General features: G+C 44.2%; 1 protein-coding gene and 1 long non-coding RNA gene across 5 annotated transcripts; one reads left to right on the forward strand and one right to left on the reverse strand.

The window, feature by feature from the left end:
* Positions 1-27,646: 27,646 nt before the first annotated feature.
* DOK5 (docking protein 5) lies at positions 27,647-190,535 on the forward strand. Of its 4 annotated transcripts, none has more exons than XM_089670707.1 (8): positions 27,647-28,133; positions 88,688-88,795; positions 105,288-105,402; positions 112,554-112,673; positions 115,655-115,844; positions 119,219-119,354; positions 132,806-132,926; positions 190,449-190,535. In XM_089670707.1, the coding sequence occupies exons 1-8, from the start codon at positions 28,068-28,070 to the stop codon at positions 190,505-190,507; spliced, it is 915 nt and encodes a 304-aa protein (XP_089526833.1). In that variant the 5' UTR covers positions 27,647-28,067; the 3' UTR covers positions 190,508-190,535. The 4 variants fall into 4 exon arrangements, with proteins under 4 accessions (XP_089526833.1, XP_089526835.1, XP_089526834.1 ...); XM_089670709.1 differs by lacking the exon at positions 190,449-190,535 and adding an exon at positions 144,199-148,948 and having other exon boundaries at positions 115,655-115,802; XM_089670708.1 differs by lacking the exon at positions 190,449-190,535 and adding an exon at positions 144,199-148,948 and having other exon boundaries at positions 27,650-28,133; positions 115,694-115,844.
* On the reverse strand, positions 35,387-64,237 carry LOC149468081 (uncharacterized). The gene is made up of 3 exons (XR_016311787.1): positions 64,173-64,237; positions 44,530-44,714; positions 35,387-35,676 (listed from the first exon to the last, which is right to left on the reverse strand). It is a non-coding gene; the product is annotated as an uncharacterized LOC149468081 (long non-coding RNA).
* Positions 190,536-288,358: the final 97,823 nt, after the last annotated feature.

Here is a 288,358-nt window from a genome sequence, read left to right on the forward strand (position 1 = left end):
TCCCCAAGCTCAAAAAAGCCTATGAAAAAGGTACCAGGGGCATCCCAAGGGGCCCCCTACTGACCCCGGGCCCTCGGGCAGTGCCAAATGGTCAGTCCGCCCCTGCTCCCAACAGAAATATATGGTTGTAATCGGGCGGACTGACCATTCGAGCACTCGGGCACTGCGGGATCAGTAGGGGGGCCCCATGAAAGGCCCCTGGTACCTTTTTTATAGGCTTTTTTTGGGTGTGATTTGAGTGTGGGCAAGGAAACAGGGGTCCCATGATCCCTGGTTGCCTGGGGGCCCCATGAGTTGTCAGTCCGCCCCTGGTTGTAATACATATATGTGAACTATTTTATCTGCTAGAATAATTCTTATTGGATAAAGGCAGTCATATGATACACATAGTCCAGAGAGTTTACACTTGGGATGACAGAAATAACAAAGTACGAGGGGCGTTCACGTCAAACTGGAACTTTTGAGTTTATATATTAAAATTTTCAAGGAGTGGAAATTGCATTTATACTCCCCTGCTACCTTCAAACACTTATCCCAGCATTTAACTAATGCCTGGAAAGCTTCAGCATAGAACGATTTGTCAGGACACCTGAACCATCCTAGGACAGCCGGCTTCACTTCCTCATCATTGTGTTCTCCCTTCCCACAGAAAGATTCCTCTCTTGTGCAATTTCACAACAGGTCGTATCCATTATCCAGGATCAGGCATTCCACGTGCTGAATGTTCACAGGAAAGACAGGTGTAGACACTTACACTTAATCAGAGCTTTTTTTCAGGGTAAACACAGTTCCGGCACCTTCAGCACAGAATGTATGTAAGAGCAAGGAGTGCTGGGGTGTGCTGGAAAGTGCAGGTCTTTTGTTGCTGAGGAGGTCTATTGTTGCGTAGGGGGGGTTATATTGTTACTGGGGGGATCTATTGCTGCTGGATTGGATCTGTTGTTGCTGGGGTAGTTAGTTGCAGAGTCTACTGTTGCTGGCTGCTGACAAACCTATTGTTGCTGAAGGGCAGCTATTGTTGCTGGGGTGGATCTCTTGTTGCTGAAGGGGGGTATATTGTGATTGAGGGGGTATTTTGTTGTAAGGGGATCTATTGTTACTGGAGTAACTATTGTTACTGGTGTGGATCTATTGTTGCTAGCTGCAAGGGGATCTGTTTTCTGCTTTTTGTTTTCATCAACAAATTCCAAACAAATTACTTAGCACCACAAAATGACACTTTGTTCTGTAATTTGTGAAAGGGGCGGTACTGGAAGGTGGGTAGGGGGTGGAACTAAGAGACAGTACTCAGAGGTGGGTGGACAGCGGGGATAAGGAGTGGCTTGGAAGGGGGGAGTTCCTGCACCTATCCTCTGAGAAAAAAATCCCTGCACTTAATCCATTTAAAAATATATTTAATACATTATTATACATACCTTCATTCATTGGGCATATTTTTTATTTCTGCCTGGAGTTCAGCTTTAAATGGCCACAATATCTCTGCCCGTAATTTGTATAGAATAATAATAACCTTTCCAAATTGTGACTGTGCTTTTGACTGTTATAGGGTAACTCCACTTTCATGGGAAATTAAATAGCAAATTTAAAAAAATACAGCGTTACATTTGCAACACAAGTCGTATTGCCCTTGAATGTTATTAAAATTGATCTTTCCTTGATCTGCAGCGCTGATTTCTGTAAAATTCAGTTCAATTTTAAAATTCAGTTCAATCTGCAGCAATGATTTCTGTAAAATTCAGTTCAATCTGCAGCAATGATTTCTGTAAAATTCAGTTCAATCTGCAGCGCTGATTTCTGTAAAATTCAGTTCAATTTTGAAATTCAGTTCAATCTGCAGCAATGATTTCTGTAAAATTCAGTTCAATCTGCAGCAATGATTTCTGTAAAATTCAGTTCAATCTGCAGCAATGATTTCTGTAAAATTCAGTTCAATCTGCAGCAATGATTTCTGTAAAATTCAGTTCAATCTGTGGCAATGATTTCTGTAAAATTCAGTTCAATTTTGAAATTCAGTTCAATTTTGAAATTCAGTTCAATCTGCAGCGCTGATTTCTGTAAAATTCGGTTCAATCTGCAGCAATGATTTCTGTAAAATTCAGTTCAATCTGCAGCGCTGATTTCTGTAAAATTCGGTTCAATCTGCAGCAATGATTTCTGTAAAATTCAGTTCAATCTGCAGCGCTGATTTCTGTAAAATTCGGTTCAATCTGCAGCGCTGATTTCTGTAAAATTCAGTTCAATCTGCAGCAATGATTTCTGTAAAATTCAGTTCAATCTGCAGCAATGATTTCTGTAAAATTCAGTTCAATCTGCAGCAATGATTTCTGTAAAATTCAGTTCAATCTGCAGCAATGATTTCTGTAAAATTCAGTTCAATTTTGAAATTCAGTTCAATTTTGAAATTCAGTTCAATCTGCAGCGCTGATTTCTGTAAAATTCGGTTCAATCTGCAGCAATGATTTCTGTAAAATTCAGTTCAATCTGCAGCGCTGATTTCTGTAAAATTCGGTTCAATCTGCAGCGCTGATTTCTGTAAAATTCAGTTCAATCTGCAGCAATGATTTCTGTAAAATTCAGTTCAATCTGCAGCGCTGATTTCTGTAAAATACAATGCAATATAGCAACAGATGGTGTACATAACGGCCCCAGAAAAGTTTTCGGCTTGTGTGATTAGTTCATTGATTTTCCCAGAAGTCTTCACTAAGTCAGATTCTGGGCATCCCATGTAGCGAAAATGTCATTTTTGATGAGCTACTCCCAAAGGGAAATCATGTCTAAAGGGATGCAGACCCTGCCACTTTCCTCATTACAACACTGCAGGTGCAGCAGCTGATTGATAATTATAAAATCACTCCCATACAGCATCACTTTGCACATGGACACAGACAAACAGCTATTGTTTCAGAATAACTAAAGGTAGGAATCTGCAACAAAGTTTGTTAAAACCCTTGCAATGTACACAGATGACCCAAAGGGGAGTCTTTTCTCAAATGTTTCTCTAAAAGTGGATTTACTCTTTAAGTACACGTGACTTTTATTTTTAAGACCTGTGGCAACTTTTCCTCACTTCCATGTGTCAGTTTGTTCTCAGTCTACACCTTCTTCGTGTATTGCAGACTTCTATAGAAGAACTCATCTGAGCTGTAAGAGAGCTTGGTAAAAAGTTTGATTCTGAGACAAGACAATCCTTCTTCTTTTCCAGCCTCGTAGTTCAATTTGACCGCTTCCTTTGCAATTTCAACAATGTAATTTTACGCTTAGTGGAAACATAAACAAATATTTCTTGGTGAGCAGCGAGGAGGAACACGAGGATTTAATAGCTTCACCTGCGGCAGTTTGTCTCCTCCTCGGAGTCCCTATGGGGTTGTTTGTCAACTGCTGGGAGAGAAGAACTTGTTTTATGAGGCCGCCAAACACTTCTCAAAGTTTCGAAAAGGAAATAACCGATTGTGTGCTGACATGATCAGTAAACCTGAATGATGCAATGCTTTTATGTATAGCAAGAAGATCTAAGATATATCTGTAACATTTTCAGGCCTTTGTAGTAAATCAGGCCCTGGGCAAGGAGCTGGTGGTGTTGGGGGGCAACAATAACTTTCTGTCAGGTAGAGGAAACAACATGGGAGTTCTCACCTTTGCCCCATCCGCTCCACATCCTTCTTCCAAAGTTACAAACTGACAGCGGTAGCTCACCCAAGGGGCATCTGTGACTTCTTCTGACCCCTTGAAACAGATCGAATGGTTACAAAGGGCTGATCAATAGTCCTGCCTTGACTACTGAAACTCCCTCCTCACTGGCGTAACCTTACACAGGCCATCCCTCCTTCAGTCTATTATGAATTATTATTATTATACAGGATTTATATCGCGCCAACAGTTTGCTCAGCGCTTTACAATATAAAGGGAGACAATACAGCAACAATACAGTTCAATACAAGAGGGTTAGGAGGGGCCTGATCCTGGGAGCTACTGCTAGACTAACACACCTTACTAACCGATCCGTGACTGCTGCCCCTCTCTGCCAATCTCTTCGCTGGCTTCCACCAGCCCAACGTATACAATTAAAAAAACTAACCACAATATACAAGGCCATTCACAGCATTGCCCCCAACTGCATCTGCAGATATCGCCCAAACCGTCCTCTCCTCTCACGACCTCCTGCTCTCCAGTTCCCTTGTTACCTCCTCCAACGCTCACCCCCAGGACTTCTTCAGAGCCTATCCGGTTAGCTCCTACCCTGTCCATCTGTAGACGATCCTTGAAAACTCATTTATTCAGGAAAGCCTGAAACTGTACTTGAGTCACTTCCATCAGATCATCCCCTGCAGCTATTACCTTTTGTACCACCTCCCTTTAGATTGTAAGCTCCATGAGCAAGGCCCTCCACTTCCTTCTGTATCGAACTGTATTGTATTTGTACTACTCCCCTTATATTGTAAACTGTAGGCGCTATATAAATCCTGTATAATAATCATCATCAAGCTTCCTTTTCAGCATGTTACTTCTCAAATAAATAGATGTTTTAAAAAAATAAACTCAACCTGATAGTTAAAGTCCTGCAGGACTGTCCCAGGATTCCAACAAAATGCTGGCATCCCATGAATCTGGGCGTCCAGTACTGGAGCATTTATTCGACACTCGGATATACACCTTTGCACACCTTGCTGGGTAGAGTGATCTCCTGCCTGGTAATATGAGCATAGTTCTGGTGGTGACCCATTCTACATGAGCTTGTAAAATTTGAGGGGCCCTAGAGATGGTGACTATGGGGCAATACAGCACTGTAGCCATGGCTGACATTGAAGAGGATATAGCTTCTGGACCACCATGGCTGCCACTTCTACTTTCTTACCCATAATGCCCAGTTACTAGAAACATGGAGCTGGCATTGTGAAGGACTATCCTGCTGGAGGACGAAACTGCTAATTGGCTTTTATTATGAGTAAGAGAAAGGCGTGAAGAGAAAAATAACCAAAAAACGGTCAAGTTTTCCATTTCAGACCTTTAACCACTTGAATACCAGCCTGCAATACCCCTTTATTACGGGCCATTTTTCAGTTTTCAGTACTGTGGTAATTTTCTTGACAATTACAGTACCTGGTCATGCAGCACTGTACCCAAATACATTTTATATCATTTTTTGAAAACATATATAGCATCTTTTTGTGGTTTTTAACTGCTTCCCCACCGCCCTATAGTAAACGTACTGCTACAGTGTGGCAGGCCTGTGAAAAATCACGTATATATATATATATGTGATTGGCATTTCCCGGTAGGAAGCGTGTGCGCGCCACCCTACCCATGCTGCCATTGGTGGCTAGGCATGTCAATCACCGTATCCCTGCCGGAGATTCCCCACCGATCGCAGTGCACAGCTGACAGGGGAGAGACCTGTGTGTAAACCATACAGGTCTCTCTCCTGCCAGCAAGGACATGCTGGTTTGTATTTCTCTGCACAGCATGCCTCCCTAGTAAAACAGCACACACCACAGTTACCCCTTTAATCGGCCAAAAGTTAACCCCTTCTCGCCCAGTGTCACTAGTACAGTGTCTGCTTTTTATTAGCACTGATCACTGTATTAGTGTCACTGGGGATGTCAGTGGCAGTTGGTCAGTTCCCACCAGGGGTGGACTGACAACTCATGGGGCCCCCGGGCAATAGGGGATCATGGGGCCCCTGTGTCCTTGCCCACACTCAAAGCACACCCAAAAAAGCCTATAAAGTACCAAGGGCATTTCATGGGGCCCCCTACTGACCTCGGGCCCTCGGGCAGTGCCCGAGTGCTCGAATGGTCAGTCCGCCCCTTGTTCCCACCCAGTGTAAGAATGCCCGCCGCAGTCCCGCTATAAGTCGTTGATCGCCAATACTAGTAATAAAAAATTCCAGTATCTATACCGCCATTTGTAAGACTCTATAACTATCACGTAAACCAATTAATTTACACGTATTTGGATTTTTTTTAGCAAAGACATGAAGCAGAATAAATTTTGGCCTAAATTTATGACAAAATTTGATTTATTACATTTTTATATTTGACACGTTTTATAGCAAAAAAGTCTTTTTTTGTTTATAGCGCAAAAAAATAAAAAACACAGAGGTGATCAAATACCACCAAAAGAAAGCTCTATTTGTCGGAAAAAAAGGACATAAAGTTCATTTAGGTGCAGCGTTGCATGACCGCGCAATTGTCAGTTAAAATAAAGCAGTGTCCCAAAAAATGGCCTGGTCAGGAAGGGGGGGGGGGGGGTAAATCCTCTGGAGGAAAAGTGGTTAACAAAAGGCCCAATAAGACAGTGTTAATCTCAGCTGCTTTATTAATAGCTGTGTGTAGCATGAAGGGTTAATGCCGGGCTGTGTTGCTTAGCAATAGCAGTGAGTATTTTTGCACCGGGCTATAGGCGGTGGTGGTAAACAGTACAAGACTGGAAAAGTTAAAGGATGTGTGCATCAAAGCACCTAGCATCAATAATATATCACTATGTTTTATTTATAAAATGCCAGCGTGCTTTGCTGAGCCGTACGATGGGATTTTCACGCGCTGCAGACGGCTGTCAGATGCCGGTCCCGTTTATAAAAATCATCACTTCTCCCGCTTTGCTATTATTTCGTGTGATTCCTTCAGTTTTTCTAGTTGTTTATGAAGTGCCAGAAGTCAAAGTTCTCAAAAGTGGCTGAAATTTGCTAACTTTTTTGATGTCTTGTCCTTTTTTTTTTTGCTACTATTTTATTAAAATGATAAAATACCGAACCGCTCACTGAAAAATAAAAGTCCGATACAGCAGCAATGACAGGTGTCACCGCAGCAGGATGGATGCAGGAGTGCTGTCTAGTGATATGTTAAAGTGTATGTCAGAGTAAAATATAAAAACATATTCATTACATTTCTGCAATACACGCATATTTCCCTCAAGTATATTTTCGTTATTCAGAGATTCAGATGTATCCGAATTTCTGAATTAAAACAGTAACAAATGTAATCAAATCTGAAATTATTATTATTATACAGGATTTATGGCTCCAACAGTTTGCTCAGCGCTTTACAATATAACAGGAGACAATACAGCAACAATACAGTTCAATACAAGAGGGATAGGAGGGCCCTGATCCTGGGAGCTTACAATCTAGGAGATGCTATTATTATTATTATTATTATTATACAGGATTTATGGCGCCAACAGTTTGCCCAGCGCTTTACAATATAACGGGAGACAATACAGAAACAATACAGTTCAATACAAGAGGGATAGGAGGGCCCTGATCCTGGGAGCTTACAATCTAGGACTGGGGGGGAAGGACTGGTAGGTAGAGTAGAAGATTCCATTATTAGCTGAGGGCAGGATAGGGTTCCCTGAAGAGATCGGTTTTCAGAGATCGCCTAAAAGTGAGCAGAGTAACAAAAGGAAATGTCCGAAATTCAAATCGAATTAAAAAAGAAATTGAATTTGAAAAACAAATTTGAAATATAAACATACTGCTAAATATTGCTGATTTCCTTCAAAGACTATGAGTATTAGTGTTAGAATAAAAAAATCTTCCGAAATTTTGGCTTTAGAAAAAGAATATATAAAAGAATAGAATGGAAAATAAAATAATAGAATAGAAAGGAATAGAATAAAATAGAAAAAAATAGAATAGAGTTGAATAAAATAGAACCAATATATCCGTCTTCTGACATTCAAATTTTGAAAAGAATAGAATAAAACTGAATAGAAAAGAATATAGATAAAAAGAATAGAAAATAAAATAATTGGATAAAACAGAATAGATAATAAAGGAATAGAATAGAAAATAAAAGGATAGAATAAAAAAAGAATAGAATAGAATATTAAAGAATATAATAAAATAGAATAGAAAATAAAGGAATGAAACACAATAGAAAAAAAATAGAAAATAAAAGATTAGAATGGAATAAAAAAAATACATTAGAATAGAATAGAATAAAATAGAAAGAATTTAGCTGTCTTCCAAAATGCGAATTTCGGAAAGAATAGAACAGAATAGAATAAAAAAGAATAGAGTAAAATAGAACAGAATAGGATAGAAAATAAAAGAACAGAATAAAATAGAATAGAAAATAAAGGAGCAGAATAGAAAAGAATAGAATAGACTATGAAAGAATAGAATAGAATACAGAAACAATAAAATAGATTGGAATAGAATAGAAATTCTTCTGAAATTCAGAATAGAACCAGCTATTCTTCACAATGAATGTGGATCGATTCTATATTTTTGATTTGAATTCGATTCAAATGCTTTGAATCCACTGGAAAAAGTCTAATCCAGTCGAAAATAAATAAACAAAATCAGTAACATGGCCCCCAAGCTCTCCTGACCTAAATCCAATAGAACACCTCTTGAGTGTCACGTTCCTGTCCATCCAACGCCTCCAGGTTGCACCTCAGACTGTTCAGGAGCTCAGTGATGTCCTGGTCCAGATCTGGGAGGAAATCCCCCAGGACACCATCCGTGGTCTCATTAGGACCCTCCCCCGACGTTGTCAGACATGCATACACGCACGTGGGGGCCATACAAACCACTGAGGACCATTCTGAGTTGCTGCAATGACATTTCACCAACATGGACTCGCCTGCTGCATCATTTCTTCACTTTGATTTTCGGGGTGTCTTTGAATTCAGTCCTCTGTAGGTCGATCATTTTCATTTCCATCAAACGATGGGGCGTCCTTTACGTTCCTAACACATCACCCCGTCCATGTCAGTATAGAGATCCAGCAGGAGATCCGTCCCAATTGAGATCTGATGGGTTTTCAAAGTCTTCCTTTTTTTTTTTTGAGCCGTGTATTACATTTTTGTTTTGGGGTTTAACATCACTTTATGACTGGATTCACCTTTCAATACACATTTTTAGCATTGGCGCATTATCATACCCAGCCCTTGCCCTCAGTAGGCGCGTTGATACATCAAAAATGGAACACATCCCGCCCCATCGCACAGACGCGACCTAGCGCCATTTACAATCATGGCTGACACTTCAACACGCGCCGACTTATATAAAATAATAAATATCTAAATATATTGGAAGTGGTCATGCAAATAATTTTTAATCATTTGCTCGCCGTTGAAACGTTTTTCAAATCAGGAGGATAAATCTCTAATTTTGCACTTGTACTTCATTGGTTTCTGGCGGTTTATAAAAGCCATCTGCATCACTTAATGTTCTGCTGACACACTGGAAAGGTGACATTCTGTTTGTATGTTACAAAGAAGACTATCGACTGCACATAGCACTCCGTGAATAACAACACGGGCTGCGGACGGCCCTGGCAGTCCTGTGCGGCGTTTGGCATTCCGCTGCTTTTTCTTGTAGGGTCCCCGAGGACACCCCTAATTGTGTTTATCATGTTCAGGGCGTAGAGCGCAGTCAATATGGATCCTGCTCCTAACAAATAGGATTGTTAGTTCCATTTAACTTATACACAGGAATCAGAAAGCCCTGGCTTTATCTTTGGTTCCTCCTGGAGTGTGCGTTGGGTTTAATTGGAAGACATGAGTCATTTGTAAACTCAGTTAAACTGCATTTGTACATTAAAAAAAAAAAAACACATAAAGGTACTACAGAAAAGAATTAGAATTTAGCTGAGCCTATTGCAGCATATGTGGAACTGCACGGCATCTGAGCGTCACAAACCAAAAACGCTCTTTCATTCATTTTTGATATTTAAAGCAAACTCCCCCATCCATCCATATCTCCATGTTTTATTTTGCTGAGAAATAACTTTGAAAAACACCCCCCCGGCATTTCTGGCAGTGACCATCTTGAGTAAGGGCAGATGATTCATGTAAAAATAAACAGCGCTCAAAATATTTAAGAAAAATCAAATATTAAATATTATAAATATATGAGTATCCAGCAGCAATTGCAGCAACATAGGATATCCCAAAACCCAGTATAAGCAAATATAGATAGACAGGTGCAGTGCTAAAAATCAGCCAAAAACATAAAATTACTCCACATTTATATGTATACGGTGCTGTTGCACCAATCGAAGATGTAGATATACAGTCTAATTATGCGTGAGAAAACGTGAAGGCTTGACTCGGAAAGGTCAGCAAAAACAGATGGTGAAATCCAACTTCATCACTAATAGTATAAGTCCTTGTGATGCGACTCCGTGCGCCAATCATATAAAATGCGCACTCACCAGATGCACATGGAATTTGTGCATTTTTTAAAAATCAGCCGATTTTCGACCCGTCTATGGCCTGCATTACTGTAACCTGGTATCAGCCTCTTGCAGTCCCTGCACAGCAGGGTTAGATTGTGACAGGATGAAGCAGAACAAAGAGCCAATCAGTTCATTTACTGACAAGAAGCATGCTGATAAGAGGAGAGAGCAGAGTGACATAGAGCTGAGCTCATTACTGTGCTGTTTCTCCTTTCCTTGTCCAGTCAGGCTGGGGGGAGGTGGTTCCATGATGACCTGGGCTCAGAGGATGTGTGTTGAATAATGCTTGCCATCAGAATGAGGACATCTACCTGGGTAATCTCTGGATCAAAGCAGAATATTGCAGCAAAAGCTGGATTTGGTGTTCTAACTTTTAATAGGCTTTTCATATTTAGCTGGTTATTTTTGGCTGGAGTTCTGTTTTAATCAGCAGCAGAGTTTTGCAATTTCAGCCGGCATCTTGATGAAGTTGAAATCTTACATCAGAGATATCATCAGATAGGAGGAGATGGTAAGTGCTTGTCTGCCCCCATGGAGCCAGACACTCGCTCTTCATTAGGGAGATGGATTTTGGGTGGATATGGGTGCTTCCTAAATGCTTTGGGTGTCTTGTAGTCGGCAGCGGTGTCATCTGTGGTATAAATAAGCCGAGAAATCACTCTGCAAAATGCTTAGTCAATGGCTTGTGCTTTAATTAGAAGTCGGGATTGTTTTCAGAGCTGAGAGGCATTTAGAATGTTTGGAACGTCTGCTAGAGACTTAGAAGCCTCTAAATCATCTCTGCTGTCCGCTGGGACAATAATGAATTCTCATACTGGCGAGTGCAAGGAGGTGTGTGTGTGTCTGCATGGAGGAAGAGCAAGAGAGAGAAAGGGGGCTAGAAAAAGTGTGAAGAGAAAGATTAAAGTGTTACTAAACCCACAGCACTAAAATCAGTCTGTATACGTAGTAAAGCATGCTTGTTATACTCACTGTGAAACCTAAGGGGTTAATCCTCTGCATAAGGTAAAAAAGGCTGTTTGATCCTGTCTTCTCTGATCCTCCCCTTCTACTGTCCCCAATCCATCTGCTGATAGTACAGAACCCTAGGAGGCCCTAGGAGGCACTTTGCACATGCTCAGTTTGGTGTGTATTTCTGGAGTTTTTTTTCTGGGAGGGTGCAAGGGGTCATGCAGCCTCATAGGACAGTCCGAGGAGAATGAAATCCTACAAAATTAACAGGTGCTCGGCCGGACACTGATAGAAGTCACAAGACTGCTATATTCTGCTAATGAGAAAAGGTATTTAGCAGTTCATACTTATTAAAATAATTGCATTTTCATGTTCTGTGTACTATGGGAGATCAGATATAGTGAATGCGGGGTCCGAGGAGACCGGATATAGTGAATGCGGGGTCCTGGGAGATCAGATATAGTGAATGCGGGGTCCGGGGAGACTGGATATAGTGAATGCAGGGTCCGGGGAGACCGGATATAGTGAATGCAGGGTCCGGGGAGACCGGATATAGTGAATGCGGGGTCCGGGGAGACCGGATATAGTGAATGCGGGGTCCGGGGAGAGCGGATATAGTGAATGCGGGGTCCAGGGAGAGCGGATATAGTGAATGCAGGGTCCTGGGAGATCAGATATAGTGAATGCAGGGTCCGGGGAGAGCGGATATAGTGAATGCGGGGTCCGGGGAGACCGGATATAGTGAATGCGGGGTCCTGGGAGATCAGATATAGTGAATGCGGGGTCCGGGGAGACTGGATATAGTGAATGCAGGGTCCGGGGAGACCGGATATAGTGAATGCGGGGTCCGGGGAGAGCAGATATAGTGAATGCGGGGTCCGGGGAGACCGGATATAGTGAATGCGGGGTCCTGGGAGATCAGATATAGTGAATGCGGGGTCCGGGGAGACCGGATATAGTGAATGCGGTGTCCGGGGAGAGCGGATATAGTGAATGCAGGGTCCGGGGAGAGCAGATATAGTGAATGCAGGGTCAGGGGAGAGAGGATATAGTGAATGCGAGGTCCGGGGAGAGCGGATATAGTGAATGCAGGGTCCAGGGAGAGCGGATATAGTGAATGCGGGGTCCGGGGAGAGCGGATATAGTGAATGCGGGGTCCGGGGAGAGCGGATATAGTGAATGCAGGGTCCGGGGAGAGCGGATATAGTGAATGCAGGGTCCGGGGAGAGCGGATATAGTGAATGCAGGGTCTGGGGAGAGCAGATATAGTGAATGCAGGGTCCGGGGTTTAGTAACACTCTAAGGGGATAAGTAGGGAGAAGGAAGGGAAGGAGAAAGAGGGGAAGGGGGGTTAAGTGATTACTGAAACAAAAGGTAAGAGGAAGTGAGAGTGAGAAAGGGAACAGAAAGAGGGTCGACCCTGGCCTGAGGAAGCGCGCGCATGCTCCGAACGTGGGCCATTCTGGAAATCCGGCTTGTGCTGTGACACGATCTGTCTGAGCCTCCCTGCACCTCTCTGCTATCCCCCCCCCCCCCCCCCCGAGCCCTGAAAACCACTGGCGCGACAGGTACCAACCAGAAGCACCACCGGACACTTCTGTTATATCATGACATGCTTTTTATCTTCTACTCTGTTGAGTACATTTTTACTATTTAACATGTGAGCCTTTTAACCATCTACACTTAGAGCTGCGCCGCTGTCTCTCTTCTCTATTTTGTGCACAGGAGTACCTACAAGCTCTTACAGCTGGCCGCCTCCTCCCGCAAGACTGTACACCCATATATCCTCTGTTTAAGTTTCAACTGAATCACATTCGCCACATGGACCTTTTTTCTAATATATCATACTGCGGTCTACTCCCCATCCCATACTGGGTTGATGTTCTAAGCGATCCCCAACTTCCACTATTTGCATCATATTAGTACCAGGTTGGGTTCCTCAGGATTTCGCCACCAGGAGGTGAGTAAGTCGGGGTCCAGTAGCAGATATAGCAGGTTGGGATCAAGCATAAGAGTGGTCAGTAAACAAGACAAAGGTCAGTAACAAGTGGTGCAGGTTGGGATCAAGCAGAAGAGTAGTCGAGGAACAACCCAAAGGTCAGTAACAAGTGATGCAGTTTGGGATCAAGCAGAAGAGTAGTCGAGGAACAACCCAAAGGTCAGTAACAAGTGATGCAGTTTGGGATCAAGCAGAAGAGTAGTCGAGGAACAACCCAAAGGTCAGTAACAAGTGGTGCAGCTTGGGATCAAGCAGAAGAGTAGTCGAGAAACAACCCAAAGGTCAGTAACAAGTGGTGCAAGTTGGGATCAAGCAGAAGCGTAGTCAAAGAAAAAGCCAAAGGTCAGTAACAAGTGGTGCAGGTTGGTATCAAGCAGAAGAGTAGGCGAGGAACAAGCCAAAGGTAAGTAGCAAGTGATGCAGGTTGGGATCAAGCAGAAGAGTAGTCGAGGAACAACCCAAATGGTCAGTAACAAGTGGTGCAGCTTGGGATCAAGCAGAAGAGTAGTCGAAGAACAAGCCAAAGGTCAGTAACAAGTGGTGCAGTTTGGGATCAAGCAGAAGAGTAGTCGAGGAACAAGCCAAAGGTCAGTAACAAGTGGTGCAGCTTGGGATCAAGCAGAAGAGTAGTCGAAGAACAAGCCAAAGGTCAGTAACAAGTGGTGCAGTTTGGGATCAAGCAGAAGAGTAGTCGAGGAACAAGCCAAAGGTCAGTAACAAGTGTTAGTGAAGATACTGGCAGCAGCAGGAGTGACAAGAGTGAGATATTAGCTGGAGACAGCACAATAATCTGGCAAACAGAAAGTACAGAGACATGGCTTAAGCCAGGAAGTTCATGGGAGGAGCAAAGAGTTCAAGGTTCATGAAAAACAAGGTACAAGTCAAGATTGTCTAACAAACCAGAATGGAGCTGTCCAGCATCTTAGGTGACTTAGCAAGAAGAAGTCCCAGGTTCAGATCCAGGCCCTGACATTTGTACTGGGGTGGGTGGAATCTGATGGGGAACTGAGAGACTAGTTCTCCATCAGGTCCACTTTACTTTTGAGTGACAGCGCACGTCAGTGGGTGAAACCATAGTCGTCATTCAGCCCAATAGCGGTTTTTCAATCTGCTCACTGCCGTGCACTGTCAAAAGCAAGGCAAACCTGAGGGGGAACTATTCTGTCAGTTTAATTTCCTACATATGATCGTTGCCATATTTGGGTGGTGACATCACCTATAACCCCAACCCTTTTTCTTATATTTAGCTTTTGGCTGGGGAATCTGTTCAGTAAGCTGTCACATACATGGCACAAGCATGACCCACTCTGACTATTAGTGTACTTCTGTACTCCACCTCAGAGGTTGGTCACACAAGTTTTCTAATCTGAGAACTGGCGGTAATTCTTTAAGAATTTGTCAATGCCATTGCGACAGATTCCTATAGTAGCGGTAGGTCTATCTGAATCTGCTAGCAATGTTACTAGCCCTGGCACAAACACTTGCCTGAATTAGGCGCAGGTAATTTTTAAGGGAACTACCATTAAAAAAGTGCTGTTCTGAATTCCCCTGTATGTGTTCTAAAATAGTTTAAAGACCTGATGGGAGTGTAACACCTACTGGTGTTCTATGAGTTTACAGTCTCTTTCACAAAACAATGCACTATAATTTTTAACAAGTATGTTTGCTTCTAGTGCACCCCATTACAATTCTGTACTGGACCCCCTCAGCTCAACAGTTTGTAATAAGAATCTCAGAAGTACAGTGACTTTATTGCCATATGTTGTTAATTTTTAGAGTTGATCTTGTCTTGATGGAGGTTTACGAGTTGCTGTGAGTGCCGGAGACATGGACCCGCTATATTTAGCTGTCTATGGTGGACTATGGGGTTGGAGTTTAGGTAGTCATGGTGACATATTACAATTAAGAGATTATTTTTCTGAGCAAAGCAGAAGCATATACATGAAATCCATGATGGAGAGTTGGGCAGATAAGACAATCTTTTCATATGTTTGGTGGAAGAATAAGTCCAAGTACAATGGAATCATTTATGTGACCATTTTTTAAGCATTGCCCAGGGGTGAATGAAAATTCTCCCAAGAGCATGCAATTTACATAAACATCAACTAGGAAATAATTAAACCTTTATTTAAATTAGGCCTCAAATGTTGAGTTCTAGTCCACTCAGATTATGCATTTTAGGGATTTAGGGGTTATTGCCAATTTTTTTTTAGCAAAATTTGAAGGTAATGCAGGGTAGGGGAATGGAGGTGCCCAGTGTTTGTTCCCCAAATTGGCCACTAAATCTCACCCTGTTAGGGTTGGGAATCTTGTGTGTAGGTGCCTAGGGAGTCACTAGAGGTTACCTGAGTACTGAGTGGGGAGTACCATAGATAGAGAGGAAATGTCAGCCCTACCCCTGCCTGTGTGGGACATCTTGGGTAGAGGGCTCTGTATAAATTAGCTGGTGGGAGTACACCTGTGAATGACTGGTCTTGGGAAGCAGTGTAAGGACCATAACAGCAAAGATGTAGTTAAAGGGGATCTAGCTTCAGGGATCTTCCCCATAGTGGGGAAAGCAAAGAAAGAGAGGTGCAGGACTAATAGGACTACACACCATATACCTTGGGTATAGGATGTAGGACTGTGATGGACAGCCTGGCACCTCAACTGAGTGCCTTCGCCAAACAGTGCCTCCTGCCCTCCAAACCCTTCCAGTAGACTGATAGCTGGTACCAGCCCTTTACCCCAAGCATCATATACAGACAAGATGTTGAGGTAAAACCAAAGGAATAACTGTTTATTAAAACACAGACACATACTTTATACCCCGAGAATGATATTCCCCTCTTGGGAATATTGGCATAGATAAAACAAGACGTACAACTAGTAAAAACATGACAATGCAACCTTTAAACATTAATCTAATTAACAGCTAGGCACCAAGACAAGTCTTATCAGTATGGCTAGTAGTTACAGGAATTCCACACCCTTGCTTACCCTGTCTATATGCTGGAAAACATGTCCATAATAAATCTTGATCAGCCAGGATGTGTCCACCAGGATGTCCAGAAACAGTTCCACAGCAATGGGTACATAAGGTACATTACACCACTCATTTCTAGATGTCCCACTCCAGATCCAGCTTGGATCTATGTTACCAAGTGGCACATCTTCAGCAGAAATAATATAAAAATTTAATAATATAAAGTTGGTCTTAGCTGGGGCAAAATGGGCAAGTGCTGCATTATGCAGCTCTAGAGGACCACCCGGGGCCAGATAAGAAATATGCCCAAGAAGAGTTCCATATCTCCTGCTGGTGAAGGTGCGTCTGCACGATCTGTCCGACACAATGTTCCCATAGATGCAGCATTATTCTGGGGACTTCCTGGCTGCATAATCCCGGTAGATACTCCCGGCCAGTCAAAGGGTTTCAGAATCCAGCACTCCCCCATGCTCTGACCAGGAGAAGCAAACTGGGTGCTGGACTACGAAAATACTACTAAATGGGGAGATGCCCTCACCTTGTGTTCCAAGGGGTATAGAAGGTAACCGCTGCTGGAGGTTTTCTCTGACTGACTACAGACATAGACTAGTTCTAGATGAACTAAGTGACTACTACAGGGATTAGCTGACCTCCTTAAGGCCCAACACGTGACAGCCTAAATTCCAGCCTGGTTTCCTCCCTAAACTGGTAGCAAATCTTTCTTCCGCCAACATCCACAAAGCCTTTTTTTCAATCTTCATTGATAGGTCAGGGTAACTCCCCAATAAAACATGGTTGTATGAACCTCTAATGGGAACATCTTCTGGAAATTAAACCTGTGCTGAAACAAGGCGTCTGCCTGGGACGGCAATTTTCAGGGGGTGGTGCTGCCCTCCGGAAAAAGTGGTAGGAGGGATGGGGACCTGGTGAGGAGCATGGATCGATGGCCGGCTGCAGGTTACTTCTTGTAATTGGGTGGTGGTTGCGGAGGTTGTTGCCAATGGGGGGGTAGGGCAATGGTGGGTGATCAATTGTTGCCGACCGGTGGGGTGGCGGCAATAGGTGGTGGTGACAGGTGTGTTTGTGGTGGCAGTGGTGGGCAGCAGCATGGCAGAGGGTGGGGGTGATGGGCAGGGTTAGGTGCTGGGCAGGGGTCGCCCCATCCTTGTGTTGCCTAGGGTAGCACAATAAGTGAATACACTTGCTTGAATCCCTCCTGCAGCGCTATTGTGTACCGCCATCAGGGAATAATTACTGCTAGCATCTATAGCAGTGATCAAAAGAAAAAACTCAACAGGCTGGTTGTACTGATGTTGATCGATGGGTCAATTTTAGTACAACCAGCCTACCCATAGAGGGATCGAATCTCAGTGGGTCCCTGTTGAACCGACCGAGATTCGATTCATCTATGGCTGGCTTAAGAGTGGCAACAGGACAGCCAGAGAATCAGGTGTGATATTGTTGCCACAAACAAGAGGGAAGCCCATAGGAATGGCAGGATCAACCTGGTATTTACGAACTCTGTTACACTGAAAGATGAAAAGCCCCTTTCACAAGGTGGACCTTTTATCTGCTCACATACAGATTGTAACTTGCTTAGCTCTAGCTAGTCTTTTCAGATGGGGCCTACCTCTCTCCCTTCATAATCTCCAACTCTCAGGTGTCAGCCTGGCTTGGAGGACTGTCTGTGTAGGCCAAGCAGGCTTGTATATGTGCTTACCATTAGTTAGGCTTCAAGCTGCTCCTGCAATACATAGGAGCCAAGACTTAAATCTAATCAGTTTTACATCTGCATTGGGATTCTTTACCTTCTGAAACAGCTACTATCTGCACCATCTTTACACAGTGACAGACCATCCATCTGTCATAATATATGTACTGTATTATGTAATGTATAGGTATCAGACAGGCTCCAAATGGCGACTACGTGATGCAGCTCAATTATAATGCAATTACAATAGGTTTATTCTACAACAAAGAGGTGAGGTAACAGTTCTTGGCATCCCTGCTCCTTCTTAGGTTCAACAGATAACCTGGGAGAGGAAATGGCTTCTCACAACTGCACTCATGTATTGCTTGTAATTATTTGCTCATCTGTTGATGAAAAACCAGTTATGAAACGATGTCACAAATGATGGAGAATAGTTAAAAAATTAACTTCCACAGACTTTCTGTCTCTGTTCTGTTGCAGTAACACATGACTAAACATGCATTCACTTTTCCTAAGGCGTATATTTGACTTGCAATGTCATATATTTCTTAACCCTGTTCGCTTCCATGTTGGGTAGACATACCAAATACACAGATATAGCCAGACACGGCTTATAGATACATCAGTATCCCTACATCCTTCTCTGATATTTCCACTAGCTAAACTGTCTTTCCCAAGGGGGAGAGAAAATCTTCTCTGTTGACTGATTGGTGGGTTTATCTTTGAAGAAACAGTACAGTTTTCATGGTAATATAGTGAAGTAAATGTGCCATGAGCTTTGGGAAATGGAAATTGGCTGCACTTAATTAGTACTGATGTCTGGTCAGCCACTAAATAAATATTCCTTAAAAAAGAGTGCTTAAATTCTCGGCATACTGTATGTTTTAGTGATCAAATATCTGAATTTGTTATTGCAGTTTTCTGCTATAGTATTATTTTTTTCTTTATTTAGGACACAACGTAAAGCGAGTATGTGATGAACAAACAATAAATACAATTCCTCTGACACATTTGAGACGAAGCAGTAAAACAGTCCTTTAGCTTGTTTTTGTTGTTTTTATTAAGGGTTAACAACTTGGATGGGGTCTAGGGATATAAGGGATGCCCAATGAGTTGTAAAATTCAAGGACAACTTCTTGGTGAAACACTATACAAAAATATGGACCCAAAAAAGAAGCAACTGTCTCTTTAAGGAGCACTGATGTCCCCTTTGGTGTACCGCCTCAGACCCCAGATGAATTCTTCCTCTTTCACCTGGCTGTCCTGAGGGTTTTCCTGTGGAAAGTAGTCCTGGATCAGAACTATTTGGGTATTGCAAGTTACCACCGTCTGCCTTCTCTGGCCCTGGGGGTGTGGTAGTACTCACACTGTCCTGTTAGCTTGTTGGATGCAACTGCTTTCAGGCCTTATGCTGGGCTGGCTCCTTCCCTGCTAAAAATGTCCTCCCTAGGCGACTTGTGGCACAGTGGAGATCCTTCCATGCAGCACCAGCCTGTAGGTAGACCCCCCTCCGCTCCCTGGGGCCCCCTCCCATGCTCCACACTCCAGCACCTTCTTTCAGTCCATCTTCCACCCAGCTCCCCTGCTGCATCGGCTCTCCCAAATTTAAGGGTTGCTCTTAGCCACCATGCTGGCCTCCTGCCTGGGGACTGGTCAAGTTCCCTTATACATGCAAATCTGGGCCTTCTACCCTCTTACACCCCCTTCCAGAAAGTTCCAACAGTTTCTGGAAGGGTGAGAGGGCTCCAGAAGCCCTGCCCTGTAGAACCTTTTAGCCTGTTCTGAGGTGACCTCAATGCCTCACTGGGACTCATCCCAGGCTCCTAGCAAGCCTCAGACTCACAAAAATCCTATATAGCTAAACTAAAGGCTGCTACATCAACATTAGGCATGTTTGTAAAAACCATATCCAAGACCCATATGTATGTAACGCTTTCCCCCATAGGAGGCGCTATAGTCATGTCCAGGTCTTCCATAACTTCACTCTGCAGTCAGGCACAAGGTAGTTTCACAGCCAGGTACACACACACTTTCGCTTGTTGTCTCCAATGATTAGTCTAGGGGTTGTTGTTTTTGTTGTTTTATTGGGGAACTTGGATAGGGATGGGAAATTTAGTAGTATACTCCAGGAACAGAACTAATTATAGTTGAGAAAAGAACTTCCGTAAGTAGCCGCCTTCAACAAAGTCCCAAAGTTAGGAAGAGGTTAAACGGACAGTGCTCTTCAGGACGCCAGCCGGCATCCCCTTGTTACAGACTTATGCTGACTATAATGCACCAGAGAGCAAAACACACAGAGTCCCCAAGATTCCATAGTGTCTGTACTCACAAAGCCCAAAGACAGAATGGTAGCCTCCTTCCAACCTTCCAAATGATCCCCTGCTGTGATACCAGACAAACTTTTGGCAGGCAGCTCCCCTCAGTCAACTCAGAACCAGGGACACTCTCTCTTTTACTTCAGGCCCTCAGGTCACCCATCTGAGGCCACATGGCAGGTGCCTGGGGGGGGCTGCGTCCCTTCCCACAGGCTGGTGCACTCCTCACCAGGAAAGACCCAGGGTGCAGTATGCCCAAAGAATAAATACCTTCTCCCAGCATTCCTCAGGGCTGCACTCCCTGAGATTGGCTGGAATAGTATTAATATTCACACTGTGTTTTGTATGAGTTCCACCTATGCATCCATTACATTTCTAGGGTACGTGAATACAGAGGAAGTCAGGGGTAGGACTAGCAGCACTTGAACACACTGAGCACACAGTACTAACAATTGCAGCTCTCTGTTAAACAGAAAGGTTAAGTAGACTTTCCAAACAGTTCTCTTGTTAAGCAGAGGAACCAGCTATAATCTACTTATCCTAGCACCTATGTAGGAGGGTGCTACTTATAGCAATTGTAATATGTCAGGCTCCTATATCATATCCATGGCCATCATCCAGATAAATGTTAGAGTCATGACCAAACTGCATTAATACGTCAACCATATGGTCCCTTTTAACATGCCTTCTCTTTTAAATAATTGTTTTTGAATTTAATGGAAATTAATTTAATAAAAACGTTTGTAGATTAGCTACTAGAAGAAGTAAAAAATGTGCACTTTTCCTCCCTCCATAAAAAACGTTGTGAGGTAGGTGTTACACAGGAAGTGCGTTGTCTTCAATCTGTAACCTAGACTTTTATTGTGAGAAGTAGCAGTAAAGTGCAATCATTGTTGTAGTGCTAAAATGCAGGAAAATACCCACCATGATGTAATAGGCAAATACAACTCTATATATTTAGAACACTTTCTAAAACATTGCCACCCAATAATAACATTATTTAAATCAATAATTCTATATATATTATTATTATTATTACATTGAGTTTATATAGCGCCAAAGGGTTTGCTATATATCTATTATATATATATATATGAAAAGACTATACCTGCTTTTAAAGCCTATCTCTGGGCAAACAAAAAAGGGGAAAGAGAGCAAGGGGAAGAAGTGCAGATGGACTTTAGAGGCACAGAAACCATAAACACATATTAGTAAAATCACTTGTACTTTATTTTGACAATAAGTCATGACAAAAACATCTTTTAGTTTAAAAAGTCATTGTACAATGTCCCCGCAGACAATATCCCACAGCCTACCATATTGTATGAAACAAAACCAGTGATAAGACATACCATAACCACCAGGAAGGTTCTATGGGGGGGTGAGAGACATTAAGCCGCTAGAAGACTGGCCCAACATGTTTCGCGACAACAATTGCTTCTTCAGGGGCTAAATAGTAAAATCTAGAAAAGACATACATACATTAAATATATCAAATTACATCATATAAATATGAAAAGACACATACAAATATATCATAAAACTTACATATAACATTAATGTGCACCATGCAGCGGTAGACCTCCCAATCCTAGACGGCAGACCTCCTCAAATGCTCCCATAAGGCGAAGGGCCATCCAGGGGCCAGATATGGGGGCACAATAATGCTCAACAGTCAAGAGCCCCACAGGTCTAAACCAACCCATAAAGAGATGCAGTCTGTGCCTGCCCCAACTGGTTGCTTTTTTCATGCTGTGATGAGGACCCTGCCACTGGACAGCCAGTAGTTGAGTGTCCACATTATTCAGACAGGAACACGCAAACTCTAAAGCTTGCCATACACTAAGCGAATTTCTTCCTGATGAAGCAGCTGAATTACACTTTAAGAATGGCCCTGTTGGCACCTTTGCACCCAATATCCTTCATAAAATTGAAGAAACCAGGGGGAAAATTGATGGCTGAATTGGATGCAGCTTCTTTTTAGGTATTCTGACAGTTGCTGGTGTTAACTGTTGGTTGGAGCTGGGGACTCGCTAGGCAGACTAAATTATTTTAGTCTGTATTAAGTGGTTTGGTGGATAAATGGAGGTCTATGATTCCCCTTGGAAGTCTGGGCTGCTACTTGAACTGTTCTGACACTTACATCACTTCAGTAAAAAGAGATATTTAAAGTATGTCTAAGGACAAAACTTTTTTTTTAGTTTTAAACAGAGTGGAGAGGGATTAGAACCCCATGTCAACTTTTATTGCTGTCTGTGTCACCGTTAAGAAGATTCATCCTCTCTATTTGTCCTGTTTACCATTCTCATTGAAAGTGAACGTAAAAGAAAGTCCTACATTTTGGGTTGTCCCCAGAAAAGTAACAGAGGGGACATCTTCCAATGGGGACACTAGTACTGGTGACCTGGGGGTCCTCAAGGAATTCCCTTAATTTGCAGGGATTTCCTCTCACTTATTAATTGGCTACAGGAACGGAAGTGAAGGAAAATCTCTGAAATGGGAGAAAAAGGGCCAACAAATAATCTGACAGGGATTATAACCCTCCCTTGCTCTATCCAAAATGAAGAAAAATGAAGAAAAACGTTTTGCCTATAGTTCTACTTTAAATAAGAATAGAGGAGCGCCCGTTATCTGGTGTGATGCCACACTTGGTTCAAGGATATCAAACAAACCGAGCCAACGCACTTTAGGGGAACTGCCTCTCCCTTCTTCAGGGCTATTGGTAGGTATCAACGGAGAGAGGTGGGCTCTGTGGTGGTACTTGTGTCTCTGTAAAGTTTCTTGCTGTCTCTGTATCATTCCAACCATCATCTGTCAGTATTTTATAGAGACAAAAATACCACCACAGAGCCCACCCATCTCCATTCATATGTACCAATAGCCCTGCGGAAGGGGGAACCAGTTCCTCCGAAACACATTGACCAGTGGTAACTGTCAGATACAATAGCCGGCACTGCAGATTTGTCCATCCACGCCGTATAGCCTGATCCCCTAAAAAGTTGGTGTATGGCCAGCTTGATGGAGGCCCTTTAGCTTAGGATACTTTTTTTTAAAGAGAAATAATAATTTAGTTGGGTGGGTGGAAGACTGGCTATCAGCTTTTAGGACCACCAAGTAAAATCACTTAGAAGAAAGTATTAGCAGTTCCCCAACTGAGAAAGTCCTGAATTCTGGGTTATACATGAACTTTGCAGACCCAAGGTACACCCAGACAGACAGCAAGCTTCTTCCAAAATGTCTGGGTGGCACTGCAAACCCATGATTTTCTACACTGCAACCTCCCCCTCTCTCACCCACTGGGACACCACAAGGCCTACAGAGGTTAAGAATTCCTAACCTCCATATTCTCTGGCTTGGTACCCGGTATTCCAAGATTCTTGGCAATGAAATGATGCAAGCAGTAGGGTGAGTTGCTGCACTACAGCGATGCCTGGTTGTTATATGAGAGACCCGAGTAGATTTATGCACTGTATCTATTTCATGGCTGTGTGAATTTCAAGGAAAACTCACACCATATTAAATAGATCTGCAGCCACTTTTTAATATGGAATAACTGCATATCGAATATGCACATCAGCTAGAATCTCTGTCCTACAAATAGATAGGTAATGAAATAAAATCTCGTATGCGTATCCTTCCGTGAGTATAAACCGAGGCACAGTTTATATTACTTCACCACCAGCTTGGATTATTCTTGTTAAATCTGTGACATCTTCCCTTTTAATCGATGACCAAAGCAGACAATTAATTCTAGTGACCTTTTCTTGGGACTCCTGAACGTCATGGAGCCAGACAGCGAAAAGGGAAGTTCTATAATGTACTGTGCAATGCCTGTGATAATAGTGTGCTTTTATTGACAAGATAAGACTCAGGCAGAGTATATTACAAGCAAAGGGCATTCCACTTAATAAGAATTTCTGACAATGAGTGTGTGTGTGTATGATATGTATAGGGAGTAGGTTTTGCATGCTGTAGCCTACAGATGCCCCTTTAGACAGCTGGGCAACCATTCTGGGAACTCTGGGAACCACCAAAAGCAGGGCTCACTTTTATGCAAATCTTGACCTCACTGGAGAAAGTTGGGTTCTCGGACACCTCCGCTTACTTCCCATGCCTTGGAATTGGTGTCCTCAATGAAAAGTTAGCTTTGGGGAGTGGGCTGGAGTACTGAGCTCTTGCGTGGTACACTATTAGTGGAAGTGTGGAGAGCCAACATTTTTAATTACAGACTTTACAGCCATTGCAGCAAAATAAAGAAAGAAAGTGCATATAATAATGCATATTTATTATAAAATAAAATAAATAAATAATAATAAAAAAAAATTTATATATATATATATATAATTTCTAATCTAAATTAAACATTTTCTATAATACCTAATGCCACTGGCACCCGGTGGGCTATTTAAACCTGGGCCCTGCATGACGTCATTACTGAATAGTCTTTCAGCTTAAGTTCCTGTTATTCGTGATCCTGAACCTGCTTGAACCGGTTATTGACCCTGCTCACGATTTGGTGCCTTCCTGATCATGTCACAGCTATAGCAGTAGCGAGGCTCCCACTGACCAGCTGGAAAAGTACAGAAGCTGGTCACCCTGGTGGATGACACGGGCTCACCTGAGTCTAAGCACTAACTGATGTTCACCAGAGCTTCTCATGGTGGAGATGGGTTTTGCTGCATGTTAGTACCAGATCGAGGTTCAAAGGTTCGCCTCATCAGGAGGTGAGCAAGCCGGGGTCCAGTAACATACAAAACAGGTAGGAGTCAAGCAGAAGCGTTTTCAGTAAGCAAGCCAAATTTCATTTGGGTACAGTGTTGCATGACTGCAGAATTACCAGTTAGCCCAGTAACCGAATAGCAAAAAATGACCTAGTCATGAAGGAGCTAAACCAGCCTTTCTCAACCTTTTTACCCCTGAGGAACCCCCTGAAATAATGAACCCCTGCTAAAAAAGAATTATGCCTACAGCGCTCATGCTACATGATGCAAGAATATGTAATGCGGCATACTTAGTGACCACGTTAACATTCATGGTCAGTTTAGAAGTAGTGGAAAATGACCCCCTTGCATTGGTGATCAGTGAAGATGGGAGATCAAGCCAGCATTGCTCAAAGCTCAAGGAACCCCTAGCAACCTCAGGAGGAACCCTGATTGAGAAACATTGATCTAAACCAGGGGTCTCCAAACATTTTAAACAAAGGGCCAGTTTACTGTCCTTCAGACTTTATGAGGGCTGGACTGCAGTCAGTGGGAGCAGAAAAGGTCCCAACGTCAGTGGGAAAAAAAAATAATGCCCCTTTGTTTGGTGTCAGTGGGAGGAATTCTGCCCCATCATTGATGTCATTGGACCCTATCATTTGTGTCACTGGGAGGAATTGTGCCTCATTATTGGTGTCATTGGAAGGAGTTGTGCTCCCTTCCTTGGTGTGTCAGAAATGATACCCAGTTGGCATCAGTGGATGAAATAGTGCCCCAATGGCCAGGTAAAAGCAAACAAAGGGCTGCAGTTTGGAAACCACTGATCTAAACCCTCAGCCTGAAAATAAATGTGCAATATGTATTTTATATCAATATCCATTTTGCCACAGTCCTTCATTCTGCTGTAAAATCTGTAACGGAAAATATTGGCTTCCTACAGTTATGCCAATAGGATGACAAAACTAGCTTTGAATTCACTGTAAGGAGCAACTGCATTGTCACTTCTCAATGGATTTACTAACACTTCTAGTACTGAGCACATCCAGTGCTGGGACAAGGTCACCCAGCGCCCAGGGCAAAGATGCCAAACTGCACCCCTCCCTCCCATTCATGCTGGGCAATTTTAGGGGTTATATACTGGGTTTCCAGCGGGCCCCTGTGCCTTTAGAGAGGGGTGGGCTCCCTCCAGGCTAACCTGCCCTCAGTCTATCCATGTGCTTCTACTATGGAGAAACAAATTTATAGAGTTTGGACTGCAGGGTGCCGTAAAGAGGCTCTGCAGCGTACACATGTATTTGGAAATTTGTGCAAAGTAAACCCCTGTTTTTAACGTGAACTGTTAGAACAATTTGGTTGGTTGCAGGCTGGTTGGTAAGTAGAGCTGGGAATTTTTTTCTGTTAGGACTGCAGAATATTGGGGAGCCGTAAAGAGGCTCTGCAGCGCACGCATGTATTTGCAAATGTGTGCAAAGTAAACATCTGTTTTTAACGTGAACAGTTAGACAAAACAATTTGGTTGGTTGCTGGCTGGTTGGTAAGTAGAGCTGGGAATTTTTCTCTGTTAGGACTGCAGAATATTGGGGTGCCATAAAGAGGCTCTACAGCGTACACATGTATTTGCAAATGTGTGCAAAGTAAACCCCTGTTTTTAACGAGAACAGTTAGACAGGACAATTTGGTTGGTTGCAGGCTGGTTTGTAAGTAGAGCTGGGAATTTTTCTCTGTTAGAACTGCAGAATATTGGGGAGCCGTAAAAAGGCTTTGCATTGTACACATGTATTTGGAAATTTGTGCAAAGTAAACCCCTGTTTTTAACGTGAACTGTTAGAACAATTTGGTTGGTTGCAGGCTGGTTGGTAAGTAGAGCTGGGAATTTTTTTCTGTAAGGACTGCAGAATATTGGGGAGCCGTAAAGAGGCTCTGCAGCGCACGCATGTATTTGCAAATGTGTGCAAAGTAAACATCTGTTTTTAACGTGAACAGTTAGACAGAACAATTTGGTTGGTTGCAGGCTGGTTGGTAAGTAGAGCTGGGAATTTTTCTCTGTTAGAACTGCAGAATATTGGGGAGCCGTAAAGAGGCTCTGCAGTGTATGCATGTATTAGCAAATGTGTGCAAAGTAAACATCTGTTTTTAACGTGAACAGTTAGACAGAACAATTTGGTTGGTTGCTGGCTGGTTGGTAAGTAGAGCTGGGAATTTTTCTATGTTGTTGTTTGTCAATTTTAAGCGATTCTACGCCCAGCAGTCGCTCGCTTTTCAAAATCACTGCAGCTATCACTACTCCTATCAGCCGTGTAACACAAGGAAGGCGCCCCCCGTCCCTACAGTAAACCATTGCGCCCCGGGGCAGCCGCCCCTCTCGCCCACCCCTTGTCCTGACCCTCAGCATATCCTATCACTGAATAGCCTCCACGTCGCTCAGTCCAGCATTAGCTCGGTCTTGATTTGCACGGGTGTGTACAGACACAGGAAGACTTGTTGTTGCATGCTGGGGAGGAAAACATAAGTTTAAAAAGCTTAGCTAGTATTTAGTTTCTTTTGATGGTGGCTGTTGGATCCACATGAGCGTAGTTTATATGCTAAGGGTTTAATAGCGCTTGAACATAAGTATCTCCATAACAACTGACATCTGGTACACAAGTCCCCAGCGTGCCGGCGCAGAGCAACAAGGCCCAGTAGACCCAGAGAAGGCGAGCCTGGCAGCTCCCTGTCACACCATAGATACAGTGTCAGTACTTCTGCGGTGACCTTTGTGAATGATACTCAGGATTGGGTTTGCTTTGCTTCTATGCTAATCAGAGGAGCCTCTGCTGTGTTTGCTTTCCCTCATTGCTTCCCACACTGTGGAGGGGCAGGGTGGATGCTCACGTCGCTGCAGCTTGTGAATGGTGGGCTGCTATCACATTGCTAGACACCCCCCTTCCTCCTCTCTCTCTCTCTCTGCATCACAGCAGCTTGCAGGGGAATGGTACAGTCTGGTCTGTAGCTGCTCCATCAGCTGATGATGCTCCTCTGTCTCTGCTCCAGTCTCAGACCTCACCGCTGCTTGGAATTACATCCCACTCTCTGCTTCCCAAAGTGGATTTAAAAAGGGGAAGAGAATGCAGCGAGTCGCCGGGGAAGACTGATTTACTTTCGCCCTACTTGCCCGGCAACCGGGCTTTTTTCCAGCCTGTCAACTTTCCCTTTTACTCACTTCTCCCCCCCAACCCGACCCCCTCATCGGCTTTCTGGGAATGGGTTCAAATTTTAACGATATTGTCAAGCAGGGCTACGTCAAGATAAGGAGCCGGCGACTCGGGGTACGTTATTATTATTATTATTATTATCATTTTTTTTTTTCTATCCAGCGGGGATGAATGAAGTTGTGGCTGTTCGGCAGCCTTGTTCATTGATGCAAAGCTGTTTATTTTTAACTCCTCATGTGTGTAATAGTAGAGAATGAGATCAGAGCTGCCTTTGCTATGCACAGGTGTATAAAGGAGGTCACCTAAATCTATACTTATCTGCTTATTTGTAATTAATGTTGATAATTCCAACAAGAAATTACGAGTCGAATCCAAAAGATCGATTTCCAGCCTGAGCAGCCAGCTTTGTACACTACTTGTGAATTGGGTGATAAGCTGATCTAAAGCTCGCTTATCTCTACCCATTCATATAATTGTTCGACAACAGCAGCTGGATTAACAGGGGAACAAATTGGCTTTGATGTCCAAAGATCCGAACGGGGCGTGGACTGGATTTTATTATTAATGATTATTATTAGCCTTTAATAAGTGCGCTGATACTTTACATTTCATTTTTGGGCTGACGAAAGTAACTCTAAGAAAGTTAACTATGCTTAAAGTGGTTGTAAGCCCTTCCATATACCTGGCCTCAGGTGATACACAGAGAGGAAACAAATCCTCCTTCATAGGTTGTACCTGTTTATCTGCATTTTGAATGGATGTAGAGAAGAGAAACTGCAGATAAACAGGTACAACCTATGAAGGAGGATTTGTTTCATCTCTGTGTATCACCTGAGGCCAGTCACTGCACTGGGTATATGAAGGGTATAAAATGTATAACATTTTAATACATTTTGTCTACATCCATTCAAAATGCTGAATTTATACATTTTGTCTGAGGGTTCAGAAAAAAGGGGGCGGAGAGCTGAAATGACACGCTGCAGAGCTCAGTGAGGAGAGCTCTGATAACTGATTGGAGGGAAGAGACACCACCCCCCCCCCCCCCAGAAAAAGAGCAGTCCTGCCCGGCCTTACTTGTACAATAGTACAATAGGCCAGCTGGAAACCAGTTAAAGTGGTTGTACACCCTCACATATCCCCAGTGAAGTGACTGGCCTCAGGTGATACACAGAGATGAAAGAAATCCTCCTACATAAGTTGTACCTGTTTATCTGCAGTATTCTCTTCTCTACATCCATTCAAAATGCTGAATTTATACATTTTGTCTACATCCATTCAAAATGCTGAATTTATATATTTTGTCTGAGAGTTCAGAAAAAAGGGGGCGGAGAGCTGAAATTACATGCTGCAGAGCTCAGTGAGGAGAGCTCTGATAACTGATTGGAGGGAAGAGACCTCCCCCCCCAGAACAAGAGCAGTCCTGCCCGGCCTTACTTGTACAATAGGCCAGCTGGGAACCAGTTAAAGTGGTTGTACACCCTCACATATCCCCAGTGAAGTGACTGGCCTCAGGTGATACACAGAGATTAAAGAAATCCTCCTACATAAGTTGTACCTGTTTATCTGCAGTATTCTCTTCTCTACATCCATTCAAAATGCTGAATTTATACATTTTGTCTACATCCATTCAAAATGCTGAATTTATACATTTTGTCTGAGGGTTCAGAAAAAAGGGGGCGGAGAGCTGAAATTACACGCTGCAGAGCTCAGTGAGGAGAGCTCTGTTAACTGATTGGAGGGAAGAGACCCCCCCCAGAACAAGAGCAGTCCTGCCCGGCCTTACTTGTACAGTAGGCCAGCTGGGAACCAGTTAAAGTGGTTGTACACCCTCACATATCCCCAGTGAAGTGACTGGCCTCAGGTGATACACAGAGATGAAAGAAATCCTCCTACATATGTTGTACCTGTTTATCTGCTTCATTTCTTCTCTACATCCATTCAAAATGCTGAATTTATAAATTTTGTCTGAGGTTCAGATAAAAGTTGGCGGAGAGCTGAAATTACACTCCGCAGAGCTCAGTGAGGAGAGAAGAGAAAAGTGGTTGTACACCCTCACATATCCCCAGTGATGTGACTGCCCTCAGGTGATACACAGAGGTGCAACAAATCCTTCATAAGTTGTACCTGTTTGTCTGCAGGACTCTTCTCTACATTTGTTCAAAGCTTAGAATTTACAAAGAAAAGTAGGAGATGGAGAAATGAAATCACACTCAGTGAGGAGAGCTGATTGGAGGGAAGGTACATACCCCTCTTCACACAGCTCACAGGAACAGAACTGAGGTTGTCAATCTGCTGGAGGACCCTCCCCTGCCACCATTTATCAGTCAGGAAAACTTGTCAGAAGCAACCAGGGGCGTACTGACCATTCGAGCACTCGGGCACTGCCCCATGGCCCAGGGTCAGTAGGGGGCCCCATGAGATGCCCCTGGTACCTTTCATTGACTTTTTCATAGGCTTTTTTGGGTGCGGGCGAGGACACAGGGGCCCCATGATCCCCTATGGCTCAGGGGCCCCATGAGATGTCAGTCCACCCCTGGAAGCAACTCATGCTGATAGCAGAGGAACGAAGCAGCATACAGAATTGACACTTGGTGTGCTTAATTGAGACAAGTACACACTATACAGGGATGTGCTTTGTTTATATTTCATGTCTGAGGTTTACAACCACTTTAAAGTAAATAGGTGTCCATTGATTCCACCAAATAAAATCCATGCAGTAATGCACATAATGCACCAATGGCTTTTATTTGTTTAGGACTCTTTTATTTGCTATGCAACAAACCAGCTTCTGCGGGATTAACATAAGCAGCAACAGTAAAGTACGTAAACCACGGAATAGTTTCACTGGGAATAAGGTAACTGCTCCCGTGTACTTAAAGCGGATCTGTTATTAACTTTGCATTAATACATAAATGGCATCTCACAATACACACTCATAGTACCATTTGTCAGCCACCTTTTATCATTAAAAGGCCACGCTGGGGCTCTAGGCCAAAGACTTTGCCTGTAGGAAGAGTTGAAAATGAAGCGCCACACCACTGCTAAGACATCCAGATACAACCTTATTCCATTAACACGGGTATAATTCAAGAAGTAGCCAATGCGTTTTGGGGGTCTAAGTGCCCCCTTCATCAAGGCTAGAAAGAACATTTCCATATCAATTTGACATCAATACAACGTCCCCTCCATGGGGTCATAATTAAAACCGAACAGTCAATCGTAATGAGAGTATCAAAATAATTACATAAAAATGAGAACATGAGTGCCAAACAAAAATGAGAATATAGGTGCTGAAAAACAAACAAACAAAAAAATAACAATAATCACCATTATCACTACGCTAACCTAATCAAAAAAAGAGAAAAACAAAAACTGGGTAAAAACTCTCAAAACTGGTATATGTATAAATTGAACCTGGGCTGGGCTGATGTTATCAATCTGTTGCAGGCAGGAGGAAACATATCCTCAGTCTCCGCTCCCCGACTGATCACTGTACACTTTAACTTTGTAGCAAGTCCTAAAGCGGAGCTCAACGCCACAGTACTTACCTAGCCTTCAATGGTCTTACGTCCCTCACCTGTGTCTTCATTGGCTGGCAAGGGATGATGTCCCTCCTGTGCATCCCCAGGAGTGCAGTCACACAGGCGCTGTGCCGGAATGTAAACCGAGCTGCGCACATTCAAAAGAAGGCTGCAAGCAGGCAGGCAGGTAGGCAGGCAGGTTTCTTTTATTGTAGAAGAAACATTGCATGTCTTATCGCCAATAAAGGGCCTGTCTGCTCGCAATTGTTTGCAGTTTCATAGTTGTTGAGGTTGAATAAAGACTCCAGTCCATCTAGTTCAATGTGTGTGTGCTTGTCTCTACAACTTCCCAGATCCCTGTATATTGTGTTCATTAAGATGCCCATCTAAAAGTTTTTTTTAAAAGTAGTGTCACTTTGCGCCGAAACCACCGATTGTGGAAGGGAATTCCACATCCTTCTTGAGTGACCTGAGACTGAACATTGAGTTTTCTACCAATGTTGGAATTACCATTAAGATATTTGTATATCGCTATCATATCCCCTCTTAAGCGTCTCTTTTCCAAGGAGAAATAAATGTAAAGTTTGTAATCGTTCCTCATAACTGAGGTCCTTCAGCATCCTTATTAGATTTGTTGCCATTTTATGGACTCTTGTCAAATTTTTGAAAGCAGGACTGTGGGCAGCACAGAGGCTAAATGGTTAGCACTTCCGCCTGGTAGTACTCGGGTCGTTGGTTCGAATCCCAACCACGGCACCACCTGCCTGGAGTTTGTATATTCTCCCTGTGCCTGTGTGGGTTTTCTCTGGATAATCTGGTTTCCTCCCACACTCCAAAGACATGCTGGTAGGTGAATTGGCTCCTGTCTAAATTGTCCCTAGTATGTGTATGTATGAATATGAGTTAGGGACCTTAGATTGTACCCCCCTTGAGGGTTAGGGACCTTAGATTGTACGCCCCTTGAGGGTTAGGGACCTTAGATTGTACGCCCCTTGAGGGTTAGGGACCTTAGACTGTACGCCCCTTGAGGGTTAGGGACCTTAGATTGTACGCCCCTTGAGGGTTAGGGACCTTAGATTGTACGCCCCTTGAGGGTTAGGGACCTTAGATTGTACGCCCCTTGAGGGTTAGGGACCTTAGATTGTACACCCCTTGAGGGTTAGGGACCTTAGATTGTACACCCCTTGAGGGTTAGGGACCTTAGATTGTATGCCCCTTGAGGGTTAGGGACTGATGTGAATGTACAATATATATATATGTAAAGCGCTGTGTAAATTGACGACGCTATATAAGTACCTGTAATAAATAATAGTTTTGTTTTAGTGGCTGTAGCAGGAGCTGATCCTTATGAGACATTTGTGAACTGCATAGGCACCAAGATATCCACAATGCGGGAGATTTACTAAAACTGGTGCATACAGAATCTGGTGTAGCTGTGCATAGTAAGGCTTAGTTCACACTAGCTTTGTCAGCAGGCGTTGGACAGGCGTGTGGGAAATGTTTTTAACGCTTCTCAAAGGTCTAAGAAAATTCTGCACATGGCAGCACACAGTGCTTTTCACACTGAAGCGTTAGCGTCGTGGCAAAACTGACGCCTCGTGTGGAGTCAGGAGGAGTTAAAGCCTCTCATTGAAGTCTATGGTGCCGCGGTGCAGTTGCAATTCAGTTGCGAGGCGTTAAGACCATTTAACTTCATTATAGGCATTTGTGGTGCGGTTTTAACGCTTGGCAAAGGCCTATCAACCGCCTCAAAACCGCGCATGGGGCATTTGGGGAGCATTTGAGTAGCGTTAAAAACGCTTCCCAAACGCCTGTCTAACACCTCTCAAACGCTACAGGGGCATTTGGCAAGAGTTAGGGCTCGTTCACACTTGGCTGTTTTACCAACGCTCGCCAAACGCCCCTATAGAGTTTGGCAAGCGTTGGTCCGGCGTTTGTAGAGCGATTTTTAACGCTCGGCAAACGCCGCATGCGCGGTTTAGCGGCGGTTGCTAGGCATTTGCCGAGCGTTAATAACGCCCCACAAACGCCTATAATGCAGTTTGAGTGGTGTTACCGCTCCGCAAACGCCCCGCAACCGCGTCGCAACCGCACCGCAAACGCCGGCCGGGCGTTTGTGGAGTGGCACCATAGACGAGAATAGGAGGCTTCAAAGCCTCCTGACTCGACCAGAGGCGTCCGTTTTGCCACGACGCAACGCGACGCAAACGCTCCCATTAGAACAGCACCGTGTGCTGTAATGTGCAGAATTGGCAGAGGTGTTTGGGAAACGGTAAAAACGCTTCCCAAACACCTCTCTGCCGCCTCCACACAATGCTAGTGTGAACGTAGCCTTAGAAATAAAGTCAAGTGTGAACGAGTCCTAACCAATCAGCTTTTAACTTCAGCTTGTTCAATTAAGCTTCAACAATAAAACCTGGAAGCTGATTGGGTACTATGGACAGCTGCACCAGATTCTGCGTGCACCAGTTTTAGTAAATAACCACCAACCATGCCTTCTTTGAGCCGAAGTAGATGGTGACTCTGGATAACGCCTGAAAAAAGATGGAGCTGTCTTTTTTGGAGGTGAAAGCAGATGAAGGCATTGTCAAGAGGTGGGGTGGGGGGGTGATGCTATGATCTCCGTGAGAAGTAATAAATACCTGAAAATGTTACACCGATACATTACTTCTCATGCTGCACCTAACATGAAAAAATATGCCTGATGGTAGGTCTACTTTAAAGAGGGGAACTCTTCAGTGATTTACATCCTTCATCTCATTAAGGAGCTGCAAAAGTTGAGGGCTGTGTGCAGGGGCGGACTGACCATTTGGAAACTCAGGCGCTGCCCGAGGGCCCGGGGTCAGTAGAGGGCCCCATGAGATGCCCCTGGTACCTTTTTCATAGGCTTTTTTGAGTTTGGGCAAGGACACAGGGGCCCCATGATCCCCTATTGCCCGGGGGCCCCATGAGTTGTCAGTCCACCCCTGGCTGTGTGATGTCTGAGCTCTTGTCTGTGTCTGGCCCTGTCAAGACTGATTGGGATCAGAAAAGCTGCTTCTTTAAAAAACTTGGCAGAGCAGAGAAGGAACTATGGCAGAGTCACTGTAACAACTAGCCTGCCTCTACGCTGATTTCAGGTAAGGACTGTGATTTCACAGAGCCTTTGGCTTTCTTGGAAGCCCATGGACTTAACCTTACATGTCTGCGGCTGAGTTTTAAAAACCGGGACAAAGAAAATGGGTGTGGCTTCTTATACCAACCAGATCTTATATTCAGTTATAGAAAATGAAATGTACTTTTTGATTTTGTTGCTTTTTTCTTGTAGTCGGTGCAAAGTAGACGTGTGTAGAACGAAACAATTGTTTTGTTTCAATTCGTTAAATAACTAGTTTCATTTAGTTAAATTTGTTAAAATCATTTTCGGAATTAGTTTAGTTTCATTCATTCGTTTTCAAATTCGATTAGAATTTTCCAAATTCGGACGAACTGAATTAAGTTCAGCATTCAAATTCAAATTTTTCTTTTTGTTTTAAATGCGGCTGCCCAATTTTTCACATCTAAGTTTACATTTCATATTCATTTTCGAAATCGAATCGAATTTCGTTATTTCAGACAAATTTAGTTTTTTTATTTCGGAAGGTTCGCTGACATTCGTCACTATTGTGATTCGGAAACATCAGAATTTCCAAATAACGAAAAATTCATCCATATTTCGATTTGGAATGAAAGGAATCGCACATGTCTAGTGTGGTGTCGGACTCTTTTCCAGATCCACTGACTTACTCCATTGTGCCAATAAGGAAATAAAAATAAAAGACTCCTTAAAGTTGAACTGCACGGCATCTGAGCACCACAAAGCAAAAATACTATTTAATTCATTTTTTAATATTCAAAGCAAACTGCCCCATCCATCCATGTCTCCTTTGTTTTGCTGAGAAATCACTTTGCAAAATACCCTCCTAGAGCATTTTTGTCCGTGGTCATATTGAGTAAGGGCAAATGATTCATGTAGCATTTACTTCCTGGAATCCATCTGTCCTTAGCTCAGGCATACAAGCAGGACGGCGTGCTTAGCTGAGAAAACCCCTCCTCCCCTCCTGAAGAATCCTGGGATGTGTGATGTCATTTGCCTAGGCACAAAAAACAGGAAGTAGCTGAAGAAACAAAAAACAAATAGTTTAAAACAAGTAAATATGATATACTTTTCTATTTACTAATACTAACAGCATAAGGATTAAAATAGTCAATGCTGATTGAAAGATTGAAGTTCCACTTTAAAGTGTTACTAAAGTTTAGTTTTTTTAAATTAAAAAAAAAAACATGTTATACTCACCTGCTCTGTGTAATGGTATTGCACAGAGCATCCTCCTGTTCTTGGGTCCCCTGCTGGCGCTCCTGGCGCCTCCTCTTCTTCTTGTGTTCCCACAGCAACCCGCTTGCTATGGAGGCACACAGTGTCTGCCCGCTCCCGAGCTGTGTGTTCTTGCTCCATAGACTTGCAAAGCTGGACTTAGCCCCGCCCCCCACTTCCTCCTCACTGAATTTGACTGACAGCAGCAGGAGCAAATGGCTATAGCTCAGCCTTCAACAGTGCTGACCCTGTTAGACCTACTGTGCTGAGTGCTGTGACCCATAGCGACAAGTCAATATTGCGCAAAAAGTTGATTTTGGATGTTTTAAAATGTCTAACAGATGTAAGTTGTCCTTATTATCTGCGATACTCAGTCAGTGGCACACTTGGTTTTGTTTGATTTGACTTTGCATGAGTAGAACTTAAAGGGATTGTAAAGGATTACTTTTTTTTTTTTAAATAAACTTATTATACTTACCAGCTCTGTGCAATGACATAGCAAAGAGCAGCCCAATCCTCCTCTTCTCGGTCCCTCACCAGTTCTCCTGGCTCCCCCTCCCCACCGGATCCTCCCAGAGTGAGTTTCTTGCTATAGGGGGAGGGATTCATGTGGGCTCGCTCCCGAGCCGCTGTCTGTGTATCCATTGACACCCCCCCCCCCAATCTCTCCTCACCAGCTGTGATTGACAGCAGCGGGAGCCAATAGTTCCCGCTGCTGTCTGAGTCCCTGAGAGAAGAGGAAGGATCGCTAATAGACTCAGGCAAGTGTTTTGGTGGGGGAGGGGGGATTGTGGGATGTTTTTTTTCTTTACCTAAACCACTTCAGTACCGAGCACTTTCACCCCCTTCCTGCACAGGCCAATTTTCAACTTTCAGCGCTGTCACATTTTGAATGACAATTACTCACTCAAGCATCACTGTACTGTACTGAAATTTTCATCATATTTTTTAACACAAATAGAACTTTCTTTTGGTGGTATTTAATCTCCACTGGGGTTTTTATTTTTTGCTAAACAAATGAAAAAAAGACCAATATTTTGAAAAAAAAACTTTTTCTTTGTTTCTCTTATAAATGTTATTTTGCAAATAAGTAATTTTACTTATTCACTGATGTGCGCAGATGAAGCTGCACTGATGGGCACTGATAGGCTGTACTGACGAGGCTGCACTGATGGGCACTGATAGGCTGTACTGACGAGGCTGCACTGATGGGCACTGATGAGGCTACACTGATGAGCAGGGGCGGACTGACATCTCATGGGGCCCCAATAGACAATAGAGGATCATAGGGCCCCTGTGTCCTCACCCACACTCAAACCACTCCCAAAAAAGCCTATGAAAGGTACCAGGGACATCTCATGGGGCCCCCTACTGACCTCGGGCCCTCGGGCAGTGCCCGAGTGTCCGAATGGTCAGTCCATCCTTGCTGATGAGGCAGCACTGATGGTCACTGATGAAGAGGCACTGATAAGGCTGCACTGTTGGGTACTGATGAGGCTTCAATGATGAGGCTACACTAACGAGGCAGCACTGATGGTCACTGATGAAGAGGCACTGATGGGTACTGATGAGGCTTCACTGATGAGGCTACACTGACAAGGATGCACTGATCGGTACTGCTAGGCTGTACTGATGAGGCTGCACTGATGGGTACTGATGAGCCTTCACTGATGAGGCTACACTGACGAGGATGCACTGATCGGTACTGCTAGGCTGTACTGATGAGGCTGCACTGATGGGTACTGATGAGCCTTCACTGATGAGGCTACACTGACGAGGATGCACTGATCGGCACTGCTAGGCTGTACTGATGGGTACTGATGAGGCTACACTGATGGTCACTGATGAAGAGTCACTGATGAGGCTGCACTGATAAGGCGGCACTGATGGGGCTGCACTAACAGGCACTGATATGCTGCACTGATGGGGTTGCACTGATGGGCACCAATATGCTGCACTGATGGGCACTAATATGCTGCAGTGCAAAACAGAAAGAATCCGGATGGCCGCACTCTCGATAGAGCCAAAAACACCTTTATTCGATCAATCCATAGGTGACACACAGATATACAGGCAAGGGGTAGATGCTAACGTGTTTCACACATAAACTGTGCTTTGTCAAAACCACGACATGCTGCACTGATGGGGCTTCACTAATGGGCACTGATAATAAGCTGCACTGATGAGGCTGAGCTGATAATCAGTGCCCTGATTATGAGTGTAAATGTCCCCTGTCACAGGAAAGTCGGTTATCTGCTTTCCTTTCCTCAGACAGCAACAGCGCTGAGGAAAGGAAATGCCAGTAACCGGAATTTGTTTACATGCGATCAGCTGTGATTGGACACAGCTGATCACATGGTATAGAGCCAACGTCATTGGCTCCTTACCGTGATCAGTGACCAAAGGACAGAGTCCACCACCAGTTACCCCGCTGCGTGCCCACGGGGCAAGAATGGGAGGACGTCATATGACGTCCTCTCAGAACAAGAGCAGTCCTGCCTGGCCTTAATTGTACAATAGGCCGGGTGGGAGCCAGTTAAAGTGGTTGTACACCCTCACATATCCCCAGTGAAGTGACTGGCCTCAGGTGATACACAGAGATGCAACAAATCCTCCTTCATAAGTTGTACCTGTTAATCTGCAGTTTTCTCTTCTCTACATTCGTTCAAAGCTCAGAATTTCTAAAGAAAAGCAGGAGATGGAGAACTGAAATCACACTCAATGAGGAGAGCTGATTGGAGGGAAGGGACACACCCCTCTCCACACAGCTCACAGGAACAGAGCTGAGGATGTCAATCTGCTGGAGGTCCCTCCCCTGCCACCATTTATCTGTTGGTGTCAGGAAAACGTGTCAGAAATAATTCATGCTGATAGCAGAGGAACTAAGTAGCAGACAGAAATGACGCTTGGTGTGCTTAATTGAGACAAGTACACACTATAGAGGGATGTGCTTTGTTCATATTTCATGTCTGAGGTTTACAACCACTTTACAGTAAATAGGTGTCCATTGACTCATAGGAAAAAAAAACCCAGAGGAAGGAGGCAGCCGACAGAAATGACACTCAGTGCTCTGGACTGAGACAAGTATGCACTATAGACAGGAGTCACTGCTGGCAGGGCAGAGGACAGGAGTCACTGCTGGCAGGGCAGAGGACAGTGGTCACTGCTGGCAGGGCAGAAGATGGGGGCACTATTGGCAGGGCAGAGGACAGGGGTCACTGCTGGCAGGGCAGAGGACAGGGGTCTGCACTGGTAGGGCAAAGGACAGGGGTCACTGCTGGCAGGGCAGAGGACAGGGGTCACTGCTGGCAGGGCAGAAGACAAGGGGCACTGCTGGCAGGGCAGAGGACAGGGGTCACTGCAGGCAGGGCAGAGGACAGAAGTGATTGCTGGCAGGGCAGAGGACAGGGGTCACTGCTGGCAGGGCAGAGGACAGGGGTCACTGCTGGCAGGGCAGAGGACAGGGGTCACTGCTGGCAGGGCAGAGGACAGGGGTCACTGCTGGCAGGGCAGAGGACAGGGGTCACCGCAGGCAGGGCAGAGGACAGAAGTGATTGCTGGCAGGGCAGAGGACAGGGGTCACTGCTGGCAGGGCAGAGGACAGGGGTCACTGTTGGCAGGGCAGAGGACAGGGGGTCACTGCTGGCAGGGCAGAGGACAGGGGTCACTGCTGGCAGGGCAGAGGACAGGGGGCACTGCAGGCCGGGAAGAGGACAGAAGTGATTGCTGGCAGGGCAGAGGACAGGGGTCACTGCTGGCAGGGCAGAGGACAGGGGTCACTGCTGGCAGGGCAAAGGACAGGGGTCACTGCTGGCAGGGCAGAGGACAGGGGTCTGCACTGGTAGGGCAGAATATGGTGGTACTGCTGGCAGGGCAGAAGACAGGGGCACAGCTCCTTCTCCCATCCCTGCACTGCACACAGCCTGGGCAGAGGCAGCAGAGCTCCTCCTCCCCACACCACGCATACCTGAGATCAGTATTGAAACAGTCAAGAACAGTTTAGAGTCAGGCTAGGGCAGTAAAGTATCAGATTAGGGTGGTATTGTGTCAATTTAGGGCAGTATAGTGGCAGGTTAGGGTTGGCTTTGGAGGGGGAACAACTAAAATCAATCTGGGCGGGGCATAGCCCACCCCCCAGCACCCCCCTAGATCCGGCCACAAAACTGACAGAGCCACCACATCTAAGGTTTGATAAATTGCAATATATTACATTTTTGCTTTTGGGTTTTATACCGCTTTAAATATATGTTTAGTTTGGACTGTTATTTCATTTTGGTTTTATGCAACAACCAGCTATATTTTTCTTACCTTAAAAAAAAAAAAAACAACCCTCTAAATTCGTCCTTGTAGCCATGGCAACAGTATGCAGTTTAACTCAAAACCTTCCAGAATCCTCTCTACCCTGTTCCTGTAACTTGGCTTAATGCCTCTCCTGCACAGAGCTTGCAGTCAAATTACCGGCAGCCCATTGCTTAGGTGATGGCATCCCTGGCAATGCAAGCAGGCTTACTGCACTCGAGGTTTCATCTTATTCATTTTAAGAACTCTTTTTCCCGCAAAGTTCTGCAATCTCTCTCTCTCTGTAAAATGTCTCATGTGGTAATTAAACGCTAGATATTATTAATCCTTTAAAAGAGAGGCAAATGTATGAATAATGCCTTTGCCGTCATTGAGGGACCCTTACACTTACTGTACAAGAACAAAAATCTGTGAAATCTTTGAAATGAATTCCGATTTTGAAGGCATCTTTGGAAAACCCCAGTGATAATATGTGACAATTCTGTCCTGCTTCTTTGGCTGACCTTCTCTTGGAGCTCCGCCAGCCTGTGTTGTGCATTCTAGTACGCACGCAGCATTGCTGGGATGGTGGCCAAATTTGCTACGTAGTGGACATTCCGTACTCCCCAGGCTCTTCATATGGCCACAGATGAAAGGGATCATCAGCCGCTGGAAATACAGTGCAGATATTTAAATCTTTAAGCTGAGGAATATTCTGATCTCCAGAAGACCATTTTCGGGACGTGTCAGTTACGCAAAAAGCCCTCATCTAACCTCTGACCTATCGTTCCTGTAAAGGCAGCAGGCCATGCCTTCCCTGTCTCTTGGCATAGATGGCCTATTGGGGGGAGGGGTTTGTACACTTAAGAGTCCACACAACAATTCAGATTTCAGAGTGTCTGCAACCGTCATTAGAATTTCAATTATTAAATACTCATGCGCAACGTTTATACAGCACTTACGACGCAGTTCTGGTCCCTCTCTAATAGGCAGGGGTGTATTTACCACAAGGCAAACAAGGCATTTGCCCCCTCCCTCCTAGATTGTAAGCTCCAAAGAGCAGGGCCCTCGATCCCCTCATGTTTTGCATTGTATTGGTATTGTTCTGTCACATGTTCTGTCCCCCTTTGTAATGTACAGCGCTGAGCGAACTATCGGCGCTTTATAAATACTGTATAATAATAATAATAATTTGCCTAGGGCGGCATTTTTCAGGGGGGCAGCAGAAATTTTCAGGGGGGCAGCCCTGTTCCCTGAAAGAAGGAATGGAAGAGGGGCACATGCAGCATGGGGACCAGGTGGGATCTGAGAGAGGTTGCAGGCTGCTCAGGGGCGGACTGACCATTTGGAAACTCGGGCACTGCCCAAGGGACCGGGGTCAGTAGGGGGCCCCATGAGCTGCCCCTGGTACCTTTTTCATAGGCTTTTTTAAATTTGGGCAAGGACAAAGGGGCCCCATGATCCCTTATTGCCCGGGGGCCCCATGAGTTGTCAGTCCGCCCCTGAGGCTGCTTGATGGTGTATACAGAGCCAGACTCTTGTTCCTGGAGATGTCCAGAGCTGTGAAGGTGAGTGTGTTATCTCTTGTTGGGGTGGGGTGTTGCCCGGTGGTAGTGGAAGGCTCTTTCGGGTGGGGGGGGCTGGGGTGTTGTTGCTCAATGTCCATGGGGGGGGGGGGAAGCCAATTTTTGTATTGCCTAGGGCAGCACGAAATTTAAATACACCACTGCTAATAGGAAATGGATACAACCAGCTCCACAGAGCAGTCACTTGTACTTAGAAGACTGCCAACACATAGGAGTTGATTTACAAAAACTGGAGAGTGCAAAATCTGGTTCAGATGTGCGTGGTAGCCAATCGGCTTCTGACTTCAGCTTATTCAATTAAAGTGTTACTAAACCCACATCAGTAAAATCAGTCTGTATATGCAGTAAAGCATGCTTGTTATACTCACTGTGGAACCTGAGGGTTAATCCTCTACATTGTGTAAAAAGGCTGTTTGATCCTGTCTTCTCTGATCCTCCCCTTCTTCTACTGTCCCCAATCCATCTGCTGATAAAAAAGAGCCTTGGGGGCAAGCTGCACATGCTCAGTTTGGTGTGTATTGCTAGAGAGTTCATTTTTCTTGTGAGAGTGCATGTGATCAGCACAGGGCCAATCAGAGCTGTCTGGACAGAGGGTCAGGGGTCCTGCAGCCTCAAAGGATAATTAGGGGAGAATGAAAATGCCTCCTACAAGCTTTAACCAGTGCTCTGCTGGACACTGACAGAAGTCACAAGACTGCTCTAACTGCTGACGAGAAAAGGTATTTAACAGTTTATATTTACTAAAATTATTACATGTCCATGTTCTGTGTACTGTGGGAGACCTGATATAGTGAATGCAAGGTCCAGGGAGACTAGATATAGTGAATGTGGGGTCTGGGGAGAGCGGATATAGTGAATGCGGGGTCCGGGGAGAGCGGATATAGTGAATGCAGGGTTCGGGGAGAGCGGATATAGTGAATGTGGGGTCCGGGGAGAGCGGATACAGTGAATGCAGGGTCCAGGGAGACCAGATATAGGGAATGCAGGGTCCGTAGAGACCGGATATAGTGAATGCAGAGTCCAGGGAGACCGGATATAGTGAATTCCGGGTCCGTGGAGAGTGGATATAGTGAATGCGGGGTCCGGGGAGACCAGATATAGTGAATGCAGGGTCCAGGGAGACCATATATAGCGAATGCAGGGTCCAGGGAGACCAGATATAGTGAATGCAGGGTTCGGGGAGAGCGGATATAGTGAATGCAGGGTCCGGGGAGACCGGATATAATGCGGGGTCCAGGGAGACCGGATATAGTGAATGCAGGGTCCGTAGAGACCGGATATAGTGAATGCAGGGTCCAGGGAAACCGGATATTATTATTATTATTATTATTATACAGTATTTATAAAGCGCCAATAGTTCGCTCAGCGCTGTACATTACAAAGGGGGACAGAACATGTGACAGAACAATACCAATACAATGCAAAACATGAGGGGATGGAGGGCCCTGCTCTTTCGAGCTTACAATCTAGAAGGGACGGGATAGTGGTACAGGAGGAGATAGCTGTGGGGGATGGAGTGGTAGGAAGAGTGGAGGAGGTCAGCAAGTTAGCAGGGGGTGAGGTAGGCTAGTGATATAGTGGATATAGTGAATTCCGGGTCCGTGGAGAGTGGATATAGTGAATGCGGGGTCCGGGGAGACCAGATATAGTGAATGCAGGGTCCAGGGAGACCATATATAGTGAATGCAGGGTCCAGGGAGACCATATATAGTGAATGCAGGGTCCGGGGAGACCAGATATTGTGAATGCAGGGTCCGGGGAGAGCGGATATAGTGAATGCGGGGTCCGGGGAGACCAGATATTGTGAATGCAGGGTCCGGGGAGAGCGGATATAGTGAATGCAGGGTCCGGGGAGAGCGGATATAGTGAATGCAGGGTCCGGGGAGAGCGGATATAGTGAATGCGGGGTCCGGGGAGAGCGGATATAGGGAATGCAGGGTCCGGGGAGAGCGGATATAGTGAATGCGGGGTCCGGGGAGAGCAGACATAGTGCATGCAGGGTCCGGGGAGACCAGATATAGTGAATGCGGGGTCCGGGTTTAGTAACACTTTAAGCTTTGACAAAAAAAACCCTGAAAGCTGATTGGCTACCATGCACAGGAGCACCAGATTTTGCACTCTCCAGTTTTAGTAAATAAACCCCACAGTGTCTCAGCCTTCAGACCAACAACCTGGTTTCCTGAAGGTTTGAGAGAGAATATGCACATATCTAGTGTAGGTACACAAGCAGCTTTGAAATTGGCGTTCCCTAGTGTGTGAAGGGAGGCTTTATATCTGGAATTATATATTTATTTCAGGTACTTATATAGCGCCATCAATTGACGCAGCGCTTTACATATATATTGTACATTCACACCACTCCCTGCGCTCGAGGGGATACAAATGCTTTTTACCTTCATAGGTGTCGTAAATAGACTGAGGGTTGACACCCCCCCAAACTCAGATCTTATTTTTGAGTTTTTCAGGGATTTTGGAATGGGATTTTTGAGGCTCAGAAGCCAAAAGCCACCCTTTGGTCGCTGGGATGTTCTTTCAAAAGCAGCCAGTTTGGCCTCCATATCATTATTTGGAGTCATATTCATAAAATTGGCACCTACCAGTGATATTGTATGTAGTCCTGACTGTGGGTTCTGTACTAGTCTTACAATGTCCTTTAGGACTTCATAGTCTTTTGTCTGTTGCTCAGGGGCCTGCTGCTAATGGCACCCTGTTAAAGTGGAACCGCACTGCATCTGAGCAACACAAACCAAAAATGGTAATTAATTCCTTTTTAATATTCAGAGCAAACTCACCCATCCATCCATGTCTTCATGCTTTATTTTGCTGAGAAATCATTTTGAACCCCCCCAGCATTAAGGCAGTGGTCATCTTACGTAAGGGCAGATGATTCATGTAGCATTTACTTCTTGGAATCCATTTGCCCTTTGCTCAGGCATAGGCTGACATCATTTGCCTAGGTATGGGAACCATGACGTAACTGAAAAAAAAAAAGTTTAAAACAAGTAAATATGATATACCTTCCTATCCATTTACTAATGCTGGCAGCATAAGGATTACACATAGTCAGTATTGATTGAGAGAGTGAAGTTCTGCTTTAAAATCCAACAACCTGTGTCCTTGGATGTGATGTCACCAGCGCATTGAGCACTGCTTTAAATGTGTGTTTGTCTCTTTAATCTTTAAACATCATCTTTTGCTGCCCGCATCCTCCACCACTTGCAATCGAATCTGTATACTCTATGTGAAAGAAGTATATATGGAGCTACAAACATAAGTACATTGCACAGGAATTAGACCTTGGCTGATGCCTTCATCATCTGTCTTCATCCTTCTGGAGAGAAAAGCAAATGAAGGTAATTGTCAGGTAGAGTACTTAGATCCTTGCGAGAGGTAATAAATACCTGGGAGAGTTACAGGAACATCCGACTTAGAATGTTGCACTTATGAGAACAGGTCCAATTTAATTCTCTAGTTCCAGTTATCCTTTAATCCAGTGGTCTTCAAACTGGGGGCCAGATGCAATTTTTTGCTTGCATTTACCATGCCCTTGAGGCACTATTTCATCCACTGATACCAACAATGGGGCATAATTCCTCCCACTGACATCAATGATGGTGCACAATTCCTCCCAATGACACCAACGATGGGGCCTAATACCTGCCACTGACATCAATAATGGGGTACAATTCCTGACAATGACACCGATGATGGGGCACAATTCCTCCCCATGACACCAACAGTGGGGACCATTGACACCAATGATGGGCACAATTTATCTCAGTCTCCCAGTGACACCAGTTATGGGGCACTATTCCTCCCAGTGACACCAATGATGGGGCACTATTCCTCCCACTGATACCAATGATGGGACATTATTCCTCCCACCGATAGCAATGATGGGACACTATTTCTCCCACTGATACCAATGATGGGGCACTATTCCTCCCACTGATACCAATGATGGGGCATTATTCCTCCCACTGATACCAATGATGGGGCACTATTCCTCCCACTGACATCAATGATGGGGCACTTTCCTCCCACTGATACCAATGATGGGGCACTATTCCTCCCACTGACACCAATGATGGGGCACTATTCCTCCCACTGACATCAATGATGGGGCACTATTCCTCCCACTGATACCAATGATGGGGCACTATTCCTCCCACTGATACCAATGATGGGACACTATACCTCCCACTGACACCAATGATGGGGCACTATTCCTCCCACTGACACCAATGATGGGGCACTATTCCTCCCACTGATACCAATGATGGGACACTATTCCTCCCACTGATACTAATGATGGGACATTATTCCTCCCACTGATACCAATGATGGGACACTATTCCTCCCACTGATACCAATGATGGGACATTATTCCTCCCACTGATACCAATGATGGGGCACTATTCCTCCCACTGACACCAATGACAGGACACTATTCCTCCCACTTACACCAATGATGGGGCACTATTCCTCCCACTGACACCAATGATGGGGCACTATTCCTCCCACTGACACCAATGATGGGGCACTATTCCTCCCACTGACACTAATGATGGGGCACTATTCCTCCCACTGATACCAATGATGGGGCACTTTCCTCCCACTGATACCAATGATGGGACACTATTCCTCCCACTGACACCAATGATGGGTCACTATTACTCCCACTGATACCAATGATGGGGCACTATTCCTCCCACTGACACCAATGATGGGGCACTATTCCTCCCACTGTTACCAATGATGGGACACTATTCCTCCCACTGACACCAATGATGGGGCACTATTCCTCCCACTGATACCAATGATGGGGCACTATTCCTCCCACTGATACCAATGATGGGGCACCAATCCTCCCACTGACACCAATGATGGGGCATTATTCCTCCCACTGACACCAATGATAGGCACAATTTCTCTCAATGACACCAAATGATGGAGCACTATTCCTCCCACTGACACCAATGATGGGGCACTATTCCTCCCACTGACATCAATGATGGGGCACTATTCCTCCCACTGATACCAATGATGGGGCACTATTCCTCCCACTGATACCAATGATGGGACACTATACCTCCCACTGACACCAATGATGGGGCACTATTCCTCCCACTGACACCAATGATGGGGCACTATTCCTCCCACTGATACCAATGATGGGACACTATTCCTCCCACTGATACTAATGATGGGACATTATTCCTCCCACTGATACCAATGATGGGACACTATTCCTCCCACTGATACCAATGATGGGGCACTATTCCTCCCACTGATACCAATGATGGGACATTATTCCTCCCACTGATACCAATGATGGGGCACTATTCCTCCCACTGACACCAATGACAGGACACTATTCCTCCCACTTACACCAATGATGGGGCACTATTCCTCCCACTGACACCAATGATGGGGCACTATTCCTCCCACTGACACCAATGATGGGGCACTATTCCTCCCACTGACACCAATGATGGGGCACTATTCCTCCCACTGACACTAATGATGGGGCACTATTCCTCCCACTGATACCAATGATGGGGCACTTTCCTCCCACTGATACCAATGACAGGACACTATTCCTCCCACTGACACCAATGATGGGGCACTATTCCTCCCACTGACACCAATGATGGGGCACTATTCCTCCCACTGACACTAATGATGGGACACTATTCCTCCCACTGACACCAATGATGGGTCACTATTCCTCCCACTGATACCAGTGATGGGGCACCAATCCTCCCACTGACACCAATGATCGGCACAATTTCTCTCAATGACACCAAATGATGGAGCACTATTCTTCCCAGTGACACCAACATTGGGGCATTGTTTTTTTTCCCACTGACTTCCCTTTTCTGCTCCCAGTGGTCTCAGTCTGCCCCCCCAAAGTCTAAAGGACAGTAAACTGGCCATTTGTTTAGAAAGTTTGGAGACCCTTGCTTCTGCCCAAATGGACTCTAGAATGTTTCTGCATGTGTGTGTGGAGCGGATTTTAGCGTGTAAGCTCCTGCTGAGCAGAGATTGATAAAAGCCATGAATGGTTCAGCATTCTCAGGGCTGCAGAATAAGTATAGACTAATAAGATGAATAAATTAAAAAACAAAAGTTAAACAATTCCATCAGTAAAATACAGCCGTGCTCAGAAGCCTTTATGATGCTGTCAGTACCGGGGTTTAGACTTTCCCGTGACGTTCATCAAATATATTTTATCATATTGTCTTATGACATTTTATGTACTGCCGCCTCTATTAAAAAATATCTATTGCAAATGCAGGTCTCCCTCAGTGACTGTTTTCTGCGGCCTCTGAAAAATGACTCATTGCTGTTTTGCTGCTAATAAAATGCTTTTTATGGGGACCCATTAATATGTTTTTCTTTTTCTTTTTTTTTTTTTCCATCCAAGCGCTTTGAAAATCAATGTTGCCTCTCTCAGTAAACCCCATAAATTGCCATATACGCGGGGCCCATTCAGCGCCATCATTTAATGTATATCTTCGTGAGGCTCTCCAAGCGCTCTTCAAAGTCATTGCTCAATACCTTAATTCAAATCCATTTTCCCTGCTGAAGGCTTCGCTCCAAAGGATCTGAAGCTGAATTCTCTTTCGGAATTAAGGGACGGCTCAGGATTCTCACACTAATGGCTCCCTTAATGTTTGCTGTTCCATTTTGTTTACTGCCTCTTAAAAAAAAAAAAAAAAGTCTTGGCTCAGTGTGAGTTCATGTCAAAGTAAGGTCATTGCTTTGAAGTTGTTGAAATTTTTGAACAAAAAAAGTGCATACTGTATATAAATTCCATATATGATCATAGTTTACGTGTTTCGTTTAAGAATTTAAAGGGAAAAAAAAAAGACTCTGTAAACACAACATTTTATATTCCTGACATGTGCCTGCTGTACCATGTACTCTGGGCCATCTTTAATACTGATTGGACCCTGGGCAAACATATTCTTGGGCCTGTCAGTTTTTTCCTGAACAATCAGTGCTGTAGGCTACAGCCAGAATCAATGATCATTGTATTCTGGCGGCGGGGGAGGCTCCACAGCGGAAAGAATTGAGATGGATGGGGAATTGGCTAATTTTTTTTTCATTCAACCCTCTTGTTGAATGAAAAAAAAAGAATCATGTATGGCCAGCTTAAGTCATACTGAAAATATTTATCCATTGCTTACAAATGAAGAGGGGCTCGGGAGGAACAGGAGAGGAATGAGGAAGAGTTTGGGGAGAACTGGGGAAAACTGGGGAGAAGCTCAGGAAAAACTGAGGAAAAATGGGGAGGAGCTCAGGAAGAACTGGGGAAAAATGAGGAGGAGCTTGGGAAGAACTGGAAAAAATGGGGAGGCGCTCAGAAAAAATTGGGGGGAAATGGGGAGGGGCTTGGGGAGAACTGGGAAAATATGGGGAGGAGCTCGGGAAGAACTGAAAGAAATGGGGAGGAGCTCAGGAAGAACTGGGGAAAAGTGGGGAGGAGCTCAGGAAGAGCTATTGAAAAATGGTGAGAAGCTTGGGAAGAATGGGGGAAAAATGGGGAGGTGCTGAGAAAGAACAGGGGAAGAATGGGAAGGAGCTCAGAAAGAATCATGGGGCAATGAGGAAGAGCTTGGAAAAAAAAAAGATGGGGAAATGAGTTTGGAAAGAACTGAGGAAAAATGGGGAGAATCTCAGGAAGAACTGGGGAAAAATGGGGAGATGATCGGGAAAAACTGAGGAAAAATGGGGAGGAGCTCAGGAAGAACTGGGGAAAAATGAGGAAGAACTCAGGAAGAACTGGGGAAAAAATGGGGAGGAGCTCAGGAAGACCTGGGGAAAAAAGGAGAGGCGCTCGGAAAGAACTGGGGAAAAATGGGGAGGGGCTTGGGAAGAACTGGGAATATATGGGGAGGAGCTCGGGAAGAACTGAAAAAAAATGGGGAGGAGCTCAGGAAGAACTGGGGAAAAGTGGGGAGGAGCTCAGGAAGACCTAGGGACAAATGGCAAAGAATGGAGAGGAGCTTGGGAAGAACGGGGAAAAATGAGGAGGTGCTCAGAAAGAACTGGGGAAGAATGGGATGGAGCTCAGGAAGATTCATGGGGGAATGAGGAAGAGCTTGGGAAAAAAAGATGGGGAAATGAGGAGTTTGGAAAGAACTGAGGAAAATTGGGGAGAAACTCGGGAAGAACTGGGGAAAAATGGGGCGGTGCTCGGAAAGAAATGGGGAGGAGCTCAGGAAGAATGATGAGGGAATGAGGAAGAGCTTGGGAAGAAAGATTGTGAAATAATGAGGAGCTCAGGAAGAAGCCTAGGAAGGAGGAGAAGGAGTCCCGGAAGACTGACAGAGGAATAAGGAGGAGTCCAGGAAGGAGGTTGAGGAGCTCGGGAAAAATGAAGAGGAGCTTTGGGAGAATTAGAAGGACAGGTAGGAATAGTAGGTTGCATGGTGACCATTACAACTAGGGTGTAGAGGGTGGTGACTATGAAGTAGGGGTGTATACGGTATATTACGGGGTGTGATGAGTGTATACAGGGTAGGACAGGGTGTGATGGGGGGGGGGTTCATAGCTGTAGAAAGGGTGTGGTGGGTGTAAGCAGGAATAGTGGTGACGGGTAGTGAGAGGTGCCTAGGGTTTATGTGATTGGTGTATGCAGAATATAGTAGGGTAGGATCTGTGGTGAGGGGTGCTGGCAAGGTATGTTGGGGTGTGATGGCCTAATAGGGAGTGTTGGGTGGTGCCAGGTCTCTGCAGGGAGTGGATGGTTGTACATTGGTCTGTAGAGTATTGTGTGTAATAGGTGTGTGCAAGGTATGATGAGGGTATACAGGGTATGGTGGGATATAATGGAGGGTATGGTGGGATATAATGAAGTGTACATTGGTCTCCAGGGTATAGTGTGTGACTGTACACAATAGAGGGGTGTGATGGGTGGTGACAAATTGCATGCTGGGTGTACACAGGGTGTGATGGGGGTTGGGTGACACTCACCAACTAATCCAGGGTGAAGATCTACCTCTCCCCACAGTAGCACAGCACTTGACTCCCCTGTAGGCCATCATCTCTCCCCCGCCAGGCAGCAACCTGTCACATGAGTCCAGCAGCCTTCTCTCAGCGATCCCTGTGTACCATCTAAAAAATCCCACTGGTCACATGACTGCCAATCCGGTGTGATGTGGGCATGTCCACGAAAGCGAGTCTGGGCAGTTAGTGGTGGTGAGGGAGGTGAGTCAAGTCAGTCCTGCAGGTCCCACGGCCAGCTCTTTATTGATCCACCAGGCAGCACACGGCTGTCAGTCTGCCCCAGAATTGGCTGCCTGGCTACACTGGGAGAAACTATTTGCTGACAGCGTGGGTTCAAGGGGCAGCTGCTTTGGGCAATAACTGGGCCCAACTGCTCCTTTTGCCCCGCGTTAAAGATGGCCTTGCATGTACTTAAATGAAAAAGTATTCTGTTCTCTTTGTATTGCTCCTTTGTATGAAAACCCTGGTGTTCCTGCCAAGTCCCTCTGCCTTCCCAGTGTGGTCAGTTCTCTAGCTATGCTGGTCCGTTTGTGCTGACAGACCCCCCCTCTTACACAGCCATTCACTGGGAAGACCAGTGTACTGCTTTTTCTCCTCCTCCAGCTCTCTGAGCTCCTTATGCAGCTGAAAACAAAAGTTATGTGATCACTTATTCAAAAGGAATAAAAAGCTATTTATAATGTTTCTCTTTTAACCCCTTGCCCTCCTGAGAATTTACCCCCCTTCCTGACCAGGCCATTTTTTGCGTCATGGTGCTGCGTTACTGTAACTGACAATTGCGCGGTCGTGCACCCAAATTAAATTTACATCTTTTTTTCCTACAAATTGAGCTTTCTTTCGGTGGTATTTGATTGCCTGTGTGATTTTTATTTTTTGTGCTATAAGCAAAAAAAGACCAACAATTTTGAGAAAAAAAACAATATTTTGGAATTTTTGCTATTAAACATGTCCAGTAAAAAAATTAAAAAATCAAAGTTTGTCATAAATGTAGGCCAAAATGTTATCTGCTACATGTCTTTGCTAAAAACAATCCCAATGGAAATTAATTGGTTTATGTGAAAGGTATAGCATTTACAAATGGCGGTATAGATACTAGGATTTTTTTTTCTACTAGTAATGGTAGTGATCAGCGACTTTTAGCGGACATTCTGACACTGGGGGGGGGGGGGGACGAACTTGGTGTCACTGACATCCCCAATGACAGCAATACAGTGATCAGTGCTAAAAAACAGCACTGACACTGTACTAATGGCACTGGGCAGGAAGCGGTTAATGTGAGGGCAATCCAAGGTTAACTGTGTGCAGCGAGTGTTTTACTACGGGGCAGGGGGTGTGTGCTTCGCTGTGAGCACACTGATCGGGATGGTTGCGCTGTGCACAGCCATCCTGAGTAGTGTGCCTGAGCTGACAGGGAGGAAGACAAACAAAACAGTCTTCCTCCCCGTAGGTGACTGTCGGTAATCACCTGGCACCGGTGGGTAATCACCGGCTGGGACCCGGTGATTGACATCCGTGGCCGTGAATGGCAGCGCGGGTAGGGCGCGTGCATGGCTTGCACAGACCCTCTATCCGTAAATGCAAAATCACACATATATATGTAATTTTGCACACCCGTGCCGCTGTGTAGCAATATATCTGCTATACTGCGGCGGGGAAGCGGTTAAACTGAATGGGTTGTTTTAGAAGGTGAGGGTTTACATATACTTTAAAGACAACCTATTTAACCCCTTCGCGCCGGCACCCCCTGGCCCTTTAAGGGTTTCAGAAGCCGGGAGGTGGGGCGGGGTTTAGGGTCATGTGACCGCTGTGACACGCTGTACCGGACATGTGTGCCAGGAGCATGCAGGGCGCGCACTCTCAGCACATACGTTCGGCCGGCGTGAAGAGGTTAATGTATATCCAAACCCAGGAACAAAAATATAATATAATACAGGCGCTCTAGTGGTTTTTTTCTACTACATTTTGCGCAAGACAGGAGCCCATTGATCCTGCCAGAAATCCAGTGTCCTTGTAACTTCCTGTGATATCTCGGACAATGTTATCGGCTGCTTTTTGTGAACTACAAAACAGTGCTCCTCTATCTAATGGGGACAAGGAGAGGGGGAGGTGTTTGTAGCTCAGATCAGGAGAGCAGCCGAGGGTATCAAAACTGCTCCTTCATAGATACAGTACAGTTGAGCGTTGTCACCCTAGGATAGGAAGTGTGTTACTGGCAGGATTGCCAGCTGATACTAAAAGGGCAAAACCTGATATATTACTTTTTGTGGGATTTAAATACACCTTGAAGCTGAATTCCAGGAATATAGCTACTTTGTTAAAACTGCAGGCACACCATGAGTTAAATCTGACAAGGTGCCTGGTGCCTCCCACACTTATCTCTATCCTTCACATCTGACAAGCTGCTGGTGCTTCCAGCCAGCTCATTGTGGGTCTCAGTTCCTTCAAGAGTCCCTGGAACTGCTATGCTCTACACCATCCCCTCCTTCTTCCCATTCTCAGAAGTCTTTGTATTATGTGAACTCATTCACAAAATACAAAGGTTTCTGTGAATGGGTAGCAGCTGCTCTGTGTTCCTCTCTCTTCTTATAGCCTCCAGTGTCCCCTGTATCTTCTAGGAGTGCAATAAACCCGTCTCATATAAGTAACAGAAGAGTCCTGAAGGTGGCATGCACCTAATTGGACTTAACTCATTGTGTGCCTACACTTTTTGCAAAGCTGCTGAATTCCTGGAATTCTGCCGTAAGGCCTCATTCACTCTTGCAAAGGTGTTGTTAGCTATTACATGCAGGAGACCCAGCGGGGGGGGGAGGTTTGTCTGCAATCAGCTGTGGGCGGCAGTCAATTGAAAGCAACTGGCAGCTCCTGCAGCTAATCACAGCTGCTTGTCTATGTCCAGGGCCAATCATTCGCAGCGATTGTATGCCAGTGGCCGCATTTAGCTGCAGGAGCTGTCAGCCTCCCGTTGCTTTCAATGAGGCTGCTGCCCACAGCTAGTCACTGGGGACCCCAACTGGATCTCCTCCCAAACATCTCCATTCACAAATGTCAATGGAGTATTTGAGTGTTTGGTGGAAGACGGAAAGTTGAAAATACAGTAGTATATAGAATTTAAATTGGTTCTAAATTGGTTCTAAAGGCTCAAGGTTTTTTGCCTTCTGTGTTTAGCAGCCCCCCAACACCTACACGAGCCCCATCTTGATACAGCGAAGTCCACGAGAGCCTCTGTTCTCTGGAGACTCTCATTGGCTCCCGCTGCTGTCAATTACAGTCAGTGAGGCAATCAGGAGAGGCAGGGGCGGCGCCGAGCCACAGCTCTGTGTGTGAATGGACTAACAGAGCCACGGCTCGGGAGTGTGCCTGTTCGTGTGCCCACATAGCAAGCTGTCCAGACAAGAGGAAAGGACCAGGGGCGCTGGCTGGGGACCCGAGAAGAGGAAGAAAATAAAACTTTAGTATCACTTTAAATATTAAAGAGATACTAAATACACTAAATAGAATGTAAAACTAAATAAACTAAATAGAATGTAATATACATTGTTCCTTCTATTTCTGTATGTGGATGATGGCACTGTAATTATTGTAATACAAAAAAAAAACCCTTTTTCCTAATTGATATACAGCTGTCACATGACCCAGCTCTTTCACAGCCTGTCTACAGAGAAACATAAGCAGGAGGAGCTTCTAGTCCTCTGTTGCTGGTCACATGTTAAAAAAAAAAAACAGCCTTTGGAATACGGAGTAAAAATAAATATTTAATATAAATAAACTGTTTTGAATTGTCAGACAAATACATAATTGAAAATATTTTGTGTCAATAACGTGTGGGCGGATTTCTGCCAGTCACAGGCTGTGTCTTAGAATAAGAAGAAGGTGAAGCCTCCATCAATCTACATGTAATATCCCAACCCCCCCATTATGTTTAGATGATTAGTGTGCATGAGGAAGGAGGGAGGGAGTGGGCTGTCATTTACCACTGTGTATACGCTCACATGTGTGACTCTAGAGTCACATGGGCTGCTCAGATGGGATAGGGAGGAAATGCTCAGCATAGAAACTCACTGAAAACTGAGCATGTGCAGAGCTGCCAACACTGCTCTGCAAAATGCCCAACTGCATTGGGGACATGGACAGAAGGGGGAGACAGAGAACAGCAGGATCAACCAGGTTTTTTGCAGGACACAGAAAGCGAATCTCGTAGTGACTGAGTGAGTATGAACAGCATGGAATTTACTGCATTTTCTGATGTGGGTTTAGTGACACTTCAGGAATTAATAAGTCTTTACTGAACATGGATGATTATATTTGGAAAATGAGGCGTTTGCAGCAAAGCCTAAAGCAGTCAGGTTGTTCTAATTTTTTTTTTACATGTGTTGCTTTCTTGCTGCAGTATTTGTGATTGGGAACATACCTTGGCAGGATATTTCTCTCTGCGCTGGCAGTGGTGAAGAGATATCTCTGAAAGTTTCTATTAGTCATCACTATCCATAATTACTTTCCCCATTTCCCTCGCCTGCCGGCCATATATTTCCAGTGTTTGTCACCCTTCCGTGAAGCGCCCAGCACAGCGTACCGAGTGTCTTGGCTTCCTCCGCTCCTCTGCAGAACACATATCTCACTCCAGCCTGACCTGGCAGCCGTATAATCCAGCTCTGAGGAGCCAACAAAGATTAAAAATGAGGAATGAATTAGTGTCATTTTTTTTAATCCTCCTGTTGGGGTTCATAACTGTTTCCTCCCTCTGGCTTCTTCACACTTGTTTTACTCTAAACTGGCAAAAGCAAAAAGAAAGATAAAAACAAAATTGTCCCCGCGTACAGATGAATTTCACCAACGTCCCTACAGTAGACCTAAACCTATCAATTTAACCCCAAACCAACAATTTAATATATTACAGCTTACCAAACATTATATGTGGTGGCTGCATTAGTTTCCCTTTTTTAGTCCTTTTTCCCCTCTGTTTTCATCAGGTGGACTGGCCAGTAATACACCTCCTGTATTGTAGCCTCCCCCCCCCCCCCCTCTGGATGAAGGAGCTCAGGGGGAACCTTTGGACAGCAGCATTGTCAGTTTAGGGGGAAGGCAGTGTTAGATGTACTAGCAGATTTAAATACACTAACAAATTAAAGATAAACTAAAGCTAATACTTCACAATCAGTTACAGCAAACATTTGTTTTCCTTTTGGGATAAAAGTTTTACATAAAAACTGATCATTTAGCGGTAAATGGTTTGTCTCATCCCTATAAATTGATACATCCAAAAGAGAGCTTATTCTTCTGAAAAACAGCAGACTTACAGGCTGGATCACCAGATGAAAATAAAAAAATAAAAATAAAAATGAAAACAAATGCAGCCATCACATCTAAGAAATGGTTATCTGCCATATAATAAATGTTTGCTCTTGAATGTAATACCGCTTTAACTGTTTCCCAAAACGATTGCATTCAACTGCAAAAACGGTCAATGGGTTGCTCGTGCACACAACAAAACTGTCAAGCCACCCAATGGCTGGTGTCGAAAGTGATCACGTGTGTAGCAACTGCAAATCAAACAGAGGCTAAGATGGGAGCTTCCTTGGCTGTAAAGAACAGGGAGATTTAATTGTGGTTTGAAGAAACACTATCACTGTGCCCACTTGGTGCAAAGTTACAGTGAGTGCTGATACTCACCTTTTCACTGCTCCTCCATCACAGCCAGTCACAATACCCGGTGATTCTTGGTATGGGGGAGCATGTAACCTCCCATGTGACTAGCAGTAAGCACTGTCACATGATCAAAGGAAGTGGCATCACTATGACTCCTAGTGCCCTGCACAGCCAACTGCAGGGATTTTATTGCCAGTTGCAATGCGGGAAGGGTGGTCAGAGGACATTGCCAAGGTGGAGATCAGTGGTTGGTGGTGGTGGTGGTGGTGGTGGTGGGGGGGGGGGCTTTACACTATAACTTCACCCTGAATGAGAAAGGTGACAGTGACCCTTTAGCCTAGGTTCACACTTGAGTGTTTTTCAATGAGTTTTCTTATTTGTAGAAATGCACTACAGTCCATTTAACATGGTCTCCTATAGATCCAGTTCACATCTGTACATTTTGAGCCAGTATGGTTTTTGGGAAGGGTCAGGGACTATTTCCCACCGCAGATTGTGTTTTGCATGTAATAGAGTTAAATGGAACTGCACCAAACATGCAAGTGTTGTGTTTTTGATGCATTTTGCAGGGGGGGGGGGGTTGCCAATAGAAAAACATGTTAGTTTTGGGTTAGCAGTAATAATTAGATTTAGCAGTAATTTTTAGGGTTAGAGTGCTAATCCTAACAATTATCACTAATCTTAACTCCATGCAATTACCTCTAACCCCAACTCTAACCCTAACTCTAACCCCAACTCTAACCCTAACCCTAACTCTTACCTTAACTCTAACTCTAACCCTAACTCTAACCCTAACTCTAACCCTAACTCTAACCCCAACTCTTACCCTAACACTAACCCTAACTCTAACTCTAACCCCAACTCTAACCCCAACTCTTACCCTAACTCTAACTCTAACCCTAACTCTTACCCTAACTCTAACCCTAACTCTTACCCTAACTCTAACCCTAACTCTAACCCTAACTCTGACCCTAACTCTTACCCTAACTCTAACCCTAACTCTAACCCTAACTCTAACTCTAACCCTAACTCTAACTCTAACCCTAACTCTGACCCTAACTCTTACCCTAACTCTTACCCTAACTCTTACCCTAACTCTTACCCTAACTCTGACCCTAACTCTTACCCTAACTCTGACCCTAACTCTGACCCTAACTCTGACCCTAACTCTTACCCTAACTCTTACCCTAACTCTGACCCTAACTCTGACCCTAACTCTTACCCTAACTCTGACCCTAACTCTTACCCTAACTCTGACCCTAACTCTGACCCTAACTCTGACCCTAACTCTTACCCTAACTCTGACCCTAACTCTGACCCTAACTCTTACCCTAACTCTAACCCTAACTCTAACCCTAACTCTAACATTAACTCTTACCCTAACCGTAACTCTAACCATATCCCTTACACTAATCCTAACTCTTACCCTAACTCTAACCCTAACTCTTACCCTAACTCTAACCCTAACTCTTACCCTAACTCTAACCCTAACTCTAACCTTCTTACCCTAACTCTAACCCTAACTCTTACCCTAACCGTAACTCTAACCATATCCCTTACACTAATCCTAACTCTAACCCTAACTCTGACCCGAACTCTAACACTTACCCTAATCCTAACTCTAATGCTAACTCTAACTATAACACTAATTTTAACTCCAGTCCTAACTTTAACCCTAACTCTTTAACCCTAACCCTAACTCTAAGCATAACCCTAACTCTAACTTACTCTTACCCAAGCCTAACCTTAACCATAACTCCAAACCTAACCCTAACTCTAGGCCAGTATGGCTTAGGCTGGCCATACATGATTCTTTTTTTTTTTTTTTTCATTCAATGAGAGGATTCAGTGAAAAAATATTAGCCGATTCCCCATCCATCTCAATTCCTTCCTGTTGTGGAGCCTCTCCCGCCACCAGAATACAAAGATCATTGATTCCGGCTGTAGCCAGGGGCACTGATTGTTCAGGAAAAAACTGACAGGCCCAAGAAAATGTTTTCCCCGGGTGCAATCAATATTAAAGACGGCCCTGAGGATAGGAGTATATTTTATTACACACATTTATATAGCGCCAACAATTTCTACGGCACTTTACAAAGTGTGCATTAAAATCAGTCCTTGCCAGGGCAATGACAACTCATGGGGCCCCGGGCAATAGGGGATCATGGGGCCCCTGTGTCCTTGCTCAAACTCAAAAAAGCCTATGAAAAAGGTACCAGGGGCATCTCATGGGGCCCCCCACTGACCCCGGGCCCTCGGGCAGTGCCCGAGTTTCCAAATGGTCAGTCTGCCCCTGGTCCTTGCCCTCAAAGGACTTGCAGTCTAAGGTCGCTATCTCACCTGCATACACATACTAGGGCTACTTGCACAGAAGTCAGTTAATGTTTTAGCATGTCTTTGGTGTGTGGGAGGAAACCGGAGTACTCGGAGAAAACCCACACAAGCACAGAGAGAACATATGCAGATAGTGCCCTGAACAGGATTCTAAACAGGGGCCCCCTATTGCTGCAAGGCAGAAGAGCTGACCATTAACCCACTGAGTTCAGGCTTCACTGCTTGAAGACCGGGGCCTGTCTCCCGGAAAAGCCATGCAAGCACTGGGAGCATCCATATTCCTATCCCCAAATAAAAGGAGGAATATTGTTCCCTGGCATGCAGACGATCACTAAAGCGAGAATTGTCCTAAAATATGGAACAGCAAGAAAGTAACAAAAAAAAAAAATTATTACCAAACATTCCTTTTGGGTAAATCTTACAAGAATTGCTCAAAATACGTAAAACGAATAAGCGTTTTTGTCCCTTGAATTGTGCATCGTTGTTCCAGAAATAAGCGTTGCTCGATGTCTGCTAAAACCCACAAGATTTCCGGTCAATAATCTTCCTGGGTGCTTCTCCATGCTCTGGCAGCACTCCATGCAGCCGAGGCGCCAATATTGCTAGGTAGGCATAAAGTCGTCTCATTAATCTGCGTTTGGGTCACTCTGCGGTATAACAGGCTCATATCCATCTTACTTATCACCGCACTAAATATTCTCTCAGAGCACAGCGCTCAAAATAAGTTCAGGTTTTTTTCCGCCAGTCCCCAAAGGAGAAAGTATTAATTATCGATAGAGGTGGGCTGAATTATTAATACACTCGCTCTCCGTGCCAAGATCTGACAAGGTGTGATTTATGACGCCATGGATACATCATTCCATATATTATCTCCCATGCTTTGTAGGTTGCTGGACCTGCAAGCTACTTTATTGCTGGAATTGTAGACATCGGATCACAGTTCTTAGAGGTGACAGGCTGACATGTTTGGTGGCATGGATAGACAACTCTTCCCACTGTTGTAGAACTACAGTGCCCAGCATGCCCTACCGTGCGCCTCTTGGGTGTGGGGTACAGATCAGAAAAGTTATTTTCAACAACATCTGCTGTGAAATTTGGATCTGCATTATAATATAACTGTAATGTCAAACAATTGGAAAAAAAGGGTATCCAGGAGGTGCTGGGACTTTGATATGAGTGTAAACAAGGTAGTGAGAGGGCAGAGAACATTTGAAGAGTTTGGTGGCTCAGGTTAGGCTGCTCACAACAGGCAAGGCCTCCCGACTGTGGGTACTCCAGCAGGTTACCAGGAACACGTGTGTACACTTTTCCATGTCAAACAATTGGGGCAGCTCACATAGTTAATGACTGGGTGGATCTGGCTTTGGACAGTGTCTTTTGTATGAAACACGTGCTAAAGTGAACCTTTAATATGGGCAGGCAAGAAAACCAACAGAACTGCTGCACAGGCAGCACCATAGGATGTGTGCCTTTAGGCTGATGTCATACTTATGATTGTGGTGTCACGAGTGTCTGATGTCACACTGTCAATTCTGGTGCCACCAGTGGCTGATGTCACATTGTCAATTCTGGTGCCACCAGTGGCTGATGTCACATTGTCAATTCTGGTGCCACCAGTGGCTGATGTCACATTGTCAATTCTGGTGCCACTAGTGTCTGATGTCACACTGTCAATTCTGGTGCCACCAGTGGCTGATGTCACATTGTCATTTCTGGTGCCACTAGTGTCTGATGTCACACTGTCAATTCTGGTGCCACCAGTGGCTGATGTCACATTGTCATTTCTGGTGCCACTAGTGTCTGATGTCACACTGTCAATTCTGGTGCCACCAGTGGCTGATGTCACATTGTCATTTCTGGTGCCACCAGTGGCTGATGTCACATTGTCAATTCTGGTGCCACCAGTGTCTGATGTCACATTGTCATTTCTGGTGCCACTAGTGGCTGATGTCACACTGTTGTTTCTAGTGTCATGAGTGGCTGATATCACATTGTCAATTCTGGTGCCACCAGTGGCTGATGTCACATTGTCATTTCTGGTGCCACCAGTGGCTGATGTCACACTGTCAGTTCTGGTGCCACCAGTGGCTGATGTCACATTGCCAATTCTGGTGCCACTAGTGGCTGATGTCACATTGTCAGTTCTGGTGCCAGCAGTGGCTGATGTCACATTGTCAATTCTGGTGCCACTAGTGGCTGATGTCACATTGTCAGTTCTGGTGCCAGCAGTGGCTGATGTCACGTTGTCAATTCTGGTGCCACCAGTGGCTGATGTCACGTTGTCAATTCTGGTGCCACCAGTGGCTGATATCACATTGTCAGTTCTGGTGCCACCAGTGGCTGATGTCACACTGCCAATTCTGGTGCCACCAGTGGCTGATGTCACATTGTCAATTCTGGTGCCACCAGTGGCTGATGTCACATTGTCATTTCTGGTGCCACCAGTGGCTGATGTCACATTGTCATTTCTGGTGCCACCAGTGGCTGATGTCACATTGTCATTTCTGGTGCCACTAGTGTCTGATGTCACACTGTCAATTCTGGTGCCACCAGTGGCTGATGTCACATTGTCATTTCTGGTGCCACCAGTGGCTGATGTCACATTGTCAATTCTGGTGCCACCAGTGTCTGATGTCACATTGTCATTTCTGGTGCCACTAGTGGCTGATGTCACACTGTTGTTTCTAGTGTCATGAGTGGCTGATGTCACATTGTCAATTCTGGTGCCACCAGTTGCTGATGTCACACTGTTGTTTCTAGTGTCATGAGTGGCTGATGTCACATTGTCAATTCTGGTGCCACCAGTGGCTGATGTCACATTGTCAATTCTGGTGCCACCAGTGGCTGATGTCACACTGTCAGTTCTGGTACCACCAGTGGCTGATGTCACATTGCCAATTCTGGTGCCACTAGTGGCTGATGTCACATTGTCAGTTCTGGTGCCACCAGTGGCTGATGTCACATTGTCAGTTCTGGTGCCAGCAGTGGCTGATGTCACATTGTCAATTCTGGTGCCACTAGTGGCTGATGTCACATTGTCAGTTCTGGTGCCACCAGTGGCTGATATCACATTGTCAATTCTGGTGCCACCAGTGGCTGATGTCACATTGTCAATTCTGGTGCCACCAGCGGCTGATGTCACATTGTCAATTCTGGTGCCACCAGTGGCTGGTGTCACACTGTTGTTTCTGGTGTCATGAGTGGCTGATTTCAAATTGTCAGTTCTGGTGCCACCAGTGGCTGATGTCACATTGTCAATTCTGGTGCCACCAGTTGCTGATGTCACACTGTTGTTTCTAGTGTCATGAGTGGCTGATATCACATTGTCAGTTCTGGTGCCACCAGTGGCTTATGTCACATTGTTCCTTCTGGTGTCATGAGTGGCTGATGTCACATATTAGATTTCGGTGTCGAGGGTGGCTGTCATACTGTCGATTATGGTGTCACCAGTGTCTGATGTCACATTTGATTCTATTGTCACAGATGCCTGATGTCACCCTGTCGATTCTGGTGTCACCAGTGCCAGAATTATGCCTTACAATGGACTTACTTGTCTTCTTGTTCCTTGTCTATTTACTGACTACTGTCTTCATTCCTAGTTAGGTAGACAAAGGCAAAAATAAAACGGCAATCTGCTTCCAAAGAGCATACAAGACCATCATGGTTAGAGCTGACACAGCATAATAACCGGGAATCTGGTCCAGAGCAGTTTGTGTGAATTGGCTGTAGGAGATTAGCAGAACTGAGACAGGAAAAAAAGGGCAACTGTTCATGATACACAGGTCTTTAGCAAAATAAAAGTCTCCTACATTTATTTTATACCTTTTTTGCTTACACTTAGTTATGCAGTACAAGCTCTCATATATAAAGGTATTATTTCTAGTCAGTGGGGCAGCACTTCCGCCTGGCAGCACTCGGGTCATTGGTTCGAATCCCAACCACGGCACCACCTGTCTGGAGTTTGCATGTTCTCCCTGTGCCTGTGTGGGTTTCCTCCGGGTACTACAGCTTCCTCCCACACTCTAAAGACATGCTGGGAGGTTATTTGGATCCTGTCTAAATTGGTCCTAGTATGTGTATGTATGAATGTGAGTTAGGGACCTTAGATTGTACGCCCCTTGAGGGTTAGGGACCTTAGATTGTACGCCCCTTGAGGGTTAGGGACCTTAGATTGTACGCCCCTTGAGGGTTAGGGACCTTAGATTGTACGCCCCTTGAGGGTTAGGGACCTTAGATTGTACACCCCTTGAGGGTTAGGGACCTTAGATTGTACGCCCCTTGAGGGTTAGGGACCTTAGATTGTACGCCCCTTGAGGGTTAGGGACCTTAGATTGTACACCCCTTGAGGGTTAGGGACCTTAGATTGTACGCCCCTTGAGGGTTAGGGACCTTAGATTGTACCCCCCTTGAGGGTTAGGGACCTTAGATTGTACCCCCCTTGAGGGTTAGGGACCTTAGATTGTACGCCCCTTGAGGGTTAGGGACCTTAGATTGTACGCCCCTTGAGGGTTAGGGACCTTAGATTGTACGCCCCTTGAGGGTTAGGGACCTTAGATTGTACGCCCCTTGAGGGTTAGGGACCTTAGATTGTACGCCCCTTGAGGGTTAGGGACCTTAGATTGTACACCCCTTGAGGGTTAGGGACCTTAGATTGTACGCCCCTTGAGGGTTAGGGACCTTAGATTGTACGCCCCTTGAGGGTTCAGGACCTTAGATTGTACGCCCCTTGAGGGTTCAGGACCTTAGATTGTACGCCCCTTGAGGGTTAGGGACCTTAGATTGTACGCCCCTTGAGGGTTAGGGACCTTAGATTGTACGCCCCTTGAGGGTTAGGGACCTTAGATTGTACACCCCTTGAGGGTTAGGGACCTTAGATTGTACACCCCTTGAGGGTTAGGGACCTTAGATTGTACACCCCTTGAGGGTCAGGGACTGATGTGAATGTACAATATATATGTAAAGTGCTGCATAAATTGACGCTGCTATATAAGTACCTGAAATAAATAAATAAAAATAGTCAGTCCTCCTATAATTAAACTCAAAAGTGAAGATGACGTTTTTAATGACTTTTTGACCCGGCCTCAACTTTCCAATCTTCCATTGAACCAGACGGTGAGGACAGCTGGAGGACTAAGAAAGCAAAAACACAACATGCTAAACTCCCACACTGAACTAAAGCAGAGGACAACAAACCTTTTATGGAAATAAAATATAACATGATAATAAATAAGCCTTAAATATACCCCCCCCCCCTATGTATAGACACTCAGTATCAACTGGTAGGCGAGACATAAAACTATATATAAAGTCAGATCAATGCAATCACTTCAACAACAGCTGTGATGGCTGCTTCATATACCATATATACATACACTAATAACTTTGTATTTAAGATTTGTACTGGATAGCTAAGTGATGTGAAATTGTTATTAACAGATACCTTCAAATATAGAGCAGATCACCCCTGCTATGTGGAGCCGTCATCCTGAGGATTGTTAGAAGTGCTGTTATTGGATAGTGGGAGGCTGCTGGGTGAAATCTAACTCCAGATTCAGAGAAGTCAAACCTCAAATGACAGAGTATGCCCAGGTCTCCCCAGCACACAGCTGAGCCTTTTCTGTTTTAAAACGTTTCCAGCAGGAACCCTGTTGTTTTGCCCAATGTTCAGGTATTTTCTCTTATGTTAGTGTCCTCAGTCCCCCCTTCATATCACAGTCCTCCACTTCACTTTACATCACAGCCCCCCACGTCACATTCCAGTTCCCCCCTTCATATCACAGTCCTCCACTTCACTTTACATCACAGCCCCCCACGTCACATTCCAGTTCCCCCCTTCATATCACAGTCCTCCACTTCACTTTACATCACAGCCCCCCACGTCACATTCCAGTTCCCCCCTTCATATCACAGTCCTCCACTTCACTTTACATCACAGCCTCCCACGTCACATTCCAGTTCCCCCCTTCATATCACAGTCCTCCACTTCACTTTACATCACAGCCTCCCACGTCACATTCCAGTTCCCCCCTTCATATCACAGTCCTCCACTTCACTTTACATCACAGCCTCCCACGTCACATTCCAGTTCCCCCCTTCATATCACAGTCCTCCACTTCACTTTACATCACAGCCCCCCACGTCACATTCCAGTTCCCCCCTTCATATCACAGTCCTCCACTTCACTTTACATCACAGCCCCCCACGTCACATTCCAGTTCCCCCCTTCATATCACAGTCCTCCACTTGACTTTACATCACAGCCTCCCACGTCACATTCCAGTTCCCCCCTTCATATCACAGTCTTCCACTTCACTTTACATCACAGCCCCCCACGTCACATTCCAGTTCCCCCCTTCATATCACAGTCCTCCACTTCACTTTACATCACAGCCCCCCACGTCACATTCCAGTTCCCCCCTTCATATCACAGTCCTCCACTTCACTTTACATCACAGCCCCCCACGTCACATTCCAGTTCCCCCCTTCATATCACAGTCCTCCACTTCACTTTACATCACAGCCCCCCACGTCACATTCCAGTTCCCCCCTTCATATCACAGTCCTCCACTTCACTTTACATCACAGCCCCCCACGTCACATTCCAGTTCCCCCCTTCATATCACAGTCCTCCACTTCACTTTACATCACAGCCCCCCACGTCACATTCCAGTTCCCCCCTTCATATCACAGTCCTCCACTTCACTTTACATCACAGCCCCCCACGTCACATTCCAGTTCCCCCCTTCATATCACAGTCCTCCACTTCACTTTACATCACAGCCCCCCACGTCACATTCCAGTTCCCCCCTTCATATCACAGTCCTCCACTTCACTTATCATCACAGCCCCCCACGTCACATTCCAGTTCCCCCCTTCATATCACAGTCCTCCACTTCACTTTACATCACAGCCCCCCACGTCACATTCCAGTTCCCCCCTTCATATCACAGTCCTCCACTTCACTTTACATCACAGCCCCCCACGTCACATTCCAGTTCCCCCCTTCATATCACAGTCCTCCACTTCACTTTACATCACAGCCCCCCACGTCACATTCCAGTTCCCCCCTTCATATCACAGTCCTCCACTTCACTTATCATCACAGCCCCCCACGTCACATTCCAGTTCCCCCCTTCATATCACAGTCCTCCACTTCACTTTACATCACAGCCCCCCACGTCACATTCCAGTTCCCCCCTTCATATCACAGTCCTCCACTTCACTTTACATCACAGCCCCCCACGTCACATTCCAGTTCCCCCCTTCATATCACAGTCCTCCACTTCACTTTACATCACAGCCTCCCACGTCACATTCCAGTTCCCCCCTTCATATCACAGTCCTCCACTTCACTTTACATCACAGCCTCCCACGTCACATTCCAGTTCCCCTTCACAGCGGTGTCCTCTGGCCCCCTTTCACAAATCCCCCCCCCCCACAGCAGTGTCCTCTAGCCTCCTTTCACATTCCCCCCACCCCAACAGTGGTCTCCTCTGGACCCCATTTGCATCCGGTGGAAATAGAAGCAGAGACCCAGATCAGAAATCAGTGGGTTGAACCAAACATGAAAGTTCATCCAATGGCAGATCAAAGGTTGTGCAGCTCTAACTCAAGGCTGGGGAAGCCCAATGACAGCTGTAACAAAGAGCAAAAACAAAAGCGCACCAACCTTGCGCATTACCTCAGTGAGTGAAGGGTACATTTATTAAGTTAGGATGTATACTCACAAAAGTAGCAACATAAAAAGCATATAAAATCCAACATCAGGTGACACGTGCGGGTCCCATCTAGAGGGGAGACTCTCAGGATGAAGCTGACGTGTTTCGAAGGGTGATCCCTTCTTCCTCAGAGCTCTGCCTGGATACTGAGGAAGAAGGGATCACCCTTCTAAACGCGTCAACTTCATCCTGGTGGTCAGAGCAGAAGTGGGTGATCGGGTACCTGTAAAAATTGGGTAGCCACTCCACTACCCCCCCCTCCCCCCACTCCCCAAGGTGACAATCCCTCACGGGGAGCAGGGGACAAGTCCTTAAACGAGATCTTCCCCTTTTGGGTGAAGCTTCGCTTTAAGATAGAGTCTGATCTTCCAAGATGCACCTGTTTCCTATATTATAGTGAAGAACTGAACAGTTTCTTGTTTCTGAAAAACAGCAAATTTATTCTAGGCTCCATCTAGTGGTCAAATTCAATATTGCAGGCAGGACAGGCATAATAAATTTCCCTGCTGAAGGCAAAACAGTCCCCTTTAGAACATTTCCCCTCTATTTTCCGAGGACAACCCAAATTTTTTTTAACTGTCACTTTCAATGATGATGGTAAACAGGACAAATAAAGAGACGGTAAATTTCCCTAATGAGGGCACAAACGGCAATAAATTCCTGACAGCCATTCCAATTTCTCTCCACTCTAGCCAAAAGTAAAAGAAAAAAGTTTTGCCTTTCGTTATAGTTTAAAAAAATGCACATCCTTGCAGCGCAGGCACATTTCCCGATGTTTTGTTCCTTTAAAAATGCTAAAATTACAGAGGAAAAAAACAGTTGGTCCTTCTAGAAATCCAGTGAACCCCAACCTTCTGTAGTGAGCAGACAGCATTGCTTCTGCTGCATGCAGTGTTGTCAGCCCTGCGCGAGTTCTCCCATGCTGGACTACAGAACACCTACAGAACACCTACCCATTCTCTCTTATTAACAAAAGGGGTAGGTGTTCTGCAGTCCAGCAGGAGAAATGTGGGCGGGGCTGACAACACAGCTTGGGATTTCAGTGCAGCAGAGGCTGTGTTGTTTATGGTTGCTTATGGTTACTTACTGGACTGGGTATTTTTCTGTGGAGCCGCATATATTTCCTTCCCTTTCTTTGTGCTGGGAGCATGCCGCACAGCACGCCCCGGGCACAGAGACAGGGAGCCCTGGATCCCAAACTAATGATCGGGACCCGGAATTCCCGATTCTGGGTCACCTGATAGCTGTACCAAATTAAAAAAGAAAAAAGCGCCATTTTTTTTTTTTGGATGATGATATACACCTTTGTATAAGTTTGTTATTAGCGCATGCCTTTTAATTAGGACACCTGATAGCTGTGATAGCCTCTGATTGGCTATCACGGGGATCAATCACTGTGAAGCCCACCCCTCTGTTTCTCTCTCTGTGAATGGAGAGGAGAAATACATTGTATCTCTCTCTTGCTCACAGAGAGAGAAAAATAAACAACTGTGTGAAAAAAATAAATAAATAATAATAATAAAAAATAAAGTAAAAAAAAAAAAAACCTAGATCAAGACCTAGACCAGGGTCGATGGTCAAATGTCAGGATCAAAGGTCAGCATATTTTGGGCAGGATTTACCCCCAAAAAATAAAAACTAGTATCAGTTTCAGTTAATATCAGTGTATTTTAGGTAGGATAAAAAATAAAAAAAGCGCACTATTGTTTCTGGGCTGTACTACGAGTACATACAACTAACATACATACATGTGGTGTCGCTGTGATCGTAGTAGGTAGGTTATGGTAGTAACAAGCAGCATACAGATACATTTTAAAATGTTTTTTTTTTGGTATTATGGGCCAGTTTTCCTTTGTTAATTAACCCTTTGGCGCCGGCACCCTCCCGGCCCTTTAAGAGTTTCAGAAGTCGGGAGGCGGGGTTTAGGGTCATGTGACCGCCGTCACGGCGGTCACATGATTTGGAAAGGTCCCGATTGAAAGAGGAGATCGGAACCTTTCTGTGAGTACCGGACATGAGTGCTGGGAGTGCGCAGGGCGCACGCTCTCAGCACATATGTTTTTTTTTTCATAGAACGCAAATGTGCGGCCGCTCGGCATCTAGGCCCAGACTCCGGGAGGCCGCACATTTGCATCCAGCCGGCGTGAAGAGTTTGAAACAAAAAAAACAATCAGGCAATATCCATTACCAATTACCACCGAAATGAAAGCTCAATTTGTCCCGAAAAAAAACCGCGGTATAATCCACCTGGATGCACAAAGTAGTTGTGATGATATGTACGGTTTTATTAACACATGTCAACGTTGCCAAATTGTGCTTAGGCATTAACATTCATTTCACCCTTAGGCGCGAAGGGATTAACAGGGGTTTTCTGGTACTTGCAGGAGTTCTAAAAACAGACAACATGTGGAAATGTGCATGTATTGGAGAGATGTACTAAATATGTTTTTTATTTGTATTTTGTCCAGACAAACACTTGAAATAGTAAGAGGGATCACGTGTTCCCCATTAATCTGTGATGAAGCTACACTTCATTTTTACCATAATACAGGAGGGAAGGGCTGTTCTGCTCTTGTAGTGCTCGCTAATTGAGTTATACGCCTTGTCTTTAAATCGAGTTAGGCTTCAGCTATCGTCTCATCCATTAAAATATAGAGGGAATTCACAATATGCTCAATTACTTAAAGCTGGCACGCGTTCTGCGAATACGGAACAATCGGTGGCGGTGGGGAGGGGGAATCCCAAGCGGACCGTTTTGCTTTCTGTCCGGTTAATTAACTCACCTACAAATTAGAGCTGGAGAAGGGAGAATTAAGATATTGTTGGAGTTCTTTTTTTTTTTTTTTTTTTTCTCCTTAATTCTCTTTGTGCTGCTGAGATGTGTGTAATAGATGATCTTATATAAAATGCATCGCCTGCCAGATGTTTTAGCATTGATTAAAGATTTAAAGGGATGTATATTTCCCAAGGCTTCGAGGGGTTATTGCTTTCCTAGATTAATGACAGCACCGTCAGGATCGCAGAGATCTATATCTTAATCAAACGGCACTCTGGAAGCAAACAGCATGTTAAAGACGAGGAGGTAGTCAAATAAATACAGTTATGCTATTAAACGTGTACGTGGGATTAATTACTGGAGATCTCAGTCAAATGTGAAGAAAATAAAACTGATTGCAGGGGGTTATAGTGTGCTGTCATCTGCCGTTCCTTTTGCTGTGAACAAAGTCCTTCCTCTTGTCTGCGTCTCCCATGACCCACCTTTCTTCCACCCAGAACAGTGTGACACTATTCTCCGAGTATGACATTGTTACTTCAAAGCACATCACTCCCTCCTGACTAATTCTTGTGCTATTTAAAGTGGAGTTACAGCCAAAACCTTTTCTAAAGTGATCCTATCAACACAGTCTAACCAGGAAGTAAGGGGACATCTCTCTAACTGGGACACTGACAGCAAAAAAGGCCTCCACTATGAGGAATACAAAGGTTTCACCTTAAAGAGTTGATAAACCCCGGACCCTGCATTCACTATATTTGGTCTTCCAGGACCCCGCATTCACTATATCTGGTCTCTCAGAACCCTGCATTCACTATATCTGGTCTCCCCGGACCCTGCATTCACTATATCTGGTCTCCCCGGACCCTGCATTCACTATATCTGGTCTCCCCGGACCCTGCATTCACTATATCTGGTCTATCAGAACCCTGCATTCACTATATCTGGTCTCCCCGGACCCTGCATTCACTATATCTGGTCTCCCCGGGCCCTGCATTCACTATATCTGGTCTCCCCAGGCCCCGCAATCACTATATCTGGTCTCCCCGGGCCCTGCATTCACTATATCTGGTCTCCCCGGGCCCTGCAATCACTATATCTGGTCTCCCCGGACCCTGCATTCACTATATCTGGTCTCCCCGGACCCCGCAATCACTATATCTGGTCTCCCCGGTCCCTGCATTCACTATATCTGGTCTCCCAGGACCCTGCATTCACTATATCCGCTCTCCCCGGACCCTGCATTTACTATATCCGCTCTCCCCGGACCCTGCATTCACTATATCCGCTCTCCCCGGACCCTGCATTCACTATATCCGGTCTCCCAGAACCCTGCATTCACTATATCTGGTCTCCCCGGACCCTGCATTCACTATATCCGCTCTCCCCGGACCCTGCATTCACTATATCCAGTCTCCCCGGACCCCGCATTCACTATATCCGCTCTCCCCGGACCCCGCATTTACTATATCCGCTCTCCCCGGACCCCGCATTCACTATATCCGCTCTCCCCGGACCCCGTATTCACTATATCTGGTCTCCCCGGACCCTGCATCCACTATATCTGGTCTCCCCGGACCCCGCATTCACTATATCCGCTCTCCCGGGACCCTGCATTCACTATATCTGGTTCTCCCACAGTACACAGAACGTGGAAATGCAATCATTTTAGTAAACATAAAATGCTAAATAAATTTTTTTCATCAGCAGTATATAGCAGTCTTATGACCTTTATTAGTGTCCATCTGAGCACTGGTTAATCTTCTAGGAGAAGTTTTCATTCTACTCTGGCTGCATGACATGCAACATGCACCCTTCCAAAGAAAAAAAAAACTCTCTAGCAATACACACCAAACTGAGCATGTGAAGACTTGCCACTGCTGCTCTAACTATTGGTAGATTGATTGGGGACAGTAAAAGAAGGTCAGGATGACCCTAAACTTCTTTACAGGGCTTTTTTTTCTCAAGAAAATAGATGCAGGTCCTCCCTCCTTCCAAGTCATCCTTTTTTTCCTCCGAGCACCATCCCTTCGTTCCACCCCCAACCCACCTCCCAGTACCACTCCTTTTAGAGAAAACAGAGCCAAGTATAATTTTTTAGTGCTAAGTAATTTGTATGGAATTTGTTAATGTTAACAAGAAAAGCAGTAAAATAGATTTTCTGCAGCTCCCAGCAACAATAAATCCCCTCATCAACAATAGATTCCCTCATTAACAATAAATCCCCCATCAACAATAGATTCCCTCATTAACAATAAATCCCCCATCAACAATAGATTCTCCCATTAACAATAAACCCCCCATCAACAATAGATTCCCTCATTAACAATAAATCCCCCATCAACAATAGATTCTCCCATTAACAATAAACCCCCCATCAACAATAGATTCCCTCATTAACAATAAATCCCCCATCAACAATAGATTCTCCCATTAGCAATAAATCCCCCATCAACAATAGATTCTTCCATTAGCAATAAATCCCCCATCAACAATAGATTCTCCCATTAGCAATAAATCCCCCATCAACAATAGATTCTCCCATTAGCAATAAATCCCCTCATCAACAATAGATTCTCCCATTAACAATAAATCCCCCATCAACAATAGATTCCCTCATTAACAATAAATCCCCCATCAACAATAGATTCCCTCATTAACAATAAATCCCCCATCAACAATAGATTCTCCCATTAGCAATAAATCCCCCATCAACAATAGATTCTTCCATTAGCAATAAATCCCCCATCAACAATAGATTCTCCCATTAGCAATAAATCCCCCATCAACAATAGATTCTCCCATTAGCAATAAATCCCCTCATCAACAATAGATTCTCCCATTAACAATAAATCCCCCATCAACAATAGATTCCCTCATTAACAATAAATCCCCCATCAACAATAGATTCCCTCATTAACAATAAATCCCCCATCAACAATAGATTCTCCCATTAGCAATAAATCCCCCATCAACAATAGATTCCCTCATTAACAATAAATCCCCTCATCAACAATAGATTCCCCCATTAACAATAAACCCCCCATCAACAATAGATTCCCTCATTAACAATAAATCCCCCATCAACAATAGATTCTCCCATTAGCAATAAATCCCCCATCAACAATAGATTCCCCCATTAACAATAAATCCCCCATCAACAATAGATTCCCCCAATAACAATACACCCCCCCCATCAACAATAGATATCCCATCAACAATAGACCCCCTGCAACAAATTGCCCTCCCCTGCAACAATAAATCCATCCCAAGAACAATAAACTTCCGCCAGAAACAACAGATCTCCCAGCAGCCACCATTAATAGACCGTCCAACAGCCTCCGTCAACAGTAGATCCCTCCCGGCAACCACTGACCCCCCCAGCAACATAAGACCTCCACCCAGTAACAATAGACCCCTACCGCAACAATATAGCCACCCCAGCAACAACATATCCCCCAGCAACCAGCATCAATGGACACTCCAGCAGCCCAGCACCCTTTGCCATTACATACATTTATTGGAGGTGCCAGAACTGCGCTCCTGATTAAAAACGGCCCTGCTTCATAGTATATGTGCCAGAGGCTGCCTTATCATCCCTTCAGACTGGACAGCAGGTGTGTGCTCAGTCCTTACGGCCTGTGACACCATCAGGGTTATGAGCCACCTTAGCTGGATGTCAGGCAGCGGGATCCATGAGGAACAACCTGTCTTCCAAAAGTATCATTGGGCTGAAACAGATTGAAGACCTCCCAAACACAACGTCAAGGCAAGCTCAGATGAGGGGAATGGCATTTATGCTGAGGCTCCCCTTCACCTCAAGAGATAAATAAAAATTGTTAGTGGGGATTCATTTTAAAGAAGTCACCTTCCTAGTCTGCAGAAGATACTGTTGCTTAGTTACTACAATGGTGCTCCTTCTTTGAAATCTGTCACAATACGAGGAACATTTATGGTCAACGTCTCAAGAGCAGACCTTACTGAGCATGAGAAATCTGACAACTTGGATTAACATTCTGCAAGCCTCAGTAAGTGTAAAGATGTTTTTTTTTGTAAAAATATGAACTACATATGTAAAGAGCTTGACAAATAATCGTAGCTCATTCATTGAGTCAAGCAGAAAATTCTACCTCGGGCATAACTTCCTGTTTTGGGACTTAAATCCCTCTGCCACGCTTTCCTCTGCAATCCTCTATTGTAGTTCTGCTGAATTCTGTATAAACCAATGTACTCCTTATATCACACAGGTTTTTATATTGCTGCAGGAAAAGTGGTGATGAGAGGAAGTCATTGGTGTAGTCAAATCTATGTAAAATCAAGAGATAAAAATGAAAGAGATGAAATCAAGAGATAAAACCTTTGTCATGTTTTTATTGGTCCCTGCATCCTTTCTCGGGAGATTCAACCTCCCTATGTGATTCTGGATACGGCTGTCTCCAGAAGAGAACAGGATGGGAAATCCAAAATTTGTTACAGGAACAGAAATACAGAAAGAATATTCTAATGATGACACTTGTTTGGGTGACACCTATCTAAAGAAAGAAATGCCCTTGTTTTACAGTGATCTCATCTTTCTTACTGCCGTGTCTCTGGGAAGCTGAAAAAAAAACAAACCAGAGAGGGGTCTTAACCGTTCCATACTTTATCCAAAACTAAAATGAACAGTTTGGTCTTGTGTTCCCTTTCTGGCTGATGTTGGATGTATTTTATTTTAGAAATAGTAGAGTGTTGTACCCACGGATTTTTGTCTAAGAGAATAGGTGAAGGCACCCACATCCCCTCCCCCCCAGTACAGAGCTCTCTCCCACCCACCAGTACAGAGCCCCCCACACAAAACACAGGGCTCTCCCTCCATGCCGCAGTACAGAGCTCCCCCTCACAGTGCAGGGCTTTTCCCAATCTCACCCCTTCCCACCCAGTACAGAACTCTCTTCCCCACCCACCAGTAAAGAACCCCCCTCCACAACTCAGAGCTCCCCCCAACTGTACAGAGCTTTCCCTTCATTCCTCCGCTTCCCACTCAGTACAGAGATCTCCCCCACCCCCCAGTACAAAGCTCCCTCTCACAGTACAGAGCTTTTCCCCCATTCCTCCCCCTATCCTACCTAGTGCAGAGCTCTCCACCTGACCCTTCCCTCACACAGTACAAAGTGCCCCCCACAGCATGGAGCTCCCCCTCCACAACATTACCTTGAGTACAGAGCTCCCTCTCACAGTACAGAGTCCCCCCCTCCATTCCTCCCCCTTTCACCCAAAAAAGAGCCCCCCCCACAACCCCTCCCTCACACCCTACAACACCTCCCCCAGAGCTCCTCCCACAGTATAGGTCACTCCTTCAATGCCTTTCCCTCCAGTACAGAGCTCCCTCTCACAGTACAGGGCTTTCCCCCCACCCCCCAGAACAGAGCTCCCCCTCACAGAATAGAACATTCCCTCCATTCCTCCCCTTCCCACCCAATACAGAGCCCCCCCACACACACACCCTTGCCTCACACAGCACAGAGCTCCCCCAACAATATAAAGCACTCCCTCTACGCCCTTCCCCCCAGTACAGAACTCCCCCCCACACACACACCCTTGCCTCACACAGCACAGAGCTCCCCCAACAATATAGAGCACTCCCTCTACTCAATTCCCCCCAGTACAGAGCTCCCCCCCACCACAAACCCTTGCCTCACACAGCACAGAGCTCCCCCAACAGTATAGAGCACTCCCACTACTCCCTTCCTCTCAGTACAGAGCTCCCCCCCTTCCTTCACAGTACAAAGCTGTCCCACCACTCTCCTGAGAGTGCTAGGTAGAAGTCCTTGGCGAGGTCTGCAGGAGAAGCAGTGAGGGTGATGCTGCTCAAAGAAGCCCATTGTCACTGCTAAACAAAGAAGGCGGGAGAGGAAGTGAGCAGTGCAGAAACATTCTCTACCAGCTTCTGTGTTTATCACTGACAAGTCAGTGAGGACAAGGCAGCGCCAGAGGTGAAAGAACAGAGTACTGACGTGTTTCAACTGAAAAAAAAGCCCTGGCAGTATCATGTTAGCCATCGACTCATGCAGAAAGTCTGAAGTATAAGCCCTGGCAGTACCATGTTAGCCATCAACTCACGCAGAAAGTCTGAAGTATAAGCCCTGGCAGTACCATGTTAGCCATCGATTCACACAGAAAGTCTGAAGTATAAGCCCTGGCAGTACCATGTTAGCCATCGATTCACACAGAAAGTCTGAAGTATAAGCCCTGGCAGTACCATGTTAGCCATCGATTCATGCAGAAAGTCTGAAGTATAAGCCCTGGCAGTACCACGTTAGCCATCGACTCATGCAGAAAGTCTGAAGTATAAGCCCTGGCAGTACCATGTTAGCCATCGATTCATGCAGAAAGTCTGAAGTATAAGCCCTGGCAGTACCACGTTAGCCATCGACTCATGCAGAAAGTCTGAAGTATAAGCCATTCCCTTTATGGGCTAACTTGAGTTATTAAGGATTCAAGCTTTCCGGATAACTCTGATCACTTCATTAGAAATGAATGAACATATATGGTTACATATTCTTTCTGATCTCTATGAATAGTAAGTTGGCCTGGACTTGTATTATGCTAGAATATTGTCTCTCTGAAAAATGTGTTAATCTTTACCATCCTAGAAAGTTGTGAGGTATGCTGGCAGCTGAAGGGTCATCGCTGGTAAAGTCTCTGCATGCATCAGATAGAGATGTGCTTGAATTAAATGCTTTGTGGGTTTCCTCCAGGTACTATGGTTTCCTCCCATACTCCAAAGACATGCTGGGAGGTTAATTGGCTCCTGTCTAAATTGTCCCTAGTATGTGTATGTATGAATGTGAGTCAGGGACCTTAGATTGTACACTCCTTGAGGGTTAGGGACCTTAGACTGTACACTCCTTGAGGATTAGGGACCTTAGATTGTACACCCCTTGAGGGTTAGGGACCTTAGATTGTACACCCCTTGAGGGTTAAGGACCTTAGATTGTACCCCTCGAGGGTTAGGGACCTTAGATTGTACACCCCTTGAGGGTTAGGGACCTTAGATTGTATGTCCCTTGAGGGTTAGGGACCTTAGATTGTACGCCCCTTGAGGGTTAGGGACCTTAGATTGTACGCCCCTTGAGGGTTAGGGACCTTAGATTGTACACTGCTTGAGGGCTAGGAACCTTAGATTGTACGCCCCTTGAGGGTTCGGGACCTTAGATTGTACGCCCCTCGAGGGTTAGGGACCTTAGATTGTACGCCCCTCGAGGGTTAGGGACCTTAGATTGTACCCCTTGAGGGTTAGGGACCTTAGATTGTATGTCCCTTGAGGGTTAGGGACCTTAGATTGTACGCCCCTTGAGGGTTAGGGACCTTAGATTGTACACTGCTTGAGGGCTAGGAACCTTAGATTGTACGCCCCTTGAGGGTTCGGGACCTTAGATTGTACGCCCCTCGAGGGTTAGAAACCTTAGATTGTACGCCCCTCGAGGGTTAGGGACCTTAGATTGTACGCCCCTTTAGGGTTAGGGACCTTAGATTGTACGCCCCTCGAGGGTTAGGGACCTTAGATTGTACACCCCTTGAGGGTTAGAAACCTTAGATTGTACGCCCCTCGAGGGTTAGGGACCTTAGATTGTACACCCCTTTAGGGTTAGGGACCTTAGATTGTACGCCCCTTGAGGGTTGGGACCTTAGATTGTACGCCCCTTGAGGGTTGGGACCTTAGATTGTACGCCCCTTGAGGGTTAGGGGCCTTAGATTGTACGCCCCTTGAGGGTTAGAGACCTTAGATTGTACGCCCCTTGAGGGTTAGAGACCTTAGATTGTACACCCCTTGATGGTTAGGGACTGATGTGAATGTACAATGTAAAGTGCTGCGTAAATTGACAGCACTATATAAGTACCTGAAACAAAAAAAAAAAAAAAAAATTCCTTTCTCAAAATGCTCGCCTCCCTGGTTCTTGTTTATGGGTGGCTCCGTCCCCTTACAAGGTCCCGTAGAGCCGCCTCTTGTGCAAGCCCCCAGCTGACACTACAAAGGAGCTATATGTCTCCTTACATCCACAGCAACTGATAGCTCCAGTAGAAAGCCACTCCCCAACTCCAGCTCCAAGCAAGTGATGGACAGTGGCTGGAGCCTGTGGTGTCCCCAATGCATTGTGCATGTAAAGTACACGGGGGGTTGATTTACTAAAGGCAAATAGACTGTGCACTTTGCAAGTGCAGTTGCTCCAAAGCTTAGTAAATGAGGTGAAGCTTCACTTTGGAAAGAGTACTGAGTCAAGGACAATAAAATAACAGCATTTTTGCTTGTACGTGATTGGATGAAGGCAGTCAGCAAAGCTTGCCTAGGGCAGCACAAAACCTAAATACACCACTGCCCCTCCCCCGGCCTCAGTTGTTGGCAGCAGAGAGAACAGAACTACAGATCCTGCACCTCTTTGTGCAGCTGCAGCACTCCCTGGTCTCAGCATTCACCAGACTCTGGCAGCTGACTCCAGTCCTCCTCTAGTCCTCCTCCAGACCCTGCACTTTCTGCTTCCCAGCTCCGCCCCCCTCCTCAAACAGCAACACATATAAAGGGGGGCGCAATGTGATGTAAGAGACGGTGGGGGACTCTTGACTTCTGATGGTGGGGGGACTTTTGACATCTGATGTAAGGGGAGGGATGGGGTACTGTGGACATCTATTCTTACAGATTACAACCGACCCTCCGAGGGCAACCATAACGCTGATGTGGCCTGCGATGAAATTGAGTTTGCTACCCTTGCTGTACAATATCACATGTTGCGTTTTTCCCTCATTAAATGTCACTCATACAAATGGATACAGGGTTTACAACATCGGAGGCATCACATTCTGTTCTGCACAGAACATCTGATTGATTAAATTGTAGTTTTTGCAGCCTTACCTAGCCAGGAGCTGCCAGGAGAATAATTGTAATATGATATTTAAGTAAACCAGTCATCGCACTATATATCTTGTGTGTATTGGCCTGGAGAAGTACAACGAGGGGAATTTAAAGGAGGGGCTGCGGACGTGAACAGCAATCCTAAACGCCTTTAATAAGCCGCTATGTACATTCTGCTTTATTAAATGTAAATGGATGTCAGTAAGTGAAAAGCAGTAATGTAGTACAATTTAATAAGGAAAGGGAAGCAGCTTTTCTCATACTTCATTGTGAAAGCTACTCGATAGAAACACAGTTTAAAGTTTCGGTTTCCAAGACTCTTTTTTTTTTTCTAACTAGAACTCTGGCTTAAAAAAAAAAAGCAATTTTTAACATTAAATAGAGCAAATACCTAAATGAGGAAGTGAGGAGCACATGGTGGGGGGGGGCAGAAGATTGTTAGTATGGGAGTGACACAGGGAGCAGCCACTAACGTGAGAAGGACAGGGATAGCCTTTCCACTGGTTGCACCAATAAGCAGGTTATGTGTATGACCGTACCTGAGATGGAGGTTGCAGAACACTTCCTGGCAGCTAACAGACATTTTTTTGAATATGAAGTTCAGGTATGGTGTTTTTTACATAGTTATATTACTGCAGCTTGGATTATATCTTACCATACCATTGAATATAAATGCGGAATCTGATTCTCATGAAAAAAAAAAATCTATTTATTGCATGTCCAATAGGAATAAAAAAAAAGATCCAATGCCCAAAAACCTGCTAGCGCATTTCAGCCCTTACAGGCTTTAGTCCATACCATACCAGTGGGCACAGGGATGGCCCAAAGTGATGGCAGAGCAGGGGTGGACTGACAACTCATGGGGCCCCAGGGCAATAGGGGATCATGGGGCCCCTGTGTCCTCGCCCACACCCAAAAAAGCCTATGAAAAAGCCAATGAAAGGTACCAGGGGCATCTCATGGGGCCCCCTACTGACCCTGGGTCCTTGGGCAGTGCCCGAGTGCTTGAATGGTCAGTCCGTCCCTGCCTGTGGGAACCCCAGGAAACCAGGAAATCACTGTATTTGGCACCTCTACTACAGTAATCTCCACTATCTTCTGGGTCCCACGCATTTCAGCCCTTACAGGCTTTAGTCCATACCATACCAGTGGGCAGGGGCAGACTGACAAATCATGGGGCCCCCGGGCAATAGGGGATCATGGGGCCCCTGTGTCCTCGCCCACACCCAAAAAAGCCTATGAAAAAGCCAATGAAAGGTATCAGGGGCATCTCATGGGGTCCCCTACTGACTCTGGGTCCTTGGGCAGTGCCCGAATGCTTGAATGGTCAGTCCGTCCCTGCCTGTGGGAACCCCAGGAAACCTGGAAATCACTGTATTTGGCACCACTACTACAGTGATCTCCACTATCTTCTGGGTCCCGTGCCAATTGGCTACCCTGCTGCATTGAGAACACAGGAGGTTGGCCACTTGGCATGGGTACCATTTAGGGGACACTTTTATTCAATGAATACAATGCATACTCTGAACGAAATGAGGAGGTGCGGCGGTGATGTTACAATCTCATCCAACCAGAGAACACTTTACACCATTGAGAAAAGTGTTCTCTGAGAGATGCTAGTGCTGAGCGAGTGACCTACTGTGTTCATTAAATTGTTACTAAACCCACAACAGTACAATCAATCTGTAGATGCAGTAAAGCATCCTTGTTATACTCACTGTGGAACCTTTGCATTTTGTAAAAAGTCGGTTTGATCCTATTTTTGCTGATCCTCCCCTTCTTCTACTGTCCCCAATCCATCTGCTGATAGTACAGAGCAGCACTGGCAAATCTGCACATGCTCTGTTTCATGTGTATTGTTAGAGGTTTTTTTTTGGGAGGGTGCATGTGATCAGCACTGTCAAGACAGAGGGTCAGGGGTCATGCAGCCTCACAGGACAGTCAGAGAAGACTGAAAACTCCTACAAGATTACCCAGTGTTCTACTGGACACTGATAGAAGTCACAAGACTGCTATATACTGCTGATGAGAAAAGGTATTTAGCAGTTTATATTTACTAAAATGATTGCATTTCCATGTACTGTGTACTGTGGGAGACCAGATATAGTGAATGCAGGGTCCGGGGAGAGCAGATGTAGTGAATGCGGGGTCTGGGGAGAGTGGAAATAGTGAATGCAGGGTCCGGGGAGAGCGGATATAGTGAATGCAGGGTCCAGGGAGAGCGGATATAGTGAACGCAGGGTCCGGGGAGAGCGGATATAGTGAATGCAGGGTCTGGGGAGAGCGGATATAGTGAATGCAGGGTCCGGGGAGACCAGATATAGTGAATGCGGGGTCCGGGGAGACCAGATATAGTGAATGCAGGGTCTGGGGAGACCAGATATAGTGAATGCAGGGTCTGGGGAGACCAGATATAGTGAATGCAGGGTCTGGGGAGACCAGATATAGTGAATGCAGGGTCCTGGGAGAGCGGATATAGTGAATGCAGGGTCTGGGGAGAGCGGATATAGTGAATGCAGGGTCTGGGGAGAGCGGATATAGTGAATGCAGGGTCCGGGGAGACCAGATATAGTGAATGCGGGGTCCGGGGAGACCAGATATAGTGAATGCAGGGTCTGGGGAGACCAGATATAGTGAATGCAGGGTCTGGGGAGACCAGATATAGTGAATGCAGGGTCTGGGGAGACCAGATATAGTGAATGCAGGGTCCTGGGAGAGCGGATATAGTGAATGCAGGGTCTGGGGAGAGCGGATATAGTGAATGCAGGGTCTGGGGAGACCAGATATAGTGAATGCAGGGTCTGGGGAGACCAGATATAGTGAATGCGGGGTCCGGGGTTTAGTAACACTTTAAACAGTAGGGCAGTCACTCCACACAGGTCCCAGAAGCTAGTGGCGATCACTGGAGTAGCGGTGCCTATGACAGTCATTTCCAGCTTCCACTAGGCCCCCACAGGTATGGTATATACATAGCTCTACTGGCCTAAGCTGGAGCAATGTAACTATGTAAATATTATCCGTACCTAAACTTTAATTTTAATCAACACACTTTTGGATTGAACTTGATGTCAACTGTCAAGAGAAACATTCTTCTTGTTCCTAGGGGGTCTATGTATAAATGTTTTCATGCAAGATTTATGTAACTTTTACCCAGGATTCACATGTTTTCAATGCAGTCCAATTAGAAAAATGTGTAAATTCTGGGTGACAATTGTGTGACTCTTGCATGAAAACATTTCTAGATAAATATATTCAATTTTTTTTTCTCAGAGAATAGATGCCGGTACTCCCCCTTCCCTGTCACCCCTTGCCTCCACCACCTACCCACCTCTGAGCACCATCCCTTGGTACCACCCCCTACCCACTTCCAAACACCATTCCTTGGTACCACCCCCTACCCACCTCCAAGCAGCATCCCCAGTACCAATCCCTACCCACCTTTCAGTACCGCCTCTTTTAGAGAATACAGAACCAACTATAATTTTGTGGTGCTAAGTAATTTGTATGGAATTTGTTAGTGATAACAAGAAAAGCAATAAAATAGGTCCCCTGCAGTCAACAGCAATGGACTCCTCAAACAACAATAGGTACCCACAGCAACATTAGACCCCCCCCCCAGAAACAACAGACCCCCTAGCAACAATAGGTCCCCCAAAAAAAAGATGAGTTTTCCATCAGTTTGCATCAGTTTTTACATCCACTACCAATGTAAAAACGGATGCAAAACTGGACCGTTTGTCCATTTACATCTGTTCCATTTTTCTAACGGAACAAAAATAGGGCTTTGATTTGTTCCAAAAAATGGATTTTGATGGATGCGGATGTAAACGGATTTAAATGAATAATCATTCATTTACATCCGTTTTTCCATAGAGATGCATTGATGTCCGTTTTTCATCCATCAATGGAACGCCCATGTAAAAGGGGTCTTAGGAGAGAGAGATGCAAGGAAGCTTTGGGGGGGTTGGAGTTGGGGTTGCACACTGTTCATAGCCCACCCCTGAACCCTGCATTCTATATGTAGAGCAACCCTAAACCCTACACTCTGTATGTAGAGAACCCCCAAACCCTGCATTCTGTACATAGAGATCCTCAAAGGGACTGGCAGGAACACCAGGGATTTCACACCAAGGAAGCAATACAAAGAGAACAGGATACTTCTTCATACAAGTACATGGAAGAGCAGGAACATATCAGGAATAGGAAATGTTGGGTTTACATATTCTTTAATGACAGGTTCTATGCTAAAACTACCCAATACAAGTAATCTATTCTGGAACGTAACTGCTGCTTGAAGAACATCTACACAAATCCCAATTATCATCATTCAGAGAGTCCCGTGTTCCTCCTTCCAGTCCGCTCTTTCATTCTGTGGTATAATTTGGGTCGGGCGGGGAACTTATAATCGAACAGTCCGTGCCTTCAGGTCAGCAAGTCACTAGCTAGACAAAAAGGCAAGTCAAGAATCTCATCCTGTAAATCCTTGACAGAGATCCACAAATTGCGATAAAAAAATGAAAGGATTTTAATATAAAAGCCAACAAAAGCAAGAATCGCTGAATGAAAGAAGAGACTTCGTCTCTTTAGAGGAAGTTAAACCTTCATTTTAAATGAAAAAAATCACTTTTAACAAAGGCCGTCTTCTTCAGGCCATAATGATAACATGAATGAATCTCTGCAGTCTTCTCTTTCAGAAGTGCTTTTCCCTCTTTTCTTTATGAGCGATCACTAGGCAATAAAAGCTCGGAATAGAGGAGCAGAATATATTTGAATTAACCTTGCTGGCGGCATATAATACGGGCCAATCTATTTTTGTAAATCGTTACCTAACTCCAACAGCTGTCGTATTTAGGAGTTAGCTTGTAGCGGCAGAAAGCATATTTGGCGTACGTTAAAAGGAAAAAAAAGACAAAAATAAAAGCCATACATATTCCTAATGTATAAAATACTTGGTAATCTTTCTTTTTCTTTTGTTGCTTCTTTTCCCTTTTCCCTTCCCCTATTATTGCACTTTCCTTTCCCTTTCTTCTCTTCTATACTTTCCTCTTTCTATTTACCATTCCTATTCCCTTCCTTAACCTTTTCCTTCCTTCTCTTATCTCTCCTGTTCTTACCTAAGTTTTCTTTCCTTTCCTTATTTCCTTTTTTTCTTCCTCCCTTTTCCCTTTCTTTCATTCTCCTTGCTTTTTCTTTTCCCTTTTCTTCCTCTTCTCCTTTCTTTTTTGCTTCCTATCCCTTTAGCTTTTCCTTTCTCTTCCCTTCCCCTTTCCTTTTTCCTATTCCCTTCATTAACCATTTCCCTTCTTGCTCTTATTTTTCCTGTTCTTGCATTCTCTTTTTCCTTTTTTTCCTTTCTCTTCCTTTCCCCTTTTCCCATTCCTATTCCCTTTAGTAACTATTTCTTTTCCTTCTCTTATCTTTCCTTTTCTTACATCCTCTTTCTTTTCTTTCCTTTTTTTTCCTTCCCTACCCTTCCCTTTTCCCTTTCCTTCTACCTCTCATTTCTTTTTTTCTTTCCATCCCATTCCATTGCTTTTCCTTTTCCTTTCTCTTTTCGTACCCTTTTCACTTTCCTATTCCCTTCATTAACCATTTCCATTACTTTTCTTATCTTTCCTGTTCTTACATTCTCCCTCTCTCTCTGTCCTTGTTTTCCTTTCTTTTCCATTTCCCTTTTCTTGTTCCTATTCCCTTAAATGACTATTTCTTCCTTCTCTTTCCTTTCTTCCCTTTTTCTTACATTTTCTGTCTTTTCTTTCCTTTGTTTCCTTCCCTTTTCCTCTTTCCTTTCCCTTTTCATTTCACCCTTTCTATCCTCTTCCCCTTTCTTTTTCCTCTTTTCATCCTTTCACATTTTCTTTTCTTTTCCTTTCCTCTTCCCCTCTCATTTTCCCATTCCTATTGAGTTCCTTAACTTTTTTTTATTCCCCTTTCTTAATTTTTCTTTCCTTTTTCTCTTCCTTTCTATCCCCTTCCTATTTCCTTTCCATTTCTTTCCCCTTTTCTTTTTCATTTCTTCCCCTTCGTGTTAGCTTTTCATTCCTCTTTCCTTTGTTTTTTGTTTTTCCGTTCCTTTCCTTCTCTCTTCCTGTCTTAATTTTTATTTTCCCCCATTTTTATTTGGCTTTCAAAACTCCTGCATATCTCAATCAAATTGTTGTTTTTTTTTTTGCTTTAGAATCTTTAGATCATATCATGCTTCTGTTGGTGATATGTGACAGAGATAAAGAAGCTTGCTACCAGGGTTAAAGATAGCAAGTCATGGTTCCACAGTGTGCAGTTCTGTCAGATTTTATTAAGGCTTCATGTTTAATTTCCTGATACTGTATATACAGTATATATATTACAGTTCAATAGTATTGGCCCTAATGATTGTTTTAAAATAACAAGATATAAACTGGAATTCCCTGTTAATCGCTGTTAAAGTAGTATGAAGAATAAAACAGGAGCGGGGCCAATAGGTGCCTAATCTCGTTATCACAATCTAAACTGCCCCGTAATCTAGATAATTTGTATTGATCATCCTGTGCATAAGTAGAGAATCAACAATAGATGACAATATCCAGAATAAGCAAAGCTGCGAGGTTAGGGCAACAAAGCAGCGGAGACCAAGCTCCTTCTCTTGTGTGAGGTCCATTGATTAAATCTGCCGGGTAGCGGGAGTAATCCATTTATGAATCAAAGGTCACATGACCCGCACATGGCTCAATACCCCCCACTTGTATGAACGCAGCAGTTCCTTAATTAAACAGAAGTGCGTGTGGATCAAAGTTAGTTTAATGCTCAGATAGGTGCATCTCAGAATTCCAGAGATATCCAAAGTGGCAGGTTTGTCGATACTAGTCCCAAAATAATATGTCCCACTTTATTATTCTGCTACTAATGATCAGTCTGCTTTCGATAACAATTTGCATCAGTGCATATAATAATATTTGCATACACCTCTAAAGTGAACAGCCATTCAAGATAAATGATACCATAGGAGTGTGACTTACTTGACTGTGAGCCCCTCCTGTTGGTGACGTTAATTAAAATTCTATTCAAGTATACATTCTTAACTTAAAGTGGTTGTAAACCTATGAAATGAAAAATGAGCAAAGCACATCCTCCTAGTGTGTACTTGCCTCAATCCAAAGCTTCTAGAGTGGTTCCTATCTGTTCTTACTTCCCTCTTCTATCTGCATGACACACCTCTGACAGGTTATGGGTTATGCCGACACCGCCAAACCCATGGGATAGCCCTGCCCTACCTCCAGCACACAGCCTTAGCTGTGCATGTTTCCTTATGAGGCTGTGCGCGGTGGGGGGAGGTGTGTCCATTCCCTCTACTTAGGTCTCAGATTACACTCAGCTTCCTGCTCTATGCTGTGCTGTGTGTGACATGAGATCCCTGCCCCCTGCTGTGTAAAATGTATGCTTTACGAGTATATAGAGGAGAGGCAAACAGGTACAACATATATATAGAAGGATTTGTTTCCTCTCTGTGTATCACCTGAGGCCAGTCACTTCACTGGGTATATGGAAAGGTTTACAACCACCTTGAAAAGTTTGTTCTTTTACTCTCAGAATTCTCCAAATTACTTTTTTTTTTCTTGCTGCTGTAATTTGACTTCCTCGTAGAGGGTGGCTACTTTTGTTCTCCATGGACCCACTGAATGTTGGAATGTAGGCACCCTCTCTTGCTTGATCCTAAGATTGACTATGTGTTTATAGTGTGTATAAAGCAGTGCATGGGACTGCTACTAATGTGTACCACTCATTCCAGACAAATGAAAGTGAGGGGGGAAAAGGAGAGGTAATGTCCTCTATGAGCTCCCGAACAAGAAGGCAGAAAAACACAGTACGAAATTATTTAATGAAAAATAGCTTACAGGGCCAATAGGTAGTGTATGTGTATGGATTATTTTTGGAGGACAAGGATATTGCTTGCTGTCACTTTAAGCACCACTCATCAGACATCTCTCTGCTGTCACTGAAAAAGGGAGGTCTTTTTTCTCTTCAGGGGTGGGGTTGGTCAGGATATTCCATATTTTTTTAGTAACTAAGAGAAACCAGCATCAGAGGGTGCACAGAACAGGCCTTTCTGAGCCCTGTGGTGTCTGATTTAATTGGGATGTTTAAGAACAGGTTCACTTCATCGACCATCTCTACTCCACCACCTCTGGGAATGTCCCACTATCGCTATCTTTTGGAACAAAGTAATAGCTTATATTGCAACATTACATACAATAAAACTGCCTAAAGACCCACTGATATGCCTTTTTGGCCATACTGTGCCAGACGCACCGTCCTCATCCTCTACCATACCACGTCTACCGAAATGGTCCCATATATACCCATTGGTGGCTCGTAGAGCGACTCTTCGAGCTTGGATACAACCATCACCTCAATGCCTCCTCACCATCAAGAAGGCTCTTTTGTCGTTATTTACATTGACGAAGGTGGACACTATTGCTCTCAACTTCCAATCTACGAAACGGTTCTTTGTCCGTTGGAGATGCTATATGGAATATTCTTTTTCCCGTACAGAGCTCATGTTGCATATGCAACCTTTCCAATATACAGACTGGTAAGTGAGAGCGGACCTTTCTAATTCCCTGGGCAAGCTAAGATTCTTGATTCCCAACCGCCCCTTGACTTTCCAATATACAGACTGGTAAGTGAGAGCGGACCTTTCTAATTCCCTGGGCAAGTTAAGATTCTTGATTCCCAACCGCCCCTTGACTTTCCCCTTTCTACAGCATCTGGTCTGCTGGTGTCCTCGTTCACCAGGAACCCATGACCTAACCATGTCAGGTCTAATTCCTCTATTGTGCTTGAGGTCTCCCCATGATTTCTAATTGATGATATGTTGAGAAGCTTCCACTCCTGAGGGTACTAGTAGATAATAGTATTTATCTGGCTGATATTTGGCTCAACAAACCACTTGTTCTTCGATTTCCTTTCTTTTTTGTGATGTTGGACTGTTTTTTCTTTGTTTTCTGTTTTTTTACCCCACTTCCTACTATGTCATATCTGACTGTACTGCTTCATGTAGACTGTTAAACATCTGTCTGTGGCCATCATGGCAAATACTGTACATGTTGTTTTGCCCTAGGCAACACTAAAATTGGGCGCCCTTCCCCCCACCACCTCCACCACCAGCACCCCCCTGGCCCCCGCCACCACTAAAATTGGAAGCCCACTACCAGCATCCCCTGCCCCGGCGCCCGCCACTAAAATTGGGCATCCATCACCAGCACCCCCCCCTCCCGACCCCCACCGTTGCCACTAAAATTGGGTGCCCCCAAACCTCCCACCTCTGCCACTAAAATTGGGCACTCCCTACCACACAAATCCCCCCTGGCCCCTACCGCCGACCGCAGAGAGAGAAAGTTAGTCAAGCACTAACTTTAACCTCTCCGGAGCCAAACCCAGTGTCTTCCTTCCTTGTGCAGGAAGCTTACACCCTCCAGCCTCCTCAGATTCTGTGGCAGAGTCTGACCCGGTCCTCAGGCGGTGCTGCCCCTCCAAAAATTGCCGCCCTAGGCAAATGCCTGATAAAGGGTGTTATTTTATGACAACTTCAGGGGCTCTCTAAGCCACACTGAATGGTCCTGATAAACACAGTGGGGGGCCACACACCAGAGTGGTGTCTGTCATCTACACCAGCCTTTCTCAACCTTCTCAACACAGAGAAACCCTTGAAGTAACCTTCTGGTCTCAGGGGATACTGCTGAAAAATGACTATATCTACAACTCATGGTACATTAGTGTGATGATCGCTAAAAAGATGAATGGTGTCAGTGGGAACCTATGTGAGAAGCAGAAATTGCTCATTGCCCAAGGAACTCCTGGCAACCTCTGGAGGAACCTTGGTTGAGAAACCCTGCTCCACACCATTTCCAATTTTGTGCCTCCACCCTCCTCACTCTGTTGAGCCAATCACAAAGCATTGCACAAGTGATGATCTGAATGGATCAGCAGTGGGAGGGGGGCGGGGGCACAACACTGGAACTAGTGTCCATTATGGACACTGCTGTGATGTATCGAAAGCTGGAAGTGTGGCTCCCCTCTGTACATATCTCTGCAGACTTCTGAGAGCTCCTGAAGTAGTAATAGAATAACATTGTTTATATGTTAATTACAGATGAAAAAAACCACATAAATTGCTTTACCTGTGGTTGGGCTCTACATTAGAGATTCTTTTCTTTCTTTATGATCAAATCTTTGGGGGAATGAATAAAAGCTGATTGTTTTAATCACCCCTGCCAGTGTTAAGTGGTTTGTCTCTTCCATGCAAACTGATATATTCTGCTGGAGAGCTTGTGCTTCTGAAAAACAGACTTGCTAGCTGGATCACCTAAAAAAGGAAACTGATGCAGCCATGACATGTAAGAATTGGTAAGCTGCAATATAATAACTGTTTTCTTTTGGATGTAATGCCTTTTTATTAGGAAAATCTCCTGGCGTTAGCTTTCCATGGTGCTGAAACTTTATGTACAGTTGTACAAATCTGGGGTGTGAACAATAATAAATGTAACCTATAGGTGATCTCATCCAGACCTTTGACTCCGCGGTGCTGTTTTTCTTTGCAGATCTATCAGAGGTGTTGGTTAGTATTCAAGAAAGCATCTAGCAAAGGGCCAAAGCGTCTGGAGAAGTTTTCTGATGAGCGAGCCGCGTATTTTCGATGTTACCATAAGGTAAGTGTTAAATATAATTCAAAATGTGCTCTTCTGTTCACACGGCTTCATACTTTACTGGGTACGCAACAGAGGGCCACTTAAAGTGCAACTCTGGCTAAAACATATTTCTTAGTTTTGGATAGAGTGGTGAAGGGTTAGAGCCCCTGTTCGGTTTGTACTTCGGTACAGTGGTTTGTACAGGGTAGCAATATACTGGCAGCTCATTTCAAATTATTGGGCTGCCTTAACCCCCCTGGCGATATTCCCAAGTGTAGCTCGCGGTAAAGTTTGAGCACCAAAAGGGGTAACAACGAGCTACACTCGGGAATACACTGCAGTGTTGCTTCGGGATTCCCTGCAGCACTTACCTTGTTCTGCGCTCCTGCAATGTCCCCCTGCAGCGTCTCCGGCCAATTCCGGCATCTGTCTTCCGGGTTCCGTTCCCTGCGAGCGTCGGGACGTACGGGGGCCGGAACTGGCAGGAAATTAAAAAATTTAAAAATGTGACATTCACTAAATACACTAAAATCTGATAGAATTCTATTACTGTATCAAACCATTTCACATACATTTTGTCCCGAGTGCTTTGTCCTGTGCCCTGCCTGCAGACTGAGAAATGTCCATGGTGTCCAAAAAGCGTCCCTTTAGGTCAAAAGCGGTTTTAGACCGGCTAGAGAACAGCGATAGTAAATTAGAACCACTTGCAGAATTGAGTGATAATGATTGGTGGGGGAAATTCGTCATCAGACACTGAAAACGATTCTGTGACTGAACTCAGCAATGTGCGAACTTGGCGCTCTATTTCAGATTTCAGTGTTTTTGGTTTGATTATATTATTGAATTAAATTTATTATTATATTATTATTTTTTATGATTATTTATTATATTATAATTTATGATTTCGTGTTTCAAGTTTTATCCTACTCGGGATGTTTACTAGACTCTTGTTTGGGCAGATTTCAGTGAGTTATTCCTAAAAATTACAGGCCTACAATAAAAAAACAACATATTTCCATGCAAAAAAATGGAGGGAGGTTAATGCAACACACGTCAATGTCCAAAGTACCACACATGAACGTGCTGATGATAACTCTCTGCTACAGACCATTGTCGCTTGTCCTGGCCCTGCATGCCATTGCCAACATCCTCCTGCTGAGTATTGCCAGTAGCCTGGCTGTCATGCAGAAGGGAAGTGGTGGGATGGCACTGGGTGCAGCACTGAGAGATGCTCTTCCATGGTCAGTGTGGCTTTGGGAAGCTATAAGGTACAAGAGAGCTGAAGCTACAGTTGGGCTTTTAGTTTGGACCCCAAGTTTGCTGATCATATGCAGAATATATCATTTCTCTGGCTCAGTGACTCCGAAAGTTTTCACATCTTAAATTTAGCATGCAAGCCTGGGAGTATTTTAAAGAGTGCACGACCAAGGAGGAACACATTTCTTTCAGCTGAAGTGTCTTTTATAGTTCATAAACTGATGGCACGATCATAAATCCCGGGCGTACATTAAGCAGCTCACATTTACAGCCATTGGCATGCTAGTGACAACTCGCCAGCGACAGCATGACTATACAGGGCAGAGACATCCACACTTGTCTCCATATGTTGGTCCATCACTGGCCAGATAAGTGAGGCATCCCTCTTATGCCGGCCATAGATGGGTCGAAAATCGATTTTTCGACCCCAAAAAAAAAAAAAATCGGCTGATTTGCGCACCGTTAGTGGGTTAATTGGTCGGCCGTTTTTCTGGGTTTTTGCACATTTTTTTTATCGGGAATGTTGGAAAATTTGGGGCCGATTATGACGATCGGCCGATTTTTCCGGCAAAGATGGGCAAATCAACCGATCGTTTTACTGATAAAAAATCTGTGCATGAGCCGTGCCCTGCAAGAAGAAGAAGAAGGATTCCAGTCCGCTATTATATTTTAGATGAAAAAGTCTTGCGGTTGCAACAAATGTATCCATTTGTATCCAAATAAAAACATCTGTATCCAAATAAAAACATTGTAATCCAAATAATGTATTACAATGTTTTTATTTGGATACAAATGGATACATTTGTTGCAACCGCAAGACTTTTTCCTATAAAATATAATAGCGGACTTGAATTATTCTTCTTCTTCTCCTTTTTCTCCTTCCAAAATAAAGGAATAGAATAGATTCAAACTCGAATAGAAAAGAAAAGAATAGTAAATAAAGGAATAGAATAGAAAATAAAATAATAGAATTGGAAAAAAAAATAGCATAGAACAAAACGGGAAAAATATAACCGTCTTCTGAAATTTGAATAGAATAAATTCAAATTCGAATAGAATAGAAATGAAAAGAATAGAAAATAAAGGAATAGAAAATAAAATAATAGAATATAAAAAAAATAGAGTAAAATAGAAAGAATATAACCGCCTTCTGAAATTTTAGTAGAATAAATTCAAATTTTAATAAAATAGAAAAGAATAGAAAATAAAGGAATAGAAAATAAAATAACAGAATATAAAAAAAAATAGAATAGAATAAAATAGAATATAACCGTCTTCTGAAATTCTAATAGAATAAATTCAAATTCAAATAGAATAGAAAATAAAGGAATAGAATAGAAAATAACAGAATAGAAAAAAAACAATAGAATTGAATAAAAATAGAAAGACTATAGCCGTCTTCCGAAATCTGAAATTTGAACGCCGATTAAAATTTTTTCGCGTTCGAATAAATGAAACTAATTCTGAAACTCAATTCAGCAAATTTAACTTAAAATTATTGAAATACAAATCAAAACAAAACAAATGTGTTCATTCTGCACATGCCTAGGGAGGTTCATTCAGACAGTGAGAGAGAAACGCATGGAAATGGGAGTATTTCCTCTCCTGCATGGGATCTCTTGCCAGCAAGTGTCATTGGACAGCAGGATAGCAACACCTCGCTCATCCCACCAATGAGTGATCGAGGGATGCAGACGGGAGTGTTTCCTTCGCTCCATGAGCACGGCATAGATCCCTGGTCAGCAAGTGTCATTGGACAGCAGGATAGCAACACCTCGCTCATCCCGCCAATGAGGGAGCAAGGCCTGCAGACGGGAGTGTTTCCTTCGCTCCATGAGCACAGCATAGATCCCTGGTCAGCAAGTGTCATTGGACAGCAGGATAGCAACACCTCGCTCATCCCGCCAATGAGTGATCGAGGGATGCAGACAGGAGTGTTTCCTTCGCTCCATGAGCACGGCATAGATCCCTGGTCAGCAAGTGTCATTGGACAGCAGGATAGCAACACCTCGCTCATCCCGCCAATGAGGGAGCAAGGCCTGCAGACGGGAGTGTTTCCTTCGCTCCATGAGCACGGCATAGATCCCTGGTCAGCAAATGTCATTGGACAGCAGGATAGCAACACCTCGCTCATCCCGCCAATGAGGGAGCAAGGCCTGCAGACAGGAGTGTTTCCTTCGCTCCATGAGCACGGCATAGATCCCTGGTCAGCAAGTGTCATTGGACAGCAGGATAGCAACACCTCGCTCATCCCGCCAATGAGGGAGCAAGGCCTGCAGACAGGAGTGTTTCCTTCGCTCCATGAGCACGGCATAGATCCCTGGTCAGCAAGTGTCATTGGACAGCAGGATAGCAACACCTCGCTCATCCCGCCAATGAGGGAGCGAGGCCTGCAGGCGGGAGTGTTTCCTTCGCTCCATGAGCACAGCATAGATCCCTGGTCAGCAAATGTCATTGGACAGCAGGATAGCAACACCTCGCTCATCCCGCCAATGAGGGAGCAAGGCCTGCAGACAGGAGTGTTTCCTTCGCTCCATGAGCACGGCATAGATCCCTGGTCAGCAAGTGTCATTGGACAGCAGGATAGCAACACCTCGCTCATCCCGCCAATGAGGGAGCAAGGCCTGCAGACGGGAGTGTTTCCTTCGCTCCATGAGCACAGCATAGATCCCTGGTCAGCAAATGTCATTGGACAGCAGGATAGCAACACCTCGCTCATCCCGCCAATGAGTGATCGAGGGATGCAGACAGGAGTGTTTCCTTCGCTCCATGAGCACGGCATAGATCCCTGGTCAGCAAGTGTCATTGGACAGCAGGATAGCAACACCTCGCTCATCCCGCCAATGAGGGAGCAAGGCCTGCAGACGGGAGTGTTTCCTTCGCTCCATGAGCACAGCATAGATCCCTGGTCAGCAAATGTCATTGGACAGCAGGATAGCAACACCTCGCTCATCCCGCCAATGAGGGAGCAAGGCCTGCAGACAGGAGTGTTTCCTTCGCTCCATGAGCACGGCATAGATCCCTGGTCAGCAAGTGTCATTGGACAGCAGGATAGCAACACCTCGCTCATCCCGCCAATGAGGGAGCGAGGGATGCAGACGGGAGTGTTTCCTTCGCTCCATGAGCACAGCATAGATCCCTGGTCAGCAAATGTCATTGGACAGCAGGATAGCAACACCTCGCTCATCCCGCCAATGAGGGAGCAAGGCCTGCAGACAGGAGTGTTTCCTTCGCTCCATGAGCACAGCATAGATCCCTGGTCAGCAAATGTCATTGGACAGCAGGATAGCAACACCTCGCTCATCCCGCCAATGAGGGAGCAAGGCCTGCAGACAGGAGTGTTTCCTTCGCTCCATGAGCATGGCATAGATCCCTGGTCAGCAAGTGTCATTCTGCAGCATTTTCGGCCAGCAAGGGATCAATGTATGGAAAGAGGTGAGTATTTTTTCTACCCTTCTTAGCGATCCTGAGTTGCTGTCAGTGACAGTATGGTCGCGGTGCCATGGGCTTTCATCAATTTTTGTTTTTCTTTAGATCAGTGCTGCCATAAGATGCAGCCGGTTGGAATAAAGTTATTCCTTTGAAACTGTGTACAATGTGTAAGAGCGCGCAGCCTTCTGTCTGCCTGCTAAATATAGCCGTGTGCTCCAGTACTAATATATGCCGGAGATTAGTCTTCCCATATGGTGTGCAGCATTAGGAGAATCGAGGCGTTCACAAGACATTTGTTCCGATAACTGCGCAATACGGCCAGCCTTTCAAAACAGGACCTGCTCCAGCGCGCACAAGAGCGGCAACACCGAAATTCTTAGGCAAGGTCGATTTCTTGCCACTCCCATCACCAGTCATTTATTTATTTCAGGTACTTATATAGCGCCGTCAATTTATGCAGAGCTTTATATATATATTGTACATTCACATCAGTCCCTAACCCTCAAGGGGCGTACAATCTAAGGTCCCTGACCCTCAAGGGGCGTACAATCTAAGGTCCCTGACCCTCAAGGGGAGTACAATCTAAGGTCCCTGACCCTCAAGGGGCGTACAATCTAAGGTCCCTGACCCTCAAGGGGAGTACAATCTAAGGTCCCTGACCCTCAAGGGGCGTACAATCTAAGGTCCCTGACCCTCAAGGGGCGTACAATCTAAGGTCTCTAACCCCCAAGGGGAGTACAATCTAAGGTCCCTAACCCTCAAGGGGAGTACAATCTAAGGTCCCTGACCCTCAAGGGGAGTACAATCTAAGGTCCCTGACCCTCAAGGGGAGTACAATCTAAGGTCCCTGACCCTCAAGGGGAGTACAATCTAAGGTCCCTGACCCTCAAGGGGCGTACAATCTAAGGTCCCCGACCCTCAAGGGGCGTACAATCTAAGGTCCCCGACCCTCAAGGGGCGTACAATCTAAGGTCCCCGACCCTCAAGGGGGGTACAATCTAAGGTCCCTAACCCTCAAGGGGCGTACAATCTAAGGTCCCTAACCCTCAGGGGGCGTACAATCGAAGGTCCCTAACCCTCAAGGGGCATACAATCTAAGGTCCCTAACCCTCTAGGGGCGTACAATCTAAGGTCCCTAACTCACATTCATACATACACATACTAGGGCCAATTTAGACAGGAGCCAATTAACCTACCAGCATGTCTTTGGAGTGTAGGAGGAAACCGGAGTACCTGGAGGAAACCCACACAGGTGCAGGGAGAACATGCAAACTCCAGGCAGGTGGTTGGGATTCGAACCAACGACCCGAGTACTGCCAGGCAGAAGTGCTAACCCTTTAGTCACTGTGCTACCCAGTGATTATTTTAGACAGAGATGCTGACCTTCGGTTTCAAAACCCAACTAAATCATAGTCTTTGCCATTGTAAAAGTCTTTCCCAGTCTTTATCCATCATTAAATTTTACCTGGTGATCCTGTCATGAATGGCACTTCCTGTTATGGGGTGGCAACCATCTCCCGATGGTGATTCTGCGTTGTCACTCTGTCATATGTTCCCCTGCTGGAGGCTACAAGCAGCCGTGCTGACACATTGCGCAGACATGTGTTTGTCATTAACACCATCAGAAAGCAACAATGTGTGTAGTGCTATCCCCACAGAGGCCGCTGGTTCTTCCCTAAGGCTAGGTTCACTTATGTGCGGGTGGTGCCGCTGCGAATCCGCACAAAAATCAGTGCAGCCGCACCACCCACACAGAAGAATGCGGACCCACGGGCGGGTGCCATTAGTTCTAACTGGAAATCGCAACCATACTGGAAATAACTCGGTCTACGGGATGTCTTTTTTGAATTTTATTGCTTGAAGAACTTTTTTTTTTTAATAGGGTTTTATTTTTCCAAGTTTTTGCAGTAAACAAAAATACAAAACATGTGATCACCCAATCCACAAAAACATCAAGGCGGTGAGGGCTGCACAGAGCCCGTGGAAATCACAAAGAATAATCACACATAATACAGAAAAGGAGAAAAAAACAAAAAGCAAATCACTGTCTTCAGTCACAGCAAATCCGACTTTGAAATCATGCGAATTCTTTTGAATTCACTTTTTCAAATTCGGATGTCAGTGCGACTGCAGGTACGACTTGGAAATCATCTGTACGACTTGGAAATCATCTGTGCGACTTCAGGTACGACTTGGAAATCATCTGTACGACTTAAGGTACGACTTGGGAAAACATCTGTGCGACTTCAGGTACGATTTGGAAAACATCTGTGCGACTTCAGGTACGACTTGGGAAACATCTGTGCGACTTCAGGTACGACTTGGAAAATATATGTGCGACTTCAGATACGACTTGGAAATCATCTGTGCGACTTCAGGTATGACTTGGGAAAACATCTGTGCCACTTCAGGTATGACTTGGAAAACATCTGTACGACTTCAGGTATGACTTGGGAAAACATCTGTGCGACTTCAGGAATGGCTTGGAAAACATCTGTGCGACTTCAGGTACGACTTGGGAAAACATCTGTGCGACTTCAGGTATGACTTGGGAAAACATCTGTGCGACTACAGGCACTGCTTGGAAAACATCTGTGCGACTACAGGTACTGCTTGGAAAACATCTCTGCGACTTCAGGTACGACTTGGAAAACATCTGTGCGACTTCAGGTATGACTTGGAAAACATCTGTGCCACTTCAGGTACTGCTTGGAAAACATTTGTGCGACTACAGGCACTGCTTGGAAAACATCTGTGCGACTACAGGCACTGCTTGGAAAACATCTGTGCGACTTCAGGTACAGCTTGGAAAATATCTGTGCGACTTCAGGTAGGACTTGGAAAACATCTGTGCGACTTCAGGTATGACTTGGAAAATATCTGTGCGACTTCAGGTACAACTTGGGAAAACATCTGTGCGACTTCAGGTACGATTTGGAAAACATCTGTACGACTTCAGGTACGACTTGGGAAACATCTGTGCGACTTCAGGTATGACTTGGAAAACATCTGTGCGACTACAGGTACTGCTTGGAAAACATCTCTGCGACTTCAGGTACGACTTGGAAAACATCTGTGCGACTTCAGGTATGACTTGGAAATCATCTGTGCGACTTCAGGTATGACTTGGGAAAACATCTGTGCGACTACAGGCACTGCTTGGAAAACATCTGTGCGACTACAGGTACTGCTTGGAAAACATCTCTGCGACTTCAGGTACGACTTGGAAAACATCTGTGCCAATTCAGGTACTGCTTGGAAAACATCTGTGCGACTACAGGCACTGCTTGGAAAAAATCTGTGCAACTACAGGTACGACTTGGAAAACATCTCTGAGACTCCATGCACAGATGTCTATGCAAGTCGCATGTGAACTACTTTCAAAATCGGTGCAACGGCGACGGAGTAGCACTGGTTTGACCGCTTCCATTGCGGTAAAAAACTGACACCGACCAAGAGGTGAACAAGAATCACTGAGACGATAGTAATTCAGCGGCCTGGGTCCCTGAGGCCTCCAGCCACGGCTGCCGTATCTTGGTAAATGTCCGGGGACAGGCCCTGCCCGTGTATATTCTTTTATATTTTGGTAAGTCAGTATTGACCAGGTGACAGGTGTATTGAACAGTGGAGTTTTGTTATGTTTTCGGGGTTGTGTTCCATATGTGCAAAGAGAGATCACACAAATACTTATAAGTAGAAGATTTATTACAAGTTATGACAGATAAGGATAAAGAAAACATAAGAAGAATACTTAACTAAAGATCCTGTTACCACCATGGGTCCCTCCGATATATGGCATGGCACACAGGTGAGCACCGACGCATGCCTACTGCAGCTCTGACACGAGGCAAATATTTCTAGTCTAGCTGTGTGCTATATACTGGAATTGGTCAAATCCACTTGCAAGCAATGTGACACTTTAATCACTTTGACATTTTTGATAATACTTTAAAGTGACCATTGGTCTGTTTAAGAGCAAAAAAAAAAAAAACTTCTGGAATTTGATTAACATAGACAGGGGTTAGACAAAAATATGGAAACACTAAATGATTTGCAGGTGTGAAAGTGACAACGTGTTGAAAATGGAAGTGATGTAAAATTCTTTTGCTTCCGCTGTGTGATGAGACACCTAGCTAACAGATGGGAAGCCACACTTTCCTCATTAACTGCGTGCGCTGCTAGTAATACAGAGTCATGTCAGAGCTTACTGAGCTTCAGAGAGAGCAAACTGTTTGTGCGGCTTAGCTGGTGCCTCTGTGATTGAAGTTGCCATTCATTTGCTTTGTCGAGAGGTACAGGATCAAAGGTTCTGGTGGCATATACAGTTTCCGGGAGGACTTGGAACCCTCCTAAGGAAAAAGAGCCTAGCTCTCCAGGGCTTCAGACTATTTATTACCTCCCCAGACACCTTCAGGACACTCCTCTCCAGGTATTGGCTGGAGCATGATAAATATTCAGGTTGGCTATTTGAATTTCCCTCCTTAAGCTCTGTTAGCTTCCAGAGACGGGGGAAGCAACCAAACTCCCATCCTATGAAGCCCAGAACAGACCAGGACAAACAATCACTGCTCCCTGGATTATAGAAGGAGCCAAAAGCTAAATGTTGTCTGATCAGCATAAGTGCGGTCTACTGACTGGAAGAGAAAAGGACATGGCGCAGGATTTTGACCTGGAATAAGAGAACAACTGCCACAACAGTGACTGCAGAGCTCAATCTCAGCCTTCACCGGACTCAGCCTTCACCGGACTGAGATTGAGCTCTGCAGATACTTTTGCAGCAGTTGTTTTCTTATCCCGTATACAGATGTTGTAACGGAACCGGACCCCGACTGCACTAGGGTATTTCCGTTAGACTCCCGCTTCCCTGTCCGAACACCATCCACAGACCCCACCGCTGACCATACAAGACTAGAGACCACCAGACTTGAAGGAAACCAGGCAACAGACTGCTTTATTTTAACACAGATACAAGATATATACATTCAAGGGAACAACCCCCCCCCTACCTGCATAAGGACACAGGGCGGGGCAAACCAAATCTAGCAACAAGAGACATCAACAGCCACCCCCCACCAAGCCAATACACAAACACATACATCCCATAATAGTTTGCTCCTAAGAAAGACACACAATAGAACAATGGGATGCACCACATGGCAGTAAACAATGAACAACCCCCACAACCCACCTATACATGTCTACACAATATCAGGACATTCCACCTTGTACCCCTAACAGGCACAGGGTGACTTACACATAATAGGGATATGGGGAGCTGAGACAGGGGTCTCCCCACCCCTCCAAAGGGGGCTGTGTTCCATGGGCCCCCCAAAGTGACTCCTGTCACAGATGTATACAGAAGACCTACAGCAGAGAAATGATTGAGGAATGGATTTGATAAAAGCACATTCAAATGATTCATAAGCTGGAAATACGCAGTGGAAAATGTTAAACGGTCTCATAGCTAACATCAGGGTCATCCTGTTCTTCCCGGCTGTCAGTTCCTTGTTCCAATAATGAAGCTGTTTGTACATTTTCCAGACCCCAATCAATACCCATTTTTGTGGCATGATGCAGGGTCAGCAGGCAGAACAGGTACATCTGGACGTTCCGTTAATTGGAAAAAAATACAGCTGGAGAGGCTATTAATTCAAGTCTTTGTTAGCGGCCTGTGAATTATAAGCCGGCGTGTACAACCCTGGCATGTCAGAGGAAGGTAGAAAAAGAGCATTAATGTTATCTGCACGTTCATTTGTGTCTCCCATTACCTGACTCTCGTTTTCCTCACAAATTTAACATTTTACAAAGTGCAGACTGTGTTCCTCGGTGCTGGCCTGGAACTGTGCCCTGACCACGCTGGCTCCTACCTAAGGTGGCAAATTTAAAGCGTAACTACACGGTATCTGAACACCACAAACCGAAAATGCCATTTAATTCATTTTTTATATTGAAAGCAAACTCCCCCATCTGTCCATGTCTCCATGATTTATTTTCCTGAAAATCCCTTTGAAACCCCCCCCCAGCATTTCTAGTCGCAGCCATTTTCAGTAAGGGCAGATGGTTCATGTAACTTTTACTTTGCCAGGAATCCATCTGCTCTTAGCTCATGCAGGCAGGAGGGTGTGTGTGACTGTTAAAGCCCCTCCTCACATGAAGACTCCTGGGATGTATGACATCATTTTGGCCTAGGCAAAAAACTAGGAAGCAACTGAAAAAAATATAAAAAAAAAAGTATAAAACAAGTAAATATAATATACCTTCCTATCTATTTACTAATCCTAGAAGCATAGGGATTCAAAATAGTTCATGTTGATTAAGAGAGTGACGTTCCATGTTCCTGCAGACTCTTCCTCCAGATCCCTGTCCATATCGAGGTACGGGCTTGCAGTTGGAGGAAGTGGGAATAGACTATGAGTGTGGCGATCATCACACTTGTATTCCATTGAGAACTACAAGTCTGTTTGCTGCGGGGATAAATGGAACTTCAGTTAATTCATTCACAGATCTCCACACAGCTGCACAAAATTCAAGAGAGACAGCGGCTTCAGGGAGGAACCTTTGGAAACTATGCTCAAAAAAAAGACAAGCAGAGGACTAAAGACCAGCCACCAGTATTCCCTGAAGTTGTTTATTCATTCCCCATGACGGACTTACCATGCCTTGTTCTGTACTGTGCTTCTGTGCACAGGCAGACATCTTGGTAGAGGTAGGGCTTTGCTTCCTCATGTCAGAGCCTCCAGCAAAGAGAACAGTGAGCAGCACAGTATTGACATCTCCAATATCACTCCTAATCTGTTGAGACTAGCAGTCAGAGGCAGGAGTGTCTTAGATGATCGCACACTGCAGATGAGGCTCTGAACACAGGGGTGCCTGGGCACCCTCACGTACCATGAAGTGCATTGCTGCTGATTTGTCAGGGTACTGTTTATACATGATTCATACTTCTAGATGTTCCGTATAACGTGGCAAATCTTGGCTTGCGTTTAGGTCCACTTTAAAGGGAAACTGTAATTTGTTTGAATCAGTTTTATTCATTTACCTATTTTTAGTAGTTTAAATGTTTTAAAACCTATTGTATGTACCTATTGTATTGTACCACACAGCCTTTGTTTTATAAATCAGCTTTTGATACTTCTCAGAGCACTGTGGGTTATCTAAAGAGAGAATACGGCTGGCATTTGCTATAGGCTCTTAAACCAGAACTTCACTATCTAGGTCAATATGGAATATTTTTAATCCTTATGCGGCTAGCATTGGTAAATAGATAGGAAATTATATTATATCTTCTTGTTTTCGACTATTTTGTTATGTTTCTTCAGTCACTTCCTGGTTTCCAGGCCTAGGACAAATGATGTCATACATCTCAGGCGTCTTCAGTAGGGGTTTTCTCAGTGAAGCACGCCCTCCTGCTTGTATCCCTGAGTTAAGGGCAGATGGATTCCAGGAAGTAAATGCTTCATGAATCATCTGCCCTTACTCAAGATGGCCATGGCCAGAAACGCAAGGGTGGTGTTTTTCAAAGTGGTTTCTCAGCAAAATAAATCATGGAGACATGGATGGGGGAGTTTGCTTTGGATATTAAGGATGAATTAAATAGTGTTTTTGCTTTTTGGTGTTCAGATGCAGTGCAGTTCCATTTTAGGAGAAGAAGGGTCATTCATCCTCCTGTGTTGTCACCAGGGGTGTATTTCATTTTTGTGCTGCCCTAGGCACAATCTAAAAAAGGAGAAAGAGAGATGTTCCTCCAGCACTCACCTCCGGAATGAAAGCAGTCGCCCATCCCCAGAGACATGGTCTGGAAATCACAGTGTCATCCTTGTGTTGGGAACGAGACTCGGCCTCTACCTATATCCTCCAGCAGCCCGCAGCCTCTTGGATCCCATGGCAGAGCTCAGGCAGTGCCTCACCTGGTCCCCATTCTCTGTCACCTGCCATGTGTGTTACTTCTTCCAGGGGGTGATGACGGCCCCCCTGAAAAATGCCGCCCAAAGCAAATGCCTTGTTTGTGTCAAGGTCCTACCTTTTCCCAGAGATTGTGCGGCTTCATGTGCTGGCGTCCATCTTCGGTTTCTGCAGAGCATGGTGGGAGTCTTTTATGCCTTCAGGCCTCTGAGGTCCATCCCCCAGAGGGGTGTGGCTGATTACATATAAGCCTGTGATCCGCACATGCTCTTTGCACTTGTGTCTTTGTGTTGCTACAGCTCTGTTCATACTCTCGTGACTCTCCTGGAATCTGACTCGGCTTGTGATTAGACCATTCTCTGTGTTTTCCTTTGATCTGACTTTCCGTTGCTGAACCCGGCCTGTGACCTGTGATTCTTGTCCACTGTTCTGTACCGTTTTGTCCCGTTGTTGTCGACCCGGCCTGCCCGACTACGCTATTGTCTTTACCACTAGCTACACACCATTGGCGGCGGCCATTACCGCAGCTGGGGTGTCTCGGGGGCCGCAACCTGGTTCCTGGCTGCGTCAAGTCCATCTCCACCATCAGGGGCCCTGGTGAAGGGCAGCCTGGGACTTAGACTCCGCGCCCTGAGGGACTTCGGTCTGTGAGTGGTGGTTGTCGTCAGTCAGTGCGTTACCCTGCCACTAGGCCTGCCTGTCCGTTCCACAGCCCCTGCCCTGACATTTTGCCTCACGGTTAATGCACCCCTAGTTGTCACCCTGTTACTTGGGCTTCCAATAGGAACAAGTGACCATTTCAACACACATTATGCAGCCATGGTCACCATCAGGAAACCCATTGCTGCATGTAGACGGGAAGTGGCTGCAAAGAGACTGCCGGCAATCAATGTCGCTGAAATGCAACAATGGATGAAAAAAGAAAAAGCAAGATTTTATTAGAAAAAATGTAAATAAAATAAGATGCACAGAGTAAATTAAACATTCATTTAACAAATCAAATATAAAAGGATGCAACGTGTTTGTACAAAGGGATTTTAAACTGTAATTTATTGGGCAAGCCAGTATTGAAGTGGTCGCAGGGTGTACTGTATATTATATTTTATTGGACCAAGGATGCAATGAAATCCCTTCGTTTCAGAATGTTGCCGGGATCATCTACCATCTGTTCATGATAAAGTATTTAGTTGCTAAGATTATATTTGTCAATGGGGATCATAAAAGGCAGAAAAGACAGTTAAGCGCATAGTTAGTGCATTTATTATGGTAGGGATCTGCTGTGGTTTTCTGAGACAGAATAGAACTACAGGGTTGTAAGGGGGTGTATGTTATGTCTTAGGATGTAGACTTTGTGATGGGATCTCTAAGGCTCCCCTTTACATGGATCTGTATTTGTGTGCAAATCATCCAGAAGCCAGTCACCCGGCCTGACCCTTGGGAGGTTATTTACTAATACAGGAGAGTGCAGCTCTGCATGAAGACCAATCAGCTTCCAGGGTTTTTTGCCAAAGCTTCATGGAAAAAGCTGAAGTTAGAAGCTGATTGGTTACCATGCACAGCTACACCGGATTGTGAGTGCTCCAGTTTCAGATCTCCCCCATTTTGGCTGCATTTGGTGGCTGTAGCACGGCAGGGCTGGCAGATTATTTAGCCGACTCTGCAATTAGGACCAATGATCCTGCCACCACTTTCTTCAGCGTAGATCAGTGGGGGTCAGCTTTCTTGATATGGTGGGCTTCAAGTGCAGCCTTCGATATCACACAGGAGCCGCACATAAAGTCAATGAATACCCCTAGATGTCTGAACTCTCAAGAGTACGCTATTTTAGAAAATAAGAGGTTGGCAAGCTGCAGGATAGAGTAGGGACGGGCTAGAGAGGGATCACTGACTCAATTGGCCAGCTTGAGCATGGATTGCATGTAAAGTGTGTTAAACAATCCCCACTTTTATAAGCAAGAGTTTGCTATGAACATGTAAGGGTTAATAAGTAGTAACGCTTCTTTAGTATCTCATGTGTTGTATGTATGGAAGCTATTAAGGACCTGAACACTAGTATTTCTACTGCATAGTGCAGGTCAGTAATTAAAAAGGGCAGGGATCTGTGAAGTTGCTATATTTTTTTTATGAAGCTAGAAGTCACCTTCACTGTGCTATAACCCCTTTTATTATATATTAACCCTGAGATGGTCAGATACTGCAGACATGATACTAGAGATGGTCAGAGACTGCATACATAGTACAGGAGATGGTCAGAGACAACAGACGTGATACAAGAAGTGGTCAGAGACTGCATACATACTACAGGAGATGGTCAGAGACTGCATACATAGTACAGGAGATGGTCAGAGACTGCATACATAGTACAGGAGATGGTCAGAGACTGCAGAAATACTACAAGAGATGGTCAGAGACTGCAGAAATACTACAAGAGATGGTCAGAGACTGAAGACATGATACTAGAAATGGCCGTAGACTACATACATGATACAAGAAATAGTCATAGACTACAGACTTGATACAATAAGTGGTCAGGGACTGTGGACATGATACAGGAGATGGTCAGAGACTGCAGACATAGTACAGGAGATGGTCAGAGACTGCAGACATAGTACAGGAGATGGTCAGAGACTGCAGACATAGTACAGGAGATGGTCAGAGACTGCAGACATACTACAAGAGATGGTCATAGACTGAAGACATGGTACTAGAGATGGTCATAGACTACAGACATGATACAAGAGGTGGTCAGGGACTGTGGATACTAGAAATGGCCGTAGACTACATACATGATACAAGAAATAGTTATAGACTACAGACTTGGTCAGGGACTGTGGACATGATACAGGAGATGGTCAGAGACTGCAGACATAGTACAGGAGATGGTCAGAGACTGCAGACATAGTACAGGATATGGTCAGAGAGTGCAGACATAGTACAAGACATGGTCAGAGACTGAAGACATGGTACTAGAGATGGTCATAGACTACAGACATGATACAAGAGGTGGTCAGAGATTGCAGACATGATACAAGAGGTGGTCATAGACTGAAGACATGGTACTAGAGATGGTCAGAGATTGCAGACATGATACTAGACATGGTCAGAGACTGAAGACATGATACTAGAGATAGTCAGACTACAGACATGATACAAGAGGTGGTCAAAGACGGAAGACATACTACAAGAGATGGTCATAGACTACAAATGTGATACAAGAGGTGTTCAGGGACTGTGGACATGATACAGGAAATGGTCAGAGACTGTGGACATGACACTAGAGATGGCTGTAGACTGCAGACATGATACAAGAGGTGTTCAGAGACTGTGGGCATGATACAAAAGATGGTCAGAGACTGTGGACATAGTACAGGAGATGGTCAGAGACTGTGGACATAGTACAGGAGATGGTCAGAGATTGTGGACATGGTACAAGAGATGGTCAGAGACTGTGCACATGTCAGCAAGGCCTTAGAACCCCCTGTTGGGATTTTTGTATTCTGTCTCCATCAAAACAGGGAGATATCTACTTCCTTCCTTCAATGGAGACACAACAGGCAGTTGATGGAAATCTCTCCAAAGTGAAGGGAAAGTCTCTTAGTTGTCCCCAGAACAGATTTCCCCCTACCTCTTGTTATGATGACAACTGGATTTTGTTATGACTTTCTGTCCAAGTTACTAATACAGAGGGCAAATATCGAAATGGGGATGCAGACAGCAAGTATAACCTGAGAGGGGTTTACAACCTTCCCTTAGGTTATCCAAAACTACCAAAACAAGTTTTGGCTGGAGATATATTTTTAACTGAGAAACTGCAAACGCGCAGCAAGTAGGCATTAGGTGAAAGATGTAGAAAACGGAGGTTTTGGGTGAAAGTTATGGCTGTACCGTACTAATAAAAACAATAAACTGCTTTGCCTTGCAGGTGACGGAACTGAACAATGTCAAAAATATCCTCCGACTCCCTAAAACCACCAAGAAACATGCAGTGGGCATTTTCTTCACCGATGACACCTCAAAAACATTTGCCTGTGAATCGGGTGAGTGAGCGCGACAGGGGGCCGCATCTGATAAGCACTCTGTTGAGTCACTGACGTCAGGCTGCCATCTTCAACGTGGAGAGTTCTTTAACATGCAAAATACAGTGCGCCTTTCAGCGTTCACTGCGCCTCACAGGCTGTGGTCTGATTGAATCAGGGTCTATTAAAAAGAGTTTGATATGGAACATGAAAGGGAATGTCTTTTCCTCTTCATATTAATATCTTTTATAATAAGGGGAATACAGCGTGATAAATGGAGCTGCTGGCTGTTGAGATAATTTACTGTGGAGGATAAAATAATATACTACACGCGGATTTCTTAGAAGTGGCGATTGTTAACCCTTTACAGAGCCGGAAATTGCTGGAAGGCTGGCTAGATTTCGCAATTCTCTGCCAATGGATGTGACAGAATACAGTGCAACTGAATTTAAATTTTACACTATGGGGTTTATTTACTAAAACCGGAGCGTGCAAAATCTGCCGAAGGTGTACATGGTAGTCAATCAGCTTCCAACTTCAGCTTGTTCAATTACGCTTTAACATGAAAAAAACCTGGAAGCTGATTGGTTTTTATGCAGAGCTGCACCAGATTTTGCACTCTTCAGTTTTAGTAAATCAACGTCTATATGTATAGTCATACATCTGTGTACACTGGACTATCACACCTATATAAGCTTGTTGGACATCCGATTCCAAAACCATGGGCTTTTATATCAAGCTTGCGTAGAGCTACTCTTTTGAGGGCTGCTGACTTTTTGGGTCCCCCTGAGTTCTGCAACCAGGTAACACGCATTTTTCACACTTTCACTGTCAGTAAAACGTCCAAGAGCTTGGTTTTTGTTATTTTATTGGGGTTAACAACTTAGTAATACCTCATCTAGAATATGCAGTTCAGTTTGGGAACCAATTCACAAAAAGAACGTTGGGGAACTGGAGAAAGTACAGAGAAGGGCAACCAAACTGATAAGAGGCATGGAGGAGCTCAGCTATGAGGAAAGATTAGAGGAACTGAATTTATTCTCTACTGAGAAGAGGAGATTAAGGGGGGATATGATCACCATGTATAATACATAAGAGGGGGGGGGGTTTGATCTCCATGTATAATACATAAGGGGGGGGGGTTGATCTCCATGTATAATACATAAGGGGGGATATGATCTCCATGTATAAATACATAAGGGGGGATATGATCTCCATGTATAATACATAAGGGGGATATGATCTCCATGTATAATACATAAGGGGGGGGATATGATCTCCATGTATAATACATAAGGAGGGATATGATCTCCATGTATAATACATAAGGGGGATATGATCTCCATGTATAATACATAAGGGGGGGATATGATCTCCATGTATAATACATAAGGGGGGATATGATCTCCATGTATAATACATAAGGGGGGATATGATCTCCATGTATAATACATAAGGGGGGGATATGATCTCCATGTATAATACATAAGGGGGGGATATGATCTCCATGTATAATACATAAGGAGGGATATGATCTCCATGTATAATACATAAGGGGGGATATGATCTCCATGTATAATACATAAGGGGGGATATGATCACCATGTATAATACATAAGGGGGATATGATCCCCATGTATAATACATAAGGCGGGATATGATCTCCATGTATAATACATAAGGGGGGATATGATCTCCATGTATAATACATAAGGGGGGATATGATCTCCATGTATAATACATAAGGGGGGATATGATCTCCATGTATAATACATAAGGGGGGATATGATCTCCATGTATAATACATAAGGGGGGATATGATCTCCATGTATAATACATAAGGGGGGGATATGATCTCCATGTATAATACATAAGGGGGGGAAATGATCTCCATGTATAATACATAAGGGGGGGATATGATCTCCATGTATAATACATAAGGGGGATATGATCTCCATGTATAATACATAAGGGGGGGATATGATCTCCATGTATAATACATAAGGGGGGGATATGATCTCCATGTATAATACATAAGGGGGGGATATGATCTCCATGTATAATACATAAGGGGGGATATGATCTCCATGTATAATACATAAGGGGGGATATGATCTCCATGTATAATACATAAGGGGGGATATGATCTCCATGTATAATACATAAGGGGGGGATATGATCTCCATGTATAACACATAAGGGAGGGATATGATCACCATGTATAATACATAAGGGGGGATATGATCTCCATGTATAATACATAAGGGGGGGATATGATCTCCATGTATAATACATAAGGGGGATATGATCTCCATGTATAATACATAAGGGGGGATATGATCTCCATGTAGAATACATAAGGGGGGATATGATCTCCATGTATAATACATAAGGGGGGATATGATCACCATGTATAATACATAAGGGGGGATATGATCTCCATGTATAATACATAAGGGGGGATATGATCTCCATGTATAATACATAAGGGGGGATATGATCACCATGTATAATACATAAGGGGGGATATGATCTCCATGTATAATACATAAGGGGGGGAAATGATCTCCATGTATAATACATAAGGGGGGGATATGATCTCCATGTATAATACATAAGGGGGATATGATCTCCATGTATAATACATAAGGGGGGGATATGATCTCCATGTATAATACATAAGGGGGGGATATGATCTCCATGTATAATACATAAGGGGGGGATATGATCTCCATGTATAATACATAAGGGGGGATATGATCTCCATGTATAATACATAAGGGGGGATATGATCTCCATGTATAATACATAAGGGGGGATATGATCTCCATGTATAATACATAAGGGGGGGATATGATCTCCATGTATAACACATAAGGGAGGGATATGATCACCATGTATAATACATAAGGGGGGATATGATCTCCATGTATAATACATAAGGGGGGGATATGATCTCCATGTATAATACATAAGGGGGATATGATCTCCATGTATAATACATAAGGGGGGATATGATCTCCATGTAGAATACATAAGGGGGGATATGATCTCCATGTATAATACATAAGGGGGGATATGATCACCATGTATAATACATAAGGGGGGATATGATCTCCATGTATAATACATAAGGGGGGATATGATCTCCATGTATAATACATAAGGGGGGATATGATCACCATGTATAATACATAAGGGGGGATATGATCTCCATGTATAATACATAAGGGGGGATATGATCTCCATGTATAATACATTAATAAAATCAGTGGTTCATATAGTGAACTCGGTGTAGTTATTCCCCCTGAGGTCATCACAGAGGACAAGGGGGCACTCTTTACATCTGGAGGAAAAGAAATGTAATCTCCAAACACGGAAAGGTTTCTTCACAGTGAGAGCTGTGAGAATGTGGAATAGACTCCCTGAAGAGTTGGTTGTGGCCAGCTCAGTGGATTGCTGTAGGAAAGTCCTGGATTCTTTCTTGGATACACAGAATATAACTGGATAGTAACATTTATAGGTAAAGTTGATCCAGGGAATATCCGATTGCCTCTCAGGGGATTAGGAAGGAATTTTTTCCCCTGCAGGAGCAAATTGGATCGTGCTTTGCTAGGGTTTTTTTTTTTTGCCTTCCTCTGGATCAACTGTGTGTGTAGGATTATAACTTTGAATTTTTTTTATGTTTTTGATGGTTGAACTGGATGGACTTTTGTCTTTTTTTCAGCCAGACTAACTATGTAACTATGGATGGGGCCTAGGGGTATATGAGATGTCCAATAGAATTGAACAATTCTGGAGGACAACTTCTTAAGCACAAAAAATGGGCAAGAATCCAGCAAGCAGCATAAAAATGGATCCTAGCTCTCCATTACTTCAGGAGTAGCACTTCCCTTCAGACAGATTAGCACACAGTCTTTGCACTTTGTCCCCTTGAATGAACCTCCTCAGACCCCAGATGAAAATCTTCTCATCCACCTGGCTGTCTTCAGAGTGTCCCAGGGCAAGAGATTCCGAGACACACAAAGAATGTAGTCCCAGGGAGAACTAATTGGGTATTGCACCTGACCTCCCTCTCCCTTTTTTGGCCTAGGGGGTATAGAAGTACTCCTGTTGCTTTAAAGGTTGAAGATGCTTTCAGGCCTTACGCTGGGCTGACTCCTTCCCTGCTGACAGACTCTCTCTCCCCAGTAGACTGTGGAGGTCCTTCTGTCCAGCTTCCAGCCTGTAGAGAGATGCTCCCTCCTTTGGGACCCCCTCCCAAGCTTCACACCAGCAGCACTTCTTCACTCCATCTTCAACCTGACTCCCCTGCTCACTAGGCTCTCATATTTAAGAACTGACCTAGCCACCATGCCAGGCCTCCTGTCTGGGGATTGGCCAGATTCCCCTAAGTATGCAGATCAGCCCTTCCCCACCACCACCCACTGCTTCTTGAAACTTCTCTAAGTTTCTATAGCAGGGGTCTCCAAACTTTCTAAACAAAAGGGCCAGTTCACGATCCTTCAGACTTTAGGGGGGGGGGTCGGACTGTGGCCAGTAGGAGTAGAAAGTGCCCCGGCGGCATTGGGAGTAAACAATGCCACAGGCTTGGGTTAGGGTCAGTAAGAGGAATAGTGCCCATTGTTGGTGTAAGTGGAAGGAATAGTACCCTATCACTGGGGTCAGTGGAATGCATAGAGCCCCATGATTGGTATCAGTGAGAATAATAGTGCCCCATCATTAGGCTCAGTGAGGAGAATAGTGCTCCATAGCATTAGGAGAGAAAATGCCCCAAGGGTCAGATAAAGGAAAGCAAATGGCCACATCTGACCCTCTGGCCACAATTTGGAGACCACTGTTCTGGAGCAAGGGGAAGTATATCAGAGAACTGACCTCTAGGGCGCTTCAGCTTTATACTCAAGTAACCTCGCTGACTCATACCCAGGCTAGAAGCAAACCTCTAACTAAACACAAAAAACCTATGTACACTAGAGGGTGTTACACTCGCGGCTATAACAGTCTCCACTCTACGGGAAATACTTTTCACAAGGTTTCAAGGTGTTGGTGGACATTTATGCCTATTCAGCCAAAACAAAAATGAATGGTCACATATCAGCATTCAAATTCATCTCAGAGTAGGTTTGAGTTAAGATCTATGTGCAGGCCTTTTTGGTTTCTTCACACCAGTCTGGTCAAACCATGTCTTTATGGAGCTGACTTCGTACACATGGGCACTGTCATGATGGGCCTTCACAAACCTGTTACCACAAGAATGAAAGTGCACAAACGTCTAAAATGTGTTTGTATGCTAACAGCATTGCTCACTGGAAACACCTGAACTCACTTGGAGGCTGTCTGCATACCTTTGGCCATATAGTGTAGGTGTGATGGTCAGGTATTCATGTAGTGTAAGTGAGAAGGTTATGATTCCATGAACATTTGGCCATATAGTGTAGGTGTGATGTTAAAGGATCCACAGACTTTTTGCAATATAATGTCTGTGTGATGGTCAGGGTCCACAGCCTTTTTTCCATACAGTGAAGATGTGATGGTCGGGGTCCACAGCCTTTTAGTCATATAATGTAGGTGTGATGGTCAGGGGTCCACAGCCATAGCCATATAGTACTTGTGTGAGGGCCAGGGGTCCACAAACGTTTGCTTTTATAGTACAGGCGTGATGGCAAGAGGTCCACAACCTTTTGACCATACATTGTACATGCGAAAGGAAGGGCCTTCACCAAGCTGTTAACACAAGAATGAAAGTCTAAAATGTCTTTGTATGCTAACAGCATTGCTCACTGGAAACACCTAAACTCACTTGGAGGCTGTCTGCATACTTTTGGCCATATATTGTAGGTGTGATATTCAGATATTCATGTAGTATAAGTGTGAAGGTCATGGGTCCATGAACATTTGGCCATATAGTGTAGGTGTGATGCTAAGGGATCCCCACACCTTTGGCCATATAGTGTGGGTGTGATGGTCAGGAGTCCACAGAAGTTTGGCCATGCAGTGCAAGTGTGATGATCAGGGGTCCACAGACTTTTGGCCATATAGTGTAGATGTGATGATCAGAGATCTACAGCCTTTTGGCCATATAGTGTAGGCATGATGGTCAGGGGTCCACAGACTTTTGGCCATACAGTGCAAGTGTGATGGTCAAGGGTCCAGAAACCTTTGGCAATATTAGTGTAGGTGTGATGGTCAGAGATCTACAGCCTTTTGAGCATACAGTGTAGGTGTGGTGATCAGGAGCAGGGGTGGACTGACAACTCCTGGGGCCCCCATGCAATAGGGGATCATGGGGCCCGTGTCCTTGCCCAAACTCAAAAAAGTCTATGAAAAAGTTACCAGGGGCATCTCATTGGGCCCCCTACTGACCCCGGGCAGTGCCCGAGTGTACAAATGGTCAGTTCGCCCTGATCAGAAGTCCACAGACTTTTAAGCCATATAATGTAGATGTGATGGTCAGGGGTCCACAGACTTTTGGCCATATAATGTAGATGTGATGGTCAGGGGTCCACAGACTTTTGGCCATATAATGTAGATGTGATGGTCAGGGGTCCACAGACTTTTGGCCATATAATGTAGATGTGATGGTCAGGGGTCCACAGACTTTTAAGCCATATAATGTAGATGTGATGGTCAGGGGTCCACAGACTTTTAAGCCATATAATGTAGATGTGATGGTCAGGGGTCCACAGACTTTTGGCCATATAATGTAGATGTGATGGTCGGGTCCACAGACTTTTGGCCATATAATGTAGATGTGATGGTCAGGGGTCCACAGACTTTTGGCCATATAATGTAGATGTGATGGTCAGGGGTCCACAGACTTTTGGCCATATAATGTAGATGTGATGGTCAGGGGTCCACAGACTTTTAAGCCATATAATGTAGATGTGATGGTCAGGGGTCCACAGACTTTTGGCCATATAATGTAGATGTGATGGTCAGGGGTCCACAGACTTTTAAGCCATATAATGTAGATGTGATGGTCAGGGGTCCACAGACTTTTGGCCATATAATGTAGATGTGATGTAACTCTTCCCCACACTATCCACAAAAAAAAAAAAAAAAACATTTTGGCTGGAGTTGGGCTTCAAAAGGAGTTCAGTTCTGACCTGTACAATACCTTTTAGAGTTGATTAGATCATTATAACGTTTCCTTTCTGTATAATTTTATTCAGAGTTGGAGGCAGATGAATGGTGCAAGATTCTGCATACAGAGTGCCTTGGGACTCGGATCAGCGACATCAGTTTGGGAGAACCGGACCTGTTAGCTACCGGAGTGGAGAGAGAGCAGAACGGTATGTAGTAATGGCTTGTCTTTTAAATGTAGAGTTTCCGGCACTCATGAAAGTTATATGTAGCTGCGCTGCCTCTTGAAACATCTGCATGTTATCCCAAATCAACAGCATTGACAGACCTCCCCTCCTTTATGACTAGTTGTCTCCTAAGAAGATTTTTATTTGTTTTAAGAGATAATCTAGATAGCTGTAAATACTGAGTTATGGAGGTGAAGAAAAAAAAAAAAACAACCAAAGATGTGCATAAAAATACACAGATCAGAAGACTGTGCTATTGTCTCTGTTTTATTTAAAAAAAACAATTACATAGCCACTCATCCAGTGAATCTGTGTGTGCATTCATTCTGTGGGAATTGGACAAAATCAAATACTATTAGGCTATTTTCACTTCACGCTCTGGAGCAAATTCCCTTGCAGAAGGCAACAGTCTTTTTGCGGTTAGTAAATCAACCTCACTGTCACAAATGTAGAAAATGCTAGAGGGAGTTAGCAAATGTACGTGACCAAATGTACATGCAGCTTTGCTGGACAATTGGCTATGTGCTTTTTTTTTTTATAAATAGACCTCCTGATCATGGGTCTGTGCACACTATGAATATTTCCAGGAATTTTGCAGGTGTTAAACCTAAACTCTGGTCAGCCATTACATACAGGCATTTCAGGGCTCTAGGTCTTAAGAAGAAATGCTTGTTTAGTCTAGTGCAGCCTTTCTCGCCCTTTTTAACATGGAGGAACCCTTGAAATAGCTTTTGCGTTTCAGGGAACCCTTGAAAACAGTTACCATAAATAGAGCTCTGGGTAAATCTGGGTGAACAGTAAGCTGAGATCTATGAAAAAGGAATGTGACACTTAAAATATTTAGCACCAAGGGCTGCTTTGTATAACATAATCATTTTCAGTCAAAATAATTAAATAAACCAAGTAATAAGAATGGCCAGAAAAGAAATTAAGATGATAAAAATTGTAATATTTTCTTACAATGGTGTTCAGTGAAGATCTCTGCTACACCCACGGTCAGTGAAGAGCCCCTATATATCAGTGGTCAGTTAGAGAAGGACCACCTTACAAGGGTGATTATTAGAGAGGGGTCCCCTTACACCGTTGGTCATTGGAGACGGGCCCCTTTTGATTGGTGGTCAGTAGGAAAGGACCACCCTATATTGGTAATTATTGGGTGAGGGGTCCCCTTACACTGGTGGTCAGTGGAGAAGGGCCCCTTTAGATTGGTGGTCAGTAGGAAAGGACCACCCTATATTGGTAATTATTGGGTGAGGGGTTCCCTTACACTGGTGGTCAGTGGAGAAGGGCCCCTTTAGATTGGTGGTCAGTGGGAGAAGGACCACCTTACATTGGTGAATATTGGGTGAGGGGTCCCCTTACACCAGTGGTCAGTGAAAAGCCCCATTATATTGTTGGTCAGTAGGAGAAGGACCACCTTACATTGGTGAATATTAGGCGAGAGGTTCCCTTATACCGGTGATCAGTGGAGAAGAGCTCCTTTAGGTTGGTGGTCAGTGGGAGAAGGACCTTACATTGGTGATTATTGGGTGAGGGGTCCCCTTACACTGGTGGTCAGTGGAGAAGGGCCCCATTAGATTGGTGGTCAGGGATAAGAGGACCACCCTACATTGCTAAATATTGAGTGAGGGGTCCCCTTACACTGGTGGTCAGTGGAAGAAGGGTCCCACTGCACTGATGGCCATTGGGAATAATGCTGCTTACATTGGTGGTCAGTGAGAAGCATTAGAGATGGCGACAAAGATCATTGGTGTCAGTGGTTCATGATTTTAGAGAAGAAATTGGTAATTTCTCAAGGAACCCTGAGCAACGTCTGCAGAAACCGTGGTTGAGAAAGACTGGAATAGGGGATAAGAGAGTCAGAAATACTTACCTTATGCCTCACTGTCCCAAATGCTGGCACTCCCCTCTTGTTCAGAGCAGGGCCTTGTGTACAGTGCAGGACCTCATGTATTGCATTGTATATGATGACGTTGGTGGCCTCACAACCAGCAAAAGGATGCTGCTTCATGGGATTGGTCATCTGACAGGGAAAAAGACTTGTGTTAGTGACAAATAAGGCACGTATTTCTGCCTATTCCCTACCATCTAGAACGGTCTTTCTCAACCTTTTTACCCCAGAGGAACCCTTAAAATAAATGTTTAGATCTCAGGGAACCCCTGCTAAAACCAGTTTATTGGGGATCAGTGGGGAAAATGCCCTTTACATTAGTGGCCAGTGGGACTAATGCCCCCCCCCCTCTTTACAATGGTGGTCAGAATGCCACCCTTACAGACAGCTAAATAGGTCAGTGGTGTCATGCAGCTGGCTCTGCCAAATGGTTTTGGCCCCGAACCTATGCAGGCACTACCACAGCTCAAGGAACTCTAGCAACCTCTGGAGGAACCCGAGGACGCCACAGAACCCTCCTTGAGAACAGCTGCACTAGACTTAACCCTTACTACTGGAGGGGGAGAAACAGCATTCTTATGTTGGCCAATTACAGTTCCCAGTTGAAGGAGAACTTCAGTCAAGCAGCTAGATACACATACAGTAGGTAGTCTTATCTGCAGAAAGATTTGTAGCAATTTCCACTTACAGACTGGGGGAGGGACAAGACAAGAAAATGTTAGTGAACTGGAGCAGATGAAAATCATGTCTCCTGCCCTCCCAGACAGGACTGTGCTATGTGGCAGAGCTGTGCAAATCTCAGAAGTGGATGGACAAAAATACAAATCTTTCACCAGGCAAATCTGCTCTTTGAAATACATATTACCTCTGTGTATCTAGCTGTTTTGTTGGCGTTCCACTTTAACCAACGTGCCCAGTCTTTGTACAAACATTCACAAATAACAGAAGGACTGCTGAAGAGTTATTAAATAAAATGTCTCAGTTTCTGAATTGATGTTTGTGATGATGATGACGTGTTTGTGTGATGGCTCTCCTACGCAGATTGCAGACTAATCATCTTTTTTTCTCCCAGAGAGATTCAATGTGTATTTGATGCCGTCTCCCAATTTAGATGTCCACGGGGAATGCACGCTGCAGATCACCTGCGAGAACATCTGCCTGTGGGACGTACAAAATCCGAGGCTGAAGCTGGTGTCTTGGCCGCTAAGCTCCCTACGGAGGTACGGGCGAGACCCAGCCTGGTTCACCTTTGAAGCTGGCAGGTGGGTGTAGACAAAGCATTAGGAACAAATAGTTAAAAGGGCAAAAGGATTCACAGCTGAAAACACAAATACAAGAATGTTTCTGGAATGCTACACAAACTCTTTAGGCCTCTGCAGAGAAGGGCAGCACACCATGAGCCCTCTCTATAACTAGAACAGAAAAGATTCACATTGAAAGCCTAAGCTTCTGTGTGCATATTACTATAAAAGCCGATTTAAACTCTTCCTGTGACCATTTTAAGTATTTGCATATTTATAACCAGCAGTGAATTACTTTTAAAACAAGCCCTTGTTGACCTCTGTAGCTACAGGCTTTCAGGGGAAATTCATCCTCAAACCTCACAGCAGAAGTGCTGCAATCTTCAGTCTTTTCCCTCAGCAGCTCCTCCAGCTACTACTTTCTAGCAGTGACGCAGCAGATCCCCTTGCTCCTCATAGTCCGCATTAACTAAACAACTTAGCTATACCCACCAGATATCAGGAAGCGGTTACTGACATACAGGCTGATGAATACAATCCCTGTCCTCAAAGGATCCAAAAATCTAATGTCTGCCATAAAAATGCACACAATGCAGGAGCAGTGTGGTCAGATGGCAATGCACCTACCAGTGCCCAGAGAAAGACCGCACAGGTAGAACATACAGACTGTATATAGAAAGTGTCTTTGGACGTAACTGAACCCAAGACCCCAGGGCTGCATGCTAAAGGCAGACAGATAGGAGTATGAAAGCATACTCGTCCATGTACCATACTCCTGTTCAGTAGGTGCAGTACACCTTATAAAGGAATGGGTTACTTTTAAGAGGAGCTTCAGTCATTTCTGAAAAAAAAAAAATAGCGGCTGCAAACGCTGTAGCTGCTGACTTTTAATAAACAGACACTCACCTGTCCAGGGATCCAGCACCATCCTCACCCGTGCCAGTTCTTCACTGGTCTTTGGGTCCCCAGCACCGCCAAGCAAATGATCGCACCGCACTGCGCTTTGTGAATGGTCCTACAGCCACCTGGGACTTGTGGCGTGACACGGCTGCAAACGCTGTAGCTGCTGACTTTTAATAAACAGACACTCACCTGTCCAGGGATCCAGCACCATCCTCACCCGTGCCAGTTCTTCACTGGTCTTTGGGTCCCCAGCACCGCCAAGCAAATGATCGCACCGCACTGCGCTTTGTGAATGGTCCTGCAGCCACCTGGGACTTATGGCGTGACATGAGCAGGGAGGGGGTAGAACTTCTGGTGGAATTGCTGCAGCGATCCGACTGAAAGTGGGAACGGGTACCTGCTTCTCCCCCCACCCCAAAAAAAAAATGCATTCCAAATATGGTGGAGGAGGGGGGAGAAGGATGAGCAGATCTTCCCCTTTTGCTTTGAATTGAGGTCTGTGTCCCCGTTAGGGAGATTTACCCTCTCTGTTTGTCCTGCCTACTGGTATCGCATCGCATGTGCAGTGCGAATCCTGTGAGAATCACATGCGGTGTGCCGCCCCGCACAAGTGTGAACCCAGGCTGAGAGTGAAGGAAGATTCCAAATTTTGGGTTGTCAAGAAAACACGAGAAGAGGAAACTCTTCCAATGGGGTGACAGCCAAGAGTTTTCTCTCACTTTCTATTGTTTCTATGGGACTGAAAGGTAAGGGAAATCTCACTCTATCCAAAAAGAAAGAAAATTGCCTTTAGCTCCACTTTAAACCTCACAGGTCATAAAAATAACAAACATTCATTTTCCAAGGTAAAACACTAAAATAGGCATGTTTGTGTCATGTGTGTGCTGAGAGTAATGCAGCTCTCCCCCAATCCAGCCCTGGAATCCCAGCTTCAGGTATGCTGACACATCAGAGTAATCAGTGTTCCAGAATGACATCACTTCCTGTAGAGATGTACACAAAACACAAGTGGACAGTCAGGTAAGTACTCAGGCAATGTATAGTGTATGCAGATAGGTGTGTCTGATTGGGACTGCCAGCTGCTGGGACTAGTTGTCTCTTCAATGCAGTCTGTGTGTTTGAATGACATTATATACAGACATTTAAATTACTTTGCACACAGGGTAGATCTCTCTCCCATGTGATTGAATACGTCTTATTGTACTGCCTTTGTTTGTCAGCAGTGCTTGCTGGAACTCCAAACAATAACTGTTGACTTTGACATGTATCATAGTCTTTCCCCTGGTTCACATATCTGCGGCCGTGCGGGCCGCGTTTTGCGCGGGCACGAGAGCCCATTCAGTTGAATGGACTCCCGTGCCCCGGGACATGCAGGGAAGAAGTCCTTGCACTTCTTCTGAAAATGCAGCCTGCACGGGAACCGAGGATCCCAGTACATTTGTGATTTCCAGTGCGGGTGGTGTGCCATTAGAATTAATGGGGAGAGTGGATATAGTGAATGCGGGGTCCGGGGAGAGTGGATATAGTGAATGCAGGGTCCGGGGAGAGCGGATATAGTGAATGCGGGGTCCGGGGAGAGTGGATATAGTGAATGCAGGGTCCGGGGAGAGCGGATATAGTGAATGCAGGGTCCGGGGAGAGCGGATATAGTGAATGCAGGGTCCGGGGAGAGCGGATATAGTGAATGCAGTGTCCGGGGAGAGCGGATATAGGGAATGCGGGGTCCAAGGGGAGAGCGGATATAGGGAATGCGGGGTCCAAGGGGAGAGCGGATATAGGGAATGCGGGGTCCAAGGGGAGAGCGGATATAGTGAATGCGGGGTCCAAGGGGAGAGCGGATATAGGGAATGCGGGGTCCAAGGGGAGAGCGGATATAGGGAATGCGGGGTCCTGGGTTTAGTAAAACTTTAATTTTTTTTTTTTTGCCTTTATTTTTATCTAGTAATCCTGCAAATCACACACTTCCTGTCCCAGGGTGGCTGTGGTCACTCACTGTACTGTATCTGTAAAGCAGCCATGGTTGCCACTGGATGTCAGATATGTGGGGATTAGTAATTTATTGAAGGAAACTAAGGTTATTATATGCTATCCCACAGGATGTGACAAGGACATTAGATTTCTGTCATCTTCAACAGACATATTCTGCACCTGCTGAAAACTTTCTTACCGGTAAAAAATAAAAAAGAATGCAGCCACCACATCTATGGACTGTTGAGCTGTGATACATTACATTTTTGCTTTCGGGTTTGGTGATGCTGTAAATCCAGTATGTGGAATGTCACTTTGTGACTCCGGCCAATCGTTTTCCGTAGCGTTTCCATACGGACATCTGAGGCTGATAATATTCTTATCAGTCTGCTGTTTGCACAGGTTGGGATGGAAGCGCTGTGATTGCAGCGAACAGGCTTGGATGTAGACGCGGAAAGACTAATGCATTTGGCTGGAGGTTCAGTCTAGTCTCATCGTGTGTTTTTGTGTTTGTCTGTTGGCAGGATGTGTGACACGGGGGAGGGCCTCTTTATCTTCCAAACCAGAGAAGGTGAAGCCATCTATCATAAAGTTCACTCGGCGGCGCTGGCGATAGCGGAACAACATGAGCGGCTACTGCAGAGCGTCAAGAATTCAATGGTACGTGCCATGTTTATATTTCTACAAATGTGTACCTTTCCAGGAAAATGCCAGTGACCTGGCTGTCATGTTAAACCAGTGTACTAGGAACATGACCTAACTTGCTGCTTGCTTGTTCAAAGTCAGTGGCAACCTCCCCATTTCTCTCTGTCCAGGTATACACAGGGCATAGATCAGCGCAGCCTATTGTATTAGGGTGTGCACACCAAAACTCAAACCCATGTGCATATGTGTGTATGTACAGTATGTGTTTGTGGGGGTCATTGGGAGGAATAGTGCACCAATGTTGTTGGCAGTGGGAGGAATAGGGCTCCATTGTTTGGTGTCAGTAGAAGGTATCGTGTTCTGTTGTTGGTGTAAGTTGGGGGAATAGTGCCCCATCAGTTTCAGTGGAAGGAAAATTGCTCCATCATTGGTACCAGTGGAAGGAGTGCCCTGTTGTTGGTGTCAGTGAGAGGGATAATGCTCAATTGTTAGTGACAGTGGAAGAAATAGTGCTCAATGGTTGGTGTCAGTGGACGGAATAGTGCACCAATATTAATGTCAGTAGGAGGAAAAGTTCTCCATTGTTGGTGTCAGTGGGAGGAATAGTGCTCCAAGAGCCAGAGAAGGGTAAGGAAAGGACCACATCCCACCCCTGGGCCACGGTTTGTGCTAGGACTCTTACAGAGGCAGACTAGGAAGAATTTTCCCCACTAGGGGAAGGAATAGTGCCCCATCATTGTTGTCGGTAGGAGGAATAGTCCCCCATCAATGGTGTCAGTGTGAGGAATAGTGCCCCATCATTGATGTCAGAGGGAGAAATAGTGCCCTGTTGTTGGTGTCAGTGGGAGAAACAGTGCCCCAAGGGCCAGACAAAGGTAAGGAAAGGACCACATCTTGCCCCTGTGTCACAATTTGGAGAGGCAGAGGCTAGAACACTGACAGAGGCAGATGAGGAAGTATTTTTAACTCTTGATAATGGAATACCTCTACTTTGACTAATATGTGCACCTTGGTTTGTGCTTCAGCTCTATTATCAGGTTGTATTGTGCAATGTTCTAAGTCATTATAAAGAAGTTAAAACAATGAATACCCAGCAGGGGTTCTAATCTAACCCTACTCAGAAAAAGAAAAGCGTTGTGTGGTCCTACACAAGAGGTTTATGTGAGAGGTTTTTGCCCAATATGAAGAAACCCGCCGACCCCCAATTGGCGATCAGTCTTGGCCTCGGACGGCGCCTGTAATTTTGGTGGAAGTGGAACACACATTTGTACACATTTGTACCCCGGGACATTTGGAAAAGCTTTTATGTGTAATGTTATACAGTGAAAGCCGAGAAAAATGATTTCATGTTCCGGAGATGAGAGTGTTTGCTCAGGCGGTGCACTTAATACACTCCTTAATGAGCTAAATAGAGCCGCTCTGTTATATAACGCAGACAAATAGTTTTTTTGGTTGTTTTTTTTTTTTTCCCTCTAGTCTGGACAGCCAGTATTTCCACCATCTGACAGCGCTGTCTTCTAACGATGTGCTCTGCTAATTAAGATTTTATTTTTCATTACGGGTGCCTTAATTACCATCCATCAGTGCATTCATCATGCAGGTGTACCTGGAAGAGTATTTCCTCCGGCTCCAACCGCATCGTCTTCTCCATCCAACCATATTCCTGCAAGCCGGCTGAGGATTCTGAATGAACATCTATCATGACATAAATACGTGGAGCACATCAAACGCCCACCGATATCTCAATGGGCCTGACAAGCTGTGCACCATTAAAATAGAACGGGTGGCGTCATTTTACTGAAACGCCAAGTAAGCGATGAATTGCAATGCATGTTCCTGTGGAATGCAACGTGTGTCAGAAATAGGGAAATCCCCGTTCGCAATAAGTAGCGTGAATGTCACGGTTTGTGTGCCATATATATGTAAAGACTGCAAATTGCATATATGTGCGTAGAATAAGCGCAATGGTGCGCCCAGCAGTGAGCAAAGCAGGACTTGTAGTTATAGGAGGTGTGACAATTTAATTCCAGGAATGCCCACGGTGTAGCACTATGGTGGTGAGTCACACAGATATTCACGCTAGAGCGTGTTCTGACAGGTTCTAAATTGCACTCGCCTGGGTCGCAGACCAGTGGACTCAGTCTTTACGGAGTAGTAGAAGAAACAACACGTGTGTGCATTGAGCTGCTGGCAGAAAATGAGTGACAGGACTCTTGAGCAGCGGATTAATATCATATTTGGTGTGAAAATTGGCAAAACTTTAGCTCTGTTACAACAGGCTTATGGTGAACATTCCTTGTAGAAATTGAGAGTTTTTGACCGCCATGGGTGATTTAAGAAGGGGCAAGAAGATATCCACGATGACGCAAGAAGTGGGTAGCCAAAACCGCAGAGGACGGATGCAAATGTGGACAGAGTGCGAACCCTCGTACCATCATGCTTGTGTGTTTTTTTGATCAGAAAGGGATAGATTACTGTGAGTTCGTAGAACATAGTACAGCAGTCAACCAACATTATTACTTGGAGATTCCAAAAAAGTTAAGGAAACCTGCACGGCGCAAAACACTGGAACTCTGGCCTGACAAGTGGATCATCTGTAGGAAGTCGGGTGACGAAACGCGTAAGAGGGGGAAATAACGTCATCACGTACGCCGGGTTTGTGTGCTCACGCCCAGGATCTTCGGTCAGAGTGATCTCGGACTATTTATATGCCTTTTTGCTTGTGTCAGTGGAGACACATTAAAATGTGAGTGTGCAGGTTTTAAAATAAAAGTCATGTTTTAAGGACCTTATGCTGTGTGAACTCCTTCTCTCCTCCGTCCTCATTATTGGTGATCGTGATACTGCATAATCCTGGTGATTGTGAGAGTATACTGAGGATCTTGCTGGGTCTGCAGATTATCGCTCCAGGAGGGGAATGTAGGCCAGAAGGGCTGATAATATGTGGGGGAACCCAGCAGGAAGAAATATTTCCCTCTGCTTTTATTTCACAATCAGCGAACTGGTAAAGAGGTGGCTGTGCAGATATTATAAAGCTCGCTCATCTCTATTCATGATAGCTGTGCCAGGACCACACCATTAGCACAGAAGCTACCATTCCCGATTTAGAGATGGAAATGAGATATTCAAAGAGAATTTTCCCGCAGTGTAATTTCTGCCTATTTTCCCTTTAATGGGGAATAATAATGATATATTTATAATAAAGTTGAACTGAAGCATATCGCACATAATGCCCCGCTCGGAAGCGCTCTGCGGTGAAGTCTCAATTCCGACACAGGAATTAATTACACATTCCCTTTTGAAAAGTGAAATTAATTGAAAACTAGAATTTTCTAATTAGAGGGAGCCGTCCTTGGCTAAATGAGTCAGGTTATCTACAAAGCTAATTTATAAGTTGTGAGCATAATGTGTAGGACTTGTAATATGTGGCTCGGCTAACCTTCAGAAGTCTCAGAACGATGGTGAGATCTTCCCGGTGGCTAGCTTTATCACGCAGCGCTGGGCAAGGGATGTTATAATTGATATCCCTGCTCTGTTGGGGTGCAGAAATAGCAGTTGACTAGTTAATGTCTTTATCCCTTTTATATAAGTGAACTTGACAACTTGACTTCCGAATAATACTTTTTGTCACCCTTGAAGTCTCATTTTTTTTGCAAGTTGACCAAGAAAACCATGTGAGTGCTTAAAGTGGACCTCCTGAGAAACGATGTCTTGTTTATGATGGAGCCTTTGCCAGATTTCAAGGCCTAACTGGAGTAACCACTGCCACCAGAGCCCAAGAGCGAGGGACAAATCTAACATTTGAAAGTGGTTACTAGAACACTCGTCTCACAAAGGTGGGACATGCCTTCCTAGAGACAATGAAATCCTGGGAGAGATTCTTACCTGCACTCTGTACAAAATTAGAATTCAAGCTTTTGGCTTACTTTTCAGCTTTACGTAGTAAAATGCCAATGCAGTGATAACACATAAAGTTGGATTTCTTTTGAATATGAAAAACCTTTATGGATAAGGTGGTAACTTCACAAGAGAAGCATTCCAGGTGGAATATATTCACTAGGTATGAAAGTGATTCTAAAGACGCTATTTTTATACTTACCTGCTCTGTGTAATGGTTTTGCACAGGGCAGCCCTCGTCCTCCTCTTCTCAGACCCCCCCGCCAGCGCTTCTGGCCCCTACCCCCTTCCAAGTGCCCCCATAGCAAACCGCTTGCTCTAGGGGCACTTGTGCGAGCTTGATCCCGAACCGACTCTGTGTGTCCATTGACACACACAGTGCGGCTCATCCCTACACTTCTCTCTATCCTCACTGGCTCCAATGAGGACAGAGAGAGCCACTGCTGTCATGCACATTGCTGGATCAAGATCGGGCTCAGGTAATTTAGGGATTTGGGGGGGGGGGGGGCTGGGCAGGAGCTGCATGCAGAAGGTTTTTTTACCCAAATGCATAGAATGCATTAGAGTAAAAAAAACTTTCTGCCTTTAGAACCTCTCTGATATTTTACCACTTGTACACCTTTGAAGGTAGGAGAATTAAGGTGTATGAAAAGCCAAAACTTTTTTTTTAGGTGAGAGTGTGGAAGTGTCAAGACCCCGGTCGGGTTTTCATTTCTCTAGTGCAGAACATTTAAATTGAAGGTGCTGGTCTCAACTCATCAATAGGACATGGTTGACGTAAGTCCATTGAACTAATATGCGGTGCAGTGGCTTTGGTGGGGCCTCCCTCGACAAAAAACAGGATGCCCCTTTTCTAGGGGGTCTAAGATCCATGTGTACAAAGTCCAGTGAGCGCGCCAAACCAAAGATCAATGAGTCCAAAATCTTTTAATAATAGTATTTGCTTATAACAGAGACAACGTGTTTCAGGGGCTCAAAAATGTAGCAGAATACACTTTGGCCTAAATTTATGCAGAAAGATCGTTTATTTGCTAAATTTTATAACAGCAATGTAGAAAACTGTGGGTTTTTTTTTTCAAATGTTTGCTATTTTTTGTTTATATATCAAAAAATAAAAAAAACTCAGTAATTATTAACCACTTGAGCTCCTGAGGATTTACCCCCCCTTAATGACCACGCCTCTTTTTGCTACTCGGCGCTGCACTGATTTAACTGATAATTGCGCGATCATGCAACGCTGCACCCAAACGAAATTTACGTCCTTTTTTTCACACAAATAGAGCTTTCTTTCGGTGTAATTTGATCGCCTGTGCGCTTTTTATTTTTCATGCTATAAACAAAAAAAGGCCCAAAATTTTGAAGAAAAACAATATTTTTTATTTTCAGCTATAAAAAATATATAGTAAACTCAAAGTTAGTTATAAATTTAGACCAAAATGTATTCTGCTCCATTTTTTTGGTAAAAAAAATCCCAATGAGTGTATATTGATTGCTTTGTGTGGAAGTTATAGCGTCTACAAACTATGGTATAGATACTGCAATTTACGCCATTTTTCTGCTATACAGCGCTGCGCTAGTTTAACGGACAATTGCGCGGTCATGCAATACGGTACATAAATGAAATTTACATCCTTTTTTTTCCCCACAAATTGAGCTTTCTTTCGGTGGTATTTGATTGCCTGTGCGGTTTTTATTTTTTGCGCTATATAAAAAAAAGGCTGACAATTTTGAGGAAAAAAAAACAATATTTTGGACTTTTTGCTATAAAACATGTCCAGTAAAAAAAAATGCAAAAATCAAATTTAGTCATAAATTTCTGCCAAAATGCATTCTGCAACATATCTCTGCTAAAAAAAAAACCCAATACGTGTAAATTAATTGGTTTACGTGAAAGTTATAGCGTTTACAAATGGCGGGAAAGATACTGGGGTTTTTAGGTTTTTTTTTATACTAATAATGGCGGCGATCAGTGACTTATGGCGGGACTGCGGCGGACATTCTGACATTGGGGGGTACTGACTTGGGGTCACTGAAATCCCCAAAAACACTAATACAGTGATCAGTGCAAAAAAAAAAACTGACACTGTAATAATGGCAATGGGGAGGAAGGGGTTAACTTTATTTTGCAGGGAAGGGTTATAGGAGTGAGGGGAGTGTTTTACTAGGGGGCGGGGGTGTGTACTGGGTGGGACAAGGCTGATCGAGAAAGAGAAACTGTTCTTTCTCGATCAGCTCATCCTCGAGCTGACAGGGAAGTGACAGACAGCACAGCTACAGCAGCTGTGCTCTCTGTCACTGTTTGCCGCCGATCGCCGGGACATAGCTGCTAAGGAGCGGCTGTGACCCGGCGACTGACATCTGCGGCGGTGATCCGCGGGACAGATAGGGCAGCGGCGTGCCTCGCTCGCGCCCCCTATTTGTTTACAAAACACACATTTTAAAACGTGGTTTTGCCTGCGAGTGCCGCCCTGCCGCCGTATATGTACAGTGGCAGGGCGGCAAGTGGTTAAATACCACCAAAAGAAAGTTCTTTTTGTCTAAAAAAAAAAAATGCTAAAAACTTCATTCGGGTACAATGTTGCAAGACTGAGTCATTGTCATTCAAAGTGTGCCAACGGTGAAATCTGAAAAATTGGCCTGGGCAGGAAGGGGGTGAAAAGTATCTGGTATTGAAATGGTTAATCCATAACTAAAAAAGCACACATTTTGCCTTTGCCTTCACTTTATTGGCCACTTTAAAATACCACTTGAAGCAGTGTTTAACGTGTGCGGTAATGAATGCTGCTGTTTAATGCATCAAGATGATCTTAATTCACCGTGCTGTAGTGATCGATGAGAGCTGAAAATAGCAATCGTTATGGGAGATAACACATGCATTCTAGCTTTGCGAACTGAGCTCACCGACTGCAGAGCTTCACAGATCAATTGATCCATTTATGTCAGCCTCTGACGCCCCCCCACCCCCAAGGAGGGTTTCTGAGCTAATTTCTCTAAACCAGTTTCTAAGCCACCCGTACCTTTGATTCAGTGTTGTGGGCAGCCACATCACCTGCCAGTATATGTTTGTGTTATGAAAGGAAACCAAGAGAAAACCTGCAGAACTATGAGAGAACATACAAAATCCATGCAAACCTCGCATTTTCAGCCTCAGTGAGAACTGTTCTGAGGTCAGGAATTGGGGCATGTTCTACTCAATGGACACACAACTGTATGAACCTGAGATAGGTTCTAACTCTATGGCCTTGTACACACGGTGGTACTACAGTGCACACCTGTGCAAATTGGGAGCAACGGCTGTGTCCATGCAGCTGCTGCATCCCAATTTAAATGCATAGGGATGCACAGCAGACCTGTGAATACCCATATGGGCAAACAGGGCCTTAGCACGGGTGTATGCAGAAGTACGCCCATGTGAACAAGACATTAAAACTTGGTAGAATCTAACTCTTTTCCCACTCTATAGTGCTGTGAAATATTATTTGCCCTTCCTGATTTTTTTTTTTGCATATTTGTCACACTTAAATGATTCAGATCATCAAACAAACTTTAATATTACACAAATATAACCCGAGTAAATACAAAATTTAGTTTTTAAATGATTAATTAATTTAGTATGAACAAAAAGGCTGTCCAAACCTACCCGGCCCTATGTGAAATAGTAATTGCCCCCCTAAACCTAATATCTGGTTGGCAACAACTACAATCAAGCGTTTGAGATGCCTGGCAATGAGTCTTTCACATTGCTGTGGAGGAAATTTGCTCCATTCTTCTTTGCAGAATTGTTTTAATTCAGCCACATTGGAGGGTTTTCTAGCATGAATGGCCTATTTATGGTCATGCCACAGCATCTCATTCAGAGCTAAGTCCGGCCTTTGTCTAGGCCACTCCAAAACCTTCATTTTGTTGTTTTTTTGGCCATTCAGAGGTGGACTTGCTGGTGTGTGTCCGATCATTGTCCTGCTGCATAACCCAAATGTGCTTGAGGTAATGAACTGATGACCGGACATTCTCCTTCAGGACTTTCTGGTAGAGCGCAGAATTCATGGTTCCATCACTTATGGCAAGTCATCCAGGTCCTGAAGCTGCAAAGTAGCCCCAGACCATCACATTGCCACCACCATGTTTGACTGTTGGTGTGATGTTCTTTTTTTTAAATGCTGTGTTAGTTTTATGCCAGATGTAATATTACACACACCTTCCAAAAAGTTCGACTTTTGTCTCTTCAGTCCACAGAATATTTGCCCAAATGTCTTGGGGATGATCAAGAGGTTTTTTGGCATGTGATACGAGCCTTTGTGTTCTTTTTGATCAGCAGTGGCTTTGGCCTTGGAAGTCTCCCATGGAGGCCTTTTTCCCAGTCTCTTTCTTATTGCTGAATCATGAACACTGACCTTACCTGAGGCAAGTGAGGCCTGTAGTTCTTTAGATGATATTCTGGGTTCTTTTATGACCTCCTGGATGAGTCGTCATTGTGCTCTTGGAGTCATTTTGGTAAGACGGCCACTCCTGGGAAGGTTCACCATTGTTCCAAGTTTTCTCCATTTGTGGACAATGGCTCTCACCATAGAGCGCTGGGGTCCCGAAGCCTTAGAAATGGCTTTGGAACCCTTTCCAGACTGATACAAGTCAATTACTTTGTTTCTCATCTGTTATTGAGTTTCTTTAGATTGTAGCATGATGTGTTGCTTTTTGAGATTTTTTTTTACTGTGCTTCACTTTGTCAGACAGCTTCTATTTAAGTGATTTTTTTTTGATTCAACAAGTCTGACAGTAATCAGGCCAGGGTGTGACAAGTGAAATCTAACTCAGCTGTCCAAAAAATTTGGTTAATCACAGTTCATTCATGATTTAGCAAGGAGTGAGGGGGCAATTACTTTTTTGCAGAGGGCCAGGTACTTTTGGATAGTTTTTTTCCCTTAATAAATTAAAAACTGCATTTTGTATTTACTTGGGTTACCTTTGTGTAACATTAACATTTGTTTGATGATCTGAATCATTAAGTGTGACAAATATGCAAAATAAAAACCAGGAAGGGGGCAAATACTTTTTCACAGCACTGTATAGAAGGTTTTTGGGTAGATTTAGATGTGCTTCTAAATCTCCCTTTCCTCTGAAGCCTGATCTGCATTCGAATTGTGCTTCAAAGGCTACTGACAGGCAATGAAGCGCTGTGACGCACCGCCTGTTTTAACTTCATTTTTGCCAACAAACGCCACAACCGTAGGCATTGCAGTTTCTGGACTTCCCTATTTACTACATGTAGGGTAAACTTTGCAGCAGATTTATTTAGTTTTTATTTTATTTATTACATGTACTTCTATAGCGCCATCAATTTACGCAGCACTTTACATATATATTGTACATTCACATCAGTTCCTAACCCTCAAGGGGTGTACAATCTAAGGTCCCTAACCCTCAAGGGGTGTACAATCTAAGGTCCCTAACCCTCAAGGGGTGTACAATCTAAGGTCCCTAACCCTCAAGGGGTGTACAATCTAAGGTCCGTAACCCTCAAGGGGCGTACAATCTAAGGTCCCTAACCCTCAAGGGGCGTACAATCTAAGGTCCCTAACTCACATTCATACATACATATACTAAGACCAATTTAGACAGGAGCCAATTAACCTACCAGCATGTCTTTGGAGTGTGGTAGGAAACCGGAGTAACCGGAGGAAACACACTCAAGCACAGGTAGAACATGCAAACTCCAAGCAGCTGATGCCGTGATTGGGATTCGAACCGATGAACCTAGTACTGCCATGCGGAAATATATATCAGTCTCCTGTGCACAAGAATGGGGTACGAAGATGTAACTGTGACATCCTCTGTGTAACCAAAATCAGCACTGGACTTGCTGCCCTCTAAGGGTTGGGGGAAACCCACAGGAGCCAACTGTAAAAACAAAGAAAAACAGGGGGCACACCAACCTTGTTCATTGTGGGCAGCACAGTGGCTAAATGGTTAGCACTTACGCCTGGCAATACTAGGGTCGTTGGTTCGAATCCCAGCCATGCCACCTCCTGCCTGGAGTTTGCATGTTCTCCCTGTGCCTGTGTGGGTTTCCTCCGGGTACTCTGGTTTCCTCCCACACTCCAAAGACATGCTGGTAGGTTAATTGGATCCTGTCTAAATTGGCCCTAGTATGTGTATGTATGGATGTGTGTTAGGGACCTTAGATTGTACGCCCCTTGAGGGTTAGGGACCTTAGATTGTACGCCCCTTGAGGGTTAGGGACCTTAGATTGTACGCCCCTTGAGGGCTAAGGACCTTAGATTGTACGTCCCTTGAGGGTTAGGGACCTTAGATTGTACCCCCTTGAGGGTTAGGGACCTTAGATTGTACGCCCCTTGAGGGTTAGGGACCTTAGATTGTACGCCCCTTGAGGGCTAAGGACCTTAGATTGTACGCCCCTTGAGGGTTAGGGACCTTAGATTGTACCCCCTTGAGGGTTAGGGACCTTAGATTGTACACCCCTTGAGGGTTAGGGACCTTAGATTGTACGCCCCTTGAGGGTTAGGGACCTTAGATTGTACACCCCTTGAGGGTTAGGGACCTTAGATTGTACGCCCCTCGAGGGTTAGGGACCTTAGATTGTACCCCCCTTGAGGGTTAGGGACCTTAGATAGTACACCCCTTGAGGGTTAGGGACTGATGTGAATGTACATTATATATGTAAAGTGATGCGTAAATTAATGGCGCTATATAAGTACCTGAAATAAGTAAACTTTAATGATCCAAAATTCAATATATTCACAAACGTAGGAACAAAGCGTGTCAGATACAAAGCCAGTACACGGGATCAGCTCCCAGAATCATGAGGACCCTCTTAAGACTGACACGTTTCTCGGAGTGATCTCCTCTTCCTCAGAGCCAGGCAGGTGGTACCCTGGTTGGGATTCGAACCGACGACCCTAGTACTGCCAGGAGGAAGTGCTAAACCATTTAGCCACTGAACAGATGCAAAGATTCGCGCCCGCGGCATATTAAACTCCCCCCTTCGCTGGAGGGGGTTGGTGGATGACCTTTGTGTCCCTTCTAAAGGGATTACTCTAACTTTCTGACCCTATGACCATTATATCCAGGACCGGACATGAGGGGAAATGTCCTCAATGGGACACCAGCAGTAGTGGTTCTAACCCTTCCCTGTTCATATAAAACAAACCACATTTGAGGAGGAGTTCCACTTTTTTCCATTCCCTGCAGTTTTTTCCGCAGGGCCTTCCCAATTTGTTTTGAATTGCACACCCTTCTCATCATGCAAGGTAGCAGCGTCCCCCCCCCCCCCTATAGCCCCTGTGATACTTCTTATATTCCAGGGAGCAAAATTCCATAACATTAAGATATTATTTGCAAACATAAAAGTTTGTCTGGCCTTTCCCTCTGAAAGTCAAATAAGCAAAGCAAGCAGTTGGGGATTTGCATTCCCTCACCTAATGCGCAGATTAGCAAGTGGGAAAAAAAAAAAAGTCAGGGACTCTCTTGATAAATGCCTGCGAAGCCGCTTCGTATAATGTGAAGTTAATTTGATTGTGAGGCCCGCTCTCCATGGTGCTGAAATTGATGTCACCTCATCTCCATTACAAAAGTTATTGAAATTTCAGGACTGTGTGGCGATTGGCGATAACGACTTCACATCAGTAATATGTTTCTCCAATGTGTTAACTGGTGTGATGAGAAATAAGCCATTACACAATGGCTGGGAGTGCTGCACATGACAGTTGACTGATGCCGGGGAGAAATGGATGACTGTATCATCGCTGAGCTGACGGCTTTTCAGCGCTGGGGAAACTCTCTCCCAGAATTGTTCTATTTACTCAGCAAGAATGCACACGGCAGATGATTTCTCACCATAATACCCACTTTAGAGATAATTAATGGATGTGCTTATTAAGCCCTGTCCAGAGGAAGCCATGGTGTGTTTCCAGTAGGTGATGTGACATTCACATACTAACTTGTTCCATATTCTGATATTATATTTCATATAAAATGTGATTAGTATCCCAGCTTAAGGAGACACTGTGCCCTTGCCCATTCACGGCAAAGCGATAGGTTCTGTGGAAATGCCCCGCCCCCTCTTCATCCAACCACCTTGTGTCACTGGCATCAGTTTCACATCAGTCTGAGAGGCTTCCGAGATCATTCATAATTAATTTGCATTCCCATAGATTAATACAGGAGTCCTCCAGCAGCGCAGAGTATTTCAGGAGAGGAGAGTTATAGAGGAAGGAGCGGAGTCCTCTAGCAGAGCAGAGTATTTCAGGAGAGGAGAGTTATAGAGGAAGGAGCGGAGTCCTCCAGCAGAGCAGAGTATTTCAGGAGAGGAGTTATAGAGGAAGGAGCGGAGTCCTCCAGCAGTGCAGAGTATTTCAGGAGAGGAGTTATAGAGGAAGGAGCGGAGTCCTCCAGCAGTGCAGAGTATTTCAGGAGAGGAGAGTTATAGAGGAAGGAGCGGAGTCCTCCAGCAGTGCAGAGTATTTCAGGAGAGGAGAGTTATAGAGGAAGGAGCGGAGTCCTCCAGCAGTGCAGAGTATTTCAGGAGAGGAGAGTTACAGAGGAAGGAGCGGAGTCCTCCAGCAGCGCAGAGTATTTCAGGAGAGGAGAGTTATAGAGGAAGGAGCGGAGTCCTCCAGCAGCGCAGAGTTTTTCAGGAGAGGAGAGTTATAGAGGAAGGAGCGGAGTCCTCCAGCAGCGCAGAGTATTTCAGGAGAGGAGAGTTATAGAGGAAGGAGCGGAGTCCTCCAGCAGCGCAGAGTATTTCAGGAGAGGAGTTATAGAGGAAGGAGCGGAGTCCTCCAGCAGCGCAGAGTATTTCAGGAGAGGAGTTATAGAGGAAGGAGCGGAGTCCTCCAGCAGCGCAGAGTATTTCAGGAGAGGAGTTATAGAGGAAGGAGCGGAGTCCTCCGGCAGCGCAGAGTATTTCAGGAGAGGAGTTATAGAGGAAGGAGCGGAGTCCTCCGGCAGTGCAGAGTATTTCAGGAGAGGAGAGTTATAGAGGAAGGAGCGGAGTCCTCCAGCAGAGCAGAGTATTTCAGGAGAGGAGAGTTATAGAGGAAGGAGCGGAGTCCTCCAGCAGTGCAGAGTATTTCAGGAGAGGAGAGTTATAGAGGAAGGAGCGGAGTCCTCCAGCAGTGCAGAGTATTTCAGGAGAGGAGAGCTATAGAGGAAGGAGCGGAGTCCTCCAGCAGTGCAGAGTATTTCAGGAGAGGAGAGCTATAGAGGAAGGAGCGGAGTTCTCCAGCAGTGCAGAGTATTTCAGGAGAGGAGAGTTATAGAGGAAGGAGCGGAGTCCTCCAGCAGAGCAGAGTATTTCAGGAGAGGAGTTATAGAGGAAGGAGCGGAGTTCTCCAGCAGTGCAGAGTATTTCAGGAGAGGAGAGTTATAGAGGAAGGAGCGGAGTCCTCCAGCAGTGCAGAGTATTTCAGGAGAGGAGAGTTATAGAGGAAGAATCAGAGTCCTCCGGCAGCGCAGAGTATATGTGGGGATGACCCCTCCGGTATCAAGCAGGTATTGGAAATCTTCAGTTTTAAAATTGATGTTAATTATTTGTATCTGTTTATTTATTTTTTCAGCTGCAGAGAAGGATAAGTGAAAGGACAGTTTCCCTTAACACAATGGTCCCATTACCACGTAGCGCATACTGGCACCATATAACACGACAGCACAGCACTGGACAATTATACAGTCTTCAAGGTAAGAGACCTGATGAACGTTGTATCTTCTGTTGATATTCTCCATCCGTTTATCTCTGCTGATCTTAGTTTGGAATCAGTAGGCTGTTTCAGACATCTGTCATAGACATGACAATCTATTAACAGGGGGTCACCTTCATGTAAAATTGATCATTAGATCAAAAGATAAAAACAGCTGAAGTTTTATGCAAATCTTGAGTTTTATTGGCTCCAGCTGCTTTCCTCTACCAGACCCATGCTTTCCTATTGGTCCTTCAGGATGGAGGAGGGAGGGTCAAGCTCAGATTTCACAAGAAAATGTCAGACCTGCATATAACTTTAGCTGCCTATATTTCAGGATTGCTGATCATGTCAATATTATTATTATTATACAGGATTTATGGCGCCAACAGTTTGCTCAGCACTTTACAATATAACGGGAGACAATACAGCAACAATACAGTTCAATACAAGAGGGATAGGAGGGCCTGATCCTCAGAGCTTACAATCTAGGAGGGAGGGGCAATATGAGCTTTTCACTACAGAGTTCTTCACCCTGCGCAGTTTTTCAGTGTATTCTCAATTAGAATTGTCTGCGTTTGGGACTTTTATTTATTTTTGCTATGACTTCATAAAAAATGTCAGTGGCCTTTTCACACCACATCTAGAAGTGTCTCTTGTAATGTGATCCTCTAGTCAGATTCAGTGCTTGAAATAAGAAGGACTCCACAGTGATTTCGCATGTAGTACAGACAATCCTTGTCAGGATGATAACGGTAGGCTTCATGCGGGTAGCTTCTGTTATCTGTACGTTTCAGTGCTGAATTTTTCTGTTTGATTGGACTTTACATAACAAGACCATTAATACCTCACCGCTAATACTGAGATCACACTTGTACTGAGGTCTATTATACTGAATGAACTAATCTTAGAAAGTATTGCTATACTGAAAAAGTTTATTACTACTACTACAGGTACTTATATAGCACCGTCAATCTACGCAGCGCTTTATATATATATTGTACATTCATATCAGTCCCTAACCCTCAAGGGGCATACAGTATAAGGTCCCTAACCCTCAAGGGGCGTACAATCTAAGATTCCTAACCCTCAAGGGGCGTACAATATAAGGTCCCTAACCCTCAAGGGGCGTACAATCTAAGATTCCTAACCCTCAAGGAGCGTACAGTCTATGGTCCCTAACCCTCAAGGGGGGTACAATCTAAGGTCCCTAACCCTCAAGGGGCGTACAATCTAAGGTCCCTAACCCTCAAGGGGCGTATAATCTAAGGTCCCTAACCCTCAAGGGGCGTACAATCCAAGGTCCCTAACCCTCAAGGGGCGTATAATCTAAGGTCCCTAACCCTCAAGGGGCATACAATCTAAGGTCCCTAACCCTCAAGGGGCATACAATCTAAGGTCCCTAACCATCAAGGGGCGTATAATCTAAGGTCCCTAACCCTCAAGGGGCGTACAATCTAAGGTCCCTAACCCTCAAGGGGCGTATAATCTAAGGTCCCTAACCCTCAAGGGGCATACAATCTAAGGTCCCTAACCCTCAAGGGGCATACAATCTAAGGTCCCTAACCATCAAGGGGCGTATAATCTAAGGTCCCTAACCCTCAAGGGGCGTACAATCTAAGGTCCCTAACCCTCAAGGGGCGTACAATCTAAGGTCCCTAACTCTCAAGGGGCGTACAATCTAAGGTCCCTAACCCTCAAGGGGGGTACAATCTAAGGTCCCTAACCATCAAGGGGCGTACAATCTAAGGTCCCTAACCCTCAAGGGGTGTACAATCTAAGGTCCACAACTCACATTCATACATACACATACTAGGGACAATTTAGACAGGAACCAATTAACCTACAAGCATGTCTTTGGAGTGTGTAAGGAAACCGGAGTTCCCGGAGGAAACCCACGCAGGCGCAGGGAGAACATGCAAACTCCAGGCAGGTGATGCTGTGGTTGGGATTGTTGATACATGGAATAGACTTCTAGCAGAGAGGTAGTTGGGAAGGGGGGGGGGGGGGTGGTGGCGCTACACAAAGAAGGTTTTTCTACCTTCATGTATAGAATGCATGAAGTACAAAACATTCAGCCTTCGCAACCACTTTGTAGAGGAGATCAGTTGAAGGGGGAAGGAGATCCCTAGACATTTGCAGCCAGAACTGGTGTCCATATTGGGAGATTTCCTCTAACCTCTTCTTCCATTCCAACATTTTGAACTTTCATTGCTTTTTCTATTAGAAACAATGGTCACCAGGACAAAGAAAGGGTAATTCTCAAGACAGCAATTAAAACCTGAGCAATAACACCTAAAAAAAAATAAAATGTAACTTTATTTACAGTTGAACTGCTTGCCAGTTCTGACATGGACAGACTATGTCATTCTGAAGTACAGGTGTCTATTCCATGTGTTGCAGTGCATGTTAGCCCCCCTGGGCTGCAATCGTTCCACCGTATATCCTCTGTATACGTTTTCCAGGGTATACCCTCTATATGCTCTTTCCTTCATGTTTAGCCATATGGCATGTTTACTGTAAAAGAAGATGCAGATTTTACAGGGGGTCCTGTTCATTTGTATGCAGTGTGCGCATGTGGGAAACAACAACATCTGAGCTGCAGCAAACAAATTAAAAAAATAAATAAAAACAACCTAATGAGAGCCATTGAACACAAAGGAACAGGATTCTCATTTCAATCCAGCCTTTGGAAAGTGCGCATCAGTGTGGAGACGGGCCCTAAATCTCATCCCAATAGAATTAATACGTTTTTAACTGCAGCTTTGAATCAATTTTATGCTCCTTAAAGTTGAACATTCCCTTGATTTTTTTTTTTTTTTTTTGTAGATATAATTGCACCATCAGGGAGTGCAATAATTAGTCCTAATGGGTTTTCTGGCAGAGCTGAACTTTAACACTTGACCAAGCACAGTTCCTGATGGAGGAAATATTGCGAACAAATTCTTGTAAATTTTAGACATTCTTTATTGAAGCTCTTGACCCCCGTTGGCCACGGTACGCTTTTATTACCCTGGCCATTTGTAGACGTTTCTGGGTTTCAATTAGGACTCTATGTAGAATATTTATTTTCTATCCACATATGTATTGATGCAATAATAACAGTAAATAATCGTAATGGTGATTTACTAGTGTAGGAGACAAGGCAAGTATGCCGTTATCTTCTCTGGAATGATATGTAATGACACCACTCAGGCCTAAAGGTGACATAGCTGAAGATAACTCTGGGATGTCACTGAGGGGTTTATTTACCAACTTCATAGAAACCAATCAGCTTCTAAGCTCAGCTTGTTTGATTAAAGAAGAAATCCAGGCAAAATTACTATTTTCCTATAAGGCTGTGCCCGCGCTGCATGGATTAAATGCTCGTTTTTGTCTAGGGGCTCAAAAAATAAAGATATACTTACCTAATCCACCAATCCTCCGAGTGCGAGACCCGTCCACGACGCTCCTGCCCCCCCCAGCAGACTAGTGGTCTTGTAAGTGGGCTGTTCCTGACATCCATTACGCCCATAGACCCGCTCCCAATGTGAGGACGGCAGGAACAGTCCACCGCTCGACGTGGGGGAGTACGGTTTTCTGGAGGATCGGAGCAATGGGTAACTACAGCTTTTACATGAGCCCCTAGACAAAACGAGCGCTTAACCCATGAAATGCGGCCACATCCCCACTGCATGGGAAAATAAAATTTTGAATCAGAGTTTTGCTTTCAGTTTTGGCAAAACAACCTGGAAGCTGATTGGTTTCTATGCAGAAGTGAGCCTGATTTTGCACTCTCCAGCTTTGGTAAATAATAAACTAGTCAGATAAATCACAGCAAACTAGTGACATCAGTAATTATCACTGAGACTCAACCAGTCAGCTCGCAGTTATCTACTGACATCAGTGATGTTCAGACTAGAACAGTGGTCTCTAAACCGCGGTCCGGGTAGCTGGATGTGGCCCTTTGCTTGCCTTTATCTGGCCCTTGGGGCACTATTCCTCCTACTGACACCAACAATGGGCAACTTTCCACCCACTGACACCAACAATGGGGCACTATTCCTCCCATTGACACCAACAATGGGGCACTATTCCTTCCACTGATACCAATGATGGGGCACTATTCCTCCCATTGACACCAATGATGGGGCTCTATTCCTCCCACTGACACCAATGATGGGGCACTATTCCTCCCACTGATACCAATGATGGGGCACTATTCCTCCCATTGACACCAATGATGGGGCTCTATTCCTCCCACTGACACCAATGATGGGGCACTATTCCTCCCACTGACACCAATGATGGGGCACTATTCCTCCCATTGATACCAATGATGGGGCATTATTCCTCCCACTGACACCAATGATGGGGCACTATTCCTCCCATTGACACCAATGATGGGGCACTATTCCTCCCACTGACACCAATGATGGGGCACTATTCCTCCCACTGACACCAATGATGGGGCACTATTCCTCCCATTGACACCAATGATGGGGCTCTATTCCTCCCACTGACACCAATGATGGGGCACTATTCCTCCCATTGATACCAATGATGGGGCATTATTCCTCCCACTGACACCAATGATGGGGCACTATTCCTCCCATTGACACCAATGATGGGGCACTATTCCTCCCACTGACACCAATGATGGGGCACTATTCCTCCCACTGACACCAATGATGGGGCACTATTCCTCCCACTGATACCAATGATGGGGCACTATTCCTCCCACTGATACCAATGATGGAGCACTATTCCTCCCACTGATAGCAATGATGGGACACTATTCCTCCCACTGACACCAATGATGGGGCACTATTCCTCCCACTGATACCAATGATGGGGCACTATTCCTCCCACTGATAGCAATGATAGGGCACTATTCCTCCCACTGATAGCAATGATAGGGCACTATTCCTCCCACTGACACCAATGATGGGACACTATTCCTCCCACTGATACCAATGATGGGACGCTATTCCTCCCACTGACACCAATGATGGGACACTATTCCTCCTACTGATACCAATGATGGGACACTATTCCTCCTACTGATACCAATGATGGGGCACTATTCCTCCTACTGACCCCAATGATGGGACACTATTCCTCCCACTGATACCAATGATGGGGCACTATTCCTCCCTCTGACAGCAATGATGAGGCACTATTCCTCCCACTAAAGATGTTTCATTGTTTACTCCCACTGACATCAGAGCATTTTCTATTCACCCCCCCCCCATAAAGTCTGAAGAACAGTAAACCGGCTCTTTTGTTTAGAAAGTTTGGAGACCCCTGGACTAGAGGCTAGTGATGACACAGAGATTCAGGTAAAATACACCTTTACATACATTTTTGCCTATAGATCAGAAAAAGGTGCATCAATCTACAGGGAGTAATTTGTACAAATTATAGATCTGTTCACAGAACAAACAGAGATAAACTGGTAGGAAGCTACAGGAAAAACACTGACACCGACTACAGGCAGAGGTTTACCAGTTTAGGTAGGTGGATATGTAGAACAGATGGAGGTGTACTGGTCTGAGTAGATAGTGTCACAGAAGTAGTGGGCCCTCTGTGTCACCAGGTAAATGTAATCCTTAAAGAGGTAAAGGTTCTAAGGAACACCAGAGCACCCCAGAAGGCAGAGCACCCCAGAAGGCAGAGCACCCCAGAAGGCAGAGCACCAGAGTACCCCAGAAGGCAGAGCACCAGAGCACCCCAGAAGGCAGAGCACCAGAGCACCCTGGAAGGCATGATGGGCTTGTTGTTGTGCCCTCAGTTACACTTGGAGTGGCAACAGCTGACAGCAGGCAGAAATGAAGCACAGTTACCAATCAGCAGTGAAGGTCAACTAGGCATTAAGGCAAGGCAGGTGGTTAACAAGAATCATTGAGAAACCGGCAGGGATTGTAAACAGGTGTCAGAACTCGAACAGAGATCAGTTTACGGGAGCCTTAAAGTGGTTGTAAACCTCTGACATGGAATCTGAGCAAAGCATAGCCCTCTATAGTGTATACTTGGTTCAATCCAGGGCACTAGTGTCATTTCTGTCTGCTGCTTTGTCCCTATGCTATCTGCATGATTCACTTCTGACAAGTTTTCCTGACACCAAGAAGTAAAAAGGTGACGGGAGGAAGGGGAGTCCCTTACCTCCAATCAGCTCTCCTCACTGTGTGTAGCTTCAGCTCCCCACCCCATGCTTTCTGGAAGCTCGGACAAACTGTAGAAATTCTGCGCTTTGAATCGCTGTAGAGAAGAAAAGACTGCGGATGAAAAGGCACAACTTATGTGGGAGGATCTGTTTCATCTCTGTGTATCATCTGAGGCCAGGCACTTCACTGGGTATATCTTGGGGTTTACAACCACTTGAAGAACAGACAGTATACTGGTCTAAGCAGATGGATATGTCGAGCAGACAGGGGTGCACCAGTCTGAGTAGGTGGATATGTGGAAAAGATAGAGGTGCACCAGTGCAAGGAGACGGATGTATAGAACGGACTGAAGTGTACCAGTTTAAGCTGGTGGATTAGGTCTAAATGGGTAAATATGTAGAACCAGTGCCAATAGATGTATATGCAGAACAGACTGAGGTGTACCAGTGCCAATAGATGTATATGCAGAACAGACTGAGGTGTACCAGTCTATGTAGGTAGATATGTAGAAGAGATGGAGGTCCACCAGTGCAAATAGATTGATATGTAGAAATATGTAGAACAGATGGAGGTGTATCAGTGCAAATAGATGGATATATAGAACAGACTGAGGTGTATCAGTGCAAATAGATGGATATGTAGAACAGACGGAGGTGTATCAGTGCAAATAGATGGATATATAGAACAGACGGAGGTGTATCAGTGCAAATAGATGGATATATAGAACAGACTGAGGTGTATCAGTGCAAATAGATGGATATATAGAACAGACGGAGGTGTATCAGTGCAAATAGATGGATATATAGAACAGACGGAGGTGTATCAGTGCAAATAGATGGATATGTAGAACAGACGGAGGTGTATCAGTGCAAATAGATGGATATATAGAACAGACGGAGGTGTATCAGTGCAAATAGATGGATATATAGAACAGACGGAGGTGTATCAGTGCAAATAGATGGATATGTAGAACAGACGGAGGTGTATCAGTGCAAATAGATGGATATGTAGAACAGACGGAGGTGTATCAGTGCAAATAGATGGATATGCAGAACAGATTGAGGTGTACAGTCTATGTAGGTAGGTATGTAGAAGAGATGGAGGTCCACCAGTGCAAATAGATGGACATGTAGAACAGACGGAGGTGTATCAGTGCAAATAGACAGAGGTGTAGAATAGACAAAGATGTACCTGTGAGCAGGGTTCTGTGTGATGTGTCAGCGGCAGAGATCACACAAAGGCTGAGTAATGTAAACTGTATATTGTAGAACTTTCCAACAAGGTACATCCAGGCCCTACGGGTGGCATACCTGTCCGAAGCCACTTATGGAGACAGTAGCAGAGGTTCTGTAGATTGAAATGATGCTGACAGTTTCTGCAGTGAAGAGCAGGAAAGCAGCCTGGCCAGTCCAACCCAATTGGGAGGCTTCCTACGTGGAGATAGCGTGGTCCCTACGCTGTCCCTAATCCTCTGGAACAGCTCCCTGAAGGTATATGCTGTCCCTTATAGATGGGGAACCTATCCTTGCACTAACCACTCACAAAATGCATGCCAGATCAGGGGGCCGTGGCTTAAAGCGGAGTTCCAGTCTCCTTGACACTTTTCTACAAAAAGCACCCTCGTGATTCTCTTCAGTTGCACTATATAATTATGACAGTGTTCTAACTGTATATCTTTTGCTAAATGTGCCATTCCTCAGTAGGATCCCGGCAGACAGGCAGCAGCCATTACTAGCTTGGCCATCCGAAGCCAGCTCCTACTTTTTTCTGGGATTCGATGCAGCTGGCTACCCAACATGCACCTCCTGATCTCATGCCTTCCCTGTAAGGACACAGCATGGCGCACTGAGTTTTTCATAGGTTGCCATAACAAGATGGTGGCATTGGTGGCCCTATTGTTATGGCAATCTGTCAATCAATCTTCCTGATAACGTCACCATCAGTCAAGAAATACAGCGAGATTTCACCATTAGGCTTCCCGAAGACTCTTGGGATGAATGACGCCGATATCCCAAGAGTCCTAGGTGATGCAATCGCTTAGGCAGAAAGACTGGAAGTGCAGAACACAGCAAAAAAAGGTATTTAGAAAAACAAAATCCCATTACAGTCTGTTCTGCGGGTGGGCATTGTGTGGCAAGGAACATGAAAAAAAGGTGGAATTCCACTTTAAATAAGCTCTGCTCTCACTCAAGATGGCCATGGCGGTCACAAGAGGCACCAGCATCCAATCAGACAGCTGTTCTCCTGGTGACTTGAGGAAATCATAGAGGTACTAAGTTCCCCAAAACTTCCTTCCCCTGCTGTATTGCTGCTTCAGCCTAGCGCCACCTGCAGTGGGGAATACAGACTGCAGCTGCTTACACACATGTCTAAGTAGAAGGATATATAGAACAGATGGAGGTTCTCTGCTGCAAATAGATTAAAAATGTAGAACAGATGGAGGTATACTGGTCTGAGTAGGTGGATGTGTAGAACGCACAGAGGTGTACCAGTGCATATAGATGGATGTGTAGAACAGATGGAGGGGTACCCATGTAAGTAAGTGGATATGTTAGATCAGATGGAGGTGAACCGGTCTAATTAGGTTAATATGTAGAAGAGGTAGAAGTACAGAAATGCATATAGATGGATACGTTATGTGGAACAGACAGAGGTGTACCTGTGTACGTAGACAGAGTTGTAGAATCTTTGCGTGTGTTAGTTTTGATCCTTGGAAAGTATAACCATAAATATAAAACCTTTTTTTTTGTTAGTATTTTGGTCTAGTTGAGCCCTAATAAAGTATTCACAAGCCATCATTATTAAGTATGTAGATCTATTAATTACCTTGGTTTAATAAAAGGTAAATCAGTTTACATATTAAGAATTCTGCAGTACATCTACATGGAAATCAGGTGCCTTAATTTAATTAAATGGGAAATAAAAAATGGAAAATTATATTTGCCATAAATATATTACAAAATTATCTGCATCAATCTCAATTACGCGGAGTAAGCTGCGGACACGTTATTGATTCCCTACATATTTGCCCTCATTTAGCGGGATACGTTGTTTGAATGTCTAATTACCTCCTAGAAAGAAAACGGATTGGACTTCCAACTCTTAAACATGAATCACTGGTATCTTTAAACTATGATGTTTATTTTAAATGTTTTTTTTTCCCTTCCAATCGCTAATGGCGTACGGTTCTCCTAGCTCAACAGCGACATCTAGCGCTGCATCTTTCTTTTTCTTCTTCGTGCTTTTGAAAGGGACATGAATAATATGATTTTTTTAACATTTATATATTTATATAGTGTTGACAACATTTCTTAGAGCAGTGAGCCATTCACAAGCATTCCCTTTTATTGAGGGAATTTCCAGATTTATATTCCTATTATTTTGAATTCAACATTGTGAAAAATAAAGAAGAAAATGTCTAAGGGACTTTACTGAGTCATGCTTCACAAGTTAAAAAATATAGCATTTTATTCAAAAAGAGCACATATAAGATCATTAGAAACAGACACATAGATCATGATATACAATACAGCAAAAAACTCTAAAATACAAATTTAGATGAGAGAGCATTAAGGTGATCACCACATTGTCATTGGTCAAGATCTTGTAAAAGTTCATGAAACAACGTTCACTTCTTCAGGAGGTATGGATAATCATGAGTGCAGTGTCTATGGAGAGACCAGGTCAATAGTGATAGGAAAAAAAAGATGGGGGGGGGGGTGGGTTAGGAAAAAAAGGAAAGGGGGAGATTCACAAACATGGCAATCAAACAGATCGACCCCATATCCAAAAAAAAAAATAAAATTATTAAGTAAAACTTACCACAATACTGTATAGATCAGGGGTGGGCAAACTTTTTGACTTGAGGCCGCAATGGGTTCATATATTGGACCCGGGGGCCGGACCAAGAGTAGATGAATGATGTGTATGTGTCATCCATAGTAAATATAGTAATATTCCCCCATAGTAAGCATAGTAATGAATCCCCCATATAGTAATTCATCCCCCATATAGTAATTCATCCCCCATATAGTAATTCATCCCCCATAGTAATTCATCCCCCATATAGTAATTCATCCCCCATATAGTAATTCATCCCCCATATAATAATTCATCCCCCATAGTAATTCATCCCCCATAGTAATTCATCCCCCATATAGTAATTCATCCCCCATAGTAATTCATCCCCCATATAGTAATTCATCCCCCATATAGTAATTCATCCCCCATATAGTAATTCATCCCCCATAGTAATTCATCCCCCATATAGTAATTCATCCCCCATAGTAATTCATCCCCCATATAGTAATTCATCCCCCATAGTAATTCATCCCCCATATAGTAATTCATCCCCCATAGTAATTCATCCCCCATATAGTAATTCATCCCCCATAGTAATTCATCCCCCATAGTAATTCATCCCCCATATAGTAATTCATCCCCCTATAGTAATTCTTTCCCCATATTCCCCTGTGTCAATTTACTTACCTTTGCTCCGCGCGTTCCTCTCGCCGTGTTCCCGCGCCGTTCCGGTCTTCAGGGCGGACTGTGAGAGGAGCCTAGCTCCCCTCACGTTCGTCACGCTGCCCCGCCTACACACATCCTGACAGCCAATGTATCACGCTCCGCGGACCGGATTAAAAGGTCCGCCGGGCCGTAGTTTGCCCATTGCTGGTATAGATACTTACCTATCATCAATGTGAAAGGTGAAACATAAAATCTGAAAACAAATGTTTCCCCTGATCATGGACTGCAACAAGAAAGCACCACCCTGAGGTACTAGTCCGATTCGGGAGCTGTGGAAAGGTCTGGACTAATATCGAAAGCCAAGAGTGGTAATATAGTATTTGGTTGGCTGAAATAAAACATTGTGAAAAAGGCATTTAACCGAACACAAAATATTAATATGCAATATTTCACATTTACATGAATAACAAAAATGAAAAAAAAATGTAAACATCTGAAGGCTGACCATAATAAAAAAAAAAAAAGAAAATATGTACAAAACTTATGAGATGTATATTTTCCATAATACATAATAACGTGTCATCTGTCACTCAGAATCTTATCTTTCTTTTCCCTCTTTCTGTCCCTCTCTGTCTTTCTGCTTTCTTTGCTGCTGCCAAGACCTATCAACACAGAAGCTTCATAGAACAGACACGTTTCCTACCTACAGATCCGAGCACTGATGAAGACTGAATGGGACTTGTTTACTCTATAGAAACTTTTTTTTGTTCTTGAACTGGCAATCCGATTTCTTATCTGTTATGAATAGCTAGATGTTCATAGAACATTACCAACAAGCTGGAATATTTATATACTCTTCGATGCAACTTTTTTAAAAATCTTCATGAAGAATGCGCTTTTTGCCATTCGAGGAAATATTTTCACCACGTTTGACCATATGGACTGGAGAATGACATATCTCATGTTTATATCTCACGTCATCATCGCAAGTGTGTTTTTGTAGGTTTTAGCCGGACAGCCTGCAGCTTTCTAAACGGGAAAGGCACACAGAGTTGGAGATCTGTTGGTGGCCAAAACCTGCTTTGGATGTTTGTCTTGCTGTACTATATTGTGATTTTTTTGTTGTCTTTTATTTTGTTTTGGTGACATTCTAAAATGTTATAACAAGTCCTAAATTTCTTGGATTTTTTTTTTAAACTTTTTTTTCCGCATGTGCACTGGGGTTAGTTTTTGGCTCTCTAAATTTTCAAACAGAAAATTCTACCTGTGATGCAGAATGTTCCTACATTATATCTACCCATCTCTGTGTTTATGGTAATTACGGCAAAACTATAGGAGAATCACATTACTAATCATTTTGTTTCTAATTTACAGATTTTTAGCGGTATGGACAGGGGCGGACTGACAACTCATGGGGCCCCCCCAGGCAATAGGGGATCATGGGGCCCCTGTGTCCTTGCCCAAACTCAAAAAGGCCTATCAAAAAGGTACCAGGGGCATCTCATGGGGCCCCCTACTGACCCCGGGCCCTCGGGCAGTGCCCAAGTTTCCAAATGGTCAGTCCGCCCCTGGGTATGGATTACCTTATATAATCAGGCTTCATGCATGGTGGGGCACAGGGAAGAGGGAACAGATAATAGCTGCAGCCCACTACACAACAAAGCAAATTACGTGTTTACAAGAACAGGGGGGTGATAGGAAAGACTGCAGAGCTAACAGTCATTACAATTCAGCATGACAGGAATCAGCAGCAGGGATGGCCAGATCTGTGTAGGGAAACTAAAACCAGACAATACAGGTATAAATACATGTATTTATAGTAAAACAAAAGACATCCAAACACCAGCAAACATACAAAAGATTCAAATGAACCACAACCATATAACCAAAATGCCTAAGTAGCAACCTAATTTTATTTAAAATGTACAAAAATTGGGTACACGGGTAAACAGGAAAAATTGGAGATTCAGGGAACAGATGGGAAGGGGGAACCAGTACTGGGATCAGGTACAAGGGGAGCAGAAAAATGCAGGGCAGGTTCAGGATGCAGGGCAGGAGAAAGTTCAAGATCTAGGCTCAGGATAAGTGGCAAACAGAATCAGGCAGCAGCAAAGTACTGGAATGACAGGCACTTAATATGGGAGGACCTAAATACCCTCCCAGCAGCCAGCATCAGGTGGAAACTGATCACTGGGGTCTGCTGGCTGCTGTGAGATATTTGCTGGTGGACACTGGAATTACAACCCTCTACCTAGGGATATCACAGTGCCACCAGCAGGTGATCCAGGTCCTGACACAGTAACTTCTACACAGTAGCCATCAGGCTACATCATTCTCTGCCGTCAGAGGAACTTACAGTCTTAAGGGTCCTGTCACAGCCATACCAACATGCAAACACACCGGAGCTCATTTAGGTTAGATACCAAAAACCTGGCAATGGATTTTTCAAACTGGGGGGGTGGGACAGCATACATACTCCATGTAGACATGTTTCTGGTAAGAACTGAATGCAGCATTGTTGAAAATGGTTCCACCTCGCTCTGTGGGGGGTAATTTACAAAAATATTAGGTTGCAATGTCCAAAAAAAGAAAGAGCTAGTCAAACTACATTTAATATGTGATATATAAGGAAAAATAAAAATTATTGTATTTAGACAATATTAAAATTGCAATTCTAGAGGTGCAGCCATCCACAATTTATACATTGCCAAGTTCATCTTTGAGTTGTCTGGTGTTTCAGAAAGATCCATCATGTCATATCTGCAAATTTTCACTCACTGTGCCTTGTTCACCAGGAACCCTCCAGTTGGTTACTCGCTCTTTATGCACTATGTGTCTGAAACATTTTTGGTGGGGGCATATAGCTCCAGAAGTATTATTTTGTACGTATGGTCTTTGTGCGGTCACCTACAGAAACTGGTAAGGCATCCTGGTCAATATAATCTGCTTTTGCTACACTTGCATACATTTTTGAACATTACTGCTGAACTACAACTACTGCACTCTTGTATACTCCTCTTATCCTTTGAGGACTTATCATTTTCAAATCTTTTAAACCTAGCTCTGCCTACAGACGCGGTGCAACTTGTTGACGCTGTGGCCTTCATTTATTCTTTATTCTGAAAGTAATTTTAAAATAAGTTATATCTTGCTTTTTAGGAGATCCCTCTGTGGTCATGTTGTGAAGAACTGAAGGGAAAGTAACATCCTGTCTAAAAAATAATATTTTAGTCATACAGCAACTCACAAAGCTCTTTTTCATTATGACAGACTTCACCTTCAGGTGACTGAACAGTGGCAAAAAGAGATGGCTGCATGGACATACCCATATATAAACCCTCCCACTTCCAGCTAGCCTCGGTTTTCCAGGGTCCGTACCTGAACTAAAGGGCCAGTCCTACCTGTCTCTGTTAGCAAACATCTAATAGACAACACAGACCCTGCAGAGCTTTGGTTGAATCCTCAATCTGAGGTCATTGCTGGACCCATCTCACAGATTGGAGTACCTGGGCCCAACATTAGGCATGGCCCTGTTCAGAATCTTCTTGCCTTGGAACAAACTTTTGTCCCTTGACTTCTATGACTGAGCCCATCAAAGGTCTTGGATCTAATGGTTGCTCTTTTCAAGGCTGCAGTTTACACTCCATTTAACTTGAAAATGCTGCAACATAACATTCTGACAATGTGGAACAAACAGGCTTTGTCTTTGGGCCCCAATGCCAGACTGTCCCTAGTGAGGTTGATTTCCAACCCAGTGTCGGAGTCAGGGAAGCTCTGTCCTTCAAAGACGTGAAAGTTTTGCCAGCCTGTAAGACTGGGTGGCAGATTACCCTATCAGTGCAGGGGACTTAATGGTTGGAGGACGCTCACTGTCCTAAGTTCTAAGTGATTCAGTTCACTCCTCTATTTTGAGGACACCTGTTGAGAAGGAGGCACCACAAGTTGTAATGCACAGAAGGAAATAAAGTTGATACTCCTAACTGCGTGTTCCAATCCTGTCCGTTGTTCACATCCCAGACATGGAAAATCTGCAGGTGGGCTTTCTCAGTTATCAGCTGCTGGAAGTTGAAAATCAGACTCCTGGCAGACGTTCTGTGGGCTCTTCCAAATCATCTGGACCTTCTGTTTTATGGGCCAGTGTTCCATCCTGCTTCTTGGTCACTTGCTTTAATGGTATGGCTGTTGAAGCCACAGTCCTAAGTGGCAGAGGCCTTTTGGACACGTTCAAATCTACCCTCTTATATGTATACAGTATATCTAGGAAATCTGCTTCTCCCAAAGTCTACCATTGCACCCGAAAGGCCTAATTTGCTTGTGCGAATCAATGAACTTTCATCCTAGAAAGTATTCCATACGACGTATTCCGTTTTCCTTCTTGTCTGGTCTAGACCAGCATCTGGTATGAGTGCCATTTGAAGGACTAATCTGGGCCTTGGCTGTTTTTTGTTTCAGAGACCTCTTGGCTTTTAACATTTTAGTTAAGTTGTGCATCTCCTGTGCTCCACTGACACCTTAATCTGGTTCTCTCCATTCCCTGGAAGCTGCCTTATGAACCTATTAGTGTTATTTTATTGTCTGACCTTATTTGCAAGGTGGCTTTTACTGTTTCTTTACAGTGCAGAGTGTTTCGAGGTTAGTGGCCTTATCCTAAGTTGGCCATACAAGGTTAGATTTTTTTTTGCGCAGTAAGTGCGAACAAATCTCCCGCTGTGGCACCCACGGCTATCAGAATACCCGAACAGCAGTTGCATTCAAACAGATGGTTTGGCCAACATTTTACATTAAAACAAACCATAGCATTTTGATTTTTAATTCAGGCTGTTAGGTTTTTTTGTATAGAAATGCCACCATTTTTCTTATTTATACTTCATAGAAAGTAACACATTGTCGTGTGACTTATCCTTTTATAATATATACAGTTGCTAAAGCGGCATTCTCAGACAGTGACTGCTTGAGCTTAATCGCGAACGCATTTCTCAGAGCAAAGTTTGTTTTAATTAATATACAATAATAAAATGAAGTTTTGTGGATGTCTATGAGATACCCAGGTGATATATCAAAATGAAATTATCTTAATATTATTTTTGATTTTGTCCTATTAGGTATTAGAATGAAGTGCAAATGTTTTTGAGTTGTTTGCCCTACATAGGGAGTCTTGAAAGTAAATTTAAATTTTCTTTTCTTTTTTCCAATCCAACTCAATATAAATGCTACAATGCTGAAAATTGTTCAAAGTTTCCCCGTAGAAATCATATATTCTTGGGTTGTCTTTTTTTTTTCCTCCGGTCATTTATTTTGTTGTATGTTGTCTTAAACATTAACGTCTGTGACATAGATCACTACAGGTTCTTAAGATTTAGTGAAATGCATACATTCATTATACTATTTTAATAAACTTAGGTTCTGTAAACCCTGGAGTGTTTTTTTTTTTTTTTAAACATTCACATTTTAAAAACATATCTAAATGCAGAAACAAAAATGTAATGTATTGCAGCTGATGTAAATATGAAAATAAAATGCTTCCTGTCTCTGGATGGCTACACTCACTCCTCCATTGTATTTATGGAAGGAGCCAGGGATGTCACCGCCACCCTAAGACAGAACTACAAACACATTTTCTTCTCCATCACTACAACATGAGGGTAGAATGGGAGGGACTTGTAGTTTACAGAGGATTGTTTGGAATGAATGTTTTTTGAGATATCAGCTCACAGGAAGTGGCATGGATGCTGCGTCTTTGGCAAAATCAACAGGTATTTTCTGTACTTAATGAAAATGTTTTTAGCCTAAAAAAAAAAAGAAAACAAATGTAGTCACCATCTCTAACTGCAATTTATCCAAGTGGTGTTCCAGTCTCACTTGAAAAAAAATAAAAATCAGCTGGTACAGCCTCTCACTTGTCCTATGATCCAACAGTGTGTTCACACGAGCCGGCCATCCTCTCTCCCGGCGCCGGTATCGTAAGTGTAGGAACCTGGCTGTGTATTATGAATGGTCCTTTAGTCTTCTGGGACCTGTCATGTGTCCCAGAAGACTACGGGAAGGGTAGACAACTTCCACTTCTGATCACCTAGGCGGTTAGAGTGCAAGTGGGGGCAGGTACCTGTCAAAATTTGGTATCCACTCCCTAAAGTTGCCAATAATTCACAGGGAGTGGAGGGCCAGTCCTTAAAGTGCAACATCCCCTTTTGGGGGGAGCTCCACTTCAAAAATCCCTAATTTTCTATGGCCTTTGGTCTAAATTTATGGTTTAAGTGTTATGAGAAACTAGAATTATCTTTTTTTTTTTTAAAGATTTTTTTCAGATTTTCTTGTTTAAAGGGAAGTTCCCATTTTTGAAAGGAGTGATTCCCAGATTCAGAGATTCAGGTCCAACTCAACTCTGTCATTTGCTAGGTCACTGTTGGCCACATTGTCAAATTCAGGGGTGCGAAAAATTCTCAGTCATAGAACACTAAGTGCAAACACTTATCAACAGAATTCTACTTCATCTATATTTGTCTTTGGGAAGTAAATTTTTCATGAGCACCACTGTGAACTCTTTTCCTAAGTCAGTAGAATTTATTCTTAGGAGGCATTTCTGCTGAAGCTCAGGAAAGGATCTACAATGACTTATTAGGAGATGTTTGTTGTCATTTAAAAATAACAAAGAGTTTTCTTTATCGGGAATTTCTGATCGATAACACATTGGGAAACGGATAAATCTGACTCTTTTGTTTGGTACTTTATTGAACCTGGTGACATTGCCATACAATTAATGGTGCGTTGCTGGACTTCATGATGAATTCCCAGTAAACGTCAGGGACAATTATTGGAAATCATTAGTGTACTGGGACAGGAGTCATTTGTGTTCAAGTCTAATGGGCTTGGGTTTGTTTCAAGGGGGTAATAATTCTACAGACATGGAAAATTTAAAAGGTAAGTCAAACAATAGCTGAAAATTCAAGAGTGGCCACAGGATAGCAAAGTGACCACAGAGCAAGATATCTTAGCAATGGTGGGGAGTAACATAAACATTAACTGAAACACAGCACCACCTCCATGGTTCCTTTAGACCAGGTTATCCAACTTTTTGACTTTCCAGAGCCACGCTGGAAGAAGAGGGAAGAGAAGAGGATAGCTGATGAGCAGAAAAAGTTGGGCAGATCACAAGTTAATGATCACTGATATAGATAATGTACCTATATAAGTAATAAAACGTAATTTGTTTGTAATATTTTTTATTATAAAAGTAAAAGAGGAAAACATAAAACTAGTGCAATATTTGACACATTTTTTTATAAACGAATGCATCAATATCTGGTTCGATGGATATAGTAGCAATTCTCAATGAATTTACAAGGTGCTCATCAGATATTTTACTTCTAATTCTGCCGTTCGTGTTCTTCATTCTTGACAATAGTTGCTCATAAGTATGGATGCTGCTGAAAACTGATGACATGAATAAGGGATGATGATTGTGAAAAGTGGGAGATTCTTCTTTGTGAAGATAAAACTTACATAAAGTCCAGTAAAGAGAAATTTTCTTCACCTGCATGTGTTCGCTAAGTGTAAACACTTACAAAACAAATACCAAAAAAAAGAATGGCTACAGGTTGGGCACCCCTGTTTTAGAAGATTAGGATTAGCTATTGTGTTTCAGTAGTTTTATTTTTCTGCAGTCATGAGTATTTCTTTCCCTGAAATACTAGTGAAAAAAACAATATGCACATTCAATTTATACATAGACGGTGGCAAAAACATGACCAACACAGCTGCTATATGGTGAAGAGCATGTGGACATCTCTTCAAGTTCAGTTTCCAGTGAAGGGTGCTGGTTTCCAGTGAAGGGTACTGGTAGTACCGCAACGTACAAAGACCTTGTTGCAACAGTCTGAGGAAGGACTTTTTAGTTCTAGCATGACTGTGTCCCTGCGTGCCAAACCAGCTCTTTAAAAACATGGTTTGACCAGTTTGATGTGGAGGATCTGAAGTTGCCTGAGCTCAACCCTACTGAACCCCTTTGGGATGAAACAGAACGCTGATTATGAGCCAGGTCTTCTCATTCCCTGACCTTACACAGGCACAATCTAAAGTCATATGTAAAGCCTACTGTCATGCGTCTGTGGTAGTGAGCCCTTGTAGATCACCAACTTTGGGTTCCCCAGGGTGACGAAGTCTAAGCTCTAGCTCGCTTCTTCACCAGGGCTCCTGATGATGGGAATGGACTTGCGGGGAGTTGGTACCAGGTAGAGCCCCCAGGTACGCCCTGCTGAGGATGCGGAGACCACTCACGCGATTAGAGTACAACACCATGAGACAACAGGAAATCCAGTGGACAAGCAAAGGTCAGGACGGTCGGAAAACAAGCACAGACGGTGGATGAAGCGGGGATCAGTACACGTGTAGTCAGGCACAGGATACACAAGTAGCAAACGAACGGGAGCCCGGAGAACTATGCAGTTGCTCAGGTAATGTGGGTTAGACTGAGCATGTCTTATATAGGCAAGAGGTGGGCCAGGAAGTGATGGAAGGGAAGGAAATAAAATCCACAGAATAGCAGGTGACTCACATAGCCAAATCACACAGGTGAAAGGAATCGGGGTAGGAAAAGCACTGCAGCAAGGAAAAGGGCGAAACGTGTATGGAGAGTTCTCTACAGGTGGAAAGCCATTTTATACCCATCTCATTACATTTATGTAACAGGAAGTTAATGTCTGCGTGCAAACGGCTATCATTTTGTTGACGTTTCCTGGAGCGTGACAAGCCATTTCTGTCAGTCTTGCGTGACAAGCCAATTCTGTCAGTCTTGCACCAGTCTTTCCACTTGCTGATCTGACATGGGCTGGCAGGGGCACTGGAGCAGTACTGTTTTTGTTCTTTTTGGCTTACTTATACATTACTACAATATTCCAGGCAGTTGTGCAATGCAAATGAGGTGACTCTAGCCGAGGCGGGTTGAGGGCACCAAGCATTGTGTGCCTACAGGCTACAATGATGGAAATCGGTTCCTGAGAGATTTAAGCTAAGCAGGAAAAATGAACACTTACTTTCCTATGTCTGCCAGACGGTATCCTATTTTTCACAAGAAAGGATTTTTATTATTTCCTACAATGATAATAATAGGATATTCTGGCCTTAATGCAATGCAAACAGCACTCAGCAAAGCACTTGTGTGAGGCCCCTGATTTTTGTCAGTAGGTTTGCAATATAAATCATAATTCTCAGATTCATTACCGGTGTAAAAGCCTTCGGGCAGTGAGATGCCGCATGGCCCACAGTGAGAAATGGATATTTACTCCTGCCAGGAATAGTAATATGGTAATTACACACACACCACTAATTATGTAATTATAGCTGGTGCGCGATGCTCCTCCACTCCTTCCCTGGCACTTTCACAGCGGTCTTTACTCTGTAGGCTTTATGCTAATCTGAGATACATGCCAAAAGTAAAGGAAAATTTCAAATTTGCTGAGAGAAAAATGATATAATTGCTACATAATCATTTGATAATTTGTTATTAAAACTTACTGTTTTGTTTTAATTTGCAGTCAGTAAAAGCTATTGTAACAGCCAGAATAAAAAAAAATACTGTACTTATCAGTGAAGTCACAAAAAATGAGATTGAACAATTGACCTCAGACATGAATAATCAGCGAATCATTAAAATTGCTAATGAGCTTTTTTAATTCATATAAATTCTTCCACAGACAGGGAGCTCACCAAGTTGGAGTTTTAAGTAAAATTCAAGTTCTGCCAGCGTTGCCTATCTCCCGCAGCATTTTATACTGCCAAAACATGGAAAATTTACTGACGGAGCATTGTTTTTTACTGCACACCTGAGTCCTGCATGTAGCGCACACCTGAGTCCTCCACTCGCCATGTAGTGCGCACCTGAGTCCTGCATCCTGCATGTAGCGCACACCTGAGTCCTCCACTCGCCATGTAGTGCGCACCTGAGTCCTGCATCCTGCATGTAGCGCACACCTGAGTCCTGCACTCTGCATGTAACGCACACCTGACTCCTGCACTCTGCATGTAGTGCACACCTGAGTCCTGCACTTTGCATGTAGTGCACACCTGAGTCCTGCACTTTGCATGTAGTGCACACCTGAGTCCTGCACCCTGCATGTAGCGCACACCTGAGTCCTGCACCCTGCATGTAGTGCACACCTGAGTCCTGCACCCTGCATGTAGTGCACACCTGAGTCCTGCACCCTGCATGTAGCGCACACCTGAGTCCTGCACCCTGCATGTAGTGCACACCTGAGTCCTGCATCCTGCATGTAGCGCACACCTGAGTCCTGCACTCTGCATGTAACGCACACCTGACTCCTGCACTCTGCATGTAGCGCACACCTGAGTCCTGCACCCTGCATGTAACGCACACCTGACTCCTGCACTCTGCATGTAGTGCACACCTGAGTCCTGCACTTTGCATGTAGTGCACACCTGAGTCCTGCACTTTGCATGGAGTGCATACCTGACTCCTGCATCCTGCATGTATCGCACACCTGAGTCCTGCACTCTGCATGTAGTGCACACCTGAGTCCTGCATGTAGCGCACACCTGAGTCCTCCACTCGCCATATAGTGCGTACCTGAGTCTTGCACTCTGCATGTAGCGCACACCTGAGTCCTGCACCCTGCATGTATCGCACACCTGAGTCTTGCACTCTGCATGTAGTGCACACCTGAGTCCTGCACCCTGCATGTAGTGCACACCTGAGTCCTGCACCCTGCATGTAGAGCACACCTGAGTCCTGCACCCTGCATGTAGTGCACACCTGAGTCCTGCACCCTGCATGTAGTGCACACCTGAGTCCTGCACCCTGCATGTAGTGCACACCTGAGTCCTGCACTCTGCATGTAGTGCACACCTGAGTCCTGCACCCTGCATGTAGCGCACACCTGAGTCCTGCACCCTGCATGTAGCGCACACCTGAGTCCTGCACCCTGCATGTAGCGCACACCTGAGTCCTGCAATCTGTACTTAGTGCACTCCTGAATTCTGCACCCTGGTTGTATCACACTGGTTGTATCACACTCTTAGGGGGGGGGGGATTTTACAGTATTCTCTGATAAAAAAAAAAGCCCTGGGTGTGGGTGACACCATCAAGTGCCCTATGGCAGGCTTGACAGGAGGGTGCCAATGCGCTAGCCTGCCAAGTGTCCACTTCTCTGTCCTGCTGTCACTCCGCAGCAGCAGGACAGCACTGTGGCAGGCTAGAGGGGAAAGCCGTGGCAGTTTGATAAAACGTGGCGGGGGGGGGGGGTTGACACCGTGTTTTACTGCACCAGGTGATACCAACCCTAATGACGCTACTGTTATCAGCCCCTGATATTTACAGACAGTTGTAAAAATCATTGGTTTTTACAAACTGTCCGCAAATTTACTGACGGTTGGCAACCCTGAGTTCTGCTGAGAGAAAAGCTCTTTCTAAGAACTCTACATACCTTGCAGGGGTATTCGCAAACTGTATTTCTTTAGGCCCCTTTCACACCAGCGATTTGTGTTCATCAGCAGGAGATCCGCTCACAGATATCCTGCTGATCAGAACAGAGCGGGGTGGATAACAGGTTCATGTCTTCTGAGTTTCTGCTGGCTGTTTACACCTGGCTGCCTCTCATCTGATCTGATCTGCCTAAATGGATGAGGATGCAGTCCTCTTCCATTTTTTTGGACCCGGAGCCAGGCAGTCATTAGGGGCAGGTATTTAACTAATTACAGAGGTAGGGAGATAGAAATTCTAATAAATCTTATGTACGGTTGAGCACTGTTGCCATGGATGCAAGGAAGAGAAATTATTATTTTTTTCTCAACAACTAAATTCCAGGAAAACAGTTACAACCCCAAATGGAATGCATATACAGGGGTTGGACAGAAATATGGAAACACTACATAATTTGCAGGTGTGAAAGTGACGACATGTTTGGCAGTGATGTAGCATTTTTTTGCTTCTTCTGTGTGATGAGACACCTAGCTAACAGGTGAGAAGCCTCACTTTGGGCTCGATTTCCACCTCCGGCACCTTTGCGAGAACTGGATTTTTTGCATGAAGAGTGGTATCAGATTCCATTATCCACCATCTAAGACTTATATTTGTCAATTTCCAGGATTCAGGGCACCTCAGATGCCAAAGGTGATCCAACACCATGTTAGGTATTGATTTTGTTCTTTTACCTGGTGTTTCCATAATTTTGTCCAACCCCTCCAAGTGATCTCCTTTAACCGAGGCTTTTTTTCAGCAGCAATTCGGGGGAATGCAGTTCTGGCACCTCCAGCACTGAATGGGGTGCTGGGGAGTGCTGAAGGGTATATTGATGCTGGCTGCTGGGGCATGTATTGTGACTGGGAAGATTTATTGTTGATCAGGAGGTCTGTTGCTGTTGGGGGGGATCTTATGTCGCTAGAGACTCAATTGCTGGGAGGGATCTACTGCTGAGGGAAAGGTTCTAATGTTGCTGGCTGCTGGAGGGTCTGTTGATACAGGCTGCTGGGAGATCTACTTTATTGTTGCTGGGGGCATCTATTGGTGTTGGGGGGTATTTGGTTGCAAGGGTGTCAATGGTTGGGGGGGTCTATTGTTGCTGGGGGCATCTATTGGTGTTGGGGGGTATTTGGTTGCAGGGGTGTCAATTGTTAGGGGATCTATTGTTGCTGGGGACATCTATTGGTGTTGGGGGGGGTATTTGGTTGCAAGGGTGTCAATTGTTGGGGGGGTCTATTGTTGCTGGGGGCATCTTTTGGTGTTGGGAGGGTATTTGGTTGCAGGGGTGTTAATTGTTGGGGGGTCTATTGTTGCTGGGGGGCATCTATTGGTGTTGGGGGGTATTTGGTTGTAGGGGTGTCAATTGTTGGGAGGGGTCTATTGTTACTGGGGGCATCTATTGTTGTTGTGGGGATATTTGGTTGCCGGGGTGTCAATCGTTGGGGGATCTATTGTTGCTGGAGGCATCTATTGGTGTTGGGGGGGGCATTTGGTTGCAGGGGTGTCAATTTTTGGGGGGGTCTATTGTTTCTGGGGGCATCTATTGGTGTTGGGCGTATTTGGTTGCAGGGGTGTCAATTTTTGGGGGGTCTATTATTGCTGGGGGCATCTATTGGTGTTGGGGGGGGGTATTTGGTTGCAGGGGTGTCAATTGTTGGGGGGTCTATTGTTGCTGGAGGCATCTATTGGCGTTGGGGGGGGTATTTGGTTGCAGGGGTGTCTATTGTTGGGGTGGTCTATTTTTGCTGGCTGTAGGGGTTGGGGCTTATTCTGCTCAGAGGTGGGTAGGGGGCGTAGACAAGGAGTGACCCGGAATTGGAGAGTACCTGCACCTCCTATCTCCCTATAGCCCCGCTTTTACCAGCCAAAAGATTTTTAATCATGTTCAGCCCGCCTCGTAATCTAAGTAGCCCTGCCAAGTCACACAGCAAGGGCATTGACCTCACTTTTGTCTACTGCAGTAAAAGCTGACTTATTTCCTGCCCCCCACCCCTAAAAAAAAAAAAATCCCCTTCCCTCCTTGGCCCACTTTAGCTAGTCCCCCAATGTTTTCTTAAATACATGACAGGCGGGGTCCTATCAGAAGTTCTGGAATTGCCGCCAAACAGAAGTTTCTGATACTTTTATATGGCAGTGTCAGCTCCTTCCTGATTGGCTGCAGTTCCAGAACTTATGGATACGAGGTACAATGACAGTACACTTAGCGGCTGCAGAATGAAAACAGGATCCTGCAAGCCTGGCGAGAGAGGGGGAGAATGGAAGGCAGGAGCAGGCACAGAAAGCAGGGACAGAAAGCAGGGACAGAGGGGAAGCAGGTACCAAAGGTCTGCTATTGGTGTTCCTCATCTACTGACTGTATCTTTGTCTTCTCTGGGTCTGTGTTTACATGTGGCAGGGTTTTGTTTTGTATTGATCCCTTAGGTTTGTGTGGGACTCTCACAGTAATTATCTAGTATGTTGTGGGTGCAGGCACTGTGGACTGTAGATTTAGATTGTATGTAGCTATGCTCCTTTAAAGCCGGCCATAGATGGAGTGATTTTTGTTTTCCTGCAACCACAGTGTTGATGGGGGAATCCCTCTCACGGAGCCATTGTGTTCTCCCGGCAAGGGGGCGGGGGAGCCACCCTATCCAGGAGAAGACAGTAATTACAAGCAATACAATTGAAAGGTGACAGAATGCTGCACTACTAAGTGACTGATATGTGAAAAAATGGATGACATAAGCTAGATAAAAATATATCCAGGGGCGGACTGACCATTTGGAAACTCGGGCACTGCCTGAGGGCCCGGGGTCAGTAGGGGGCCCCGTGAGATGCCCCTGGTACCTTTTTCATAGGCTTTTTTGAGTTTGGGCAAGGACACAGGGGCCCCATGATCCCCTATTGCCTGGGGGCCCCATGAGTTGTCAGTTCGCCCCTGAATATTTCACTCATCCAGGTGTGAACATAACATAAAGATGTGTAAGGTGGTGCAAAAAATGCCAAAAATATGGCACCCTGGTGGCATTCTGTACACAGATGGTACACAGGACGCCCCCCAGAAACGTCATTTCCTGCTCGTGTGATTGGCTCACTGATTTTCCCAGAAGTCAGATTTTGGGCATCCCTTGCAACAAAAATATCATTTTTGGTGAGATACTCCCAAAGAGGAATCACGTCTTAAGGGATGCAGACCCTGCCACTTTCCTCATTAGAGCCCTGCAAGTGCAGAAGCTGATAAAAATTATAAAACCACTCCCATACAGATTCCCTCTGCACATGGACACAGACAAACACACAGCTATTTCTTCAGACTAACAAAAGGTAGGGTTATGCAACAAAGTTTGTTAAAATCCCTGCAATGTACACAGATCACCCAGAGGGGAAGATTTATATCTCAACAAAAGTGGAGTTACCCTTTAACGTGAAGTCATGCTGAAGGTCCAGACGTTGGTGAGTCTTCTTAGAATGGTGACTATGTCAGGAAAGAGGGGGGGGGGTGATTCTTGGGTGCTTATAATGTTTGCCCTTTATAATCGGTTCCCCTGTATTACTTCATATATCTAAACAGAGCATCGGTGTGTCACTTTGCTGCAGTCCGTGTCCTAGTAACTGCGATACATTCCGAGTATTTATGCTGCACCTTGCTTCAGCAGTGTTCAGAAGCTGCCATCTAGTGGGGTTTTCATATACTGTGTGTGCGGGTATGTATGCAGAGGTACAGTGGGAATCGAACGTTTGGGCACCCCAGCTAAAAATTTGTATTAATGTGCATAAAGAAGCCAAGGAAAGATGGAAAAATCTCCAAAAGGCATCAAATTACAGATTAGACATTCTTATAATATGTCAACAAAAGTTAGATTTTATTTCCATCATTTACACTTTCAAAATAACAGAAAACAAAAAAATGGCGTCTGCAAAAGTTTGGGCACCCTGCAGAGTTAATATCTTGTACTGCCCCCTTTGGCAAGTATCACAGCTTGTAAACGCTTTTTGTAGCCAGCCAAGAGTCTTTCAATTCTTGTTTGAGGTATCTTTGCCCATTCTTCCTTACAAAAATCTTCCAGTTCTTTGAGATTTCTGGGCTGTCTGTCACGCACGGCTCTTTTAAGGTCTATCCATAGATTTTCAATTATGTTGAGGTCAGGAGATTGTGAAGGCCATGGCAAAACCTTCAGTTTACGCCTCTTGATGTAATCCCCCGTGGATTTCAAGGTGTGTTTAGGATCATTATCCATTTGTAGAAGTTATCCTCTCTTTAACTTCAGCTTTTTCACAGATGGCAGCAAGTTATCATCCAAAATTTGCTGAAATTTTATTGAATCCATTTTTCCGTCTACTCGTGAGACGTTCCCTGTGCCACTGGCTGCAACACAACCCCAAAGCATGATTGATCCAACCCCATGCTTAACAGTTGGACAGAGGTTCTTTTCATTAAATTCTGTGCCCCTTCTTCTCCAAACGTACCTTTGCTCATTCCGGCCAAAAAGTTCAATTTTAACCTCATCGGTCCACAGAACTTGTTTCCAAAATGCATCAGGCTTGTCTATATGTTCATTTGCAAAGTTCAAACGATGATTTTTGTGGTGAGGACGTAGAAGAGGTTTTCTTCTGATGACTCTTCCATGAAGACCATATTTGTACAAGTATCTCTTTATAGTGGAATAGTGTACCACAACTCCAGTGTCTGCCAGATCTTTCTGGAGGGATCGTGCAGTCAAACGTGGGTTTTGAATTGTTTTTCTCACAATCCTGCGAGCTGTTCTGTCTGATATTTTTCTTGGTCTTCCAGATCTTGCTTTAACTTCCACTGTTCCTGATGACTGCCATTTCTTAATTACATTCCGAACAGAGGATATTGACATCTGAAAACGCTTTGCTATCTTCTTATAGCCTTCTTCAGCTTTGTGAGCGTCAACTATTTTCAGTTTCAGTTTTCTAGACAAATGCTTAGAAGAACCCATGGTGCTGATTGTTGGGGCAAGGTCAGATGAGTCTGGGCATTTAAAACCTTTGAGATTGACATCACCTGGTCTTCCCAGACGATGATTGAGAACAATCCATGACACTGGCAGGTCTCAGCTTGGCAAAGGGGGCAGTGCATGCTATAAATTCTGCAGGGTGCCCAAACTTTTGCAGACGCCATTTTTTTGTTTTCTGTTATTTTGAAAGTGTAAATGATGGAAATAAAATCTAACTTTTGTTGACATATTATAAGAATGTCTAATCTGTAATTTGATGCCTTTTGGAGATTTTTCCATCTTTTTTTGGCTTCTTTATGCACATTAATACAAATTTTTAGCTGGGGTGCCCAAACTTTCGATCCCCACTGTATGTGCGCGTCACATTTAATTATTAATACAGTAACTCCTGTTTATGTGACAGACAGGGGTGGACTGACAACTCATGGGGCCCCCGGGCAATAGGGATCATGGGGCCCCTGTGTCCTTGCCCAAACGCGCCCAAGAATCACACCCCCCCTCTTTCCTGACATAGTCACCATTCTAAGAAGACTCACCAACGTCTGGACCTTCAGCATGACTTCACGTTAAAGGGTAACTCCACTTTTGTTGAGATATAAATCTTCCCCTCTGGGTGATCTGTGTACATTGCAGGGATTTTACCAAACTTTGTTGCAGAACCCTACCTTTTGTTAGTCTGAAGAAATAGCTGTGTGTTTGTCTGTGTCCATGTGCAAAGGGAATCTGTATGGGAGTGGTTTTATAATTTTTATCAGCTTCTGCACTTTCAGGTCTCTAATGAGGAAAGTGGCAGGGTCTGCATCCCTTTAGACGTGATTCTCCTTTGGGAGTATCTCACCAAAAATGATATTTTTGTTGCAAGGGATGCCCAAAATCTGACTTCTGGGAAAATGATGTGAGCCAATCACACGAGCAGGAAATGACGTTTCTGGGGGGCATCCTGTGTACCATCTGTGTACAGAATGCCACCAGGGTGCCATATTTTTGGCATTTTTTGCACCACCTTACACATCTTTATGTTATGTTCACACCTGGATGAGTGAAATATTCAGGGGCGGACTGACAACTCATGGGGCCCCCGGGCAATAGGGATCATGGGGCCCCTGTGTCTTTGCCCAAACTCAAAAAAGCCTATGAAAAAGGTACCAGGGGCATCTCATGGGGCCCCCTACTGACCCCGGGCCCTCGGGCAGTGCCCGAGTTTCCAAATGGTCAGTCCACCCCTGGTGACAGATAATCTTCAGCAGAGGATGGACTCAGTTCATGTCTACTAGTCCTACACGTTACATGTGTCAGCTAATCAGAGATAAATATTACTATTATACAGGATTTATATAGCGCCAACCAGGAGTGGAGCCGGGAGTCAGAGGGCTGTTCCATCTATTCTATTCTATTTTATTCTATTCTTTTCAAAAGACTAGAGAAGTGGAGAACAAATACTCATTGTGCAGTATATTCGTATAAAATATAATAAAAGTAAAAAAGAAAACCACTCACCACATTTGGAATGAAATAAACAAGCATCACAGTCCCATTAAGCTGCAGCTATTGTGAGGTTGGTTACAAGTTTCTTGCGGCCGGCGGGCCGCTGTGCATGGTGACATCCTATTAGGCGTGATTGTGGTGCTTGTTTATTTTATTTCAAAAATGAGTGGTTTTCTTTTTACGTTTAATACATTTTGTACAATTATACTGCACAATGATTATTTGCATTCTATATGTCTCTATGGACCAGGATTGAATTTGGGGTGGAGCCGGCAGTCAGAGGGCTGTTCCATCATCATTTGTGGACTTTTTTTTTTTTTTTATAACACTTATGTATGGACTCTTTCTCCGAAAAGATAGATTCTTCTTATGTTTGTTTTGCAATGTATTATTGTTCATGTTTTTCTGATAGGCGCTACACTTTGTGGGAATTAAAAGTCACATTGTGCATGAAAGTCCATGCACTTAGTAGGCACTGTTCATTATCATGATGAACGGTGAACTATACTTCAGTGCAGTACAATAAAGCATGCAGACATGGTCAAGAAGTTCAGTAATTGCTCAGCCAAGCACTGCAATGAAAAAGCATCCAGTGAAGGGTTGTTTGGTGGTCAATGACACCTTATTAACAGAAAAGTCAGAGACTAGACAAGTGGTGTATTTAGATGTTGTGATGCCCTAGGCAAGTGGTCGGCAAGCCGCGGCTCGCGAGCCACATGCGGCTCTTTACACACTTTAATGCGGCTCTTCTGTGTGCCGGGCGCCCGCTCCCCTCCCTCCTCTCGGGCGGCCGCCCCAAAAGTCAGGACTCTGCAGCTAGCCCAGCAATGGGCAAACTATGGCCTGGTGGACCTTTTAATCCGGCCCGCGGAGCGTGGCAAACATTGGCTGTCAGGATGTAGGCGGGGCAGCGTGACGAACTCCTCTCCTCTCACAGTCCGCCCTGAAGACCGGAACGGCGCGGGAACACGGTGAGAGGAACGCGCAGAGCAAAGGTAAGTGAATTGACACAATATGGGGAATGAATTACTATAGGGGGGATGAATTACTATGGGGGATGAATTACTATATGGGGGATGAATTACTATATGGGGGATTAATTACTATAAGGGATGAATTACTATATGGGGGATGAATTACTATAAGGGATGAATTACTATATGGGGGATGAATTACTATATGGGGGATGAATTACTATATGGGGGATTAATTACTATGGGGGATGAATTACTATATGGGGGATGAATTACTATATGGGGGATGAATTACTATATAGGGGATGAATTACTATATGGGGGATGAATTACTATATGGGGGATGAATTACTATATGGGGGATGAATTACTATATGGGGGATGAATTACTATAAGGGATGAATTACTATATGGGGGATGAATTACTATATGGGGGATGAATTACTATATGGGGGATGAATTACTATGGGGGATGAATTACTATATGGGGGATGAATTACTATATGGGGGATGAATTACTATGGGGGATAAATTACTATGGGGGATGAATTACTATATGGGGGATGTATTTTCAGTTTTAAAAATGTGGCTCTCAAAATAAATTTCAATCGTGGTTTTGGCAAGATTTGGTTTAGTTGAAAAAAAAGGTTGCTCACCACTGCCCTAGGCAATTAAAAAATTGTGCGCCCCTCTCCATATCAGGGGGCTGTGAAGAAAGAAAGAGAGAGATATTTTCTTCCAGCACTCACCTTCTCAGCTCTCCTGAATGAAACCAGCCAGCCATTGCCGGAGACATGATCAGGAAAGCCCAGTGTGGTCCTTGTGCGGTGCACACAGCCAGGTATATGTACAGGCCCAGGAACAACAGTCACCTCTGCGCACACCCTCCCGCATCTTCCCTCAGATCCCATGTAGTGCCTCGCCTGGTCCCCACCCTTGGTCCCTTGTTTGCCTCATGGAAGATACTCCCCTGGGCTAGACTTGTTTTAGCTATAGCTGTCCACATCTGATCTTTTCGCCTGTGCCGTGCAGAAGGTCCCCCCTGAGCAGTCAAAATATTGAACTTTAAACAAGATCCCTGCAATCAACTAAGAACAGGAAAATTAGGCTACATGGGACACCAGCTCACCCAAACTAAATTTTTGGTCATATTAATCTGGACTGTGGCGTGTAGCTTGTAGGTCCAGAATTTTGTGTACACGGCATGAAGTCATGGAGCAATCCTCCCAGAGGTTCAGACTTGTGATGGTCCGATTGTTATGAGTTCCTTAGCACATATTATTATAGCATGGATGACCCTGGTACAGTCTGGAGGAAACAAGGGAAAGGGGAGACATGACTGAGACCTTTAAATACATCAAGGGGGTGAATGAGGTGAGAGAGGGCAGGATTTTCAATATGAAACCAAGATCAGGAACACGGGGACATGACATCAAACTAACTGGAGGAGCGTTCAAAACTAAACTTAGAAAGTATTATTTTACTGAAAGGGTAGTTGATACCCGGAATATACATCCAGCAGAGGTAGTGGAGGTAGTGAGTCAGTCAACAGTAAGTGGCTTCAAACATGCTTGGGACAATATAGATCTATACTCAAGCAGTAAAAAAACAAACAAACAGAAAATCAAATACAAAACATGTATTAAAAAAAAAACAGAAAACGTACAGACTCGATGGACCACCACATGGTCTTTTTTCTTCCATCACTTTTCTATGTTTCTACGGCTGATAATATGGGTTCACCAAGGTGTGACATCTAAATGACTACTCTGTCTTTACCTGAGCTCCCTGCAAGGAGTGGCGGGCTAATGGCCGTGGTCGCCCATGGGCTACTTTGTTGTGAACCATCATCAGGTTGCATCCCTCAGGATTGCCCCACCAACGGGTTGCAGAAACAGAGTGGCTATGATGTGGCGACGGTAGGAAAAGCAGGACAGTGCACAAGCAAAGGTTCGGGCAGGAAAGAGCATAGTTGGCAAAGGTATAGGCAGGCTGCACGCAAGAGAATATTGGGAATTGGCAGAGTCAGCAACCTCGGCAAGAAACACAAGCAAGATTGGGCAGTCCGGGTTTGAAAATAGGCAAATCAGGGACAACAGGAATATAGTGCACAAGGTAACTGGCAAGAAGACACAGCACCAGTCACCAGAAGGGAAGGCATTTCAATTATTATTATTATACAGGATTTATGGCGCCAACAGTTTGCTCAGCGCTTTACAATATAACGGGAGACAATACAGCAACAATACAGTTCAATACAAGAGGGAAAGGAGGGCCCTGATCCTGGGAGCTTACAATCTAGGAGATCAACCAAGGCCTGTGAGCACATCCAGCTTTTCAGAGTTACTACATACCAATGTGAACATTTATGCGCGCAACTGACCATAACCAAGGATCCATGAATTGGTGCCTGCAATGCTGCCATGTACCTGAAGGTGGAGTCTGATGTGAAGAGGTGGGCTTCTCTTGCACCTCTGGCCCAGGAGCCCTGATAAGGTATCGGGAAGTGCTAAAGCGTAGAGTGGCACAACTGCTTGACAATTCTGATGGCAGGTGCTGGCTGTGCATCTCCATTGGTAAATCGGACCAAAGCTGGCAGGCAGTAGGGATGGCAGACTTGGCAGTTAGGTACAGGCTAGCTGGCACAGGTACTGAGCAAACATCCGTTAGAAGAGTCAGGCAAGCCAGTTCAGCTACTAACAGGCAGGTCAGATGCAGATGGTAGGTAGTAGAGTAGTCAGGAGCCAGGGCAGAGATGGTATCAGGGAGGCAGAGGATCAAACACAGATTACACAGGAAACAGGATAGACCATATGGCAAGGACCCAGTGCAATGGTCCAGTTTAAATATCCTGCCTGGCTCCTGTCCATATGGCAGACGTCCACAGCTGTGCACATGCACCCGCATGTCCCCGTGTATGAGCAAGACCAAAAGTAGTTCTGCGCTTGTGCACACATATGCGTCTTTTCTGACAGACGAGCTTTAGACGGACAGGAGGAGCCATGCCCCTGGCTGTACAGATGTGGACCCTCAGGGTACTGTAGTCCATTAGGCCCCATAATACCTAATGAACATCATATGAAGACCACAGTGTATAGTATTGTTGCTGTTGTGCCTCCATTAGACAGTTGTACCCAGTGAAATGACAAATGAGTGTCCATAGGCAGGTTTAGTCCTGTTGATGGGCAAAAGAACATTGTGTACTTATGTATTTGCTGGGGACTTGCAGATTCTTGCTTACCTAGAAGCTGCTCAATAGAAATTCTCGCTAATACTGGCATTTCACATCTGAGACGAACTTTGCAACATGAATTCACTTTGAAGATTCTCTGATCACAGACTGAATTGTGAATCTCATGACTGGAGTCACAGAATGTATTTTTAAAACCACTTTCAGACTGAACAGACAGCCGGGGATCTTTCTGAGATCAAAATAGTAAGGGGATTAGTTTGAAGGTGAGTGACACCTCTGTTCGATGATCCCCGGGGTGAGAACTGAACTTTCAACGCTGACGATTACACTTGTCTGTCACACCGTTATTGTAGCTAAAGGGCAGAGGGAAATATGAGCCCAGAAGGAGCACCATTCCCAAAAGGAATAAAAAATGAAATTTATACATAAATGGCAGAGCTGCTAAAATTAAAACATTCCCTACAAATGGAAGTGTCTCCACATAAAGATGGCTGATATGCATGTGTAGACCCACAGGCTCCGCTTGATAATGCTTGTCCCTAGTGATTGTCCTGACCTTACAAGCCTCCCGACGCCTCTGACACTCTGGGTTCAGAGATATTTCAACAAGATAGAAGACACAGTTCTTCAGTAAACACCTCTATATTTGTCTTGTTCAGAAAAGTAGACCACAAGAATAATGGGTTTAGGATAACGCATAAAAATAGAACACTGGTAAAATAGAAATAATCAGTTAGCAACATTATGCAAATTTTACAGTCATAAGTAGCGAGCTTAAACTATTAAACTGCAACACCAGCAGTAAGAGGGGGAGAAAAAGGCTTGTTGACTTATCAACCAGTGCCGCAATAGTGAATGCAGAGAATTATGTAAATGTATACTCTGGCATAAATAGATAGAAGTATCCTAATTTCAATAACAATGGCCTTGGAAGAGAAGTGGTACATTTAACTAGAGACTGCAGTTTGAGTCCTGTGATGTTTAAAGTTCCTGATATGGTGGTATTTGTTGGCTTCTGCTAGCAATGGTGGGGCCCATAAACATTAGTGAATACTGATAACTCAAGGAAGTTAAACAGGCTGTAGTACTGCTCAAAGCAAAGATCTCCTGATACGGAGGTGTAAAGGTGTTTGTGTGCAGTGTCTCTAGAGTGATGACAGAAAAGGTTGGGCTCCAACTGCTCACAAGTCCAATGGATAGAATGGCCTCCTAGGATTAAGAGTTGCCACTTGAAGGCCTGTCAGCGCAGGGAGCAGAGGTGTCCGTGTGAAGATTGGATAATGACAGTCCCGATGCAGATAGGCTGATGTGATCCTGGTGTGGATATGAGTGTCACCACTGCACTGAACTGATGTGCAGAATCCTGCAGCAGTAGGCCAACAATCTGTCTCTGGAGGAGGATGGCAGTCCCCCTGTGTTTAGCTCTGAATCCCGTGCCAAGAGAGCAAGCCAGTCCCTTGCTGTAGAATATATCTGCTCTCCCAGCATCCCTCTGGTTTGCCAGCTCTCTGGTAGTGTTAGTTCAATCAGCACTCAGAAATACAGTATGTATTGGTTATAGGACTACATGTCCCAAGATCCTCTGCTGTCAGAAAAAGTGGATCCACTCTGCTAACAGGAAGTGATGTAGCAGTCCCAGTACTGGGCACTAGGAGATTAACCATAGTCTCATCAAAATATGGATAAAGAACTCTCGGTTTCCCAAGTGGACTCCAGAGTGAAAGGCATCGACACCTCAGTGGGAGGCCTGCATGATAAGGCTGGACAACTCAAGCAGCTCATAGATGACTCAATTTTCCTTTCTTCCATCACAGATGGAAGGAAAGAAAATCGCTCTATTTCTGTCAATTACTGACTGTGTTGATGAGGGAAGGCCTCCAACAGAGCTATTGTGTTTTGCCAGTGGGGGAACACGGGGAGCCTTCCTGGTTGGCAGAACACAGTGATTACTGCTAGCAGCTATATCCACCAGCGGCAATCAAATTAAAAAAAAAATCTGACTGGATCGATAGATTGACGGGTTTAATCAGCCTGCCCATACGTGGATTGAATCTCTGCCGGTCGATGCCTATGAGATTAAAATAACAGCAGAGTTCCAAAAGTCTGTGAGTAATGGGCGACTCCACCAGACAAGGTCCAACGATCCTGTGGAGCCATGGTCTCTCCAGCAATGAGGAGACCGATTAGGAAACATCCTTGCATGCCTAACTGGGGTATCATGCCACCGGTGAAGAATTTTGTGGGCTGATTCCCAATGAGAAATGTAGTTATAAAGTTTTCAGGGTTTTTGAGTTGCTAAGAAGAGGAGTCAGAGACGATAAAAGTGAAACTCATACAAATGAGCGCAGAGAGGCCACTCCTGGTGGAAACATGTGAACAGTTAATCATGAGCTCACCACTGCTGCCTTGTTAATCATTTGCATGATGAAGAGAACTGGAAAAAATAGGCGCTGTGGAAAATGCTCTCAGACAAGCACCTTAGTGAAGGTGCATCTTTATTGGGTGAGACAAAGTAGCAAATATAATAAAATTTACCAGCCTGAAGTGGACAATGTGACTCCAATAGACGGCCCGTCCGCTTTGAGGGGAGCTGAGATCAGAAAATGCTCCTGTCGACTTCAAATCACGTGGTGTCAGCGTCCCGGCGTCCCGGGTGGTGTCACCATGGCAAGCAAAGGCAGTGCCCGGCATTGGCTTCAGCTGGGAGCATATGTGGGGTTACCAAGACGACATGTTTCGTGCAGTTGCGCTTTGTCAAGTCTTTTTTCCAGAGATGATAAAAGTGCCTTCTCATGTCTCCATAGTCGCTGGTTTCTGAGAAGGCTCACGCTTGTTTAGTAGATGAAAAATGGTAGACAGGGGTGGGGTGGATTTTAAATGTGACCAGAGGAGGGCTTTAAAAATGTGTAGACTAACTTCCAGCCCATTAAATATCCATATTGTAAGAATAATCAAATGAAAACATTGTGAACCAAGGTAAGAAGTATCTAATAATCCTGCATTTATTGCAGAAAATGTTCTCAAACTTGGAGAAGCAGACGACCGAACTCCGAGTACCCACTAGTCTTTCTTTGTGTTAAACTTTATCTGTTACAATGTTACAGAAGAGAAGTAAATTAGATAGAGAATTCACCTGCGGCCGTTTCATCCATCATACTGTAACAGGTGACACTATGGGATGGAGCCAGAGACAATCTGCAGAACAAAAAAAAAAGCAACAAAATCTAGCGGACAATATTTGGTCGCGAAGTATCCAATAAAAAAGTAATCACTCTGAATAAGAACGTAGGGTAGAAGTGTATACCCGGAGTTGCGTCTGCTCTTCTCTAACAAGATCTTTCATTTATCGAAGAACATCAAAGTAGAACTAAAGACAAAACTTTTCTTTTAGTTTTGGATGGAGTGGAGATGGATTATTATTATTATTATTATACAGGATTTATATGGCGCCAACAGTTTGCTCAGCGCTTTACAATATAACGGGAGACAATACAGCAACAATACAGTTCAATACAAGAGGGATAGGAGGGCCCTGATCCTTGGAGCTTACAGTCCAAGAGGGAGGGGCTGGTGGTACAAAAGGTAGTAACTGTGGGGGATGGACTGGTAGGAGGAATAGAAGATTCCATTATTAGCTGGGGGCAGGATAGGTGAGCAGAGTAGGCAATGGTCTCATAAATTGGGGTAGAGATTTCCAGAGGATGGGGGAAGCGCTGGAGAAGTCCTGGAGACGAGCACGGGAGGAGGAGACAAGGGAGCTGGAGAGTAGGAGGTTGTGCGAGGAGCGGAGAGTACGGTTTGGGTGGTATTTGGAGACAAGATTAGATTAGGATTAGAATACTTGTCAGTTTTTACTGCTGTCTGTGCCCCCTGTTATTCTAGGTTCACTCCTGTGTGTTTTCCGCAGCGTTTTGCAGAAACGCACAGCAGTCCATTTAACATAATTTCCTGTGGAACACGGTCACATCTCCGCGTTTTTACCCAGTGCGTTTTTTGGAAAGGGCCAGGGACTTTTTTAAACTCAAAACGTTGCGTTTTTGGTCGCATAGACTTCAATGAAAACTCTGCAGAAAAGCATGTAGTGCTTTTTTGTTCCGTTTTTTTACGCATTTTTGATGCGTTTTAATTTGCCTAGCAACAAGGAAAAAAACACGCAAAGCGCATCAAATACGCAGCAAAAATGCATGTGCAAAAATGCAAAACGCACCGCAAAAAGCATTGCAGAAACAGATCAAACTCAAACTACATTAGGTGTCAACCTAGCCTTAAGGAGATTCCCCCTCTATTTGTCCTGTTTACCATTATCATCAAAAGTGAAAGTAAAAGAAAATCCCAAGTTTTGGGTTGTCCCCAGAAGAGTAATAAAGGGGAATTCTTCCAGTAGAGACACTAGTTCTGGTGACCTGGGGTTCCCCAAGGAATTCCCTTAAATTGCAGGGATTTCCTCTCATTTCCTGTTTGGCTATGGGACAGGAAATTAAGGGAAATCTCTGCTATGGGACACTTGGATGGCCCAAAGTGATGGCAGAGTGTCCGACTAGTGGTGTGGTCAGCCTGCTGATGCGTTTCGGGGATGTATCCCCTTCCTCAGAGCTGACTTCATCCCCGAAACACGTCAGCAGGCCAACCGCACCACTAGTTGGACACTCTGCCACACGGGCGGACTGACCATTCGAGCAATAGGGCACTACCCGAGGGCCCGGGGTCAGTAGGGGGCCCCATGAGATGCCCCTGGTACCTTTCATAGGCTTTTTCATAGGTTTTTTGGGTATGGGCAAGGACACGGGGGCCCCATGATCCCTTATTGCCCGGGGGCCCTATGAGTTGTCAGTCCGCCCCTGCTCTGCCATCACTTTGGGCCATCCCTGAGGCTTATAGGCTTTTTTATGCATTTCATTTTGTGAGTATGTTTTTGTCATTTTACTTTTTTAAATAGACTTTGGATAATGCGCTAGGTGTTTATGGCACCTGTGCGCTTCTTTTCCAGTTTTGATGATTTCCCAGTCTGAGGAGGGATGCATCACCAAGACTTTATCCCAAGGCTACCAACACATTGGTTTCCCTGGCTTCTTCCTAGCATTGACCCCCTTTGAGGGTGGAGTGTTAATGCTTTCATTCACTTCAGTGGGCTGCCCTGTGTGCGTTTGTTGCCCAAAATAAGCTTCTGTTCTTTTTTTTTCGGAGACGAGCTTTGTGTGATTTTTAGAGGTGCGTTTTACCTGCACAACAATGGTAGCATAAGTGAATCGCGTTTGGGGTGCCATTAAAAACGAAAGACACCGAAATGCTCATCACCGATTCTGCCAGCGATTCCAAATCGCTAAGTGCGAATGGGGCCTCAGTCTCCCATGAGATACGAATGTTTGTATTCCATCGTATGTGATAGACGTAACAACAGCTTTGTTGTTTCATTGAATGTTTTTATTTTTTCCTGTGTAATACTTAGTTTTCCTTTCTTGTTGTAGTCTGTAAGCGCAACTCAAACCAACATTACATCTCGATAGGGTCTTACTGTGAAACTCCATTCTTCCACCTTTCCACTAGATGGCAGCTGTAGCTTGTATTAACCATTTTGTTTTACTTTAAAGAAGCACTGAGGTCTAATAAAAGAGGCCCTGCAATATAAAAGTGAAAAAAGATCTGCTGGATATAAACACATGCTGTATATCAGTGTTTTGTATAGTAACACATATACCCTGTTACTTTTCAGTCTGTGCCGATACACACTACATAGACAAAGGTATGGTAACGCCCTTCCTGATGACACAGGTGTGTTAGCTGGGCCTATTGTTCACAGGTGCAGAAAATCAAGCAGGAGCAATGTTACACCCCGGTCCAGGGGCGGACTGACCATTTGGGCACTCGGGCCCGGGGTCAATAGGGGGCCCCATGAGATGCCCCTGGTACCTTGGATGAGGCCAGTAAAGTTTCTCCACCCCAAACTGGCTCCTCCATGTCTTTATGGACCTTGCTTTGTGCACTGGTGCGCAGTCATGTTGGAACAGGAGGGGACCATCCCCAAACTCTTCCCACAAAGTTGGGAGCATGAAATTGTCCAAAATGTCTTGGTATGCTGATGCCTTAAGAGTTCCCTTCACTGGAACTAGGGGGCCAAGCCCAACCCCTGAAAATCAACCCCACACCATAATCCCCCCTCCACCAAACTTACAATTGGCACAATGCAGTCAGGCAAGTACCGTTCTCCTGGCAACCGCCAAACCCAGACACGTCCATCGGATTGCCAGACAGAGAAGCATGATTGGTCACTCCAGAGAATACGTCTCCTCTGCTCTAGAGTCCAGTGGCGGCGTGCTTTACACCACGGCATCCGACGCTTTGCATTGCACTTGGTGATGGAAGGCTTGGATGCAGCTGCTCGGCCATGGAAACCCATTCCATGAAGCTCTCTACGCACTGTTGTTGGGCTCATCTGAAGGCCACACCAAGTTTGGAGGTCTTTAGCTATTGGCTCTGCAGAGAGTTGGTGACTTCTGCGCACTGTGCGCTTCAGCATGCGCTGACCCCGCTCTGTCATGTGACGTGGCCTACCACTTGGTGGCTGAGTGTCTGTTCCCAGTGGCTTCCACTCTGTTATAATCCCACTAACAGTTGAGCGTGGAATATTTAGTAGCCAGGAAATGTCACGGATGGACTTATTGCCCAGGTGGCCACCTATCACGGGACCACGCTTGGAGTCACTGAGCTCCTGAGAGCGACCCATTCTTTCACCAATGTTTGTAGAAGCAGTCTGCATGCCTAGGGGATGATTTTATCCACCTGTGGCCGTGGAGGGGATTGGAACACCTGAACCCAATGATTTGGAAGGCCGGCCCAACAGATTTGTCAGAAAACCTTTACTTTCTTTTCAGAATCCACATTTTCTGTGGGACACTATACTACAAAATACCCCCAAAAATGTGGGCCATTGATTGCACACAAGATTTGTTAATTTGCACGCCCAAAAAAATATTTTTTCTAACAAATTCATTCAAGACCATGCTGCAAAAATTAATACACCCCAATGAACGTCTTAGGAGAAAAGCTAAATTTAGACAACAAAAACCTGATTAACAAGAATTCAACTAAAGGTGAGTCTAATTATTCATTGAACAGGTATCCAGCAGATATGTGATTGTAATTTCATGCTGTTAGCAATGACACCACATGGAAGAGAAATGTCACAAGGCCTGAGAAAGAAAATCATTTCTTTACACAAGAAAGGTGAAGGCTAAAAGAAGATCAGCAAAGCTTTACTTATCAGTCAGAATACTGGAGCAAAAGTGATACAAAATTTAACAAAGACATAACTGCAACCATCTCACAGAGAAGTCCAGGCCATCCACGGAAGTTAACACCTTGACAGGAGCGTCTTCTAATGAGAAAGGTTGAAGAAAATGACCATGCAAGTTCAATGCAGTTAGCTAAAGAAGTAGAAAGCCAAACTGGGGTGATATTTTCCCATGATACAATATGGCGTACACTGCAGAGGAATGGCATGCATGGGTGTCGTCCATGAAGGAAGCTCCTCCTAAGGTCCATGCACAAAAAATCCTGCGTAGAATTTTCCAGGGCCCATGCTGAAAAAGAAGACTACTGGGACTCTGTCCTCTTGAGTGACGAGACCCAGATAAATGTTTTTGGAACTGATGGCTTCAAAACTGTATGGCGTCACAAAGGTGAGGAGTACAAAGAAAAATGCATGGTGCCAACTGTGAAACATAGTGGTGGCAGTGTCCTTCTGTGGGGCTGCATGAGTGCTGCTGGTGTCGGGGAGCTGCATTTCATTGACGGTGTCATGAATTTACAGATGCACTGCTCTATATTGAAAGAAAAGATGGTCCCATCATTCCGTGCTTTTGGTCGTCATGCACTTTTCCAAAATGACAACGACCCAAAACACACTTATAAGGCCACTGGTGCATTTCTGAAGAAGAACCGGGTGAAAGGGATTCAGTGGCCAAGATTGTCTCCTGATCTGAACCCAATCCAACACCTACGGGGAATTCTGAAGAGACAAGTTGAGCATCACTCTCCATCCAGCATCCATTCTCTAAAAGAGGTCGTTCTTGAAGAATGTAAAAAGATCGATGTTGCAATATGTCTCCAACTTGTTAATTCCATGCCTAGAAGACTTGGTGCCGTCCTTACAAATCACGGAGGTCATACAAAATACTAGATGGAGTAGTTTTTGTTGTGGGGTGTGTTCATTTTTGCATCAACTAATTGGAGTAACACTGAAGATTTTGTCATCTAAATTATATTAGTATTATTATTATTATACAGGATTTATGGCGCCAACAGTTTGCGCAACGCTTTACAATATAACGGGAGACAATACAACAACAATACATTTCAGTACAGAAGGAAAAGGAGGAATAGTAACCTTCCTTTCATGTAATGAGCCGAACAAATGTTCTATAGAACTCAGTTTTGTCCAAATTTTGGAAATTGTTCTTGTGTTCATTGAAATATTGATTCAAATCTTACTTAGGGGTGGAGTCATTTACAGTATGCTGAGCACTGCGTATATTTGTGTGTGTATATATATATATATATATATATATGAACAGTTTGTGCAATATCAGTGTAAATCGGCAGCCAAGGAGAGTGGACTGGAATACACATGCGTGAACAATGACGACTTCAATGTGCTAGTCAGTGGGGCTCTAGAAGCCATTGCATACTGCCTCGCCGTCGCATTCAAGATGACAAAGCGAGCAATGCAACAAATCTGCATCAAATTTTGCATTGTGCTTGAATATTCCTCTGCGGAAATAATCCTGATGATTCAGAAGGCTTTTGTGGACAATGTAATGAGTTCAGCTCAATTACAAGTGTGGCCAAACACTACAAAGATGATCGAGAATCTGTTGAAAGTGATCCATATTATTGAAGGCCTGCAGCAAGCAGAACACCTGAGAATGTTTGAAGGAGTACGGGCTGCAATCAACAACGATTGGCGACTGACAGATGCTGATGGCGATTCCAACAAAGGATTCGGCAGAGTGTGTTGAACAGAGCAAGAGATGCTGGGAGAACTGTTTGAGGTCCTTTGCAGAGGACTGAAGCGACATTGTCCTATGTACAATGTTTCTTGTATCTTCTTCAGTAAATGTCTCAATATTTTCCATTTCACATGGCTGGATACATTTCGTATGTATGTGCATGTGAACGGCCCCTAAGCCCTGGTTCACACTGTTGCTGTGCGGAATTTGCAGCGTTTTCTGTAGACCTGATTAAAAGGGAGTGGCTTAGCCCCAAAACACGTTGACCAAGTGTTTTATGTAATCCTTCTATGAACCCTAAACTGGGATTCCAGCTGAGCCCGGGTTCGCACTGACGTGGTCCGGAATTCACAGCGTTTTCTGTGCAAATTCCGCACCGCATCAGAATTTCACCCCGTTCACGCGAACCGCTGCGGGTGTGTATGTTAACAACACCACCCGAAAGCGGTGCGATGTGCAGAATTGGATCGCATAGGTGTGAATACCCATGCGATCCGATATTAGTGCGGACCAAAAAAGGGTCCTGCACGTTCTTGGTGCGGGTGCGGTGCGATTAGAGCCATACAAAATGTACTAACCAGATAGCGCATATTAAAGCGCATGGAGCATTTAAGACCTGCCCCTGGTGCTCAGCCACTGTATCACTGGAGCCAGGAGATGTCATCTATAGGGTGACCACTAGATGTCATCTATCCGGATGGAAGCTGAGTCCAGCCACTGTATTAGAGGATCAGGCGGATGTCATCTATAGGGCGACCACTAGATGTCATCCGTTCCAGGAGGAGCTGTGTCATGGATCCAGGGATGTCACTTGCAGATGTGTCCTTTGCTAAGCACAGCCCCAGGACCTTCAGAATTACAGGCTCCCCAGAAATAAAGAGCCCGTGGAAAAAGGCCTCAAATAGTGTGATATCGTTTATTAAAGTAGGTAAATAATCAGAAAAGAACTTACTAACAACGGTTCAGCTGCTCATAAACGGCCAGACCAGAGGTACATGTACACAGGATATAAATAGCTTGGCACTTCCCTAACGCGTATCGTGTGAGTACACATCATCATGTGTTTTCTGATTATTTACCTACTTTAATAAATGATATCACACTATTTGAGGCCTTTTTCCACGGGCTCTTTATTTCTGGGGAGCCTGTAATTCTGAAGGTCCTGGGGCTGTGCTTAGCAAAGGACACATCTGCAAGTGACATCCCTGGACCCATGACACAGCTCCTCCTGGAACGGATGACATCTAGTGGTCGCCCTATAGATGACATCCGCCTGATCCTCTAATACAGTGGCTGGACTCAGCTTCCATCCGGATAGATGACATCTAGTGGTCACCCTATAGATGACATCTCCTGGCTCCAGTGATACAGTGGCTGAGCACCAGGGGCAGGTCTTAAATGCTCCATGCGCTTTAATATGCGCTATCTGGTTAGTGCATTATTTGGCTATTATCATTTCTGAAAGTCACTACTTTTGGTTCTTTACATATTGGAGACTGTATGCATTTTCAGCACATCTGATGAACTTACACTGACATTTTACTGATCCACTATCATATGTGGTCTATCATATGTTTAATCGCTATTTGGGTTAGCGCTGCACTCTCATTCTTTATCAATTACTTTGGAGGTTCCCGAGGTGCCTTTTTGTGCAAGCAGCTACCGTACTTACACCTATACACTGCGCTCGATTTTATATATAGATTTTATATATAAGTTTATTTCATACAAAATGTACGGCTACAATTGCACCGCACACAAATCGCATGTGATTTGCACAGGAATGCGGTACTGTTCCTGTGCGAATTGCATGCGATATACAGCAGCGCATATATGTGAAACCGGGCTTAATCACAAATAAGTTGCCACACTTGTACACAAAAAAAAAATGTCTTTCAGTATAATCCCACCTCTCTAGTCCTGTCCCCTGTAGACTTGATGCTCCGATGTTCAGCAATGCTTCTTTTCATCTGTTAAATGGTACCTAGTGTCATACAACCCACTTCCTTTGAGCCCAGGGCATCATGGACCCTCCCCCAGGGGATTCATCATTAGGTTGTCCTTGACTACAGACAATAGCACCATGTCATTTCTCTCTGCAATATTCAAAACTATCCCACAGCCACAGGAGAAAGAGGACTCATAATGTCAACTGGAGACCCATACAAAAAAATAAATAATTTAAAATACTTAAAGGGTAACTCCACTTTCATGGGAAAGAGAAATAACAAATAAAAGAAATGCATACAATTGCAACACAAGTCATATTGTAATTGGATGTTATTACAAATGGCCTTTCCTTTTCATTTTGCAGCTGCTGACATTTTCTGTAAAATGCAATAAGGCCACAAATGGTATACAGAACGCCCCCCTGATACATAATTTCCTGCTTGTGTGATTGGCTCAGTAATTTTCCCAGAAGTCTGCACTAGGATACATATCAGCTTTTGGGCATCCCCTGCAACAAAAATGTCATTTTTGGTGAGATACTCCCAAAGGGAAATCACATCTAAAGGGATGCAGACCTTGCCACTTTCCTCATTAGAGTCCCGCAGATGCAGCAGCTGATTGATAATTATGAAGTCACTTCCATACAGATTCCCTCTGCACATGGACACAGACAAACAAACCGCTATTTCTTCAGAATAACAAAAGGTAGAAATCTGCAATAAAGTTTGCTAAAATCCCTGCAATATAGACTCCACTTTCTCAACAAAAGTGGAGAAAGGCCAGCCATACATGGGTCGATTTTCAAACGATTTTTCATTCGAAAATCAGACCTAAGGATAATCGGACGATTTTCCCTCTGTTATTGGGGCAATGGCACCAGCCAATTTCCATGGTTCCTTCCCATTTCGTTTATCGGGCATGCTGGAAAATTCATGAAAAACAACCGATTTTCGAAATTATTGGTGGCACCATCGGATTACAGAACGAACGATGTTTTCGATTTTCGATCGAAAAAGCGTTCCGAATTTGACCCATGTATGGCCTGCTTTACTCTTTAAAAAATAATTTAAAACCTAGGTGCTGAGGGAAGGAAATAAAGGGGATGGTGGGTCAGGACAGCGGGTTTGGGCTTTAACAACAAGCCAGCGGCTGCAGCTCCCATACTTGTGTCATAACAGGCATTTGCAGTTCCCTGTCTTGCCTCTAGGTGTCCCTGCCTTCCTGAAGTAGAACTGCACCCCTCCGGTATTGTAAAAGTCGCCAACAAGATCATGTTTTTGTTTTAACTACCACACTTTAAGCAAATAAAGGTAAGAAAAATAAATAAAATTAAAATACATTCCGCTTGTTTATCCTTTTATTGCTGTTTTCGCTGTTCCTCCTCAGAGATATTATTTTGTAGTAAAAGATGTACATTTATTAGGCAGGGTACATTTTCCGCAGCGCCGTTTTAATGCGCGTGTGGGCCGCGTTTATGGCTATTTAAGCACAAACGTCCTTAGAACCTCCGTTATTTAAATATTCTTAACGGCGTGAAACTGTCCTGGAATTGAGTTTGCTTTGTAATGAAAACATAACGGCCTCGGCTTTATTGCTGGGTGGAATTGAGATTACATTCAGTATATATATATATATATATATATATATAAAATTACCTACAGACCACTGGGCATTTCTCCTTATATCACAGAGGAGAGGGGGGAGGTGTTTTGTAGTCCTAACCTAGGGTGGCGGCCTTGCTTCTCCATAGATACTTATACAGTGATCATTGTCAACACCTGGGAGAGTGTGAATGGGAAAATGTGTTGCTGGAAGGGGCGGGGTCACCAGGTAAGGATAAAATAAGAAAAAAAAAAAGCTTGGGAAAAGAAAACAAATGCAGACGTCATTTCTAAGGACAAGTAAGCTGCAAAAGTTACATTTTGTTCTTGGGTTTAGATACACTTTAACCCCTTTTGCTATCAGGTGTTTTTGCACGCATTAAAAAAAAATCATTTTAGCCCTGAAGATTGTGTACAACCCCCAAACATGATATGTTTTCTGAAAGCAGACACCATAGAGAAATAGCCACCCCCCCACACCATGTATCCCAGGCTTTGCTTGCACATCTGTGGGCCTGGGACTGGCGTGGAGGGAACCTCCTAGTAGAGGGGAGGGAACCTGAGCGGATATGCATCTGCATCCCCCCTTCTTCTTGCTGACCTGCAAGAGACGTGTATGACATCACTTCCGGGTCCTCCTTTCACTTTCCCTGGCCATACTGGCCGGTGAAGAATCCCATGCAGTGCTATTTAAAAAGCCACAGATGTGGGACATTAACCTCTAAGGGCTCATGTACACTGCAGCTGTTCAGCGTTTTTTTCAGCAGCCCCTGAACTCTCCCTAATGTTTTCCTATGTGTCCATGTAGACATCGTCGTTTACAGTCGTTTACAGGCAGTTGAGTTTACAGTAATTTTTTTGAAAGCAGAAAACTTAATTCTTCCATTTCCAGATGCTGTCCAGAGCCTTTTTGCATCATGAAAAATGCATGCAAATCGTTTTCAAGGTACTCAAATGGACAAAACACTGAACACAGGATGTTCCTACCAAGTTTGGCACACATTGTAATGACCAATTCACACCTCAGACCTCTCCCACTCTTGGAAAAAAAAAGATATGTTAATGACCATTAACACCTCAGACCTCTCCCACCCTTGGAAACAAAATATATGTTAATGACCATTCACACCTCAGACCTCTCCCACCCTTGGAAATAAAAGATATGTTAATGACCATTCACACCAGAGACCTCTCCCATTCTTCGAAACAAAAGATAAGTTAATGACCATTCACACCTCAGACCTCTCCCACCCTTGGAAACAAATATGTTAATGACCATTCACACCTCAGACCTCTCCCATCCTTGGAAACAAAAGATAAGTTAATGACCATTCACACCTCAGACCTCTCCCACCCTTGGAAACAAAAGATATGTTAATGACCATTCACACCTCAGACCTCTCCCATCCTTGGAAACAAAAGATAAGTTAATGACCAATCACACCTCAGACCTCTCCCATCCTTGGAAACAAAAGATATGTTAATGACCATTCACACCTCAAATTCCTCGTGATGACCCCGTGCCAGGTGACCTTAATGACTTCCTCTACCAGACACCTTTCCCACCCTTGGAAACAAAAGAAATGTTAATGAGCAACTCACACCTAAGCTAATCTCAACACGTACTGCTGTCTCTGCTTCTACTCTCTGTATTTTTCTGAAACAGTCTAAAATAGTTCATAATTTACCACTTTTCAGTGCATTCTGGGCATTTGGGAGGTTCTCATGTGCTCATCTTTAAAAAAAACGGTTCTAAAAGCAAACGCCCATAAACGTGGCTAAACGCTGTATGCAAACGCGTCAAAACTGACTTTTTTTTCACCTACGTCTACTTGCTGTCAATTTCCATCGTTCAAACGTGAGTTTATCAGCTGCAGTGTACATTATTATTATTATTATTATACAGTATTTATATAGCGCTGAAAGGTTTGCTCAGCGCTGTACATTATAGTGGGGGACAGTACATGAGACAATACAGTAACAAAACAAAACACAAGGGGTTCGAGGGCCCTGCTCTTTGGAGCTTACAATCTAGGAGGCCTACATGAGCCCTAATTGGCATTGTAACCTGTGTGTGTCACCTGGTGTGTCTATACAGAGGCCGAACATTCCAGGGGAGGGGAACTTTTGTTCCAGGCCATTTGCGTGATTTCTGTTATCGTTATGATTTAAAAAGGAGCCAAACAACTATTTGATAATCAATGGCTTCATATGATCATCATCCTTCAATAAAAGAGCATTTTGTGGCAGATCAGTCATATTTTCAATATCAATGCCAAAATTTCACTATTTCTGCCAGGGTATGCAAACTTTTGAGCACAACTGTACATGGGAGAGTCGGCAGTGCTGCCTGTGCAACTCAGCATGTCACATTAAAATGGTCACTCCTGTGATGCAAAGAATCATGGCTGCCTCAGTGTGTACCTACCTGACCGGCACCCTGTTTGCCTGTAGATGTGCAGTAAAAACGTGGATCAACTGCCCTTGTGAAAGGAGCCTTACTGCCCTTTTTACTCTTCTGCCCGATCATATGATCATCATCCTTCAATAAAAGAGCATTTTTTGGCCTGATCAGTCATATTTTCAATATCAATGCCAAAATGTCACAATTTCTGCCAGGGGATGCAAACTTTTGAGCACAACTGTATCTTTTATTCCCAAAATATTGTAAATAAAGACAAATACGTATTTCATTCCATGTACCTAATAATAGCCAGGATAAAAGATAAAATGAGCCAGTCCTTCCGCAGTACTCTGCTTATTAGAATCCGTAGTGTTGTGCGTCCCGCAGCCATCCATTAATAAGCTCAGGTTGGGTGGATATATGTTGGAAACACCTTCGGTAAATAATTGTTTTTTACTTGGAGTAATACTGGAGGAAGATTGCTTGGCACAGCGAGGAATTTTAACCATGCTGAGCCAAGTTTTAATACCTCTTCCATCACAATAATAGAATTTTGAAAAGCTCCGGAACCCAAGCAAAGTTTTTTTTTTTTTTTTTTTTTTTTTTTTCTTTAATCATTTCTATCTTCTCTTTTTTTTTTTTCCTTTTGTTTTTTAAAATTCCCCAACTCACCACCATGCTTATCAGTTTCTGGCTTCACGCAAGAGGATAGGATAAACAAAAGCAATTAATTAAAGCCACTGGCAATCTAAAACCTTAATATCCAAGCTCAAACTGCGAGGTTTTTTGCTATATGAGTAGATGGCTGTGTATTTATGACTAGAGGGGGCATCAGGCTGTGGATTCTTTACTGTAAGGGTAGTCACGCTTTGGATTATATAGAAGTTGTCAGGCAAGGAATTTTTACCGTGATGGGAGATAATGGTCGTGATATCTCGTAATACTCGTGGATCTATTGCAGAAGCAGATGTCTGCTCCTCATTGTCCGGGCACTTCTGTTCCAGTAAAAACTCTCTGGAGGTTTGTCTTTCCTTCTCCCTCTTAGCAGCTGACACTCCACGGGGGCAATAGAATGTACACATTTCCACACAAAACCAAGAAGTGCAACAATATTGTAGATTCCTTATTGTAAGCTCACTCTGGGGTTGATTTACTAAAACTGCACGGTGCAAAATCTGGTGCAGCTCTGCATAGAAACCAAACAGCTGCCAGGTTTTATCGTCAAAGTTTCATTGAACACCTGAAGTTAGAAGCTGATTGGCTACCGTGCACAGCTGCACCAGGTTTTGCACTCTCTGGTTTTAGTAAATCAACCCCATTGGCCAGGGGTAGGCAACCTGAGGCTCTCTAGCTGCTGTGGAACTACATTTCCCATGAGGCATTGCAAAGATTACAAAACTGACAGTTACAGCTATGACTTGCAGAGGCATGATGGAACTTGTAGTCCTGCGGCTCTCAGGTTGCCTACCCCTGCCATAGGCTATCATAGTGTTTCTTCTACAGGAAGGAAAGAAAAAATGCCAAACGCCTGTGTAAGCAGCAATTTTATGCCGTTGCGCATGAGGCCTTACAGTGGGATTCTTTACTGTAAGAGAGTGGAAGGGATATAATACACAAAGTGCCAACATCCCTAACGAATACAAGGGGGGGGGAAACTCCTCTTTTTTGGTGAACATAACATTTTCTTCTTAATGTTTCCTGGCGGTTTTTACCTCACATGGAATCATAGGTCGTGCCTTCTTGAGCTCTTCTGAAGAAGAGATTTTTGTTGATCTCAAAACGCGTCAAGTGCGAACCACGCATGATCCATGATTAGATTTGCAACACCATCTCTGACGACACCGCCGCAATATGTATTATAGCTTTATATTTATTTTTGAAGATTGTAAAAATAAAGTTTCATAATTTTTTATAAAAAATCTCTTTTGAATTGTTGAAATTTATCATACAAGTAAATTGTGCCGTTAAAGTCCCACCAAAAAAGAGGACTCCCCCCCCCCCCCCTGTATTCTTTACTGTAAGGGTAGTTTTACTGGGAGTTTGTTATTGTAAGGGGATGTTGTGAGTTATTTATTGGGGAATATTCACACTGCAAATTCTTTACTGTTAAAATGATATTAAAGCTGAACTTTACCAAAAACAACCTGATAATAAAAAATTATGTTTTTTAGCAAGGAACATCTATTCCACATTAATAATTCTGCTACCAAAATGAATGTGTGTGCTGTAAATTGCCTCCAGCATTGTTCCTGTTTCTTCTTGCTGGAGGCGACCATTTTGCTGAAGTCCAGAGTCTTGAGCAGCATTAAATCTTTAGGCTGTCAGCAGATCGGCCTCTAGTGCCTCTGATTTTAGGCATAGTGTCGAAAAGTAGAGAGCAACTGAGCAGTAGTGTATTTATGTTTTGTGCTGCCCTAGGCAACACAAAAAATCTGCCGCCCCCAGGTACCCACTCGCTTGCCCCCCTCCAGGAGAGAGACTCACCATCACACCCTTCCTGGGGTCCACTTTCGCACCCAGCCCTGGTGCCCCTCGGAAACCACACAGGAATCGGCGCAGAACAACCAGCATCCCTTCTTCCAGGGGGTGATGCCGCCCCCCCTGAAAAATGCCACCCAAGGCAAACGTTTTGTTTGCCTCCCAGCAAATACTCCCCTGCAACTGAGCATGTGCAGAGCAGGGTAAGACAGTGTATTACTGGATTTTAAACAGTATAGGCACTTAGTGCTAGCCCTGTTCACCCTGGATCCGACTTTGAAATCTGCAAGTGAAGTTGCACGATTTCAAAGTCAGATGGCAGTGCAACTTCAGGTGCGACTTCATAGACATCTGTGTGCGACTTCATTCACATATGTCTGTGCAAGTTGCACCCCAAATCGGCAAACGTAGTGCAGGAGCTTGCACCTATTATAACGGTTCCATTGCCGATCGTTGGATGAGATTTGTCATGTGATTTGAATGGTTAAGCACATGAAAATTCGCATCGGTGTGAACCAGGGCTTAATGTTTTACATAATTAACAATATCAAAAAGCAGCGCTTAATCCAAATATAAGAAAGGTAAATAAAATAACATAAACCATACAATCCCTACGTACAAAAAAAAAAAATCAGTGATGTATGAGTACTAAATCACAAATATTAAGATTGGAGAAACGTGAAACGAAGAGAAAGTCCTTTTACAATTCATATATTGCTGAAGGTGTCCCCACACTCCTACGTCTTGTTAGAATGAATGTCCATCCACCACCAAGTGACACCATTGAAGGAGCCTCTCACCGGACAATGTGGACCATGAAGAAATAAATGGTCAAAAGCGTTCAGACATGTCCTTTGAAACGTGATTCTTCAGGCACAGGGCGTGTCTTCCATCGGGATTTCTCCACCAGCATTAGAAGTTTGCCAAAAATAAAAACGGTGCACACCCATAGTGTAGTAAGTAAAAAACACATTTACTAAAAGGGACACCAGCGTAAATATATATGGACACAAGCACTATGTGGCACTGTGTAACAGACCAAAAACAAGCTCCAGAATGTATTTAAGCTGAATGTTCAGCTGGGCTTTAAAAAAAATCAGACCTATAGAATCACCCGGCCTCAATAGCACAGAAAAGTGAGGAGGAAGTACAGTCAGTTTGTTCAAGGTTGCAAAAATAATTACCGTTCAGCCAGTTCTCCCTCGACACTCCACATGTTCTGAATTTTAGGTGGAGAAACCCTTTAACATTAGCCTCTTTGTCATTTTCCCTGGCAGGGAATAAAAGAACAGATCTGTTAGTGGCTGCGCAGGTTTTTCCAGAGGCTGAAAGGGTCTGGCTACTTAAAAGTCAGCGTTACAAGTTCATGGAACAAAACAACCCACAGGAATGTCAAGTGAATCTTCAAGGAATGCATGCTGTTTGGAGCACAGCTAGACATCTGAGCGATGACACGAAAGGCGAAGAAGTAAACAATGCCGCACTTGTGATCGTTGGGTCTAGGAATAGGAACTGTGAGTGAAATTAAGAGCCTTCCTCCCCATTGTAAGTGTCTGAGCTGTCCTGAATAGCAGCATGCCCAGACAATAAAATCTACAGCTTTGATTTTATTTCTGTGCTATAATTAATATTGTAAATTGTTGGTGCAGTATGGTGGCATCACCAACACGAATTTCAAGTTAATCTGAACTCAGAAGGTAAAGATTTGTTTTGTTATAGGGAAAATCTAGAAATGGTAATTGTGCAAATCAAGCAGTACCCTGAAATGATTACCTGGGTTCCTTCTGAAAAGTAGCAGTGCACTTTCTGTGAGATAAATAAATAAACCCGCCCCCTTAAGAAACTATAACCGAAAAAATGTGTATGGCCAGAGCCACAAACACAAATAGTGCCAGAACTAAGAACCGTAACAAAAACAGGAGCTCCTGAGGATGTCGCATGTTGATGACGAAACGCGTAGGGTACGACTTCTGGCACATCACTTCCGTTTCAGCTGGAACGCACACTGGGGAGCCAGCAGTACTTCCTGATGTCTGAACTGTGATTATTAGACTATTTGCATATAATGTAAGTGCAATTTTGGTAATTTGTGAAGTAAATAAATGGTTTTACACTATGGGAGGCCTCCTCTTTTTCTTTTAACATCCCCGTGTGACTGTCCAGTGTATCTAGCATGACCAAACAGAGGCAAGATGGGACCAGTGGTGGCGATATTGGAAACAATATTCCTGAGAGGTTCTCCTTGGCTGTACAGTGTACAGGGGTGTAGCTACAGGGGCCGCAATTGCGACCTGTCCCCATGCTCCAGGGGGCCTGTGTGGCCCCCCTGTACACTGTGATAGGAGGGGTGACGGAGAAGATGTTTTTACATCTTTCCCTCCCACAGTCATTCAGCAGCTGCAGGAGGAAGATGGAGGGGATGGATTCCTCTACATACCGCCGCCCCCACAGCACCTTCTCTCTCCAGGCTCCTATGCTCCCTCCCATCCCAGTGCTCTCTCAGGGCTCCTGTGCTTTCACCAGGCCCCTGTGCTCTCTTCCAGCCTCTTCTCGCCTCCCCCTCTCCTACCGGCTGCTGCGGGGGATCTGTCAGGATGGAGTCCGTACCAAACACTGACTGTTTTCATTCATAATTGTGTTTATGCTTCAGTTTATAAATGAATAGGAAACTCTTTAAAGAGCTATTCCTTTCCATTCAATCTCCTTTTTCTATCTTAAAGGTGAAATATCAGAGTTCTGTTTAGGCCCCTGATATCTCAACAAAGCCCCCCCCCCCCCCCAACGGGGCTCCTAAAAAAAATAAAAAAAAAATTATATTGTAAATAAATTAAAAATAAAATAAAATGGTAAAATATAATAAAGAAAATAATTTAAAAAAAAATATTGACACCAGTGGCGGAACTACCAGGGTTGCAGTAGTCTCATTTGCGGCTGGGTCCTGGTGTTCCACCACAAGGCTTGGATGGAAGGATCTTGACCAGGGTCAGGGGGTCCCTTCATGGTTACTTGCATCGGGGCCCTGAAGGTCCTAGTTATGCCTTTGCTTCAATTTATTGGTCCAACAGGCGCTTTTTGACTTTCTTGTGTACAGCACAGCCATGCAAAGCAGTATGCTTACAGTGAAGTACAAACACAGAACATCAAGTAAAACAGCACACAGTTAACCCATTGATTACCCCACATGTTAACCCCTTCATGCCCACTGCCATTAGTATAGTGTCAGTGCTTTTTATTAGCACTGATCACTGTATTGGTGTCACTGGGGATGTCAGTGGCAATTAGTCAGTTCCCCCCAGTGTCAGAATGCCCCCCATTACTAGTAAAAATTAAAAAATTCCAGTATCTATACCGCCATTTGTAAACACTATAACTTTCACGTAAACCAATTAATTTCCACGTATTGGGATTTTTTTTAGCAAAGACACGGAGCAGAATACAATTTGGCCTAAATTTATGACAAAATAAGATTTTTTTAAATGTTTTCACTGGACAGGTTTAATAGCAAAAAGTCAAAAATATTGTTTTTTTTTTCTCAAAAGTGTCTGTCTTTTTTTTTTTTATAACACACAGGTAATCAAATACCCCAAAAGAATGCTCTATTCGTGAGGAAAAAAGGACATAAATTTCATTTGGGTGCAGCATTGCATGACCACGCAATTGTCAGTTAAAGTAACGCAGCGACATAAGGCAAAAAAATTGCCTGGTCAAGAAGGGGGGGGGGGGGGATATTCTCTGGAGTGCGAGGGATTAAAGCGGGTCACTCTAATTATGTGCATTAAACAGAGATTTTAAAAACTATAGCTCCCCTCTCTACCTCCAGCTTGATATTTGATGCATAACGTGCACACAGTTGCTATTCATGATATGCAGCTATCCCCGGAAATTGACTACCGCCTTGTATTATGTACGTCTGTAAACGGATCAGGTATCTGTGCTTTTTATCAGTTGTCATTGTCAGCGCTGAACAATTTGGTAATGGCTGCTGCTTCTTCCGTGGCAGCGGAATACTCAATCACAGCCGCGGCAGAATGACTGAAATATTTATATTAAAGTAATCCTCTTGAAACCTCGTCTGACAGGCGTAATCTCATCCACTGTTGCTGCAATCCACAGGTGAGGTCATGAAGTGTGCTTGCCAAGGATAACACCAGCAGGGAATTTAATCCTTCAGAAATATATATCGTAGATGGAGCCCATAGCCAACGGTTTATGGAGACGATGACAGGTGAATCTTATTGTAGTATTTCAAGACGTCTGAGGGGGTATAATGTTATGGGTTTTATTTCAATTATTAATGCGCTGCTGTCATATAGAGAAGTTGAATATCATGTCACCGGCACAGAGATGTGTACCGCACCAGACTAACCACGTCTGACCAATTTTGAACTTCTCTGTGTCCTGCTGGATCAATGACGATGACTCTGCAGAGCACTTCCCCTTTGTTTCTGGGAGCTTGTGTGTTACCTGTTAGCCATCAGAGAAATGGAGAGTCCCTTCTCATTTCCGCTGTTCCTATTTCCCACTTTAACAGACCTTCTCTTTATATTTGCTTTCTGTAAACAGTAATGAACTGATTGGTGGCCTAAAGTTTGTGGACATCTTGTCTTCACATTTATATGATCTTGTAGGCAGATGTTTAGCCATCCTTCAAGGGTGGCTCTCTTCGGCTGCTGCCATGCAGGGAGGGCGGAGGACAAAGGGGGAAACCAGGTTCCTCCAAGGCCTCCATAGATGTCATCAGGTAAGCAGACTTATCTGGCAGCCATGTTTGTTGTGAGCAGTGCTTATAAAAAGCACTGTTCCCTTTGGGTTGGCACATATTCTGTGTAGTAAGCAGGTCAGGAACAGATCTCTGGCTGGTTAGGGACAGGCAAAATAGCATAGGGCTAGGTTCCTCTGGACTGTCTCTGTGTCCTCGAGCAGTTGCCTTCCTGAATCAGAGGCCTCGTTGCTGGTCTGCCTTTCAGCTGCCTCCTCTCTCAGATGCTATCAGGTGTCTACAGGGTGCACTGTACTCCTTGCCCGGTTTGTCGTTGTGGTCCAGTTTGGCTGTGTCTGCAGAGCTTGCTGCTCTCTCTCAACATTACCACATTAACACATTGCTACATCCAACAGTCTCCATGTGAGTTCCCCTGTGGGCAGTAAGCCTGGGCCCCACCTACAAGCTGGTTGGACATCCCATTCTAATCCCATGGCCATTATTCTGGAGCTGGCCCCCTACAGCATCCCTTACTTTTATGGTAAGGCTTTTTTATAAGATTTTGGAGTATGCCTGTGGGAATTTGTACCCATTCAGCTAAAAGAACAGGCGCTGATCCCGCATGGGCCAAAACATTACAGAATCTCACTTGTCACCAACAGAGCAGCAATGGGGTGACACCTTTCCAGTTCAGCCGCTGACAAGTTGTTCTTTGGGTGAGAATCTCTAGCATGTCAGCCAGCAAGGGAACAATCACTAGAGTTGCTTGGCCTCTACTGCCATCTACACCTTTCTGCAATGGTCTGAAATTTCACAGGCGAAGCTAACGCTTGTTTCATTACTGGAGGCTGTGAATGTTAAATATTGAATGCAAGACTCTTTTTTTGAAACCTAATTCCTTTTTTTTTATTTTTTTTGTGTCTAAGATGATAATGAACTACCTTATGGCATGCATCAAATGGTAGGAGACAGGGAGAATTTGCCTCCCAGCTAAGTACTAATAAGATATGTTGGCCTGGTGAGGTTAATACTTTCCTTATTCTCAGATGTTGATCAAAGTGGTACTTGCAGTCAGTGACACATGCTTGGCATCATAAAGCTACCTGCTCACGGTTCATAGTACCTGGCAAAGGGGAGTTTTCCAGCGCCAACTTCCAGCTCTGAGATGTTATGTGACTGAAAGCCAAGAGCCATGAACCAAGCTGAATGCTGGAAACGATGTAAAAAGGTGTGTTAGGCATTGATCCTACAGGTGTACTTAAGCGTATGCCCATGCGAGGGCCATGTGCTTCTACTATGCAGGTTCTCAAAATTTATAGTGTTAGGAACTGCAGAATATCGGGGTGCCGTGAAGAGGCTCTGAAACTTACAACTTGTGTGCAAACTAAACCCCTGTCCTAACGTGAACTTTTAGACGGGACAATTCAGCTGGTTGAAGGCCAGTTGGTAAGTTGAGCTGGGAATTTTCCTGTTGTTGTTTGACATGTGTCTCCCTTCCATGCGCTCCTTGCTGCAAAATCCAGTTATAGATTGGGGCAGTTGCCATTTGTTTGCCCATCCGAGGGCCATGTTTGCCTACACAGGAATGCACAGGTGTTCCATTCATCCCCATGCAGACAGTCCCATACTTGCCATTTGGGATGCAACAGTTGCTGCCCTCAATATGACAGCCATGTGGGTGCTGGTATGCCCCACACTGCTGTCAAATTGGGAGCAGCGGCTGTGTCTGTGTAGCCACTGCATCCCAGTTGACATGAATAGGACTGTCTGCATGGGGATCCATGGAACAGCTGCATGGGCAAGCACAGGTGTACACTTAAGTACACCCGTGTGAATGAGGCCTTTCAATTATCCATGTTGTTTAGGAACACCCACCTTTCATCATGGCTATCACAATGGCACACTTTGCTTGATACACGTTCCATGGCCCAATCTTTCACTACCATGAAAGGGCCACGTCAGATGTTCCCAGTCCTCCCCTGGTAGGAGGTGGATAAAAGAAATCACGAACATCCAATTTTTGCCTCCAGTTTCCATATCCAGTGGGAAGTAGATGAAAGATGGCTGCCAATAGGTTTCAATAGTTTTTGAGTCCCTAAAAAAGAACAAATGTATAGTGAAGGAGTATTGACTTCACTTGATGCAAACTTGTATCCAAGGTGTATGTATGCAGAAAACTAGCTTTTTCAAAAGTTTCGCTCTAGTATAGGTTTCATTTAACAACATGCAAGTCATGCAGTGGTTATTTTATGTTTGAATGCTTTATGATATAAAACAGAATTCCACCCCTTTGTCCAGAGGTCGCACTTTCCATTACTCGTGTGGCCACGCCATTCTGGTATGTCCCAGACATGTTCATTTGATTTCATATGGTGTAGTGACTCACCGCCAAAGCGTTTATCTACCTCTTTGTTCTGCGGTAATGGTTATTACAAGGCAGTAACACTCCAACATAAATGGCTATAATGGAAATCATTTTCCTAATGCACACATTTGAAGTATAGAATCACCCACGTATTTTTTTCAAAATGGAAAAGTGCATTGTGATAAATCTATGGCGATTTTATTATTTTCATTTTTGCCGGCAATACATACCATTATTATGAGCTGCATTCATTTTCCATTAGAAGAAGCAGGTACACAAGTGAAAGGAAATTTGACCTCTTTTACTTCCCTTTTTACTTGTACAGCTTCTGCAAAGGCTATTTCAACCACCAGGAAAAGTCTAATACCTGGAAGTGACCATTGACAGCTGTACGGAACTCAAGCCAGGCCAGGTATATTTCTTGTTGGACTTTTGTCGCAAGACCTCCTACTTAAGTGCAAGGATAACTTCTACAGACAGAAACATGGCTTTGCAATGGGATAACCAACGTGTCCCATGGTAGCTGACCCATATGTTGAGGAGGTGTAAATGGGAGCTTTGAACTTATATAGGAAAACAACACTGAGTGTTTTAGTGGATAAAATCATTTACATGGAATGATATAGAGAATACTAAATGACTTGTAGCACTATCCCTGTAGGAGCCACTTGTATCTTGCTTAGGCTTTCCTCCAGATCTTCACCCGCAGCCAAACACACAGCATTTCCTATAGCCATACTCCTTACTCTAATGATCAGACTAGGGATTGTAGTTTTTGTTGTTTTATTTTGTTTTAGAACTGGTATAGGGAAGAGATATGATGGGATACTCAGAATTGACCTGTTCACAATTGAGGACAGCTTTCTTTAAGTGAGTCTATGGGTTTCCTTAGTAGAACTCTGTAGCAGACTTCACAAACAATGAAGCAAAGTCCGTCTGTAGAAATGCAGAACCTAATGGACAGTTGCTCTACTGGACACCAGCCAATGTCCCTCTAGCTTAAAACTGGCAGCTGACTATATAGGTCCCAATGGGGGATTAAACAACACAAGTCCCAGGATCCCCCTTTGGATGGTCTGTACTCACAAGCTCCTTCCATCAGGTCACTTTCCTCCGTGATACCAGACAAGATCTGTAGACATCCCCCTCAGTCAGCTTTCAGAAGCACCCTAGCACATGGTGCTTGGGTTGCCCACATGAGGCCTCCTGGCAGCATGAGCCAGGGGAGGCGAGCATGCCTCCCTGTCTGGAATTCCCTTCTCAGATGAAGAGGAAGAAGACCCAGATCAAATGTACTCCCTGAACATAATTAGTAGCACCCAGGATGCTCAGGGGCACTACTCCCTGTAATTGGCTGGAGCTGCATCCATATTCATACTGCTCAACTGAATGGTTCATTCTATCCACCCAGAACCTTTCTTGGTTACCCGGATACAGATGAACCATAATCTAGATGCAGCAGCAATGTGAGTCACACAGTATGAACTAGCTAACAAATTGTAATTCTTCTCTTAAGCAGAGAAATAGCCACTAAATGGGCCTAACAATCTCCTGTAAAGCAGAAGATCATGTTACACTATACTGAACTATCTACATCCTAGCACCTATCTAGGAGGGTGCTACAGACTCTTCTCGGACCGTTTGTTATATGTCAAGGAGATGGTTAAGTTGGCTACCAAACTATACAGGAAATCTGCCCCATGTAAAATTTGGAGTTGTCAAATTCAAGTGTAGCACAAGCCAGGAAGCACAGTCCATGCCAGATATGCCACTTTTATTTAAACACAACAAAAAAAAGGCTAACAAAACAAACAACTTGCCTCACAGGAGATTTCAACATTTTTCTCTTTTGCAAAGAAATAGACATTCACCTCCCTCCTGGCTTTAACATACAAGACTGCTGCTCTGGCCTTCCACTTCAGGCCATCATCTGTCACCTACAGACCGTTTTCTCACCAACACATAGCTAGCAGCTCCTTGCTGCTCTGTCTCCCACCTCTCTCCCGTCTATCAGGGTGGACCCCAGAACTATGGTTCGGTCTCTACAAAAAGCCCTGCACACACCGGTACAACCAGAGTGTTGGTTGTTCACAAAATACGGACCCAGGGCCTCTCTGGGCTCCAGGTCTTAAACCGATTTTTACCAACTGATGAGGAAACTGAAAAAACTGCTTCCTGTGAACTAAGCAAATCCCCTGGAGCACCTCAACATTCATGAATCCTGAATCATAACCTCTATTTACACCATGGCAGGGCACTGCACTGCCACACCACATAGACTAGCATCTACTTTTTCCTCCAGTCACCTACAGAAACACATGCTGAGGGTTATTAGAACCCCTAGAGCACAAAGAGTCTAAAAACAAAGAACAGGCACTCAGGAGTACTTTGAATGTGTATGGCTACCCAGACCAGGCTTTTGTATAAACAACAAGGCCAATCTATATGAAACTGACTGGTAGGCGATCACGGTCATCACATCCCTTAAGATCCACACATTCATTATCAGTAGGATTTTGCAGATGCCAAAAAATAAATCACACATTGATATTTCCATAAATATTCAAATGTTTTATTCGTACAGTACAGTTCCACTCTCCCACCTGTACGCCCAGGACCCCCATAATGGGTTCCACCAGTTAAAGTGGAGGAAGACCATTGATAATTAGTTCCCCTAGCTAGAGTGAACACGGGAGTGACATGCTGTACGTTACTTCTGGGTTCCTCTGCAATCTGTGCTCTGTTGGCTTCAATGGAAGGCAGGTGACACACTTGGGGTCTAATATTCTGCTATGTGATAAAAACAAAGATTAGCGTTATGCTAATATCGTGTGACATACAAATCTGGAACTTCTACCATTTCATTCCTGAGGGTCTCTGCTTTAAGAAAAGAAATACAGTATATTTGGGGGTTTTAACTAATCTTTGGGCCTAAATTTATTCTCAAACACGTGTGAAAAAAACGCTAAAACAAATCTGGCAGCGAAAGAGTTAAACGTCCTTACTCCCACCATGTAACTCAATCAATAACACCTTTTCCAGACATCCTGGTACTTTAGAAATTAGAACAGGGTGGTTTCACAACCCTCATCATGTTTTTGGACATTCTATATCTGCCATGGCATACCACCACATGAAACCGTAGGGATTTAAGTTACTGAGTGGGCCCTATGAATCTTGTGGTATAGTCCTCATGCTGTGCTGTCAGGACCGGGGTCTGAACTACTGTGTCTGGCAGTATCTCTTCTTGCTGAGCAACCTGAGATGCTTGGACGATCTTGCCTTGTTCCTTGTTTCTGGTAAACCTCTTTTCCCCTCCCATGATTTTTATTGTGATCTGTCTCCAGCCAATATCTCGATCTTGTTGCTCCTGCTGCTGTCCATATCTTCACTACCTTTTGTTTCCAACCTTTTGTTTGTTTCTCGACTACACTTCTGCTTGATCCCAACCTGCAGCCACTTGTTACCGACCTTTGGATTGTTTCTTTACTATGCTTCTACTTGATCCCTTCCTGCTATATCTGCTACTGGACCCCAGCTTGCTCACCTCCTGGTGGGACAATCCTGAAGACCGCAACCTGGTACTAACACGCAGCAAAACCCATCTCCACCATCAGGAGCTCTGGTGAACACTTGTTAGAGCTTAGACCCCGCACCTCAGGCACGCCCACGTTCACTGGATTGCCACCTCCATATTTCACTAGATTAAAAAGTAAATAACAGAAATTCAGACATGCAATGGCAGCTTGCTATAGAAGCTACGCTTTTCTCCTTTTGTCCAAGTCTTGAAGAAGAGGGATTTTGGTAACAATTGGGTTTCAACAGATAATAAAAGACAATCATTGTTTTGTTTTGTTTTGTTTTTTATGCTCTTGTCATCTTCATCCCATGCAGAATATTCTTCACGCTCTTGACGACTAAGGAATAAACTGGTATATCTTCACAATTACCTGTCCAGCTGGATGTGACTAACTACTACTACCCACAGATCCTATTGCTATTTTGATTTTGTTCCTTAATCATATTTGCTTTGGTTTGATGTGATAATTAACAGTAGCCACAGGCAAATCCTAGCTGTCACTTTCTTCCAACGTAAAATACATGGCAACCCTATAAACAGTGAGCGTTTTCCCAGAAAGGGTTGTTATTTTGCCTACCTAACACCATGGTCCCAAATTTTTTTCTAGTAATACAAAAAAGACCAGTAAGTGACATCTTGATCATATCTGTGGAAGTACATTCATGCTATTTTCCTGGTAACTATAGCATTTATGGTCACAGCCCGAACAAGGAGCTAAAAAGGAGGTCATGTAATTATTAATAAAACATAGCACTCCTGGTACAAAAAGCTTTATTAAAGTGTGCCGTTGGCCTTCATGTCTTTTCTTCATTTCAAGCAAAATGAATATATGATATTGTTATTACTATCCAGTGTCTTACTCCGTACTAGCCAAAAAGTCAGGTTGTCAGAGCCTCATATGCAGGCCTCTACTCTCCTTAAAGGCAACAATCTTTATTTCTAATTCCTGCAATGCATTTATTACTTTTTAAAGTAGCTCCAGGGAGCCCAGCTTACCTGCTGAGTAGTTCAGTTTATTTTCAATACAAGCAATGCTGTAATACTTCAGCTTAAACCACTCCCTTTGTACCGTATATCATCTGGTGATCCTGAAACACATCTGCTGCTGGTACTTGGATAGAAAGGAAGGAGCGCCCAATGTCCAGAAAAATGAAACTTACGATGTACGGTTCATGTGACATTAAAATTAGTGACATCAACACCAACATATTTGGGGGAAAGGACTCCTCCTTCTTGAGGGCTGTGTATTCTGACATGGAAATATTCCCATGCTTTACCTATGGTGGCCCTGTGTTCACAATGGAGAATGAGAATCCTTGGTCTCCATCGTGAACACAGGGCCACCATAGGTACAACATAGGATTTTTTCCATGTCAGATTACACAGCCCTGAAGAAGGGGGAGTCCTTTTCCCTGAAATGCGTTGGATTTATGGACCTGTTACTACTTTTAATTAATGTCATATGAACAATACATCAGTTGCATTTTTCTGGACATTGGGCTTTCCTTCCTTTTTATCCAAGTCTACATGCTGAAATGACCATAAGGCCGTATCGGAAAGGTAGCCGCTCAAGCCCCAAGAGGGTCTATTGTCTACTGTTGGGCACAACCTACTGGAAAGGATTTCTCCCCTATTTGCCCACACAATCACCCACCGAAGGCCAGTGACTGAACCAGTCAGTCAAGCGCGGTGTACAACACAAGCCTGCTGGAGATACTGGAACATTTTCCATACTGATTCTCATGCTTAAGGAAACTGATGCAAAATAATTGGTACTGAGACAAATTTTTCAGCCAAGATTCAAACCCACCTCTTACTTTTGAATATCATTGATGCAGAAAGAAGAGAATAATAAAGTTATATGATGCAGGCTTCTTACTGTTCTCCAAAAGTTCATGTATAGACGCTTTATTCTGCTGGGAATTTCCTAGAAACTAACATGCATTTTTGTACAAAATACAAAGTACATCTTTAGGATTCATGCACATTTGCCCATAATTTGTCTTTTAAAATTTTGAAGTGCAAAATACAGGTGAAACTCATATAATTAGAATATTGTAAAAAAGTTCATTTATTTCAGTAATGCAACTTAAAAGATGAAACTAATATATGAGATAGACTCATTACATGCAAAGCAAGATAGTTCAAGCCGTGATTTGTCATCATTGTGATGATTATGGCTTACAGCTCATGAAAACCCCAAATCCACAATCTCAGAAAATGAGAATATTGTGAAAAGGTGGAATATTCTCGGCTCAAAGTGTCCCACTCTAATCAGATAATGAAGCCATAACACCTGCAAAGGGTTCCTGAGCCTTTAAATGGTCTCTCAATCTGGTTCAGTAGGAATCACAATCATGGGAAAGACTGCTGACCTGACAGTTGTGCAGAAAACCATCATTGACATCCTCCATAAGGAGGGAAAGCCTCAAAAGGTAATTGCAAAAGAAGTTGGATGTTCCCAAAGTGCTGTATCAAAGCACATTAATAGAAAGTTATGTGGAAGGGAAAAGTGTGGAAGAAAAAGGTGCACAAGCAGCAGGGATGACCGCAGCCTGGAGAGGATTGTCAGGAAAAGGCCATTCAAAAGTGTTGGGGACTTTCACAAGGAGTGGACTGAGGCTGGAGTCAGTGCATCAAGAGCCACCACACACAGACGGATCCTGGACATGGGCTTCAAATGTCGTATTCCTCTTGTCAAGCCGCTCCTGAAGAACAAACATTGTCAGAAGCATCTTACCTGGGCTAAAGAAAAACAGACCTGGTCTGCTGCTCAGTGGGCCAAAGTCCTCTTTTCTGATGAGAGCAACAATTGCATCTTATTTGCAAACCAAGGACCCCGAGTATGGAGGAAGAATGGAGAGGCGCACACTGCAAGATGCTTGAAGTTCAGTGTGAAGTTTCCACAGTCTGTGTTGATTTGGGGAGCCATTATTATTATTATTATTACTACGAGTTTATATAGCGCCAAAGGGTTTGCTCAGCGCTGTACAATAGGGGGGGACAATACATGGCACAGTACAACAAAGACAGACAGCGTACGAGGGGTAAGAGGGCCCTACTCTTACGAGCTTACAATCTAGGAGGGAGGGAAGCCATGTCATCTGCTGGTGTTGGTCCACTGTGCTTCATTAAGTCCAGGGTCAACGCAGCCATCTACCAGGAGATTTTGGAGCACTTCATGCTTTCTTCCACAGACGAGCTTTATGGGGATGCTGAGTTCATTTTCCAGCAGGACTTGGCACCTCCCACACTGCCAAAAGCACCAAAACCTGGAACTGTCCTGGGAAGAGGGAACCCTGCTCTCCAGTGTCTCAGACTAATTATCCCCTTCCAGCTCCCTTCCTCACCAGGGATTGGCTGGTACCCGATAAATATTCAGGCTGGCAGATTTAACTTTTAGGAAATGCCCAGAACAACACTTCTATAGAGGATCAGGATCTGTAGGAAAATAGTAGGAAGCCTGCATGGTCTAACTTTATGGCCTCATGCACAATGGACATTTTCCTATTGGCAGCAATGTTGTGGCAGAAAAAACACTTGACACTTGTAAATGTGTGTAATGCGTTTAGGTGCGTCTAGCGATTGTGTGTTAATTAATTGCATTGGCCTGACTCGCCTAGCATTAACACAAGTTTACACTTATTAAGCATTGTTTCGGCCAAAATGCTGCTGCCAGGAGGAAAGGCATCTAGGAGAGATGGGCAAACGTCCAGTGTGCATGAGGCCATAAACCTACACAATGTCCTCCTATTAATCCTGTGGAGCTCCTTCTGGACATGTTGATGTTTTATTTTGTACCTCTGAACACCTCTAAATGCTTATATGTGCATGGACACATAAGCTAACATGCAAGGGCATTTAGAGGAATAAAAATAAAAAACAAATTGCCAGCTGACCCTATTAGCAGCATTAAAAACCTCCAGTGTGCATGAGGCCTATCACCAGGGTCCTGAATAAGGGGGTACCACCAGTCCTGTACAAGGCCCAGGCCAGCAGGGGGAGCCCAGGCATGGCACGCATGGCGAAAGGACAATTTTTGGAACCAATCCCCTGTATGGCTCTCTCTGCAGCAGCTGAAAGCTGGCATCTTCTCCTCTCCCTCCTGCTGGCTTTTAGCTGCTGTAGAGAGAGCTATACAGGGAATCAGTTCTAGTAACCCCCCCGCTGCACCCATCCCCCACCCTCTGTACCATACGTTTCCCCATGCTACCCTAGCCCCCCTGTGTACCCCCACCACCCACCACTGTGCTTCCGGCTTCCCTTCTTTCCTCTCCACTGGCAGCTGCAAGCACACAATAGGATCCTTCAGGGTGGAGAGTAGGGAAAGGGTCCGGTAAATATGTCACATTTACTAGTCCCTTCCCTTCCTTTCCTTAATGAACATAAGGAGTGATCGCATTAATCATTCACTGTGTTCATTCATAACTGAAGCATAGCAAACTGTTTTTTTTTGGGGGGGGGAGCCCTGTCAGGTTGGCTGTATGGGGCCCTGTGGTTTTTAACAACAGCCCTGCCTATCACTCTCTACTTTCTGTACCTCCAGTTATCTTCATAAATAGGAGATATGTTTAAATTTTTTTGGAGGCAAAGAAATATGTCTACTACTACTAATTTTTCTTTACTGAATCAGGTTCCCAAAGTGTGAGAAGGCAGTATGGAGGGTGTTCCAGTATCACCATCTGGTGTGTTTCAGGATCACGAGATTACAGACAAAGGGAAGTGGGGTGGGCTAAGGGAATACAGCTATGGATAGAAAAAAAAAAAAGAACCACCCAGGACTTTAGGTAGTCTGTTAGGGCAGTTGTAGGCAACATTTGGTTATGACTATGGCATCTCCCTAACCTCAAAGCATTTGGCAAAATCAGTCCCATCTTTACTGTAATGCAAGCCATGCATGGGTCAAATTCCGAACGATTTGTCAATCGAAAATCGAAAATTATTTTGTAATCTGATGGGGCCACCTTTGATTTCAAAATTCAACCAACCAAGCTTTCAATTTCACCTCAAGTTATTAAGGAAAAGAAATTAAGTGGGAATCTTCTTTTCATTCCAGGTCACAGGTCATGCAGATTTATTTTTTGATTATACTTCTCACACGATTCTCCCATCATTGATTAGAAATTTGTTCGTTTTTCAGAAAATTTCCAACATGCACGATCATTCAAATTCAATAGCCCCATTAATGGTAGAAAATTTAACCCATGTATGGCTGGCATAAGGCTCATGGGGCAGCTGCCTTAGGCCTCAAGCTAAGTGAAGTCTCCATTCCTAGCGTGACATGCTTTGGTCATGTTTTTGATCCTTAACTGTGAGAGTAGGCCTCACTTTTTGCTTTATTTTTTATTAGTGTCATCTTTCCAAACTCTTCCGGAGTAATTATCGCAAATGAGGCATTTAATAAAGGCCATGAAGAAGAGAAAGGTCAAAAAGTTGTCAGAGTCTAAAAAAAAGGTCATCTTTTTTTTTTTTTTCTTTTTTATACTTCTCTACACTGTAAAGATATCTATTCTCCTAGGACCCGTCTACTGACTGAGAAATTGTGTGCGTTTCCATGACAACCTACAAAAACTGATAGTGAGCTTCCCGAACCTTGAAACGTACAACAGTGAATAGAATTCTTAAATATTAAATGAAAAAAAAAAAGTGTAGTGTTTCAGCCATCTTCCCGGTTTCCATAATACTCCCGGGGAGGTGTTATCTGCATCTTGAACTTCTCCGCGTGTTCTGTAGTTTTATATATATTTTTTTTTTCAATTCGCCAGTAAGCTTTTCCTTGATATTGATCTCTTACCCTTATAAGTAATGCAGAGAGTGAAAGATGTTATCTGCAAATAGGTTTCTCCATTTGCGCACCATTATCGCTGAGAGAGAAGAGGAGGCAAAAGTTCCCAGATTGAGTTTTCGTATTTTCTGTATGTAGACTGGAGTAGCCTCAGCAAAATAGATTTAGTTATTTATTTTAAAGGAAACCTGTCATGGTAGATATAGGTAGTCGGTGACTGCTGAAAACGCTAGCTGCCTGATCATGCTTGACCCTCCTTGCATCAACATTTGAATCATGGACCTGGAATGAAAATTAAAATAAGGACCATTTTCTGACTTTCTTGACCTGTATGCTTCTGAAGTTTGTAAATTGGCTTTGTGAAGATCCCCGCACATTTTCTTCCTTAAATTCTGTGGTGCGTATTCATTATGCCCTGTGAGTAGGCTCCAGGGCTGGAACAAGGGGTGGACAGGAGGGGCGGATGCCCATGGAGTAACGGTTTATTATAGGGACTACTCCTGTCAGCTCAGTGATGAAGGCGTCCAGAAGAGAGCAGGGAGGAAGTGCAGGTTGTATTCTCTCTCCCCCTTCTCCTTCCTACGAAAGCAGCGCTCCTGCAGTAAGAGGCTGGCAGCTGTGTATATAGGAATACAGGAGCGCTGCACTGACAGGAAGGAGGAGGGGAGACACACACAACCTGCATCTCCTCCCTGCTCTCTTCTAGATGCGTCTAGGTGCTGCTGTCACTGATAGTGAAGAATTACAGAGGCGATGATGAGGGGTTTCAGGAGGCGGAGTCAGAAGAGGAATCGTTGCTTGCCGGCAGCAAAGTACCTTGGGATGTATAGTCCTTAGGAATTGAAAGTAAAGACCGGAGGAGAAATTGCAAAGCATGCAGGAAATCCAGGAAGTCGTAGAAAACGATATCAAGCCGACAGGCAGGACTCACAACATGAAAGGAGAATTTTCAAGCAAGCTTGTATTTGATTGTCAAATATAACTATTGTTTGTATTGTTATTACAATGCTGATGTTATAAAATACAAGTGTATGTTGGGACCATAGATTACCTATAAAGCACAAAGAGTACCAAACAAACATGTTGGAGTTTGGACTTCCAACACATATGCTTGGCTTCCAGCTCAATTACACTCACCAGCTACTTTAATAGGTACACCTGTTAAATTGGTCGGTAACACAAATTGCTAATCAGAAAATCACATGGCAGCAACCCAGTGCATTTAGGCATCTAGATGTGGTGAGGACGACTTGCTGAAGTTCAAACCGAGTATCTGAATGGGGAAGAAAGGGAATTTAAGTGACTTTGAACGTGGCATGGTTGTTGGTGTCTGATGGGCTAGTCTGAGTATTTCAAAAGCTGCTGATCTACTGGGATTTTCACACACAACCATCTCTAAGGTTTACAGAGAATGGTCCAAAAAAGAGAAAATATCCAGTGAGTGGCAGTTGTGTGGAGGAAAATGCCTTGTTGATGTCAGAGGTCAGAGGAGAATGGGCAGACTGGTTACAGATGATAAAAAGGCAACAGTAACTCATGTCTATATGGACCAAATTCTCTGAAGAATGTTTCCAACACCTTGTTGCATCTATGCCACGAAAAATATAGGCAGTTCTGAAATCAAAATGGGGTCCAACCCGGTACTAGCAAGGTGTACAGTTGCAAGAAAAAGTATGTGAACCCCTTGGGATTATGTGGAGTTTTGCATGAATTGGGCATAAAATGTGCTCTGAACGTCATCTAAGTCACAACAATAGAAAAACACAGTCTGCTAAACATAATACTACACAAACATTAGATGTTGCCATGGTTTAATTGCACATAACATGTAAACATTCACAGTGCAGGGAGGAAAAAGTATGTGAACCTTTGGACTTAATAACTGGTTGACCCTCCTTTGGCAGCAATAACCTCAACCAAATGTTTCCTGTAGTTGCAGATCAGACCTGCACAATGATCTGGAGTAATTTTGGACCACTCCTCTTCACAAAACTGTTTCAGTGTAGCCATATTCTTGGGATGTCTGGTGTGAATCGCTCTCTTAAGGTCATGCCACAACATTTCAATCGGGTTGAGGTCAGGACTCTGACTGGGCCACTCCAGAAGGCGTATTCTGTGCTGTTGCAGCCATTGTGTTGTTGAATTACTTGTATGCTTTGGGTCATTGTCCTGTTGCATCACCCATCCTCTGCGGAGCTTCATTTGGGGGACAGATGGTCGCACGTTTTCCTGCAAAATGTCTTGTTAAACTCTGGAATTCATTTTCCCATCAATGACAACAATCCGTCCAGGCCCTGAGGCAGCAAAGCAGCCCCAAACCATGATGCTCCCTCTGCCATGTTTTACAGTGGGGATGAGGTTTTGATGTTGGTGTGCTGTGCCTTTTTTTCTCCACACATAGTGTTGTGTGTTCTTCCCAAACAACTCAATCTTGGTTTCATCTGTCCACAGTATATTTTGCCAGTAGTGCTGTGGAACATCCAGGTGCTCTTTTGCAAACTTCAAACGTGCTGCAATATTCTTCTTGGTCAGCAATGGCTTCCTCCGTGGTGTCCTCCCATATACTCCATTCTTGTTTAATGTTTTCCTTATTGTAGATGTGTCAACAAAAATGTTAGCATGTGCCAGAGATTTCTGTAGGTCTTTAGCTGACACTCTGGGATTCTTCTTTACCTCATGCAGCATTCTGCGCTGTGCTCTTGCAGTCATTTGTACAGGACGACCACGCCTAGGGATAGTAGCAACAGTGCTAAACTTTCTCCATTTGTAGACAGTCTGTCTTACCATGGACACATGAACATCAAAGCTTTTGGAGATACTTTTGTAACCTTTTCCAGCTTCAAGCAAGTCAACAATTCTTGATCGTAGGTCTTCTGAGAGCTCTTTTCTGCGACGCATGGTTCACATCAGACAGTGCTTCTTGAAACCAGTAAACCCAAAACAGGTGTGTATTTTTTAAGGGCAGGACAGCTGTCAGCAACACATCCAATATCATCACACTGATTGGAGTCAAGGTTGGCTCACTCCTGGCTCCAATTAGCTCTGGGAGAAGTCATTAAGCTAGGGCATCACATACTTTTTCCTCCCTGCACTGTGAATGTTTACATGTTATGTGCAATTAAACCATGGCAACATCTAATGTTTGTGTAGTATTATGTTCAGCAGACTGTGTTCTTTTATTGTTGTGACTTAGATGATGTTCAGAGCACATTTTATGCCCAATTCATGCAAAATTCCACGTAATCCCAAGGGGTTCACATACTTTTTCTTGCAACTGTACCTAATAAAGCGGCCGGTGAGTCTATATATGGCAGGATTCTACTCTTTACTAATAGGAGTTTTCTAATCCTCAGACATTAGGAGGCCAGAGGAAGTAGAAAAGGCCCCAGCATCAGTAGGACTAAATAATGCCTTGGGCTTGGAGGTCTGTTGGATTAAATAATTAAATAGAGCCTGTGGTCAGTAGGAGGCACAATAATGGGGGGATAAGTGCCCCATTGTTGGTGTCGGTGCTGACATTTTTGCACCATTTTTGGTGACAGTGGGAGGAATACTGCCCGTTCGTTGGTGTTAGTGGGAGGAATAGTTCCCCATCGTTGGTGTCAGTGGGAGGAATAGTGCCCCATCGTTGGTGTCAGTGGGAGGAATAGTGCCCCATCGTTGGTGTCAGTGGGAGGAATAGTGCCCCATCGTTGGTGTCAGTGGGAGGAATAGTGCCCCATCGTTGGTGTCAGTGGGAGGAATAGTGCCCCATCATTGGTGTCAGTGGGAGGAATAGTGCCCCATCGTTGGTATCAGTGGGAGGAATAGTGCCCCATCATTGGTATCAGTGGGAGGAATAGTGCCCCATCATTGGTGTTAATCGGAGGAATAGTGTCCCATCATTGGTTTTAGTGGGAGGAATAGTGCCCCATCCTTGGTGTTAGCGGGAGGAATAGTGTCCCATCGTTGGTGTCAGTGGGAGGAATAGTGCCCCATCACTGGTGTCAGTGGGAGGAATAGTGCCCCATCGTTGGTGTCAGTCGGAGGAATAGTGCCCCATCATTTCTGTTAGTTGGAGGAATAGTGCCCCATCGTTGGTGTCAGTGGGAGGAATAGTGCCCCAACGTTGGTGTCAGTGGGAGGAATAGTGCCCCATCGTTGGTGTCAGTGGGGTGAATAGTTCCCCATCATTGGTGTTAATGGGAGGGATAGCGCCCCATCGTTGGTGTCAGTGAGAGGAATAGTGCCCCGTCAGTGGGAGGAATAGTGCCCCATCATTGGTGTCAGTGGGAGGAATAGTGCCCCATCATTGGTATCAGTGGGAGGAATAGTGCCCCATCATTGGTATCAGTGGGAGGAATAGTGCCCCATCATTGGTATCAGTGGGAGGAATAGTGCCCCATCATTGGTGTCAGTGGGAGGAATAGTGCCCCATCGTTGGTGTCAGTGGGAGGAATAGTGCCCCATCGTTGGTGTCAGTGGGAGGAATAGTGCCCCATCATTGGTGTCAGTGGGAGGAATAGTGCCCCATCGTTGGTGTCAGTGATAGGAATATAGATATTGGTATTATTGAGAGGAATTGTACCCCATTTCAGTGGGAGGAATAATGCCCGAAGGACCAGATAAGGGGAATCAGAGGGCCAGATCTAGCCTGTGGGTTGCTCTTTGAAGACCACTAATAAAAAATAAAACCTGACTGAGGTTCTAACCCTTTCACATTCCATCTAAACCCCCAAAAAATCAACTTTAGGTACACTTTAATTGAGCATACTCACCTCTTTGTTGTCATTCTCCCCCCCCCCCATAGTCCAAGCCTTCCTACACTATAAGACATCATTACCAGAAACAACTGTTCACTTAGTGCTGCAAGAAGCTGCCCAGGTCACCACACAAAACCAAAGTATCATTTCAGGGTGGAGTTGGCCTTTAAATGTTTGCAACTATAAGATCCTTGTTAGAGTGTGTGTTTTCCTTTGAACATCCTTTCATCTGTCTCCGGTGCTTACTTGATCCCCATGACAAGGAGTAAATATTTAAGCTACTTAATGTGCATTAGTTTAATGCCTCTTCGTGTTTGTCAATTCAGAGAAAAATGATTCCTGCATTAAAGAGTTCAGTTACGCGGCGCAAACATCGTCTGTGCCCCCGGGGAACGACATGATACACTGAAAGTTTCCACCCCGAGCTCTTAATATGCCGGCGCTGCTCACTTTGATTCCCTGCGGCGGACACGTATCTCCTCACCGTCTTTCGCAGGTAGATGCGTTCTGCTTTTTTATTTCGATGTTGCAGAAAAGAGACGCACCTTGGGGTATAATCCTGCTGCTTGCTGATGACTCCAAGTTATCAGATAAAGGAAGAGAGACAATAAAGTGCTGAGCTGATGTGTTGGAGTCTACCAAATCACTATCGCCGCAGAGAACGTCAGACATCGCGTTGTAGATCTCTGTAACACCGCCATTACTCTTGAGACTTTTTTTTTTTTTTTGCTCGGCAGTATTTTTTTTTTTTTTTCCTTTTTGCACAGGTTGGGCACAAGGGGTTCGGGACATGAGCAGATATTGGGCTTTTAAAAGATGCACAAAGCTCTGTGCATCCACAGCCACTCTATGAGGCTAGAAAGGAGGCCATAGTCAACATTAGTCATGTTTCAATGAGCCCTGTGTGTTGAGCATTAACTCCTCCCAAGAACCTGAAGCATGAGGCTGTGAGAGCTGCTTTGTATGAATCACCCAAAGTAGATGTACATGTTGCTCACTCTTTCTCTTTGCCTCCTCTTTCATGAACACTTGTTTACAAAAGGTTCAATGCCCTTACGAAGTGTGACAATTTATTTCCCAGAATACCATACACAAAAACAATAGAATATATAAATGGTGCTGCGCTAATACTAAATACAGCTAGCAGTAAAATAAACTCGGAAAGTCCATGCAATAAAGTAATCACAACATTAAAATCTTAGGTCAATATATACACCCTCATTAAATGACAATATAAAACATATATCAATCACTGGTGCCAAGGTGACCCGCACTTAATCCGTGACTAAGGAGTGGTGAATCAGTCCACTTTATGCACATAAGTGAAAAAATCTTCATACACGTGAATGTGTCATACGTGCCAAAAAATCCCAAAATGGTCTGAGTGCCCCCTCACCTCCTTGCAATGACCACAAGGGCCAACCAGCGTTATAATGTTCAAACGATCTCCTGCGACTCCCTTTCCCAATAAGACTGTAATGATCGGAGCTTTAACCCTGATGAAGTCACGTGCTATCCGTGACGCAACGCGTTGGTACGTCCATCGTCATTTCCGGATCGCGGTGACGTCATTTCCGGCACCCGCGCCATATTGGGACTCCATGAAGCCACATGTCATGAGGACAACTCGAGATGTTTGCTGTTACCTGCTAACATGTGAGTGGGTATTTTAATTTTATTTAATAAATACAATAATATTGTACTATGGAGCCTGTTTCGTTTGTGTCTCTGAGTGGATCCTAGAGGTGTTGCCAGAGCGGTGGAGTGCAGGAAGAGGTCTGGTTAAAGCTCCGGTCATTACAGTCTTATTGGGAAAGGGATTCGCAGGAGATTGTTTGAACATTATAACGCTGGTTGGCCCTTGTGGTCATTGCAAGGAGGTGAGGGGGCACTCAGACCATTTTGGGATTTTTTGGCACGTATGACACATTCACGTGTATGAAGATTTTTTCACTTATGTGCATAAAGTGGACTGATTCACCACTCCTTAGTCACGGATTAAGTGCGGGTCACCTTGGCACCAGTGATTGATCTATGTTTTATATTGTCATTTAATGAGGGTGTATATATTCACCTAAGATTTTAATGTTGTGATTACTTTATTGCATGGACTTTCCGAGTTTATTTTACTGCTAGCTGTATTTAGTATTAGCGCTGCACCATTTATATATTCTATTGTTTTTGTGTATGGTATTCATTGGTACATAGTAGGTGCTAGCAGCTTTTTATCGATTAGTGCAATCTAAGCGCAGGGGCTTTTTTACATTATTTCCCAGAATGCCCACAGCATAGTGCTATGGTGGTGAGTCACACAGCCATTCACACCCGAGCGTATGCGAAGTTCCGTATCACAATAATAATGAATTTCAATAAATTATCTAAATTCAAATTTGAAAATGAATTTGAATTTGAAAATTAATTTAAAAAATAATTTTAATTTGAAAGGGAAACATTGCAATAAATACGGTAAGGTATAGTGAAGGTAAGGTACGCAAAATAAGATGATATCTGCTGAGGATGCTTAATAGAATAGATCAGATCAGAACAGAATAGAGTCAGGGGCGGACCGACAACTCATGGGGCCCCCGGGCAATAGGGGATCATGGGGCCCCTGAGTCCTTGCCCAAACTCAAAAAAGCCTATGAAAAAGGTACCAGGGACATCTCATGGGGCCCCCTACTGACACCGGGCCCTCGGGCAGTGCCCAAGTTTCCAAATGGTCATTCCACCCCTGAGTATAAAGGAATGAAATGGAATAGAAAAGAATAGACTATAATAGAAAATAAAAGAATAGAAAAGAACAATATAAAAGATTAGAATATAAAAAATAGAAAAGAATAGAATTTGACATGGAAACATATTGCAATAAATACAATAAGATATAAAAGTGAAATAAGATGATTTCTACTCAGGCTGCTTTAATAAATAAAATAGAATAGATCAGAATATAATTGCATTTAAAGGAATAGAATAGATAAGAATAGAATAGAAAATAAAAGAATCAAAATAGAATAGAACAGAATAGAATTAAATAGAACAAATATAGTCTTTGTTCCATTCATATTGCAATAAATACAATAAGGATGTTATTTCACAGCCATCAGTAAATGGGCATCATAATCCTTGGTGGTGCTGAGAGACAGGGGAGCACCAGCAAGAAACAGACATGTACAATTTGTTTCGTTACAAATCAAAAATCAGACAAACTTTTAGTTATTTGGATATTCGGATGTATTCGAGTTTCTGAATCACAATAGTAATGAATTTCATCAAATCTGAAATAAATGATAAAGAAACGAATTATCCGAATTCATTATTGAAACGTATTGCAATATATTCATGGGTTCGGTTCCCGACCATGGTGCCTCCTGCATGGAGTTTGCATGTTCTCCCTGTGCTTGCGTAGGTTTCCTCAGGGTACTCCGGTTTCCTCCCACACTCCAAAGACATGCTTGTAGGTTAATTGGCTCCTGTCTAAATTGTCTTAGCTCATCCCTGGCCATGCAGGATCTCCTGCATGGTGGGGGTTGGGGAAAGACCTGGCAACCTATCCTGTAAAAATATAATTGCTAAGAGAATTCATGGAAAAAGTCACTTGATGATTTCTAGTCAGGTTGCTTTATAAAATAGAATAGAGAAGAAAGAATGGAATAACTCAGATTAGAATTTAAAGGAATAGAATATAAAAGAATAGGATAGAAAATAAAAGAATAGAATAGAAGAGAAAAAATAGAACAGAATAAAATAGAACGAATATATCAATTTTCCAAAATTGGAATTTTGAATTTCGAATTGATTTGAAAATAATGAATATGCACACCAAACCTGAATACACGAAACTAATTCCAAAAATGGAACATTCTAACATAATGAAATGAAATTATTAACAAAACGAATACATTCTGAAACTAAACAAATGTTTCCTATCTCTTCCTGACATGTTGTGACTTGCACTCTCCTGGGCAGGGGAGGACTGACAATTCATGGAGCCCCCGGGCAACAGGGGATCATGGTGCCCCTGTGTCTTCGCCCACACTCAAAGCACACCCAAAAAAGCCTATAAAAAGGTACCAGGGGTATTTCATGGGGCCCCTTACTGACCCCGGGCCCTCAGGCAGTGCCCGAGTGCTCAAATCGTCAGTCCGTCCCTGCTCCTGGGTCGTAGACCAGTTGGCCCAATCTTTACAAAGTAGTAGAAAAAATAACAAGTGCGTTGTGCTGTTGGTGGAAAATGAGTGGAGCATCGAATTAACATCAAAGTTTGTGTGAAAACTGTGAGTGAAACCTTAGCTCTGTTACAACAGGCTTATGGTGAGCATTCCATGACAAAATCAAGTGTTTTTCATTTTATTACTACACCCCCCCCCCCAAAAAAAAAAACCATTGAGATTTTTTTGGACCGGTCCCCCAGCCTTAGAACCCGATGAATCAATTTTCGTATTTGCACACCACAGTTTCCCTTTTTGCTGAACTTGTTTGTCTTTTGTATTGGCATGAATAGCCGGATCATCTTTTATAGCTTGTTTTTAAAGACCCCCCAGACCCCATTCAGTTTAATGATCTTCATACAGTATCTGTGTAAACCTGTAAATCATGGTAAGAATCCCCCGCGCAGTAAGCCATGCCTATGGGTAATATTTGAATTGCCTCGTTATTAAATGGCTGTGTTGTGTAGGCTCATTCCCAGCGCTGTAATCGTTCTGTATTATTTTCTTCTGTATTAAACGGTCGATGGTTCACCTACCTTATTGGACTGTCCGCTGCTTTCGCCTCCACTACTTCGCTGGGCGTTAACAGGTTGATTTCATAGCTGTCATTGTTAATTTGGTCTTTAATAACGGCGGTCAGGGAAAAGGATCAGGTTGTAAGTTTTCTGAATGAATTATGGGAGTTTATGCTCCAACGACGCCAAGGGGAATTAATATTCCGTCTAAACTGACTGCATTAGAGGACAACTGGGGAATCTAGAATATATGACTGAATCGTCTGATATTAAATATTCCAGTAATGCATTCTGGAAGAATTGTTTTCCAACATTATTAATATTCATTTAGGATGTGGATGGAAAATATACCGCAGTGCCTTGTCTTTACAGAGCGTTGTGTACTTTCTACTATTTTATTGCATATTTCTAAAGAGGTACAATATATGGGCAAATGTGTATGAACACGTGACCATCATACCTACCATATCATCAACAGTATGTGGACACGTGACCATCATACCTACCATATTGTCAACAGTATGTGGACACGTGACCATAACACCTACCATATGGTCAACAGTATGTGGACATGTGACCATCACACCTACCATATGGATAATAGTATGTGGACACATGAACATCACACCTACCATATGGTCAGCAGTATTCGGACACGTGACCAGGGGCGGACTGACAACTCATGGGGCCCCCGGGCAATAGGAGATCATGGGGCCCCTGTGTCCTTGCCCAAACTCAAAAAAGCCTATGAAAAAGGAACCAGGGGCATCTCATGGGGCCCCCTACTGACCCCAGGCCCTCGGGCAGTGGACACCTGACCATCATACCTACCACATGGTCAGCAGTATGTGGACATCTGACCATCATGCCTACCATATGGATAACAGTGTGTGGACACATGACCATTACACCTACCATATGGTAAGCAGCATATGGACACGTTTACATCACACCTACCATTTATGGTCAACAGGATGTGACCATAACACCTGCCATATGGTCAGCAGTATGTGGACACCAGACCATCACGCCTACCTTATGGTCAGCAGTATGTGGGCACCAGACCATCACGCCTACCTTATGGTCAGCAATAAGTGGACACCAGACCATCACGCCTACCATATTGTCAGCAGCATATGGACATCTGACCATCACACCTACCATATGGTCAGCAATAAGTGGACATCTGACCATCAAGCCTGCCACATGGTCAGTAGTATGTGGACATCTGACCATCATGCCGACCCTAAACATGTTCTTTTTGGCTCAGTTGGCCACAGACACACTCAAAAATCATATAGCAAACCTTTCCAGACAACTGAAGGCTGTTATAGCTGAAAAAGGGATGGGGGGAGGAGTTATTCAATATTGATACCCATGGTTTTGGAATGTGATGTCATACATAGGTGTGAAGGTCAGGTGTCAAACAACTTTTGGCCATATAGTGTAAAAGTTGGAAACAAATTTTGATTCAGAACCAGTCTGTTGCCAAATAGTAGGCATCTGTGGATGTTTGTCCCAAATGATGAACTGCTCTGCTTATTTTAGTTACATTTTTCCTTGCTTTCTCAGTGTTTAAATAACAAATGGGGAAGCCTTTGGAAACCTTACCAGCCTTTCATGGAGCTTCAGCGCTTATATTTATGTATCCTTGTGCTGAGTTCCTGAGTCTGTACACCTGTTGTGCCCATTATGAGAGGTTCCACCATCCCTGTGCTGATTTCCCAGGTCTGTACACCTGCTGTGTCCATTATGAGAGGTTCCACCATCTCTGTGCTGAGTTCCCGGGTCTGTATACCTGCTGTGCCCATTATGAGGGGTTCCCACCATCCCTGTGCTAATTTCCTTGGTCTGTACACCTGCTGTGCCCATTATGAGAGGTTCCCACCATCCCTATGCTGAGTTTTTGGGTCTGTATACCTGCTGTGCCCATTATGAAGGGTTCCACCATCCTTGTGCTGAGTTCCCGGGTCTGTACGCCCGCTGTGCCCATTATTACCTCCAGTCATCATTATGCCCTATTCATTACATATTAATGACAACCAGTGAAATCCACAACGGCGTTCATAATTATATCAATCCCCTAATAGAATGTATATTTATTGGGTAATGAGGGCAGCCGGTGTTATCATTACTGAATTAGATGTTGAGGTTGCATAAATATTATCCTTTCATGAACAATCTGAATAACTGGTGATATTGACTATTAAACCTCAATTTATTTATTGATATTTTTAACATTAACTTCTATGAAAGATAAGCAAGTTTCCAAATCAAATCATTTTGTTCATAGATCAGAACAAATGGTTTTAATTCCCTTTCTTCCCCGGTATAATTTCCTTCAACTGAAGAGAAGTGTACCTCAATGGTTGCATGATTACACTAATTGCTGGGATAACGAGGTTATCTGTCACTCCGCTAATTCCTCAAATTGCACGGGTGAAACCGTTTTGATTCCACATAATAAGTAGAATCTCTTCGAACAATTACCTAGTTTGTCTGGAAGACGGTTCATGAAATGAAAGAGCTTTATGGCTGATTAGGATGTTCATCGATGCCCTGTCAATCTGCTGGCCTTTGTTGATCTCCATACATCGAGATCCTGCTCATCCCTCGCCAATCATCCTTTATTCATTGTTCTACGGCTTGTTCTGCGCCTCGGCCATCAGCGAGGGACGAATGTCTTTGTGTGATAGATGACACCAGCGTTTTGTACGGGTAAGGCACTTTGTACATGCTGGGCAATGTGCTGCTTTGTCATTTGGTCAGGTAACTTCAAGCAATGCAGGTCCAAAGTTTCAAACTTTCACTTTAATGGCCCTTGGATGAGAGCAGAATATGAATTGAAATTGGACAAAGTCATGATAGTCCTTTACCTCTGCAATTCTGACCATCTGTTTATGTGTCAAACTCTTTATTCAGACTAAACTAAGCAGAAGAAAGAGTAGATCTCTGCTACCAAAATACCAAATTGCCTGGCTGTCCTAGGCAGTGGCAGGACAAGGTCATACGGCGCCCAGGCCAAAGGTTTCAGACAGCGCCCAACCAAGATATATGAGCATTATACGTCAGCAAAAAACAAAATGCAAGCACTATAGGAGAGCTATAGAGGGCTTTGGGATTGCAGTATTGGGGCCCTGCACTAGAGATGCCACTATTATTATTATTATACAGGATTTATATAGCGCCGACAGTTTGCTCAGCGCTTTACATTATGGTGGGAGACAGTACACGAGACAGTACAGTAACAATACGACTCAGTACACGAGGGGTTTGAGGGCCCTGCTCCTTGGAGCTTACAATCTAGGAGGGAGGGGATGGTGGTACAGGAGGATATAGTTGTGGGGGATGGAGTGGTAGGGAGAGTGGAGGAGTTCAGTAATTAGCTGAGGGCGGGGTAGGCTTCCCTGAAGAGATAGGTTTTCAGAGTGCGCCTAAAGGTGAGCAGAGTAGGTGATGGATTGTGGCAGGGAGTTCCAGAGGATGGGGGAAGCCCTGGAGAAGTCCTGGAGACGAGCATGGGAGGAGGAGACCAGGGAGCTAGAGAGTAGGAGTTCTTGTGAGGAGCGGAGAGTACGTTTTGGGTGGTATTTGGAGATAAGATCGGTGATGTAGTTTGGGGCAGTATTATGAACAGCTTTATACGTCAGTGTTAGCATTTTGAATTTTATCCGTTGGGCAATCGGAAGCCAGTGGAGGGATTGGCAGAGGGGGGTGGCAGAAATGGAGCGGTTAGTAAGGTGGATGAGTCTGGCCGCAGCATTCAAGATAGACTGAAGCGGGGATAGTCTGCGGTGAGGTAGGCCGATGAGGAGGGAGTTACAGTAGTCGAGGCGTGATATGTTAAGGGAGTGAATGAGTTGCTTACACTAGCTGTCAGATTGCCACTGTGCAGTGTTTTCTTACCCGCCCCCAACCCACACTCCTTTCCTGGGAGGAAATGGGGGAGGGTGAATACTGCACAGTGGCAATCCGGCAGTCTCTATCCAGGAGAGCTGCAGTTGCAAGAGGAGGAGCTGGTGAGGAGAGAGAGCACAGCCCTTCCCTCCTCCCAGCTAACTTCTCATCTCCAGACCTGGCTTGTCTCCCCCAGAGCTAAGTTGACAGGAGTAGTGAGCTGCCATCACTACTCCAGTCAGCTTATAGGTAGGAACTTTCCATGCGGTGCCCCTCTTCACCTCCCATGATACCACTGCGCCCACACTGCCCACCCCTTGTCCCGGCCCTGGTCCTAGGTTTCAACACTTTCTGAGTAACCCTGAGCAATAATAGAGACATCAGGGTCTGTCATGGATTGCACCTTTATGTAATTAGAAATGAAAAGACAAAAATACATTAAAAAATGTCATCTTGCAAACCGTATACCCACAGGTGTTCTAGAGCAGGGCAAAAAACTCTATACAATGTCATCCAATTTGTTTTAACAGTAGAACAATTCCTTCCCGATTCCCAAAGGCACAACTGGATACTTCCTGGATCAACAATCTACAATGTTATTGTATTACACCGATCAGTTGTAACTTTGACCGCTGACAGGTAAAGTTTTTTGTTACAATGGGTGGGATATATTAAGCAATTAGTGAACATGTGGTCTCTGAAGCTGATGTGTTGAAAGTAGAAAAAATTAACAAGCGAAAGGGTTTGCGCAACTTTAACAAGGGCCAAATTGTAATGTCTAGACAGCTGGGTCAGAGCAACTCTAAAACTGCAGCTCTTGTAGGACGTTCTCGGTCTGAAGTGGTCGCCGACCACCACCAAAAGTGGTCCAAAGAAGGAAAACCGGAGACAGGGTCATGGGCAGCCAAGTCTCATAGATGTAGGTGAAAAGCAAAGGCTGGCCCATGTAGTCCGATCCAATAGAAGAGCTACTGGAGCTTAAATTGCTGAAAAAGTGAATGTTGGTTCTGATAGAAAGGTGTCAGAGCACACAGAGCATCCCAGTTTCTTGTGTATAGAGCTGTATTGTGGCAGACTGGTCAGGGTGCCCATGCTGACCCGTGTGCAAAGCCAAAAGTGCCTACAATGGGCACATGAGCATCAGAATTGGACCATGGAGGAATGGATAAGGTGGCCTGGTCTGACATCACCTCTCTCCAGATATAAGATATATTATACAGGAGTGACATCAACGCTCTCCAGATATAAGTTATATTATACAGAGTGACATCACCGCTCTCCGGATATAAGATATATTATACAGAGTGACATCACCGCTCTCCAGATATAAGATATATTATACAGGAGTGACATCACCGCTCTCCAGATATGAGATATATTATACAGAGTGACATCACCGCTCTCCATATATAAGATATATTATACAGGAGTGACATCACCGCTCTCCGGATATAAGATATATTATACAGAGTGACATCACCGCCCTCCAGATATAAGATACATTATACAGGAGTGACATCACTGCTCTCCGGATATAAGATATATTATACAGGAGTGACATCACCGCTCTCCAGATATAAGATATATTATACAGGAGTGACATCACCGCTCTCCGGATATAAGATATATTATACAGGAGTGACATCACCGCCCTCCGGATATAAGATATATTATACAGAGTGACATCACCGCTCTCCAGATATAAGATATATTATACAGAGTGACATCACCGCTCTCCAGATATAAGATATATTATACAGAGTGACATCACCGCTCTCCAGATATAAGATATATTATACAGGAGTGACATCACCGCTCTCCAGATATAAGATATATTATACAGGAGTGACATCACCGCTCTCCAGATATAAGATATATTATACAGAGTGACATCACCGCTCTCCAGATATAAGATATATTATACATGAGTGACATCACCGCTCTCCAGATATAAGATATATTATACAGGAGTGACATCACCGCTCTCCAGATATGAGATATATTATACAGAGTGACATCACCGCTCTCCATATATAAGATATATTATACAGGAGTGACATCACCGCTCTCCGGATATAAGATATATTATACAGAGTGACATCACCGCCCTCCAGATATAAGATACATTATACAGGAGTGACATCACTGCTCTCCGGATATAAGATATATTATACAGGAGTGACATCACCGCTCTCCAGATATAAGATATATTATACAGGAGTGACATCACCGCTCTCCAGATATAAGATATATTATACAGAGTGACATCACCGCTCTCCAGATATAAGATATATTATACAGAGTGACATCACCGCTCTCCAGATATAAGATATATTATACAGAGTGACATCACCGCCCTCCGGATATAAGATACATTATACAGGAGTGACATCACTGCTCTCCGGATATAAGATATATTATACAGGAGTGACATCACCGCTCTCCAGATATAAGATATATTATACAGGAGTGACATCACCGCTCTCCAGATATAAGATATATTATACAGAGTGACATCACCGCTCTCCGGATATAAGATATATTATACAGAGTGACATCACCGCTCTCCAGATATAAGATATATTATACAGAGTGACATCACCGCCCTCCGGATATAAGATATATTATACAGGAGTGACATCACCGCTCTCCAGATATAAGATATATTATACAGAGTGACATCACCGCTCTCCGGATATAAGATATATTATACAGGAGTGACATCACCGCTCTCCAGATATAAGATATATTATACAGAGTGACCTCACCGCTCTCCAGATATAAGATATATTATACAGAGTGACATCACCGCTCTCCGGATATAAGATATATTATACAGGAGTGACATCACCGCCCTCCGGATATAAGATATATTATACAGAGTGACATCACCGCTCTCCAGATATAAGATATATTATACAGAGTGACATCACCGCCCTCCAGATATAAGATATATTATACAGAGTGACATCACCGCTCTCCAGATATAAGATATATTATACAGAGTGACATCACCGCTCTCCAGATATAAGATATATTATACAGAGTGACATCACCGCCCTCCAGATATAAGATATATTATACAGAGTGACATCACCGCTCTCCAGATATAAGATATATTATACAGAGTGACATCACCGCTCTCCAGATATAAGATATATTATACAGGAGTGACATCACCGCTCTCCAGATATAAGATATATTATACAGAGTGACATCACCGCTCTCCAGATATAAGATATATTATACAGGAGTGACATCACCGCTCTCCAGATATAAGATATATTATACAGAGTGACATCACCGCCCTCCGGATATAAGATATATTATACAGAGTGACATCACCGCCCTCCAGATATAAGATATATTATACAGAGTGACATCACCGCTCTCCAGATATAAGATATATTATACAGGAGTGACATCACCGCTCTCCAGATATAACATATATTATACAGGAGTGACATCACCGCCCTCCATATATATTATACAGAGTGACATCACCGCTCTCCAGATATAAGATATATTATACAGAGTGACATCACCGCTCTCCAGATATAAGATATATTATACAGGAGTGACATCACCGCTCTCCAGATATAAGATATATTATACAGAGTGACATCACCGCTCTCCAGATATAACATATATTATACAGGAGTGACATCACCGCCCTCCATATATATTATACAGGAGTGACATCACCGCTCTCCAGATATAAGATATATTGTATAGCAGTGACATCACAGCTGTCCAGATATAAGTTATACAGTATATTACATAAAAGCAGTCCTGTATTTAGACGTATGTGTCTTCTATCAGCTGTATTATTGGGAGCAGAGGATCACCTGTCAGTCCTCGCTCACTCTGCAGTGTCCTCATATGTTGATGCTGATTTGTACTTGTTTTAGTCTTGTAAAGCAGACGTGACTCTGAATGAATTCCACATCTGCTGCAGAAAATAGAGAAGAGGCGTTTGCATATTGTGAAGCGACAAGGCGTCTGGCAGTTAATGTATCAGAGCTGTGGGGATATTGTAGACTTATTCCACATAATCTGATATCAGAGCAGCTTCGGCGATGTACTTGTATACAGAATCTCATTGCCACACAATGCAGACAATTTAGATGTGGTCACATGGCAATGCGCAGAGTGCAGGGGGTCACCAGTGACTTGGAAGCTTCAGGGCACTTTGAGCTTGAGGTACACATTCCCATTTTATTCTAGATGTGGTCAATCAACTGAATATTTAACAATAATGTACGACGGGGGTTACTTTTACTTGTTTTGTGGACCTTCGTATTACACAGATCACAATCTGTCTTTGTATAGGGCTGATTTTGCCCAGCAGTTTGCTTTTGGAGGAAATTGTAGCACCAGGGGGAAAAGGAACATATATGTAAAGACAGGAAAATAAAAACTCCATACTTGGGGTTTTTTTTTACTCAGGACAGAAGTACCAATATGCAGACGGGTGATCACTGAGCTATTGTCAGGACCTGGATCTGAACCTGCAACCTCTGCTGTGTCTGGCAGTATCTGTTTTTGCTGAGTCACCTCAGATGCTGGACACCTCCCTGCCTGATTCCTTAGACAACCTTGCCTTGTGTCTTGTTTCTCTTGAACCTTGAACACTTAGCTCCTCCCATGAACTTCCCATTTAAGCCATGCCATTGCACTTCCTGTTTGCTCGATTATTGTGCTTTCTCCAGCCAATATCTCGCTTGTATCACCCCTACTGCTTTCCATATCTTCGCTACTACTCATTACCGAACTTTGGCTTGTTCCTCAACTACACTTCTGCTTGATCCCTACCTTGAACCACTTGTTACCGACCTTTCACTTGTTCACTGACTACATTTCTGTTTGATCCCAACCTGCTATATCTGCTACTCAATCTAATAAATCCTTTTTGTGATACACATATAAATCCCCCCCAAAAAAACTCCAACTATTAATATAATCAATATGACTTCAATTAAATTATGTATAAATAAATCCACACCCAATTCGATGAAGTCCGGAAGTGATGAAACGCGTTAGGAGAGTGACGTCAACACGCACGCAGGCTAACCGGAAGTGTCGCCGCGGCCATTTTGTTGGTTGGAAACATGTGGTTTCCAACCTCGAACTTGAGAAATTAATACTGGAAGCTGGATTTCCCTGTTTTATATTTGGGAGGAATGCCCCTGAAAATGAAGGACTGAGAGATACGGATTTCCTATGTCAGCCCATGCTTGAAAATACTGGAAGAGGGTAATAGTACCTGGTATCATTCTTTGGCTGGAGTTTAGAGGGTACTAGTACCTAGTATCACTATTCACTTGTGATTGGAGTGATCACGTTATTCACGATTTTGGGCTTTATTTATTTATTCATTTATTTATTTATCCATTTATTTCGATTAATATATATCTAATTTATTTTTCACAAATTTTTGGTGTGTTTTTGTGTTGTGCACAGAGTGAAGTATATATATATATTTTTTAAAGGGTAATACACTATGAATTTTCTTTTTTTCTTTCTTTGAGGTATCATGGAGTTTTAGAACCAATTTCTGCTTTACTGGATTGAAGTGAAAAATTTGGAACTTGGACACTTTGGGTCTATTGGATATAATTTTCATACATATTTTTACATATATATTTTTATTTTTAATATTTGGGATTTTTTGGGGGGTTTTTGTGTTTTAAGACGGAATTGGGTGTGGATTTATTTATACATAATTTAATTGAAGTCATATTGATTATATTAATAGTTGGAGTTCTTTTTGGGGGATTTATATGTGTATCACAAAAAGGATTTATTAGATTGTATACTTTCTAGGGAGAAAGTTGTGATTTTGTGTTGAGGGTATTAATATAGGAGCTTACTGATTGATATCTGCTACTCAATTCCCGCTTACTCACCTCCTGGTGGGGCGATCCTGTTGAGCTCTTGCGACTTGCAGTCTGTATTAAACATCTTGTTGCAAATAATTTTGTTAAATACAGGTGTATGGCAGTCACAATAAACAGAGATTTATTGGTTACTGCGATTCTATGCATCATTTTATAGACAGCCAGTTGAATATTTCCCCTTGCGCCGTTGCCGTTCCATTTGCCAATGGTAGGGAGGAGAAGCATGTAAAAACTCCAAGTTATCTCAGTTGGAGCTTACACAGGGCTGAGAGCTCTCTCTCTGCCTCCATGTGATGGTGTTGAGCCAATCACCAACCTCTGTGACATGGGGGTAGACGGTCACGTGATTCTCATTCTTAGAAGTACAGGCTGATTCTCTTTGCTCCTGGTCACAGACTCATTAGAAGGGGAGCAAATGCAATGGGAGTATATGTAGCTGGAGGGCCAGGCCGCAATGTGGACCAGGGGCGGGCTGACTGTTTGGAAACTCGGGCACTGCCCAAGGACCCGGGGTGAGTAGGGGGCCCCATGAGATGCCCCTGGTACCATTTTCATAGGCTTTTTTGAGTTTGGGCAAGGACACAGGGGCCCCATGATCCCCTATTGCTGTGGCGAATAGAAGAAAAAAAAACGCTTGAAAAAACATTCATTCCCACTGTTCAGGCATTTTTCCATTCAATCTATGGGGACAAAACGCTCAGATCTGCCTGAAGATCCTTGCTTGCCCCTCCCCTGCCCCTCTCAGCCAGCACTGGGGTCACATTAGCTTAGTGACAGACAGGGGCGGACTGACCATTTGGAAACTCGGGCACTGCTGAGGGCCCGGGGTCAGTAGGGGGCCCCATGAGATGCCCCTGGTACCTTTTTCATAGGCTTTTTTGAGTTTGGGCAAGGACACAGGGGCCTCATGATCCCCTATTGCCTGGGGGCCCCATGAGTTGTTAGTCCGCCCCTGATGTAGACCTGCTGCTTTCTCGAAGCACAAGGTCACATTAATATAAATTGGCTGCTTGTTGCACTTTATAATCCAGTACATTTTGAGCACCTTGAAATCTTGTGCCCCTTTAAAACGATCAGGTTGGGGGGGGGGGCTGAGCTCAGAACTTACATACAGTGATCCTGGCGATACAGGACCCGAGAAACATACCATAGTGTTGATTAAATGAAAAAAGAATTGGCATCTAGTAGAAGCCGAGGCATCGGTTTTTAGGCAGAGCGAACCATTAATTTCCTCTCCTCCTAATAAGTGCAGCTTAATGACAGCTTCCGCTCTTAGTATCTTTACAAAACGGGAAAGCGATCAGATCTGTCACGACTTGCCAGGGCCCGAGTCCAGAAATCCTTCTCAGCTGTCTGATTCCACCCATCAGTCCAGCCTTTCCAGAGCTGCAGCATTAAGCCCGCTGCTGCCGAGAGCACCCAGCCATGTTGGCTCAATTTACTTACGGTTTATCACTATTTAGCGAGGCAGCCCTTGGGTCACTGAGCTTCGGCTGTAAAATGATCAGAAGACGCGAGCCTGTTTCTTGCCAGCATCGAGCTGACACATCCCTCATCACCGCCTGGCGCACAGAGTCTTGCAGTGCATCTCGAAAGGTCAAATCTTAAAAATATCTTCGCTTTAAAGAATTCTAGGCTAAAAAGATGGATGATGTTTTGAATATCGAGCTGTCAAAATAAGTGCAACTAATGCTTGCATCCTTTTTACTTGCAAATTAAAGCCGCCTAAGTAGGGGAACCTGACACCCTCAGAAATGTTGTATCAGTTCCCATCCAATCCTCTACATTAGGTTGACTAACGGCATAGGTTGCAAGAAAACGAAAGCCTCCAAATTCTGAGACCTTTTTTCTCCATATAGAATGGGAAAAATAATGATTTAGGTTTCCAAAACATTTTATTTTATCTTAAAACCTCCAGGATTACAATTCAGAGCATTTTTGTAGTTATAATGTTCTCCTTCATCAGAAAAAATGAAATCCTCAATCTTTTAGCAAACTTCAGGGGCTGGGTATAGCATCGTAGGATTGAACAGCAACCAATCACTGAAGAACACTTTTGAATTTTTATCTTTTTCCCTGATGAAGGGGTATGCATCCCCCCAAAATGCACTGGCTTTCTTTCCTGGATTAATTTTTAGATAAACAAAGCCCATTTTTCCTCAGTAGATTTCAGATCCACCTCCCCTTACCTACATCTTCTAAAGTATTTATTGCTGTCCCCAAATATTCTGCTCTAGGTTTCTCAGCTCCACTGAACCGACAAAAGAATGCCAGCTCCAAACAGTCCACGACCAGCTGAAGATTAAGATGCAAAGGATAGAAGTGGAGCAGCTTCAGAATAGGTTTATTAACCACTTCAATACCGAGCACTTTCCTCCTCTTCCTGCCATGTCCAATTTTCCCCTTTCAGCGCTGTCACACTTTGAATGACAATTGCACGGTCATGCAACACTGTACCCATATGACATTTTTTTGAGACAGGTAGAGCTTTCTTTTGGTGGTATTTAATCATGACTGATTTTTTTTCGTAAACAAATGAAAAAAAGACCAACAATTTTGAAAAAAAATTTTTTTTGGTTTCTGTTATAACATTTTGCAAATAATAATTTTTTTCTTCACTGATGTGCTCTGATGAGGCTGCAGTGATGGGCATTGATGAGGTTGCCATGATGGGCACTGATGAGGCTGCACTGATGGGCAGTGATGAGGCTGAACCGATCGGCATTGATGAGGCTGAACCAATGGGTATTGATGAGGCTGTACTGATGGGCATTGAGGAGGTTGCACTGATGGGCAGTGATGAGGCTGAACCGATGGGCATTGATGAGGCTGTACTGATGTGCACTGATGGGTACTGATTAGGCTGCACGGATGGGCAGTGATGAGGCTGAACCGATGGGCATTGATGAGGCTGTACTGATGTGCACTGATGGGTACTGATTAGGCTGCACGGATGGGCAGTGATGAGGCTGAACCGATGGGCATTGATGAGGCTGAACCGATGGGCATTGATGAGGCTGTACTGATGTGCACTGATGGGTACTGATGAAGCTGCACAGATGGGCAGTGATAAGGCTTTACTGATGTGCACTGATGGGCACTGATGAGGTTGCACTGATGGGCGGTGATGAGGCTGTACTGATGTGCACTGATGGGCAGTGATGAGGTTGCACTGATGGGCAGTGATGAGGCTGAACCGATGGGCATTGATGAGGCTGTACTGATGTGCACTGATGGGTACTGATGAGGTTGCACTGATGGGCAGTGATGCGACTGAACCTATGGACATTGATGAGGCTGTACTGATGTGCACTGATGAGGTTGCACTGATGGGCAGTGATGAGGCTGAACCTATGGACATTGATGAGGCTGTACTGATGTGCACTGATGAGGTTGCACTGATGGGCAGTGATGAGGCTGAACCTATGGGCATTGATGATGCTGTACTGATGGGCACTGATGAGGTTGCACTGATGGGCAGTGATGAGGCTGTACTGATGTGCACTGATGGGTACTGATGAGGTTGCACTGATGGGCAGTGATGCGACTGAACCTATGGACATTGATGAGGCTGTACTGATGGGCACTGATGAGGTTGCACTGATGGGCAATGATGAGGCTGTACTGATGTGCACTGATGGGCACTGATGAGGTTGCACTGATGGGCAGTGATGAGGCTGAACCTATGGACATTGATGAGGCTGTACTGATGTGCACTGATGGCCGCTGATGAGGTTGCACTGATGGGCAGTGATGAGGCTGAACCTATGGGCATTGATGAGGCTGTACAGATGCTGCACCGATAAGGTGGCACTGATAGGCGGCACTGATAATCAGTGTAAACAATGTACTGACAGTCTGGAAACAAAAAGCAAAACATTGTATTTATTATGGTAATTGAGCTACATGGCAGAATCACTAAGAACACAACAAGGACACAAGTCAGTATCCGTAGCAAGGAAATGCCTACTAACACCATCCACATGAGCAGACATGGATGAGGAGTAGAGCCTGCTGGTCAGTTTGGAGAGCAGAAGATCCTTAATCTTCACTTTATTGTATGCTGAAGTCCCTGCCAACCAGAGGACCCTTGGCCAAGGATACGTCTTCGCCTCCCCTGAACACTACGGGGAGGGTGCACAGAATAATCTCACTGTTCATTAATGGACTCACTGAAGACACTGCAAATAGCAGTTTCAGCTAAAAACCTGTGAGACTCTCCGGTAATTGACCTCGGACTAGAAATATTCATGAGCATGAATAAATGCATTCACCTGAAACGTCTGAGGGAAATCTTTTTATAAAAGAATATAACATATATAGGGGGTACGAAACCTTTTTTAATTTAAGGCTGTTAAGAAATTATCTTTCCATTTCAGTCTTAGTGGGATTTTTTTTTTATGATGATGATCATGGGGCCCCTGTGTCCTCGCCCACACTCAAACCACACCCAAGAAAGCCCATGAAAGGTACCAGGGGCATCTCATGGGGCCCCCTACTGACCCCAGGCCCTCGGGAAGTGCCCGAATGGTCAGTCCGCCCCTGTTCTAGAATCCACTAGGAGGCAGGGGGAAGCAGTTGAGCCTGCAGGCAGTGAGACCCAGAACAGACAAATATATTCACACCCCGCTGCAATGATTACTGAGGAAGTAAAGAACTAAATTTACCTGAACCTCTCTAGCAACTGATCCTAGGAGGGTGCTACATATATTTCACACTATTCTGAATTACATCTGCTTAAGTAAAAAATAAAAAAAGACAACTTTATGAAAATGCTTGCAAGGTGGCCATCGACTTTTTGATGCACTTTAGATGCATTTAGGAAGCATTGGTAAAGCGTTGCCTCTAGCTTTCAGAATACTGTATCTTATAAATGTGAGAAATATCTTGTAACTGAAAAGGATTTGGGGTGTCACTATTACTTTTGATTGGCTTGTGTCAAGTTATCATTACTTGGTAGTTTGTTAGCTTTTTTTTTTTCCAGAAAGTGTTCAAAAAGTAAAAATACACAATACAGCATGTGGCAACATTTCCCCAAATCATCTAACACTCATAATAGAATGTAATGTGGGCGGCACAGTGGCTTAGTGGCTAGCATGTCTGCCTTGCAGTAAAGGGGTCATGGGCTCGATTCCCGACCATGGCGCCTCCTGCATGGAGTTTGCATGTTCTCCCTGTGCTTGCGGGTGCTCCGGTTTCCTCCCACACTCCAAAGACATGCTGGTAGGTGAATTGGCTCCTGTCTAAATTGGCCCTTATATGTGTATGTATGAATGTAAGTTAGGGACCTTAGATTGTACGCCCCTTGAGGGTTAGGGACCTTAGATTGTACGCCCCTTGAGGGTTAGGGACCTTAGATTGTACACCCCTTGAGGGTTAGGGACCTTAGATTGTACGCCCCTTGAGGGTTAGGGACCTTAGATTGTACGCCCCTTGAGGGTTAGGGACCTTCGATTGTACGCCCCTTGAGGGTTAGGGACCTTAGATTGTACGCCCCTTGAGGGTTAGGGACCTTAGATTGTACGCCCCTTGAGGGTTAGGGACCTTAGATTGTACGCCCCTTGAGGGTTAGGGACCTTAGATTGTACGCCCCTTGAGGGTTAGGGACCTTAGATTGTACCCCCCTTGAGGGTTAGGGACCTTAGATTGTACGCCCCTTGAGGGTTAGGGACCTTAGATTGTACACCCCTTGAGGGTTAGGGACCTTAGATTGTACGCCCCTTGAGGGTTAGGGACTGATGTGAATGTTCAATATATATGTAAAGCGCTGCGTAAATTGACAGCGCTATATAAGTAAAAATATATATATAAACTTCTAACATACTAAATAACATTAATAAATGAATAAATACTACTGTCCAAAGATTATATTGTCCACTATAAAAAATAAATAAAATCAAATAAAATGAATTAAACAGAAATTCTCCAGAAAGACAGTCCGCAAACAGGCTTCCAGCCGAAAGTAGATCCAGTGAATATGGAGATCGAACTGTTCTACAGCCGCAGGGCCAGAGGCTTAATTTTCACCTCTCCTGGTGGACACGCTCCCAGAGGGCCCTCAGAAACTTGACTCCCCACTAAGGTGATCAATGCCCAGGACCTGCCACCAACCGCATCTGACTAAAATGACCTGGGGCCCACGTGACGTGGGCATTGATCACCTTAGTGGGGAGTCAAGTTTCTGAGGGCCCTCTGGGAGCGTGTCCACCAGGAGAGGTGAAAATTAAGCCTCTGGCCCTGCAGCTGTAGAACAGTTCGATCTCCATAATCACTGGATCTACTTTGGGCTGGAAGCCTGTTTGCAGACTGTCTATCTGGAGGATTTCTGTTTAATTCATTTTATTTATTTTTTATGGTGGACAATATAATCTTTGGACAGTAGTATTTATTCATTTATTAATGTTATTTAGTATGTTAGCACTTTATATATATTTTGATGATACACTTTTTGGGGTGAAAAGTGTTTAGGTGTAACTGGGAAATTATTTAAAGGTAACACCGTTCAATTTTTGTTATTCAGCGCTATATAAGTACCTGAAATAAATAAATAAATAATAATGATCAGACCGAATAAGATCGGGATGTGCTGGTACTGTGACTTAGTATTCTGCACCGGGCATGCACAGAATCATTCTGACATTTGCCAGGCCTTGGCGCGCGTCAGTTCCTTGTGGCTGATTGATCGGGGTCCTATTTTACAAAACTGTTATAATAAAATTGTGCCATTATGCGGCTTATGGGACCGAGCTCAGCATGAAACGCTTATCATGAATTCTGCTAAGGCGCCAAACAATTACATTATCAGGTTATGCGGCCTCATAAATTGGACAATGGCCACCGGGGGGTTCCCAAGGCAGCAAAAAAAAAAAAAAAATCTCTCCAGTCATTGACTAGATGTTATTATACCAAACATAAATCAGAAGTCTTAAGAAGGCTTCACATTTAGGGGGAAAAATGGTTTATCTTCAAATATTCAGCCCATTGAGAGACAAAAGGCAACGCACCGCCACATATGGAATCCTACAAACAGAGTTTATTTATCGATTGTTAGTGGTACTTGGTCACTAATGCAGCGTTATGACTGCTTAAGACCACCATTAAATGTACATAGAAATAGTTATTACTTTTTTCATCTTGGGAAATTATATGGCTTCAAAATTTGTTTTCTAGAGATGATGAATAAATGATTGCTGATTGCTTTCTTGAGGTTGTTGCGCCTTGCAACAAAGGAAGTGCATAATTCAGGTTATCCAAAAAACGGGAGTGGTGCCCTCGACTCACTGAGCAACTAACCCACTAGGCCTAAAATGTAACTTTTATTTCAAGATTTTAAAATTTACTTCCATTTCACAAGTCTACAAAACCATGTGGCTTGATACTGATACTAATGGAGTCCTATCAGAGGGATTACTGTAAGCTAATGGTGCACCTAAATTCTGGTACCAAAACCGAAAATTCAGGATGCACTTGGTCAAAAACCGAAACTGACAGTTTTTAGAATTTTTTTTCATTTAATTAATGTGGCTGGCAATTTTGCATTGAAGTCACTAGGGGGCGTTTTTGCATTGAAGTCAACGGGGATTCAACTTTGCATGAAAGTCGATGAGACACGACATTGTATGAAAGTCTACGAGACGCGATTTTGCATTGAAGTCACCAGAGGGCGTTTTTGCACGAAAGTCTATGAGCCGCGACTTTACATAAAAGTCTATGAGACGTGATTTTGCATTCAACTTACTAGAAAGTTTTTGCATGAAAGTCGACGAGACGTGACTTTGCGTGTATTGGCACTTATTTTGTTAATGGCAAAATGCAGATAACACTATTTTCGGCCAATATGTTTTGGACGCTGATATTGGTGCATCCCCACTGTAAAACTCTCTGTCTATTCCAACCAAAGGTGAGTATGTGGCCAGGGCCCCTTGCCCTGCAGTGGATGTACCTTTCACCATGTATGCACTCATCAGTGCCTGTTACCAGGAGGGAGCGACTGCGGTCATGTGAGAATCACATATTAAGGCAGTTTCTCGACTTAGAGATACATACATACATACACAGGGGAGGACTGATCATTTGGAAACTCGGGCACTGCCCTAGGGCCTGGGGTCAGTAGGGGTCCCCTGGAGATGCCCCTAGTACCTTTTTCATAGGCTTTTTTGAGTTTGGGCAAGGACATAGGGGCGCCATGATCCCCTGTTGCCCGGGGGCCCCATGAGTTGTCAGTCCGCCTCTGTACAAACATACAGTATGTACAGTTGTGTCCAAAATTATTCAACCCCCACTGAAATTGAGTGTTTTGGCCAGTTTGACATTGCTTTTGATCATTCAGTCATCTTGCTTACATTTACATTAAAGAGGCACTTGTAGGTCAGACAAATATAACATAACAGTTATAATGAAATAACCACAAATGTCTTTTCTGTGCTCACAGCATTATCAGTTTTATTCAACCCCCAAGTGACATTCAATCTTAGTACTTAGTACAGCATCCTTTTACAGTTATAACAGCTTTTAAACGTGAAGCATAGCTTGACACAAGTGTCTTGCAGCGATCTACGGGTATCTTCGCCCATTCTTCATGGGCAAAGGCCTCCAGTTCAGTCACATTCTTAGGCTTGCGCACTGCAACTGCTTTCTTTAAGTCCCACCAGAGGTTCTCAATCGGATTTAAGTCTGGTGACTGCGATGGCCACTCCAAAATGTTCCAGCCTTTCCTCTGCAACCATGCTCTAGTGGACTTGGAGGTATGCTTGGGATCATTGTCCTGTTGAAAGGTCCAACGTCTCCCAAGCCTCAGGTGTGTGACGGACTGCATCACGTTTCCATCCAATATCTCCTGGTACTGAAGAGAATTCATGGTACCTTGCACACGCTGAAGCTTCCCTGTACCTGCAGAAGCAAAACAGCCCCAAAGCATGATTGACCCTCCACCATGCTTCACAGTAGGCAAGGTGTTCTTTTCATCATAGGCCTTGTTCTTCCTCCTCCAAACATAGCGTTGATCCATGGGCCCAAACAGTTCTAATTTTGTTTCATCAGTCCACAGAACACTATCCCACAACTTTTGTGGTTTGTCCACATGGCTTTTGGCATACTGCAGTCGACTCTTCTTATTCTTTGGAGACAGCAAGGGGGTACGCCTGGGAGTTCTGGCACGGAGGCCTTCATTACGCAGTGTGCGTCTTATTGTCTGGGCTGAAACTTCTGTACCCACATCTGACAAATCTTTTCTCAGTTCCTCAGCAGTCACACGGGGACTTCTCTCCACTCTACGCTTCAGGTAGCGCACAGCAGTCGAAGTCAGCATCTTCTTTCTGCCACGACCAGGTAGCGTTTCAACAGTGCCCTTTGCCTTGAATTTGCGAATGATGCTTCCTAAGGTGTCTCTTGGTATGTTTAACATCTTTGCAATCTTCTTATAGCCATTGCCCTTCCTGTGAAGAGAAATCACCTCTTCTCTTGTCTTCCTGGACCATTCTCTTGCCTTCACCATGTTTGTAACCACACCAGTAAATGTCTAGAAGGAGCTGAGTATCACAGTCATTTTAAAGCTGCCTAATTGGTGCTTATTATGCTTGATTGCTGCTCGGTGACATCCACAGGTGTTTTCAATACCTGATGGAAAGCACCTGTATGAACCTCTGTTCTTCAGAGTGGTAGTCTTTAAGGGGTTGAATAATTGTGGCAATGAAGAAACCACATAAGAACCATTTACTACTGTATTACATAAACAATTGATGTCATTTTAGTTGCATTTGGGTAGTTACAACGTCCTTGTAGGATTTGATTCTGAATACAATTCCAAATGTACACTATAGTCCCTAAACCCCTTTACAGCATTGGGGGTTGAATAATTTTGGACACAACTGTACATACGTACATAGGTTGCAGTTTGGAGGGATGCTGCTGAGCCTGTGCCCTTTCCACTAGTCCAGCGTACCTCTGCCACCTTGCACCCAGTGACAGAATGGGGTCCCACTGTGCAGATCTCGTGTGTGCACTTGTTAACTCCTTTCCTCCCGTATCATGTGACCAGGCTATGGGTCTCCGTAACATGGGTTTGGTTCTGAATGCTACTGCAAAACTGACCGCTGGGGAGGGAGCCATATCACCAACCCCCTACCGGAGGACCTGTCACCTACACCAGGTACACAACTGGCTGCAATGTACCTTGCACTAGTTCTTGGTTACCCATAGCAAATGCATTCCTCCCCTGACTTGTCTTGCAGAGTTAACCTTCCGTAGTGGCTTTGCTTCATACATCATATGTGCTATACTGACCCTAGTCCTTTTCATACTCCAGGAACCATCATCCACCTCTTTAAATGACTTCAGACCAGGTTTAGAACATTTGATACAACTGTTACTTGAAATATCTTGATGATACAGTTCAATGTGAGCATTAGCAATAGAATGTCCCTAGCTATCTCCATTAGGCTGCCCAAGCATACCTCCACAAGGTAATAGTCCATGCTTGGTGTTCTCCAGGAACTGATAGATCTCTGGACTCCCGGGGGTTTATTTACTAAAGCTGGAGAGTCCAAAATCAGACTCCCTTCTGCATAGAAACCAATCAGCTTCTAACCTCAGCTTGTTCAATGAAGCTTTGGCAATGAAACCTGGAGGCTGATTGGTTTCTATGCAGAAGGGAGTCTGATTTTGGACTCTCCAGCTTTAGTAAATAAACCCCCAGGTGTCTTCCATCGGACTGCAAGGTGCAGCGGTCCTCCTGTCGTCTTTTGCAGCGGTCACGGCATTACTTCTTGAGCGGGACCCCCGGATCCGTGCCTTCCCCCTTTTTATAACACAGGATGGATAGGCTGGGCCAATAAAGCCCGGGAACAGCAGTGTACAGCATTAACCCCTTCCCTAGCCGCAGTCAGCCACTGTCTAATTAATAAACCAAAGGCAACCTGCCTACAAGTATTCCATCTCTCTCAAGAATGTATTCAGTCCAAGGTAGATGCTCAAATCTAAACTGCATGAGCTATCTTGGATAAATCTACTACAAAAATCCTAATCCTATGATTTATCTCCCTATCTATTGCAGTAAGAAAACTAGAAAAGCTACAATTTCTGGGGAAATTGTGTGAAGTGTTCTTGTCTCCACCTGTAGTCTACAACTGGAGTGGACGGAGTAACTGGGTGGAGTGGGCGGAGTAACTGTGAAAAGGTTGGACTGGACAGAGTAACTTTATGGAGTGGGCAGAGTAACTGTGTGGAGTGTTTGGAGTGAGTAAAGATAGTAAACATTACACTAACCAATTGATTGATCAAATTTAAGAAGTGCACATGGCAAGCGTGATAGAGTGAGAAATGCATTTCAACTTTTATTTTTCAGCTCACACTCTAGCTTTTGTTACTCTGCTGCCTGCTCACACACCTGGGTTCCTATGGCAACTCACTCTACAGCAAGGGCAGAGAAGAGCGGTTAAAAACAAACTTCTCCAACTTGCTCACATCACTGGCGGTTGCCATTTTCAAACGGTTGTAGTTTAAAAATTTTACATCCTACAGTGAAGAGCTTTATATTGTGAGAATCACAAGACCCAGACCTACATTTTGATCCATAGTATGTCTCTGAAATATTAAAAATGAAGGCACAGTCGCAATTTAGATATTGCCCTTCAAATTTGAGGTGGCTAGAGTGGAGTTTCAATGAATGTCAATGGGCGGCGTGAGTTGCAAACAAATGGTCATATTGTGAAAACTATCAATACTATGGCTTAGCCGTGGACATTTTTAGTGGCAGCAGGGATAGCTGAACGTTTTGATATAAGATTTGTGTAGGTGGGCTTGAAAATGAGGGAGTGGTGTCAGTTTAGAAATCATGTCCTGATTTTTCAGCTCTCACTCTAGCTTTTGTCAGCTCCCACTCTAGTTTTGAACATTCCGCCATTCATTCCTATGGGACCAATTTCACCACAAAAACGCTGATATTTCGTGAACCATTCGGTGAAACGTTCCACAAAGTAATAGCGCGCCAATCGGGAACAATCCGCACATTTCAGTATATTACTGTCTATGTAGTTAGGGTGGTAAATTTGGCTATAATAATAAGAATATATATGTGAGATAACAGGAAGTGGTCGCCATGCAAGAACACTTAATGAGTATTCCGATATCTCACTCTAGAGAATACATGAAAATCAACACTCTTTTCTGAGCTATATAAAGAAACTTCTCAGATGCATCTACTCTAAGCTCACTTGTCAATCAAGGGGCAGTACCCCAAAAGAGGCCTCAATACTCCTCCCGGAAGGATAATAAAGTGTTCAAAACACACTCAAGTGCAGTGAAAGCAGCTTGTGTTTGACGTTCTTCTTAACTTTGTAGCCCTTCACTGGCACTCCACTTATTATATATTGCAGAAAGACGTGTCTTGTGTGTGTTTTTTTTTTTTTTTTGCTTCTGTGACAGTTTAAATTTCTTCGACAAATCTTCGAAACCAAGAATAAGTGACAAGTTTACGCTTGTGTGAAACGAGGAGAACAATACTCACACGAAGCTGTGCTGAGCTGAATTCATCAGATCGACTGGAAAAAAATAAAACTTAATAAAACTGCAATCAGAAATAGCTTTGTGACATCTTCCTTAAAGCGACCTTGCCTAAAAAAAAAAAAAGAAAAAGTAAAAAATAAAGCCAAGACTGTATGAGAACACTGTTTATGCTTACCTGTCCTGCTGCTCCTACCTTCGATATTTGTTCTTTACCCCTGTTAAAGTCTTCTGTATTCCAAGCGTCAGCAAACACAAATGCTCCTGCGCTTGGGGATGGATTCGATGCAGGCTACAACCACATTAAGAATGTCCTGGAACATGCACACCTTGCTGCCCTCAAATAGACCGGGGGAATCCAAATATACTGAATGGGGAAAGAACAGAGGGCGCACAGGCCTAGTGCATTACTGATTTAGTTGAGGACTAAATTGTCCAGTGCTTATCTGCTCCTGTCCTAATTTCTGATGCTGGCTTGCTCTGAAATGTGCGCACATAAAGAAACTCACACTGACACGTTTGGTCTGTGAAAACTTCTCTAATTTATTGAAATGAAAACGTGAGTTTATATATGAAAAATGATGCGAACATCACGTGATAACAGCATAAGCATTATATGAGTCTTTGATTGGTCATGTTATGATCCACCAGGTGGTGCCTCTGGCTGCCCACTTGACAGACCTACCCAAAGCGTGGAGTCTAAGTCCCGGTCTGTGCTTTCACCAGGGCCCCTGATGGTGGGAATGGACTTGTAACAGACCAGGACCAGGTCACGACCTCTGAGCAGGCCTACCAGTGGCAGAGGGAACCTCTGGGGATGTTTAGGTACCGGGAGAGCCAGATGTGAGGAGGCCGGCAGGACCTAGCAGGATGGAATCACGAGCAGTGCTCCCGTGGGGTAAGTGAGGTACAGAATCGGCAGGCGGAGAGTAGTCAGGTCACACGCAGGGTCAGCAGGATAAGTCAGTCCGCAGATAGGTCAACCAAGCCGGGGGTCAGGAGAGGAGAAGGCAGAGTAGTCAGGGCAAACCGGGTCAAACACAGGAGAAGGCAGCGTAGTCAGGACAATCCGGGTCAAACACAGGAGAAGGCAGCGTAGTCAGGGCAATCAGGGTCAATATCACAGGTTCAGGAATTCAGGATCACAGATAGACCTTGCGGCAATCTGTGACAGTGCAGAGCATCTTTAAATATCGCGCCCTGCACTGTCATTGGCCGCCCAGGACGCGCCCCTGGCTGTCATTGGCCACCCAGGGCGCGCCTGCGGCTCCCACTGCGCATGCGCGAATTCCTGTCAGCCGCGGCCTGCCGGGACCTGGTGCTTGTATCCCGGCGCGGACTGCCGCTAGTGCGCGTGCGCCAGGGAAGGCGCCGCGGCGGTCCCTGACAGGTCATTTCCACACGAAAACAATCTCCGTCATGGTATAGGTGTGATCTTCTTCCAAGTCTTATCTATTGAAAGAAAAACATTCCTTTGTCATCGAAATCACAGGATGGGAGGGGGTCGGTGCGTGTGAGCAAACATTTCTTAAGCAAGGATTTCTTAAAGTACCACAAAGCCCAGCAGGCAGAAAATATACACACAACATATGTATTCATACTAAACATTTAGAAATATGTGGAAAGAAATAGTATTAGAGTATAAAAGTAAATATGTATGAAAATGTGTATAAAAAATGTATATATATATATTCAATAGGAAACTAAATAGGCATTTTACCATATCCATCACATTACCATAAAAAATGTTTAATAAAAAATAAAGTAGGTGTTGTACTCACAAATGACAATATAGTCAAGGCACATCATAAAGAACAGCTGGGTCAACACCGCGCTGAGTAACAGTCCGCAATAGGGAGTGTAGACATCCAATAGGCTGCACCAAGGACACAAAGCAGGGTTGATTTACTAAAATCTGATGCAGCTCTGCATAGAAACCAATAGCTGCCAGTTTATTTTTTCTTTTTTTTAGTCAAAGCTTAATTGAACCAGCTGAAGTTAGAAGCTGATTGGCTAACATGCACAGCTGCAGCAGAATTTGCACTTTCCAGTTTTAACAAATCAACCCCCAAAGTGGGGTTAAATCTCTCCAATGGGGGTCACAACAATATAAACTTGACATAAATATTTACTTTTTTCCAGGTTTATACAGAATATAATTTATAAAAATGTTTGAGCTGAAGTTGGATTTTAAATGGGGGGCTGGGGGTGAAAGGTGTTTTTTTGTTTTTTTTTTATTGCTTTAAAGCTGTAATCCCACAAAGTGGAGGGATGAACTTTGGTTTAGAGCTGTGAAATAACAAGGAGAGTAGTAGATGTAACAAAGGCTCAACCTGACTCAAAAATGACCACCACTTTGATAAAAAAAAGTTTACAGTTCATACAATTTAAAGAAAATAAAGACTATCTTAACAGCATTTAAAAATTTAAAAAGTTCACAAAAAGTTGACAGTAGTGATAAAAAAAAGCAACCCTTGTACAGCCTCTAAGTTTTTTTTCTTTTCTTTAGAACTTTACGAACAATGACTCCAAATTGACCACCACTTTGATAAAAACTTTTTGTTATTAAAATTAAATAAAGTTTACAGTTCATACAATTTAAAGAAAATAAAGACTTTCTTAACAGCATTTAAAAATGTAAAAAGTTCACAAAAAGTTGACAGTAGTGATAAAAAAAGCAACCCTTGTACACCCTCTAAGTTTTTTTCTTTAGAACTTTATGAACAATGACTCAAAAATGACCACCACTTTGATAAAAACTTTTTGTTATTAAAATTAAATAAAGTTTACAGTTCATACAATTTAAAGAAAATAAAGACTTTCTTAACAGCATTTAAAAATGTAAAAAGTTCACAAAAAGTTGACAGTAGTGATAAAAAAAGCAACCCTTGTACACCCTCTAAGCTTTTTTTCTTTTCTTTAGAACTTTACGAACAATGACTCAAAAATGATCACCACTTTGATAAAAAAACTTTTTGTTATTAAAATTAAACTTTACAGTTCATAAAATTTAAAGAAAATAAAGACTTTCTTAACAGCATTTAAAAATGTAAAAAGTTTACAAAAAGTTGACAGTAGTGATAAAAAAAGCAACCCTTGCACACCCTTGAAGCTTTTTTTTGTTTTCTTTAGAACTTTATGAACAATTCAGTCATAGTATTTTTTTATTAAAAAAAGTAAAACTGGTTTATGAGTTTGCTAGAAATTAGCACGTTAAGAGATTCACTTACAAAGCAACATTTTAATTAAAAAAAAAAAAATCCATTCATATATTAGTCTTCAAAGCTCGTTTGAACAATTTTTCTCTTACAGTGCTAAGGTCATATTTTATCCCTCAGCAAAATCTCATCACGCGCCTCCTTTCATTCCCTCTTTCTCTCCAAACTAAACATTTTGCTGATAACGATGATTATAGGAGATACATTGTTACCGGCTTAATAGCGCCATAAGATTTGATGGTCGGTGTACCACGCTGATAATATGCGCCAAAGAGAACACTGATCTACTCGTATGGAATTACAAGTCCCTCAACTTTTCTTTGCCATCTTCCAACAATGTCAAAATGGTCATAAAAAGCCATTTAAATATTAATTGTAGAATTTACTGTTGTGAAATATACTTTTATCTCTCTCGGCAGGGTTGTTAAGAAAGTTTACAAGGCGCGATAGATAAAACAGTTTGACATGAGGAATGGCTTTGGGAGGAAATTGAGATAAATTAGGAGGATCAGGAAAGGATACCTTTCAACGGAAGTGTTGAGAATACAAAATCGAAGTGCTCTTATCAGAAGTTTTTAATGTACGATGCACAGATAACTTCAGTTGGCTTTAACAAGTCTCCATGCATGTTTTCTGAGAATGGTACATATATACTGTGGATATGTAATAGATACTGGCTCACCACTGCCAGAAAAGAATGAAGGGGGGTTGCGTGGTTGAAAATTTTTGGATAACAGTAATTTGCCTACCATTAATCTTGTGATAAGGGACATATATGCTTTAGGTATATTTTTGTTCCTTTAGAACAGTGATCTCCAAACTGCAGCCCTGGAGCCTAATGCAGCCCTTTACTTGCCTTTGTCTGACTCTCGAGGCATTCCTGCCATTCACACCAACAATGGTGCACTATTCCCTTCACTGACACCAACAATGGGGCATAATTCCTTCCACTGACACCAACGATGGGGTATAATTCCTTCCACTGACAACAAAAATGGAGCACTATTCCTTCCACTGACACCAACAATAGGGCATAATTCCTTCCACTGACAACAAAAATGGAGCACTATTCCTTGCACTGACACCAACGATGGGGCATAATTCCTTCCACTGACAACAAAAATGGAGCACTATTCCTTCCACTGACACCAACGATCGAGCAGAATTCGTGCCACTGATAGCAAAAATGGAGCACTATTCCTTCCACTGACACCAACAATGGGGCATAATTCCTTCCATTGACAACAAAAATGTAGCACTATTCCTTCAACTGACACCAACGATGGAGCATAATTCCTTCCACTGACAACAAAAACGGAGCACTATTCCTCCCACTGACACCAACTATTTCTCCCTCTAATACCAAAGATCGGCCCTTGTTTACTCCCACTGGCCAAAGTCTGACCACCTAAAATCTGGCGGACAGTGAACTGGACCTTTTTTAGAAAGTTTGGAGACCCCTGCTTTGGAAAGGTTAGATATTTGAAAAGTTTAACTCTCCTTGAATGCTCCTTGAAATGGAGCTACTTTAAATCTCTTATTTATTTGAAGGTCTACAAATCTACAACATGTCCAAGGACAGCTAGAAATCTATATGATGTTTCATCAAAACCAAATGTTTGTGGAAAGGTTATCTATCGATCAGCTTACAACTTTATCTTTGAGTATTGAAGAGTTTTGGGTATAACTCAAACATGATCACAAGTGGTGAAAAGAAGATCCTCTGCTGGGGTTTTAGACTTGATAGGATGAGAAGTTTGGGGGCCCATAAGCTCCATAGGATACGTTCATGGTAAACTTGGATATCTAGAATTGGTGTCTTCTGGGATGTCCTGTGAAATGTACCAAATGCACCCTACTAGTAATAATCCATTAGGTAGATCCAAAACATATCTCAACTCTTGAAATAAATACTCTTGTACGTATTCTTGAAATAAATGAACTCTCCAACCAGGCAAAGGAAATCCTGGTCTATTCTGCCATTCTTGCAAGACCACAGGATTATTAATACAGATAGGCACTGCAAACAAACATACACTCACTGGCCACTTTATTAGGTACACCTGTTCAATTGCTTGGTAACACAAATTGCTAATCAGCCAATCACATGGCAGCAGCTCAATGCATTTTGGCATCTAGATGTAGTGAAGACGACTTGCTGAAGTTCAAACCGAGCATCAGAATGAGGAAGAAAAAGGATTTAAGTGACTTTGAATGTGGCATGGTTGTTGGTGCCAGACGGGCTGGTCTAAGTATTTCAAAAACTGCTGATCTACTGGGATTTTCACACACAACCATCTCTAGGGTTTACATAGAACGGCCGAAAAAGAGAAAATCTCCAGTGAGCTGCAGTTGTGTGGAGGAAAATGCCTTGTTGATGTCAGCAGAAGACCACATCGGATGCCATTCCTGTCAGCTAAGAACAGGAAACAGAGGCTAAATTTCGCACAGGCTCACCAAGTTTGAACAATAGAAGATTGAAAAAAACGTTGCTTGATCTAATGAGTCTCGATTTCAGCTGCAACATTCAGATGGTGGGGTCAGAATTTGGCATAAACAGCTTGAAAGCATGGATCCATCCTGCCTTGTATCAACGGTTCAGGGTGGTGGTGGTGCTGTCATGGTGTGGTGGATCCATCCTGCCTTGTATCAGTGGTTCAGGCTGGTGGTGGTGGTGTCATGGTGTGGTGGATTCATCCTGCCTTGTATCAGCGGTTCAGGCTGGTGGTGGTGGTGTTATGGTGTGGTGGATCCATCCTGCCTTGTATCAGTGGTTCATGCTGGTGGTGGTGGTGTCATGATGTGGTGGATTCATCCTGCCTTGTATCAGCGGTTCAGGCTGGTGGTGGTGGTGTAATGATGTGGGGAGGTTTATTGGCACACTTTGAGCCCCTTTGTACAAAGTGAGCATCGTTTAAACGCCACGTCCTACCTGAGTATTGTTGCTGACCATGTCCATCCCTTCATGACTCCAGTCTCCCCATCTTCTGATGGTTCCTTCCAGCAGGGTAATGCACCATGTCAGAAAGCTCAAATCATCTCCAACTGGTTTCTTCAACATGACAATGAGTTCACTGTACTCCGATGGCCTCCACAGTCACCAGATCTCCATCCAATAGAGCACCTTTGGGGTGGTGGAACGGGAGATTCTCATCATGGATGTGCAGCTGACAAATCTGCAGTGACTGCAGGATGCTATCATATCAATATGGACCAAAATCTCTGAGGGATGTTTCCAACACCTTGTTGGGTCTATGCTACGAAGAATGAAGGCAGTTCTGAAGGCAAAAGGGGGTCCAACCCGGTACTAGCAAGGTGGACCTAATAAAGTGGCCGGTGGGTGTTTATTTAAATTTTGCATGCAGCTGCATTAAGTGGAGCTTCGTTATCAGCCAATCAAGGCTTGGTATCATCACACTCTCAACTTCATCCAAGCTGAGAATGCTTTACATTATTTCAGAAGTTACAAAGGATTGAATCGGCATTGAGTGACTAACCTCCTGTGTTCACATTGTACCAGGGCAGCCGCTCAGCACAGGACCCAGAAGCAAGTGTAGATCACTGGAGTAGTGGTGTAGTAGCAGAGTAGTAGCGGTGTCTACTTCAGTGATTTCCAGCTTTCAGGGACATGGTCCAGGTATGGTACATACATAGTTACATAGGTCCAAGCTGAACCAATGTAACTATATGTACAAAAATATCCACACCTGAAATTCGTCTTTAAAAACTTTTCCATTAAAACATGAATTATGTTATTTCAAAATAAATGCTATCATTTCCAGCGGCATAACACCTTTTAAATATAGAACATTTTCACATCGCCACTTTATTTTCATTATGATCAGGAGGTGAAGCTGTACAGCATTTTAACAACTTTCATTGAATCTCTCCTGACACATGTTTATTATATATATTTTTTTTGTTTTCCAAATAGACTGTCTCTCTATGTCTCTGTTCTTTTTTTTTTGCTCTTTTTTTCTTTGTCGTTTCTGTTTAGCCGAGCATAAATCCGACAAAGAATAATTACTGTCTGCTTGCTTCGAGGCAACTTTTTATACTTTTTTTTTTTTCCTCGCCAATTGTAATATATTTTTTTTTACCATTCCTCTAAATACGTCTAACACTAGTGGGTGGTGTTTTTGACAGATCCAGCATAACAACATCAAATAAATATTGCAGTTTTTACTCCAGGAAGAAATTTTGCCACTTGCATTGTTTTCAGGCTGACAGCTGGTGTTGAAAAACAAAAACATGTCAGTTTTTTTCTGAAACGATGCCGGAAGATGAAGTGAATTGGGAGACGGGAGACTGATCGGTGTGGTGTGGAGACAAAGGAGACTACTTGTTCGCTAACTATGCGCAATATATGACACGGCCAAGGGAGCTCCGCAGGATCGTAAGAGATGCTATACAGCTGTCATACATCACCAGTTCAAAATCTTTGCCATTGGAGGAGGGGCAGGAAATGTAAGACATATCAATAAACATTTCATATGTGCTAATGTATAAGATGGTGACAAAGTCATCTACAAATCTGCCCCAGGCTACATCACCAATCTTGTGTCCAAATATCACCCAATGAGGTTGTTTTACTAAAGGCAAATAGACTGTGCACTTTGCAAGTGCAGTTGCTCCAGAGCTTAGTGAATGAGGGAAGGCTTCACTTTGCAAAGAATACCCAATCACATTCAAGGAAAAAAAAAACATTTTTGCTTGCACATGACTGGATGACTGAAATCAGCAAAGCTTTTGCTCATTTACTAAGCTCTGGAGCAACTGCTCTTGTAGTCCCTTTAGTAAATCAACCCCAATGTGTCCTCTCCACTCCACCCAAGACCTCCTGCTCTCTAGCTCCCTTGTCTCCTCCTCTCATGCTTGCCTCCAAGACTTCTCCAGAGCCTCTTCCATCCTTTGAACTCTCTACCCCAACCTGTCCGGCTATCTCATACTCTCTCCATCTTTAGGCAATCCCTGACAACTCATCTCTTCAGGGAAGCCTATTCCACCTAGCAACTGAATCCTTTATCTCTCCCATCTGTTCATCTCTCACAGTTATTACCTTTTGTTCCACTAGCCCCTCCCTATTAGAATGTAAGCTCCCAGGAGCAGGGCCTTTCTAACCCTCCTGTATTGAATTGTATTGTTGCTGTATTGTCTTCCTTTATATTGTAAAGCGCTGAGCAAACTGTTGGCGTTATATAAATCCTGTATAATAATAATACTGTATGTCAACACGCATTACACAGAAAAATAATAATAATATACCTAATAATAATTAGGACCAGGGAGGTATATCATATCCTTGCTTTCTTTATTCATTTATTACTTTCAAAGTTATTGAATAGTTGTTCAGTCAGTCAATACAACAATGTAAAGTCTGCTCTCAGATTGTCTGGGGTTGTTTCAATCCACTATTGCCATCCCAAGTGGTGAGAATGCATTTGGGAAGCTTTGATAACACCATTACTTGTTAGGGAAAACTAAACGTTTTGTACACATGTAAGACGGAGTGGTACTTTCCCAAGCATAAGGAACCCATAATAAATTGTTCAAACAGCTTATTGGACAACTGAAAAGAAATATACACCGATATGCCATAACTTGATGACCTCTGAGAGGCTAAGTGGATGCCATTGATAATATCTTTACAACGGCATCTGAAAATGGGTGGGATATATTAGGCAGCAAATGAACACGTTGTCCCAGAAGTAGAAAGATTGGGCTTCACAGTTTGTTGTGTATGGGGCTGTGGGGGCTGCAGTCTGGTCAGGGTGCCCATGTTGAGCCATGTCCACAGCCAAAAGAGCCTACAATGGACACATCAGAGCTGGACCACGGAGCAATGGAAGGTGGCCTGGCCTGATTAACCTCTTCACGCCAGCCGCACACAAATGTGCGGCCTCCCGGCGTCTGGGCCTAGACGCCGAGCAGCCGCACATTTGCGTTCTATTAAAAAAGGACATATGTGCCGAGAGCGCATGCCCTGCATGCTCCCAGCTCATATGTCCGGTACACACGGAAAGGTCCCGATCTCCTCTTTCGATCGGGACCTTTCCCGATCATGTGACCGCCATCACAACGCGTCACGGCGGTCACATGACCCTAAACCCCGCCTCTCCTCCCGGCTTCTGTAAACCCTTAAAGGGCTGGGAGGCACCGGCGTGAAGGGGTTAATCACTTTTTCTTTTACCTGGGGAAGAGATGGCACCAGGATGCAGCATGGGAAGAAGACAAGCTGGCAGAGGCAGTGTGATGCTTTGGCCAATGTTTTGCTTGGAAACCTTGGGTCCTGACATTCATGTGGATGTTACTTTGACACGTACCACCTACCTGAACAATGTTGCTGACCAAGTGCACCCCTTCATGGAAATGGTATTCTCTGATGGAAGTGGCCTCTTTCAGCAGGATAATGCTTCCTGCCACACTGCAAAAATGGTTCAAGAATGGTTTGAGAAACACAACAATGAGTTTGAGGTGTTGACTTGGCATCCAAATTCTCCAAATCTTGATTCAATCGAGCATCTGTGGAATGTGCTGGAAAAACATCCAATCAACAGAAGCCCCACCTCACAACTTACAGGACTTAAAGGATCTGCTACTGACAGCTTGGTGCCAGATACCACAGTGTACCTTCAGAGGTCTAGTGGAGGCCATGCCTTGACAGCTCTGGGCTGTTTAGGTGGTAAAAAAGGAGACTTACTCAATATTAGGTGGGTGGTCAAGTTATGGTTAATCACAGTATGAAGACATCTCAAACCTATTTATATGTTGAAATCATTTAATTTATGAAATAAAGTGGAACTGCACTGTATCTGAGCACCACAAACCAAAAATGCTATTTAATTCATTGATAATACTCAAAGCAACGACTCCTGTCCATCTATGTCTTCATGCTTTATTTTGCTAAAAAATAATTTTGAAAAATACCCACCTATCATTCTGGCAGTGGCCATCTTGAGTAAGGGCAGATAATTCATGTAGCATTTACTTCTTGGAATCCTTCTGCCCTTAGCTCATGCATTGGCTGAGCTGACAACCACCCCCCCCCTCCTGAAGACTGCTGGGATGTATGACATAATTTGCCTAGGCATGGCAACCAGGAAGGGGAGAGCGGATATAATGAATGCGGGGTCCGGGGAGAGCGGATATAGTGAATGCGGGGTCCGCGGAGAGCGGATATAGTGAATTTGGGGTCCGGGGAGAGCGGATATAGTGAATTTGGGGTTCGGGGAGAGCGGGTATAGTGAATGCGGGGTTCGGGGAGAGTGGATATAGTGAATGCGGGGTCCAGGTAGAGCGGATATAGTGAATGTGGAGTCCGGGGAGAGCGGATATAGTGAATGCGGGGTCCGGGGAGAGCGGATATAGTGAATGCGGGGTCCGGGGAGAGCGGATATAGTGAATGCGGGGTCCGGGGAGAGCGGATATAGTGAACTCGGGGTCCAGGGAGAGCGGATATAGTGAATGCGGGGTTCGGGGAGAGCGGGTATAGTGAATGCAGGGTCCGGGGAGAGCGGATATAGTGAATGCGGGGTCCGGGGAGAGCGGATATAGTGAACTCGGGGTCCAGGGAGAGCGGATATAGTGAATGCGGGGTCCGGGGAGAGCGGATATAGTGAATGCGGGATCTGGGGAGAGAGAATATAGTGAATGCAGGGAGGGGGAGAGCGGATATAGTGAATGCAGGGAGGGGGAGAGCTGATATAGTGAATGCAGGGAGGGGGAGAGCGGATATAGTGAATGCGGGGTCCGGGGAGAGCGGATATAGTGAATGCGGGGTCCGGGGAGAGCGGATATAGTGAATGCAGAGTCCGGGGAGAGCAGATATAGTGAATGCGGGGTCCGGGGAGAGCGGATATAGTGAATGCGGGGTCCGGGGAGAGCGGATATAGTGAATGCGGGGTCCGGGGAGAGCGGATATAGTGAATGTGGGGTCCGGGGAGAGCGGATATAGTGAATGCGGGGTCCGGGGAGAGCGGATATAGTGAATGCGGGGTCCGGGGAGAGCGGATATAGTGAATGCGGGGTCCGGGGAGAGCGGATATAGGGAATGCGGGGTCCGGGGAGAGCGGATATAGGGAATGCGGGGTCCGGGGAGAGCGGATATAGTGAATGCGGGGTCTGGGGAGAGCGGATATAGTGAATGCGGGGTCCGGGGAGAGCGGATATAGTGAATGCGGGGTCCGGGGAGAGCGGATATAGTGAATGCGGGGTCCGGGGAGAGCGGATATAGTGAATGCGGGGTCCGGGGAGAGCGGATATAGTGAATGCGGGGTCCGGGGAGAGCGGATATAGTGAATGCGGGGTCCGGGGAGAGCGGATATAGTGAATGCGGGGTCCTGGGAGAGCGGATATAGTGAATGCAGGGAGGGGGAGAGCTGATATAGTGAATGCAGGGTCCTGGGTTTAGTAATACTTTAAGTTCCATTTTAATTGCAAATGTCTAAAGTCCGTCATTCCTGTATATTAAGTTGCAGCATGAAAAAGATGCTAAATTCTGATAAGGTTTCAGTGCCAGCAGCTCATTGTTGGTCGATTTTTAGAACATAGCACTCACTACAGAAAGCCCAACCCTAACCCCCCTTGTAATGCTCTCACAGCCCCTTTCTACAACCACAGCACTATCCCTCCTTGTAACCTCTAACACTAACTCTCTCTGTTACCCCCATATAAACCCCCCCAGCAGGGGCGGACTGACCATTCGAGCACTCGGGCACTGCCCGAGGGCCCGGGGTCAGTAGGGGGCCCCATGAGATGCCCCTGGTACCTTTTTTATAGGCTTTTTTGAGTGTGGGCAAGGACACAGGGGCCCCATGATCCCCTATTGCCCAGGGGCCCCATGAGTTGTCAGTCCGCCCCTGCCCCCCAGTAAACCTAACACTGACCCTCTCTGTGGCACTGACACTAACCACCCCTCTAACTACAATAGTAATCCTCTCTGTAACCCTGACCCACCTTGTAACCTTTAACAACATCCTTCCCGGTTACTCCAGTACTAATCCTCCCAGTAACTAACAGTAACCTTCCCTGTTATGACCCCCCCACTCCCATCCCCCCAGTACCCCTCACACTAACCCCCTGTTCAACCTTTGCATATGAGGTTTGTTTTAAGGCAGTATGGAGGTCCGGTCTGTGACACAGAAGAAAGAGGAGGACTAAGAAAGTGCTGCCACATTTTTCTAGATAAAACAACCATAAAGCATGATAGATGCCAAAATAGTTATAAAAAAAAAAACAAAAATCACAGTCAGGTAGTAATTTAATTTCAGTTTTAAGAGCTGAACCACAGAGCGAAAATGGCAGTTTGGCACCTGGAAAAATGAACATTTAGAATGCGTTGAGCACAGTAATTATGACGAACATGAAATTCCACTTAGGATGAGCCAGCCGGTATGCGCAGTGCAGTCTGTCCCACTTGACCTGCATTAGTGAGACATTTCATAAACCTCGCATGGCCTCCACATAAAATCTTCCACATTAATGTTATTTTATCAGCTTTTCCTTTTCTCTGAGTGGACTCTGAGCTGTTGATGGGACTTAGTCTACACATTTCATGTTCATTTGATGAGCCCGTACTTTTTACAAGTCTTCTGTGAAAGGCAGAGTAACCTCAACAGTGTTCCCGATTTGATGAGTAAGTGGCCATTGTGGAAGATTCTCCTCCCTGCCCTCCTCCGCTTTGACAGGTGATCTTTTTTTTATTAGTCCTCATGCACATGGGACGTTCTGATAACCCTGTGTAGTCGTGTTAAAAACTTGATTTTTTTTCAGCTTTTGCATTAGCGTTTAGTTGCGTTTTTCCACGTATGTGTTTGTTAGCGGTTTTTTTTTTTTTGGTAAAAAAAAAGTCCAAAAAAAGTTTGTGGCTTCTTACTGCATTTTGTCGCGTTTTTCAGCGCTTGAGCATTTTTACAGCTAGAAACCCACTAGTCCTGGGTTTTTTTCCCAGCCAAAAAACGTTGATTACAGTCCAGGGGCGGACTGACAACTCATGGGGCCCCCGGGCAATAGGGGATCATGGGGCCCCTGTGTCCTTGCCCACACTCAAAAAAGTCTATAAAAAAGGTACCAGGGACATTTCATGAGGTCAATATACTAAGAAAGTTATTAAAGAGGTTATTAAATACATTAACGTGTCACCCAATGTATGGTCTCCATTCAGTAGCCAAAAGAGGCATACAAAAAAGGAGGGTTGTGAAAAGAAATTCACAGAAAAGCGGCTACATAATGAACAGAACGTGACACTAAGGGAATAATTTCCAAAAATTATGCTTTATTACACACAAATGAATATGACATATGGGCATTCGCCCTGGTTTACCATCACCTCAGTATGAGACAATACACACAGACCTAAAACCATTTAAAATGACACAAAACCGGTCTAAATGTATGTGTAGCAGGGAAAATGGCTACATGAGTCTAGTGTCCCTGCAACACAAACACACAGGTGAACACTTCCCTAGGGAGGTGTATCCAAAAATTATGCCATGGGCATACCATAATAGAGGATATAAGGGATTAAACAGTAACCATAATGGCAAATCCCTATCAAGAAATCCAAAAAATTATGCTGTAAATATATATCTCACATGTATGCAATGGAGCAAGCACAATATGCGTCAAAAAGGAGAGTAGCAGGCCTCAGGCCTGTATGAAGGAAGACATAAATGTCAAATATATTGTACAATACATTCCTGTGCCGGCACAAGTGGTTGGGGCCCATTCATCTGTAATATAGATAGCTGTTTCCTAGAGCTCTTGGATGGGAATATGCCCCATTTATTTCCAGGATGGAAGAAAAGATGCACACAGCAGCACTCTGCTTGAAATGGTTTCTTCACCACTACATGTGGACTATACACCACTTTTTGTAGGAAAAAACAAGACACATCCCAAAGACTCTTCTGCCTGTTGAAATATATATGGTATATCTTGTTTCCTGTACAAAGCACCATGATGTCCCCATCCTGTGGTGAAACAAACAATATGTGGGAAGTCACTGACAGAGCTCACACTCTATAGAAGATATATAGGTCATATAGATCACAGAGGACCATATATCTAATGTCCTGCAACAATCCACTCACCACCTGTGCTATGGATAACGGGAATGAAAGAGAAATCCTTCATAGGTACTGCCATACAGGGCCAAGGCGGCCAAGGAACCACCGCTGACATCCGCCGATATACCGCGGGTTCCAGCCCCTTCTCGGCGCTTGTGCTGCTTAGGCTTGCTTCATGGCTTGTGAAGATGGCTTCCTCCCTATGGGTCAGCGTGCGTTCCACCTAGTGCGCATGACCGGAAGTGACGTATCTGACGTATGACGTCATACGTCAGATACGTCACTCAGTGCAAGAGCGACTAGCACAGCACATTACCCAACACCCCGGGAAATGATGTCTGTGACCACCCCCGCTTCTGGATCGACAGAACAGCACAAGTCGTCCACTGCATTATGGGTTGAGGACCAGACCTACCTACGAGGAGGCATGGCCATGTACAGCTACTTCAATTATATGGGAACACGCTACAATAAAAGCAGATAGTGATGCAGGTAATAGTATTTATCAGTAATGACCTCTTTTAGGTTTTTTAAATATAAACATTTTGAACATTTTTTAGTGTATTTATTTGGCAGTCATGAAACCACACAGCCGTCCTTAAAGAGAAGTGTGGGGATCTAAAAAAACAAATATTAGGGCTCTATGCACACGGGGCGTTTTAATAACGCCGGTAACATTAGTTGTGTAAACTCACGTTAAAAAACATGAGCTTTTCAGCTTTTTTTAAGCGTTTTTGCATTAGCGTTTAGTGGCGTTTTGCTGAGTTTTTTTGCGGGTTTTTTTTAAAAAAAAACTTTTTTTGGTTAAAAAAAGTCTGAAAACGCAGTTATTTACCGTGTTTTACCGCATTTTGCTGTGTTATTCAGCATTAGAGCATTTTTACAGGTAAAAAATTTCTCTAGAAACCCATTAGTCCTGGGTTTTGTTTCCAGCCAAAAAACGCCCCTGCCAAAAAATGTTGATTACAGTCTGTGTGCATGGACACACAGGATAACATGCTGGGGGGTTTATTGGCTGTAGAAAAAAACGACAAAAGCCAAAAACAGCCGCTGTAAAAACGTCCCGTGTGCATGAGGACTTATACTTACCTAGATGGCACTTAGATCCTCACCGGCTTACCGCATCACAAACTATCCCGGCTTCAGTCTATCCTGACCTCAGCGGCCAGACTCATCCACCTCACCAACCGCTCCGCTTCTGCCACCCCCCTCTGTCATTCCCTCCACTGGCTCCACCCCCCTCTGTCATTCCCTCCACTGGCTCCACCCCCCTCTGTCATTCCCTCCACTGGCCTCCACCCCCCTCTGTCATTCCCTCCACTGGCTTCCGGTTGCCCAACGCATAATATTCAAACTACTAACATTGACGTACAAAGTCATTCATAATACTGCCCCACACTACCTCACCGATATCTAAATACCACCTAACCCGTACTCTTCGCTCCTCACAAGACCTCTTACTCTCTAGCTCCCTAGTCTCCTCCTCCCGCACCCGACTCCAGGACTTCCCCCATCCTCTGGAACTCACTACCTCAATCCATCAGACTGTCACCTACCCTCCTCACCTTTAGGCGCACTCTGAAAACCCATCTCTTCAGGGAAGCCTACCCCGCCCTCAGCTAATTACTGAACTCCTCCACTCCTCCTACCATTCCATCCCCCACAGCCACTTCCTCCTGTATCTCTACCCCCTCCCTCCTAGATTGTAAGCTCCAAGGAGCAGGGCCCTCGAACCCCTCATGTATTGTTTTGTTATTGTATTGTCTCATGTACTGTCCCCCACTATAATGTACAGCGCTGGGCAAACGTTTTGGCGCTATATAAATCCTGTATAATACTGTATAATAATAATAATAATAGATGGCTGATTCTGCTGCTGTCCCCTGCTGGCTCTACACTGAGAACTGATTGATCAAAGACTGCTGACCACTCAGTTCTCAGGTCTTCCGTGAGCTAGTGGCAGCCAGTCACCAACTCTCTGCTCTGTCCCTCGGTTTTCGAGCCGTCTATGGCCTGCATAAATGTATTGGTATGCACCACATTATGACCTAAACCTGCAGGGGGACCCATTGTTTTTTTTTCCAGGCGGTTTACTACCGCTGTAATTGAACAAGTTGGAGTCAGAAGCTGATTGGCTGCCGTGCAGAGCTGCACCAGATTTTGCACTCTCCAATCTTAGGAAATGAACCCCATTGTCTTTCTGAAATTGCTTGCAGTTTATGGTCTGTGGCATGTTCAGATGCAGCCGGTGCCAAGATCTTCAATAAATGACATTGCATCTTTTAGATTTGCTCAGTAACACTCGTCAAGAAGCGCAATGATCCTATGAATGTTGAGAAGTGATATGTGTTTGTATGGAACCGGCCGCAGCTTGTCACCTTGTGTCAGGAGATGTTGTCATTGTCAGCACAGCATGGGAGGTAATCGCAGCGAGAGGGAGCGGCGTGGCATTGCAGCAGAAAAAGAACAAAAAATGGGATCAGACGTGGAGTTCTGGAGCCATCACCACCTCACCTGAAGCTGAATTGCCAGTTAGAGGCTGATAAGTGCTACATGTTGACAGGCATGAGGAGAAACCGTTCCGTTGAACGTATAGATGTGTTCATGTCATCCTCAGTTATTAAGTCATAACAGGTAGCACAGCGTGTTATAATGAAATAAAAAGTAGATGGATAATATGCAGACACGGCCTAAAGAACCGAAGAGGATTCTCACCGAACAAACACTGTTATTAAAAGGGATTGAAAGTAATTATTGATGTCACTTTGGTCACAGATTTGTCGCTTTCCTTAATAAATGTACTGGTGCTGTATTTTCTACGGATGACTATATAGCAGGGGCGGACTGACAACTCATGGGGCCCCCGGGCAATAGGGGATCATGGGGCCCCTGTGTCCTTGCCCAAACTAAAAAAAAAGGTACCAGGGGCATCTCATGGGGCCCCCTACTGACCCCGGGCACTCGGGCAGTGCCGGAGTTTCCAAATGGTCAGTCCGCCCCTGCTATATAGCTAGTCCTACATGTGGAAATCCCATTTTTTATTGCATTTTATGTGAAATGAATTGATAATCTGCTATTTTCCATCAGCTAATGGGCATCTGAGTTGAAAAAACATCGATCGGATGCGGTGGGGAATCCAAAAGCTTTCTATCTGATACATGTCTTTCATCTAATTCTCTTTGATGACAAATATTTATTCAGTGTAATAAATCTATATATTTCCAAAAAAAAACTTGAAAGCGGTATTAAACCCGTAAACAAAAATGTAATGAATGCCAGCTTACCAATCACTAGATGTGGTGGCTGCATTAGTTTTCTTTTTTAGGATTTTTTCCTGGACAGTAACACACCTCCTGTATTAGAGCACCCCTACTCTGTATGATGGAGCACAGGAGGCACAGCAGACAGCTAGGGATTATTATTATTATTATACAGTATTTATAAAGCGCCAATAGTTCACTCAGCGCTGTACATTACAAAGGGGGACAGAACATGTGACAGAACAATACCAATACAATGCAAAACATGAGGGGATTGAGGGCTCTGCTCTTTCGAGTTTACAATCTAGGAGGGAGGGGATAGTGGTACAGGAGGAGATAGCTGTGGGGGATGGGGTGGTAGGAAGAGTGGAGGAGGTCGGCAAGTTAGCAGGGGGTGGGGTAGGCTTCCCTGAAGAGGTGGGTTTTCAGGGTGCCCCTAAAGGAGAGGAGAGTAGGTGATAATCTGATGGGTTGGGGCAGAGAGTTCCAGAGGATGGGTGACACCCTGGAGAAGTCCTGGAGGCGGGCATGGGAGGAGGAGACCAGGGAACTAGAGAGAAGGAGGTCTTGTGAGGAGCGGAGTGTGCGTGTTGGGTGGTACTTGGATATTAGGTCAGTGATGTAGTTCGGGGCAGTATGGTGGACGGCTTTGTACGTCAGTGTTAGGATTTTGAATTTGATCCGTTGTGCAATCGGAAGCCAGTGGAGGGATTGGCAGAGGGGGGTGGTGGAGATGGAGCGGTTGGAAAGGTGGATGAGTCTGGCAGCCGTATTCAGGATGGACTGAAGCGGGGATAGCCTGTGGCGAGGCAGGCCAGTGAGGAGGGAGTTGCAGTAGTCGAGTCGTTATATGATGAGGGAGTGGATGAGCTGTTTAGTGGTTTCTGGGGTTAGGAACGTGCGGATTTTGGCGATGATAAATGTGCTAGTAGCAGGGCTTTTTTTTTGTGGAATGTGGGAGAACGCAGTTCCGGCACCTCCAGCACTGAATGTATGTAGCGGCAAGGAGTGCTGGGGTGAGCTGAAAGGTCTATTGATGCTGACTGCTGGGTGATCTTTTGTCACTGGGGTGAGGGGTCTTTTGTTGTTGAGGAGGTCTGTTGTTCCATGTGGGGGATCTATTGTTGCTGTGTGGTGTCCTAATTTGCTGTGAGGGATCTACTGTTGAGGGCGGGGTCAATTGTTGTATCACGGACAGCACTCAATTGCTCTAATACGGCTACCTCATGAATATTCTGTGAATTCAGTTATTTGGCTGGAACTACCCAAACAGAGATACTAGGGCTGAACAGCATTGAAGGTAATAAATAATTACATTTCCCAGCAATACCCATTACAGACTACGTGGGAGACATTTTTGGATACAAGTAGGGAAAGGACAACTAATGAACCGACCCTTGATCCCAGTACAGCTCTCGAAGGACGCCAAGAGTAAGGCATAACACCAAAGCTTATCATTTGCAAATTTGCTTAATTGTCTTGGCCATATTAAAAGAGGCGAGATGTAGAAGTGCACTTATCCCGCTACAGAGCCATTCAGACGGCGTAAATGACTGCAGACTGCCTTGAATGTAATGGACTAATACACTGAATGACATTATTTCTCGCACAGCTAGAAATACAAAGAAGCTGTCGAGAACAACCTGTCATTAGGAGGAAGAATTTAAAGAGTAACGTTTTCTTTTTTCCCAATGTACGCACATGATGTGTTTCGTATTTACGGCATTCGGCTCCATATCACCAATTATCGGCAGATGAGAGCTCTGAGTAATAAACAGTGATTTAAATTCCGCCGTCTGCCGACTTGTGAACCTGTAAAAGTCTGTGGAAGTTTTGTCATTTATTTTTTTGTAAATACCGTGAATAGGAACGTGTTCTGCATTCCGGCACCGTAGCTCAGATTGTGAGCAAAATATTTGTGATAAAAGCCAGGGTGGATTTGATTTAAATCAAACTGATTTAAACCACGATTTAACTAGTTGCCGACCGCAGATAGCCGAATGACGGCTTCACTGCGGCCGGCCAGTTCTGGGTGGACGTCATATGACGTCCCCCCAGAACGCGCTCTCCTGCGCGCCCCAGGGGGCGTGCACCCGGCGATCTCCGTGATCGCTGTGTCCTATGGACACAGCTGATCACGTGATGTGGTAAAAGGCCGATCCCAGCGGCCTTTTACCACGTGATCAGCGGTGTCCAATGACACGCTGATCAGAGGGAAATGCAAGTGCCGGTTCTCGGCTGCACTTTCCTTACGCTGTCAGATCGTGAGGAAAGTACTGCCGAGAACCGGCAGTTGTCACAGCGGGGATCGGCACCGATCATCAGGGCACTGATGATCAGTGCCCTGATGATCGGTGCCCAGCAGTGCCACCCGCAAGTTCTGCCCACCTGTGCCCAGCAGTGCGCCCACTAGCTCCGCCCACCTGTGCCCAGCAGATCACCCACCTGTGCCCAGCAGTGCACCCACCTGTGCCACTCTGCAGTGTCACACACCTGTGCCCAGAAGTGCCACCTACCTGTGCCCAGAAGTGCCACCCACCTGTGCCCACCCACCTGTGCCCACCCACCTGTGCCCACCCACCAGTGCTGCCGACCAGTGCCACCCACCAGTGCAGCCCAGCAGTGCTGCCAGTCAGTGCCACCAGTCAGTGCCCAGGGGTTGTGCCAGTCAGTGCCGCCAGTCAGTGCCCAGCAGTGATGCCAGTCAGTGCCGTCTATCAGTACCCATCATCAGTGTCACCTATCAGTGCCGCCTATCAGTGCTGCATATTAGTGCCGCCTATCCGTGACACCTCATTAGTGCTGTCTATCAGTGCCGCCTATCCGTGCCACCTCATTAGTACTGCCTATCAGTGCCCTTTAGTGCTGCCTATCAGTGCCCATCAGTGCCGCCTATCAGTGCCCATCAGTGCCGCCTCATCAACGCACATCAGTGAAGGAGAAAAAATACCTGTTTGAAAAATTTTATAATAGAAACAAAGAAAAATGTTTTTTTTTTTCAAATTTTTTTGCACTTTTTTTATTTATAGCGCAAAAAGTAAAGCGCCCAGTGGCGATTAAATACCACCAAAAGAAATCTCTATTTGTGAGAAAAAAAAATGATCAAAATTTCATATGGGTACAATGTTGCATGACTGCGCAATTGTCAATCAAAGTGCGGCAGCGCTGAAAGCTGAAAATTGGCCTGGTAAGGAAGGGGGTATAAGTGCCTGGTAGGCGAGTGGTTAAATCACTAGTCAGTAAGGCTGGATTTAAATCCTAGTTTTCTGCATAGACTAATTCTTGCTGGTATAACTTTAATATCCAAGTAGATGAAGATTTTTAGAATAACAACTTTTCATATTAGTTTTTTTATCCCCAGTTTAATAGGTTAATCATTCATATTTGGACAACTTCTCTGTCGTACTTAGGAAGGAGAAAAATAATCATTTCCTTAACCACTTGCCCTCCTGAGGATTTACCCCCCTTAATGACCAGGCCTCTTTTTGCTACTTGGCGCTGCACTAATTCAACTGATAATTGCGCGGTCATGCAATGCTGCACCCAAACGAAATTTACGTCCTTTTCTTCACACAAATAGAGCTTTCTTTCGGTGGTATTTGATCATCTATGCGCTTTTTATTTTTCAAGCTATGAACAAAAAAAGGCCAAAAATTTTAAAGAAAAACAATATTTTTTATTTTCAGCTATAAAAAATATATAGTAAACTCAAAGTTGGTTATAAATTTAGGCCAAAATGTATTCTGCTCCATGTTTTTGGTAAAAAAAATCCCAATAAGTGTATATTGATCGCTTTTTGTGAAAGTTATAATGTCTACAAACTATGGTATAAATACTGCAATTTACGCCATTTTTCTGCTATACAGCGCTGCGCTAGTTTAACGGACAATTGCGCGGTCATGCAATATGGTACATAAATTTACATCCTTTTTTTCCCCACAAATTGAGCTTTCTTTTGGTGGTATTTGATCGCCTGTGCGGTTTTTATTTTTTGCGCTATAAAAAAAAAAGTCTGACAATTTTGAGGAAAAAAAAACAATATTTTGGACTTTTTGCTATAAAACATGTCCAGTAAAAAAAAATGCAAAAATCAAATTTAGTCATAAATTTCTGCCAAAATGTATTCTGCGACACGTCTTTGCTAAAAAAAAAACCCAATACGTGTAAATTAATTGGTTTACGTGAAAGTTATAGCGTTTACAAATGGCGGGAAAGATACTGGGATTTTTAGTTTTTTTTTTATACTGATAATGGCGGCGATCAGCGAATTATGGCGGCGATCAGGGACTTATGGCAGCGACCAGCGACTTATGGCAGGACTGCGGGACTGCGGCGGACATTTTGACATTGGGGGGTACTGACTTGGGGTCACTTACATCCCCAAAAACACTAATACAGTGATCAGTGCAAAAAAAAAAAAACTGACACTGTACTAATGGCACTGGGGAGGAAGGGGTTAACTTTATTTAGCAGGGAAGGGTTATAGGAGTGAGGGGGAGTGTTTTACTAGGGGGCGGGGGTGTGTACTGGGTGGGACAAGGCTGATCGAGAAAGAAAAACTGTTCTTTCTCGATCAGCTCATCCTCGAGCTGTCAGGGAAGTGACAGACAACACAGCTACTGCAGCTGTGCTCTCTGTCACTGTTTGCCGCCGATCGCCGGGACATAGCCGCTAAGAAGCGGCTGTGACCCGGCGACTGACATCTGCGGCAGAGAACCGCGGGACAAATAGGGCGGCGGCGCGCCTCGCGCGCGCCCCCTATTTGTTTACAAAACACACGTCTTAAAACGTGGTTTTGCCTGTGAGTGCCACCCTGGCACTCACAGGCATATATATAAAATATATATATTTGAAGAAACTTAGACTGTCAGCCCCTTCCTCCTCACACTGTCGGCCCCTTCCTCCTCGCACTGTCGGCCCCTCCCTCCTCGCACTGTCAGCCCCTCCCTCCTCACACTGTCGGCCCCTCCCTCCTCACACTGTCGGCCCCTCCCTCCTCACACTTAGTTTCACTTTCTTCTTGTGCAGATCTATTCCACTCCAAACAATCAGAAAAATATTGTTTCTGTTCTATTCACTGAACTTCTTGAAATTTAGCACTGAAGGGGTTGATTCTGTATTCATAGGTTTGTAGAAGTTAGGATGAAGGTCTTTTTCTTAACTCTGTTCATGTTATAACATTTTTGCTGTGAAGAAGAGGCATGTGATCTCCGCTGAGTCAAATTCAGTTTTGAGAACTGCAAAAGTAAACCAATCATCTGTGATAATATCTTGTAGGCAGAGAAACTGCCCAATAATCTTACAGAAACCTCTGGAGAGCATGACATTGTGAATGGATTCATGGAGTTTATTTACCAAAAAAATTAAACATATACAGCCTAATTCTACATAATTAAAAAACGAATCTTTTTTTCATGATGAAATAACCTTTGGATGGTAATATATTTTCCTCAAAAAGCATTTTATTCAAAAAAATCCGATTTAAATAAAAAAAAATCAGATTTAAATAAAGAAAATCCGATTTTTTTGATCTTTTTAAAAAAATCATTGATTTTTATCCACCCTGATTAAAGCAAAGCTATAGTCCTGTAAATATTTATAGATAAAGAGGGCAGTGAGTATGCACTCAGTGAGAACCAGCTTCAAACGGTAGAGCTTTATTGGCACAGCCACTCACTTAAGTCTTTTTTTAGGGCTTTTCCTGACCACTAAAGACAAAGTTCAAGAAAATCCCATAGACTTCCATTACAAGGGTTTTCCAGAATTTTTCAGCCTCCTGGCTTATACTTGCAGTGCTCTTGCTCTGGTCTCAAACATCAGGCCCTTGTTTGTCTCCTCCAGACAGTCTTCTCTCAATCTCACTGCTTGCGCCTAACAGCTCCCTGATGTACTGGCTCCCACTGGTCTCCTAGGTTGACCCTTCCTGACTCCTGAGCAGAGACCTCCTCTGTCTGCCGGGTTGGAGTCCTGAACACTAGTCCTGTTTCTAATAAAAACCCTGTGTATACCTTCCCAATTAGTATACTGGTTGTTCCCAAAACCTGGACCCAGGCTTGGAAACTTCATCCCGCCCAAATCTCTACAAAGCCTCTAGACTCCAAGTCCTAAACTGGGTTTTACCAACCATTGAGGAAACTGAAAAAACAGTTTCCTCTGAATGACACTTGCACCCTGGAGCCCCTCAACCTGCCTGGATGATCCAAACCCCTTTTTATACCATGGCAGAGCACTGTCACATCTTATATGCATTTATTTAGATATCTTTAAGGTCGCATGCTACATGTTGACACCAACTATAGTGCAGATGCTGGGTTTGGTGAAACAGTAGTAGTAGCTTATACACTCACTGGCTACTTTATTAGGTATTCAATTGCTTGGTAACATAAATTGCTAATTAGCCAATCACATGGCTGCAACTTAATACATTTAGGCATCTAGACGTGGTGAAGATGACTTGCTGAAGTTCAAACCGAGCATCAGAATGGGGAAGAAAGGGGATTTAAGTGACTTTGAACTTGGCATGGTTGTAGGTGCCAGACGGGCTGGTCTGAGTATTTAAAAAACTGCTGATCTACTGGGATTTGTATGCACAACCATCTCTAGGGTTTACAGAGAATGGTCTGAAAAAGAGAAAATATCCAGTGAGTGTCAGTTGTGTGGCCAAAAATACCTTGTTGATGTCAAAGGAGAATGGGCTGACTGGTTCAAGATGTTAGGCAGCTCAAATAACCACTCGTTACAACCAAGGTATGCAGAATACCATCTCTGAATGGACAACACATCCAACCATGAAGCAGATGGGCTACAGCATCAGAAGACCACACCGGGTGCCACTCCTGTCAGCTAAGAACAGGAAACAGAGGCTACAATTCGCACAGGCTCACCAAATTGGACCATAGAAGATTAGAAAAACATTGCCTGATCTAATGAGTCTCGATTTCAGCTGCGACATTCAGGTGGTAGTGTCAGAATTTGATGTAAACAACATGAAACCATGGATCCATCCTGCCTTCTATCAACGGTTCATAGATGTGTAGACGACAAATCTGCAGCAACTGTGTGATGCTATCATGTCAATATGGACTAAAGTCCCTGAGGAATGTTTCCAACACGTTATTGAATCTATGCCACGAAGAGTTAAGGCAGTTCTGAAGGATAATGGGGTCCAACCCGTTAATAGCAAGGTGGACCTAATAAAGTGGCCCATGAGTGTATATCACCTTCTCTTGACATGTAAGTGGCTGCCTGCACTACACCTCCCAAAAACATTGTGCTAGGGGTGGCAGGAGGCAAGAGTTGTAGGAGTGAGTAGATAGGAGAGGTTGAAACTAAGGAAACTTGGCTGTCTTTCTTTAGAGAATGGATGACCAAGAAAAGGAGCATCCTACTGTCTGCATAGTCCAAATACACAGCGGAACCATAGAAATAATTTTCATGTTTCGGGGAACCCCTGCTAAATTATTATGTCTCTAGTTCAAGGTACATCTGCATGGTCAGTAAGTTGTAAATATATAAAAGACTAAAGAATGTAGCGTACGTAGCATATTTGACACCCAGAATCCCCCTAGTCTATAAAAATTGCTTCAATAGCAATCATGAAATGGAACAAATAATAATAATGGCCAGAAGAAAAACACCAACAGTGAATATTGTATTGCCCATTAGGCTGACCATAGATGGTTCAAAATTTGACCAGTTCAGGAGGGACTGGACAACTTTTGATCCCCTATGACCGTTCCCACTTAACAGAAGTTGGTCTAACAATTGACTTCTGTCGAATGGGAATGTTGGTACACTTTGTCAGTCAGCAGCTGCAGCCAATTGGAGTCCTGCTGTCAAAATGCAATGGCACCACGCTTTTGTGGATGGGGGAATCCATTTGTTGTCGTTCGGCCCACTGGGTGAGCAAAAAAAAAAAGAATAACCTAATGGCAGCTTTACACTGGTGGTCAGTGGAAAAGTGCCTTTTTATATTGACTGGCAGTGTAGTGGTACCATACATTAGTGGCCAATGGGAGAATGACCCCTTATATTAATAGTCAGTGGGAGAAGGAAACTCTTACATTGTTGCCCGGTGGGAAAACTTCCCTCCTTATAGACAGTTAAAAAGATTATATCAGTTAGAGTTAGAAACTGTTCATTACTTAATGAACCCCTAGTAACCTTTTGGAGGAGCCCTGATTGGGAAACCCTGGTCCAGACAGTGGGGCATAACAATGTACTCTGGGATGTTGCACTGTAGTCTGCAGAAGTAGTGAAGTGGGAGTGGGGATGCTACTAAGGTTGGTTTGTAGGCAGGTGCAATCTCCTTTCTCCACTACAGGTAGTTCGGCATTGCAAGAGGAAAGCAAGTCAGGAGGAACCTGTTCCTCTATGGTGTCCTGAATCACTGGGGATGTGAGTTGTTTGGACGCTGCCGCCCCATGGGACTTTGGCTGCCATCTTGGGTCATGCAGAATCTATTTAAGACCCTGGCTCCCGGGCTTGGCAATCATTTTGTGAGTAGAGAGTGAAAGAACAGGTTACCTATCTGTCAGGGAAAGTGACTAGCGGTAGGGAAAGGTTCTGGGCGAGTAGGGGCAGGATAGAGATGCATTTTGGCACAGACCAATCAGGCCACATTCCACCCTCAGAGACAGACGCTGTTGGCACACTGAACCTGCTCCACTCTGCATTACTGTAGACAGTGCAGGAACAGGTTACCTATCTGTCAGGAAAAGTGACTAGCGGTAGGGAAAGGTTCTGGGCGAGTAGGGACAGGATAGGGATGCATTTTGGCACAGACCAGTCAGGCCACATTCCACCGTCAGAGACAGACGCTGTTGGCACATTGAACCTGCTCTGCTCTGCATTACTGTTCTGAACTGTGAGTGTTACCAGCTGGGTGCTTTCCCTCTTGGCAACTTCTATTTTTGGGGCGTGACTTCAAAGTTCTGTTATTTGTATTGGACTCTTGTGTGTTTACTGTTACCACACCGTGCTGCACCCACCCACAGGCTTATCATGGCAATTTACTGACAATTGGGCAGGATCATCTAAACTTTTTGATTGTCTATTCCCTCCATCAGCAACCAACTGGCAGTGTCTGGTTCCACCCACACACATGTCCACTCAAACAGCGTGGTTATCATCTTCAGCAACTAAACACAGCCACCAGAGGGACAATCTACAGATCCAGTGATGTAAAAAGTAACAGGAATATGGTGCAGCAAACAAGTAAAATGATTAAACCTACATAATAAGTTGCTGTAAAGTAAGCACTGCATCACTAACATAGATGCTTACTAAAATACACCATAGTTTCCTTTACCCAACATAAAATAATATATCACAAGGGCTTACAGCGAATAGAAAGTCCCGTCTCAGTGGGAATCGCTGGGAAATCCATCGTATACACATCCCCCCATCCAGAATCCCAGAGATACAAATAGCTGCTGGGTGGTGTAAATGTATTTGGAGTGTTTGTTTGGGGTGGGCAGACCCTTTAAGATATACTGTAGACCAGTGGTTCTCAACCTGTGGGTCGCGACCCCTTTGGGGGTCGAACGACCCTTTCACAGGGGTCCCCTAAGACCATCAGAAAACACATATTTCCGATGTGTAAAGAGCAGCTACTGTGTTGAAAGCAGCTACTCTGTTAAAAGCAGCTACTGTGTTGAAAGCAGCAGTATTGGAGGTAAAACGACACTTCATGAATTATAATTACTGGGTAAATAATTTTATGGTTGGGGGTCACCACAACATGAGGAACTGTATTAAAGGGTCACGGCATTAGGAAGGTTGAGAACCACTGCTGTAGACAGTCCTGCAGATTACTGGTAAATATAATTATTCTACTGCAGGCTGACATAACGTGTAGATGTTCTTTATGTTCCGTCCATAAAAATCCATGGTCAGTCCATTCCTGGTGGGAGGTTGATTGCAGACGAAGGCGCTTTTTAAAATTTATTTATTTCGATGAGTCGCTCCCCCTATCTGTTGTTTTTCTGTTTGCTGTCACTGCTGTCTGTGTAGGTGGATAAAAGATGCAGAGGAACAAAAGTGAGCGAATATTGTCTTACCTAAAATCTGTCACCGTTTTCATGGCTTCGGGAAAGCGATAGATTTGAAGAATAGGTTCTGTGCAACAAATACAGAATAAATGGATTTCAAAGTAATAATGGGGAGGTGTTATTACATAAGAAGAACATTATATAAGACGCCCCTACAATTGCAAAAAAAAAAAAAAATCAATAAACCTCCATTGAAGCCTTCTATATAGAGTACATTTTTAAAGTTTGCATGGTATCTTCATCTATGTTTTTCTTTTATATTAAAGATCAACTCCAGGCAGACCTTATTGTTTAACTTTTACTTTATTGCAACAGAAATTCTTTCTGCTACAACAGTGTTTATGCAAAATCTCTAAATTGGGGTCCCCCATCTCTCCCTGGACTCACTAAATCCGCTCTCCCTAAAACCGCTCTCCCCAGACCCTGCGTTCACTATATCTGGTCTTCCTGGACCCTGTATGCACTATATCTGGTCTTCCTGGACCCTGTATGCACTATATCTGGTCTCCCCGGACCCTGTATCCACTATATCTGGTCTCCCCGGATCCTGTATTCACTATATCCTGGTCACCCCAGACCCTGCATTCACTATATCCGCTCTCCCCGGACCCCGCATTCACTATATCTGCTCTCCCCGGACCCTGCATTCACTATATCCGCTCTCCCCGGACCCCGCATTCACTATATCTGCTCTCCCCGGACCCTGCATTCACTATATCCGCTCTCCCCGGACCCCGCATTCACTATATCCGCTCTCCCCGGACCCTGCCTTCCCTATATCCGCTCTCCCCGGACCCCGCATTCACTATATCCGCTCTCCCCGGACCCCGCATTCACTATATCTGGTCTCCCCGGACCCCGCATTGACTATATTCGCTCTCCCCGGACTCCGCATTCACTATATCTGGTCTCCCCGGACCCCGCATTGACTATATCCGCTCTCCCCAGATCCTGCATTCACTATATCCGCTCTCCCTGGACCCCGCATTCACTATAGCCGGTCTCTCACAGTACACACAATATGGAAATGCAATTATTTTGGTAAATATAAACTGCTAAATGCCTTTTCTCATCAGCAGTATATAGCAGTCCTGTGACTTCTATCAGTGTCCAGCAGAGCACTGCAACCACTGATTGTCCTATGAGGCTGCATAACCCCTGACCCTCTGTCTGGACAGCGCTGATTGGCCCTGTGCTCATCACATGCACTCTCCCAATCAATACACACCAAACTGGGCATGTGCAGCTTGCCCCCAAGGCTCTGTTCTATCAGCAGATGGATTGAGGACACTAGAAGAAGGGGAGGATCAGAGAAGACAGGATCAAACAGCCGTTTTATACAATGCAGAGGATTAACCCCTTAGGTTCCACAGTGAGTATAACAAGCATGCTTTACTGCATCTACAGACTGATTGTACTGTTGTGGGTTTAAACACTTTAAAGTAAAGTGATATCTTGTGAACATCCTCCTTCCTTTTCCTCCTCTCCTCTGATCTGAGCATCTAGCAGTTGAACATTGACATTTGGTGTCAGTATTGCAGAAATCAGTTTGTCACTCTAAAGTCTGTCAAAATGATATAACACATTTTAGACGTGTTAAACTTATGAAAATAACACCTACGATTTTTAGTTTCCTGGCGGAAAGAGACGTGTCATTAATCACTAGGAGACTTGAAGTCGGACAGACCCTACGACCTTGTTACACACATGTTCACCTGTTTATCTTTAGATTGGAGGTTAGTTTACTGTTAATATTTTTATGCCTCTTAAAGGGACTGTATATTAATGTCGTGTACATTTTCATTCTTTATGATCAGGACTAAAAAAAAATTAAACAATTTAAATATATACTGTATAGGTAAATGTGAACTATACACATATTTGTTATGCAGCCTTCTCTCCAGCCAGCAAGTGGATATTTCAGTTCCTTGTCATGTTTCTCCTTACCACCTGTTGTAAAACTCCTGTGTACAGAGCTCAGTAGCAGAAGCTGAAATATAGGCCTCATATGCATTGGACATTTTTTACGCTACTTTTTGGCGGCATCTCGCGTTTCATTCACTGCCTCTAAACACCCCTACATGTTAGTCTATGTGTCCATGCACACACAGGTATTTACAGGAGTTTAGGGGTAGGGGAATTTAGAAGCAGATCTCCCCCCCCCCCCCACTGCCAGCGTGTCTTGGAGCAACAGCCATTTTGCAGAAAAACCCACTTGATGCACGTAAGCGTGCTTAAAACTGGTTGTAAAGCCTTAAGGTTTTTTACCTTAATGCATTCTATGCATTAAGGTAAAAATCCTTCTGTGCATGAGATCCCCCCAGCCCCTTACCTGAGTCCCATAGCCCCTTACCTGAGTCCCATAGCAATCCAGTGCTGTGCATGAGAGCAGTGGCTCTCGCTGCTCTGTCCTACCTCACAGGGAAGATCAATAGCAGTGGGAGCCATTGGCCTCCACTGCTATCAAACTCTGTGATGAGGGATCCGGGGCCATAGCTCCTTGTCTGTGTCTATAGATGCAGGTAGTGGGGCTCGACCATGAGTGACCCCATTGGAAGTGGGCTTCCTATGGGGGCACTGGATGAAGGGGAAAAGCCAGGAACACCAGTGGGGGACCCAAAAAGAGGAGGGTCAGGGCTACTCTCTGCAAAACCATTGCAGATAAGTATAACATGTTTATTATTTAATTTTAAAAAAAAAAGCTTTACGGTCACTTTAATCATTATCGTTTCCTTTTAAAGCTTACTTCCACGCAGACATAAAAGACATATTCAGGTCGGTATTCTAGTGACTGGAGAAATGGAAATGCACTTTAATCTGACTTGGTATCAGCCTCTTGTTGTCCCTCTACAGCATAATTCGTACTGGGCAGGGGACCCTTGGGACCCCTGAAGCAAGTTATTTTTTTATGACACAAGACTGTGAATAAAATTAAATCTTGACTTCATACGTTTGGATATTGGCACTTTCCTCTTGGCCACCTCACTTGGGATGGTAGCTGACTAAGGGGCATCAAAAAGATCCAGAACCCTACGCCTATGTTCCTAGAATTGGGGAGCATGTGACTTATTCTAATACCAACCACAATACAGACATAAGGTCCCGTGCAACCAATTGCCACAACCAAAATCTGTGTTATAGGGGTTAGCAGTGTGCTGCCAAGTATACAGTTAGGTCCATATATATTTGGACACAGGCACAATTTTAATTTTTTTTTCAGGTATTTACCAAAAGGGACCAAAAGTAATTAGACAATTGAATCAAAAGCTGTTTCATGGCCAAGTGTGGGCTACTTCTTTGCTATTTCTTCATCAATGAAGCAGGTAAAAAGTCTGGAGTTGATTCTAAGTGCGGTACTTGCATTTGAAATCTATTGCTGGGAACCTACATCATGCGTTCAAAGGAGCTGTCCATGCAAGTGAAACAGGCCATTGTAAGGCTTCAAAAACAAAACAAATCCATCAGAGGGATTGCAGCAACATTAGGAGTGGCCAAATCAACAGTTTGATACATTCTGAGGAAAGAAGAATGCACTGGTGAGCTCAGCAATATAAAAAAGCATGGACGTCCGCGGAAGACAACAGTGGTGGTGATCGCCAAATCCTCTCTATGGTAAACAAAAATCCGTTCACAACACCCAGACAAGTGAAGGACGCTCTCCAGGAGGTGGGCGTATCCCTGTCAAAGATTACAATCAAGAGAAGACTTCACGAGAGCAAACACAGAGGGTTCACCACCAAGTGCAAACCATTCATAAGCCTGAAGAATAGAAAAGCCAGATTAGACTTTGCCAAAAAACATCTAAAAAATCCAGACCAGTTCTGGAAAAGCATTCTTTAGACGGATGAAACTAAAATTAATCTGTACCAGAATGACGGGAAGAAAAAGGTGTGGAGAAGGCTTGGAACAGCTCATGATCCACAGCACACAATGTCATCTGTAAAACATGGTGGAGGCAGTGTGATGGCATGGGCATGCATGGCTTCCAGTGGCACTGGGTCATTGGTGTTTATTGAAGATGTGACAGAAGACAGCCGGATGAATTCTGCAGTGTTTGCAGATACACTGTCAGCCCAGATTCAGCCAAATGCAGCAGAGTTGATTGAACGGCACTTCACAGTACGGATGGACAATGATCCAAAACACACTGCAAAAGCAACCCAGGAGCTTTTGAAGGAAAAGAAGTGGAATATTCTGCAATGGCCGAGTCAGTCACCTGATCTTAACCACATTGAGCATGCATTTCACTTGCTGAAGGCAAAACTAAAGGCAGAAAGACCCACAAACAAAGAACAACTGAAGGCAGCTGCAGTTAGAGCCTAGCAAAGCATCAGAAAGGAGGAAACCCAGTCTTTGGTCATGTCCATGGGTTCCAGGCTTCAGGCAAAGCATCAGAAAGGAGGAAACCCAGTCTTTGGTTATGTCCATGGGTTCCAGGCTTTAGGCAAAGCATCAGAAAGGAGGAAACCCAGTCTTTGGTCATGTCCATGGGTTCCAGGCTTCAGGCAAAGCATCAGAAAGGAGGAAACCCAGTCTTTGGTTATGTCCATGGGTTCCAGACTTCAGGCCAGTCATTGCCAGTAAAGGATTCTCAACAAAATATTACAAATGAGCCCGGCAAATTGTCCTGTTTGGCTATGGGACAGGAAGTGAAATCTCCCCATTGGTACACAGATGGCAAAAAAAACCTGACGGGCTATAACCCTCCCTTACTCTATTCAAAATGAATACAAGTTTTGCCTATAGTTCTTCTTTAAGGCAAAACGTATTTCTCATTTTGGATGGAGTAAGGGAGGGTTAATGACCTCTGTCAGGTTTTTTTGCATTCCATGACCCATCTGTGATAGAGTGCCCCCTTCGTCTTGACCTTCTAGGAAGGACAGAGACACAAAGCACCACTAGAAATTCTAGACAGTGGAGTCTTCAAGGAGATACATGAAGCAGGAGATTAAACACCCCAAACTAAACAGTTGGCTTTGAGTGATTCTGAGTGTGCCATTCATACCCGTTCCCCGACTCCCTGTTTGCACAATGTTTGATGGCAACATTCCTGCCACGATACGTCTGTCATAGTTTAAATCCCATTATTTTCTCGTTTTTTGCTGTGGTATTTTAAATTGCTGGGTGTTACGGTTCATTACATTGTATTGAGTGGAGGATATTAAGGTGAAAAACGTATTAAGACACTCGAGTGGTTGCTTTCAGCCCTCCTTTTCCTCTGTCAGAGGAGAGCAGGAATCGGGGGCTGAGCAGGCTTGGCCAGAGGGACGCCTGGCAGGCAGCTGGCACAGGACCTGTTTGTCATTTGCAAGAACAGCTGCAACGACTCCAGATGTTCGCTCATCCTGTGCTGTGCGGCGTGGAAGCAGCTCGAATTATCCGGGGAAAACATGTTAACAAGATATTAATGCCAACAAGCTAATCTGATTTTGCACATTGTAATCCCTCTTCATTTAAAGTAGAACTGCAGTCAGGATAAAAGTAGTCGGTAAATCTAATGCAGGCCATAGACGGGTCGAAAATCGGCTGATTTTCACACCATTAGTGGGGTAATTGGTCGGCTGTCTTTCGGGGTTTTGGCACATTTTTTTATTAGTAAAGTTGCAAGAAAATCGGCCGATCGTTTTACCGATAAAAAATCTGCGCATGAGCCGTGACCTGCAAGAAGAAGAAGAAGAAGAAGAAGAAAAAGAAGAAGAAAGAGAAGAATTCCAGTCCGCTATTATATTTTATATGAAAAGTATTGCGGTTGCAACAATGTATCTATTTGTATCTGAATAAAACCATCTGTATCCGAAATGGATACAAATGGATACATTGTTGCTACCGCAATACTTTTTCATGTCAAATATAATAGCGGAGCTCTCTGCAAGGGACAGAAGTAATTAAATGCCGGCCGTAGACGGGACGAAAATCGGCCAATTTTTTTTTACCATTGGTGGTAATGTCGGCCTGTTGAACGACCGATTTTTCGTTTTTTTTTTTTTTTTAAACGGACGGTTGTCGACCCGTCTATGGCCTGCATAAGTCATATCGGACTGTGGACACCTGGCTGCCTGTTTATATATCCTGTGAATAGCATAAGTCCCCAAATTAGATTTTACAAATAGGTAGGCTGCACATTGTACTGTGTCCATCTTTTTTGCAAATATGAAGGGGTGTCATGGAGAAGCTGCCCTATCTACTGCAGGCCAAAAAACTTTTATGAACTTTGTATGCCATACCAAAAAAAAAGTAAGAAAAAACAAAACTACTCCTTTTTTTTTCCTATCCATGTGCAAGGGCATAAATATCTCTTATATCACTGTTGCATGTAAAAAAAATGACAGGTGATAACATGTCCATTAAACAAAAATTGTCCGTAAAGTCCAATCTTGATTGATCTCCGTATTACAGATGTGAACAGCACAACAAACACACTCCCGGTGTGATGCCACTCCTCTCTGGACACCGCTCACCATCTCCCAACCTATACCAGTGTAGTATCTGTTCTTATCCAGTAGGGGCGCTCCACTGTCATTCTTGCCTTTTGGTAGGAATGGCTGGCTGTATAGTATCCCTGCTGGTATGATGTGGGCTCTGATGGGTAGTATTGACTGAACAGAAACCGGGGTGCCCACAGGCAGTTGGGGCATGGGAGTAATTCCCCTGGGAAAACTGGAATGGCCCAGTTTCTTCTGATCTGAATGGGTCTACCTTGTCTGGCCAGGGGCTGGAAAGGCAGACAGTCTGCAGTGTCTGGGCCTCTTAGGAGTGGTCGCCCTAAAGGTGCTCTTAGTAACGCTTGGGACTGGGAAACCCACTGTGTGAACAGGCACAAGGTCACAGCATTGAAGCTTTTTCTGCACTGTGCCTCTATGGGCCTTTTGGCTTAGTCTGGAGCAATTTTTGCTACCAGGCCTAGCCAGTGCACAATGGCATGGCCACTATTCATTTCATTCAGAACTGTCACTTGAACAGAAAGGGACTAGAAATACCAAATTTACATTTGTGACCAGATCTGGAAGTAATGGAGAATGTTCCAATCAGGGTTGCGTTCTGAACGGCATCTGATTCACGTGACATGTGAACCAAACCGGATTTCTATGGAGCAGATTTACATGTGTGCCGGCTGGCCGCAGTGCTTTTTTAAAAAGAGTCGATTTTCAGCTGGTTCACCTGCGGTTTCAAGCAGGGACGGACTGACAACTCATGGGGCCCCCGGGCAATAGGGGGTCATGGGGCCCCTGTGTCCTTGCCCAAACTCAAAAAAGCCTATGAAAAAGGTACGAGGGGCATCTCATGGGTCCCCCTACTGACCCCGGGCCCTCGGGCAGTGCCTGAGTTTCCAAATGATCAATCCGCCCCTGGTTTCAAGTGTCATACACTATAAAAATTCGCACCTGAATCGCACCTGAACCTCTGAACGAAAGTGCACCGGACTCCTATGAGAAATTACATTTTAATTATTCCATATTCTATCCAAAACAAGGAAAGAAAATGTTTGGCTGTAAGAGCAGGGAGAATGCAAGATATTGTACTGCAATGGTGCTTTCAGAGGCAGTAGATGTTTTCAACAAATGTTTGAATGTTTTACTACCAAAATACTGATCACAAGGCCTTTCATATTGCTAAGAAGAGGAAATAGGAATGCTCATCATAAGGGATTATTTTTTTAGGTGGACCTAGTAGGGTTTGTTTGTGTTTGTTTGTAAGCATCCACATAGGATTGCTTTTGACAGGAGTTTTTGCCTTGAAGTCAATGGGAGGCATTTTCCCATTGAAGTCTATGGGAGGCGTTTTCCCATTGAAGTCTATGGGAGGCGTTTCGCATTGAAGCCTATGGGAGGTGTTTTCGCATTGAAGCCTATGGAAGGTGTTTTCGCATTGAAGCCTATGGAAGGTGTTTTCACATTGAAGCCTATGGGAGTTGTTTTCGCATTGAAGCCTATGGGAGGCGTTTTCGCATTGAAGTCTATGGGAGGCGTTTTCGCATTGAAGCCTCTGGGAGGCGTTTTCGCATTGAAGCCTCTGGGAGGCGTTTTCGCATTGAAGCCTCTGGGAGGCGTTTTCGCATTGAAGCCTCTGGGAGGCGTTTTCGCATTGAAGCCTCTGGGAGGCGTTTTCGCATTGAAGCCTCTGGGAGGCGTTTTCCCATTGAAGTCTATAGGAGGCGTTTTCTCATTGAAGGCTATGGGAGGCGTTTTCCCATTGAAGTCTATAGGAGGCGTTTTCTCATTGAAGGCTATGGGAGGCGTTTTTGCATTGAAGTTTATGGGAGGCGTATTCGCATTGAAGGCTATGGGAGGCCTATTCACATTGAAGTCTATGGGAGGAATTTTCACATTGAAGTCTATGGGAGGCATATTCGCATTGAAGTCTATGGGAGTCATTTTCACATTGAAGCCAATGGAAGGCATATTCCCATTGAAGTCTAGGGGCGTGATTTGTCATTAAAGTCAATGGGAGGCAGTGTGAGAACCCAGGCGCCAGGATGCAATTTCTAGTCGCCATGGCGACCTAGCGCCTGGGGTTTGTCGAGCTCTGTGTAAGATGCTTTTTTTGTTTTGTTGAAGTTACTCTCGATGGACAAGTATCTTTTTCTTGACTTAAGAAACTCTTTTATATGTTCATTTTAGATGCAAACCTAGCTTAGAGGCTTTTTTTTTTTTGCAGGTATGAGAAAATGTATTGTTACTTTATGACATCTGTAAGTCCTCCGATTTCACTTATTCTGCTTACTGTAGTTGTTTAGATGGAAAAGTACCAGACATAAGGGAATACCTATAGTAATTGTGGAAAAATAACTTTCTCCCTGCATTGTATTGAAAGAAAATAAGTTATCAGCAGAAGAATCCTCCTGGGCAATGGAGTGAGTTATACAGCACATTTTACCAGTATGCCTTGACGATCGGCCGCTGTGCCCCCCTCAAGGCTCTTACTGAAGACTCCCAGGACTTTGAAATTAGATAAAGGGCTTCTGTACTGCTGAGATCTATAGCTTCATCAATAATCTTTTAGTCTTTGTTTATACAGGAGTGCTTGTTTCTCCTCCTTTAGTTTTCTAGAGAATATGAGCAAATACATTCTAAAATCTCTTTCCTTTTAAAGTGATACTGCCATATATTTTATATATTTTTTTTTTAACCATTAGCTGCCCAGCCTATAGCCGTTTGGCCGCAAAAGTGCTGCATATTTCCGGGGTATACGCCATTTGGCGTCCTCCCGCACATGCGCAGTTCGCGCGGTTGCAGAGCCGCGCAGCGGCGAGATCTGTCACCGGCCGTGTACCTTGGACACGGCCGATGACAGATCTGAGTACCGACCCCCCGTTGCCGGTACCATGTGACCTGCTGTGACCAATCACAGCAGGTCACATGACAGTTGTATACAGTGGATGGCTTCATTCATGCCATCCATTGTATACTAGTGCCTAGCTGTGAATGGTCACAGCAGGTCACATGCACATGTCATGTGATTAGCTGTGGCCAAATCACAGCTAAGTACAAAAAAAAAATAAAAAAAACCTGAATGAATCGATGTCATTCAGGTAAATTCTTTGCTATAAGCAAATTGTGTAAAAAAAAAAAAAAAATACTGATCACTTCCCCAAAGTAGTACAATGTTACTATGGTAACATTGTACTACTTTGGTCATAGTAGAATATGAAAAATAAATCTTAAAAAAAATTAAAAAACATGTAATAAAAAATTTAAAATAATAAGAGAGCGCTGAAATGTGAAAACTGGCCTGGGCAGGAAGGTGTAAAATTGGCCGGTATTGAAATGGTTAAACTGGAATTTCCTAAATGCTTCTATGCCACAACCTATTTTTTACAGCCACATTTCCAGTTGAAAAAGGACTCGGCTGCAGGGGAGAGGAGAGAACGCTCAACAACGGCTGGTAAAGCCTGTAGTAGTGACGTCATCTATAGGCTCCTATGCCCCGTCCATTGTTGGTGCTGGCTGACACAGGGAAGCCTGATCACATGACCAGAGCAGAGTGGGCTGCACATACATAACTGTATACATCTTTTTCACACAGGTTAGTCAACATGCTAGGAAGGGGCGGAGGGGGACGACGACATAAGGCTAGTTAGCTTTAAGCTGAAATCCCACTTTAGCAGTTCTTAATAGGATCACATAAAACACTTGATCAACGTGTTTTGGGGCCAAGCCACTCCCTTTTAATCAGATTTACAGAAAAAATACAAATTTAAAAAATATAAAAGAACGGGATGAATAGCCATCTAACTACAGTAAATGCACACATTGATCAATGAAGGGCTGATTATTAACCACAAAAAAATTAAAACTTAGAAAAACAAAATAATAGAAATATATAAAATTAAAGTGAATTATCAACAGTGGCGTCGCTATGGCGGTGCAGGGGGTGCGGACCACACCTGGGTGACAGCCGCCAAAGGGGTGACACCATCAGGGCTGTGAGTGGTCAAATGGTCAAGCTCCTCCTGAATCTCCTCTCACCTGCAGGTTCCTATGTTTGGCAGGTGGATTGGACCGTCTCTTTGCTGAATTGGGCTGCTTCTTTGCTGAATAGGGCTGTCTCTTTGCTGAATTGGGCCGCCTCTGTGCTGGATTGGGCTGTCTTGTTGCTGGATTGGACTGTCTCTTTGGTGCATGTATGGGAATGTTTCTATGCTGGATTGGGCTGTCTGCTTGCTGGATTGGGCTGTCTGCTTGCTGGATTGGGCTGTCTTTTTGCTGCATATATGGGATGTTTCTTTGCTGGATTGGGCTATCTCTATGCTGGATTGGGCTGTCTGCTTGCTGGATTGGGCTGTCTCTTTGCTGCATATATGGGATGTTTCTTTGCTGGATTGGGCTATCTCTATGCTGGATTGGGCTGTCTGCTTGCTGGATTGGGCTGTCTCTTTGCTGCATATATGGGATGTTTCTTTGCTGGATTGGGCTATCTCTGTGCTGGATTGGGCTGTCTGCTTGCTGGATTGGGCTGTCTTTTTGCTGCATATATGGGATGTTTCTTTGCTGGATTGGGCTAACTCTATGCTGGATTGGGCTGTCTCCTTGCTGGATTGGGTTGTCTCCTTGCTGGATTGGGCTGTCTCTTTGCTGCATATATGGGATGTTTCTTTGCTGGATTGGGCCATCTCTATGCTGGATTGGGCTGTCTGCTTGCTGGATTGGGCTGTCTTTTTGCTGCATATATGTGGATATCTCTTTGCTGGATTGGGCTGTCTCCTTGCTGGACTAGGCTGTCTCTTTGTTAAATATTTGGGAATATCTCTTTAAAGAGATTGGGTCATCTCTTTGCTGAATATATGAGGATGTCTCTTTGCTGCTATTTGTCTAAAATATAATTACTGTTAAATCTGATGACGTGTAATACACTTTTCATTTTTATATATTAAGTTGTAAGAGTGTTAAAATAAAAGTGGGTATACTGACGGAGTCTGTGAGATGGCCAGTGGGTGGATTCAGGGGGAAAGCCAGTGGGTGGGCCCTGGGAAATGTTGGTTGTCAGGCCAGGCCTAAAGCTGTGTAAGGGGTCCCAAAATTTCTGATGGCTGCCCTGGACATCATAAAGTCCAAAACTAGCCTGCCCTGCAGGGCACTGTGGCAGGCTAGACAGGAGAGAGTCCAATGCCCTACCCTGCCCAGTGTCTACTGCTCTGTCCTGCTGTCACTCTGCAGGGGTAGGCTAGGGGGAAAGAGCCGCGCCAATGCGGCGGTGCCATACAACGTTGAACACACACACACCATATTTTACCACACCAGGTGAAAACAACCCTAGTGATGCCGCTGGTTATCAAATAGAATGCATTTATTATTCTAAATAAATGGAATAATATAAAGAAAATACATTTTAAAAGGTGAAAACCTGCTAAGGCATAAATCCAATAAAATAACCAATGGCGTCCGTATAAACAATAGAGAAGCTACTTGAACAATGTTGCAAACTTAATTATTGTGACTACATTACAGATACATTTGCTTTACTTCTTGATTGAATCTTTATATATAAAGAGGTAATATAATGGAAAGTGAAACAATCTTATCATTGTATAAAGGTTATGAAAGCATATCTATAAAAGCTTTGTCTGGGCTTCAATGAACTCACATCAATTATCAGACAGATCTGTGTTAAACACTAATGAAAACCATTTGTCAAAATCATAGCAAGAAAATCATTCAGAGTGGAAGAGGTAGAAGTAAAGGGCTGAACAACACAGACCTGAATAACATCTAGCTTATTTATTTGTGGGAGATTAGTGAAGAAATGTACGAGCGTTACATCAGCAACATCGGGATACCAGCGCCGTTCGTGGCTGCCTAAGCAGAAGAAAATACCTTGGTGCAGTAGGGGAGGAGATGTAAAAATGTAAACCCTAAGGCCTCTTTTACAAAGGCAGCGGTAAAAACAGACGGCTGAGCAGCGGTTTTATGCCTCCCAACCTTCCCCCTTGGCTGCTCATTGAAAGTGTGAGGAGGTTTTTGCATGCCACGGCCATGATGCTTCATGGCCGTAGAAAATGTAAGGTGCACCACCTATCAAACACAGCCATTCATATGAATAGGCCTATGCCACAACTTGAATGCTTAGCCATTTCCTGTCTACATCAGCATGGAATTTTCCATGGAGCACTTCTTGATGGTGACAACAATAGGCCATGTCTGTGTAATAAGTGTCCGCAATAGTAATTGAAGTCCTCATCGGAAGCCATGCTGACAACGCAAGAGCAAAATTGGAGGCAGAGTGTTGTCACCCTATAACAGGAGGCAGAGTGATGTCACCCTGTAACAGGAGGCAGAGTGATGTCACCCTGTAACAGGAGGCAGAGTGATGTCACCCTGTAACAGGAGGCAGAGTGTTGTCACCCTGTAACAGGAGGCAGAGTGATGTCACCCTGTAACAGGAGGCAGAGGGTTGTCACCCTGTAACAGGAGGCAGAGTGATGTCACCCTGTAACAGGAGGCAGAGTGATGTCACCCTGAGCCGCCACCCTCCAACATACAACAGGTGACTGACAGCCCCAGATATGCTTGTTTCCCTATGAGACTTTGTAGAGGGCAGAATATCCATTCCAAACACTCAGGTCTCAGATTACACTTAGCTCTTTGTTCTATGTGTAGTGTGTGGCATCTCTGCCTTCTGAAGCTCAGAAATGAAAATTCTGGACTTTGAACAGATGTAGAGAAGGGAAGACTCCAGATAAACGGGTACAACTGATGTAGGAGGATTTGTTCACCTCTGTGTTTCATCTGAGACCAGTCACTTTACTGGGTATATGCGAGGGTTTACAACCACTTTAATGAAAGCTTGTGATGGGAGTCACTTTGGGGGGGGGGCCTATTGAACACAGCCCCCTTTGGAGGGGTGGGGAGACCCCTGTCTCAGCTCCCCATATCCCTATTATGTGTAAGTCACCCTGTGCCTGTTAGGGGTACAGAGTGAAATGTTCTAATATTGGTGTGGGGGTTGTTCATTGTTTACTGCCATGTGGTCCCATTGCTCTATTGTGTGTCTTGCTTGGGAGCAAGCTATTATGGGATGTATGTGTTTGTGTATTGGCTTGGTGGGGGGTGTTTCCAGCAGCCCATCCGGATGGGACTGTCTGTTGGTGTGTTTCTCTTGTTGCTAAGTATAGATTGCCCCGCCCTGTGTCATTATGCAGGGAGGGGGGGTTTGTCTCCTGAGTGTATAAAAAGCCAGTTCGAGTTTCAAATAAAGAGTTCCATGTTTATACAGACTGGTGTTGTCTAGTCTTGTATGGTCAGCGGTGGTGTCCGTGGATCTGTGTTCGGACAGGGAAGCGGGAGTCTAACGGAAATACCCTGGTGCAGTCAGGGTCCGGTTCTGTGAAACTGAAATAATAAAGGGAACACATTTGTATGACAGCACTATACATTTCCTTTAGGTCCCGTTCAGATCTGTGTGTTGCAGCACGTGCGTGCGTTTGACCACATCCATCCATCAATCACCGGGATGCGCTCAGCGCCGTCTCCAACACACAAGCTCAGCCATTCCTCCTCTGAAAACCCTGGAAACAACAGCCTGTTCACAGGCCAAATCTCCACAAAATTAATAACAAGCAAATGAAATTGGCTGCACTCGTTTTGTTTGTTTTATTAAACAGAAGGAAGTGTGACAAATTAGATTTGAAATCGCAGGGAATTCAGCAGAAATTTTGCCCCCCCCCATCCCCCCCTCCCGTTTCATAAAGCTTCCATTTATTACATTCAGAGAGAGAGAAAATGCACTTAGCATCCTGACAAGTTCAATTTCCTGGCAGGTTTATTACACAAATTACTTATTATGAGAAGAGAAATGTCAAGTGTCGACTCTCTCCATCTCTCATTATATCATCTATCGTTTAACATCAACATTGGTTTATACATCTACGCAGTTAAGTTAATTAAAGTAAAAGACAACAAATAACTTTTCCGAGGTTTCAGGAAGAGAGTTCACCTGCTGGACAATAAGGGGTATGACAGCCTTTTCTCAAAATATATCTTATACTAAGCGGGTGGTGATGACAATCTAAGGTCCCTAACCCTCAAGGGGCGTACAATCTAAGGTCCCTAACCCTCAAGGGGCGTACAATCTAAGGTCCCTAACCCTCAAGGGGCGTACAATCTAAGGTCCCTAACCCTCAAGGGGCGTACAATCTAAGGTCCCTAACCCTCAAGGGGTGTACAATCTAAGGTCCCTAACCCTCAAGGGGCGTACAATCTAAGGTCCCTAACCCTCAAGGGGCGTACAATCTAAGGTCCCTAACCCTCAAGGGGCGTACAATCTAAGGTCCCTAACCCTCAAGGGGCGTACAATCTAAGGTCCCTAACCCTCAAGGGGCGTACCATCTAAGGTCCCTAACCCTCAAGGGGTGTACAATCTAAGGTCCCTAACCCTCAAGGGGTGCACAATCTAAGGTCCCTAACCCTCAAGGGGTGTACAATCTAAGGTCCCTAACCCTCAAGGGGTGCACAATCTAAGGTCCCTAACCCTCAAGGGGTGTACAATCTAAGGTCCCTAACCCTCAAGGAGTGTACAATCTAAGGTCCCTAACCCTCAAGGAGCGTACAATCTAAGGTCCCTAACCCTCAAGGGGCGTACAATCTAAGGTCCCTAACCCTCAAGGGGCGTACAATCTAAGGTCCCTAACCCTCAAGGGGCGTACAATCTAAGGTCCCTAACCCTCAAGGGGCGTGCAATCGAAGGTCCCTAACCCTCAAGGGGTGTACAATCTAAGGTTCCTAACTCACATTCATACATACACATACTAGGGACAATTTAGACAGGATCCAATTAACCTACCAGCATATCTTTGGAGTGTGGGAGGAAGCCGGAGTACCCGCAGGAAACCCACACAGGCACAGGGAGAACATGCAAACTCCAAGCAGGTGGTGCCATAGTTGGGATTTCTATGTTAAACATTTTGTATCTCCAACCCAAGTCCATTACCCAATACATGAGTTGTCCGTCATACCCTAGATGTCTTTACATCTGTAAAGACAGTCAAGCATCACGCAGGGTAAATTGAATTATTATACTGTGTATATTTGGGACAATATTCTTTTCATCATTCAATGGGTATTACTGACTTTCAATGTGAACAAGCAGAATCATCTTACGCTTTTAGTGAGGGATCTGGATCCAAAGTCTGTGTAAAGGACATGCACCTACTGTTGGGTAGGGATTGTGAAGAATAGGGTTAAGAATGAAGTTTTACTTTGGTTGCTCTCAGGCTAAATAACCTGGCGTTGTACGTTTTACTCCCACAAAGCTGTTTAACAGACAGAGCTGGGAGCACAGCCTGTTCATCTGCTTGATAATAGATAGATGCACTTCTGCCCGCTGAAGACCTTCTCTGTTGTTATATTTTGAAATGCGGGATACATCATGACGGCTCTCTGTGAAATCATAATCCCTGGCAGCCAATCAATACATGAGCTGGCACAATATAATCTCTTTGTGAAATAAATGAACTTTCCATGAGAATACCAGCATAGCCGATGCTGATGAAAGGAGAGACCGGATTTTTTTTTTCCTTTGAAGGTAAAAATATTTTTTTCTTTTTCTTTTCTTTTTAAGATGAAGTAGTGATCCATGGTATGCATACCCTTCAGCTGCAACAGGTAGATGTACAATTCCTCTCAGATTGAAAAAAGGAAACACAAAATATCAAAAAAGGATGAAGTTTTAAAAAGAGCATGTTGTGGTCTTCTGAAAGGCCTGCAGTTATATTTCTGTGCCAAAGCTCCACTTTCTAATACCTCCTAACTCTGGCAAAGCAGTAAAAACTGAATTAATTTTAATTATCGTTGAGGTAATTAATTAAGATAATTAGGTGGTTGTTTTCTTCCTAGACAATCCTTCCACTAACTCTGAGTGCATGAAATATGATACTGTCAATGTTTGACATCCACAGCTTGCCTTCTCTCCCCCCATCCACAGGTCATCCTCTTCCCCTCATCTACAGCTCACCTCCTCCCCCTCCCACAGCTTGCCTTTTCTACCCCTCATCCATAACTCACCTTCTCTACCCCCATCCACAGCTCCCCTTCTCTTCTCCCCCTCATCCACAGCTCACCTTCCCCCCTGTACACAGATCACCCTCTCCCCTCCCATCCACAGGTCACACACTTTCCCTCCCCGTCTAAAGATCACCCTCCTCCCCCTCATCCTGAGGTCACCCTCCCCCCCCCCCACATCCACAGCTCACCTTCTTTGCCCCCATCCACAGCTCACCCACCCCCCCCCCCCAGCTCATCTTCTCTCCCCCCATCCACAACCCATCTACTCTCTCCCACATCTGCAGCTCACCTTCCTCCAATCCACAGGTCACCCTCTCTCCCCACGTCCATACTCACTCCCCCTTCTCTCCCCCACATTCCACAATTTACCTTAGCATGCGCCCCCCCCCCCCCATCCACAACCTTTTTAGCCTATGTCAACATGTCAGCTCCACACCTCCACCCACAGATTACCGCTCCCCTCCACATTACACTTCTGCACCCCTATCTACAGCTCACTTCAATCCATAGCTCTCAACCCCTGCAATCTCCCGTTTTTTACCTCTGCACCCCCAGCTCCCCCCACAACTCTCTCAGCTCTGTACAAATCCCCTATGCACAGTCTACCCTGAAAAATTTAAGATGGACTTCCTTTGAAAGAACAGCTATGCACTTTCTGGTATGTGAGAGTGCCTATAGTCCCCTGTGCCTACAGCCTCATAGCTGTATATCTGCAGCATGAGATCTAAGACTCTGACGCTCCTGACTGCCAGTCTCATGAGATTTGGAGATGTCATTACTGTGCTGCTCACTGTTCACCTTGGTGGAGGCTCTGACATGAGGAAGCAAAGCCCAGCCATCTCCATACAGAGACACAGTACAGAACAAGGCATGGTATGTCAGTAACAGGAAAAAGATCAGCTGCAAATAGATCACAGGCAATACTGGTGACTAGGCCTTTGCCTTCTGCCTGCCTATTTGGGGGGACAGCTTCCAGAATTCAAACTTTATTTTTCCTTTCCTATTGACTGCAATTCATTTTGCCAAAATGACAAAATTTTGCCAACATTGAGGGGAAATTAAAACTTTTATTTTCAGTCATCCCTACCACCTTGTTCTGTTGCTCATTCTCTGCCCCTTACTATTGGATAGTGAAGCTGTCATCACACTTACCCTAGCATCACACCTATGTGGCCGTGCGGGCTGCGTTTTGCTGAGGAGCCCATTCATTTGAATGGACTCCTGTGCCCGTAACACGCAGGGAAAGAAGTACCTGCACTACTTTGGAAAATGCAGCTCGCACGGGAACCTCGGTTCCCAGTACGGTTGCGTTTCCCAGTGCGGGCGGCGTGCCATTAGAACTGATGGCACCCACCCACAGGTCCGCAATTCTCTGTACCAGCAAACACAAATGCTCCTGCGCTTGGGGATGGACTCGATGCAGGCTGCAACCACATTAAGAATGTCCTGGAACATGCACACCTTGCTGTCCTCAACAGACCGGGGGAATCCAAATATACTGAATGAGGAAAGAACAAAGAGAGGGCGCACAGGCCTAGTGCATTACCATAAAAAATGTTTAATAAGAAATAAAGTAGGTGTTGTACTCACAAACGACAATAAAGTCAAGGCACATCATAAAAGAACAGCTGGGTCAACACCGCGCTGAGTAACAGTCCGTAATGGGGAATGTAGACATCCAATAGGCTGACGCGTTTTCGAGGACTTGCCTCTTCCTCAGAGCCACTGTGCCGGTGGTGCGGCTGCATTTTCGTGTGGATCCGCAGCAGCACCACCCGCATAGATGTGAACTGGGGGTTAGTGGACAATAGGGAAGTGCAGGAGGTGACTTGGGTCAGGGTGCAGACATCTTTTGTCTGACGGTAAAAGCCATTGAAATACGCTACAGGTTTTTTGTACAGAGTTAGGTTAACATTTTTGTACCAGCTTCAAAGTGGATGACGACAAATGATTATGTCACAATTCTTTTAATCTATTTTTGTTCATTTAAATATCTATGCCTTCAAATACACAAATGATGATAGCTCCAAGAATGACAGGGAAAAGCAGCTCCCCAGATATGGCTTGTTGTGTGAGAACACGGCGATCTATTATGCCAAATCCTTCCCCTCTCTTTTATTGTATTCCCTCGCTAGACTCTTCCAATTTGACTTAATTATGTCCTGCTTTTGCAGCCTCTGCTTTGGGGATATCTTTTTATGAAGTTCTACCCCAGGGAGCAATAATCACAAGTTAGCCTTTCATTAATAATTTTTTTTTATCTTCCAATTAACTCCTATTTCTAAGAAACTCATCTATCCGACTTAACAAAGGACGAACAATGGGGAACACGGATTGCCCAGATCTCTTTCATCTTTGATCCAAACATGGTTCCCTGCGGTTGACATTTTTTTTTTCCTTTTCTGCCTTCCTTCTCACTACTCCTCAGTCATCAGTTTTTGCTCAAAATAAGTAACAAGAACTCAGTAATGAATCTAATTGTCAAGATCCTAATTTCTTCCTTTCGTAGCAGCAAAGCCCGAGCTCTTTTAATTACTCCGCTTGTCGTTTTCGCCCATAGTGTCACGCCGGAACAAGCTTACCTGATTGGAATGTACGCATGTGACAAAAATTACAGGGAGAGGTAATTTGGGCAGGCATTGGGACATGGTGAATTTCAGTCTTGGTTGAAGAATATTTGCAAACTAATTATCAACAACCTCCATCATGAATGTTCTCATTTTAGGGGCAGTAATTAGGTTCTGCGCAACGGAAAAAGTAAGGAAATAATTATAAAAGTTTGAGAGAAAGATGATATGGGCTTGCACCATTCTTGCAGAATTCTAAGCAATAGGTACAACCAACCTTGTTGTCTAGAAATGTTCTGCTAAAGTTAGGCATTTCCCTTTTTACCTGTGGAATGGTACCCTTGAAAGGGCCACCTGATTGTAGCAGCACAGATGATGATGTTCTCCCTCACTAGCGCAGAGGCTGCAAGCACACTCAGTGCAGGGTTCAGGCACAATGACACAGAAAGCAGTCTACGGAATGTCTTTCTGTGACTTTGTTACAGTGATTCTAAAGCCTAAAAGTTTTTTTACTTTAATGCATTTCTTGCATTAAGGTAAAAAATGTTTAGGCATTGGTTTTGGCCTCTCAACCCCCATATGCTTATTTAGCGCCCATCTAGTTAGCCAGGGGGGCTAGTGGCTAATTTCTAGTTAGGCTGAATAGCAGCCTGGGGCAATAGTCAAATTTTGGTCAGGGCTGAGAGGCTCTGCAGATCAGCTCACTGATACCTCCCTGATCTAGAGACTTGGAGAAGTCTCTAGAATTCAGTGGGAGGGGGTGAGGAGGAGCTGGTCTGCAATCTTGAGGGATCATGGCCAATCCCCAGGCAGGAGGCTTGCCATGGCATCAGGACAGCCTTTAAGAGTGAATGAGCCTGCTCAGAAGCAGAAGAGTTTCAGTGGAAGATGAAGAGAGAGGCTGAGTTGCAAGAGCCTGGGAGGGGGCACAGTGGAAAGGGGCCTACCTACAGACTGGGACTTGGAAAGGAGAATCACTCAGCCCTACCGCTCCCCAGAGGGAGGACCGCCTGTGGAGCCAGGGAACAAGCTAGCTCAGCAAAAGGCCTGAAGGCAGCCACCAACCCGCTCACGAGAAAGGACTGAGTGAGTTATCCTGCACCCCCTGGGCCAGACAAAGGGAAAGGGCATTCTGGTGGGAAACCTGACTAGCTCTATACCTGGGATTGTTACATTTAAAGTGGCAGCTTTGGATCCCCTTGCTAGGGATTCACCCAGTACTGCTGGATGAAGAGAGGATTGATCTGGGGTCTGGGGATGTTATTTAAAAAACAAATCCTTAACAATCACTTTAAATAACTTGGAGGGGGTGCAGGGTAGTATAGGATACTCCAGAAGAACTAACAATAACAGGGGAACACACTTCTCTGTTGCAAACTTCATGAACAGATCTTCTGCTAAGCTTAGAGCACAATCTGTCCATGAGATATCAGAGAAGGCTAGAGATATGAACCCCTCAAGAGAGGAACCACTAGGCCAAAGTTCAGAGGATGGTTCTTCCACAAGAGACTAGGGACAGCCAGAGGTATGGACCCCTCAGGACATAAACTACTTACCCCCAGGAAGAGAGAAGCAACTCCATTTAAGTGTATCAATAAAACTGACTGATTTATTACAACAAGATTAACAGCTCAGAAAAGTATTAAAATGGGCTTTTGCCAGACAGATAGCACCGCAGTATGGCTCTGGCCCAGTCCCTCTGAATACAGGTCCCAATGCACTGTTCTCGGCTGTGTTGGTGGCTTCCAGCACTTCCTGGTTGGTGTGGGTACAGAGGATGGGCGTCTCTTCTGGATTCAGAGGCAGTAGGCATGACAAGTGTTTGGAGTATGAGTGCTCCTTCATCAGACCTGGAAGGGACCATCTTCGACTGGTTATATATGGGCAAAAACCTTTTAAAAACTTCCAACCACAGTCCAGCACACTCCCTTCTAGCACATTGGAGACCTGTATTCAGCGGGACTGGAACAGAGCCATACAGCGGTGTTATCTGTTTAAAACGTGCTCCTTTTACTACTTTTGTGAGTTGCCAGTCTTGTTATAATAAATCAGTTGGTTTTATTGCTATGCTTAGATGGCGCTGCTTCTCTCTTCCTTGTGTTTCATACAGAGTCCCTTCTAGATCTTTTTAATCCGCTGCCACTGAGTCAAGTATTTTGGATTGTTTTTGGGCTATTTTTGGACCATTTCATGTGTTTTTACCAATTTGCCTTTATGTTACACACCTGGATTAGTCTTTCTTAGTTTGCCAATACCTTTACTCTTACTACTTGGTCCAACTATCCCCATAGTACACAGTCCCCAGGATCATGTAGTAGGGTAGTACTCACGAGTCCATGGGAACAGCTATGCCCATTCAACTCCTTCCAGATGCCTTCTAGCTGGACTATGCAAACTAAATGGTTTAGGTAAAGTCTTGGAGTGTCAAAGCTACTTTCAGGTGTAGGCCCCCTCGTCCCCGGCTCTGCTACAGACAGGACCTCAATGAACAACTGCTTGAATCAGTAGAATCGCTTGGTAGGGGGAAGCCACTCCACCCGGACAGGTGGAATCCCATGAACAGGAAGACACTGCTGTTCTAAAGCTCAGGCTATTCATGTGCTCCTCAGCCACCTTCTGGGCCCATCTCCCTAGGGATTGGCTACAGCACCATAAATGTTCATGTTGTCCATTTTCCTAGCTCCACTCCCTATGTTCCAGAACTTTCTAAAAGGCAGGAGAGATCAATAAAACCTGCAGTCTGTGAAATCCAGAACAGCCAAAAGGAATCAACAACTGTTCCATTGATTACAGAGGAGCCAAAAGGACTAAATGTGTCTAATGTCCCAGCAATCTAACTAGGAGGGTGCTACACCGTAAACTGAATTTTATGGCATTTTTCTCAGCTGCTCTTTTCTGCGTATTTCAGGAAACGGTGGGATGCTAAAGGTTGCAGATAACAATGCCTGAATTCAGATTTAATACTCATTTGTCAAACAGCTGAATGCACAGGTGACCTACATAGTGTATATGGTAACTGTTTTACCTGTCAAGGGATTTGTATTTCTCTCCATTTGGTCCTGAGATTTACACAGTACAACTCCATCCGGCAGAGCAGACAACCTGATTTCTCTCAGTTGCAGTTAACCCCTTTTACGTCCATCCAACACATATTGCGCAGCGGCAGAAAGGCGGGATTTAACACTTGCACGGCTCATATATATGTTTCACATGGCTGCTGATGTTTATTTGCTGAGAGCACACTCACTGATCACCCCCAGCAGAAAAACAGAGCTGTCAAAGGCAGCTCTCGGTCCAGACTAAAGGGCAGTAGCCGGAGGGATCGGGTTCTGATCATGTGACCACTGTGATAACAGTCACATGATCACTGATACTTCTTGCCCAACCCAGCCTCCCCCCCCCCCCCCAGGCATTCAGAACTGTTTAAAGTGATGCTGGGGTGGGAAGGGGTAAAGTAACATTGGCATGCCTTAGCCTGTAATTGGATGTTGAAAGGAGAAGCAGCAGACTGTCATGGTCATCTCTCTGTCACTCTGCTTTCTCCATCTATCAGCATGCTCATCTTTAGCAAATGAGCACTGCAGCACAACCAGTTTGTCCTCGTGTGCTCATGTCCTCATGTGCTGCTTTCTTTCTCCCAATCTTGGCTCTGCTGTACAGAGAGCGCAAGAAGCTGACGCCAAGTCAGATTTAGGTACTTACACTGCATACATTTGTAAAAAAAAGCAACCAAACATAAAAAAACAATGTATTAATGAGAACAGAGCTGCAGTAATTAACATCTTTTGGCTACAACCACATGGAAGTTTGGCTGTAGATAGTTTGCTGCATTGAGACAACACTCTAGGCGCTATGGCTGCATACAAACTGCTGAAGTAGCTGCGGCCGGTTTGTGTGAGGCCATATCTCAGCAGAAACACCAACCCTGGGTGCACACTGGCCGCATCCAGGGGCAGTTTGTGTTCCTATTCACAGGTAACCGTTCAAATTACATATGAGGAGCAGCGGTACCGGCCATTGATTTGTAGAAAGTACAAATCTGACAGCCGCCGCTGACAGCTGCAGCTTTTCGCACAGTGTGTTCAAGCCGCGTTTACAACTGCCAGCAAGAATCTGCCGCTGGCCCCAGATAAACTGTTGTGTAAATTCTGCCTAATACTGCATATTGCTGGAGCTCAGCTTGTAATTATAAATCTTATTCACACAGAGCGACTTGAAATTTCCTTGAACAGCCGTACTTCTCCTTCTCGCCATATCTACAAATTGCTTCAGATCTTCGATACAGATGAACCAAAGTGCCGGTATTGGGGTCTGCTTACATTTATACAGCAAGGGTCTCCAAACTGTGGCCCACTGACCAAATGTAGTCTGTTGCAGAAGTTTATCTGGCTCTCTGATGTAAGGGGGGACTCTAATGGAGTGTTTGATCTAAGGCTGGACTCTGATGTAAGAGAGGACTCTAGTGGTGACTCTGATGTAAGAGGGGACTCTAATGGGGACTTGGTTGTAAGAGGGGACTCTGATGTAAGGGTGATCTCTGATGGGGACTCTGATGTAAGAGGGGACTCTAATGGGGACTCTGATCTAAGGCAGGACTCTGATGGGGACTTTGCTGTAAGAAGGGACTCTAATGGGGACTCTGATCTAAGGTGGGACTCTAATGGGGACTTTGTTGTAAGAGAGAACTCTAATGGGGACTCTAATGTAAGTCTGATGGGGGCTCTGATGTAAGAGGGGACTCTAATGGGGACTTTGTCCTAAGAGGGGACTCTAATGGGGACTCTGATGTAAGGGGATATCTGATGGGGATGCTGATATTAGGGAGGACTCTGATGGGGACACTATTGTAAGGTGTATGCCCCCTCTGTCCCTCCCATACAGGTGTATGTCCCCTCTGTCCCTCCCATACAGGTGTATGCCCCCTCTGTCCCTCCCATACAGGTGTATGTCCCCTCTGTCCCTCTCATACAGGTGTATGTCCCCTCTGTCCCTCCCATACAGGTGTATGCCCCCTCTGTCCCTCCCTTACAGGTGTATGTCCCCTCTGTCCCTCTCATACAGGTGTATGTCCCTTCTGTCCCTCCCTTACAGGTGTATGTCCCCTCTGTCCCTCCCTTACAGGTGTATGTCCCCTCTGTCCCTCCCTTACAGGTGTATGTCCCTTCTGTCCCTCCCTTACAGGTGTATGTCCCTTCTGTCCCTCCCTTACAGGTGTATGTCCCCTCTGTCCCTCCCTTACAGGTGTATGTCCCTTCTGTCCCTCCCTTACAGGTGTATGTCCCTTCTGTCCCTCCCTTACAGGTGTATGTCCCTTCTGTCCCTCCCTTACAGGTGTATGTCCCCTCTGTCCCTCTCATACAGGTGTATGTTCCCTCTGTCCCTCTCATACAGGTGTATGTTCCCTCTGTCCCTCTCATACAGGTGTATGTTCCCTCCGTCCCTCTCATACAGGTGTATGTCCCCTCTGTCCCTCCCTTACAGGTGTATGTTCCCTCCGTCCCTCTCATACAGGTGTATGTCCCTTCTGTCCCTCTCATACAGGTGTATGTTCCCTCTGTCCCTCCCTTACAGGTGTATGTTCCCTCTGTCCCTCCCTTACAGGTGTATGTCCCTTCTGTCCCTCTCATACAGGTGTATGTCCCTCCGTCCCTCCCTTACAGGTGTATGTCCCTTCTGTCCCTCTCATATAGGTGTATGTCCCTTCTGTCCCTCTCATACAGGTGTATGTCCCTTCTGTCCCTCTCATACAGGTGTATGTTCCTTCTGTCCCTCTCATATAGGTGTATGTTCCCTCTGTCCCTCTCATACAGGTGTATGTCCCTTCTGTCCTTCCCTTACAGGTGTATGTCCCTTCTGTCCCTCTCATATAGGTGTATGTCCCTTCTGTCCCTCCCTTACAGGTGTATGTCCCTCCGTCCCTCCCTTACAGGTGTATGTCCCTTCTGTCCCTCTCATATAGGTGTATGTCCCTTCTGTCCCTCTCATATAGGTGTATGTCCCCTCTGTCCCTCTCATACAGGTGTATGTCCCTCCGTCCCTCCCTTACAGGTGTATGTCCCTTCTGTCCCTCTCATATAGGTGTATGTCCCTTCTGTCCCTCTCATATAGGTGTATGTCCCCTCCGTCCCTCTCATACAGGTGTATGTTCCCTCTGTCCCTCTCATACAGGTGTATGTCCCTCCGTCCCTCCCTTACAGGTGTATGTCCCTCCGTCCCTCCCTTACAGGTGTATGTCCCTTCTGTCCCTCTCATATAGGTGTATGTCCCTTCTGTCCCTCTCATACAGGTGTATGTCCCTTCTGTCCCTCTCATACAGGTGTATGTCCCTTCTGTCCCTCTCATACAGGTGTATGTCCCTTCTGTCCCTCTCATACAGGTGTATGTCCCCTCCGTCCCTCCCTTACAGGTGTATGTCCCTTCTGTCCCTCCCTTACAGGTGTATGTCCCTCCGTCCCTCCCTTACAGGTGTATGTCCCTTCTGTCCCTCTCATATAGGTGTATGTCCCTTCTGTCCCTCTCATATAGGTGTATGTCCCCTCTGTCCCTCTCATACAGGTGTATGTCCCTCCGTCCCTCCCTTACAGGTGTATGTCCCTTCTGTCCCTCTCATATAGGTGTATGTCCCTTCTGTCCCTCTCATATAGGTGTATGTCCCCTCCGTCCCTCTCATACAGGTGTATGTTCCCTCTGTCCCTCTCATACAGGTGTATGTCCCTCCGTCCCTCCCTTACAGGTGTATGTCCCTCCGTCCCTCCCTTACAGGTGTATGTCCCTTCTGTCCCTCTCATATAGGTGTATGTCCCTTCTGTCCCTCTCATACAGGTGTATGTCCCTTCTGTCCCTCTCATACAGGTGTATGTCCCTTCTGTCCCTCTCATACAGGTGTATGTCCCTTCTGTCCCTCTCATACAGGTGTATGTCCCCTCCGTCCCTCCCTTACAGGTGTATGTCCCTTCTGTCCCTCTCATACAGGTGTATGTCCCCTCCGTCCCTCTCATACAGGTGTATGTCCCTTCTGTCCCTCTCATATAGGTGTATGTCCCTTCTGTCCTTCCCTTACAGGTGTCTAGCTCCGGCCTTCGTTCTCATACACCAGACTATTTCACAGGGTGTCTAAGAGGGCTGAACCGCGGCCTGTACAAGCGGAAGCATTAGGAGCCCTATTCATCTGTATTCCAGCACCAGGAAATCTGATGAGAAGGGATAGAGGGAGCCGAAATACAGGGCTGGAGTCAGCACTGAACTCTTCTTTAAAAAAAACAAATTGTACAACTCTGTAACTAGGTTAGGCACTTTGTGTTGACAGATGACAGCCGTCGCTCAGAAAAATGGCGGCCGAGGCAGCTGGTGGCATTTTTGAGTAATTACATCAATTAATAAAATGTTGGATGACAAATTGGCAAGTGGCTGAGAAAGCAGTGCTGCTGAGTTCTGAAACAATTCATTAAACAACCCGAGACTGCAGGATTCCAAGATGGGCTGATTGATAACGTCGCAAGACGGGCCAGTGACGGTGGAGGGAACATCGCTGAACGTTTCCTGCCAGAGGCCATCTGTTACAGGGATGGACCTGTCTGACAGAAGTCTTGGGTGCAATCAGAATCTATCCTCCTTCTTTAAATTTCCTGATATGATCTGCAACATGAAAAGCAGACAATTCAGGCAGTAAGGTGACATAGGCATTCCTTCCATAGACATTACATTATTTTTCAGTTGATTTGGTATGATAACCTGAAATCTGCCTTTAGAAACGGTTCCCCACAGCGGCTGTGAGTTGAAATCCCTTGCAATCGCAGTGTCTGCTCTGTAAACTGATGGACAAGAAGGGGAGGTTAAAGTAGAATTCCACTGACACGTGACAGGGGTGAATGTTCGTAGGGCCCCAGGGAACGACCCTCTTCCATAAATTTCCACTTACAGTACCAAAAAAAAACCCCTTAACTTGCTTACTTATATGCTGATAGCAGCAAGAATCACCATTGCTAAATATTGGAAGAGATCAAGGATGGGGGGATCAGGAAGGAATTTTTTTCCCCAGCAGGAGCAAATTGGATCGTGCTTTGCTGGGTTTTTTGCCTTCCTCTGGATCAACTGTGGCTGTAGGATTATAACTTTTTTTTTTTTATTGGTTGAACTGGATGGACCTTTGTCTTTTTTCAGCCAGACTAACTATGTAACTATGTAATTATTCCACTTGAATATGTTAAGAACAAATTAAACTGGATCATGATTAATGGTAGACTCACCTGTGTTCTACACAATAATACTAACAAATCTGATAAAACGTGGGACCCGTGGATTCGATACATTTCCGTGCCTTAATTCTTCCCGATTTGACCCTCTTCTTCTCTCATTCCTGTTACCCTTTTTTTTCTCACTTTTTACTTTCTCTTTTGTCTCTCTGTTTCCTGGTGCTAGTTGAGTTTATTTTTTTATTCGTTCTACAATTTTTGTCATGTTTTCTACAATGCTTGTTCTGTGCGATCCATGTGTTTCCTACTGTTGCTTCCCCTGTACATGGTGGATTTAATGCTGGGAACTTTCTATTTGATCTGCTCGGTTATTATTGCACAGATTTTCTGGTTTCCTAAGGTATGTCTGTTGTTTACTCAACCAGATGTTCTTTGGTAATGTTCGACACCTTCTTTTATGACATCTGTAACTTGAAATATTTCACTAAAAACTATTGGAAAATAAAGTAGAATTCCATCCAAAACCTAATTCTAAACCCACTCCCACCCCCATTCCAAACCTGACCTATCTAATTCTGTGAAGAAAAAATTGCTATACTTACCTATTCTGATGCCGCTCTGACCTGGTCTAAAGCGGCGGCTTCTGGGTAGAGAGAGGAAGCCAACATCGGCTGGGAGATGACGTCACCCATAGACTTACTATTAGATTAGATTATAGATTACTATGGGGTGTCTCTATACAGAAGCCGCCACTGACAGCTCAGCATGGGACTGGACCGGTCCAGAGCGGCTCCAGATGGGGATAGATTAGGCTTAGAATGGGGGTGGAAGTAGGTTTAGAGTTAGGTTTTGGGTGGAATTCCACTTGGAATAAATTAGAATGTCTCCAACTAATGTTCACTCACTGATATCACTGCCAACATTAAAGGTCAACTCTAGTCAATTAAATTTTAAGTAATTCTAAAGGTTTTTTTTTAAAAAAAAAAAAACAACAAACAAGATATGTTTACCTGCTCTGTGTAATGGTTTTGCACAGAGCAGCCTTGATCCGTCTCTTCTCGGGTCCATCAACCGGAACTTGTGTCCCCTCCCCCTCGCCGAGTGCCCCCAGCTCAAGCTGCTTGCGCTGGGGGCACTAGTGTGTGCTCGTTTCTGAGCCAGCTCTTTGTTTCTATGGGAAACACAGAGCGTGGCTCAGTCCCGCCTCACTGGCTGTGATTGACAGCAGCGGGAGCCATTGGCATATTGAGCATTGGCTTCCACTGCTGTGTCTCAGCCAATGAGGAGAGAAAGACCCAGGAGAGCCATTACTCCCGTGCACAGCGCTGGATGAAGATCAGACTCAGGAAAATATCAGGGTGGGCTGTGGGGGGACTGCTGGATTGCTAATATCCTGGAGTTGGGCTTTAACCCTTTTGCTGTCAGATCTGTACTTCATACGGACTTGACAGCGGGGGGTTTTATACACAAACTGGTGGCTGCACAAGACCTCCTCTGTAATGCTAAACGCCTGACCAATAGGGGTTTTTGAAGCATCGCCTATAGAAAATATAGGGTACTTAAGTTTGTCGCCATTTCATAGGCGTACACAAATTTAAGGTTTGGCATGTTGGTTATCTATTTACTCAGAGCAACCTCGTCATATATTGTACCAAAAATTTTAACTACCACTATTTTATTCTCTAGGTTGTCTGCTTTCAGAAAATATATAGTGTTTTGGAGGTTTTGTGTAATCTTTAGACCTAAATGATTTTTTCAATGTGTGCAAAAATAAAAGATGCAAAAACAGTTCTGACAGCGAATGGGTTAATAGGAGGACGAACTCCACTCTAACACACCATAAGCAGGGATCTTCGGCCATAAAACACCATAAAAAGCCAGCCTTCTCTATGCAGTAAAGATTCCTGATGCAACTATCCCAAGATCATGTGTAAGGTGATGTATAACTTGAAGAACAGAAAAATCAGGGAAGCGCCAAGGATCTTGCGCAATAATTATTACAATAAAGTGTAAAAAAACAAAAAAGATTGCCCTCAAATTTGCCTTTTACGATAGTAATGCTTTCAGTTACAGGTGACCACTGAAGGCATTACTATCGTAAAGGAAAATGTAAGTGCAATCGCTTTTGTTTGTTACATTTTATTTAAAGTGATTTATGGCGCCAGATCCTTTGTGCTTCTCTGTTTTTTCTTTAATAGGACGATATATAGTCTCAAAACAAATCATGTTAAAAAATATAGTGCTTCACAATTAAAGAAG

This window comes from Staurois parvus, unplaced genomic scaffold (genome assembly GCF_062004578.1).
Source record: "Staurois parvus isolate SC_StPar_1 unplaced genomic scaffold, SC_StPar_1.0 ptg000093l, whole genome shotgun sequence".
In the NCBI taxonomy this organism is placed as follows: domain Eukaryota; kingdom Metazoa; phylum Chordata; class Amphibia; order Anura; family Ranidae; genus Staurois; species Staurois parvus.

Coding starts and splice junctions, on each gene's coding strand:
- DOK5 (XM_089670705.1), top strand. CDS start 28,068: ATGGGTTCAAATTTTAACGATATTGTCAAGCAGGGCTACGTCAAGATA. Junction 105,403..112,553: donor AACATTTGCCTGTGAATCGG/GTGAGTGAGCGC, acceptor AATTTTATTCAG/AGTTGGAGGCAGATGAATGG. Junction 132,927..144,198: donor ACAATTATACAGTCTTCAAG/GTAAGAGACCTG, acceptor GCTGCTGCCAAG/ACCTATCAACACAGAAGCTT.